Source organism: Trachypithecus francoisi, unplaced genomic scaffold, assembly GCF_009764315.1.
Source record: "Trachypithecus francoisi isolate TF-2019V2 unplaced genomic scaffold, Tfra_2.0 Lachesis_group7, whole genome shotgun sequence".
In the NCBI taxonomy this organism is placed as follows: Eukaryota; Metazoa; Chordata; class Mammalia; order Primates; family Cercopithecidae; genus Trachypithecus; species Trachypithecus francoisi.
Genome location: NW_022681472.1, coordinates 13,720,409 through 14,002,637, shown reverse-complemented (window position 1 = coordinate 14,002,637; position 282,229 = coordinate 13,720,409). Strand labels below are relative to the sequence as shown.

General features: G+C 39.0%; 3 protein-coding genes, 1 long non-coding RNA gene and 1 other non-coding gene across 15 annotated transcripts; 4 read left to right on the top strand and 1 right to left on the bottom strand.

The window, feature by feature from the left end:
• Window positions 1-68,003: 68,003 nt before the first annotated feature.
• Window positions 68,004-68,107, top strand: LOC117079716. Its single transcript, XR_004435568.1, has one exon. It is a non-coding gene; the product is annotated as a small nucleolar RNA U13 (small nucleolar RNA).
• Window positions 68,108-70,076: 1,969 nt separating this feature from the next.
• On the top strand, window positions 70,077-145,578 carry NSMAF (neutral sphingomyelinase activation associated factor). 6 transcript variants are annotated; one of them, XM_033202939.1, is made up of 32 exons: window positions 70,647-71,018; window positions 86,071-86,160; window positions 91,492-91,551; window positions 94,081-94,159; window positions 94,256-94,323; window positions 94,403-94,439; window positions 98,099-98,149; window positions 105,859-105,930; window positions 106,215-106,262; window positions 106,369-106,421; window positions 119,856-119,985; window positions 121,731-121,802; window positions 123,547-123,655; window positions 126,242-126,418; window positions 127,495-127,574; window positions 128,411-128,501; window positions 128,598-128,661; window positions 129,921-129,972; window positions 130,070-130,190; window positions 130,581-130,712; window positions 132,024-132,066; window positions 132,371-132,534; window positions 133,937-134,045; window positions 135,335-135,393; window positions 138,936-139,003; window positions 139,792-139,859; window positions 140,284-140,407; window positions 141,698-141,781; window positions 142,806-142,956; window positions 143,423-143,525; window positions 143,663-143,772; window positions 145,241-145,578. In XM_033202939.1, exons 8-32 carry the CDS (start codon window positions 105,865-105,867, stop codon window positions 145,333-145,335), a joined length of 2,373 nt encoding a protein of 790 aa, XP_033058830.1. In that variant the 5' UTR covers window positions 70,647-71,018; window positions 86,071-86,160; window positions 91,492-91,551; window positions 94,081-94,159; window positions 94,256-94,323; window positions 94,403-94,439; window positions 98,099-98,149; window positions 105,859-105,864; the 3' UTR covers window positions 145,336-145,578. The 6 variants fall into 6 exon arrangements, with proteins under 6 accessions (XP_033058826.1, XP_033058827.1, XP_033058830.1 ...); XM_033202941.1 differs by lacking the exon at window positions 70,647-71,018 and adding an exon at window positions 71,239-71,360; XM_033202935.1 differs by lacking the exons at window positions 70,647-71,018; window positions 91,492-91,551 and adding an exon at window positions 70,077-70,628.
• Window positions 145,579-146,868: 1,290 nt separating this feature from the next.
• Window positions 146,869-177,108, bottom strand: SDCBP (syndecan binding protein). 6 transcript variants are annotated; one of them, XM_033202942.1, is made up of 9 exons: window positions 176,824-177,108; window positions 165,657-165,722; window positions 159,440-159,518; window positions 158,088-158,197; window positions 154,027-154,188; window positions 151,900-152,075; window positions 150,283-150,454; window positions 149,425-149,516; window positions 146,869-148,041 (listed from the first exon to the last, which is right to left on the bottom strand). In XM_033202942.1, exons 2-9 carry the CDS (start codon window positions 165,705-165,707, stop codon window positions 147,987-147,989), a joined length of 897 nt encoding a protein of 298 aa, XP_033058833.1. In that variant the 5' UTR covers window positions 165,708-165,722; window positions 176,824-177,108; the 3' UTR covers window positions 146,869-147,986. The 6 variants fall into 6 exon arrangements, with proteins under 6 accessions (XP_033058833.1, XP_033058837.1, XP_033058835.1 ...); XM_033202946.1 differs by having other exon boundaries at window positions 154,027-154,185; XM_033202944.1 differs by having other exon boundaries at window positions 165,657-165,719; window positions 176,824-176,953.
• On the top strand, window positions 154,185-168,373 carry LOC117079237. The gene is made up of 3 exons (XR_004435330.1): window positions 154,185-155,867; window positions 162,300-162,459; window positions 166,866-168,373. It is a non-coding gene; the product is annotated as an uncharacterized LOC117079237 (long non-coding RNA).
• A 53,207-nt stretch (window positions 177,109-230,315) lies between the features above and the next one.
• Window positions 230,316-240,186, top strand: LOC117079320 (cytochrome P450 7A1). Its single transcript, XM_033203084.1, has 6 exons — window positions 230,316-230,533; window positions 232,093-232,333; window positions 233,374-233,960; window positions 235,548-235,678; window positions 237,830-238,005; window positions 238,585-240,186. The coding sequence occupies exons 1-6, from the start codon at window positions 230,454-230,456 to the stop codon at window positions 238,882-238,884; spliced, it is 1,515 nt and encodes a 504-aa protein (XP_033058975.1). The 5' UTR covers window positions 230,316-230,453; the 3' UTR covers window positions 238,885-240,186.
• The last annotated feature ends 42,043 nt before the right edge of the window (window positions 240,187-282,229 follow it).

Below are 282,229 nucleotides of genomic sequence, written 5' to 3'. Positions count from 1 at the left end.
TTCAGTTCTTAAGTCAATTGATAAATGTGATTCACCATATTAATAGAAGAAAGGACAAACAACATATGATCATTTCAATAGATGCAGAAAAAAGCATTTGACAAAATTTAACAACCTTTCATGATAAAACCTCAATTTAGCAGGTAAGAAGGAATGTTCCTCAACACAATAGAGGCCATATATGACAAGTTCATAACTAACATCATACTCAATGGTGAAAAATTAATACCTTTTTCTTTAAGACCAGGAAAACAACAAGGATTCCCACTTTCATCACTGCTATTCAACATAATACTGGAAGTCCTAGCCAGAAATACTAGGCAAGCAAAAGAAATAAAAAGCATCCATATAGGAAAAGAAACAGTGAAATTATCTCTGCTTGCTGACAACATAATCTTACATGTAGAAAACGCTAAGATTCCAATGTTAGAGCTGTTAGAAACTGATAAATGAATTCAGTAAAGTTGCAGGATATAAAATCAGCATACAAAAATTAGTAGCATTTCTATACACTAACAATGAACTATCTAAAAAAGAAATTAAGAAAACAACTCCATTTATGATAGCATCAAGGAAAGACAATACTGAGGAATAAAGTTAACCAAGGAAGTGAAAGGTCTAATTCTGAAAACTACAGGAAATTGATGAAAGAAATTGAAGACAACACATATAAATGGAAAGATAGCCAGTATTCAAGGACTACCAGAACTAATATTGTTTAAATATCTATCACCCAATGTGATCTACAGATTCAATGCTATCCCTATCAAAATTCCAATGTCTTTCTTCACAGATTTAGAAAAATAATCCTAAAATTTGAATAGAACTACAAAAGACCCAAATAGCCAAAGCAATTTTGAGCAAAAAGAACAAAGTTGGAGGCATCACACTCCTCGATTTCAAAATATATTACAAAGCTATAGTAATTAAAACAGCATGGTGGCCATGCCCGGTGGCTCACACTTGTAATCCCAGCACTTTGGGAGGCTGAGGCAGGTGGATCATGAGGTCAGGAGCTAAAGATCAGCCTGACTAACATGGTGAAACCCCATCTCGACTAAAAATACAAAAATCAGCTAGGCACAGTGGCACATGCCTGTAATCCCAGCTACTCAGGAGGCTGAGGCAGGAGAATGGCTTGAACCCAAGAGGCAGAGGTTGTAGTGAGCAAAGATCATGCCACTGCACTCCAGCCTAGATGACAGAGCGAGACTCCTTCTCAAAACAGAACAAAACAAAACAAAACAGTATGGTACTGACATAAACACAGACACTTCAACCAATAGAACAAGATAGAGAGCCCAGAAATAAACCTACGCATTTACAGTTGATTTATTTTTGACAAAGGTGTCAAGAGCACAAAATGGGACATTAATTGTGTCTTCAATAAATGGTGTTAGGAAACTGGATATCCACATACAGAAGAATAAAATTGTAATCTTATCTCACCCTATACACTTTTCAAGTCAAAGTCCTGTGTACTGTACATGATTGTTGGAAAATAAATCATAACCTTTGTCTTAGTACATACTACTATAACAAGAATATCATAGACTTAATGGCTTAAACAACAAACATTAATTTCTCACAGTTCTGGAGGCTAGAAGTCTGAGATCAGGGTGCCGGCAGGGTCAGGTTCTGATAAGGACCTTCATCCTGATTTTCTCACATGCCAGGAGAAAGACAGAGAGAGAGACAGGTAGAAATAGCAATCTCTCTTATGTCTCAAGTCTCTCTCTCTTTTAAAAAAAATTTTTTTTAGAGACCAGGGTCTCTGTCACCCAGGCTGGCATGCAGTGGCACGATCACAGCATACTGCAGCTTTGACCTCCTGGGTTCAAGTGATCCTCCCACCACAGCCTCCTTAGTAGCTGGGACTACAGATGTATGTCACCATGCCCAGATAATTTTTAAAAAATTTTTTATAGAGATGGAGTCTTGCTATGTTGCTCAGGCTGGTCTCAAACTCCTGGCTTCAAGCAATCCTTCCACCTCAGCCTCCCAAAGTGCTAGGATTACAGGTGTGAGCTATCACGCCTGGCCACATGTCCTTTCTTACAAAGGTACCAATCTCCTCATGGAGATTCCAGCTTCATGACCTTATTACCTCTCAAATGCCCCATCTTCAAATATCATCACAGTGGGAATTAGGGTTTCAACATACGAATTTTGTAGGGACACAAACATTTAGTCCATAGCAAGCCTCTTAACAGAGTCTGAAAAATGTTTTAATTTTTAGCACTTTAGAAGGGAGTTGGGATTTTGATGGATATCCACACAGATTCTGCCACTTATGCCTATAAAATCCCTGTAATATCATGCACACTCAAGAACATTTCTTAGACTCAGTTTAATATAATTAAAGAAAACATAAATGCAATCAGGCAACAGATAGTGATTAGATATCTACTATGTGCAATCAACATCCTACCCATGTGAGAAACCTGAATTACCGGAATAACAATCCAGCACAAAAACTCTTGCCCTATCTCAAACCTTCCATAATGCTCTGTGTTTCTAAGCTTTTGCACAAGCTCTTTTCTGGAGTGGCCTGCTCCCTTTCTTCCACCCATCAGCTCCCAAAGATGAATATCTTTGGCCCTGTAAAGCACAAACTAATCTTCACTACTTTGGGAAACCTTCTGTATCCACTGGAACCTTTTAACTGCATGTAACAGACAGAATAATGGAAAGTGGCTTAAACAAGAAAGGTGTGTTATCTTATATAACAATAATAGCAAAAGATACAGAGATAGAAAAGAAGGTCCCAGGTTTGCACTTCAGTAATGCTATGATGTCAACAAGGACCCAACTGCTTGCCCTATTTCTGCTCTCCCATCCTCACTCTGTTAGGGTTCATCCTCGGGCATGTCCTTTCATGATCACAACATGGATACTACATGTATTTTCACACAACTGTAGTCAAAGCCAGCAAAGGACGTGTCTTCTTGCTTGTCTCCTTTTATTCAGAGAGAAACTTGTACTGAGTTCTGTTTGAAGAGCTACTTTTAAGTCTCCTTTCCCAGCATTGTGTTAGAGGCCCACACCTAAATAAATCAGTGACTAGGAGCCCCCACTTTGATTGGCTTAGACTTGTGAACATTCACTTTCTGACCCTGGAAGAGGAGAAGAGTGAATATCAACACTAAATCAAGGTGGCTCTTCCAGCAAGAAAGAAGGAGAGAGGAGTAGGTAACCCCTGGCATTGGCTACACCCTCTCAATCACAACCATCACACCCTTCTGCGCCGTGGGAGGTGGCCCACCTCAGTGCTCTCATAGCAACCCATAATTAGGATAATTGTGGCACGCAGCACACTGTCAACTCACTTCTCAGCTCTGCCTCTCTGTGAGCTTGTCTAGGGCAGAGGATGTTTGTTATTCATCTGCCTCTCTAGTTTTAACTCAGTGTTCACCACATTGAATGCACCCAGCAAATACTGGTTGAACTTGAAGAAGCTGAATTACATGGGTCATGATTCTCTCCGTGCAAATAGGTATTAGCTATTTAGAAGAGTTATTATTACACGATCTAACTAGATCACACTTAGAAATATTATATGAAAATATTTTTGGACAATTAAATGTGATTATTTCAAAGTGCCAGGGAAGCAACTGGTAGGGTGGACATGCACAAGCAAACTTACAATGGTCTTCCTCTCCTGATCCTGTTAAGTAGCTCATCTTCGTAGTTAACTATTTCATTTTCACTCCTTTCATTTATATTGTCTCTTCTTAAATGCAAACATAAGTGAGGTAACTTAACTGAATGAAAACAATTTCGAATTAAGTTCAGAAACATGTAAACAGTCACACTAAGTTCGTGTTCCATTATGTGGGGCAACATGAAAGGTAGAACAGGGCTCGGCATGGTGGCTCATGCTTATAATCCCAACACTTTGGGAGGCCAAGGTGGGTGGATCACAAGGTCAGGAGTTCGAGATCAGCCTAACCAACATGGTGAAACCCTGTCTCTACTAAAAATACAAAAATTAGTCAGGCATGGTGGCATGTGCCTGTAATCCCAGCTACTCAGGAGGCTGAGGCAGAAGAATCACTTGAACCCAGGAGGCGGAGGTTGCAGTGAGCCAAGATCACGCCATTGCACTCCAGCCTGGGCAACAGAGTGAGAGTCCATTTCAAAAAAAAAAAGAAAGGTAGAACAAACATTTTATTGACATTTATTCAGCACATTTTAGACTTACATTTACTGCTAAAATAGAGAAACCAGAACTGGCCTTATTCTCCACCTGAAATAGCCAACAACAACAACAAAATGATATAATGACTCACAAAACACTAGGTGGACAACAAAGGCCACAGGTATTCAGATGGGTACAGATTGGGGCACACAAATAAGAAAACTAGCAGAGGCTGGAGGAAAAAACACACAAAATATTAGAGGTAATGGTGCCCAGGGTTTCCACCAGCCAGAATGGAAAACCTCATGATTAAAGGAACATCAGGTAGAGTTCCCAGAAGAGTCTTGCTTTGGCATTAGGGAAAAATGTCCCTAAACTTAGCATAGCTCCAGACTTTCTCAATAACATTGAGATCAAAACCTGAAAGGATCAAACTGTTTCCAAGTAACTTAACCGTGTCCCAGAAAAATAAAAATAAAAAAATCAAGAATATTGATAGGAGTAGAAAAAAAACCTAGCACCCCAAAAGATAAAATTCATAATGTTATGCATCTAATAAAAAAAAGTACCAGGCACACAAAGAAGCAGGAAAATACAACTCTCAGTAAGAAGATAAATCAACCTATTGAAATCGACCCATAAGGGGCACAAATACTAGAATTAGTAGGCATGATGTTAAAGAATCATTATAAACGCATTCTATATGCTCAAAAAGTTAGAGAATGCTACCTATTTTTGAAAGACCCATATAAAACTAGAAAGATAAAACGTATAATGTCTGAGGCAAAATTTACATTGGATATGATTAAAAGCAGATTAGACATTGCAGAAGAAAATGTTGTAAACTTGAAAACAGGAATAAAAACTATCCAAAATGAAGCACAGAAAGAAAACAGAATTTTTTAAATGATCAAGAACATCGGTGAGCTGTGGGACTACTTCAAGTGGCCTAATGTAGTTGGAGTCACTAAAGGGTGCAGGGGGTAAGGACAGAGAAAAATATTTCAATAAATGGTGGCTCAAAATTTTTCCACATTTGATGAAAACTATGAACTCTCAGATCTAAGAATCTCAAAGATCATTAAGCACAAGAAACATGAGGAAACTTAATAAGTCACATCAATAATTAATTTGCTCCAGGCCAGACGTGGTGGCTCATGCCTGTAATCCCAGCACTTGTGAGGCTGAGGTGGGCGGATCATTTGAGGACAGGAGTTTGATACCAGGCTGGCCAAGATGGTGAAACCTCGTCTCTACTAAAAATACAAAAATTAGCTCGATGTGGTGGTGGCAGGCACTTGTAATCTCAGCTGCTCAGGAAGCTGAGGCAAGAGAATCACTTGAACCCAGGAGGCAGAGGTTGCAGTGAGCCAAGATGGTGCCATTGCACTCCAGCCTGGGTGACAGAGCGAGACTCTATCTCAAAAAATAATAATAATAACAATTTTCTCCAAACCAATGACAAAGAGAACATCCTAAGAGCAGCCAGAGGACACATACAAAGATATGTAAAGGGCAACAAGGACAACAGCTGATTTCTCATCAGAAACAATGCCAGCAACCAGACTATAGAGGAAGCGCTTTAAAATACTGGAAAGAAAACCTGTAATTCTGTTTCTTTCCATTTTCTTTCAAAAATGAAATTTTAAAAAAGACATTTCAGATACACAAAAGCTGAGAGAATCGTGACCAGCAGAGCCACACTATAAGAAATGTTAAAGGAAATCCTTTTAGGCAGAACAAGAAGAATACCAGCTGGAAATCTGGATCTATACAAACGACTGAAGACCATGGAAAAATATGCAAGATTTTTTCATTATTTGAATCTCTTATAAGAATAATTGACTGTTTATATAACTGTATTAACAATGTAATATGAGGTTTATGACATATAAAAAAGGAAAATGTATGAATAAATACCACAAAAATGGAGAAGGGAGAAATGAAAGTATACCATGGTGTTAGCCCATTTTCATGCTGCTGATAAAGACATGCCCAAGACTGGGTAATTTATAAAGAAAAAGAGGTTTAATGGACTCAGTTCTATGTGTCTGGGAAGGCCTCATAATCATGGCAGAAGGGGAAAGGCACGTCTTACAGGGCGGCAGGCAAGAGAGAGAATGAGAACCCAGTGAAAGGGATTTCCCCTTATAAAACCATCAGATCTCATGAGACTTATTCACTACCACGAGAACAGTATTTGGGGAACCCCGTCCCCGTGATTCAATTATCTCCCACTAGGTCCTTCCCACAACACAGGGGAATTATGGGAGCTGTAATTCAAGATGAGATTTCCATGGGGACACAGCCAAATCGTATCAACTATCACGAAGCTGTTTAACTAAACACAGGATGACTAACTGCCCCTGTTTTCCTTGGACTAAGGAGTTTCCTATGAAATCAGACCTCCAGTATTAAATTAAGACAATCCCAGGAAAACTGAGGTAATTAGTCACTTTAACACATCAAGTGGTGTGCTATCACTTGAGGGTATACTGCAATAGCTAAACTGACATTGGCAAAGCCACTTAACTGCTCAGTGCCTTGGTTTACTCATCTCTAAACACAGGAACAATAATGCTTCCTTATTAGTGTTATGGCAAGAATTTAATAACATGATGGATGTAATGTGTATGGTACATACTACAGAGTAATAAACAACAGCTTTATCATGATCTAAGTTTACTTTGGGAAAAAAATCAAAGTTATCTGGTAGAGAATGAATAAAAGAAAACATGACTGAAAGTAGAGAGACAATTTCGTTGGCAAGTACAGTAAATACACAGAGATTATGCTCCAGCACTGTGCTGGGAACTGAAGACACATATCCAGATCAGGGCATTGTCCTGTATACTAAATTAGTGCTTAGAACTTTTTCCACATTTCCATTTTGACCCAGAAATTGACTCAGCCAATGAGCAACTTTTCTCCCCTGTGCATTGAAAATTTTTTTAATGTAGAGAGAAAGAAGGAATATTTTGACTCAAAATATGAACATATTTTGCTCTTTAGACCTAGTCAGAAAGACCCATGTGAAGCATTAGGTCTTAGCAATTCTTCCCTTTATTTATCTAATAAAGTCTTTAGATTTTAGATATTCATAAAAGCATATGAGGGCACTATTTGATTTTATCTATCAAGACAGTTTTCTATATCAGGAGAGACTACCATTAAAGAGGGAAGATTTTGATTCATAGCTTTTAAATTGTATTTTGTTAAATTTTAAGAAATACACACTGTGATGCTTTCCTTTTGTTCTGATATTTCATAAAATTTGTCTGGCCTGCACGAAATAAAAATTTGGCTCATGGAGCTCTTTCTGGCTGAATTAAGGTTAAAATGAATATTCCTTCTGTGTAGAATATTTCTTCTGGCATTTTGACAAATGGCTGATGATTCAAGAAATATAAAGATGAGTCCTACATTAAAAAAAGGATTCAATTTTATGTGGGGGTTTTCTTTAGCCTCTTTGGGTTTTGCTTTGTTATATATATATATATATATACATTTTTTAAAAGTCCAACAGATCTGTCTACTTTTAAATTTATATTACTGGAATACAACTATGTTTTGCTTCTTATGGGTGATATTTAAAAATTAACAGACAAGTAAAATTGCTTAAGACTGGCAAATAATGCTGAAGGAATTCTCAAACTTTTTTTATTTTTGAGGGAAATAAATGCAATCTGAAGTATTTTGGACAAAACTACTGGTCCTTCACTGCCAAAGAGGAAGGAAGTGGTAAGGAAAGCACAGAGTGGTGTTTTGTTTGACAAAATACAGCATTTAGATTTAAAACCATTCGCGCAGTTTATTTCATTTTCTATCAAATTTTCTATCGTAAAGAAAATGTATGAACATATAAGAAAATCAAATCTTCACAGACAGGAAGAAAATATAAAATCAGGTCTTAAATTGAACAGAATGACAAATTAGTCATCATATTTATGTTTATTGCATATTCACCTCCCTAAGCCATTGGGTTCTCTTCTGAAAAGAATACAGGTGAAAATAAGACATAGCCCCTGCCCTCAAAAAGCGTCCTCTCTCCCTAGGGAAACAGTGCCTGCTATGTGCAGAGGGTACTGACAGGCAAAAGGACCCTGAAAGTCCTCGCATAGAAGAAAGCTGTTGCGAAATTTTTAAAAAAGAATTTTGGTGATTGCAAACCAGGAAAAGGGCTTGTTAAGATTAACCTAGGAAGAGAAATTCATGCAGATTTCTTTGACGATCATTACTGGTATTTCATGCAGCAGTAACAGGTTTGTCTACAGTTTTGAAATTCCAAATAAATTCTGACACACTCAAAGGAAGATTATTTCACTCAGAGAACATGTAGGCCAACTCCTTTTTTGTAGCTGTATGTAATTTCAAATTAGAAGTGAAGACTTTACCGAATGTACCCCATTTTCAGTAAATGCATCCTTAAAAAACAGTAGTTTCATATTTCTTCTATTCTCTTCACTGGCCAAGAATTCCCATTGCTTACAGCTAAAGAGTCATAGCAAAGAAACTTTATTCTTCTTTAAGATCTGAGCGAAGATGCTCCTTCAACCAGAAGGAGCCGGCATCCTTCCTTAATCTGCAGAACCCACTCCAGCTTAACTGCATCCTTGCTGCCAGTGTGCAAAACCTCTGCTGCTTCCAAGATCTGCTATGAAGGGCACCAACCATGGCCAAAACTTCTCCATCTCATTGCCCCCACAAAAGAATTCAATTTCAAATCTTGTGATTCATATATATCTATCAAGCCTCTAATATCTTAGGGCCAAAATGATTTCTTGCCCTAGGGTTCATAATGGGAGATGTAGAAGAAGCAAGAGTCAAGAAGACATGAAAAGCTCAGTTTGTCTGCCCTAAAGAGTTTTAATGTGTCTTTTTATAATTCAAAAAAACCTTTAATTTTTAAAGAAATTTTAATTCCCTTTTTCCCCTGCTGCATATATCCAAAGTGCTAAGCAAAAAAGACCTTTAGAATTCACAAGGTCTAAAATCATGAAAACACATTAATGCACCAAACTTCCACGGAGGATTAGCCCGTATTCTATGTTAGTTTAGTGCCACCAAGTGGACCAGTTGAAGAAGTAACATTTCTGAATGTTTTTATTACTGTCTAACTTGTAGGCATTAGGTCCTCTTTTACGCCTGAAGGCGTTTACTGAGAATGAAGTAAATTAAGAAAAAGCTTGACTTTTAGTTTCACATTCCATATGTTTACAATAAAAGAAATTGGTTCACATTTTCTGCAAAATTTGGTAAAACAGATTGGGACTGTCAACAAATTTTATTAAGAGTTTGTCTACATTTATGATAAAAAAAAATGACTGTATCCAAGTTCAACAAAGTTTCAATATTCATGATTGTAAAAATTACGTAGGCACACTACATCCTTCATTAAATATTCTGTGGAGCTAGGAAATTTATGATTTGTCAAGTGAAAGATATCATATTCTTTATTTCTTGCATGAATGAATTTACAAATTAATAAGTTATTATGAAATAAACAGTCGTATTATCACTACCTAAGTCAGAAACTAGAACATTCTCAAGATACCTGCTTGCCCCTTCCTTTTCGTTTGTAATTTAGCCTCAGATTAAGTATCCCCTAAATAAAATGTTCTAGTTTTGTCTAATTAGAATCACAGAATATGTGATCTGTGTGTGTGTGTGTGTGTGTGTGTGTGTGTGTCCCTTGCTCCTTCCCCTAAGCCATAGGTATTTCAGACTCATCTACATTGAAGAATGAAGCTTTTTTGAGCTCATTTTTTTTCGCTATATAATATGCCATTGCAAGAGTTATTAATTTGTTCTGTTGTAGATGTATACCTGGGTGCTTCCACTCTTAAGATATTGATAATGCTGTTGTGAACATGTTCATACATGTATTTTGGTGCTTCTTACCTTACAATTCTGAAACATAGATACATCTCAGGGATGTATATCTTCAATTTTACTAGTAAGAATTTTTCTAGTAATCTCTAATTCTAGAAATTCATCTTTTTTTCTATATACACTATCATATTATTGGCAAATGGTGATAGATTAATTAGTACTCTTTTATCCGCTTTTATTTCTTGCTTTGGTAAACTAGCAAGACCCTCCAATACAATATGCTGTGTATGTGCTGTGAATAACAGCAGTAATGATGGACATCTTTCTCTCCTTCTTGAACCTAAAGAGATTTTATAACATTTAATCATTAGGTACAATGACTGCTGTAGTTTACTTTATGAGATACCATTTATGAGATTAAGGAAGTTCCTGTATATTTCTAGTTTCTTAGGAGTTTTTTTTTTTTTTAATTATGACTAGATGTTGAATTTTATCAAACACTTTTGGCATGTACTGCATTGTTTATATTTTTTCTCCCTTATTCTGTCCATGTGGTTAAAACAATAAATTTTAAAAATTTATAGTCTAATGTTAAACCAATTATTCATTCCCAGAAAAAATTCAAACTGGCTATGATATATCATCATTTTTTTTACGTGGATACATACGGATTTATCTTTCTAAACTTTTTACAAAATTTTTGTAGATGTATCTAATTGGCTTTTTGTAGATGTATCTAATTTCTTTCTTTCCTTACACTGTGGTTATGGGGTTTTGGTGTCAAAGTTATGGCAGTCTCCTGGGCTGGAGAGCACATCTTCTTTCTCTATACTCTGGAAGAGTTTGCTTTAGAATTATTTCTAGGGGGCGGAGCAAGATGGCCGAATAGGAACAGCTCCAGTCTCCAACTCCCAGCGCGAGTGACACAGAAGACCGGTGATTTCTGCATTTTCAACTGAGGTACTGGGGTCATCTCTCTAGGGAGTGCCGGACAATCGGTGCTGGTCAGCTGCTGCAGCCTGACCAGCGTGAGCTGAAGCAGGGTGAGGCATTGCCTCACCTGGAAGCGCAAGGGGGAAGGAAATCCGTTTTCCTAGCCAGGGGAACTGAGACACACAACACCTGGAAAATCGGGTAACTCCCACCCCAATACTGTGCTTTAAGGAAACAGGCACACCAGGAGAATATATCCCACACCTGGCCGGGAGGGTCCCATGCCCACGGAGCCTCCCTCACTGCTAACACAGCAGTCTGCCGCAATCTATCAGCAAGGCAGCAGCGAGGCTGGGGGAGGGGCGCCCGCCATTGCTGAGGCTTAAGTAGGTAAACAAAGCCACTGGGAAGCTCGAACTGGGTGGAGCTCACAGCAGCTCAAGGAAGCCTGCCTGTCTCTGTAGACTCTACCTCTGCGGACAGCGCACAGCTGCAGTCCAATAGGGGAAGCAGCGGGGGCCGGTGCAGACGCGAACGACTCTGTCTGACAGCTTTGGGGAGAGCCGTGGATCTCCTAACGCGGAGGTTGAGATCTGAGAACGGACAGACTGCCTGCTCAGGTGGGTCCCTGACCCCTGAGTAGCCTAGCTGGGAGACATCCCCCACTAGGGGCAGTCTGACACCCCACACCTCACAGGTGGAGTCACCCCTGAGAGGAAACTTCCAAAGGAAGAATCAGACAGGTACACTCGCTGTTCAGCAATATTCTATCTTCGGCAACCTCTGCTGCTGATACCCAGGCAAACAGGATCTGGAGTGGACCTCAAGCAATCTCCAACAGACCAACAGACAGTCCTTCTGACTGTCAGATGGAAAACTATCAAACAGGAAGGACACCTATACCAAAACCCCATCAGTACATCACCATCATCAAAGACCAGAGACAGATAAAACCACAAAGATGGGGAAGAAGCAGGGCAGAAAAGCTGGAAATTCAAAAAATAAGAGCGCATCTCCCCCTGCAAAGGAGCGCAGCCCATCGCCAGCAACGGATCAAAGCTGGTCAGAGAATGACTTTGACAAGATGAGAGAAGAAGGCTTCAGTCCATCAAACCTCTCAGAGCTAAAGGAGGAATTACGTACCCAGCGCAAAGAAACTAAAAATCTTGAAAAAAGAGTGGAAGAATTGACAGCTAGACTAATTAATGCAGAGAAGATCATAAACGAAATGACAGAGATGAAAACCATGACACGAGAAATACGTGACAAATGCACAAGCTTCAGTAACTGACTTGATCAACTGGAAGAAAGAGTATCAGCGATTGAGGATCAAATGAATGAAATGAAGCGAGAAGAGAAACCAAAAGAAAAAGAAGAAAAAGAAATGAACAAAGCCTGCAAGAAGTATGGGATTATGTAAAAAGACCAAATCTACGTCTGATTGGGGTGCCTGAAAGTGAGGGGGAAAATGGAACCAAGTTGGAAAACACTCTTCAGGATATTATCCAGGAGAACTTCCCCAACCTAGTAGGGCAGGCCAACATTCAAATTCAGGAAATACAGAGAAAACCACACAGATACTCCTCCAGAAGAGCAACTCCAAGACACATAATTGCCAGATTCACCAAAGTTGAAATGAAGGAAAAAATCTTAAGAGCAGCCAGAGAGAAAGGTCGGGTTACCCACAAAGGGAAGCCCATCAGACTAACAGCAGATCTCTCGGCAGAAACTCTACAAGCCAGAAGAGAGTGGGGGCCAATATTCAACGTTCTTAAAGAAAAGAATTTTCAACCCAGAATTTCATATCAAGCCAAACTAAGTTTCATCAGTGAAGGAGAAATAAAATCCTTTACAGATAAGCAAATGCTTAGAGATTTTGTCACCACCAGGCCTGCCTTACAAGAGACCCTGAAGGAAGCCCTAAACATGGAAAGGAACAACCGGTACCAGCCATTGCAAAAACATGCCAAAATGTAAAGACCATCGAGGCTAGGAAGAAACTGCATCAACTAACGAGCAAAATAACCAGTTAATATCATAATGACAGGATCAAGTTCACACAGAACAATATTAACCTTAAATGTAAATGGACTAAATGCTCCAATTAAAAGACACAGACTGGCAAACTGGATAAAGAGTCAAGACCCATCAGTCTGCTGTATTCGGGAGACCCATTTCACATGCAGAGACATACATAGGCTCAAAATAAAGGGATGGAGGAAGATCTACCAAGCAAATGGAGAACAAAAAAAAGCAGGGGTTGCAATCCTAGTCTCTGATAAAACAGACTTTAAGCCATCAAAGATCAAAAGAGACAAAGAAGGCCATTACATAATGGTAAAGGGATCAATTCAACAGGAAGAGCTAACTCTCCTAAATATATATGCACCCAATACAGAGCACCCAGATTCATAAAGCAAGTCCTTAGAGACCTACAAAGAGACTTAGACTCCCATACAATAATCATGGGAGACTTCAACACTCCACTGTCAACATTAGACAGATCAACGAGACAGAAAGTTAACAAGGATATCCAGGAATTGAACTCATCTCTGCACCAAGCGGACCTAATAGACATCTATAGAACTCTCCACCCCAAATCAACAGAATATACATTCTTAGCACCACATCGCACTTATTCCAAAATTGACCACATAATTGGAAGTAAAGCACTCCTCAGCAAATGTACAAGAACAGAAATTATAACAAACTGTCTCTCAGACCACAGTGCAATCAAACTAGAACTCAGGACTAAGAAACTCAATCAAAACCGCTCAACTACATGGAAACTGAACAACCTGCTCCTGAATGACTACTGGGTACATAACGAAATGAAAGCAGAAATAAAGATGTTCTTTGAAACCAATGAGAACAAAGATACAACATACCAGAATCTCTGGGACACATTTAAAGCAGTGTGTAGAGGGAAATTTATAGCACTAAATGCCCACAAGAGAAAGCAGGAAAGATCTAAAATTGACACTCTAACATCACAATTAAAAGAACTAGAGAGGCAAGAGCAAACACATTCAAAAGCTAGCAGAAGGCAAGAAATAACTAAGATCAGAGCAGAACTGAAGGAGATAGAGACACAAAAAACCCTCCAAAAAATCAATGAATCCAGGAGTTGGTTTTTTGAAAAGATCAACAAAATTGACAGACCGCTAGCAAGACTAATAAAGAAGAAAAGAGAGAGGAATCAAATAGACGCCATAAAAAATGATAAAGGGGATATCACCACCGACCCCACAGAAATACAAACTACCATCAGAGAATACTATAAACACCTCTACGCAAATCAACTAGAAAATCTAGAAGAAATGGATAATTTCCTGGACACTTACACTCTCCAAGACTAAACCAGGAAGAAGTTGAATCCCTGAATAGACCAATAGCAGGCTCTGAAATTGAGGCAACAATTAATAGCCTACCCACCAAAAAAAGTCCAGGACCAGATGGATTCACAGCTGAATTCTACCAGAGGTACAAGGAGGAGCTGGTACCATTCCTTCTGAAACTATTCCAATCAATAGAAAAAGAGGGAATCCTCCCTAACTCATTTTATGAGGCCAACATCATCCTGATACCAAAGCCTGGCAGAGACACAACAAAAAAAGAGAATTTTAGACCAATATCCCTGATGAACATCGATGCAAAAATTCTCAATAAAATACTGGCAAACCGGATTCAGCAGCACATCAAAAAGCTTATCCACCATGATCAAGTGGGCTTCATCCCTGGGATGCAAGGCTGGTTCAACATTCGCAAATCAATAAACGTAATCCAGCATATAAACAGAACCAAAGACAAGAACCACATGATTATCTCAATAGATGCAGAAAAGGCTTTTGACAAAATTCAACAGCCCTTTATGCTAAAAATGCTCAATAAATTCGGTATTGATGGAACGTACCTCAAAATAATAAGAGCTATTTATGACAAACCCACAGCTAATATCATACTGAATGGGCAAAAACTGGAAAAATCCCTTTGAAAACTGGCACAAGACAGGGATGCCCTCTCTCACCACTCCTATTCAACATCGTGTTGGTAGTTCTGGCTAGGGCAATCAGGCAAGAGAAAGAATCAAGGGTATCCAGTTAGGAAAAGAAGAAGTCAAATTGTCCCTGTTTGCAGATGACATGATGGTATATTTAGAAAACCCCATCGTCTCAGCCCAAAATCTCCTTAAGCTGATAAGCAACTTCAGCAAAGTCTCAGGATACAAAATTAATGTGCAAAAATCACAAGCATTCTTATACACCAGTAACAGACAAGCAGAGAGCCAATCAGGAATGAACTTCCATTCACAATTGCTTCAAAGAGAATAAAATACCTAGGAACCCAGCTTACAAGGGATGTAAAGGACCTCTTCAAGGAGAACTACAAACCACTGCTCAGTGAAATCAAAGAGGACACAAACAAATGGAAGAACATACCATGCTCATGGATAGGAAGAATCAATATTGTGAAAATGGCCATACTGCCCAAGGTTATTTATAGATTCAATGCCATCCCCATCAAGCTACCAATGACTTTCTTCACAGAATTAGAAAAAACTGCTTTAAAGTTCATATGGAACCAAAAAGGAGCCCGCATTGCCAAGACAATCCTAAGTCAAAAGGACAAAGCTGGAGGTGTCACGCTGCCTGACTTCAAATTATACTACAAGGCTACAGTAACCAAAACAGCATGGTACTGGTACCAAAACAGAGATATAGACCAATGGAACAGAACAGAGTCCTCAGAAATAATACCACACATCTACAGCCATCTGATCTTTGACAAACCTGAGAGAAACAAGAAATGGGGAAAGGATTCCCTATTTAATAAATGGTGCTGGGAAAATTGGCTAGCCATAAGTAGAAAGCTGAAACTGGATCCTTTCCTTACCCCTTATACGAAAATTAATTCAAGATGGATTAGAGACTTAAATGTTAGACCTAATACCATAAAAACCCTAGAAGAAAATCTAGGTAGTACCATTCAGGACATAGGCATGGGCAAGGACTTCATGTCTAAAACACCAAAAGCAACAGCAGCAAAAGCCAAAATTGACAAATGGGATCTAATTAAACTAAAGAGCTTTTGCACAGCTAAAGAAACTACCATCAGAGTGAACAGGCAACCTACAGAATGGGAGAAAATTTTTGCAACCTACTCATCTGACAAAGGGCTAATATCCAGAATCTACAAAGAACTCAAACAAATATACAAGAAAAAAACAAACAAACCCATCAAAAAGTGGGGAAAGGATATGAACAGACATTTCTCAAAAGAAGACATCCATACAGCCAACAGACACATGAAAAAATGCTCATCATCACTCACCATCAGAGAAATGCAAATCAAAACCACAATGAGATACCATCTCACACCAGTTAGAATGGCAATCATTAAGAAGTCAGGAAACAACAGGTGTTGGAGAGGATGTGGAGAAATAGGAACACTTTTACACTGTTGGTGGGATTGTAAACTAGTTCAACCATTATGGAAAACAGTATGGCAATTCCTCAAGGATCTAGAACTAGAGGTACCATATGACCCAGCCATCCCACTACTGGGTATATACCCAAAGGATTATAAATTACACTACTACAAAGACACATGCATACGTATGTTTATTGCGGCACTATTCACAATAGCAAAGACTTGGAATCAACCCAAATGTCCATCTGTGACAGACTGGATTAAGAAAATGTGGCACATATACACCATGGAATACTATGCAACCATAAAAAAGGATGAGTTTGCGTCCTTTGTAGTGACATGGATGCAGCTGGAAACCATCATTCTTAGCAAACTATCACAAGAAGAGAAAACCAAACACCGCATGTTCTCACTCATAGGTGGGAACTGAACAATGAGATCACTTGGACCCGGGAAGGGGAACATCACACACTGGGGCCTATCATGGGGAGGGGGGAAGAGGGAGGGATTGTATTGGGGAGTTATACATGATATAAACGTTATGCACATGTACCCTAGAACTTAAAGTATAATAAAAAAAAAAAATCAAAAAAAAAAAAAAGAAAGAAAAATTCACCCAAAGGTTACTAAGTGATAGAACCATATGCGAACCCAATTCTGTGTAAATGAAAAGTTCATACCCTAGTATTGGTAGAGTTAGCAAAGGAATTCTGAAGACAAAGTCTCTGAACATGTGAAAATAACACATTCTTTAAATAATCATATAAACATGTATACTACAGTTTTGTTATAAATAAAATGCTATAACACTCCTAATTTCTGTTCACCAAAAGTAGTAGCTAGAAGGGAAACTAGCTTTTCACCTTCACAACATAACTTGTAATACAATTATACAAAGATAACAGTCAGTTTGATGATGTATCTGTATTCTTAAAATACTTCTTAATAAAAAGTACCTGACATATTTTACAAATAAAAAAAAAAAAGAATTATTTCTAACATAAATGTTTGCCAGAACTCACTGTCGAGATCTGTAGTTTTCTTTGTGAAAACATATTCAATATTTCACTTATTTTGTGAAATTCAATAGTTCACTTATTTCTCTTTTATTTTGTGTATGTATATTTATTATTATGTATGTATGTATATTTTATGTATATTTATTTTATTTATGTATATTCATTTTATTTTATGTACGTATGTATTTATTTTTAGGGATGGGGTCTGGCTCTGTCACCCACTCTGAAGGTGTGATCACAACTCACTGCAGCCTTGACCTCCTGGGCTCAAGCAATCCTCCTACCTTGGCCCCCCAAGTAGCTAGGACTACAGGTGTGTGTCACCATGCCCCGCTAATTTTTGAAATCATTAATATTTTGTAGATACAGGGTCTTGCTGTGTTGCCCAGGCTGGCCTCAAACCCCTGGCCTCAAGCAATCCTCCCACCTCAGCTTCCCAAAGTTCTGGGATTACATGTGTGAGCCACCTCACTCTTCTTCTGAAATATTGTTAAGTTGTATTTTTCTCAGAACATGGCCATTTCCTCTAAAATTTTCAAATTGATGGGTTTACTATTATTCATAATAGCCTCTAATTATCCTTAATGTTTTTAGAATTGGCTGAGAGATCATCTTTTTCTGTCTATTGTGTTTTCTTTCTTATCAGTAGTGTCAGGAGTTCGTCAATTTTATTAATCTTTTAAAAGATCTAATTACCAGCTCTGTTGATGCGCTTCCTATTCTATTTGTTTTCTAAATGATCAATGTCTGCTTTTATCTGTATTATTTCCTTGTTTCTATGTTCTTTGTATACATTGTGTTATTCTTTCACTAACTTCTTAAATGAATGTTTAGCTTTGTTCTTTTGTTCCTCTAAGGAAAAGTACTGTAAGTACTGACTTTGCTATGTAAGTTTTGATGTGTGTAGTGTCTTTATAATTTCATTTAAAATATTTTCTAGTTTATATTCTGAATTCTTCTTTTATTCATGAGTTCTTTAAAATAATATTTTAAACTTATAAACCTCTGAAGGTTTTTTTTTTTTTGGTCTTTCATTGCTTATTTCTAGCATTACTGCATTATAATAGAAGAATACACTTTGTATTATTTCAATCCTTCGGTATTTTGGGGGTTTGCCTGATAGTCATTCTATGGTCACTATTTATAAATGTTTCTTATGCTTAAAAGATATCAGTGTTCTGCAGATGTGAGGTGGAGTGTCCTGTATTTGCTAACTGTGTAGCTCAAGTAGTTCTAGATCCCCACTGTTTTTTGTTTTGTTTTTGTTTTTTAATTAATCTAGAAGCTACAGACAGAGGTAAGTTAAAATCTCCTGTTATGATTCTTAATTTATCTATTCCTCTTTGTAGTTTGTTATTCTTCCATTATATATTTTGAAAGCATACAAATGTATGTCTTTCTGGTGAAGTGAACATTTAACATCATGAAGTAATTTCATGTACCCCTAGTAATGCTTCTAACCTTAAAAATCTATCGCTACACTATCCTAGCTTTATTTTATTACTATTTGAGTTGCATACAGTTTTTCGTCATTTTACATTCAAACTTTCTGTATCTTTAAGTTTGAGATATATTTCTTGTAAAGACTACACAGTTGGATTTTATTTATTATCCAGCACAACATTTTAATTCTATATTTTGAACTAACTTTAGACTTATAGAAAAGTTATAAAAATTGCACAGCGTTCCTTATATCCTTAATTCTACTTCTAATGCTAACATCATAGGCAATCATAGTGTAATTGTCAAGAACTGGAATCTAACCTTAGCACAGTGTTATTTACTAAGCTACAGACTTCAGAGAGAATGTCACCAACTTTTCCACTATTGTCATTTTTCTGTGCCAGGATCCTATCCAAATTCCAGCTCTGCATTTGTTTTTTATTCATCTTTGGTCTCTTCTATCCTGTAACAGTTCCTCTGACTTCCCTTGTCTTTTATGATCCTGACACTTTTGAAGAGTACTGGTCAGTTACTTTGTAGAATGTCCTTCAATTTGGGTTTGTCTCATGTTTTTTCATTATTAGAATGAGGTTGGGCATTTTGGGCCAAAACACTACTAAAAGTTATGTTGTGTCCTCCTTAGTGTATCATATCAGTGTGCCATGATGCCAGTATGTCTCGTTCCTGGTTACATTTACCTCGATCACTTGGTTAAGTTTGTGTTTTCTGGGTTTCTCTACTGTAGAGCTGCTCTCTCTCTCTAAAGTAGACACGCATCTTGGAAGAGATAACTTGAGAATAGGCAAAGCCTGTTTTTTCTTAAACTTTTGCCCACCAAATTTAGCCTCTGTAAGTAGATATTGTCTGCAACATTTATTACTGCAGTATTTGCCTAATAGTGATTTTCTATTTCCCACTTTTCTTTTAAAGTTTTTTTTATGCTAGAATTCTCTTTCAAGGAAGACTTTCCTCTTATTCCTGATTTGTTTATTTATTCAATTGTTTATTTATGTCAAGAGTCACTCTTACTATGTTCCATGTATTTGAATTGAGTTACTAGCACTATCCCATACTCTAGAGGAGGGAATTACATGGCCTCGTTACCAAGAAGTGTGATCAGTGAGACCATCTTAAACAGCCTACTATGCCTGATATTTCTGAAGTACTTGTCCTATTTTACATTTAATTTTGTCATTAATGCCATCTGAGATTACAATTTTGAAGGGATCTACAGTAGCTACTTCTCAGTACAGTCCTATAATAAGGAATCTATTTTACAAATGAGGCACAAATGAATGATCTTTTTTCCAAATAACACAGCCGAACTATAGACAACTAGGTTAGTAACATCAGTCATTTAGTGTAGCACAGTGGTCAAGTATCTGGGCTCTGGAGTCAAACATAAGTGAATTGAAATCTGGTTTTTGCTGCTCACTAGTTGTGTGATCATGTACAAATTAGTACATCATGAAACAAATTTGACATCATAAGTCAAATGAGAATAATATTAGGATTTTCCTAAGGGTTGTAATATTGGACCTTTGTCTTTTGGAGTATGTCCAATATCTAACTGATTCCTAGTTGAAGGAATCTAAATGTTTGGAGTCTTGTATTTATTCTAGAGAATTAGAACTCTTAATGTCCTAAAGCATTATCCTGCCTTATTTTAACACTTACACACCATGATTTAATTTATTTATGTATTCATCTTCCTCATTATATGTATGTCTTCCAAGGGATAGGGTTCAGCTTTACGCCCCCTACTCTTACAACAATCCCTGGTTTATAACTGGAGGACCATATGTATTTGTTGAAGAAGTGAATGAGTGAATGGACAGAATGAAATAGAGCTCATTGGCCGGGCACGGTGGCTCAAGCCTGTAATCCCAGTACTTTGGGAGGCCGAGACGGGCGGATCATGAGGTCAGGAGATCGAGAGCATCCTGGCTAAGATGGTGAAACCCCGTCTCTACTAAAAAATACAAAAAACTAGCCAGGCGTGGTGGCGGGTGCCTGTAGTCCCAGCTACTTGGGAGGCTGAGGCAGGAGAATGGCTTGAACCCAGAAGGCGGAGCTTGCAGTGAGCTGAGATCTGGCCACTGCACTCCAGCCTGGGCGACAGAGCAAGACTCCGTCTCAAAAAAAAAAAAAAAAAAGAAAGAAATAGAGCTCATAGATTCACTTTAGTATGATCTGTCTGTATCATAAAGAAACTTGGAGTTGAAAATCAGCCTTACATATTTGGCTATCAGTTTCAATAAAGTTCAAAAAATGCAGAAAATAATTTTATACATATAACAATTGAAACTATTAAACCAATATTTTGAACCTCAACAATTTTATTAAAATGTATTTTTAATGTTAAAATTTATATTTTTAGTAGGTATTTGGAAGTGAAAATAGGGTGTTCTATTGCCCATCTTGTCATGTTCAATTGTGCTTAAAACTAGCTTCTACAGGTGTTAGTAAAAAATCCATACAGTATCAAATTTTCATAGTGTGATGTGTGTGAGGAAACCTACAGATTTCCTCCAAGGTAAACAATAAAGGGAAAATCCATGAACATGGAGAGGGGCAATTGGACACAATCACAATAATTTCTGACTCACCTGTTACTTCAGACGTTTTGCTAACTTTACCCTGCTACCACTGTACTTGCTCTTTCCTTTTCCCACTCCAGCCTCAGTATGAACGCACACACGTTCCTCAATCTCCGACAGCAGAGCTGAGACTAGACTGAAATAGTAGATCAGTTCTGATTCAGGTCCTGAGACTAACAGAAGAAAGGCAGTGATAAGTTAGAGTGCAACATGCAATGGCCCACAGGATGTGGCTGCTCTCTGCACCCACCAGCACAAGACCCCAGTCCTGGGGCCCCCATCATGATTGCACCTGCGCTGCTGCGTCTGCTGTCTGCCTCCATGAGGCAGGTTCCCCTGTTTCTCAAGAATGCCCTTAGTGATAGCCAGATGCCCAGAGTCCATGTCTGAAAGAGATACCCAAAGAGAAGAATATGACTTTCCCATCTACTGTCTACCTCCAAAGCTTCACTTTCTGTTCAGGATATTTTAATTCCTAGGATAGCTGTCAACTACTATTTATTTTCGCTTCAAGTGACACGACAGCATAACCACAGGGGTGTGACCTTATTTTACAGATTCAACAGGACAATTTTCTCACCAACATAATAAGAGCTAAAAAGTATTTAGTAGTGCCAAGACTTTATGTATGGTAATTTACATTTGCTCTTCAGAACAACCTTATGAGGTCAATAATATTGCTACCCTATCTCCAGAGGAGGAACCTGAAGTACGCCGAAGTGACTTGCTCAAGATTACACATGTAGTAAGTACCACTCTAGCATTCAAGTTCTTAACTAAATGTTCAACATTAGTGCAAGTGCTATACCTATAAATGAGCCAGGGCTAAAATGTCATCAGAAAGATATCCTTTTATTCTTTGGGTATTTTAGAAAAACCTTAGATTTGGGAAATGGATACTCCTGGTTCTAACCTGACTCTATCACTTACTAGGTATTTGGTGACATTAAGCAACATTAAACAACATGTGTAAACTCTCTGAGCCTTCGTTTCCTACTTCACTAGCTGATGTGTGGATTAAAAAAGATAGTGTCAACCAGGCACAGTGGCTCATGCCTGTAATCCCACCACTTCGGGAGGCTGAGGCAGGCAGATGACCTGAGGTCAGGAGTTCAAGACCAGCCTGGCCAGCATGGTGAAACCCGCCTCTACTAAAAATACAAAAATTGACTGGGTGTGGTGGTACACATCTGTAATCCCAGCTACTTGGGAGGCTGAGGCAGGAGAATTGCTTGAACCCAGGAAGTCGAGGTTTCAGTGAGCCAAGATCGTATCACTGCACTCTGGCCTGAGCAACAGAGCAAGACTCCATATCAAAAAAAAAAAAAAAAAAGATAGTGTCTGCAATGTTCCTAATAGTGCCTGGTACTTAGTAGGTGTGTGATAAACACTAAGTAATATATTATGATTGATTTACTTCCTGATTTTTATTTTCTCTATGCCCATTAGCATTTCTGCCTGTTTGAAAAGTTCATATTCAGTATACTTACAGAGAAATAGCTCAAATAACTTGAAATCCATAAAAAACATAGTATTTCATTTGTGACACTAAGCAATATCCTTACATATAGGATGACTGTCTTAGTCCATTCAGGCCCCTATAAAAAAATACTGTAAACTGGGCAATTTATAAATAGCAAAATTTATTTCTCACAGTTCTGGAAGACAGAAAGTCCAACACAAGGTGCCAGCAGATTCAATACCTAGTGAGGGCCAATTTTCTTGTTCATAGGGGGCATCTTCTTGCTGTATCTTTACATGGTAGAAGAAGCATTCTACCTAATCTAATTCATTAGGACTCTGCCCTCATGGCCTAATCACCTCCCAAAGGCCCCACCTTCTAGTGTCATCACATTGATGGTTAGGTTTCAGCCTGTGAGTTTGGGGAAATGAATATACGTTTCCCAAATTTATCTACAAACAGATAAATTATCTTATAAATGGAAGCACTTGAAGTAAAAGAAAATAATGTTATACCTATATGATTAAAAAAAAAACAAAAACTTTCAGTTTCAGACTCTAAATATGTTCCTGTGATTGGAATAAGTAGTAAAAACAAATTTTGATGACTTGAGTGGTAATTTCAAGAAACCTAGACATACTCTAGTATAATATATCTGTATATGAATGAAATGATGTTTAAGACATTTGTAAATAGATCTAATATATACAGACACAGATATCAGGATACGCAGTATTGTTTTTTCTCCTTTGAATGTCCTTTGAAGGTTTAATGGCATTTTTGGATGAACTAATGTATTCCTTCCTCCACTCTATCACCTAACACTCTCATTTAGAAAAGATAAAAGATACACAAATACAATAAATACACAATAGCAAAAAGGTTTTACGGTCTCAATCTAGGAGTGAACTTTTTTAAACATCTAATTGTTATTAAAAACAAAGCTTTTGGCTAAACTATTTCAAAGTCAATGTGCTATTTCAAAGTCAATGTTGTGCTTTTCATAAATATTACTTAACATTGGATGACTTTAATCTTACTGGGTCCTGTTCTGTAAATTACCCTGTCCATTTACCAGAGTATACATTTCCCAGCCTGTTAATCTTGGAAGGCATGCTCAAAGATAAAGATTTTATTGGCCGGGTGCGGTGGCTCAAGCCTGTAATCCCAGCATTTTGGGAGGCCGAGACGGGCGGATCACGAGGTCAGGAGATCGAGACCATCCTGGCTAACACCGTGAAACCCCGTCTCTACTAAAAAATACAAAAAACTAGCCGGGCGAGGTGGCGGGCGCCTGTAGTCCCAGCTACTTGGGAGGCTGAGGCAGGAGAATGGCGTAAACCTGGGAGGCGGAGCTTGCAGTGAGCTGAGATCCGGCCACTGCACTCCAGCCTGGGCGGTAGAGCGAGACTCCGTCTCAAAAAAAAAAAAAAAGATTTTATGACTCTTTTATTGGAATATTTTTTTTTTTTTTTGAGATGGAGTCTCACTCTGTCACCCAGGTTGGAGCACAGTGGCATGATCTCGGCTCACTGCAACCTCTGTTGCCTGGGTTCAAGGGATTCTCCTGCTTCAGCCTCCTGAGTAGCTGGGATTACAGACATGCACCACCATGCCTGGCTAATTTTTGTATCTTTAGTAGAGACAGGGTTTCACCACATTGCCCAGGCTTGTCCTGAACCCCAGGCCTCAGGTGATCCACTCCCATCAGCCTCCCAGAGTGCTGGGATTACAGGCTTAACCACCACGCCCGAGCTGAAATTATTTCTTTATGAAAGGGTAGATGCTCGTTTAAAATTCTTAAAGAATTTTTCAAGATACAGTGCTGCAGCCACATTCCTTGGGATTTTGATTGTGTTATAGGAGGTACAAAATAATTTTTAAATATTTTTCACAGTATTAAGTAGATTAATTCACTAGGGACAATATAAATATGCAGAAAGAGAAAAATTAAAATATCCAAATTATCACCAACAAAGATAACCTTTGTTTTTGCTGTTCGTTTTTGTTGTATTTTAGGGGGTTTTCTTTTGAGACAGAATCTCACTCTGTCCCATAGGTTGTGTAGTGGCACAACCATAGCTCACTGCAGGCACAACCTCCCAGGTTCAAGTGAGCCTCCCACCACAGCCCCCCAAGTAGCTCGGACCACAGGCGTGTGCCACCACACTTGACTAATGTTGTTTTTTTAATTTCAATTTTTTATTTTTAGTAGAAACAGGATCTCCCTATGTTCCATAGGCTGGTCTTGACTTCCTGGGCCCAAGTGATCCCCCTCCCACTGCTTCCCCGAGTGCTGGGATTATAGGCATGAGCCACTGCACCTGACCAATAACCACTTTTAACAACTATCCTTACCTATATTTTTCTATATACAGGTGGTCCTCAACTTACAACGGTTCAACTTATAATTTTTAAACTTTACGACGGTGTGAAAGAGACATGCATTCACTAGACGCTTACTTTGAGTACCCATACAACCATTCTGTTTTCATTTTGAGCACAGTATTCAATAAATTACATGAGATATTCAATACTTTATTATGAAATAGGCTTTGTGTTAGATTATTTTCCCCAACTGTAGGCTAATGTAAGTATTCTGAGCACATTTAAGGTAGGACAGGCTAAGTCATGATATTTGGTAGATTAAACATGCTAAATACATTTTTGACTTATGATATTTTCAACTTATGATAGGTTTATCAGGACATAACCCCATCATAAGTTGAGGAGCATCTGTATAGAAATATCTTTTTGCAAAGCTAGAAACATACATATTGATTTATAGATCATTTTGCTTAACAAGATATTATAAACATAATCCAGTATAAATAAATATTCATCTACAAAAATTATTTTTATTAACTAAAGAGTAATTCATACTGTGTCATAATGGACCGCTTCTGATTTCAGCTCCTATGTATAAAAAGCATGGATGTCATCACTCTCACCCTTTGCGTAACAGCTTTATTGAGATATAGTTCACACACTTTGCAATTAATCTATTTAAACTGTACACTTCAATGATTTTTAGTATATTTACAGATATATGCAAGCATCACCACAGTCAATTTTAGAATATTTTTATCACACCAAAAACAAATCCCATACACTTTAGCTATCATACCCCAGACTCGTATCCTCCCTCTCCCCACCAGCCCTAGACAACCACGAATCTACTTTCTGTCCTGTAGATTTCCCCTTTCTAGACATTTCTTATGAATGGAATCACATAATATACGGTCTTTTGTGAAGGGTTACTTTCAGTTTTCAGGGTTCATGTATGTTGTAGCATGTATACATACTTCATTTTTCATGAATGAATAACATTCTATTGTATGCACATTGTGTTTATTCATTCATCAGTTGATGGACATTTGGGTTATTTCTACCCTGAGCTATTATAAATAATGCTGCTATAAACATTTATATATAAGCTTCAGTATGGATGTATGTTTCGTATTTATCTTAGGTGTATACCTGGGAATGGATTTCTATATCATATAATAATTCTACATTTAATCATTTGAGAAATCCCCAGACAGTTTCCAAAGTGACTGCATCATTTTACATTCCCACCAGTAGTGTATGGAAGATTCCAATTTCACCACATCCTCACTAGTATTTGTTATTAGCTGGCTTTTTTTTTTTTTTTTTTGACAGAGTCTGGCTCTGTCACCCAGGCTGGAGTGCAGCGTAGCGATCTCGGCTCACTGCAAGCTCTGCCTCCGGGGTTCATGCCATTCTCCTGGCTCAGCCTCCCAAATAGTTGGGACTACAGGCACGTGCCACCACGCCTGGCCAATTTTTTTTTTTGTATTTTTAGTAGAGAAGGGATTTCACCATGTTAGCTAGGATGGTCTCGATCTCCTGACCTAGTCATCTGCCCACCTCAGCCTCCCAAAGTGCTGGGATTACAGGTGTGAACCACTGCACCTGGCCATTAGCTGGCTTTTTAATTCTAGCTGTTCTGGTAAGTGTAACGTGGACTTGTGTGTTTGATTTGCACTTTCCTGATTAATGATATTGTGCATCTTTTCATGTGCTTATTGGTCATTTATATATCTTTCTTAGAGAAATATCTGTTAGTTTCCTTTGTCCATTTTTTTTTCCATTGGGTTATTTATCTTTTTATGACTGAGTTGCCAAAGTTATTTTTATATCCTGGATACTAGGCCCTTATTTTATTACAAGATCACTTGGAATGTCCAGAATAATTTCCCCATCTCAAGACCCTTTGCTTAATTACATATGCAAAGACTTTGGCATACAATGTAATATTCACAGGTTGCAAGGATTAGAACATGATATATTGGTGGGAGGACCGTGATTCTGCCTGCCACAATGGCCCCCCAATAATCCCTGTCTCCTCACATTCACAACCTTGTGCAATTCCCTACTATATTAAATTCAGGTTGGTTTATGTGACCAACAGCCTATGACACAGTGATGTTATATATTTCTGAAATTAGATTATAAAAGACTAAAGCTTCCATTTCAGTTATCTCTCTCTCTCTTTCCTTCCACCCTTCCTTCACCTCCCCCTACTCTCTCTGGAAAGATCTAGTTGCCATGTCTTGAGAACAATAAGACAGCCTTATGAAGAGGTCCATGTATTGAGGAAATAAGACTTCCAGCCAACAGCCAAAGAGAAACTGAACACTCCAGTCAATAGCAATGTGAGTGGCCTTTTTGAAAATGGACCCTCCTTTCACTGTTATTAGTTTTTGACTTACGTATTTTGATGCTTTTTTGTTAGTTGCATACATGTTTAGAATTACTATGTCATCTTGGAGAACAGATCCTTATAGTATTACCTAATGCCTCTTTATATTGATGATAAATTTCCTTGATCTGAAGTTTGCATTTGCTCTTTGTTTCTGTTTTGCCTTTCTTTCCTTTTCAAAGTTTGAGTATTTTATATAACCTCATTTTGTCTTCTCCTTTAGTGTATAAATGATATTTCTTTTAAAATTTTTCTTAATGGTTCTCCAAGAGTTTAAAATATACATTTTAAATTAATCTAAGTCCATCTTCAAATGACACTATTCTACTTCATGTGTATTACAGACATCATATGACAGAATATTCCCAATTCCCATCTGATATGGTTAGGCTTTGTGTCCCAACCAAATCTCATCTTGAGTTATAGTCCCCAGGTGTTGAGAGAGACCTGGTCGGATGTGATTGGATCATAGGGGTGGTTTCCCCCATGCTATTCTTATGATAGTGAGTGAGTTCTCTATAAAACGAGTTCTGATGGTTTTATAAGTGTCTGGTATTCCCCTGCTTTCCCTTCTCTCTGCTGCCACCATGTGAAGAAGGTCTTTGCTTCTCCTTCACTTTCTGCCATGATTGTAAGTTTCCTGAGGCTTCCCCATCTATGCAGAACTGTGAGTCCATTAAACTTGTTTTCTTTATAAATTACCCAGACTTGAGAAGTTCTTTATAGCAGTGTGAGAACAGACTAATACACCATCCCATTCATTTTGACATTGCTAGCATTTATTTCACTTTATTCATATGGTATCTTCACCCAGTCACTATTAATCATTACTTTGAATAAACAATTAACTTTTAGGTCAATTAAGAATAAGAGATGTTCTTAAATTTTACCTTTATTTATTCCTTCCCTAGTACTCTTCTTTTTTATTAATTCAAATATTTGCACATATTTATGGGGTATATGTGATATTTTGTTACATGCATAGACTTTGTAATGATCAAGTCAGGGCATTTGAGATGTCCATCACTTCAGATATTTATCATTTCTATGTGTTGGGAACATCTCAAGTCCTCTTTTATAGGTGTTTTGAAATATACAATACATTGCTGTTAATGATAGTTACTCTACTCTGCTATTAAACATTACAAATTATTCCTTCTTGGCTATGTGTGGTGGCTTACACCTGTAATCCCAGCACATGAGAAGGCTGCAATGGGAGGATAACTTGAGGCCAGAAATTTGAGACAAGCCTGGACAACATAGCCAGAATCCATATCTACAAAAAAATTCCTCTCATAAACTGTATATTTGTATACATCAATCAACCTCTCTTTATCCCCTCACCGCTTTTACACTGAAATATATCATTCCACTCTCTACATCCATGAGACCAAGTTTTTAGATTCCACATATGAGTGAGAACATGAGATATTTGTCTGATGGTGCCTGGCTTATTTCACTTTACACAATGACCTCCAGTTCCATCCATATTGCAGCAAATAACATGATTTAATTCTTTATTATGACCAAACAGTATTCAAATGGGTATATATACCACATTTTTTAAATCCATTCATCTGTTGATGGACACTTAGCTTAATTCCATATCTTGAGTACTATGAATAGTGCTGCAATAAAAATGGGAGTGTAGGTATCCCTTTGACATATACTAATTTCTTTGTCTTTGTATAAATACACAGTAGAGGGATTGCTGGATTATATGGTATTTTTATTTTTGGTGTTTTGTAAAATCTCCATACTATTTACCATAGTGGCTGTACTAATTTATATTTCCACCAACAGTGTATAAGAGTTCCCTTTTTTCCATATTGTCACCAACATCTGTTAACTTTTCTCTTGTTATTATAGCCATTCTGAGGTAAGATGATATCTCACTGTAATTTTGATTTGCATTTTTCTGATGATTAATAATGTTCAGCATTTTTGCATAAACCTTTTGCATAAGCTATTTGTATCTTTTTTGAGAAATGTATATTCGTGTTATTTGCTCACTTTTTAATAAAATTATTTGTGTTTTAAAAATTTTTTTTACTATTGAGTTGTTTGAGTTCCTTATATATTTTGGGTATTAGTCCCCTGTTGGACGAAAATTTTGCAAATATTTTCTCCCATGCTGCAAGTTGTCTTTTCAATCTTTTAATTGTTTCTTTTGCTGTGAAGAAGCTTTTCACTTTAACACAGCCTCATTTGTCCATTTTTATTTTCATTGTCTGTTCTTTTGATGTCTTAGTTAAAAAAATTTTGCCAAGACCAAGCTGATATCTTCGTAGAAATTAACAGGCAAAGCCAGCTGTGGTGGCTCACACCTATAATCCCAGCACTTTGGACGACCAGGGCAGGAGGATCGCTTGAGCCCAGGAATTTGAGACCAGCCTGGACAATGTAAGGAGACACCATCTCTACAAAAAATGAAAAATAGACAGGTGTGGTGGTGTGCATATGTGGTCTCAGCTACTTAAGAGGCTGAGGCGGCAGGATCACTTGAGCCCAGAAGGTTGAGACTGCAGTGCGCCATGATTGCACCACTGAATTCCAGCCTGGGTGACAGAGTAAGACTCCTTCTCAAAAAAAAAAAATGAAATTAACAGGTGAATTCTAAAATTCACATAGAACTGCAAGGAATCCAGAATAGCCAAATTTTTTTTAGAAAAAGAACAAAGTACGATAATGCACATTTCTCTATTTTAAAACTTACTATTACGTAAAACAATGGTAACCAAGAGAGTGTGGAATCAGCTCAAAAACCGACATATAAATCAATGGAACAGTATTGATGTCCCCCAAATCAACCAATACATGTATGGTTAACTGATTTGTGCCAACCATACAATAGGTAAAAAACAGGTTTTTAAACAAATGATGCTGGGATAGCACAACTTGCCGAAGAATGTAATTGGACACGCACTTGATGCCATATGCAAAAATTAATTCTAAATAAACCAAAGACCTAAGTGGAAGAGGTAAAATTATACAATGCTTAGCAAAAAACACAAAGGGAGACTTTCATGACCTTCAGTTTGGCAAAACATTTTTGATCAGACACCAAAAATATAAGCAAAAAAAAGAAAAACTAGATAAATTGGACTTCATTAAAATTAAAAACTTATGTGTTTCAAATGAGTGAAACTGCTGTCGCTGACGAGTGAGTTTAGAGGGTAGAGAGGACTAGATTGTTGGCCACGTTAAAGCTGTTATCACTATTTGATATTTTACCTTATGGATGTATTATGCTGATTGATCTTTTAAAACTATTAATCAAAAACCATTGAAAAAAGCTATGTTTGTGGAATATTGCCTAAAGAATAGGCAATCTGGCCAAGCGCAGTGGCTCACACCTGTAATCCCAGCACTTTGGGAGGCCAAGGCAGGCAGATCACGAGGTCAGTAGATCAAGACCATTCCTGTCTAACACAGTGAAACCCCGTCTCTATTAAAAATACAAAAAATTAGCTGGGCGTGGTGGCAGGCGCCTGTAGTCCCAGCTACTCGGGAGGCTGACGCAGGAGAATTGCTTGAATTCAGAAGGTGGAGGTTGCAGCCAAGATTGGGCCACTGTACCCCAACCTGGGCAATAGAGTGAGACTCCATCTAAAAGAAAAAAAAAAATTGGGTAATCTAACCCTTTCGCTATACATATATTTTCTTGGACTAATGCTAGCGCTAGGTACATGGGCTGTGTTGCTTAGATTCTCCTCAGAGAAGTTGCTTTTGTTGAATTATGGTTAAGCATTATAGCGTGAATCTCTACTGAGCAATGGTGTGAGATGCAGCACTGAGAAACTCATTGTGTTTACTGCATGGGAATTTTTAAAGACACTGTTTAGTCCACTGCTCCTTCCCTACTCATAAGAACCCTCAGAGAAACATTTCCTCTAAACTTAATGCCAGAAATAAATGTGCTTCTTCTAAGAACTGATTAGCACTTATCTTATGATCACTGACTCAGCTTATACATCACATTTCCTTCTCTGTGTTGATCAGAGTGCTATAGGTGGACCACTTCTAGACCCTCAAAGCATACGTGGCTTCATTTCAATCTCTCTACTACCCTTATTCTCTTTTTGCTCAAATTAACTCACTTAGTTATCTTTACTTTTGCCTTGTCTTATCTAATGCACTTCTCTCTAAACTGCCTTAAATCATTTTTGGAAAGAGATGGAGAGAAATGAGGCAGGGAGAGGAAGAGGGAGGAAATTTAGTATATAAATTGCATAGGGTTTTTAAGAAGACCTTAACACATCCAGGAAATTATTTACAAAGAAAGAATAAAAAATTTTTTCTAAAACTTGTACAGAGTATTAATTTAACTTTACCAGTTATGACGTTATAATTCCAATACATAAAAAATAAACTTTTATGGTTGAAAAAACAAAGTTTCAGGAAAAAAAAAAAAACAGGAATAGCATTATAACCTATGAATGGCGTTCAGAAAACTCCCTAAAACTACAGACAAAATTTTGAGAGCACAGACATTTCCCTGGTGAAAGAGTTCACAGTTTTTATTAAAATTTCAAAGAGATTAAAATAATAGATCAAATATCTCAAAAAGTCTAACCTCACTATATGTTTTTATTCAGTAAAAAGTTAAGAATAATTTTTCTTATTAATATAAAAGTTTTCAAGAAATTATCCATAGCTCAAAAATTACTGATTGTAGCTCTTCAAGTGAAGTGAAATTGTAGCTCTTCAACTGAAAAGTAAAGTTCTAAATGGGAAACTTTCTTTCTCCTTCCTTCCTTCCTTCCTTCCTGTCTGCCTGCCTGCCTGCCTTCCTGCTTTCTTCTCTTTCTCCTTTCTTTTTTCTTTCTTTCTCTTTCTTCCTTTCTTTCTTTTTCTTTCTTTCTTTCTTTCTTTCTTTCTTTCTTTCTTTCTTTCTTGCTCTTTCTCTTTCTTCCTTGCTCTTTCTCTTTCTTTCTTTCTTTCTTTTTCTTTCTTTCCTTATTTCTTTCTTTCTCTTTGTCTCTCTCTCTCAATCCCTTCCTTCCTTCCTCCCTCCCTCTCTCCCTCCCTCCCTCCCTCTCTCTCTCTCTCTTTCTCTCTTTCTCTCTTTCTCTCTTTCTTTCTTTCTGTCTCCCTCTGTAACCCAGGCTGAAGTTCCATGTTGTGATCATAGCTCACTACAGCCTCAAACTCCTGGGCTCAAGTGATTCTCCCACCTCAGCCTCCGAAATGGCTCCTAAAATTTCTTTACAGAAACTGCAAATTGTGAACTCAGCAATTAGTTCTTTTAAAAGTCATTTTATAAATAACACCTTTATCTGATTATCAATAAGTATATGTTTTTTTTAAGCAAAAAACAAAACCATACTACCACTTGACTGTTAATATTTTTGTAGAAATATTTTTCAACCTTTTTCCCCATCCGTTAATTGTTTTAACGTTACAAGATTTATAGGCTGATGATAAGAGGTATCTGTTTTCTTTATAAAACAAAAGAATCGTAAGTTACGTCTCAAAAAAATGTCCTCAGAAGAGCTATTCACTGAAGGGTTGTGATGGAGCCGAACATGGGTTTTGTTGTCTAGGCCCAGATTTATTGCTCCCATATCAAATGCTATACCATCTTGAACGAGCCACTTTACTTTCCCAAGTCTCTATTTTCTTTTTCTTTTTTTCTTTTTTTTTTTTGAGACGGAGTCTCACTCAGTCGCCCAGGCTGGAGTGCAGTGGCGAGATCTCCGCTCGCTGAAACCTCCGCCTCCCAGGTTCACGCCATTCTCCTGCCTCAGCCTCCTGAGTAGCTGGGACTACAGGTGCCCGTCACCACGCCTGGCTAATTTTTTGTATTTTTAGTAGAGACAGGTTTCACCGTGTTAAGACTCGTGATCCACCCGCCTTGGCCTCCCAAAGTGCTGAGATTACAGGCGTGAGCCACCGCACCTGGCCCCAAGTCTCTATTTTCTCATCTGCATGTTGGAGGCAGGAATAGTTTATAATAATATCTATTTCATCTGTTCTACCAGCTTGTAATGGAAATCAGATGAGAGAATATAAGTTGAAATGCTTTGTAACCTCTAAATGGATTGCAAATATTTTTTCCTTTATTCCAAAAATGCTGCTATTTTTCAAGATATTTTTATATTTTCTCTTTTGGAATTGCCTGGAAAATTCATTTACACGTTATATAGGAAAAGACATTAATTAACAGTGTAGTTTTATTTTGTACCTAACTATATTACTCAGCGTATCTATTTTATTAATCACATTTCCTCAAATCTACTTTAGAAGATGATTTTGCAACACAACTAATATACCTAAGACTCTATATGCTCACAAGGCAAAGTCACTGTTTTAGATAAAATCTTTCTAGTAAGTGTTCAACTTGCCAATATTGTGACTTTGAAAAGGAAAACACTCATTTTGATACATATCTAATTTTGTTGTTGCTATTGTTGGTAAGTTATTCATGTGGTTTTCTGGTCACATTTCCTAATTTAGAGCAATTTATCATTTTAATCCTTAATATGTTTTATTTCATTTCAATGTCTGTACTGTCTTAGCCTACTCAGGATTCTATAACCCATGGACTGGGTAGCTTATAAACAACAACAATTTATTCCTCACAATTCTGGAGGCTGGGAAGTCCAAGATCAAGGTGCTGGGAGATTCTGTGTCAGGTGAGGGCCTGCTTCCTGTTCATTATCTGTATCCTCACATAGTAGAAGAAGCAAGACAGTTCTCTGGGACCTCTTTTATAAGGGCCCTAATCCCATTCATGAAGTTTCCATCCTCATGATCTAATCATCTCCTAATACCATCACCTTCCGGGTTAGGATTTCAACATATGAAATCATTTACATGTTTGTAAATGCTTGTAAATTTTGGGAGGACACAAAGCTTTAGACTATAGCAAGTGCTTATGTTTTACTTTATAAATACCATGATGTATAAAGAGAAGGGTATTATTGAGCAGATATTTTAAAAATGCAAAGTCAGAAAGGCACAGATATTAAATATAAACTTCAAAATGGTTAAGATGGTAAATTTTATGCTATGTGCTTTATATCACCATATATTGAGAAGGCACAGAAAATTAGATCATGAGGTGAATGGCAATGGTGAACTCAGGTCACTAGGCTCTTTTTACCCATGTTTCAACCACCAAGAAATAAAAAGTCTTGACGGGAGGCTGGATCCTAGCATTTTGGGAGGCTGAGGGAACTAGACACTTGAGGTCAGGAGTTCGAGACCAGCCTGGCCAATATGGTGAAACCTCGTCTCTAGCAAAAATATAAAAAATTGGCTGGGTGTGGTGGTGGGCACCTGTAGTCCCAGCTACTTTGGAAGCTGAGGCAGGGGAATCACTTGAACACAGGAGGCAGAGGTTGCAGTCAGCCAAGACCAAGCCCCTGCACTCCAGCCTGGGTGACAGGGCCACACTCCATCTCAAAAATAAATAAATAAAAGTCTTGACAGGATCTAATAATTAGTCCTATTGCCCCACACTCATATACCTGTTCTCAAAAATGATATTAATATGAGCAAAAATATAACACAAAAACCAAAGCTCTTTCTTCATTTCTGTACCAAAAATTGGCCAAATTCAGCCAACAATAGGAATATTAAATGCATCCTTTAGAATATGTTACATGCAGAAGAATGTCCATTTACTACAGTGGTTGTAACGTACCTCCCAAAAACTCTCCTGTCCTTTATCTGTCTGCCACAAATCGAGTAATTATGCTAAATTTGTAAATCTGAACATTATTCTGTTGCATTGTATTGCAAACATAACTTCTATCATTTTCTTTTGATGAACAGGTCCCAGCCATCGCTGTGAGATTGAATGGATACAGACGCTACAGATGGATGTGTCATAATAGCTTTAAGCCACCAGAAGGAGCTCTAAAACAGACTACAGGGAAATATTAAACCTGCTGGCAAAGAGGAAGAAAACAATATATTGTCTACAGATGGAGAGTTTAAACCACATTAAAACTTAATAAAGAGTTACAGAATGGCTGAGGGAATTACAACACTAAAAAGTCTTCGGAAGGCAAAATACAAGTGCCTAAAGGCATTATGCTAGTACTGTGGTTTTATTATTTTTTTTAAGGGGAAAAAATACACGGGAAATATTGATTCAATTAGTGAAGCCAAACAAGGCATGAGATTGTAAATGAGATTAATTTACACAGAGCTTCTCAGCACCCCCATCTGCCAAAATATTCCTTTCAGTGGAGTCAGCCTTATAGATGAACATTGGAAGATGATTCAAAAGATGCTGACAGCTTCCCTTCATGAGAAATTTCTCTTCTGATTAACCTCTAGTGCCTGAAATTCTTAAGACTTGCACTCCACCTTAAGAACTTTAATTATGTCTTAACATTCTCACTGTCTGTAATTGAGTTAAGGCTTCACCTCAAATTGGATGGGTAACATTGACTATTAGTAAGATTTAGTTTAAATGGCTTAATCTTTTACTAGACATCATCATACACTAGGAAGGCAAGACTTTGAGGATTAAAGTGATAACAATTTTTAACTGTGGGAGGAGGCCAGGTGTGGGACACACAATCTATAGCCAATGGAATATTGTATTGGGGAACCTGCCAGGGCCATGGGCACCTGTGGAGGGAGAACAGTATCAACCACAAAGCCACAGTGAAGAAGCAAAAAAATGATAACCGTCAGGCCTCTGAGCACAAGCTAAGCCATCATATCCCCTGTGACCTGCACGTATACATCCAGATGGCCTGAAGTAACCAAAGATCCACTAAAGAAGTGAAAATAGCCTTAACTGATAACACTCCACTATTGTAACTTGTTTCTGCCCCGCCCTAACTGATCAACATACTTTGTAATCTCCCTCACCCTCCAGAAGGTTCTTTGTAATTCTCCCCACCCTTGAGAATGTACTTTGTGATATCCACCCCCTGCCCCCAAAACATTGCTCTTAACTCCACTGCCTATCCCAAAACCTCTAAGAACTAAGGATAATCCCACCACCCCTTGCTGACTCCTGTTTTGGACTCTGCCCCTCTGTACCCAGGTGAAATAAACAGCCTTGTTGCTCACACAAAGCCTGTTTGGGGGTCTCTTCACAGGGACGCTTGAGACAATAACAAACTCCCTCTTAGTCAGCTCTGGTTGCCATAACAAAGTATCATATACTGAGTGACTTAAACAACAGAAATGTATGTTCTCATAGCTCTGGAGGCTGGAAGTCCAAGAGCATGGTGTTGGCAGGGTTGGTTCCTTCTGAGGCCTCTCACCTTGCCTGTAGGTGACCATCTTCTCCCTGTGTCTCCACGTGGTCTTCCCTCTGTTCACATCTGTCTGAGTCTCAATGTCCTCTTCCTGCAAGGATACCAGTTACGTTGGATTAGGGCTGGCCTATATGACTTCATTTTACCTTAATCATCTCTGTAAAGACCCTATCTCCAAATACAGTCTCATTCTGAGGCACAGAGGCTTGGGGTTTGAACATATGAATTTTGGGGGAGGTGGGGGCGACACAATTCAGTCCATAGCACTCCCTTCTTTCCTTCCTTCCCAGGGTTGTTCAGATGTCTTCGGATCCACCCTGCAGTGAGGTAGCTGTGAGGCAGTGGAGAGGGCCTGAGGGTTGTGACCACTGCCTAGCTGTGTGAGCTGGGGATGTTCTTCAGCCTCTTAGCCTTGGTTTTCCCATTTGTAAAATAAAGCTAGAAATACCTTCCTCGCCAGGGAGTGGTGAGATCAAAGAAGTGATTAACGGGAACAAAGGAGGTGATTAAAGGGAACAAATGGGCACAGTATTCCTCAGGTATGAACTGAAGTCCGGCTGAGGCTCCTACCGCCCTGGAGAATTGAATTGGAATCCTTCACACAGCCAACAAGACCCTGTGTGAACTCACGCCCATCTAGCCCTGGCAGAGCTCCTCTGAGGTGAGAAGGGCCTGAGCCACATAGAGTTGCTGATACCTCTGACAGAAAACAACAACAAAGAGATAAACATAAAAATGCCAAAACAGAGATTCAAAAACTGTTATATGTTTTAAAATATTTATTTAATAAATTAATGCTTTAAAAATTCAACAGGCAATGACTGAATATATAACCTCAACTGGAGATCAGTCAAGAGTTTAAGTAAGTCTGGGTGCAGTGGCTGACATCTGTAATCCCAGCACTTTGGGAGACCAAAATGTCAGGCCTCTGAGCCCAAGCCACTATTCAAAACTCGGTCCTCCACATATAGATTTCTTGTGCCCTTTTCTGTAAATGTCAAGGTATATCTACTTCCATTTTCTAAAAAGTTATCCCTGCAAAACACTGAAGTTTGAAATATTCATATTATATGGATTTATCCACATATATCATTTACTGTAAAAACAGGTTGCTATGATAAATGGAGTGAGGGATGAAGCAACAATACAGTTGGTGTGACTTTTTTTTTTTTTTTTTTTTTTTTTTTTTTTTTTTTTGAGACGGAGTCTCACTCTGTCGCCCAGGCTGGAGTGCAGTGGCCGGATCTCAGCTCACTGCAAGCTCCGCCTCCCGGGTTTACGCCATTCTCCTGCCTCAGCCTCCCGAGTAGCTGGGACTACAGGCGCCCGCCAACTCGCCCGGCTAGTTTTTTTGTATTTTTTAGTAGAGACGGGGTTTCACCCTGTTAGCCAGGATGGTCTCGATCTCCTGACCTCGTGATCCGCCCGTCTCGGCCTCCCAAAGTGCTGGGATTACAGGCTTGAGCCACCGCGCCCGGCCGGTGTGACTTTTTAGTCACTAATGATAAAGCTTTCTGAAAATGATATCGTTCAGGCAAAGTCATCTTCTAGCATCTGTTGAATGATGTACAAACAAAAAACCATTTTCCAGACACTGTTCTTTCAGTGGTTTCGTTTTTATAGTGATAAGCTTGACCAACAGGAATATATATCTTATTTGGCCATTTTTCATGAAAAGTCCATTCATGAGTACAGAAACCAAGACCAAGCTGCTGGGAACACTATTGCCACAAAACAGCTTTTCTGATTTCTGGCCCCCACCACACCCTCTGCGGACAGAATGTATCTGCACACTATTATTAGCTCTTTAAGCCAGATAGCTCACACGGATGAACCGGGAACCCCCGAGGGCCCGAGTAACTGCCCACTCTATTCTGCATCAGTAGTTGTGTTAACCAGTATCAATTAAAAACCGTAATGGAAGCAAAATGAAGTTAATTACATAATTCTCAATGGCTCAAGTTGAAGTCTACTAAAATTTAAAATCAAGAGCCTGGGACATCACCAACATAAGAAAAATAGACAGTTTGCCTCGTGAGGCCTACGTGATTAGAATTATCTGTAGCTAGCCAAAGAAAAGAGGGCAAGATTCAAGACCTGGGCAACATATCCATTCATTAAATATCTTCTCAGGGTCTTAGGAGCAACATGCTACCTTAGGTGTGAGAGTGAAAATATGATCCATGCAACACATCAGAGATGGGAAACCATGACCCCAGAGCAGTCTCAAGGCTCTCTCTCTCCTAGCTGCCACCTAGGACATTCGGGGCAGGCTGACCCGCTCTTTTCCTCTGCTTGCATTCCAGGTGGCTCAGAAGTTCCCTGTGACTAGGATATTTTCCCATCCTAAACAGAATCATGATTTCTGTCTCCCAAATGTGCAGGTTATCCTGTGTTTCTTGCTTTCTTTAGTGGCATCACCAGTTAATGTATCTACTAGAGTATCCCCAGCTAGATATTCGGTGGTGATTTTGTCTCCTTTCTGTCTAGCCTCCATTTGCTGTAAGTTATCTCTTTATAATATAGGATTGATCACACACTTGACCCTCTTTTCCAATCTGAAACTGTGTCCAAATTCATATCAAAATTATACCTGCTGGGTGCGGTGGCTCATACCTGTAATCCCAGCACTATGGGAGGCTGAGGTGGGAGGAGTGCTTGAGTTTAGGAATTCAAGACCAGCCTGGGCAACGTAGCAAGACTCGATCTCTACAGAAAGTGTGCCTGTAGTCCCAGCTACTTGAGAGGCGGCAGGAGGAGGATCACTTGAGCCCAGAGAGTCGAGGCCGCAGTAAGCCGAGATTGCACCACTGCACTCCAAGCTGGGCAACAGAGAGCGACCTTGTCTCAAACTATCTAACTAACTAACTAACTAACTAAATAGATTAATTAATTAATTAATTTAATTATCCCTAGGGATTTTAATTTACGGAGGTAACTGACTGCCATCACAGTGGGGTCAATGCCACTGAAAGAAGAACTTGTTATTTAACATTTCACAAGAGAAGGAGACTCACCAAGCCACACAGGACTGCAGAAGCACCAAGTTTGGGTGAGAAGAAAAGGACAGGTGAGGGAGAAGCCGAGGCCAGAGATATTATTGGGGTTTCTGTGAGAAAGGCCAGGTAGGGTGGAGTAAACAATTTAGGATTGGCTAGTTTGAATAAATCTGGAGGGCTTCGGAGCATAGGGGCTGCTTCTAGTTGCCTCCTTCCTGGCCCTCGGTTGATTTAAAGCAGGGAAAATATTGGCTTAGTGTGTGAGTTAGATAAAGAGGCAGATAGGGGCCCAGCCTTGGATCAGCCAGTCTGCTCATGGAAGGTGAGCCCTAGGCAAGCCATCCACCACCCCCAGGAATCATCTAGGCCTCAGGGAGCAGCCTTTCTCTGGATCTGCAAGTCTCTTGAAAGATGTCAACATAAGATAAGACATAGATATAGAAAATATCTGTATCGTAAGATATAGAAAATTTAAGTTGTAATTAATAGAAGGTTCTCCCCAGCCAATTGCATAAATCCTTAAACTGATTATCACTCCTGCATCCATGCCCACAGATGCCCCCCGTCACCCTCTCTCCTCATGCATTCTGCATTAAACCAGTGTGAACCTCTTGTTCTTCCTCCAAACAGGCCACAGGTCTGTCATGAACCTGTGTTAATCTTCCTATGTTCCTGCTGCCTGAGTTACCTTCCTCTCCCTCTCCAGCTGGAGAAATCCCAATTATTTTAGGTCCAACTCCTTGAACTACTTGGCAGAAGGAAATTGCTGCTGCTGCTTCTGGGCTTGCATAGTCCTTTGCTCATATTTTTATTGTAGCACTTATCACATAGGTTATATTTAATTGTTTGTGTGTTCATGCCTATTTATTCTGCTACATTATAAGTCCTCTGAAGACAAGCAACCGTTTTACTCTTATCTCTTATCTCCATATTTCCAATGTCTGGCATAGAGCACATAGTAAGTATTCTTCCCATGACTGTAGAACTAATTCCTTTGTTTCACTGGATGTTTGAAGTCTTGAAGGAACTTTGGGGTATTCATGCAATCACTCTCTTACACACAGCTAAAGCTGATGTTCTTTATGCAGTATACAGTTACAAAGCCTTTCAGCAAGTTTAAATACAATAACATATATATGGACACTTGTTTACATTGGGATTCTCTGGTTACAAGCCAAAAACCAGATGTTGGGGTTCTGACTAACTTAAGCAAAACGGAATTTATCTGTAAAGCTCTTAGGAGTACACAGAATCAATCAGCAGGCTGGAGAAGTGGAGTTTGAAGGGGCAGGAACCCAGGTATCTTGAGGGACTAGTAAACACGAATGGGAATAGTGTGGTAGCAAGAACAGTTCTTCCTCGGCAGTGCTGCTAAAATAAATCATTTTGGCCCTTCTTAGTCTCTGCCACTCCACTCAAGATTTAAATTTTGTGGATGGTACATCAGTTGGCATAGCTTGGGTTTTGTGCCCAGCCATCAGCTTGCTGAAGCAAAACTGTGTGACTAACAGTTCCACCAGACTAAATCCAATGAGACATGACAGTCCTCAAAAGGAAATTAGTGTTCTACTAGAAAGACACATTAGACTCTGCTTGTCAAAACCCCACAAGCGTCCTCTATACTTGCACCCTAAAGTCAACTTTAACTCACCATTGTAACAGTTGTTACAATGCGATCACTATTAAGTCGTATCATTTTTAATCTACAGCCACTCACTCAGAGATAATAGACCCTTAACCCAATAAAAGGGCTTTGTTATTTTTCAAAATTACTAACTTATGAGACACTAGGTGTCCTGCGAAAGAACGTAGTGAATGAGTAGTAAAGCAAATAACCAGTGATACAACAGCATCAGAAAGCTCAAGCCATCACCACCCATCTGGATCACCAGAGAGCGTAATCGCTGTGGTGGCACGGTGTGTAGCAGTGGAGAAAGTGACATGTCTCTTGGTCCAGTGCTGCGTTTCAGCCCACAGAGCCCCTGCATGTAGCTGCTGCAGCTGTAGTGTTGAGGTAGTCATGGCTCAATTAATGAGCATTAAAATACTGTTCCTCTAGAATTGTAGCCGGGAACATGATCATTTACTCGGGAAAATATCTGAAACATTTTCTCTGCTGGATAGAGAGAGAAAATTAAATGATATAAAATAAACTCCTAGTTCTCCATATGTGAGCTCTCCACATTACGGATTGTCATATCAAGAGCTATTATTTGTCACCATGGCCCTGAGCATGACCCAGCTGGTCTAGATGTGACAGTTGAAAAATTATATGTATAAAAAATACGTTTCTCTGCTTATTTACATTGTGTACTCCACAAAAGCTACAGGAATAAAGAATATTTCTTAAACTTGAGGCTCTATTTTAGTTCACACATTGCTCTTCTTGTTTCAAATATATCCGTTTAGTCAAGTTAGAAATCTGTCTTTTCTTTTCACGGTCTGTTATTATATTCATCACCGAGTTTCTTAGTGGCTATTTTCTCCAGGATGGTCCCAAAACTTTTACATTCTCATAACAATCTCCATTCATTTTTTCTTTTCTCTTCTTTTAATAAGGTATCATTTTCTCTTGTAGCAAAGGGTCAAAATGTCTTTCCTACTTCTGTACCATTTATTACTTATAGTAAGAAAAATCTCTTTTATATTGAAGTGATTCATTTAAGACTCAGGTTATCAAAACAGTCAGAAATCCGACCGGTCATGTGGATAATTAGAATTGTTTTCAGGATTGTGATATTTTTACCCTTTCCTGAAATAACAGGTATGTCAAATAAGACATGTATTTCTCAAAAGCTCTGTCAGAAGCTTCTGGATTCCAGAATGTACTCATAGTTTTGTTTATTTAGCAGTTCTCAAATTTTTTGATCTCGCAAACCCATTACACTTCTAAAATGTAGTGAGAACTTTTGTTTATGTAGGTTACATCCATTAAAATTTATCATACTAGAAATAGTGAGGAGTTTTTTATGCATTTAAAGTATTTTCTAATGTGACAATGAACTCATTACCTTTCATCATAAATAATCGAATTTAAAAATGTTTTTCTTTTTCTATTTTTGGGGGTGTGGGTGGGGGTGTGGACAGGGTCTTACTCTGTCACCCAGGCTGGAGTACAGTGGTATGATCTTGGCTCACTGCAATGTCCACCTCCCAGGCTCAAGCAATCTCCCAACCTCAGCCACCCCAATAGCTGGGACTATAGGTGCACACTCCCATGCCTGGGTAATTTTTGTTTGTTTGTTTGAGACAGGGTTTTTTCACCATGTTGCCCAGGATGGTCTTGAATTCCTGGGCTAAAGCCCTCCTTCGAAAGCCTTGGCCTTCCAAAGTGCTGGGATTACAGGTGTGAGCCAGCCACTGTGCCTGGCCAAAACTATATTTCTAAAATAAAATGAATTAGGAGATTGGTGTGCATTGTTTTACATTTTGGCTATTTCTTAGTGTCTGGCTTAGGAGAAAAAGGCTGGATTTTAACAATCTGCTTCTGATCTATGTCATTTTGGTTGAAATATATGAAGAAAATCCAGTCTTACATGAATATGTGGTTAGAAAGGTGAAGAGTATGTAATAGCCTTCTCAGATAACTGGATATTCTTCTTCGGGATGACACTGAAATTCACCTAGTGTTAACTTCTCAAACAACAGCTGCAATGGGAAAACCAAAACCGCGTCAGTGAACTTTCCTTCCTCTGTTACATCAAAGCCCACCAGTTTACCTCAGTCATTAAATCGCTCTTTTACCCACGTGTGATTTTGTAACTGGCAAATGTTGACATATTTTATTATAACAATGTCAAAAAATCACACTTGTTAATATCTCCATTGATCTCAACATTGTTTTAAGTACATGGAGACTGTGAAGCTCATAGCGGTATATATAGATTTTTGAAAATTCTGATTTTTGCTTAAAGCTATGTGTGTGCACGCGCGCGCGCACACACACACACACATGCAAGTTCAGAGGTTGCTACTTTAGAGTCTTAGAAAGAGAATTTCTTAGTGATTGGAAAACATGGTCATAGGTCATGATTCCTAGTATAAATGACCAGGAATCATGATCAGATCTTTCTGCAGGTAAATCATTTCTTCTGCCCACTTTCATTTTCTTGTTAAATATTTTATTATGAAAGTAATATAAGTTCACTAAAGAAAAATCATAAAAATAAGCAAATAAACCATACTCCTACTAACAAAGGTAACATTGTTAACATTTTTCAGTATATGGTCCTTCCTTCCTTCATTCCTTCCTTCCTTCCTCTTTCTTTCTCTCTCTCTCTCTCTCTCCCTCCCTCCCTCCCTCTCTTTCTTGCTTTCTTGCTTTTTTTTTTTCAGACATGGTCTCACTCTGTTGCCCAGGCTGGAGTGCAGTAGTGTGATCACAGCCAACTGCAGCCTAGACCTCCCAGGCTCCAGCAATCCTCCTGCCTCAGCCTCCCTAATAGCTGTGACTACAGGTGTGTGTCGTCATGCTTGGCTAATTTTGTTGTTGTTTGTAGAGCTGGAGTCTTGCTATGTTGCCCAGGCTGGATCTATTTTGTCTTAAGTAGTCATTAGACCTATCTAGGAAGAGAATAATAGAAGAAGAATGCGTGTGCTAGAGTCATTTTCACATTGTCCAATTCAGTTACAGCTCTTAGCCTGGTTTTTAATTTTTCTTTCTCAAAAACAATCCCATCATGTCTTTCATACTGTCCTGTAGTAGTTATGGTTGCTGTATCAAATTACTATAAATATAATTACTTAACACAACACAATTTATTATTTTACCATTGGGTAGGGTCTCACTGAGCTACAAACAAGGTGTTAGCAAGGCTGTGTTCCTCTCTAGAGGATCTAGGAGAAAATCTGTTTCTTTGGTTTTTCCAACTGGAAGATGCCTGCACCCCTCAGCTCAAGACCTCCTTCCTCTGTCTTCAATGTCAGCACAGTTGGATTGACTCTTCACACTGCCATCTCTCTGGTTCTCTCTCCATAGTCGTGTCTCTCTCTGACCACAGTCGAGAAAGGATCCATATTCCTTAACCATATTTGCTAAGTCTCTTTTCCCCATGTGAATCAAAATTCTTGGGAAATAAATTTTAAAAGACTATTCCAATGAACAGTTTGCAAACCAGGGAGACACACCCTTTGGTGTAAACTGAAGGTATGTTCTAGAGAACAAAGAGAAAGTTTGTCTTTTATTGAGATGGTTCTTACTCAGGTTCCCACTCAAGTCTACTTACGCAAATAAAGAATTCAAACTTGCTTACTTTTGATTGGTTGGCATTTGCTGAGTTCTGATTGGCCAAACCAGGTCACAGCCTATTGATTGGTTCAGGGAGATGTAAACAGGAACAGCCAACTATGAAGTTCCCAAAATTAAGCAGATGCGTGGGTTTTCTGGTAATTCAAAGTACATGTTTGACCTCTAGTCAGCAAATGGCTGCTTGGTTCTAATTTGAATTTAAGCACGGTTAGTCATTCAGGATTCATTTTGAGGGATTGGACATTCAGAGTTCACACCATGTAAGGCAAATATTCACAGGATTTGAGAATTCAGGTGTGGACATCTTTGGAGATCTACTGTTCTGCCTTCTTTGTTGGCAGCATTCTTAGGAAGTTTCATTATTCTCAAGGTAATTTATGTAATTTTAAAACTAATATGCTATGACTTCAACGTCTTCACTGGATATCTTATTCATGAGTCAGTGTTGAAGCAGAGGTATATGTCTCGTTTTGTTCTAAATATATTATTTCAAGGCTTCTGTTCTAATTTCCACACCCTTTATGTATCTAGAGACAGATAGTACATACATCCCTTACCTTTATTTTGTACCTTTCATTTGCCAATACCCTTTAAATAAACGCATTATTTATGACCATCTTCAGTGATCCAAAAAATGTCTTGTTTATTTTGCAACTAAGATATCTTAAATGTTAAGGCCATGTGTAGAGTATTTTCAATCTCATTCATACGGTGACAACCGAGTCTGTTTTCAGTCAGTTTTCCAAGTTGACACTAAACCCTAGTGAGGAGATTAAGAAATTAAGGTAGGGTGAAGAAAGCACCATTTGTTTTCCACAAGTTTTAACATTGTGGTAAAATACACGTCACATTAAAATTACTATTTCAGCCATTTTAAAATATACGATTCAGTGACATTAAGTGCATTCACATTGCTGTACAACCATTGCCACTATCCATCTCCAGAAGTCTTCCATCTGATAAAACTGAAACTCTGTACCCATTAAACAATAATTCCCCACTATTCTCTCCTCTCACCCTCTGGCAACATCTATTCTATTTTCTACCTGTATGACTCTGATGACACTAAGTACCTTATTTAAGTATAATTATACAGTATTTTTTTTTTGACAGGCTTATTTAGTACAATGACCTCAAGTTTCACCCATATTGTAGCATATGTCAGAATTTTCTTCTTTTTAAAAGCTGAGTTATATTCCACTGTATGTAATACCATACCACATTTTGTTTATTCAAAGTGAATACTTTCAGTGAACCCTTGTATTGCTTTCATATTTTAGCTGTTGTGAATAATATTGCTCTGAATGTAGGTGTATAAATATCTCTTCAAGGTTCTGCTTTCAGTTCTTTGCAGTATATATCCAGAAGTGAAATTGCTGAATTATATTGTAATTATATTTTAAATTTTTGAGGAACCACCATTCTATTCTCCACTGCAGCTGTAGCATTTTATATTCCCACCAACAGTGCACAGTGGTTCCAATTTATCCACCTCCTTGCCAACCCTAATTTTCTGCGTTTTTTTTTCATTCAAAATCTTTTTTTTCTGTTTGTTTTTTTGAGACAGAGTTTCTCTCTGTCATCCAGGCTGGAGTGCACAATCATGGCTCACTGCAGCCTTGACCTCCTGAACTCAAACGTTCCTCCTACCTGAACCTCCCAAGTAGCTGGGACGACAAGTGCATGCCACTATGCCCAATTAATATTTTAATTTTTTTGTAGAGACAAGGTTTCACTATGTTGCCCAGGTTGGTCTCGAACTCCTAGGCTCAAACTGTTCTCTCATCTTGGCCTCCCAAAGTGCTGGGATAAGAGGCATGAGCTACCACTCCCTGCCATTTCTTTTTTTTTTTTTTTTTTGAGACGGAGTGTCACTCTGTCACCCAGGCTGGAGTGCAGTGGCACAATCTTGGCTCACTGCAACCTCCACCTCCTGGGTTCAAGCGATCTCCTGCCTCAGCCTCCCGAGTAGCTGGGACTACAGGTGCCCACCACCATGCCTGGCTAATTTTTGTAGTTTTAGTAGAGGCGGGGTTTCACCATGTTGGCCAGGATGGTCTTAAACTCCTGACATCAGGTGATCTGCCTGCCTCGGCCTCCCAAAGTGCTGGGATTACAGGCATGAGCTACCACTCCCTGCCATTTCTTTTTTTTTTTTTTTTTGAGACGGAGTGTCACTCTGTCACCCAGGCTGGAGTGCAGTGGCACAATCTTGGCTCACTGCAACCTCCACCTCCTGGGTTCAAGCGATCTCCTGCCTCAGCCTCCCGAGTAGCTGGGACTACAGGTGCCCACCACCATGCCTGGCTAATTTTTGTAGTTTTAGTAGAGGCGGGGTTTCACCATGTTGGCCAGGATGGTCTTAAACTCCTGACATCAGGTGATCTGCCTGCCTCGGCCTCCCAAAGTGCTGGGATTACAGGAGTGAGCCATGACGTCTGGCCCATTTTTTTTTTTTTTAAATAATACTTGTCTTAATACATGTGAGGTATCTCATTGTAGTTTTAATTTGAATCTGTCTAATGATTAATGATATTGAACACCTTTTCATGCGGTTATCGGCCATTTGTATATCATCTTTAGGGAAATGTCTATTAAAGCTCTTTGCAGCCTGACGCAGTGGCTCATGCCTGTAATCCCAGCACTTTGGAGGGCCGAGGTGGGCAGATCACCTGAGGTTGGGAGTTTGAGACCAGCCTGATCAACATGGAGAAACTCCATCTCTACTAAAAATACAAAATTAGCCTGGCATGGTTGGCGCATGTCTGTAATCCCAGTTACTCAGAAGGCTGAGGCAGGAGAATCGCTGAACCCGGGAGGTGGAGGTTGCGGTGAGCCGAGATCAAGCCGCTGCACTCCAGCCTGGGCAACAAAAAAGAAACTCCGTCTCAAAAAAAACAGAAATCCTTTTTGCATATTTTAAAATCAGAATGTTTGGGTTTGTGTGTGTGTGTGTCTTGTTGACTTTTAGGAATTCTCTATATATTTTGAATAGTAATCTCTTATTAGACTTACAATTTGCAAATATTTCTTCCAAACTATGGGTTGTCTTTTTATTCTGCTGATAGTGTCTTTTGATACATAAAATTTTAAAATTTTTATGAAGTCCAATTTGTCTATTTTTTCTTTGGTTGTCTATGCCTTTCATGTCATATCCAAGATACTACTGCTGAACCCAATGTATAAAGTTTTTGCTCTGTGTTTTCTTTCAAGAAGTGTTAGGTCTCGGCCGGGCGCGGTGGCTCACGCCTGTAATCCCAGCACTTTGGGAGGCGGAGGCGGGCGGATCACGAGGTCAGGAGATCGAGACCATCCTGGCTAACACGGTGAAACCCCGTCTCTACTGAAAATACAAAAAAATTAGCCGGGCGTGGTGGCGGCACCAGTAGTCCCAGCTACTCGGGAGGCTGAGGGAGGAGAATGGCGTGAACCCGGGAGGTGGAGCTTGCAGTGAGCCAAGATGGCGCCACTGCACTCCATCCTGGGCGGCAGAGCGAGACTCCATATCAAAAAAAAAAAAAAAAAAAGTGTTAGGTCTCACATTGAGGCTTTTCATCCATTTGAGTGATTTTTTTGTATGTGGTGTTAGTTAAGGGTCCAACTTGATTCTTTTGCATGTCGATATCCCATTTTCCCAGCATTATTTGTTGAAAAGATTGTCTTTTCCCTCCCTTTGAGTGGTCTTGTCACCCTTGTCAAAAATCATTTGATCATGTACATAAGAGCTTATTTCTGGGCTCTCCATTTTATTCCACTGGTCTGTCTTTCTTTACACTAATATATGCTATTTTAATTACTGTAGATTTGTAGTAAGTTTTGAAATCAGGAAGTGTGAGTCTGCCAGCTTTGTACTTTTTCAAGATTGTTTTGGCTAAAGTTCTTTGATATTCTATATAAATTTTAGGGTAGAGTTTTCTATTTCTGGAAAAAGACATCATTGGAATTGTGATAGGGATTGCATGAAATTTGCAGATTGCTTTGGGTATAATGGCATCTTAATATTAATTCTCCAAATTCATGAACATGGGATGTGTTTCTATTATTTATGTCTTCTTTAACTTTTTTGAGCAATGTTTTAAAGTTTTCATTTAAAGATTTAATACAAATCTCGCCTCCTTGGTTATGTCAATCCCTAAGTATTTTATTCTTCTTGATGCTATTGTAAATGGAATTGTTTTCTTAATTTTGCTTCTGGATTGTTGATTGTTAGACAAACATCGCCTTTTAAGCAGTGAAACAAAGGGAGTCTATATTGTCTGGAGAAGGGCAATTGAAGTGGCTGAAACAACGGGAAGAGAAACTGCATTGACAAAACAAGCCACAAAGTAGGGCCTCTTCAGTTTTTCAGGGTGTGGATTGGAAAGTCATGTATCAACAAAGCACACATAATTCTAAATCACCTGAATAAGATAAAATGGATTTGTCAGTCAATCTCAAAATACTAGTTTTAGGAGCAGTCTCTGAAACTTGAACAAGGTAAGTACAATAAATAAATAAATAAACAAGAGGAAGTCCAACCTCACACAGTAGGTAATAGACTAATAAAGTTAGATTTACATTCTTTTAACCAGTATTTACTGATGAAATACACATGAGACAGACACTCTGCCATTTGCTAGGAATAAAAATTAAGATAACCTCTGTGCTTAAGTAGCTCTTATTAGAGTAAGGTAAACAAACATATAAATAAGTAATTACATTATAGTATGATCTAAAATTAGATCATGAGCAGGAAACTGTGAGATTGCTGGAGGATCAATACCTACTTTGTTCTGTTTAAGGTGTGAGTATGTAAAAAACAGTGATTGGAAATGGCTCAAAGAGAAGGTGAATTTTGACTTGAATAATGAATGATGAGTTGGTTGGTGGGCAATTACCAAATTCAAAATAGCTTGGCAAAGTCTTAGGTGTGTGAATGAGCACAGGAGATTCAGTGCGGCTCATACTCCCAGTAAGGGCATCCCTACCAGCCTTCTGCATCTTGGAGACATGCAAAAGTGAGCAGTAACCTAGCCATTGAACCATAGATTCAGGATCAAAGATTATATATTTTTTTGCCAACCTTCTCCCCATGCCTCATCTCTCTATTTACCTCTGCCATCATTAGCAGTCCAAGCTTTTCAGGCCATTGGCTGACTCAGGACACTCATTTCCAGTCTGGTCCCATCTCTCATACTTCCCCATCCCGCCCCAACTTTTAATCCTTTGTCCTGTATAATCCTGAGTTCTCACACCTCAAGTAACTTAGGACCAATAGATAACAATCTTCCTTGTTTTGCTGCATCCAAACCATTTTTTTCCTTCCTCCTTTAAAAACTAGAATTACTTAGAAGTTAATGACACCAGGCTATACCATTTGATATCCAAGTTAGTTGTTATAATCTCCTGGCATCTTGGGAAATCCACTTGATTCACGAAAACCTTTGACTCTGGACTCAATGAGTTTCTCTCCTCCTTATTTCATCATTATTCATCAATGGCTGACCCATCTAATATTTTAGCTTATTGGCTTTTTCATCTTCTCACCTCCAATTATGTGTCTTATTCTTCTTAGACTGCCATAACCAAATACCATAGATTGGGTGGCTTAAACAACAGAAATGTATTTTCTCACAGTTCTGGAGTTTGGGAAGTCCAAGTCAAGGTGCCAGTTAATTCAGTTTCTGGTGAGGGCCCTCTTCCTAGCTTGCAGACAGTGCCTTCTTGCTGTGTCCTCACATAGCAGACAGAAAGAACATGATTTCTCTCTATTCCTTTTGAGTCCTATCAGATCAAGGCCTGATCCTTATGACCTACTTCAGTCTTAATTACCTTCTAAAAACTCCATCTCTAGACACAATCACATTGGTGTTTACGGCTTCAATATGTGAATTTTTGGAGGTGGGACAACACAGTTCAGTCCATAGCATCATGTTTTCCTCTACCTTTTGGTGCCATCTTGGTTGCTAGTTATATTCTTTGTAGCATTCATCATGATCTGCAATTATTTTGTATTTTTGTTTGTTTATAGTCAGTTTTACCTAGTAGTTCTGTAAGAACTGAAACCATATCTGCCTTATCCATGCTTATCCCCAGCCCTTGACATTGTTCAGGTGCACAAATGTTGAATTAATAAATGAATGGACTACAAATTTTGTGCAGGGAAAATATTTAGAAACAAAGTACAAAAGGTAATCAGAGAAAGGTTTTTTTTCTTTTTTTTTTTTCTTTTGAGACGGAGTCTCGCTCTGTCACCCAGGCTGGAGTACAGTGGCGCGATCTCGGCTCACTGCAAGCTCCGCCTCCCGGGTTCACGCCATTCTCCCGCCTCCCGAGTAGCTGGGACTACAGGCGCCCGCCACCTCGCCCGGCTAGTTTTTTGTATTTTTTAGTAGAGACGGGGTTTCACAGTGTTAGCCAGGATGGTCTCGATCTCCTGACCTAGTGATCCCTCCGTCTCGGCCTCCCAAAGTGCTGGGATTACAGGCTTGAGCCACCGCGCCCGGCGGAGAAAGGTTCTTAAAAGACATCATGTGCCTCTCTACGGAGCTAAATTTTCCCCTGGGGCTTTTGTGAGCATCCAGGAGATGGCCCCAAGAGATGAGAGAAAACGTGCATTTTGATAAAGACTTGTATTCAAATATTAATAGGAGCTTTATCCATAATAGCTGAAAACATTGAACACAACTCAGATAGTCATGAACTGTTGAAGAGATAAATTGTGGTATCTCTATACCATGAATTACTGCTCAGCGATAAAAATGAATAAACTACTGGTCCACGTAGCAATGCCAATAAATCTCAAAGCACCATGCTAAGTGAAGGAAGTCAGATATAAATTACTACATATTGTATAATTCCATTTGTGTGAAATTCTAGAAAATGTAAGCCTGTAGTGACAGAAGGCAGATCAATGGTTGCCAGGGACCAGGAATGGAGGCAGGGATTCCTCACAACATGACACAAGGAAACATTGTAGGATGGTGAAATATTCTATATCATATTCATGGTAGGGGTTACATGACTGCACACATTTGTCAAAACTCATCCAACTGCACACTTAAAATTGATCAATTTAATTGTATATAAATTATACCTCAATAAACCCAATTTAAAATGGATTTACAAATGTATAAACATTATAAATGGCTACTAAGAGAAACTAAGGGAAAGCAAACCTTAGGATTGATGTCACAAACATCAAACTTGACCTTTACCCTCTTACCCTCTTCCTTTTGAGGCCACTGTTTCCTAGGAGGACTTTTGAGATAAGAACTGTGAGATAAGATTGTTCTGGAGCAGCTCTTCTCCCTTGGGTATGGACAGGAGTGTAATGATTTATTTTCTTCCCATGAGGTCCCTTAGAGCTTTACTTCAAGTAATGAGAATTTCTGATTCTTATCAGTTTCTTTGAAAGACCTCAGAATTGCTACTGGAAACATATAATTACAAAGAAAGTAGACTCTGAGTCAGGCAGTCATGGGATCAAATCATGTCACTTTTACTTACTAATTGAGTGGATTGCTTATGTTATTAAACTGCACAAAGCCTGACTTGTCCTCTTCTGAAGATTGGATATAATAGAACAATCTCACCAAGTAATCTTAAAGATTTGCCAAGAAGTCAAGCAGTTCCTGAGGAGCAGCAGGTAACAACTGTTAGGCGGGCTTGCCAAATATCCCTGGATTTAACTGGTAAGGGCACAATGAACCCAAATGGATTTAGACAGTTTGTTACTCACGAGAGGGCAGACATTGTGAGCCTCATGCAGGTATCAGCTTCCCTTGCCTGTCAGGTACATGGGGGTGATAAAGACACCCAGGTGGGTGTTGCACACACAGTGGTGTGGGGCACTCTTGAAGAATGTCAAGTTTAGCACCCCCCTGGCCTTATATGATGGCTGGCAAACCTGTCCCTCCTGCCTTTCAGCAACACAGATTATATTTGTTATTCTGGGATGTTAGCAAATCTTTCCTGGGAGGGGAGGGTGAGGTTTTTATCTTTACTACCCACGAATGAAGAGAGAGAGAAGACAGAGAAACAGAGGCTCTGTCTACTTTTACTAAATTGGAATGTAAATAAATCTGCACAAATTGACTATTGATGCTTAGACATGGAAAAATGTAGATTCATGGAGAATTTTCTCCCAACAAGATTGAAGGAGAAAAATAAATGCAAATTACAGAGGTCAGTGTATGCTACAGAGTAATCACATAATAAATTCAGAAGATAATAATATTGACAATTATGAAGAGAGGTAACAGTGACAAAAATAGCATATTTCTTTAAACCTGGCACCAACATTCCTCTTAGCAAACAAATTATATTTGTTGGAAAAATGTGTTAATAAGTGTTTGCAATAAAATGTGAACCAAAGAGAAGAGGATGGAATTGCTGTCTTTGAGAACTGGAAATAAATGTGTTGTTCTAAAGTAGTATTTCTTAAACAGTGGTCTCAAGATCAGCATCAGCAGTACCTGGGAGCTTAACAGAAATACAGATTCTTTCCAGGGACAGTCAGGGGTGCTTATAGTCCCATCTACTCTAGAGACTGAGGCAGGAGGATCACTTGAGCCCAGGAGTAGTGTCATAGTGAGCTATGATTGTGCCTGCAAATAGCCGCTCTACTCCAGCCTGGGCAATATAATAAGACCGTGTCTCTAAAACACTTTTCAAAATTGAAAACATGCAGATTCTCAGTTCCTACTTCAGTCCCACTCAATCATAAACTATGGATGGGCTGAGAAATCTTGTTTTAAACAAGCTGGGTGATTCTGGTGCACACTGAAGTTTGAGAACTGTTGCTCTAGAGAAGGAAAGATAGGGAGGTAAGAAAGGAGGAGACAGGAGAGAGAGAAAATGGGAAGATGTGAGACTGGACTCTTTATGGATGAGCAGCATGAGGAATCATCAGTGGTAGACTTAAAATCCTAACTAGTAGGCTGAGAGCAAAATTCATGTGGAATTCTTTACAAAGCAGTTTGTACTGATATGACTCCTCCCTGGACTCACAGCTATCCAGCAAACACGAATACCATGGAGCTGGGAGGGAGGTCGGCCAGGAAAGGGGCCTCACATGGTGAAAACAAAGACCGGAGTAAAGAACCAGACCTTAGGAGATAGAGGAAGCCATGAAAATAGAAACCCTGAGAGAAATGATGTCCATTTTGGAAAGGACTTTGAATTCCATGAGCTTTAGAGCCAGCTTTGTCTACAAGACAGTGCACTAGAGCAGAGGGTCCCAACTGATACGTGAGCCACAATAATATTATGATGATGAGCCCAATGGATGTCTTGAGTGTTGCGAGAAAATACCAAGAAAGGATTACTCTTTCATATGACTAAAGCCTAACGAATGTGGTAATATACCCTGTTTAAAAATTATCAGAGATACACATTTTCCACTTGACCTACAGGGGTTTGGTCGTTCTAATTGGCTCAGCTTATTTGTATCTTTGTGTGGTAAGGAAGGACTATAAGGAATAAAAGCATCCATATGGCCTTCATTAAAGGTGGGATCAGATGAGGAATGAGAAAAGGATTTTATAGTTCTTATCCCCAAGAAGATGAAAGCAGCAAGTGAATGCCCATTCAGCTTCATTTGTTATTTTTAGGAGTATTGGCCTAAAGAAAGAAATTGATCCAAAATTACTATAGGTAGAGAGTTTATTTGGCCTCAAGTTAAGGACTGCAGCCCAGAAAATACTTCTAAGTTACCTTGGGAAGTGCTCTGGAGAACAAAGGAGAGTTTGGAGCTGTTAAAGAAAAAAATGATGAATCAGAAGATGGAGTGATGATGAAAGTATAAAAGTGGTTTGTCAGGAATCCTCATTCGTTTACAAAAATGACATTGTTAGTAATTGGTTATACATTGTTGAGCTATTAGATATGAATTACGGTGTCCAGCATGTGGCATTGTTAGGTTAATTTATAGCTACTGGAGGCATCAGCCCAGTCTAGAGTCCACATGACAAGCAGCTTCAAAATGATTACTTAACTCAAGGGGGTGAGAGGGTGGGTGGAATATGACTGCAGTCGCATTCCAACACCCTGCTGGGTCCGTGTTTTTTGCTTTTTGTTTTTGTTTTTGTTTTTGAGACAGGGTCTTACTCTGTCATCCAGGCTGGAGTGCAGTGGTGTCATCGCTGCTCACTTCAGCCTCCGTGACCTAGGCTCAAGTGATCCTCCTACCTTACCTCCTGAGGAGCTGGGGCTACAGATGTGCTCCACCATGCCTAGCTATTTTTTCAGTTTTGTGTAGAGACAAGGTCTTACTATGCTTGTTGCCCCAGGCTGGTCTCAAACTCCTGTGCTCAAGAGACCCTCCCACCTCAGCCTCCCAAAATGCTAGCATTACAGGCATGAGCCACCGTGCCCTGCCTGGGTCTGGTTGTTTAAAGGAGGCTTCCATTCCTCACATTAAAAGTTTCTTTCCTTTCTCACGAGGCAATGTGATCTAGTGGTTACGTGACTGGGTTTTAGGTCTAAATTGAGAGATTCCAATCCCAGCTCCTCGACTTTCCAAATGTGTGATCTCATGCTTCAATTTCCTCATATATAAAATGGGGATGATTGTGCCTGCATCATAAATTGGTTATGATGACTAAACAAGTTAACATACAAAAAATGCTTAAAGTAGTACTTAGCAACTGATAACCGGTGGTGCTGGTGGCATTAGCAATAGTGTCCTAGGACCATTACTGTAGGAAAACAGCCCTTGAAAGAAAAAAGGCAATATCAATGTGTTTGGGGGAAAATAAGTGAAGAAAAGAGCTGAAAGCTTTGTTTTCTGGAGTGGACAAGCTTAAGGAAACACAAATCCCAAGGGGTAGAGTGTGTGCTGAGAGTCACAAAGGAAAGCAAACCAAGCTGAGTTCTCAAGACCATAGCAAAAAAGAAATTGGAGAGGCAGGAGGCAGGCCTGGGCTGGGGAAATGATCCTCGGCCAACGGTGGCTCCTTGATAGTGGTTTCTTGCAAATCTTGAAGTAGAAAATTTAAAGAAACACACATTCGGTGTTTTCTTAGTCCAGAAATTGGCCAGAGAAAAATGGAAAAAGGGGATCCTTTAGGATGTACCCTCCAAAAATGCTGTTTCAATTTTTGCATAAGAAAATGGGTAATACATGTGATTTGCTTTTCAATTACGAAAGTAATACAGTCCACCCTTAGAGACATGGTTGATTGAATCCATGAGTGAAGAACCCACGGATACAGAGGCCGACTATAAAGGACTTGAGCCTCTGAGAATTTGGTATTTGTACAGAGAGTATAGGGAAATCCTAGAATATCCCCAAAACACTGAGGGACAACTGTATACAGAAGTCTCCCCATATGTGCGAGGAATACCGTCTGAGGTCCCCAATGGCTGCCTGAAACGTCAGATAGTACTGAACCCTATGCACACTATGTTTTTTCCATCTGATAACTGAGGTGGCTACTAAGTATCTAAAGGGCAGGGAACATCTGTGGCGTGGAGACCCTAGACAAAGGGAGGACTCCCATCCCCAGTGGGACAGAGCCAGACAGCAACAGAGAGCATGCAATTTCATCATGCTACTCAGAACAACCTAGCAATTTAAAATGCATGAATTGTTTATTTCTGAAATTTTCCATTTAATATTTTTGGCCTGCTGTTGACTGCAGGTAACTGAAACTGCAGAAAGTGAAACTGTGAATAAGGGGGCACTTTTATTTTCTTTGAGAAATATGTAGGAGTATAAAGAAGAAAACAAAAAACATAATCTCTGTATTCAGAAATAAATGCTATAAACACTTGCTAAATTTTTAGTACACTTAAGATATATTGAGATAAAATAAAATATATTATTTCCAAATTTTTCACAAATTCATTGTAGTCATTTCCCTAGGTAAGTAAATCTTCTTTAGAAACAGGATTTTAAATGACCACATATTATTTTACTAAATAGATAACAATTTACTTAACCATTGACCTCTTAGTAGAAACTAGATTACTGTTGGTTTGTTTTTGCTTTTGTTTTTTACCGAGACTAGGTAGCAAGTATCTAGAGATTCCCTTGATCGTCCCTCTTAGTTCACATGACTTCTCCAAATCCAAGACTGATGAGGGAAATGAAACGTTCTGTCGCCCAGGCTGGAGTGCAGTGACACAATTTCGGCTCACTGCAACTTCTGCCTCACAGGTTCAAGCAATTCTCCTGCCTCAGCCTTCCAAGTAGCTGGGATTACGGGCACACACCACCACGCCCAGCAAATTTTTGTGTCCTTAGTAGAGATGGGGTTTCATCATGTTGGCCAGGCTGGTCTCGAACTCTTGACCTCATGATCTGCCCACCTCAGCCTCCCAAAGTGCTAGGATTACAGGTGTGAGCCACCGTGCCCCGCCCTACTGTTGGCTTTTAACTGATTAAACATAAAACTGGAAGAGCCGTGGCTCACACCTGTAATCTCAGCACTTCGACAGGCCAAGGTGGGAGGATCACTTGAGCCCAGGAATTCAAGAGACCAGCCTGGGCAACATAGAAAGACTCTGTCTGTACAATTTTTTTTCTTTTTTAATTTAGCTGGGTATGGTGGTGCTCACCTGTACTCCCAGCTGCCCAGAAGACTGAGGCAGAAGAATTGCTTGAACCTGTGAGGCAGAGCTTGCAGTGAGCCGAGATCGTGCCCCTGGACTCCAGCCTGGGTGACAGAGAGAGACTCCTTAGAAAAGAAGGAGAGGAGAGGGGAGGGGAGGGGAGGGAAGGGGAGGCGAGGGGAGGGGAGGGGAGGGGAAGAAAGGAAGGAAGAAAGAAGACAAAAAACTGTGTCTCTGATGAACTTGTTGGGCCACTGGATTCATGAACATTGATGTATATTATACTTTGGATTTCCAGGTACCTGAGCTACAAATTCTTGTGATGGCTAATTTTGTGTGTCAACTTGACTGGTCCATGGGGTCAGATGTTTGGTTAAACATTATTGTGGATATGAATGTGGGGGAGGTTCCGTTTGAGTTGGTGGACTGAGTAAAGCAGACAGCCTTCCCAATCTGGAGAGGCCTCAAGCAATCTATTGGAGGCCTGAATAGGACAAGAAAGTGCAGTAAGAGAATAATCTCTCTTTGCCTGACTGTCTTTGAGCTGGGGCAGTGTTCTTCTGCCTCTGGCCTTGGGATCAGACTGGAGATTATACAATGGGCTCTCTTGGTTTTCCGGCTCTTGGGCTCAGACTTGGATGTATACATTCCAGACTCCTGTATATAAACTCCTATTAGTTCTGTTTCTCTGGAGAACGCAGACTCATACAATTCCCTTTGTTATTTAAGCAAATGTGCAAGAGGAAAGAGCTGATCACAGTTCTATCTAAATTTTCCTGTCGTCCTTGTAAGTTTTGAGCTTCTTTCAGGCTTGTAACACAGTGGTCAAATTTTACAATGTAAACATACCATTTCATTTTCCTGCTCTTACCCCTCCAGTGGCCTCTGTTACACATTCATAACAATAATAATAAAAAATCCAGTGCCCAGCCTTGTCCTGTGGTCTGGGCCCTGCTGCCTCTATCTCCTGCCCTTAGTGTGCTCTAGACACTACAGTGCTGGCTCAGGCTGTTGACCTTGCTATTCCTTCTACCTGGAATGCCTTTTCCCAAGATCTGCATATTCAAGTTTATTAATTCATTTAGTTGCCAGTTCAAATATCAATGATCAGAGGAGACTTCTCTGACCCCCTATCTAAAGAAGTTCCCACCCGCTTCATGCTCTATTCCTCACTGTGGTCCAGTTTTTCTTGTGATATTTATCCTTACCTAAATTTACATTATCCACTTTTTAAATAGTCACGCTTACCAGAAGGTAAGTAACAAAAGGGCAAGGACTTCATGTCATTTATGGCTGAGTCTCTAGTACCAAGAACATTTCCTGGCATGCAATGAAGTCAATACCTTTTAATGAAGACCATGTAAAGAAAAAAATAATAGTCTCAGGTGTCATCTTCCTTAAGAAGAAGTATCAATATGTATTCCTGGCTAGTTTTCATTTTAATAATAGGGTACACACTGCAGACTGATTGACCCAGGAGCCATTCTCAACCTGCTTCTGCCTGGTGGCTTTGCAGTATTGAGGCTGCAAGAGTTAAACACTTGTTTGCCTGTCTTCACAGCTGCTACGCAAGAATTCTGGCCTGGAAGATTGATGTGCATTTCTGGGAGTGCTTTTGGTTTACTAATAAGAGAAACACACAAGGCTGGTCCTGCCTTTCCTCCGTATTTCTCCTCAGAAGCTGAGTACAATCATGGTGATGGAGCATGATCCTGTGACCAAAAGGCTACAAGTCTAAGAGAAAAGTTAGGCTTCTCTTAATCATCTGTGCCACCCATGCCAATGATGAGGAAATGTACTGTAACTATTGACTGAGTTTTCTTTTATTTACAGTACAACAAATCAAAATAGATACAAGTGCTGACAAAAGAAAGTGCAATATTCAATTCAAGAAACATTTATTGGGCAATTGCTAAGCGCAAGACACTGTATTTAGTGGTAATGTGGATATAAAGACCAACAAGTCACAGTTCCTGTTCCCAAGGAGATTCTAACTCAAAGAGGGAGATAGGCCGTATAGGGTAAAATGTGATCACTGTTCACATCCCCATCCAACCATGCCCTCAAAGGCATCTACCCAGTAATGCCCAGCTGGATGTGTGACATACACTGATGTGGAATAAATATGTACTGAGTAAGGGAATGTGAGATAAATTCCACTTGGGTGCATTAAAAAGACTTCAAATAAGTTTTGAATGGGAATTTAAAGGACAGGTAGGATTTTCACAGGAAGAAATGGTGGTAGAAAGAAAGGACGACGGCATTTTAGACAGAGAGAACAGGAAGCTTAAAAACATGAAGGCAGTCATAACATGTGTAAGGAAATGGCGATTGCCCATATTCTTTGGGTAAGAAAAGAATGTGCTACTACAGGTTGAGTATCCCTTATCTGAAATGCTTGGGACCAGAAATGTTCTGGGTTTCAGAATTTTGTTTGGATGTTGAAATACTTGTAGAATACATACTAGTTGAACATCTCTAATCCAAAAATCTGAAATCCAAAATGCTCCAAGGAGCATTTCTATTGAGCATCATGTCAACACCCAGAACGTTTTGGATTTTGGAGTATTTTGGATTTGAGATTTTTTGATTTGGGAAGCTCAAGCTGTATCAGAAATTTTTTCTCAACTGGTGCCTTCTGTCATGGAACTAGTTGAAATTATCTGGAGACTGTGTACAGAGAATCAACATTAAGAAATTAATCAGGAGAGAAACAAACTAAGGAGACTGACAAGAAGCAAGAATCAAGGTAGGAGAAAAGCAAAGAAACTGTGGGCTCTTGAAAGTAATGGGAGCAAAACCCTTCAGTGAGGAGATACATTAAATGCTATGTTACACTACATTTGAGTCTGCTGATAGTTCAGAAAGATTAAGCTAGAAAAGTGATCAATGAATGTAGTGATTTGACAAGAACCATTATAGTGGAGTGGTGGAAATGGAAGTCCAATTATTATTACTACTTTTGGAGGCAGGGTCTTTCTGCCTCCAAAAGTAATAATAATAATTGGACTTCCATTTTGTTACCCAAGCTGGAATGCAGTGGTGTAGTTAGAGTTCACTGCAGCCTCAAACTCCTGGACTCAACCTATCCTCTCACCTCAGCCTTGCAAGTAGCTAGGACTACAGGCACTCACCACCACGACTGGCTAATTTTTTAAAATATTTTGTAGAGATGAAGTCTCACTATGTTGCCCAAGCTGGTCTTGAACTCCTGACTCAAGCCATCCTCCTGCCTTAGCCTCTTAAAATGCTGGGATTATAGGTGTGAGCCACCACATGTAGCCTGGAAGTCCAATTGGAATGGACTCTAGAAAACACAAGGTGAGAAAATGGAACAGCATGTATAGGCAGATGTTTCAAGAAGTTCCTCTGTGAATGGGGAGTTGGAGGGAGGGGAAAGTTTTTTGAAAACTACATTTATTTTCAAATGGAAATGATTCAATAGTGAGGGAGAAATAGACAAAGCAAGAGAGAGAAAGAAAGACTAGAGAAAGGGTCATTGCAAAGGCTAAATTGTTGGGAAGAAAGGAGAAGTTGGCCTTTGATAAGAGCAAATATACCTTAAAATAGCAGGAATGAAGACAAAGCATAAGAGGGCAGATGCTAGTAGGGTGAATGCTTTGGTGAAGAGGAAGATGAGGGAGCTCCAGTCTCAGTTCTCTCAATTCTCCATAAACACAAACTGTTATAGAGGAAGTGTGTCTCTTCTGAGCTATTGTTCAAGACAATCCCTTTGATTGTGTTTCTTCCCTTCTTTCTGCCAAAGATTGACAAAATCAGACACTAGTTCAGATGGTAAGGACAGATTTTAATCAGGAATACATTATTGCAATAGGGGACAGGAGTCAGCACGAATTCAACTTTGATTTGTGCAAAGGTGGATGGACATTTGTGAAGGGAAAGTGAGGGAGTAGGAAGGGGGAAATCAGGGGCTGAATAGAGTAAGGGAATTAAAAATCTAGAAAGGACTGGTCCGTGTAAATGTGATTAGGTCAGCTGTGTCTGCTAGCTGGCCATTATTGAAGTTGAGATTCTATTTTCTTACAGAGCCTGAAAGACAAGGCCCTATACTTCCTGATGATTACATGTCAAAGGAATGGATTTCGAGTCCTTAAGAAAGACACTGTGAGTTGTAGGAGACACATATACATCTTAAAGGAACAGAGGAGTGATTCACAATTGTAAGCCCTTTTTGGTAAATGTTCTAAGAAAGGGTGGTCAGGGGCCTATGTCAGATGTTGGGTGGAACAAATACTAAATTCTTTTTTTTTTGAGATGGAGTCTTGCTCTGTCACCCAGGCTGGAGTGCAATGGCATGATCATGGATCACTGCAACCTCCACCTCCCGGGTTCAAGTGATTCTTCTGCCTCAGCCTCCCGAGTAGCTGGTGTCATGCGCGTCCGTGTGAAGAGACCACCAAACAGGCTTTGTGTGAGCAATAAACCTTTTTAATCACCTGGGTGCAGGCAGGTTGCCTCTCTTTTCGGACTCAGCCTGCCTGCACCCAGGTGATTAAAAAGCTTTATTGCTCACACAAAGCCTATTTGGTGGTCTCTTCACACAGACGTGCATGACATTTTGGTGCCATGAGCCATGACTCGGATCAGGGGACCTCCCTTAGGAGATCAATCCTCTGTCCTCCTGCTCTTTGCTCCATGAGAAAGATCCACCTATAATCTCGAGTCCTCAGACTGACCGGCCCAAGGAACATCTCACCAATTTTAAATTGGGTAAGTGGCCTTTTTTACTCTGTTCTCCAACTTCTCTTACTATCCCTCAACCTTTTTCTCCTTTCAATCTTGACACCACACTTTAATCTTTCTCTTCTCTTAATTTCAGTTCCTTTCCTTTTCTGGTAGAGACAAAGGAGATGCTTTTTATCCATGGATCCAAAACTCTGGCGCCAGTCACAGACTGGGGAAGACAGTCTTCCTTTGGTGTTTAATCACTGCGGGGACGCCTGCCTGATTATTCACCCATGTCTCAGAGATATCTGACCACGTAGGGCCGCCTGCCTTGGTCTTTCACCCTTAGCGGCAAGTACCGCTTTTCTGGGTGGCGGGGGCAAGAACCCTGACCCCTTTTCTCCCTGTCTCTACCCCTTCTCTGCTTTTCTGGGGGCGGGGAGGTAAGAACCCCCGACTCCTTCTCTGCTTTTCTGGGGGCAAGAACCCCCCGACCCCTTATCTCTGTGCACCAACCCCTTATCTCCACACCCCCGACCCCTTAGCTCCATGCCCTGACCTCTTATCTGTGTGTCCCAACCCCTTTCCCACTTTTCTGGAGGGCAAGAACCCCCAACCCCTTCTCTCCATGTCTCTACTCTCTCTTTTCTCTGGGCTTGCCTCCTTCGCTATGGGCAACCTTCCACCCTCCATTCCTCCTTCTTCTCCCTTAGCCTGTGTTCTCAAGAACTTAAAACCTCTTCACCTCACACCTGACCTAAAATCTTGTTCTATAATGCCGCTTGACTCCAATACAAACTCGATGGTAGTTCCAAATAGCCAGAAAATGGCACTTTTGATTTTTTCCATCCTTCAAGATCTAAATAATTCTTGTCATAAAATGGGCAAACGGTCTGAGGTGCCTGATGTCCAGGCATTCTTTTACACATTGGTACCTTCCTAGTCTCTGTTCCCAATGCAACTCATCTCAAATCTTCCTTCTTTCCCTTCCACCTGTCCCCTCAGTCCTAACCCCAAGCGTTGCTGAGTCTTTCTAATCTTCCTTTTCTACAGACCCATCTGACCTCTCCCCTCCTCGCCAGGTCTGAGCTAGGTCCCAAGTTTCCTCAGCCTCCGCTCCCCAACCCTATAATCCTTTTATCACCTCCCCGCCTCACATCCAGTCCGGCTTGCAGTTTCGTTCCGCAATTATCCCTCCCCCACCTGCCCAGCAATTTCCTCTTAAAAAAGTAACAAGAGCTGGCTGGGCGCGGTGGCTCAAGCCTGTAATCCCAGCACTTTGGGAGGCCGAGATGGGCGGATCACAAGGTCAGGAGATCGAGACCATCCTGGCTAACACGGTGAAACCCCGTCTCTACTAAAAATACAAAAACTAGCCGGGCAAGGTGGCGGGCGCCTGTAGTCCCAGCTACTCGGGAGGCTGAGGCAGGAGAATGGCGTAAACCCGGGAGGCAGAGCTTGCAGTGAGCTGAGATCTGGCCACTGCACTCCAGTCCGGGCGACAGAGTGAGACTCCGCCTCAAAAAAAAAAAAAAAAAAAAGTAACAAGAGCTAAAGGCATAGTCAAGGTAATTGCTCCTTTTTCTTTATCTGACCTCTCCCAAATCAGTTAGCACTCCTTTTTAGTTATCCCCACCTGCCTGGCTCCCTTATTAGGTCAAGATATTTTAACTAAATTTTCTGCTTCCCTGACTATTCCTGGGCTACAGCCTCACTTCACTGCCGCCTTTTGCCCCAGTTCAAAGCCTCCTTCGCATCCTCCCCTTGTATCTCCCCACCTTAACCCACAAGTATGGGATACCTCTACTCCCTCCTTGGTGACCGATCATGCACCCCTTACCATCTCATTAAAACTTAATCACCCTTACCCCACTCAACGCCAATATCCCATCCCACAGCATGCTTTAAAAGGATTAAAGCCTGTTATCACTTGCCTGTTACAGCATGACCTTTTAAAGCCTGTAAACTCCCCTTACAATTCCCCATTTTACCTCTCCTAAAACCAGACAAAGCTTACAGGTTAGTTCAGGATCTGCACCTTATCAACCAAATTGTTTTTTCTACCCACCCTGTGATGCCAAACCCATATACTCTCCTATCCTCAATACCTCCCTCCACAATCCATTATTCTGTTCTGGATCTCAAACATACTTTCTTTACTATTCCTGTACACCCTTCATCCCAGCCTCTCCGCTTTCACTTGGACTGACTCTGACGCCCATCAGGCTCAGCAAATGACCTAGACTGTACTGCTGCAAGGCTTCACAGACAGCCCCCGTTATTTCAGTCAAGCCCAAATTTCTTCCTCATCGGTTACCTATCTCGGCATAATTCTCATAAAAACACACATGCACTCCCTGCTGATCATGTCTGGCTAATCTCCCAAACCCCAATCCCTTCTACAAAACAATAGCTCCTTTCCTTCCTAGGCATGGTTAGTGTGGTCAGAATTCTTACAGCCTCAGTCTCACAGGCCCATTCTATTCTGTTGTCATTTCATAACCTCTTCCATCTAAGTTACAAGCCGCTAGCCTGTCTGTTAGAACCTCTCATTTCCTTTCCATCCTAGAAATCTATCCTCAAGGAAATCACTTCTCAGTGTTCCATCTACTATTCTACTACTCCTCAGGAATTTCTCAGGCCCCCTCCCTTCCCTACACATCAAGCTCGGGGATTTGCCCCTGCCCAGGATGGGCAAATTGACTTTACTCACAAGCTCCAAATCAGAAAACTAAAATATCTCTTAGTCTAGGTAGACACTTTCACTGGATGGGTAGAGGCCTTTCCCACAGGGTCTGAGAAGGCCACCGCGGTCATTTCTTCCTTTCTGTCAGACATAATTCCTCGGTTTGGCCTTCCCACCTCTTTACAGTTTGATTACAGACCAGCCTTTATTAGTTGAATCACCCAAGCAGTTTTTCAGACTCTTGGTATTCAGTGAAACCTTTATATCCTTTACTGTTCTCAATCTTCAGGAAAAGTAGAACGGACTAATGGTCTTTTAAAAAAAACCTCGCCAAGCCCAGTCACCAACTTAAAAAGGACTAGACAATACTTTTACAGCTTTCCCTTCTCAGAATTCAGGCCTGTCCTCGGAATGCTATAGGTTCCAGCCCATTTGAGCTCCTGTGTGGACACTCCTTTTTATTAAGTCGCAGTCTCATTCCAGACACCAGCCCAACTGGAACTGCACCCCAAAAAAAATTGGATAGCGCCTAAAAACTCAACCAAGTAATTACACTGAACCCCCTTAGGCTCTCTAATTAGATGTACTAGGTCCTCCCAATTCTTAGTCTCTTAATACCTATTTTTTCTCCTCTTTTTTTTTTTTTTGAGACGGAGTCTCGCTGTCACCCAGGCTGGAGTGCAGTGGCCGGATCTCAGCTCACTGCAAGCTCCGCCTCCCAGGTTCACGCCATTCTCCTGCCTCAGCCTCCGGAGTAGCTGGGACTACAGCGTCCGCCACGTCGCCCGGCTAGTTTTTTGTATTTTTTAGTAGAGACGGGGTTTCACCGTGTTAGCCAGGATGGTCTCGATCTCCTGACCTCGTGATCCGCCCATCTCGGCCTCCCAAAGTGCTGGGATTACAGGCTTGAGCCACCGCACCCAGCCTTTTCTCCTTCTCTTATTCGGACCTTGTGTCCTCTGTTTAGTTTTCCATTTCATACAAAACCGCATCCAGGCCATCACCAATCATTCTATACGACAAATGCTCCTTCTAACAACCCACAATATCACCTCTTACCACAAAATCTTCCTTCAGCTTAATCTCTCCCACTCTAGGTTCCCACGCCACCCCTAATTCTGCTTGAAGCAGCCCTGAGAAACATCGCCCATTATCTCTCCATGCCACCCCCCCAAAAATTTTCACTGCCCCAACACTTCAATACTATTTTGTTTTATTTTTATTAATATAAGAAGGCAGAAATGTCAAGCCTCTGAGCCCGTCAAGCCATCGCATCCCCTGTGACTTGCAGGTATACGCCCAGATGGCCTGAAGTAACTGAAGAATCACAAAAGAGGCCGGGTGCGGTGGCTCAAGCCTGTAATCCCAGCACTTTGGGAGGCCGAGACGGGCGGATCACGAGGTCAGGAGATCGAGACCATCCTGGCTAACACGGTGAAACCCCGTCTCTACTAAAAATACAAAAAAACTAGCCGGGCGAGGTGGCGGGCGCCTGTAGTCCCAGCTACTCCGGAGGCTGAGGCAGGAGAATGGCGTAAACCCGCGGGCGGAGCTTGCAGTGACCTGAGATCCGGCCACTGCACTCCAACCCAGGCGACAGAGCAAGACTCGTCTCAAAAAAAAAAAAAAAAGAATCACAAAAGAAGTGAAAATGCCCTGCCCCCCCTTAACTGATGACACTCCACCACAAAAGAAGTGAAAATGACTGGTCCTTGCCTTAAGTGGTGACATTACCTTGTGAAATTCCTTTTCCTGGATCATCCTGGCTCAAAAGCTCCCCCACTGAGCACCTTGTGACCCCCCACTCCTGCCCGCCAGAGAACAACCCCTGTGACTAATTTTCCTTTACCTACCCAAATCCTATAAAACGGCCCCACCCTTATCTCCCTTCACTGACTCTCTTTTCGGACTCAGCCCGCCTGCACCCAAGTGATTAAAAAGCTTTATTGCTCACACAAAGCCTGTTTAGTGGTCTCTTCACACGGACACGCATGACAGCTGGGATTACAGGCGCCCACCACCACGTCCGACAAATCTTTTGTATTTTTAGTACAGATGGGGTTTCACCATGTTGGCCAGGCTGGTCTCAAACTTCTGACCCCAAGTGATCCGCCCACCTTGGCCTCCCAAATTGCAGGATTACAAGCGTGAGCCACCCATGCCTGGCACAAGTAGTAAATTACTTTGATTGCTTTGAGCTTTCTCAGACAGGTACATTAAGGTGGGCTGGGTTATCCTAGGGATGTTGCCTCAAGCTGTTAGAAATTACGTTTGTTTTTTTAAGTCTTTTAATGTGGGGGATGGGGAGTGGACTAAATTATTTGTGCTGGGAGTCTGGTTTTTATAGGTCAAAGCTGAGGCCTAGTTGAGAAGTGGGCTCAGAGGAATTTGGCTAGAGTTGGATTAAGGAGAGATTCTTTAACACTCTCTACCTATCAGATCACATCTAATCTTCCTCTAACGCTTAACTTCAATAAGATAATTTACATTGAGTTTTTGTTGTTGTTGTTTTTTCCTTATTCCAGTCAAATTAATCTCTCTCCTCTGAACTCACAGAATGTTTGTAGTATTTCTCATAAAGAAGTTTATCATGTACATTTTGGCAAATTTTATTGTCTTATTTCATTGTGTACCTGTTCATGTATTTATTTCTTGGCTACCAGACAGCATCACAATTTCCTCCAGGAATGCTGACCTAATATGTTACAGGTTCTGCACAGGACTTGGACACATGGAAGGGACTCAGTCACAGTCACAGGGTACCCAGGCACCTTCATTCACTCCCAAAATTTTTAATGGGTGTCCTCACTATACCTAACATTTTCTCTAGTGCTGCTAGAGGTCAAATTCAAAAGACCCAGCCACAGTTTTTATTCTTGGTTTCCCTGCCTTCTCTTCACAGTCCTGCGACTTACTAGAGAAAGCTAAGATGAACATTTACCCTGAAGCTTTAAAAAATGTAACCCTGCAAAACCTGATCCTTAAGACAGTATGAGATATGTTTCTACAAGCATACAATTTAGAGGTTTGGAACCTTTTGTAGTTCATAAGTGTGATGACTGGGTATTCGTGTGCAGCTGTGAGATGTGACACCCTTGAACCTTGTTATGAGTTTAGGACATTACCTGTTTAACGTGAAAAAGAAACTTAGAGGCTTGTTATTTAAGAATCCCTCAAAGGTAAACAATCAGAGACATTCTCAGCATATATTAAGAAGTTATAATCACATTGAGATACCAGTCATACCTACTAGAATAGCTCTAAACAAAAGTCAGGTAATAACAAATACTGGCAAAGATGTAGAGAAACTGGAACCCTTCTACGCTGGTGGTGGGCATGTTAAATGGTACAGCCACTTTGGAAACCAGTCTGGCAGCTTCTCAAACATTTAGACATGGAGTTACCACATGACCTGGTGTTCTGTGGTGGCAGGTCTATACAAATCTATCTCAAAGTCCCAGGATGCCGGGAGGTGGAAGAAAGAGGCCAACAAATACAGTTCCTTGGGAAGAAACATTTAATAGTGACTAAGGAACAGAAGCCATGTCCATGTCTGTGTCTTGGGCAGCAAGATGAGATGGTGGATTGCTGTGCCATTACCCCGGACTCAATGCGTTTTTTTTTTTTTTTTTTTTTTTTTGAGGCAGGGTCTCTCTCTCTCTCTCTGTATTGCCTAGGTTGGGGAGTAATGGTACGATCATGGCTCACAAAAGCCTCAAACTCCTGGACTCAAGTGATCCTCAGCCTCTGAGGATCACTGCCTCAGCCTCTCCAGTAGCTGGGGCTGTAGGTATTGCCACTGCACCTAAGTAATTTTTATTTTTTACATTTTGTAGAGACAGGGTCTTGCTTTGTTGCCCAGGCTGGTCTCGAACTCCTGGCTTTAAGCAATCCTCCAGCCTCAGCCTCCCAAAGCGTTGGGATCGCAGGCATGAGCCATCACTCCAGCCCCTTAGGGCTTATATACCATAGGGGAGGGGTGGTTCAGAAGGGATGTGTAGAACAATTGAAGTGTAATAACATCAAGGTTGTTTGAACTAAGGACAGGACATACTGGGTAGATACCTGCTCTTACCCAAGGAACAACAGATAAAGTAGAAATCTTAGAGTACTTCCCGGAACAGGGGTTAATCAGAAGCCAGCACGGAGGATTAGCTTCCAAGATGGAGCTGCTTTCGCCTCCAAATCCAGCAATTCCACTCTTAGATTCCAATTCCACTCAACAGAAATGGAAACATATATCCATTAAAAAACTGTACATGATGTACAGCGGCCTTATTCACTATAGTCAAAATGTGGAAACAACTGAAATGTCCATCAGCTGGTGAATGGATAAACAAAATGCAATAGAATATGCTCCAGCAATCTAAAGGAACGAAGTACTGTACAGATACATGCTACAACATAGATGAACTTTGAAAGCATTATGCTAAATGAAAGAAGCCAGACATAAAAGGCCACACATTGTACGGCTGCATTTATATGAAATGTCCAGAACAGGCAAACCCATAGAGACAGGAAATTGATTATTGTTTGCTAGGGCTGGGGTTTGGAGGGTAGAGTTAGGGAGAGGGATAGCTAGAGGGTATGGGTTTCTTTTACATGTGATGAAAATGTTCTCAAAGTGTGGTGATTGTTGAACATATCTGGAAATATACTAAAAATCGCTGAATGGTACACTTTAAATGGTTGACTTGTTTGGTATGTGAGTTATATCCTAATAAAGCTGTTATACAGAAAAAAAAGTCATGCGACCAATTATTTCAACAATCAAGAGACTGTGTTAAAGATTCTTTGCTTGGCCAAACTTCAGTTAGGCTTCTGAATCTTCTCCCAGGTCCCTGTGTGCACTTCCTTGTAAATGCAGTGTTAGAAGTAACACTGCCAGGGAAGTTTAGCAAGAATCCCCCACCTTCCATATGTGATCAAAATTCTTTATTCCCTACCCTTGGTATCTGACTCCCTGGCCTGCCTTCACTGGGATTCCTATTCGGTTGGTTCAGCCAGAATTCCCCCTAGAATTGATGTTTCCTCTTAGTAGTTTTCCGAACACCTGCTCCTTGGCTATAAATCCCCACTTGTTTCTGGTGTATTTAGAATAGTTACTTCCGTCTTTTTTTTTTTTTTTTTCACAATTGAGGACCCAAAACATTGTTACTTCAATCCTTGTGGCCAACAGATAGGTGGTTTACGGGCCAGCATCCCTTTTTATGCGTAAAATATTTAAAACGCAGCCTGCAATAGTTGGTAAAGTGGTGAAACATTTAGTGTGTGATGTCGGATTCTACTCTGGCCGCTGCTCCTGGCGATTCTCTGAGGCATCCTGAGTTTGGGGCGCCTCGTGTTACCGCGCGCCCCTCCTCCGGGCCTGAGTCACGGTGCCGCCGGAGTCCCCACGCGAGGATGCTGCGGTGAGCGCGGCCGGGACGCCGCGTCGGGCTCTCGGCCGCTCAGCGGCGCCGCACGGGAAGCCAGGCCGGCAGCCGCGCGCTCCCCAGCCGGCCGCCGAGTCCGCCCTCCCCGGCTCCTCCGGACCTCCTCGGCGGGCGGCGGTGGGGCCTGCCTGTGCGCTCCGCGCCCGCCCGCGCCTGCCCTCCATGGCGTTTATCCGGAAGAAGCAGCAGGAGCAGCAGCTGCAGCTCTACTCCAAGGAGAGGTGCGCGCCCAGCTGAAGAAGGGCCCAGCCGGGGGCCTGGTTGGGGCCGGTCGTGGGGACGCCGTCCGGAGATCTGAGGGACGGGAGGCGGCGTGGGGGCCGGGCACGGAGGCAGGGGCCGGACGCGTGTCCAGGGCCCGGGCTGGGGGCTGTGGCGGAAACCCGAGGTCGGGGTGAAAGGCCGGGGGCCTGGTCTGGGCCAGAGCCTGCCGGGGACAGGAACCCGATGACGGGCCAGGCCAGATCCCACCCCGCAGCCGAAGCACGCCGAGCCGGCCGGCAGTGCAGACCGCGCGGCCGCGGGCAGCTCACCCGGAAGGCCGCTCGGGGTCGGGGCGCGGATCCTTACCCCGGCGCCCGGCACGCGAGCCCGGGCGTTCGCTAGGGAGGGTGAGTACGCTGCCCGGCGGGCACCCACTTTCTAATCCTTCCCTTTCATCGGGTCCAGGCACTGGGCGCCGGCGCCGCAAAGTTGGTCCCTGGGCGGCACGGAGCAGGCCGGCGACCACCCACTCGCATTACTGCGCCTTTTTCCTGCCGACTCCTTTAGACACGGGACTAGCTCCATGCGCTGGAAGGCTGGGAGGAGGGCCTCCGGAAAGGCCTGATTCTGAGGAAAGCCAAGGTCCTGCCCCGCAAACACTTGCTCCCCGCGCCGTGGACCTTGTGTTGGAAAGCTTTGCGGTGAAATCGCGGTGCGGCAGCAGAGCACTCATTGTCACTGGCATCCCAGTAAGGATTTGGAATCCCTGGAGCTAAAATTGTCTCGCAACAGTTCCCTTTCAGAGATTCTGGACCTGTCCCCAAAAGAAGTCTCATAAGAAAGCTCACTTCGGCTCTATGTATAGTTCCAAGCGCATTTTTGGTGACAGAAACAACTTGCTGGGTCTGCAGCTCAGAGGCCAAAAGGAGGGGGGGGCTGAATCATTTTACAAACACACTGTTTTGATTGTGAGAGCTACAGATATTCCAGTGCTGCTAGCCTGTCACGTTGTCTCATCAGTGAATACCAGCAAAGCAGGTTACACGTGGGAATACAAGTGCAGACTTCAAGATTTGTCTACACTTGTTTAATAAGGGTTGACTCGACCTCTTTCATCCAGACATTCATCCTCCTCTAATCTGTAATGTTGGTCTAACCAGTGTATCCACCGTCCGAAATGTCATTTTTCTACTATAGAGAAGAAGATACGATACACAGAAAACATATCTCAGGATGTGGCTTCCAAAAATGTTTTTGGTGCTGTGATTAGGTTTTAGTCACAGAAAGGCTTGTTTATTAAATAACTGAGCCCTAACTATGTAACACTTGAGGATACCCTTCTGACTGAATTTGTAATGCGTTTTCCTTGTGGAAAGAGCTTGAGTGGAGTTTCCTTGTTTAGTATCAACAATATTAAGACGTGTTGGTGGGTGAACATTCAGATTTAAATTGTGAGAACTTTGACACACTTAAATTGCCGTCATATTCTATGATATGAGTCATTCGTGCCAATACTGTGGCCTCTTTGATATACAGGGAAACATTTTTTCCTTGGTTCTGGCTGTTATTTCGATGGAAGTAATTTGTGTTCAATTTGGCTAGTTCACAGCTCTGTAGTGTCACACAAACCTTGAAACTTGTACTTATATTTCCGTGTATATGCTGCTGTGTTAGAATTCGATGATTAGACAACGTGATAGGCCGGCAGTGTTGAGAGAGAACTCTAGATCTCACAAGCAAAACATTTATCTATCCAGTCAGGAGGCATCAGCTGTTCCTGAGCATCAGTCATCTGAAAAAGTTGGCTCCATGTGTTTTATATTTATCTGAATTCTAACTTGCTGAGTGCCCAAATTGTTTAGTGCTCTGTCCCATGGCTTAGCAACCTGGGCTGATGGGCATACGCCATTCAATGCATACAATACGCATTTGAATGACAGGAATGTCTCACATCAGGTGTGCGCTAGAATCAAGGAGTCTCTTTATAAATCTTAGAATTCATTCTGAAACATGAATATTTTAAGGCAACTTTACTGAGCCCCAGATTTACCATTTCTGCCCAGATTTTTCCTGGTTTATCCCCTTGCGTTACATAAACACAAATTAGCAAATGGATTGGACTGGTCATTGGTTTCAGCATACCCAAGAAAATTGTTACTTTCCTTGGAAAACCTGAAGAGGGATTGTTTCAGAGGTTACCCATGAATGGCCTCAACTTGTTCATTGTAAGTTCACTGGCGGCTCTAATGCTAATTTAAGGGATTTTAGATTTCCAGAGCTACCTAATATTGACCCCAGAAAAGAAGAAACTTGAAATTAGCATTTACTTCTCTTATTATTAAGTTGATGTACTGTGTTTAAAGTGAGTGATATTTCTGCAAAAGCAGAAGCAGAGAGACGGACTAGGAGATTCTTGCGTTGGTGGTTTAGACCAAGGTGGTGGCAGAATAAATGAAGGAAAGTGGATGGATTCTAGATGTTTTTAGGACGTGTGATTGACAGGTCTTGGTGTGGTGTATTGTATGTGAGAGGTGATAGAGGAACAATTCCAGCTGGGATTATCGGATAAAATACAGTACAACCAGTTAAGTTTGAATTTCAGATAAACAATGAATAATTTTTTAGTATAAGTAAATGTGATGGTATATGCAATATTTGGTATATACTTATACTAAAATTTTTTTAGTGTAAGTAAATTCAACAGTAGATGCAATATTTGGGATATACTTGTACTAAACATTTTTAAAGTATATTATTTATCTGAAATTCAAATATTACTGGGCATTTGATATTATTATTTGCTAAACATGGAAACTCTACTCAGGCTTCTGGTTTGAATAACTATAAAGTGGTGCCATTTATTGGTGATGTTTATAAATAAATGCTTTGGTAATTTTAAGGATTAGAAAACAAACAGATACTTGGCCATTCAAATTAAGTATACTTATATCCTGGTTAAGATTTAGGTGGCAGGCCGGACGCAGGGCTCACGCCTGTAATCCCAATACTTTGGGAGGCCAATGCAGGCAGATCACGAGGTCAGGAGTTCGAGACCAGCATGGCCAATATGGTGAAACCCCATCTCTAATAAAACTATAAAAATTAACCAGGCGTGGTGGCTTGCGCCTGTAGTCCTAGCTACTCAGGAGACTGAGGCAGGAGAATTGCTTGAACCTGGGAGGCGGAGGTTGCAGTGAGCTGAGACGGTGCCATTGCACTCCAGCCTGGCCATCTCAAAAAAAAAAAAAAAAAGTAGATGGCAGGAACCATATTGATTTTATTGTTTTAAAAAAATGTCCTGTGCAGGTGTTAGTGAGGGTAAATTGAAACGTTTTTTAAAGGCAATTCACATATCTTCCTTGGATTTGTCAGGGATGGCAGGTGTATACAGTGGATTAGTAGATGAGGATATTATACCAACTGTTGCTATTTAAGACATTTCTATTTTAATATGAAATATATTAAAAGGTGGGAAGCTTGCTCGAGCCCAGGAGTCCAAGGTTACAGTGAGCTATGATCATACCACTGCACCCCAGCCTGGGTGACACAGTGAGACGCTATGGCAAAAAAAAAAAAAACAGGCACTTTGAGGTTTCAACTTTGTTTCGGACATTCCATGAGTGTATAATACTCTTGATTATGCTAACATTAACTTTCTTTGTTTCTTTTTTTGTTTTTTTTTTGAGACGGAGTTTCGCTCTTGTTGCCCAGGCTGGAGTGCAATGGCATAATCTTGGCTCACTGCAACCTCCGCCTCCCGGATTCAAGCGATTCTCCTGCCTCAGCCTCCAGAGTAGCTGGGATTACAGGCATGCACCACCACACCCAGCTGATTTTGTATTTTTAGTAGAGAGGAGGTTTCTCCATGTTGGTCAGGTTGGTCTCGATCTCCTAACCTCAGGTGAGCCACCACGCCCGGCCTTTCTTGTTACTCAATATATTTGTTTAATCAATTGTGTCTATATTTATTTTATTAAAAGCACTTGGTGAGAGGGCAAAGTGATTGTGATACTTCGGTTTAATCTTTCATTTCTAAGGCTTATCATCCCAGTCTTTTCAGATCTGTTTGTGGAATATACCAGGTGTTGAAAATGGAGATAAATGGAGGTAAAGTCAGGACTTAATTAGTCAGCAATGCCGATAGATCCCAGTAAATCTACCTGACTATGACTTACACAAATAGGGTTTATTTTTCTCACATGAAAAACAGCGAGAGAGGAAATACATATTGCAAATCTCTTGGTTAATTTAGAATCTATATTGACTTTACCCAAAATCTATTACTAGCCTACCCATTTACTTCCCTTTTATCTCAAATTAACCTCTAAGTGGCTACCACTGAGAAGTCACAGGAATGTATCCATAAATGGATTTTGAGTATGTATGCTGTATAATTTTCATTAAAAAAATTTTTAATGTGATATAAAATAGGAATGGTCATTTAAGGAATTCAGTGCTATTTTTCTTCTAAATACCACTGTCACTTCATCTTTTAACCATCAGATATTTAGAATTGTGTCTTAAAATGTCTAACTCATAGATTTTGAAAATTATCTTTTTGTTTTTTTTTTTAACTTGTATTCAGTAACAGAATTGTTATCTTCTTGGTGAGTTGAATTTTTTTATCATTCTATAATGACCTCTTTACTTCTAGTAATGTTTTTTTCTATTTTGTCTGATATTAATATAGCTATATCAGTTTTCTTTTGGTTATTTGCATTGTATGGAATTTTCCATTGTTTCACTTTTCACTATTCTGTGTCTTAAGGCTTTAGGCCTGTTTCTTATAAACAGCTTATACTTGGACTTTTTTTAATGAATCATTTTGATAATTTTTATCTTAATGAATTAGTTTAGTCTGTTTACATTTATTATTACAAATATGTCTGAATTCACTTTTTGCTTTTTAGTTTTGTTCTTTTATTTTGCCTTCCTTCCCCTCTTCCTTTGGATTAAATAAGGCCCCCTTGCTCCCTTTCATTTTTCTCCGAAGAGTATGGAAGTTACGTATTTTATTTGTTTTTCTAATGCTTATCCTTAAAATGTTAGTATATTAAATTTAAGATCTGAAGCTAATCATTATCTTTATTCTCCTCTCCACCAATGTAACAACCTTGGAACACTTAACTCCTGTGCCCCCATTCTCAATTACAGTCTGTTATTGTCCGGTGTTTTTTATCTCTATTTTAAACCTACAGATTGTGCATTACTAATTGCCTGGTTCATGCTTCTGTAGTTGTACATGCATATTTACCATCGTTTTTGTTCAGTACTCCTTCTTACGTGTCATGTCCTTGTTACGGAATTATTTTCTCTTTCCTGAAGAATATCCTTTAGAAGTTTCCTCTGATCAGGGTTGGATGATGATAAACCACCTCTGTTTTTTCTGTCTGAACATATCCTTATTTTGCTTTTGCGTCGAAAATCCGTTTTGCTAGATGTTTAATTCTCTCAGCATTTTGAAGATTATCCAAACAAATGCAAAGGGCCAGGGAATATGCACCAGACTTGCTGGAGTGCTCTGGGGTGTTGGGGGGTACCTCACAGAGAAAGGTCAGTGATAGTTGTGCCCTGTCCCCCTGGGGCAAAGTTCAGCTACCTGGCTGGGCCAACTTCAGACTCCAGGAGAAACCAACACTCCAGGGAGTGACCGGGGCCAGAGTACGCTAGGATCATACTGTGATGGAACCTTGGGTCACTCAGCTCAGCATTTGTGGCTGCAGGATACCCTCACCCGCTTGTTGGCTTGACTCGGCTAAGTCTGTATAATGTGGCAGGGTTTGTTCCTGATTGGGGAATCACCAGCCTTTTTCCTGGCATGGTTAGGGGACTGGGGCTCAAGCCTTGTGGTTGATGAGATTTGATTACCTTAAACACAGTCATAGCAGTTTTCCCTGAAACTTTGCAGGAGGCCACCTTCTCTTCTGGGAGACCAGCCTGCAACAAACCAATATTGTTAAGTCTAATTGTTCTTTGTAGGTAATCTGTCTTTTCTCTGGCTGCTTTTAAGATCTCCTTTCTGTAGTGTTTTGCTGTCTAGATATAGATTTTTTTTTCTTCATCTATCCTGCTTCAACTTCCTAAAGCTGAAATAGTTTTGGAAAATTTGGATCCAGGCTGAGCTAAGGCTAGAACAAATGTTCTCTGATCTAAGTCCAACCTCTTTTCCACTGTACCATACTGCTTCTATTTTAAATACTAGGTTGTGGGCTACTGGCCAGTGCTTATTTTTATGGTATCCTTGAAGTTTAGACTGAGTCAGGAATGAATGAAGCCTGTTTTATGTAGATATCAGAATCTTGTTAGTCAAAGTGTGGGCCACAGGCCAGCAGCGCATGTGTGCCTGAAGCTTATTAGAAATGCACATTCTCAGGCCTCACCCTGGAGCTGCTGCCTCGAACTGTGCATTTTAACAAAATCCCCAGATGATTGTGCGCACATTAACCTTTGTGAAGTGCTGCTCTAGATAACAGTAATTCAGCATTCATCTTGATTTTTTATCTGTTTGTCTCTTCTAACTAAACTTCCTTCTTTAACTTCTTGATAGTATGTATAAAAAGCCTCGTGGAAGCCTCCTGCCCTGCACTATGACCCTTGATGAGGAAACTGGAGGACTTTGAGAGCATAGATGACATTTTTACCATTTCTTCTATAAATTGCTCAGACTTGAAAATAGAATTACTGACTTTATGGATGGTGTCAGTGAAAGGGATTTTGATACCTGAACCATCTTGGCTGGAAGTCACTGCATCTCACATAGTCAGGGAGAATGTAATTTTCTAGAGTGTAGCTGAGTGATAGAAAGCTTTAACCTAATTACTGAGGGGAAGGGCTAAAAAGGTCAGATGAAAGAGTGAAATTGTTTAAATTCTTGAGAACTCTTTCTGGGAGGGAAGAAGGGCCAGTAATTTATAGGTGAAAACAACTGGTACAGGAACTAGAAATGTATTTAGTCCTGCAGATGTCTCTCTGCAAATGTGTAGAACATGGATAATAAAATGAGCTGGGTCTTTTAACAAAAAAGGATTAATGTGTGTTTTAAGTGTCACTGGAGTTGGGTGAGATAACACCCAAAATTGGAATCTAGTGTTGAAAAGCTGCAGACCTATTGAAAAGGAAAGACTTGCTAGGAGGTGAGGCAGTGAGTGGCCTTTGAATATTAAGAAGGTATACATCTGAAGGGGAATCGGTGAAACCCCGGGAGAAAAACCCAGAGAACACAATTGGAAAGAGGAACAAAGATAACATGATTGTGTTCTTTTGTTACAGGCCACATTAAGTGGGTGGAAGAAGTGGTGACTGTGTACCTGGTGTAAATGAGAGAACAGGAAGTGGCAATAGAGATGCTGGCTGAAATGCTTAATGAAATCTAAGTACAGTTTATTGACTTCCTTTGTTAAAGTTTTAATTTATCCTAAACTTGAGAACTTTACTTAATGCTGAATATTAAAGACAAATTATTAACCAAGTAGCAATGAAATGAACCATCAGAAAAAGCAGTCATATCAAGTTGTTTATTGCTGGAGCTCAGGAGAGTTGACAGGGATCCTGTCATACATAGAACCTAGATTTTTAAGAAAGCAGGTATTGAAAGTTCCAAGGAACAAAAAAGATAGGTGCTGTTACTGCACAGTTTGGAAAGCATATTGACCCAGGAAGTTTGTGAAACTGTCAAAAATATAATTAAGAACATCTAATCCAAATGATCTTTTGTGAGGAGTTACAGAAAATCAGGCAAGCTTACATGTTGGAAGGAAACTAAAAAAGAAAAAGAAAATCAGGCTAGCAAATAAAGAATGATTGTACAGGTAGTATTTATCTGAGTTTGTAATTATTAGTTTTAATATAAGACAAGGTTATACATAGTTAATTTCAAAAGGATTAAAGCCCCAAATGAGTGGAAACTTTGAAAAATGGTACAGATTAAAAAAATAAAAACAAGAAAACTTCTAACGTTGCCTTTGGAACTAGGAAGTACTGGGCTGCTGCCTAGGCCTAGCCTGGTACCAGGTGTAACATTAATTTATGACAGAGAAAGCTCTTATTCTGTATTCTATTAATAATACTAACCTTCAGACTGAAAGAGATAGGATGAACTTTTGCAAAATGGGTGAAGATGCAAAGGGTACCCACATGCTTATGTCTCCTGGCGTAAAATCCTGGGAGAGTTTGAGTGTAGAACCACAGAATTATTTCATTGATCTAGGAACTTTGAAAGGTGCTGAAAGAACATATGTGCATAAATAGGTTTAATGCAAATTCTAGATCAGACAGATTATTTATAAACCACTAGAAGAGGAAGTTGTTGTCACCAGTCCCCAGCATGAACGTCATGCTGCTAATCTCGTCTCTTTTGACAGAGTTCTGACTATGTTTGAAGTCAGGTAAAATGCAGGAAAGTCAGGAAAAGGCAGTAGATTTAATTCATCTGAACTTTGGCGGAGGAGAAGGTTTGCTTTGTTGAAGACTTCATAGCACAATTGAGAAAGGGGAAGTTAGTTTAGGTGGAATAATAATATTTGAATGACTCTCTTCAGAGATTGTTGTTTGTGTTAGTCTATTTTTATTTTGCTATAAAGAAATATCTGAGACTTGGTAATTCGAGAGAGTTTAATTGGCTCACAGTTCTGCAGGCTGTACAGGAAGGAAGGATGGCACTGGCATGTGCTTAGCTTCTGGTGAAGCCTCAGGGAGCTTTTTACACATGGTTGAAGATGAAGTGGGAGTGGGTACACATTCACATGGCAAGAGAGGGAGCAAGAGAGAGGGGGAGGAGGTCCCAGACTCTTTTAAACAACCAGATCTCATGTGAACTAACTGAACATGAACTCACTTATTTCTAAGGGGATGGTGCTGAGGCATTCATGAGGGATCTGCCCCCATGATCCAGTCACCTCCCACTGGATCCTCCTTTCAATATTGATAATTCCATTTTAACATGAGATTTGGAGGGGACAAACATCCAAACTATATCATTCTGCCCCTGACCCCCTAAATCTCATGTTCTTACATTGGAAAATACAATCATTTCTTCCCAATAGTCCCCCAAAGTCTTCACTTATTTCAACATCAAGTCCAAAGTCCCAAGTCTCATCTTAAACCCATCTCTTTCCACCTATGAGCCTGTAAAATCAAAACAATTTATCTACTTTCAAGATACAGTGGTGGTACAGGCATTGGGTAAACATTCCCATTCAAAAGGGAGAAATCTGCCAAAAGAAAGGGGCAGTAGACCCCATTGAAGTCTGAAACCCAGTAGGGCAGTTATTAAATCTTAAAGCTCCAAAATAATCTCGTATGACTCCTTGTCCCATACCCAGGGCCCAGTGGTGTAAGAAGTGGGCTCCTAAGGCCTTAGGCAGCTCTGCCTCTGTGGCTTTGAAGGGTGCAGCCCACGTGGCTGCTCTCACAGGTTGGAGTTGAGTGCCAGCAGCTTTTCCATGCTGAGGCTGCAAGTTGCTGATGGCTCTACCATTGTTGAGTCTAGAGGGCGGTGGCCCCCCTCCCACAGCTCCACTTGGTGTGGACTCTGTGTGGGGGCTCCAGCCCACTTCTCCCTTTCACACTGCCGTCATAGAGGTTCTCTGTATGGGCTCCATCCTTGCAGCAGGCTTCTGCCCGGGATCCCAGGCCTTGTCACACATCCTCTGAAATCTAGGGGGAAGCTGCCAAGACTCCTTCATGCTTGCATTCTGTGCACCTGCAGACCTAACACCACATGGAAGCTGCCCAGGCTAATGTTTTGCAACCTTTAGAGCAGCATCGTGAGTTGTACTTGTGGCCCTTTGAGCCTTGGCTGGAGGTGGAGCAGGGGGTCTGCAGGGAGCAGTGGGTCTACAGGGAGCAGTGTCCCTAGGCTGTGTTGGGCAGTAGGAACCTGGGCTTGGCCCCCTAAGTCCTTCTTTCCTCTCCTAGGCCCTCTGTGATGGGAGGGACATCCTGAAAACTTCTGAAATGCCTTTGAGGCCTTTTCCCCATTGTTTTGGATATTGCCCTTGGCAACCTTTTAGTCATGCTCATCTCTCTAGCAAGCAATTACTTCATAGCTTACTCCACCGGCTTGAATTCCTCTCCTGAAAATGCTTTTTCTTTCTCTGCCACATGGCCAGGCTGCAAATTTCCCAAACTTTTATGTTCTGCTTTCCTTTTAAATGTAAGTTTCAACTTTAAGTCATTTATTTGTTCCTGTATCTGATTGTTGGCTTTTAGAAGCAGCCAGACCAGTTCTGGAACACTTTGCTGCTTAGAAATTTCTTCTGCCACATGCCCTACCTAAGTCCTTACTCTTATGTTCAACCTTCCACAGATCCCTAGGAACATAGACACAGATGCAGCCAAGTTCTTCGCTAGTTTGTAACAAGGGCGACCTTTGCTTCAGTTCCCATTAATTTCCTCACTTCCATCTGAGACCATGTCAGCCTGGCCTTCACTGTCCATATTCCTATCTGCATATTGGTCACAACCATTTAACCATTCGCTGAGAAGTTCCAAACTTTCCCTTGTCTTCCTGTCCTCTTCTGAGTCCCCCAAACTCTTCCAACCTCTGCCTGTTACCCTGTTCCAAAGCTGCTTCCACGTCTTTACGTATATTCATAATAAAATGCCCTATTCCGTGGTGCCAAATTTATGTCTTAGTCTGTTTTTGTTTTGCTATAAAGAAATACCTGAGGCTGGGTAATTTACAATGGAAAGAGGCTTAATTGGCTCATGGTTCTGCAGGTTGTACAGGAAGCAAGGCACCAGCATCTGCTTGGTTTCTGGTAAGCCTCAGGGAGCTTTTACTCATGGCAGAAAGTGAAGTGGGAGCAGGTGTATCCCATGGCAAGAGACAGAGCAGGAGAGAGAAAGGGAAGGTCCCAGACACCTTTAAATAACCAGAGCTTGAGTGAACAGATTGTGAACTCATTTATCACGAAGGGGATGGTGCTGAGTCATTCATGAGGGATCTACCCCCATGATCCAGTCACCTCTTGCCAGGCCTCCACCTCCAACATTGGGAATCACATTTCAACATGAAATATGGAGGGGACAGAACATCCAAACTATATCACCATCCAATGTATTACTGGGGGAATGTTTCCAGTGGTGAGTAGTAGGACTGTGATCTTGCCTTGTCTATAACAGTTTTCTTAATTTCTTCCTTATTTCAGAAATCCTTTTCAGAAGCTTCTTAAAAATGCCATGTTTAATTAAATCAACTTTCTAGTAGGGGCACTATAGTCTAGCTTCATTCAAGGCTGGTGTTGGGGTATTGAGAGTAGAGGTGGCAAATATACAGCACTCCTGTACTTTCCTTTGCCTCTGCACACATCACAAAGGTGTCATGGCGTCACAGCACTGCCTCCCAAGGTGCTTGGGTTACACTTCTTATCACAGTGAAGCATGTTGGAGAAAGCATTGACTAGCAAAACCTTCTGGATCCACTGTAAATACTGTTCATCAGCCGAGTGTTGAGTAATTGTTGAGTGGAATGCAAGGTTACTCTAGCTATTTTAAGTTCTGGTTAAGTGTTGTACAGTGGGCTTTAAAATTTAGGTGACGTGAGAATAGGAAAACATCTTTTTAGGAATGTTGAGTTGCTCAGTGAGGATACTTCTCTGTAGAGAATGAAACCAAACCTCTGCAAAGGAGGATTAAACTAGGAATATGTAGGGGCAGGGCTAAGAGTCTTCTAAAGAAATAATTTACAGTCAGATACAATACCAATGGATGAGACCCTCCAGTTACAAAATGGTGATTTTAATTTTTTTTTTAAAGCATGGACTCTTTTAATACATAAAATGTAGTTTGAAAATCATTGTTCTAAAAATCATGAAACTTAATTGTAATAATTTTTACATAGAAAAATTTTAAAGCGGGTATAACAACACTTTAGTAAAAAGAAAATATAGACTTAGAAAAGTTTCTTAATCCTTTAACTTCGAACAATATGATTTGGTTATATCCCTTAACTATGTATTTTACATTTCTTGCAAAATATGCATATTGATAAATTAAGGAGGCTATAATTAATTCACTTACCAAAATGACTTTAGTTCTAAAATAGTTGATATGATTATATTTTAATAATTGTATGGAAGAGTTGTCTCTGAAGGCTATTGTGCTTCATAGAAATGAAATTATGCCCTTGTCTTATTGAAGAATACTTACTCTATTCTTCCCTCTCTATAAGAGAAGGAGTGAGGAGATCAGGAAAGAGAAGGAGGGATGCGTAGCTCCAATTCTGTCTTGTGATTATATTGAAATTCAGCTTAAGTATTGATAGTATGCATTTTGTTTTGCATTCTGGCAGTTTAGCCTGTAATTGATTCTTGTTTGTGGATTTAAATATGAAGAACAGGTCAATAAAAGTTACCGATTAGTGTGGTATAACTGGTTTCTGCTATCATTTTTAATTTTTTGAGTTACTTTTCTTTTGGTTCAGATGATGATGATAATGATGATGATGATTATTACTATTCTGAGACGGAATCTTGCTCTTGTCACCCAGGCTGGAGTGCAGTGGTATGATCTCGGCTCACTGCAACCTCTGCTTCCCAGGTTCAAGCAATTCTCCTGCCTCAGCCTCCTGAGTAGCTGGGATTATAGGTGCCCGCTACCACACCTGGCTAATTTTTGTACTTTTAGTAGAGGCGGGGTTTCACCATGTTGGCCAGGCTGGCCTCGAACTCCTGACCTCAGGCAAACTGCCTGCCTCGGCCTCCCAAAGTATTGGGATTACAGGTGTGAGACACTGCACCTGGCCTATTTTTTTTTTTAATGAGCATCTCTTCTGGTGTCATGAATATAACTTCTTCTTTGTAGGGACATTAATTATAGCCTTTTGACCTTTTCTTCTGTTCTCTGCATTGTGTTTAGTCCTTCAAGTTGCATTCTTCCTGCTTGCCTTTGTTCTTTCATCCTAGAGGCTGTGATCATGGGCTGTTCATTCATATTTAAATGTGAAGCATATAATTCTGTGTCACTGGGAATGGGCCCTTTCAGTTGAGTTTCACTGTGGGATAATGTTGTAGAGACCTGGCTTTTTCTCTGAGGCTATTTAGTTTTTTCCAAAACTAATGTACCAGACTCCTGCCTGGAGTGATACATAGATGAAGCTGGAAACCATAATTCTCAGCAAACTAGTGTTCATCTATTTCATGTTTTGCATAATCATCCTCTTTTCACACTACAGTCCTGCTCTCCATGGTCCCTGATACCTAGTGTGGAGCCTCTTGTTCCACTTTTTTTTTTTTTTAATAGAAAAACCACATGCCAGAGTGCAGTAGGGGTAACCCATCAGGAAAAGAATTGGGGGGGGGCACTGCCCTCATTTACTTTTAATCACCCCTCATGCTTTACAAACCCTGTCCTCCTGGTACCTGATACTGCAATTTCTTTCTTTTTTTTTTTTTTTAATTATACTTTAAGTTCTGGAGTACATGTGCAGAACGTGCAGGTTTGTTAGATAGGTGTACACGTGCCATGGTGGTTTGCTGCACCCATCAACCGATCATCTATATTAGGTATTTCTCATAATGCTATCCCTCCCCTAGACCCCCACCCCACAAGAGGCCCCCGTGTGTGATATTCCCTGCCCTGTGTCCATGTGTTCTCATTGTTCAATTCCCACCTATGAGTGAGAACATGCAGTGTTTGGTTTTCTGTTCTTGTGTTAGTTTGCTGAGAATGATGGTTTCCAGCTTCATCCATGTCCCTGCAAAGGACATGAATTCATCCTTTTTTACGGCTGCATAGTATTCTATGGTCTATATGTGCCACATTTTCTTTATCCAGTCTGTCATTGATGGGCATTTGAGTTGGTTCTAAGTCTTTGCTATTGTGAACAGTGCCGCATTAAACACACATGTACATGTGTCTTTATAGTAGAATGATTTATAATCCTTTGGGTATATACCCAGTAATGGGATTGCTGGGACAAATGGTATTTCTAGTTCTATATCCTTGAGGAATCACCACACTGTCTTCCACAATGGCTGAACTAATTTACACTCCCACCAACAGTGTAAAAACCTTGCTATTTCTGCACATCCTCTCCAGCACCTGATACTGCAGTTTCTGAACTTTTTGGAAGTCCAGTAACTTGAACTGGTTTTCTCCTGAGTGGTGCCTTCTCTGAGGCATCTGAAGTTCTGATTTCTGAGCACTGCTTATTCCCTGCCGTCTGCTTTCCATTTCTCACAGATTTGTTCATGTCTCTTCTCTGCTTTAATATCTCTCCAATGTGCTTTAGCCTGTGGGTTTTACCATTTAAAAATAGTTTTATTCACATTGTAGTGGTGTTTCAAGAGGCAGGGAAATAAACATATATGTGTAATCTGCCATGTTTAATGTAAATTTCTTCCTCTAACACACTGGAACTTAAGGTCCATCTCAAGTCCCACACTTTTCATGAAAACCTTTGCCTGTAACTCTAGATACCATTGATGTTTCCTGATCCTTATCACAAAACAAAACAAAAAAATGCCTGTTTTCACTTATTTGTCATGTATTTGTTGCTGTAGCCATACAGCAAAATTAATAATTTTTCTTAATATCTTCTCTTGTTTTTAAAAGTTTAAATCACTTACAACTTTAAAAAGAACTATATTTCAATCCCATTCAGTTTGGTTTACTCATTTTACTTATTAAACACCCATTATATAGACAGCATGGGCTGGTTATCCCAAGGGAATATCTAAAGATCTGTCGGCTGGGTGCAGTGGCTCATGCTTGTAATCCCAGCACCACCTCGGGAGGCTGAGGTGGGCGGATCACCTGAGGTTGGGAGTTTGAGACTAGCCTGACCAACATGGAGAAACCCCGTCTTTACTAAAAATACAAAATTAGCCAGGTGTGGTGGTGCATGCCTGTAATCCCAGCTACTTGGGAGGCTGAGGCAGGAGAATTACTTGAACCCAGGAGGCGGAGGTTACAGTGAGCCGAGATTGCGCCATTGCACTCTGGGCTGGGCAACAAGAGTGAAAATCCATCTCAAAAAAAAAAAAAAAAAAAAAGATCTGTCTCCAGAGGCATGTGGTCTTGTGGGAGTAACTTAGATAACCATGAGACAGATGTTGGGGGCGGCGGGGGGTATGACAGGGAAGAGGTGGGGAAGCCTAGCATTTTTCAGTCAGGGGAAACAAATGACCAAAATTTGCTAAGTGGGAAAGCTCTGAGCTTTATTCAGGTAAGGATGCGTTTAACTTCACAAAACTCAGGGTTTCTGTAAAAGAGTAGTACGTCCACCTGGTGAGCGATTTTATTTTTGCCATAGTAGTTATTTGGACACAAGGCAGGCCCATCTATGTACTTCTTGCCACTGGGTAGAGAGGATTGCCTGGCATGATACACATGTTTCATAAGTGTTTGTTAAATTCATGAATGGAAAAACTTTTTGGGATCAGGCATTTTAAATATATTGCCTTCTTATACTTACTAAAAAATAAACTGAAAGATGTTTTTTCCCCCCGAATCCAGATTTTCCTTGCTGCTGCTTAACTTGGAGGAGTACTACTTTGAACAGCATAGAGCCAATCACATTTTGCACAAGGGCAGTCACCATGAAAGGTAAGGAAGCTTCGATATCTCCATGGACAGAAAAACCTTTCTGATATTGATACTTTTAAAGTTAAATGTGTGATCATATAAGTGTTAACTAAAGAAAAAAATTAGGCTTTAAAAAAATTAAAGTAAATTTTATTTAGATTTTTATTGGAGGTTGTAACCCAGGGGAGTCTTTTGGAGAGTTTTTGCTATGTTTATTATTTTATCTCCCATGAAGTTTTTTTCATCTTTTCTCTTATTAGGGAAGTAATGAGAAGAGTGTATTTAAAAGTTGTAATTGTAATTTGAAACATTTTTCAAAGCTGAAAAGCATTTGTTCTAATTCTGGTGTTGTGGATATCTTAAGCTTGATCGGACTCCAATCTATCCCATCTTTCTTTTCTTGCATCCCTCTTATAGTTATGCAGTATCTTTTGCTCTCAGTTGTTTGGGTGACAATGTTATAAAGTAATGATTATAAGCCACAAGAGTGGTATAAAATCAGCACTTTCAAAATGAATAATGCGATTTGAACTAGAAGCAAGATCTGATTTCTCAATATCTTAATAACTATTACTCATAACTACAAAAACAGATTCTTTGACTTTACCTTTTGAAAGCTATGTACAAAAGCGTGTAATGAAGCTTTTTATTTGCTTAAAATGGCAACTTATAATTAACTAAGATGAAAATTGTTCCAGCAACAATGTATCTGCTAATGATTTCCTTTTGGGAGGTTACTTAACAACTATAAGCCATAACTTAGAAAATTCTCTCAGAGTAGATAAATCCATTTATTTTTATTATTCTTCAGGTTTGATCCTTAAAGGATAAAAAACGTGGTATTTGTTTAAATACAAGCTAAAGTAAAAATTACTTGGTTTTTTTGTTTGATAGCTTATGACATACCTATTGCCTTGGCGTTCAATCAAATTAGGTAACTATTCATCCCTGAACACAGCACCTTGCTTTCTTATCCCTGGAATTTTGCTCATATTCTTTTCCCTCATTCCGTATCTTTTTTCCTTCCAACATTCTTCTATTGTATATCATCATAATGCCTTGCTTAAAATTAAATGTACTTGTTTATTATTAAAATACAACTACAGGTAGCAAACTGAAACCTGTTTTTATAATTTTAAAGTAACTATTAGGGCAAAATGGTACAGCCCCATGTAGATGTATTTGGTAATATCTGGTAAGATGACATGTGCATGAACCTACTGATCTAGTACTGCTACTTCTAGGATACAATTTCAAAGAGACGCTGGCAAATATATTAATGGACATATGCACAGGGTTGTTTATTATAGCACTACTTGTACTAGCAAAAGACTAGGAACAGTCCTACAGGAGACTGACTGAACTGACTGATAAGGAATGGCCATATGATGGAGTACTATGCAGGTTCAACAAGGAATGAAGTTGTTTGTAATGCTGTGAAGTGATCTGTACATGTATTAAGTGTAAAAAGCAAGGGGCAGAATACTGTGTGTCATAAGCTACTTTTGTAAGAAGTGGGCAGCTTTATCATTATGTTTTTAAAAATCGGAGGCAAAAACTAAAAGGTAGTGGAGATGGTTATCTACACAGAAGAGGGGAAGGATCAGGAGAACAATATAGAGATGGAACGAGGACTTCTCCAAATGTACCTTATTTTATAACTTTCGTTTTGGAACCATATAAATATTTTATAGATTTTTACTACACTTTATCCTAGCTAAAAGGCTGAGAGGCCATCTTTTGTAGATTTTAAATATAGAATTAAATTTAAAAAGAAACAGTAAGGCCAGGTGTGATGGCTCATGCCTGTAATCCCAGTACTTTGGGAGGCCAAGGCTGGCGGATCACTTGAGGCCAGGAGTTTGAGATCAGCCTGGCCAATATGGTGAAACCTCGTCTCTACTAAAAATACAAAAATTAGCCGGGAGTGGTGGCGCACCCTTGTAATCTCAGCTACTTGGGAGACTGAGGCAGGAGAATTGCTTGAACTTGGGAGGCAGAGGTTGCAGTGAGCCTAAATTGCACCACTGCACTCTAGCCTGGGTGACAGAGCAAGACTATCTCAAAGATCAAACAATCAATCAATAAAAATAAAAAACAGTAAACCCTAAAAATCAAAGACAAAGTGAAACAGTTCAGGCGTGGTGGTTCACACTCGTAATCCCAGCACTTTGGTAAGCCAAGGCAGTACAATCTCTTGAGGCCAGGAGTTTGAGACCAGCCTGGTCAACATAGCGAAACTCTGTTTCTATTTATTACAACTAATATTAAAAAATAAAAGACACAAAACAAATGAATTTAATTATAAAGTTGGAGTTAGCCACAGAAAATTATTTTAATCAACTTTACAATAATAATTTGACTGTGTATCTCTGGTAAGATGAAACAGAATTGCAAAGAAGTTGAAAAAGAATGCAAAGTAATTGTAAACTTCCAAGTAACAATATTGTTGTTAATAGTATACTGTTAGTATTATTATTTTGTAACTATTTTATACACACATGTACATGTATTATATAATTGGATAAAACAATTGAATAAGTATAGCCAAGACTCAGATTTTTCAGTATAAAAGAGACATATACATAATATTCAAGAAATAAAGCCTTTTTCATCCACTTTTCTCCTTTTTTCCAGCTTTATTGAGATATAATTGATGAATAAAAATTGTATGTATTTAGGGTATACAATGTGATGTTTTGATATATATACACATTGTGCAATTATGACCACAATCAAGCTAATTATCATATCCATCACCTCACAGGTACCTTCTTTTGTGTGTGTGGGAGTAAGAACATATAAGATCTACTTTCTGAGCCAATTTCAAGTGTACGATACCTGTATGGACTGTAGTCAATAGCTCTACATTAAATCTGCAGAACTTATCCTGGATAATGGACAATTTGTGCACTTTGCTCAGCATCTCCCCTTTTCTTCCACCCGTACCCCCTTTAATTTCGTAAAGTTAAACTTATTCTTGTCTGAACAAAGCTCTGAGCTTTCCCACCTAAGGAATTTTCGTAAGTTCCATTCTAGTCTCTTCTTTGAATTCAACTCTTTTTGATTCTACATGAAATCATGTAGTATTTATCCTTCTGTGGCTGGCTTATTTTGCTTAGCATAATGTCCTCCAAGTCCATCCACATGGCCACAAGTAACAGGATTTCCTTCTTTTTTGAGGCTGAATAATATTCCATTGTATGTATGTATATATGTTTATTTTTATATGTTTTATATTCATATATATAATATTTTCTTTATTCATTCATCTATCAATGGACACTTAGATTGACCCCAAATCTTGGCTACTGTAAATAATACTATAATGAACATGGGAGTACAGATAGATCTTCAACATACTGATTCCATTTGCTTTGGATGTATACCTAGAAGTGGGATTGCTGGGTAGTATGGTAGTTCTATTTTTAGTTTTTTGAGGAACCTCTGTACTATTTTCTTTAATGGCTAAACCAATTCACATTCCCACCAGCAGTATATAAGGGTTCTCTTTTCTCCACGCTCTTGCCAACATCTGTTATCTTTTGTTTTTTGATAATAGCCATCCTAACAGGTGTGAGGCAATAGCTCAATGTGGTTTTGATTTGTTTTTCTCTGATGATTAAGGCTGCTGAGGATCTTTTCATATGCTTGTTGGCTATTTGTATGTCTTCTTCTTCTTCTTTTTTAATTGAAAAGGAATCTCTTGTCACCCAGGCTGGAGTGCAGTGGCATGATCTCTGCTCACTGCAACCTCCACCTCCTGGATTCAAGCAATTCTCCTGCCTCAGCCTCCCAAGTAGCTGGGCCTACAGGTGTGTGCCACCACTTTTGGCTAATTTTTTTGTATTTTTAGTAGAGACGGGTTTTCATCGTGTTAGCCAGGATGGTCTTGATCTCCTGATGTGGTCCACCCGCCTCGGCCTCCCAAAGTGCTGGGATTACAGGCGTGGGCCACCGCACCCAGCCATTTGTATGTCTTCTTTTGAGAAGTGTCTATTCAAATCCTCTGCCTGTCTTTTAATAGGCTATTTGTTTTCTTATTATACTGTCGAGTTGTTCGAGTTTTTAATGTATTTTGGATATTAGCCCCTTATCAGAAGTATGATTTTCTTTTTTTTTTTTTTTTGAGACGGAGTCTCGCTTTGTCACCCAGGCTAGAGTGCAGTGGCACTATCTTGGCTCATTGCAAGCTCCGCCTCCTGGGTTCACACCATTCTCCTGCCTCAGCCTCCCAAGTAGCTGGGACTACAGGCACGCACCACCACGCCCGGCTAATTTTTTGTATTTTTAGTAGAGACAGGGTTTCACCGTGTTAGCCAGGATGGTCTCGATCTCCTGACCTCGTGATCCGCCCGCCTAAGCCTCCCAAAGTGCTGGGATTACAGGCATGAGCACCGTGCCCGGCAATGATTTTCAAATATTTTCTCCCATTCCATAGGTTGTCTTTTGACTTTCTTATTTATTTTTCTTGCTGTACAGAAGCTTTTTGTTTTATGTAATCCCATTTGTGTACTTTTGCTTATATTGCTTGTGCTTTTGGAGTCATGGCCAAAATATTGCCCAGACCAATGTTGAGAAGCTTTTCCCTATTTTTTCTTTCAGCAGTTTTACAATTTCAGGACTTACATTTAAGTCTTCAGTTCATTTCAAGTAGGTTTTTATGTAGGGGATGAGGTAAGCATTCACTTTTATTTTTTTTCCACGGGGATATTTAGTTTTTTCAACACCATTTATTAAATAAACTACCCTTTCTTCATTGTGTGTTTTTGGCACCTTTGTGGATGATTAGTTGACTGAATATATGTGGATGTATTTCTGTTTTCTCTATTGTGTTCCATTGGTCTGTATGGCTGTATCATGCTGTTTTGATTAATGTAGCTTTGTAGCATATTTTGAAACCAGGTAGTTTGATGCCACCAGTTTTGTTCTTGTTCAAGATTACTTTGGACTGGGCATGGTGGCTTGCACCTGTAATCCCAGCTACTCAGGAGGCTGAGGAGGGAGAATCACTTGAGGCCAAGAGTTGGAGACTAGCCTGAGCAACCTAGAAAGACCCCATCTCTCAAAAAACTAAAAATTAGCTGGGCATGGTGGTGCACACCTGAAGTCACAACTACTCGGAAAACTGAAGCAGGAGGATTGATTGAGCCCAGTTTGAGGCTGCAGTGAACTATAATCATGCTACTGCACTCTGGCCTGGGTGACATAGTGAGATCTCGTTTCTTAAAATGAAGCAAAACAGATTACTTTGGGTATTTTATTTTGTGGTTCCGTATCCATGTTAATTTTTTTTCTGTTTCTGTTAAAAATGCCATTGGGATTTTAATAGGGTTTGCTTTTAATTTGTAGATTGCTTTGGAAAATATGGACATTTTAGCAGTGTTAATTCTTCCAGTCTGTGAACACCAGGTATCTTTCAATTTATTTGTGTCGACTTCAGTTTCTTTTATCAGCGCTTTGTAGTTTTCAGTGCACAGATTTTTTCCTCCTTGGTTAAATTTATTCCTGTTTTATTTTTCTTTTGGTGCTTTTATAAATTGAATTGTTTCTGTAATTTTTTTTTGGATAGATCATTGTTAGCATATAGAAATGCAATGCTGGTTTTTGTATATTGATTTTGTGTTCTTCAGTTTTACTGAATTTGTTTGTTGGTTTGAATAGTTTCTTTTTGGTAGAATCCTTAGGGTTTTTTAAATATATAAAATCTATTATTTGCAAACAGAGACAGTTTAATTTTTCCAATTTGGATGCCTTTTCTTTCTTTTACTTGCCAAATTGCTCTGGCTAGGATTTCCAGTACTATGTTGAATAGTAGCGGTAAGAGTGGGCATCTTTGTGTTGCTTTTCTCTTTAAATGACAGTATTTCTTATCCCTATCATTTGAAAAGGTCTAGAAATAACTCAGTAGCAATTGGCACCAAGAATATGGTCTCTTAATACCACTTCCCACTGAAAGGATGGGGGTTCTTTGGAGAAATGGCTGATTCTACGTCAGAGGCAGGAAATGTGTGAGATGAACCTGGGACATCCTGTCATACTGGCAAGTTAGGAAGGTATCAAAGACTACTGTAAATGAATTAAAAGGACGCAGGAGCAAGTAAAAGAGGCTAACACTGGGCCAAAAATGGGACAGTGTAAGCATCAAAACATCATAACCTCTGCAGTGGATTGAAATGTTTCATAAATGTTAAAATTCATGAGTACGTAATTTTATAAATGTGTGTGTGTGTGTGTGTGTGTGTGTGTGTGTGTGTGTATGTGTGTATGTATAATCTTAATCAGTTACCCTCAAAGGATAGGAAGACAACAACACATTTTTGTGACACTTGATAAAGGTAAAGAATAAAGCATTTTTGTTATTTTCCTTGTACAAATTGTACTTCAGGGAGCCAAATTGCTGATAAGTAAAGTTGTTCTTTGTTGACAAATTCTAGCTCATAACATAGAAGGAATGATAAAATTTCAATGCCTAATGAAAGAATGGATTCACAACAGGGCTTGGCAAACTGCAGCCCTAGGGCCACATCTGAGCTGCCACTTATTCTTTTAAAGTTTTACTGGAACACAGCCACACCCATTTGTGTACATACTGTGTGTGGCTGCTTTCCCTATAACGGCAAAGTTGAATGGTTGTGACCGAGACCACATGGCCCACAAAGCAAAAATATTTACTGTCTGGCTCTTTACAGAAAGTTTACCAGCCCTTGATCTAGATAGTAATTTTCAATGGCTGCTAAAACCTTTAGGTGAGAGAAGCTGCTGGGAAATTTTGTAATGGATATATGGAGATTGATGTCACCTGATCCTCCAGGTGCCTCTGGATGCGAAGGCAGTACCCGTGCACTACCTCTGAAAGTATTCTTGTCGGAAGATCTTATAAATAATTTGGAAGCAATGCATAGGTTGGAAGAATACCACAGTGATGCATTCAGCCAAATTCATAATGTGGGAAAATTATTTTAGGTTAAGAGACGTAAAAGACATGTCAACTAAATGTAAAATGGACTTCGTTAGGATTTTGATTTGAGGCAACTGGCTATGAAAACACATTTATGAAATAGAAAAATTTCAACATTGACTGTATACATGATAACATTAAGGAATTATTAATTTTTTAGAGTGTGTTCATGATTGGTCACTTATTAAGAGAGCCTGTCTTCAGAGATTTTTGCTAAAGTATTTATGGATAAAGTATATGATGTCAGTAATTTTCTGTGTTATTCAGCAGGGTCTCGGGGTTATACACAGGACAAGAATGACCACATATTGACAATTGCAGTGCTAGGCCATTGGTACATGGGAATTTTCTATTCTGTTTGTGTATGTTTAGACATTTCATAAAAGTTTTTATGTTACTATTGGGTAATTTTGGGTATTTGAAAAATAAATGCAGTTAACAACTTGGAAAAGTGGTATGAAATGATATAAAATTTCAAAAACCCTTTGAGAAAGAATTGCAAACTAAATCGTGACCTTCAGTAGGATGGGCCTTCTCAACTATTCAGTACATATATATTGATCACTGAAAATAGAAAGCTAAAGTAAACATTTACTGCACACAAAAGAACAGGCAGTGTTACTCTGGGGTGGGGTGAGTGTAGGCATTTTCAGTCTGTAAGACTATTTCTCAATGTGATGTTTCTTGGATACATTAAGTTTCTAGCCAATAGATACTGTAAACTATATGGAGATACACATATAAATCAAAGAAGTTAACTTGAAAAATCTCTAACATTTGAATTGTAAATGCCAGTATGAACCACTATTCTGTGTTTTGTTTTACCAGTTAATCTAAAAATAGAGAGTTTCTCTTTATATACGTTGTTGATCTTTTATTATGCGATGCTTTAGTAACCTGCTTTCTAATTAAAATGTACTATGCTTGTCTTGTGATTTTTGTTATGCTCATCAAACAATCTGCTGTACTTGGATCCCTAGGAAAATCAGAGGCTCCTTAAAAATATGTTCAAAATCAGCGATTTTTGAACCAGATGCAATATCCCAGCCCATCATCAAGGTAAACACATTTCAAATACAAACAGAAACATTCCTATTTTTTTGTGTACGTCTTACGTTTCCTGATTTTTATAATATTTCTCTCAATTTTATACAGATTCCTTTGAGAGACTGTGTAAAAATAGGAAAGCATGGAGAAAATGGAGCCAATAGACACTTCACAAAGTATGTCATTTTCACCACTGTTTAATTTTACTTCAACCAAAAAGCTGTATATATTTAATGACTTTTATCTGCATTTTAGGGCAAAATCTGGGAGTATTTCACTCATTTTCAGTCAGGTAAGCACATAATAAATATTTTTTCCTAATCTGAATGAACATTCATATATATGTGCATGAATGAAATTATTTATTTGTAGAGATATTAGATGAAGACCATGGAATAGAATTCAAATGCTTTTAGAATTCAGTCATTGAGAAATATACTTTTAAAAAGATGTGATCTCTAATGGGCTTCTTCATGTTTATTAAGTGTGTGGTATCTGTGGGCTTGCGGTTCTGTCCTTGGAGCTCTCAAGATTTACAATTTACAAGGCTTAAAATGAAGGGATGCAGCTCTTCCTGTAGCTTCCTAGCTATTTAGAAGGCAAGAGGCCAGTGCCACGCCACTTAAATGATCTCAGGGACTTAGGACAACCAGGGCAAGGACTTGGGATTGGTGGTCTTGTATCATTATGACCCTTGTGGTCATAACCTTTTGGTCATTCCAGATTTATTCCCTTTACATTTATGTACCCACCACTGCCCTCAATATAGGCAGGACAGCATTGGCAATAAAAGGTCAATTAAAACATGTTTTTCATCTCTCATATTATTAATTAGCATGTAGATTATAAAATTGTAAATAAGAAGAGACTACTTTCTTTTGGCTCTGGACTTCACCCTCTTCATCTTTAAAGCAAAAGGGTTAGCAGATGTTGCCTTGACTCTCTGCAGAGTTCTCGTTCCTTGGGGAGTTGAAGTGTTCAGTGACGAATTGTTCTGAGATCAAGTAAGGGGTAAGAAAAGCTGTGAGAACAAAAATGCACGGACTTTCTGACTTCAGAACTTGACTTAAATCCTCTCATGCAACAGAGCAGAGTGTCCCAAGGAGGCAGATGGGGAGGGGAAGAGCATGCTCCCAGCACATTTTCTATCACTGAAGCCTTTTGTTCACAAAACACTTTTAATGTGTGTTGAAAGTTATTTTATGAACGCTGAGAGGTAGCAGATTATTTGATTTTCTACGTCTACCTTCCATGATTCTATTAATTTTAAGGAAGAAAACATTTCACAGGCTTCCTCAGCTTCATGTTGTTTTAACTGGTATATGTGAAGACAGTGACAGCCATCTACTGCTCTGGGGACCAAACATCATTACTAATAATCCCTGCCCCCATCCTCTGATGTCTATCATGTCATTCTACTTCATGACCTTGTTCTACAAAGCCCATATCTTGAAAGGAAGAGGTACTTTTTCACTTGGAGATAGGGTTTTCATTATAAAACTATACATTTTACTTATTTTAGTAAAAATTTAATAACTTTGGGCTTAGGAATAAAGCCCCCAAATTCCTCCACCTACTTTTAATAGTTTATGGAAGAGGTCTTGTGTGAAGCCAACTCAAAATCAGCCTGACACAAGCTACTCTTCCAAGTATTATTTAAAGCTTCCTGTGTCAAGTATACAGCCAGGCAACTTTTGGGTTTTTTGCTTATATACTAGGTCACAAGATCTCAGAAATATGGTGTGGTGCTTTATATTTAGAGAGTTTTGCTTCCAATTTTTTTGTTGCTGCTAAAGAAGGGTGTGTGCATGTCTATATGAATACCAGATTCAACTCATGGATTCAATAAGTATTATATTCAAGGCTCTGGAGATCTAGGGAAGAACAAGTTATCTGAAACCTCTTGCCCCATGGAGTTTACTTTTCAATGGGGAAGACAGACAATAAACGTCTCCTCTAATGTCAGGTATTGACAAATGCTATGAAGAAAATGAAAGTAAGACAAAAGGATAGAAAATGATAAGGAATGTTCTTGTGCTGCTTTAGAAAGAGTGGTCAGGGATGCCTCACTGAGAAGAGGCCACTTACCAAGAGACTCAGAAGGCTTAAGGCATTGAGCCGTGCAATTGTCACAAGCACTGGCATTTCAGGTACAGAGAGTGGTGGGGGAGAAGCCTGAAGGTGGGCACGTCCTTAACAGGTGGGAGGCGTAGGAGTGTGAGTGTTCCTGGGCTGCGCGAGTCGAGGAGAACACTAAAGGAAGGCTGGAATAGGGGCAGGGACCATGTCATGCAGGGCCTTGCAGGCCAAAGAAGGGACTTAGAATAAAGCACAGAGACAAACACCACTGGAGAGCTGGAAGAGAAGGGGCATGTCTGGTTTGTATGTAAATCTCTCTGGGGGCTGGGTAGAGAACACGCTGTACAAACCAGGACAAGAGTGGAAGCAAGGAGACCTAGTGGAGTGTTCCAGGAATCCGCGTGTATTGGACCAGGATGGTGAGAGGTGGTCATTGTCTAGATACATTCTGAAGAAAACCTAACAGATGTGCTGACGGATTAGTCACAGGGTATAAAAGGGAACAGTCAAGACTGACTCCAATGAGATGGCCAGTAGTGCCCTTTATAGCGATAAAGAGAGTTGGGAAGGAGCAGGCTTCAGGTAGAATATGAGATTTGAGATGGCCACGAGAACTCTAAGGGGAGACGTCCAGCAGGCATTTGGATGCATCCATCTGGGTTTCAGAGAGGAGGCAGAGGCTAGCAAGACATACTGGGGAGCTGGAAGTTTCTAGAGACTTTTTAAAGCCCTGTGGCTGGATAAGATTTCCTGGGGACTGAGAGTGGACAGAGAGGTGTGAGAACTCAGGCTCTGCAGCTCTCTAACTTAAAGACGTAGGGAAGAAAGCAGGGTCCAAAAGTAGACAGAAGGAGTAGCCAGTGAGGTTGGAGAGAAGCAGGAGCAGATGTCCAGGAAGCCATGTGAAAACTGCTTCAGGAAGAGCCATCAGCTCTGTCACATGCTCTGAAAAGGAGAGTCAAGGAAGACTTGAGAATTGACTATATAGTGACGTGGAGATCTTGTGCACTTCGTGTGACCATCTAAGAGTGGTTTCAGTAGTATGGTAGGGATGAAAACCTGTCATGGGCCCAAAGGGAAGGTACAGACAGCTCTTGCGACGAATTTTGCCACAAAAAGGAACAGAAATGGCAAAAGGAGGATGTGAGATTAAGCGGAAGTATGTGTGTGTATGTGGGCGGGGTGGGGGGTGGCGGTGTGTAAAAGGGAGAGTGCCGTATATAATCCTAGGAGCAAAGTTTTTGAATATCTGACAGGTTTGGGGAGGTGTTCATATTCTGTGCCCTAGTAGAGAGGCTGGACTTTGAGAGCTCAGGCAGCTTCCATTGTTGCAGAGGGAAAAGCAGTGATGAAGGTATAGGTACAAGGAGATTGATGGCTCTGGTAGATGGTGTCACGTATTCCACATAGTCATTAATATACTATGTGAGGACTAGTAGCCCAGTGCATGTGAAAACACCATGTGCCCAGATTACCTCTAAGGTTTCTTTATGTTAGTGAACATATTTCATACCACAGTAACTTTGTTTTACCCGTTTCTTAAAAAATCAGCACTTGGATTAGCCTCCTTCCCTGTCTACTTGGTTACTTGGTGCAAGTGATGGCATTCATAAAACATCTTCTGTATTTATTTGTCTTGTAATTGTTGCTCTCTTATTGCCTGGATGATTCTCTTTTTAATTTGATATTTGTTATTTTAACACCAGTACTTTAAAGCCATACTAATACTAATACTAAAGCAAATACTTTTGGAAATACAGATTATGTAACAATGATTTAAAACATTTGATTTATAGTGTCTTAATTTGTAGTTACTCTTTACAATGAAACATTTTGGTTATTATTTTACAAGTATTGATTTTTCTTCCTCAGGTATATTTCATTAAAGAACATAATGTTGTTGCACCATATAAAATAGAAAGGGTAAGTAAAGCTTTTCATGTATTTCCGGCAATTTATATAGTCATTTTGAGCAGTAAAATTTTGTGACTCTGTTAACATCTTTAATCAAATATAATAATAATGAGCATTTAAAAGCTTCTTACCTGGAAGTTATAACAGAATTACCCAAGGGAACCACAGGTTTTAGTTCAAGAGAATTCAATTAACTTTTTGAATTAAAAAAAGTGCCTAAATCAAGAAAAACCACTCAAATGATTTGATTAGAAATTAAAATCAGAATATGCATTATTTATAAGATTGTTTACTGGGTGTTACTGAGAATTTACCAGTACATTACCAAAAAATTTAGTTTTAAAAATATTCTAGAAATATTTACTGGTTGTAATATACTCTTATTTGAGAACTCAATAATAATTTGTAAGTACTCTTAATTAGGTAGAAACTATGAGTAGACTTGGATACAATGTCTAGTTCCCTGGGACTTTTCAAGTAAGCATAGACATTTCCTTTAACTATTCTGTACTTCAATTCTTTATGCTTTAGCTTAATATATATTAGAGGGATAACTCCTACTAAGAGAGGGTTTTTACAGGACCTAAGAACGGGGCTAGTGCTCCTTATAATGAGATCTGTGTGAGTTAGGAAAAGCCATCCTTTGTGAGCAAACATAGTCCCGCAGGCTGAATCTGAATTTCAGTTGCAGGCCAGTCTGCAATCTCTTAGGTGGCACAAATTGTATACTCAGTGGCCTCTGGGTTTTACGGACAAGAAATACTTGCTTGCACTGATTAGTCAGAAATTATAAATACTGAGATTTAATTATTTTCAAGTGGTGCTCTTGGCATTTTGGGCAGGATGGTTCTTCATTGTGTGGGGCTGTCGCTTATATTACAGCTCTTTCCCCTAACAAATGCCTCTCGTACACTGCTCCCCTTGTTGTTGTTACAGCACCTCCACACATTGACAAAAGCCTCTGGAGCAGTAGGAAACCCTACCCCCAAGTTGAGAACCACTCACCTGGGGTGCTGTCCCTCTAAAGGCTCTCGTGAGAGCCAGCTGAATTGTGTACCTGCACATGGTTCATTGAAAAATTATGTGAAAGGAAATAAAAGTGAGGTTGTCTGAGTAAAGAAAAGCTCTTTTGTTCCAATGTGAATTAAAATACCAAAGCATTCTCAGATTAAAAAAAAAAAGGGTGAGGTGGAATGACAGCAGCAAGATGGCAGAATAGGAAGTTCTAGCCCCCCTTTCCTCTTGTGAACACACTGATTCAACAACACATGGACAAATTCCCTTTATGAGAAATCTAGAAACCAGTTAAGAGGATCCTGCACCCCCAGTGAGCATGAAACTAACCACATCAAAGCCTGTATAAAAATTTGTGTCACTATCTGGTCATCATCTGTTCCACACAGCACCACATGACTGGGAAGACATTTCCCAGCTTCTAGCTTCTCCCTAGAGAAGGAAAGAGAAAATTGGACTATACATCCAGAGTTCTGACTTTTCAGGGGAGCTGCACAAGGGATTGGCTTCTGTCTCTTCTGTCTCAGAGTACAGATGGAATCCTGCATACTCTAGATGTCTGGAGCCACTGATAGCAAAAGAGAGCTGGGTAGCATGCTACTACTTCAAAGGACTTGTGTACAGCAGACATCTAGACACCAGAGACAGCAAAGGATTCCAAGCTTCTGAAAAAAAATGAAACTAATAAATTTCCCTAATTAGGAATCTACATGCATAAGTCCAGAGAAGACACTTCCATAGAAAAGGTTTGAGAGGCCTCCAGCATCTCTAGCCAGGCTGATTAATGAAGGTCTCTTTCCCTGTATTAAGCCAGTCCTTAGAGACTGGAGAGGTAACTGTTTTTTGTTGTTGTTGTTGTTTTTAATGTGTGGATATTAGCACAGAGTTAGAGGGAGCACAAAGAATCAGAGAAAAATATTTCAATCAAAGGTACAAAATAAATTTTCAGAAACCAACCCTAAAGAAAAGGAGCTAAATTAATTACCTGACAAGGAATTCAAAACTATTGTCATAAAGATACTTAATGAGTTTAGGAAAAGTATGCTTGAAGAAAATGAGAATTTTAACAAATAGAATATTAACAAAGAAAATATAAAGAAGAACTGAACAGAAATTTTGGAGAAGAATACAGTAACTTAACTAAAAAGTTCACTAGAGAAGTTCAGCACAGACTGTAAAGCAGAAGAAAAAAATCAGCAAACTGGAGCACAGGTCTTTTGAAATTATCCAGTCAGGGGAGCTAAGAGAAAAAAGAATGAAAAAGAGTTAAGAAAGCCTAAAGTACTAATGACACACCGTCAAGTGGACCAAATACATAATATGCGAGTTCAAGAAAGAGAAGAGAGAAAGAAACGGAAAGTGTATTTAAAGAGATAATAGTCCCAAATTTGCCAAAACTGGGGAAGGAGATGGACATCCAGATTTAAGAAGTCTTCCACATAGGAGGACTTCAAAGATGTCCTTACCAAGACACATGATAATCATATTATCAGAAGTAAGAGTTAATTTTGAAAGCAGCGAGAGAAAAGTGACTGGTCACAGAAGAGAGCCCGCATAAAATGATCAGATTTTTCACCAGAAAGCTTGCAGGTCAGAAAATTGGATGATAAATTCAGAATGGTCAAAACAAAACAAAGCAAAATGAAACAAACAAACAAACAAAAACGCCTGCCAACAAAGAACACTGTATCTGGCAAAATTATCCTTGAAAAAAATGGAGAGATAAGGACTTTCCCAGATAAACAAAATTTCAGAGTTTACCACCATTAGATCTGCTTTATAGGAGATGCTAAAGTGAGTCCTTCAATTTGAAACAAAAAGATACTAAACACCAGTATGAAAATGTAGGAATTATAAATCTTGCTGATAAAGGCAAATATAGAATACTGTAGGGCTGTAATGGTGATGTGTAAACCAGTTTTAATTCTGGTATACAAATTGAAAGACAAAAGTATAAAAACCCCATAACTAGAAATCTGTGTAAATGAATACACAATATAAATGAATGTAATTTGAGATATCATTAACATAAAGGGAGACAGGTATTTGAAGGAATAGTTTTTGTATGTGACTGAAGCTGTTAACAGATTAAGAGAGATTATTGTAACTCTAAGATGTTTTATATAAGACCCATGGTAACCACAGAGAAAATACCTATAGAAGATATATAAAAGAAGAGTTTTTCCAGTATTATCATCTAGAATTTTTATGGTTTCAGCTTTTAGGTTTAAGTCTTTGATCCAGCTTGTGTTGATTTTTGTATAAAGTAAGAGATAAGGATCCAGTTTCATTCTTACACATGTGGCTTGCCAGTTTTCCCAGCACCATTTATTGAATAGGGTATCCTTTCCCCACTTTATGTTTTTGTACGATTTGTCAAAGATCAGTTGGCTATAAGTATTTGTCTTTATTTTTGGGTTGTCTATTCTGTTCCATTGGTCTATGTGCCTATTTTTATACTAGTCCCATGCTATTTTAGTAACTATAGCTTTGTAGTATATTTTCAAGTTGAATAATGTGATGCCTCCAGATTTATTCTTTTTGCTTAGTACTGCTTTGGCTATTTGGGCTCTTTTTTGGTGCCATATGGATTTTAGGATTGTTTAGGATAGACAAAGGTTTTTTGATGAGAGTTCTGTGAAGAGTGATGGTGATATCTTGATAAGAATTGCATTGAATCTGTAGCTTGCTTTAGGCAATATGGTCATTTTCACAACATTGATTCTACCCATCCATGAACATGGGATATGTTTCCATTTGTTTGTGTCATCTATGATTTATTTCAATAGTGCTTTATAGTTTTTCTTGTAGAGCTATTTTATCTCCTTGGTTAAGTATAACCCTAAGTATTTTATTTTATTTTATTTTATTTTATTTTATTTTATTTTATTTTGCAGCTGTTGTGAAAGGAAGGGGATTCTTGATTTGATTCTCAGCTTTGCCATTGTTGGTGTATAGCAGTGCTACTGATTTTTGTACATTGATTTTCTATCCTGAGAATTTACTGAATTCATTTATTAGATCTACGAGCTTTTTGGATGAGTCTTTAGGTTTTCTAGGTAAATGGTCATATCATCGGTGGACAGCGACAGTTTGACCTCCTTTTTTCCAATTTGGGTGCCCTTTCTGTTTTTTGTCTGGTTGCTCTGGCTAGGACTTCCAGTACTACGTTGAATAGAAGTGGTGAAAGTGGGTAACCTTGTCTTGCCCCAGTTCTCGGGCATAGGGAAAGAATTCATGACTAAGAACCCAAAAGCAAATGCAACAAAAACAAAAATAAATAAACGGGACCTAATTAAACTAAAAAGCTTCTGCACAGCAAAAGAAATAACCAGCAGAGTAAACAAACAACCCACAGAGTGGGAGAAAATTTTCACAAACCATACATCCGGCAAAGGACTAATACTCAGAATCTACGAGGAACCTCAAACAAATCAGCAAGCAAAAAACAAATAATCCTGTCAAAGTAGGCAAAGAACATGAACAGACAATTCTCAAAAGAAGATATACAAACAACTAGCAAACATACGAAAAAATGCTCACCATTACTGGTTATCAAGGTCATGCAAATTAAAACCACAATGAGATACCACCTTACTTAGTGAGAATAGCCATAATTAAAAAGTCAAAAAATAATATACGTTGGCATGGGTTTGGTGAAAAGGGAACACTTTTACACTGCTGGTAGGAATGTAAAATAATAAAACCACTAGAGAAACAGTATAGAGATTCCTTAAAGAATTAAAAGTAAAACTACCTTTCAATCCAGCAATCCCACTTTCAGGTATTTACCCAAAGAAAAGCCATTATGTGAACAAGACACATGCACACACATAGTTATAGTAGCACAATTTGCAATTGCAAAAATATGAAACCAACATAAATGCCCATCAACCAACAAGTGGATAAAGAAAATGTCCTATATATACACCATGGAATACGACTCAGCCATAAAACAAAATGAAATAATGGCCTTTGAGCAACTTGGATGGAGCTAAAGGCCATTATTCTAAGTTAAATAACTCAGGAATGGAAAACCAGACATTGTATGTTCTCACTTATAAGTGGGAGCTAAGATATAAGGATGCAAAGACATAAGAATTATATAATGGGCCCGGGCGCAGTGGCTCACGCCTGTAATCCCAGCAATTTGGGAGGCTGAGGTGGGTGGATCACGAGGTCAGGAGATTGAGACCATCCTAGTTAACACGGTGAAACCCCATCTCTACTAAAAATACAAAAAAATTAGCTGGGCATGGCAAGCGCCTGTAGTCCCAGCTACTCGGGAGGCTGAGGCAGGAGAATGGCGTGAACCCGGGAGGCAGAGCTTGCAGTGAACCGAGATGGCGCCACTGCCCTTCATCCAGCCTGGGTGACAGAGTGAGACTCCATCTCAAAAAAATAAAAATAAAAATAAAAATAAAGGAATTATCTAATGGACTTTGGGGGCTTAAGGGGAAGGATTAGGGGGTGGTGAGGAATAAAAAACTACGTATTGAGTACAGTGTACACTGCTTAAGTGACAGGTAAACCAAAACCTCAAGGAACCTATTTATATAACCAAAACCACCTGTACCACAAAAACCATGAAAATAAATTTTAAAAAACAAAATGAGAAAGGAATCAAAATATGTCAGAATAAAATGTCAACACAAAGGGAGACAGAGGACAAAAGAGGACAAATGAGCTACAAGACAGACAGAAAACAGTTAAAATGGCAATAGTGAGTCCTTCACTATCAATAATTACCCTCTGTGTATCAAACTCCTCAATCAAAAAATGTAGAGTGCCTGAATGGATTAAAACAAGTAAAATCTAAAACTATACGCCATCTGCAAGAGACTCATTTTTGGTTTAAGGACACACATAGGCTGAAAGTGAAAGGATGGGAAAAAATATTCCATGCTTGGTAACCAAAAGAGAACAGAACTGGCCATACTTATATCAGACAAAATAGGCTTTGAATAAAAAACTTTCACAAGAGACAAAGAAGGATATTATGTAATGATAAAAGGGTCAATTTATCAGAAAGATAAATAATTACAAATGTGCATGCATTAGTCAGGGTTCTCCAGAGAAACAGAACCAATAGGATGTGTGTGTACATACATACACACACACATATATATACACATACATATGCATATACATATATACAGAGAGAGAAATTGATTTATTATAAGGTATTGAATCATGTGATTATAGAGGCCAAGAAATCCAGACCCAGGAGAGAGCCAATGGTATAGGGTTTAGTCTGAGTCTAAATCCAAGTCTGAAGGCAGGAGAAAACCAATATCCCAACTTGAAGACAGGAAGAAAGAGTGTTTTTCCCATTTTGCCTTTTATTCGATTTAGGCCCTCAGTGAATTGGATGAGGCCCACCCACATTGGGGAGGGCAATCTGCTTTACTCAGTCTCCTAATTCAAATGCTAATCTCATCCAGAAACATCCTCACAGATATACCCAGGAATAATGTTTAATCAAACATTTGGTCACTCCATGGCCCAGTCAAACTGACATATAAAATTAATCATCACCATCTGTATATACCCAACCTCAGAACATCTAAATATATGAAGCGAACATTGATAGAACTGAAGGAAGAAGTAGATAGCAACACAATAATGGTAGGAGATTTCAATACCACACTTTCGACAATGGGTAGAACATTCAGATAGAACATCAGTAAGAAAACAGAGGACTTGCACAACACTGTAGAGCCAATGGATCTAACAGACATGCAGAGCTTTCCACCCAACAGCAGCAGAATACATGTTCCTCTCAAGCACATGGAATATTCTCCAGGACAGATCACATGTGAGGTTACAAAACAAGTCTTAACAAATTTAAGAGGATTAAAATCATAGTGTTTATATTTTTCCAATCATAATGGAATGAAACTAGAAATCAACAGCAGAAGGAAAACTGAGAAATTCACAAATACGTGAAAATTAAACAACATTCTCTCAAAAAACCAGTGGGTCAAAGAAAAAAAAAAACGAAAGAGAAATTAAAAAATCTTGAGATAAATGAAAACACGATATACCAAAACTTAGGTGATGCAGCAAAAGCAGTATAAACACGGAAGTTTATATAATTAAATGTCTATGTTAAGAAAGAAGAAATATCTCAAATAATAATCCTAACTCTAGGCGGGGCGTGGTGGCTCACATCTGTAATCCCAGCACTTTGGGAGGCCGAGGCAGGTGGATCACCTGAGGTCGGGAGTTCGAGATCAGCCTGGCCAACACGGTGAAACCCCATCTCTACTAAAAATACAAAAATTAGCCGGGTGTGGTGGTGCACACCTGTAGCCCCAGCTACTCAGGAGCCTGAGGCAGGAGAATCACTTGAACCCAGGAGATGGAGGTTGCAGTGAGCCGAGATCGTGCCACTGCACTCCAGCCTGTTCAGCGACAGAACAAGACTCTGTCTCAACAACAACAACAACAACAAATCCTAACTCTATACTTTAAGGGTGTAGAACAAGAAGAGCAAACTAAACCCAAAGTTAGAAGAAGGAAGGAAATAATAAATATAGCAGCAAATTATGTAGACTTGCTCTCCTAGAACTCTCATTCCAGCGGGGAGGTTACACTATGCAGATTTTATTATAGCAGGTTCTGTATACATGTTCTTAAAGTAGCATAGTTTGACACACTGCTTCTCTTCCTGTATTTTGATATCTTCCCCTTTTCGTTAGGGCAAAATGGAATATGTTTTTGAATTGGATGTTCCCGGGAAAGTGGAAGATGTTGTGGAGACGTTGCTTCAGGTAAGCACTTGCTGGGTAGAAAATTCAAAGCAAACGGAGGCAGAAACTGTTTTTATAAATTTCGTATTTATATACCTTACCCAAATCATCATCTGTTTTCTAAATATGTAGCAGATTGACTTAAAATGTTGAGTTTAAAAACTATATATTAGGAAGAAGCCATAGGTATATCAGAAGTAATCTTGACTGTTAACAGAATGATTGCTGTTTCTCATTGCTTCTAAAGAAATACTTCATATCATCTGAGAGAAAAAATACATTCATGTTTCTTTATGATACTGTAGCTTCACAGAGCATCCTGCCTTGACAAGTTGGGTGACCAAACCGCCATGGTAAGTATTCCTAACACTATGTGTCTTTGATTGTCAATTAGCTTGCATTGATATTTTACTTATAAATACTTATATTCATACTTTTTTTCTGGTTCTGTTTTAATAGATAACAGCTATTTTGCAGTCTCGTTTGGCTAGAACATCATTTGACAAAAACAGGTAAGTTTCTAATAATCTTTCCTAATTAGAAAAGCAGTGGACATTTTTATCTGTATGCCTCATTCAGCAAGTCCAAGCCTGATGTCATCATTGGTCTCACCCAAAACCTGCTTGTCTTAGAGAATGGCTCAGCCTCAGTGCAGGAGAAGTCTTTAGGGCTTCTGCAACTCTTCTCCATCCTGATGTCTGTCAGTCAGAAAGGTCTGTTAGATGCTTCAGTTTCTGCTTCTGTGTTTTCACATTGTGTTGCATCAGTTCAGGACACCGTCACCTCCCACCCGGAACACTAGCACAGCTTAATTTAGCTCACCTACCTGACTCCATCTTCCCTTCTCCATTTCTCTTCTCCTCCCTCTACCTGACATTGTTTTAAAATATGTTCTTTCTAAGGGCCAGGTGTAGTGGCTCAGGCCTATAATCCCAGCACTTTAGAAAGCCAAGGTGGGAGAATCACTTGAGCTCCAGAGTTTGAGATCAGCCTGGGCAACATAGTGAGATCCTGTCTCTGCAAAATTAAAAATTAAAAAATTAGGCTGGGCACGGTGGTTGATGCCTGTAATTCCAGCACTTTGGAAGGCTGAGGTGGGCAGATCACGAGGTCTGGAGTTCAAGACCAGGCTGGCCAAAATAGTGAAACCCTGTCTCTACTGAAAACACAAAAAAATTACCTGGGCATGGTGGTGGGCACCTGTAATCCCAGCTATTCGGGAGGCGGAGGCAGAAGAATCGCTTGAACCTGGGAAGCAGAGGTTGCAGTGAGCCAATATCATGCCATTGCACTCCAGCCTGGGCAACAGTGCGAGACTCCCATCTTAAAAAAAAAAAAAAAAAAAAATTAGTTGGGCATGGTGGTGCACACCTGATGTCCCAGCTACTTGAGAGGCAAGGTGGGAGGATCCCTTGAGCCCAGGAGGTCAAGGCTGCAGTGAACCATGATTATGCCTCTATACTCCAGAGTGAGACCCCATCTCAGAAAATAAAATAGAAATTTTAAAAATGTCCTTTCTAAAGAACTTATTTGATCATATCACCTGCCCATTTAAAGTTCTTCAAGATTGAAACTAGGCTTCTTCCTTACACCATATACAAAAATTAACTAAAGATGGATTAAAGACTTAAATATAAAACCTAAAACTATAAAAACTGTTGAAGAAAATCTAGGAAATACCATTCCGGACATAGGCCCCAGCAAAGATTTCATGACGAAGACACAAAAGCTATTACAACAAAAACAAAAATTGACAAATGAGACCTAATTAAACTAAAGAGCTTTTACACAGCAAAATAAACTATCAACAGAGTAAACAGAATGAGAGAAAATATTTGCAAACTCTGCACATGACAAGTTCTAATATCCAGAATCTAGAAGAAACAAACAAAAAATGAACAACCCCATTAAAAAGTAGGCCAAGTACATGAACAGACACTTTTCAAAAGAAGACATACATGCAACCAAAAAAATCTGAAAAAAGGCTGAACGCCACTAATCATTAGAAAAATGTAAATCAAAACCACAATGAGATACCATCTTATACCAGTTAGAATGGCTATTATTTTTAAAAACTTAATAAATTTTGAGTGGCTATTATTCAAAAAATAACGTGCTGGTGAGGTTGCAGAGAAAAGGGAATCTTGTACCCTGTTGGTGGCAGTGTAAATTAGTTCAGCTACTGTGGAAAGCAGTTTGGTGATTTCTCAAAGAACTTAAAACAGAGCTACCATTTGACCCACCAAGTCCCATTATTGCATATATACCCAATGGAAAATAAATAGTTCTACCATAAAGATACGTGCACACATAGGCTTATCACAGCACTATTCAAAATATTAATAGCGAAGACATAGAATCAACCTAAATACCCATCAGTGGTAGACTGGATAAAAGAAAACGTGGTACATATACACCATGGAATACTTTGCGGCCATAAAAAAAGAGATCGTGCCCTTTGCAGCAACATTGGATGGAGCTGGAGGACATGGATGGCGCTGGAGCAAATTAATGTGGGAACAGAAAACTAACACCGCGTATTCTCACTTATAAGTAGGAGCTAAACATTGAGTACAAATGGACACAAAGAAGGGAACAATAGACACTGAGCCTACTTGAGGGTGGAGGATGGGAGAGAGGAGGGCGAGGATCAAAAATCTGCCTATCAGGTACCATACTTATTACCTGGGTGACAAAATAATCTGTACAACAAACCCCCAAGACACGTATTTTATCTATAACAAACCTGCATATGTACCCTGAAACTAAAATAAAAGTTAAAAAATAATTTAAAAAATTAACTATTTGAGAGTAGGAACTTGTCTGGTCTCTTGCATCCACACAGTATGGTATATTACAGTGAATAAAATTAATGGATTCTCTGCATTTTACTGCCATTGCATTTTCCCAGACCCCCATTAGCTCTCCTCTGTTCAGCTGGAATTATTTCTCCTCCTCCAGCCTCTTCATATGGTCCACAAAGTTATTTTCCTAAAACAAACATGATTATGTGCCCACCAACCAGCTCCTAGAACAGTAACAAGCAAAAGAGTTTTCAATAAGTTAAATGCTTCTCTTTCATTGACAATATCAAAGGTTACTGTACCAAGAAACAAATAGTCTTTTATAGCCATACACTTTAAAATTCTGTGGATTATTTCATATTGCCAAGAGAAAGTGATACAATAAATGGCCATTAAAAATATAAACAAAATAAAAATTTTCAAGACCCTCCCTGTCCCCAGTGCCTTCAGGATAAAGCCTAAACACCTTAACATGGCCCTAAGACTCTTAGGTACTAGCTCTTATTTACTACTAGTCGTTGATGGTGCATCTTGAATTCTATGCCCTAGTTATTTGCATCACCTGCAGTTTCTGATGCGTCACATTGTCTCTTACCTCTGAGCTTTTGTTCTTGTTCCCTCTGCTTAGAAAACTCATCCTCCTTCTCTACACCTGGCTGTTACTTATTATTCTTATTTCAACTGTGCTCTCAGTTATTCTAGAAGATCTTTCCTGAGACTTCAAGTTGCAATAAGTACCTTCCTGTGGTGACCTATAGGGTCCAAGAGAGTACACTCCTACTGTTCTAATGGTTTTTTCATTGACTTTCTTGGCTTTTCCTAAGTATGCATTTTGTACAAAGATGAAATTTCTGTATTATCCCATTCTCTTACTTGTTTATTGCCTTATATTAAGGAGATTTAGGTGACTTGTCTATGTCTTCGTCTCTGGTACCACTAAATTAATTATTATACCTTTATGGTAACTATTGGCATCTGGTAGTGCAGGGCCCCAGACCTTATTTTCCTTTTTCACTTATGTCCTCAGTGTTCTTGGTCTTAGGCACTGCCATCTGAATTTAGAATCAGCTTGTCAATTTCCATAAAAGCAATTGTGTTGGGATTTTGATTGTAATTGCAGTGAATCTATAGTCTTCTCTCTATTTATTTAGGTCCCCTTTAATATATTCCTTATGATTTTCTTCATAAAGGTCTTTCCTATCTTATGTTATTTATTCCCAGTACTTCATATTTGTGATGGTATTATAAATGGTATGTTATTAAAATTTTCATTTTCTGTTTATTGTTGATATATAGAATGCAATAGGTTTTAGTGTACTCATTTTGTTTTCAGCAACCCTACTAAACTCTATGACCAATTCCATTAACTATATATTTAGATTCTTTATATTTACAAAATCTTATCTATGAATTATTTGCAGTCTCTATTCACTAGCATTTTTATTTTTGATTTTTGCATCTGTAATCATTCATGCTTAGGACAAAGCAGAAAGTATTGGTTGAATAGGTTCATTTATTTATGGATTATTATGTACCAGGCTTTTGCTAGAAGCTTATGTTTATAAATGAGAGTAGTTTGTAATATTCTATTTTATTGCTACCTTTGTGAGATTTGGGAATCAGTCATCTTGACCCTTACCCTACATTTTAATGTGTTAAAGAACTTGCCAGTAAAGCCATCTGGCCAGTAATGTGTTTTTTGTGGTTATGTTTGTTTGATTCTTTCTCTGCTTCACTATATAGCATTAATTTTCTTTCCATTTTTATACTGGCAGGATATATTAGGTAAGTGAATTGCTTAGGGAAGAATAGTTTCCATTTTAGAAAGGAAAGGGAATAATAAGAAGAAGAATTAGCTTCTTCTGACCTACTTAGAATGTGTCATTTTTCCAAGTAGCAATTTAGACTTCAATTCTGGGCTTCAGCATGACATTCATTTAAAAAATGGTTCACTGTGAACGTTTTAATGTATCCAGTTGCTGAAATATTAGGCTAAAGAATTTGGGGAAAGGGATTTTTGCAATATGAAATGAAATATTCCAGTGTTGTATACTTTCTGTAGAAGAAAAAAAGGTAAACTTCTGCTAGGATAAGCTTTCATCATATTTCTGAGGAGATAATTTTTTATTAAAGGAATATAAGGTAAACTATTTTTAATACTTTTTATTTTGAAAAATTTTAAACCATCACAAGTTGAAACACTAATACAATGAAGGCAGGTCCCCTGTGATTCACCAGATGTTAATTTAACATTTTGCCAAATTTTCTTTAAGTCATGCCTGCTCCTGCTCACATTGTTGCTCTGTGTGTGTTATTTCTATGTATAAATGTGTATGTTTGTATTGTGTATAAAATATATGTGTATATATTTTTTCTGAATCATTTGAAACTGAATTCCGAGCTATCATAACACTTCCCCCATAAGTACTTCGGCAGGTGCTTGTTAGAAGGATATACTCCATTCCTTGATACCATTATCACACTCCATTAGCAATAATTCCATAATAACATCTGATATATAATAAAATATAAAATCATTAAAAATGTGAAATCATAATATCTTATAGCTTCGTATTAAAATTTCCCCTTTTTAAAAAAAATTATACTTTAAGTTCTAGGGTACATGTGCACAAGTGCAGGTTTGATACATAGGTATACATATGCCATGTTGGTTTGCTGCACCCATCAAGTCATCATTTACATTAGGTATTTCTCCTAATGCTATCCCTTCCCCAGACCCCCACCCTCCGATGTGCAATGTTTCTCACCCTGTGTCCAAGTGATCTCATTGTTCAGTTTCCACCTGTGAGTGAGAACATGCAGTGTTTGGTTTTCTGTCCTTGTGATAGTTTGCTGAGAATGATGGTTTCCAGCTTCATCCATGTCCCTGCAAAGGACATGAGCTCATCCTTTTTTATGGCTGCATAGTATTCCATGGTGTATATGTGCCACATTTTCAATCGAGTCTATCATTGATGGACATTTGGGTTGATTCCAAGTCTTTGCTATTGTGAATAGTGCCACAGTAAACATATGTGTACATGTGTCTTTATAGCAACATGATTTATAATCCTTTGGGTATATACCTGGTAATGGGATGGCTGGGTCAAATGGTAATTTTAGTTCTAGATCCTTGAGGAATCATCACAGTCTTCCACAATGGTTGAACTAATTTACGCTCCCACCAACAGTGTAAAAGTGTTCCTATTTCTCCACATCCTCTCTAGCATCTGTTGTGTCCTGACTTCTTAATGATTGCCATTCTAACTGGTGTGAGGTGGTATCTCTTTGTGTTTTTGATTTGCATCATTTCTCTAATGACCAGTGATGATGAGCATTTTTTCATGTGTCTATTGGCTGCTTAGATGTCTTCTTTTGAAAAGTGTCTGTTCATATCCTTTGCCCACTTTTTGATGGGGTTGTTTTTTTCTTGTAAATTTGATTGAGTTCTTTGTAGTTTCTGGATATTAGCCCTTTGTCAGATGGGTAGATTTCAAAAGTTTTCTCCCATTCTGTAGGTTGCTTGTTCACTCTGATGGTAGTTTCTTTTGCTGTGCAGAAGCTCTTTAGTGTAATTAGATCCCATTTGTCTATTTTGGCTTTTGTTGCCATTGCTTTTCATGTTTTAGTCATGAAGTCCTTGCCCATGCCTATGTCCTGAATGGTATTACCTAGGTTTTCTTCTAGGGTTTTTGTGGTATTAGGTCTAACATTTAAATATTTAATCCATTTTGAATTTAAAATTTCCCCTTTTCTACCCCAAAAGTCTTCCTTAAAATACTTTATTTTATAATGATTGTAGCTTTAAAAAGAACAGACCAAAAGAATAGTACAGGTTTCTCTTTCACGCCCCACTCAGAATCCCTGTTCTATTTAATATGTAGGTGCTGCCATCTTTTGTTGGACATATTCCTAGATATTTGATTGTTTGATACTATTGAAAATTTATTTTCCAACTATTTGTTACTGGTATATAGAAATACAGTTCTTTTTTAAATTGACCTTGCATACTGTGACTCTTCTAAATTCACTCATTAGTCTTAGAGTGTTTTTTGCTAGATTCCATGGAGTTTTTATGTACATAATCATTTAATCTGTGAATAATGACAGTTTCACAGAAATCCCTATGGCTTTTATTTTCTATTTCTTGCCTCATTGCACAGTTTTATTAATAGATGTGGTGGAAATGGACATTATTGCCTCATTCTTGATCTTACAGGAAAAGGGCTTAATGTTTCATCATTCAAAGATGATGCTAGCTGTAGGTTTTTCATAGCTGCCCTTTAACAAAGTGAAAATGTTCCTTTCTGTTCCTAGTTTACTGAGAGTTTTTTCAATAATGGGTGTAGAATTTTGTATTTGTATCAAGTATTTTTTCTGCATTCATTGACATGATCATATTTTTTTCTTTATTCTGTTAATGTTTTGAATTATACTGATTGATTTTTTTCAATGTTAAACCAACCTTGTATTCATGGGCTGAATCTAATTTGAGATCATGATGTCTTATCCTTTTTACATATTACTGGCTTTGCTTTGCTAGTATTTTCGCATCTATATTGATGAGGGATATTGCTCTGTAATTCTCTTGTAAGGTATTTGTCAGGTGTGGTGCAGGGTTATGCTGACCTCATAAAATGACTATGGAGGTTTTCTTTATCTCCTGTTTTCAGAAAAAGTTTGTGTAGGATTGGTGTTATTTCTTCCTTAAATTTTTAATAGAATTTGTTGATGAAGCCATTTAGGTCTAAGGTGTCCTTTGGGATTCCATTTATTTACTGAACATAGGACTGTTCCATTTGTCTGTTTCTTCTGTGCCTGTTTTGGTAACTTGTGTATTTCAAATAAATTGTCCATTTCATCTAAGTTGTCAGACATATTGGTACGAAGTTCCTTATGTCCTTTTAATGCCAGCAGCATCTGTAGTATGGACCCTTCTTTCATTCATTATGCTGATACTTTGTGTTTTCTCTGTTTAAAAAAGTCAGTATTGCCAGGGCTTACCAATTTTATTAACCTTTCAAATGACCACATTTTGACTGTTGATATTTTTCTGCTTTTTCACTTTGCTTATAGTTGGTGTCCACTTTTATGATTTTCTTCCTTCAGCTTGCTTTGGGTTTAAGCTTCTTCTTCTAGCTTTCTAAGAACAAAGCCTAGATCAACAATTTTATTCCTTCCTTTGTAATAGAAGCACTTAAACTTATAATTTTCTCTTTAAGCACTGCTTTAGCAACATTCTGCAGATTTTGATATTTTTTTTTTTACCATTAATATAAAAATATTTTGTAATTTTCTTCATCATTTCTCCTTTGGCCCGTAGGTAATTTAGAAGTATGTTTAACTTCCACATATTTGGGGATTTTTAGTAGATATTTGTAGATGCTGATTTGTAATTTAATATCTGATCAGAGAATATGTTCTGTGTGATTTCAGTCTTTTGATATTTGTTCAGGTTTGTTTTATGGCCCAGCACATGGCCTATCTTGGTGAACATTTCACATGCCATTGAAAGGAATGTGAGCTCTGCAGTTGTTGAAAATAGTATTCCATAAATGCCCTGTGGGTCCAATTGGTTGATGGTCATTTGGATCAAATATATTTCATTACTTTTTTTTGTTGACTTGTGCTATCAGTCACTGAGAGAGGATGTTAAGATTGTCAGTGGTGATTTATTTCTTTTCTTATTTCTGTCAATTTATGCACTTTGTGTTGTAAAGCTCTGTTATTATATTCATATACATTAAGATGCATAATGTCTTCTTAATGAATTGATCCTTTCATTATTATGAAATGTCCCTCTTTATTTGTAATAGTGTTTTTCTTGAAGTCTGCTTTGTCTTCCTTTAAAGTAACCACATCAGTTTTCTTATGTGTTGTGATTGCATGATACATCTTTTTCTGTCCTTTTACTACTAACTTGTGCCTGTATTCTGTTTTTAAAATATATGTAATTTAAATATATAGTTGAGTCTTGGTTTTTATGCATTCTGACAATCTCTGCTTTTCAATGAGAATGTTTAGATAATTTATAATTATATAATTATAGACTAGCTAGTTTTAAGCCTAGTATCTTAGGACAGTCATGCATCACTTAATGACAGGATATGTGTTGTGGGATTCAGGAGGACGAGAGAGATACTTCGGGTTAAAACAGGAGAATCTTTTATTGAGTGCACTTAGGCCCAGCTGACTCAACGTCCAAATGACCGGGCCTGGAACAAAGTTTTATACACACTTCACAAAAAGGGGTGGGCCAGCTTGAAGCAAGCTTACAGTGGTGTAAAAGCAGGGATACAGAGGCAGGACAAAGACAGTTAATCAAATTGTAACAAGTTTATAACTCAAGATTGCACATAACCATTGCTATGCGACCCAGATATCCATTATCTAGGTTTGCCTAGGCATGGGCTTATCCTATAACCTTTACTATGGCCCCAGGTGGCCGTAACTCAGGCCTGCTTAGAGACTTATGACCTTCACACTACTGCTTAGATAAAACAATACTTGAAGTCACTAGTTACAGAGAACAGGAATCTATAAACTCATTCCATTAAACAAAGGAAAATTTGTTTTTCTTATCCCTATGTTAAAGGAGTGTTGGGAGAGTCTTCAGAGCACATTAGATAATATTATCTAGACTTTTCCTGGATCTGGGCTGTGCCTGTTGCTGCCTCTCGGACAAGTCAGCCTAACACAGGAAAACTTATTTCTCTTTCTTTTTAATTTTATTTTTATTTAATTTCCCACCTCATATGTTGTGAGAAATGTGTTGTTAGGCAATGGTCATTGTGAGAACATCATAGGGTGCACTTATACAAACCTGAATGGTACAACTTAATGCACACTTAGACTATACAGTATAGCCTATTGCTCCTAGGTTATAAACCTGCACAGCATTTTGCTGTACCACTTGAGTATCCCTAATTCAAACATTTAAAGTCCAAAATGCTCCAAAAGTCCGAAATGCACTCAAAACTTTTTGAGTGCCAACATGATGGTCAAAGGAGGTGCTCACTGGAGCAGTTCAGATTTCAGATTTTGTGATTAGGGAGGCACACCGATATGATACAAACATTCAGAAATCCAAAATCCAAAACACTTCTGCTCCCGAGTGTTTTGAATAAGGAATACTCAACTTGTACTAAATGCTGTAGGCAATTATAATAGTAAGTATTTATGTATCTAAACATAGAAAAGGTAGAGTAAAAATATGGTATTATAATTTTATGAGACCACTAGTATATGCAGTGTCATTGACCGAAACATCATTATGTGGCACACGTTGTTTCTGTATTTTTTTCTTGGTGTCTCGTTTTTTCCCTTCTTTTCAGTAAATCTAGTATTTTTCAGTACTCCATTTTATCTACTCGATTGACTTTTTAGCTGTAGCACTTTGTGTTATTTTTAGTGGTCATTCTAGAGATTACAATATGTACCTTGTGCCAGAGTGTACCTTCAGATAATATTATTTCATACTACTTTACACCAATACAAGAACCTTACTCCAATGTATTTCCATTTAGCCTCTCCTGCCTGTTATGATCTTATCTTGTAGCTAATTTATGCATATTCCATAAAACCCACAATACAATATTCTTATTTGTGCTTTAAAAATCAGTAGTTTTTTAAAGAATTTAGATACATACATATGTGTTTGCATAGAAATTAAAAATATTTTTAATACTTAGATATTTAGATGTTTATAATTTCTAGTCTTCTTTCCTTTCTGAAAATCTGGTATTTCATCTGGTATCATTTTTCCTTAGTCTAAAACACTTTTTGTGGCATTCATTACAAGCTGATCCATTCGAGATGAATTCTCTCAGCTTTGCCTAAGAAGAAGATAATTTATTTTACCTTCATTTTTGAAGGGTGTTTTTGGATATAGAATTCTAGGTTGGCAGGTTTCTTACCACTTTAAAGACTGTCATTCCATTGTTTCCAGTGAGGAGCCCCATGATTTGAATTGTTGTTCCCTGTGTAAGATGTGGTTTTCTTGTGCTCATCCTGCTTGAAGGTTTCAGAGTGTATGATGGGGAAATTCCTACTATGCTGTCAACACAGGACACTTCAGTGATCAGCTGTCTGGCTTTTTCCTATACCAAGCAGTTCTCTGACACCAGCTGGGTATTCTACAATTCAATTCAGTTATTGTCTGCCTGGAGTTAGCACAGACCCCAGGGGTTAAGAGCTCAGCGCAACAAGGCTGCCCCCACTCACCTCCGATGCCAATCACAAATCCAAGTTGTCACCTGTGTTCTGACCAACCAGCTGTAAATCAGAGATTCCCACAACACATTCTGTAGGTTTGATCACTAGAATGGCTCACAGAACTCAGAAATACTTATTTATGTTTACTAGTTTATTATGATAATAAAGGACATGATAAAGGGTACAGATGAACAGCTGGATGATGCATAGGGTGATATCTGGAAGGAAGGGTCATGAGTGCAGGAGCTTCTGTGCCTGTGGAGTGAAGGTACATCACCCTCCTGGCACATAGATGTCTTCAGCAACCCAGAAGTTCTCCCAGCCTCATAGTTTAGGGGCATTTATGGAGGCTTCATCACATAGGCATAGTCAAATATTAACTCAGTCTCCAGCCTCTCTCCCTTAGCCTGAAAAGGGGGAGTGTGGCCGAAAGCTCTAAGCCTCTCATCAGGGCTTGGTCCTTGTGGTGGCCAGCACCCATCCAGGATTCCATACACAGTTGCCTCATTAGAGCAAAAGACGCTTCTATAACTCAGGAAATTCCAAGGGCTTAGGAGGTCTATGTCAGGAATCAGGACCAAAGACCAAATATTAGAACAAAAGATGGACCTAACACCTCTGTTACTCGGGAAATTACAGAAGTTTCAGGAGCTCTGTGCCATGAATTGGGAGCAGAGACCAAATGATATATTTTTTTATTATGTCACATAGAGTTTCAGAGTAACATGCATCTATGAACGGGTATCTTTCATCAGTTCTCAGCCATTCTCTTCTCCATTTCCTCTGTCCTATTTTCTGTCTTTTATTCTATAATCAGTTATACTTAAGTTAGTATGTTTGATATATTTCTTCAGGTCTCAGATATGTGCTCCTATATATTTTTTTCATTCTTTTTTCTCCTTTGGTTTTGTTTTAGTTAGGACACTTTTTATTGACCTGTTTTCAGCCTTACTGGACCTTCCCTCCACTACATCCAGTCTGTTGTTAAGATTGTTTAATTAATTCTTTGTGATATCAATATATTTATTCCTGTATTTCCATTTGGTTCTTTTTCATAGTTTCTATTTCTCTGCTGAAACTCTCTGTCTTTTCACATGTGTTGTCCGTCTTTTGTTCTTATTGACCCTTTTCTCTTTTTTTTTTGAGACAGGGTCTCACTCTGTCACCCAGGCTGGAGTGCAGTGACATAATCATGGCTGAGTGCACCCTCATCCTCCTGGGCTCAAGGGATCCTCAGCCTCCTGAGTAACAGACCACAGGCACATGCCACCATGCCTGGCTAATTTTTTATTTTTTGTAGAGATGGTATCTCAGTATGTTACCCAGCTGGTCTCAAACTCTTAGGCTTAAGTGATCCTCTTGCTTTGGCCTCTCAAGTGCTGGGATTACAGGTGTGAGCCAACATGCCTGGACTGTTCTTGACCCTTTATCATATTTACTATAGTTATCTTAAAGTCTTCCTCTGATTGATCCAATGTCTGGCACATCTTCTATAGAGTCTTTTCTCTCTTGCGCATGAGTCATATTTTCTTGCTTCTTTGTTATGTATTATAATTTTATTATATTGTAATTTTTTTTATTAAGTTCTGTTACAAAGGAAAGGTTGAGACTGAAACAAATAATATTTACTTCCAGAAGTGGTCATGCCACCTCTTATTCTGTCAGGCTACTTGTACAGGGAGGTTCTGTCGATCAAATCTGTCACTGAGCTGCATTAAGACTTTGTTGCACCTGTGGTTAAATTTAAGACAACACTGCCTACAACTCCATTGAGGGAGTGATAAAGACCTTCTCTTCCACAGGACTTGGGATCTCAGCACTTGAAGGATTCTAGAGATATATTTGTGCTTTACAATTGAGCCATCAGGTTTCTGGACTGTGGGAGATTTCCCTTGTTTTGCACCAAAGTTGGCAGCATTTTTGGATCTCTGGGGAGCTTTCTTCGCTCTCCAGTCTCAACTCTGGCTTTCCTTTTCCCTGAAGATCTCTCTTCATTCTGCAGCCCTTACTCACTTCTATCATAGGTTGCTCCTCCTCCTGCCACTCACCTGGTGGTCTCTTCCTTTTTGCAATCATGTTCGTTTAGGTTTCTTTGCATCCTCAACATCACAGTGGGTTTTAAAAAGCTATGAAGATTTTTCAGTATATCCAGCTCATTTTGGTTGTTAGGGTGAAAGCTTCAACAGTCTCTTATAGCTTCCCCATCCTAACTTGAAGTGAAGGTCTTCCCTGTATCTTTTTGTCCTGTCACTTATAAAGAGATTTATTTTTAAACCAGTTATTTCAGTAATTGTCTTAAAATGTTGATGATTTGATTGTTTTCTCTTTATTTTTCCTTAAATCAGTAAAGTAGAATGAGAAGGGACTTTGTTGATTAAATATTTTAGGAGTGGGTAGTTGAGAAATCATTTTTCATTGCTTTTCTGCAGTAAATCCACAAAGGGATATACTCAAGAATATACAAAGGAATATACAATTACTCGAATGTATTATAATTCAAGTAATTATAATTATGTAGTCACAGCCTTATAAAATATAGTGTGAAATAAATGCCACTTGTGTCAAAATGGTTTATAGGACAATAAAAATAATGACAAAAATAGGAAATAATTTAAATGTAAGAATAGTTTTAAGACCTGTTTATTTTGGGGGGAATGAGTTTAGTTAAGGGTTATTTGGTATTTATTTGTCTGTCATGGCTTCTGTGGTACATAATCTCACCTATGTCTTTGAAAAATGAGTTTTTGTCATGCCATTTCTAAAGTGTCAGTTTTATCTAAGCAATCAATTTATATTACCATCTTTCTTGTATTAAATGTAGTGTTTAGACAAATGTCATACAAAGTCACACTGTAGCTCCCTTAGATACACCTAGAAAGTAGATCAATTTCTGATTTTTCTTGCTTTTGCTGAAAAACATATTTTCAGGTTCCAAAACATTTCTGAAAAGCTGCACATGGAATGCAAAGCAGAAATGGTGACACCGCTGGTGACTAATCCTGGACATGTGTGCATCACGGACACAAACCTCTATTTTCAGCCTCTCAACGGCTACCCGGTGCGTGTACTGCAGGGTCAGGTGGGGAGCTGCCCATATTTAAGCTGTTTCCAGACCATGGCCTCACAATGCCTGTGACCTCACTTTTTGATGAGGATCAAAAGTCATGTCCCCGCCCACCCCCTTCACAGGTAGCATCTGTGTATTTTACAAACACTGTGTGTAATCGTGGTGTGGAGTCTCCGAAGTTTGAGTTCCTTTATTCTGTTTTCAGTCATGTCAGGGGCACTTGCTCTCAGGGTGGTGAAAAGAAACCCTGCTCCTCCCGATTTTAGTAAAGGGTCGCTAGAGATTTAGACCTTTCTTCAAGGAGGCATTTCTGAGAGACCAGTGAAATGTGCTATGATTAATAAGAAATGGATTTTGGATTTTGAAATATATTTGCTTATATGAACAACCTCAGTAGATCTGAATTTTTCCTGAAGGAGCACTATGAGCAGGTCCTCCTAGCTAGTGCAGAGGTGTGTGTGGAGATCCTGCCGTCTGACAGTTGTGGGCTCCTGCTAGGGTGTTGGAAACAATCTTCTCTTTCACAATGACACCAGACTTACAAGGCCAGAAAGTAAAGATGAACTTAGATTTCCATGCTGAAACTTGTAAAGATTTGTTGCTTATCTAGATCTGGCCACTTTTTAGCATGATCCATTAAAAGAACAGAAATCCTAACACACCCTGGTAGTGCTGTGGGGCCATTTGGCAGGGCCCAAGAATCAGGAGTGTTTTCTGCCAGTGAAAGTTCCACCTTGGAGGTTGTCCAGGCTGGTCATTACAGGGCACTAAAACATCTCAAACTCTCCTGAGTGAAAGATTATGCTATAGCGATTCTGTCCACTAGGTGGTGGGGCTCACGTTCCTAGTTCTCCAGTAGACACTGCATGCTGCTGGCACAGCATTCTCGGGGAGTGTAATAAATTGGCTTGGCTGCTACTATTGCTTGGGTCAGAAATTTTGAGAAAAAAATGTCTGTGTACCGTAGCTTCACAATCCATGATATGGGCCTTTACCCCTTCCCAGTACTGGCTGGGATCCTTGACCAGTTGTTTACAAGACTTGACTCTGGGCCTCCAGGGCAGTTTCCACTCTTGGACAGACTGACCTCTGCGTACCCATCATCCCTCCCACTTGGGAGGAGGACCACGGAAGCATAGCCATTAGCCAATCTCTGCCTTATTAAACCTCCTTTCTCTCTTGCTAGTGTTTTAAAATTATAGAAAAGCAAGACAATTTTCTTCTTCATTAACAAAGAAAAAATTTAGAGGCCTTGCTTTATACTTTAGTAATTTGTGAGCCTTAATACACTGTCATTTTTAGTGAGATAAAAGACAGGATTCTCTAAAAAAGGACGTGTGTCAGTGCTAAGCAAACTATTTGTCAAAAAAAGATAGCAAGATTCCTGAGAGGTGATTTATGCCAGTTCTTTATATTTCTTATCATCCCACAATCTAACCTGAAAGATATCACCCCACCCAAACTAACCTGAAAGATCCCTGAAAGATAGATGATTGCATTATCATTTGGCGGATGCCACATGGCAAGGAGGAAGACTTGCCCAAGATCATAAAGCTAGTGAAAGATGACAGAGCAGAATGGGAAACCAGATTTCACCTTGTTCCAAGATTTCCCTTTCCAGTGGTTCATTAGGAAGGCGAGATTTGTTGATTTTTTCCCCCACTTTCTGATACTGCAGAACAACTTCTAATTGTGTCAGAACAATAATGTTTGAGATTGTCTTTCTACTTTTAAAGAAACCTGTGGTCCAAATAACACTCCAAGATGTCCGGCGCATCTACAAAAGGAGGCACGGCCTCATGCCTTTGGTGAGTCCTTGGGAGGCTGTGCTGGGGGATGATTGCCACACCTGCAGTTTAGCAAGCAGTTTATTGACAGTAAACACCTATGGGATGTCTGAAAGTACAAGTACATTGCCTTGTAAGAAATTAGACTCTGATTTTGCTGTTCTTTCTTTTGGAGAAGCTAGAAATTCATAAAGGAATAAGTCCTTCATGGAGAGAAGATGTTCTATTGTGAAATATTTCTGGCTCCAAGAGCAAGAGGGCTAGAGCACCTTTGAATTTCTCACTCCATTCTCAGTTTCTGGGCTCAGGCTAGAATGGTCTGTGTAAAACCAGCCCTGGGTTGTACTTGCCTCCAGCATTCATAGCAGTTAGGTCTCAAAGCAAAATTTGGAAGATATTACAAAATTACTTCTTTAGTGGAAGTAGTATATTCACAGTTAACTTACATTAATTCAGCCTTTGGGCTTGCTGAGAGAGAGAAATGGACAAAATAACCGTTTAAATCATATAGGCAGTTCTTTCCACCATTCCCTGAATAAGTGTATTTCTATACTTAGGTATTTCTGACACATGTCTTACTTTAGTAACCAATCCCTACAGAAGGTATGATTCCAAGGTGTTTTAATTTGACACCAATAGAAATTCATTTTTTCTCCTTTGAAGATTAACCAGTAACTTGGTGACATTACAAAAGCATTGTGAAATTTTAACTCTTATTTTTGTGCTTTTAATTTGTGAAATTCTACTGTTTTGCTGCCTGTTTTATTTAAAAGGCCATTCCTCCATTCCCAGCACTAATAGTGGATCAGGGAAACAGATACTATTAAAAATCTCCTCCTTTGGGTATAGAGCTGCAGTCTGAAAAAGAGAAGAAATTAACATTGATTAAGTGCTTTCTATGTACTAGGCAATTTATGTATAATGTTTCATTTATTTGCCATTGTAAGTCTTATGAAGTAGATAGTATTGTATTTTACAGATAAAGAAATTGAGACTCCAGGGGTTAACTTCCTAAGCTCCCAGCTAGTACATTGTAAAAGCCTGTTTTTGAACCAAGGGCAGCTCTGGGCTTTCATCCTGGCTTTGTCTATTCCTTTGCTAGCTCAGCCTTACCAATACTATTGTCACAAAGCTCATAGGTTTTTATAAGATAATAATAATGTATTAATTGAATGAGTTATTCAATTATCAGTTTGTTAGGTATGCATAATTTTTATTTCTTAGCTGGGCATGGTGCACCTGTAGCCCAGCTACTCAAGAGGCTGAGGTGGGAGGATCAATTGAGCCAGGGAGTTTGAGGCTGCAATGAGCGATGATCACACCATTGCACTCCAGCCTGGGCAACAGAGCAGGACCCGGTCTCAAAAATATATATATGTTATTTAACTTATGAAAGAAAGCTAAACATTTATGTTTGAAGAAGAGATGTGAAGACATGGATCAGCGATTTTTGAATTTCAAAATAAGTTCACAAAAGCTATTATTAATGAAAATATTCAACACCCAAGGTGATTTACAAAGTTTAGCTGAGATACTATCTTGTTCTCAGAACATTTATAAACACAACATATATATATATACACACACACAACCATATATGTGTATATATGTCACTGAGTTAAATTTATAGATTGAAAACAGGAATATAAGATATAAAAATAAACACAAATGTTTAACTGAAAGTTTTTGTAATTATATACTTATATTGGGATTGCAAGAGGAATACAATGCTATTTATTTTATTCTTTTCTTTTTGAATTTATAGGGCTTGGAAGTATTTTGCACAGAAGACGATCTGTGTTCTGACATCTACCTAAAGTTCTATGAACCTCAAGATAGAGATGATCTCTATTTTTACATTGCCACATACCTAGGTTTGGCACTCACTCTTCATTGTTTCTTTTTTTTTTTTTTGAGACTGAGTCTCGCTCTGTCACCCAGGCTGGAGTGCAGTGGCGCGATCGCAGCTCACAGCAAACTTTGTCTCCTGGGTTCAAGTGATCTCATGGCTCAGCCTCCCGAGTAGCTGGGACTACAGGTGCCTGCCCCCACGCCTGGCTAATTTTTTTTGTATTTTTAGTAGAGATAGGGTTTCTGTTCATATGAAGGTAGTTCAACTCCTAAGGATCTGGGATAGGAAATAAGAGAAGAAGAATGCTATTTCTAGAATCGTCTGTTTGTGGTTCTAATTTCTTCTCATCAGTAACTATAATTGCCAAAGTAATGTTTTTAAAATTCTGAGAAATATCAATTCACTTTGGTAATAGTTCATTCTGAATGTATGTTTTAAAAACTCTAGATAAATATATTTAAATACTCATATTCTAACATCCTCCAAATTGAATGGATTTTGAAGAATTCACTCAAATATTTTTATGTTCAATCAGGTCTTATATTAGTTTATGAGAACCAAGACTCAGTTTTGTACTGCGAGGCAGTGAGTTATTCATACATTTGTGATCATTGATTGTGATCAGAACCACAAAGCTGAAAGACTGCAAAAGGAACATGTGAACCTTCTATGCTTAATATGCTGACTTTGGAGTGGAATTTGCTTTTAATTAATGGTCTTTCTTCAGTTTTTCATGGAAAATGTGATTTTTCCCACCTTTGCCAGAGAAAATACTTACATTATGATGTTCAAGCCCAAAGTTTTTTTATTACATTGCAAGGCTAACTTAAATTATTCTAATTTACAAAGTTGCTAGATAACTAGAATGGAATTATCTTTAAAAATGGATTTTGGGGCTAGGCATGGTAGCTCATGACTGTAATCCTGGCACTTTGGGAGGCCGAGGAGGGAGAATCTCTTGAGCCCAGGAGTTCGAGACCAGCCTGGGCAACATGGCTTGACCTCATCTCTACAAAAAAAATTAAAAATTAGCTGGGCCTGGTGGCGCGTGCCTGTAGTCCCAGCTACTCGAGAGGCTGAAAGTGGGAGGATTCCTTGAGCCTGGGAGGTCAAGGCTGCAGTGAACAGTGATCACACCACTGTCATTTAGCCTGGGTGACAGTGAGACCCTGTCAAAAAAAAAACGGATAATGGGATTTTATTAATATCATCTTAATATGTTTGTTATTTTAGTGTACCACAAGACCATTTATGAAGTTTGTAGTAAAGTATATCTTCCCTTAGAAATGAGATTTTCCTTCAAGGAGGAATAGTTGACTTTCAGTAGGGAACATTTTTATTTTAAAGTAGGTTTTTTATTATTTATTTTATTATTATTTCATTATTTATTTTATTTTATTATTTATTTTTATTATTTTATTTTTATTTTTATTTATTTATTTTAAAGTAGGTTTTTTATTTTAACTTTTTATTTTAAAGTAGGTTTATATATAGCTAGTATTTTGTTCATACATTAAGCTATTCAAGGTAACTTTATGTATAAGTATAGCTTTGATACAAGTTTACTTTAATCTTCTGTCTCGTGATCTGTTTTTAAATTTTGTTTTTTTAAACTATAACAAGATTACAATAAAAAGCTCAACTTTCATGGTGAGTCCTAAAATCTCAAGCCAAAAACTTTGCCATGATCTAAAATACCCATCTTCTAAGAAGCTGTCAGTTCTCACTGAGTTTATTCCTAAGATTGTTCATACTTTTGCTGAGGGGTTTCAAAAGTAGAAAATGAGGGGGAAGTGTGTTTTGATTTTTGAAGCCTTTCCTAGTAGCTGATTAGAGAAGAGACTTGGTAAAAGTAAATGAGAATAAATATTAAGAGTTAAGATGCTTAATGCATCAGGAAAGCTTGAAAGAAGAATTTTCTGAACAAAATGGAAAATCCACTTGTAGGACAATTAATTCATTTTACACTCTAAAAGGGAAATTCTCATTGCTGCATTTACCTAAGATCTCATTTTTGTTGAGGTATTTTGGGGGACAGATCTGGTTCTTTTAGTTTGAGAATTGGTCCTCCTGCCAAATGCCTGTTTTCTTCTCTAACGATTTCTTTTCCTTAGTCTTCACGTGCATAAATAATATATAGTCATTGACAAATTAACAGTAGTACATCTCTTCCAGGCCTAAAAGAAAACTAAAAGATTGCTTTAATTTCGTAAATAATAAAAGAAATAAGCTCCCAGATGACCATGGGTTTTTAAATGCATGGAGATATAGCACATTTGGAGGGATTCTTCGTTGCTGTATAAATATTACCTATGAACATGTAAATTTATATATTTGCTCTACACTTTTGTATTTGTTTAGGTTATATCCTATTGTGGAGGGTAGGGTAATAGCTCAGTGTATTTAATAATTTCCCCTCCTTGATCTTGGAACTATTTATACATAGCTGAACAAATACTTTCTGAAAACAAGTCAGCAGCCTACTTTTCTTTTTCTTACAATGTATTTTTCAAGAATGCACAGGAAGGGTCTACACGTTAAGCCCCTAGCCTTTGCATACTAAGTTTGTGAAGTTAAGTGGCAGACCTCGTGGGTCCTCTTCCCCCAGAGCACCATGTGGCAGAGCACACTGCTGAGAGCTACATGCTGCAGTGGCAGCGTGGACACCTTTCCAACTATCAGTACCTCCTTCACCTCAACAACCTGGCCGACCGCAGCTGCAACGACCTCTCCCAGTACCCTGTGTTTCCATGGATAATACATGATTATTCCAGCTCAGAACTAGGTAACTGCTACACATGGAATTCTGACCAAGTTGAGTGGGGAAGTGGTCATCTGTATTGTTTTTAAAGGAGAGAATAAATTCTATTTTATAATCATGATGTGACATGTGAACAAATTACAACACATTTCAGTTGTATTGCTAAGGACTGCCAATTTCCATTCCAAGGTACTACATGAGTGTTACATAAGTGTTTCATGTATGTTTTTTCCACCATACTTCTTGAAGCACACACAGAGAAAAAAAACGGGCATAATTTTAATCCAGGGTTATCATTATTACCTATAAGTACCATGTTTTGAAATATTTGCTTCTTACTTTGAAAATTGCTACTCACCTTATCATATTATTTTTTTAAATCACATTAAAAACTGTGGTTATTTATTATAGAACACTTGGAAAGTCCTGAAATAAAGAAGAAAATAAAAATCATCCATAATTATATTACAGAGATATAACCATTTTACCTTTGGGGCATATCTACTCTTCTCTTGCTACCTCAGATTATTTTAAGAAAAATGTAATTGTATTGTAACTTTATTTTGTAATATTTAAAAATTATATATTGTGAACAGTTCCTTTTGACACATTATCTTGAACCTTTGTACTTGAAAGAAATAATAGATTTTCTAGAAATGTGAGAATGTATTTCTCTGAAAATATTTAGCTTACTAGTTCTCAAATAGGCTAATATTGCAGAATAATAATATTCACTAGAATTCTAACGTAGAAAGTAAATCTTGATAGAAGAATAATGGCTTTTAAAATTTGTTTTTTGTTGTTGTTTTACTTGGAATATATATATATGTTCCTTAATCCGAAACTTTTTTTAAAAATTAATGTTCAGGGCATTGTCAAATTAGAGATGTTGCTCTTAAGTGGTTGTGGCTAACTTAAAACTCAAAATTGCTAACCTTTTCTTTACATCTATATAAATAACTAAAAAATATATAACTCTCATGGATCGCTCTCAATTTTTAAAAAAACTTTTGTGGAAGTGAATGTGTATATTTGAATTAATTCAGGAGTTTAATGGTACTAAGTATAAGCTGAAGTTATTTATTGATTTATGTTTATAGATTTGTCAAATCCAGGAACCTTCCGGGATCTTAGTAAGCCAGTGGGGGCCCTAAATAAGGAACGGCTGGAGAGGCTACTGGTATGTGGACTTAGAGATTCTTCATTTCTAAGCAAGATGAGAAGCCATGGCCTGTGTTTTTATTTAGGGAAGAAAATTCGTTTCTCCAAGGTTTAGGGGAATTACACCAGTGACTCTACGTAGTGTTTTCTTACTTTTCTCCTAACCATGAATTAACTGCTCACCATTTGCATTTCTTGTCTACAGTTTGGGAAGGAGGAGGGCGACCTGTTTACAGGTTTGCTGGAACTATTTTCATGAAGGCATTCTGTGGTAAATTGCATAAGAGAGACATAAAATCAGTTCTATTTAATCTACTGCCAACATTTCGTTACCATTAAGCCAGGGAAACCAAAATACTTGTCTCAGGAATGCTGTTCAGCCAAAGATTCTCTTTCCCTCTTATCTTCTCCTTATCTAACAGAGAAATTGAGGAATATGGTATATCTATTATCTATGTTATGATTTCTTTTTTTTTTTTTGAGACAGAGTCTCGCTCTGTCGCCCAGGCTGGAGTGCAGTGGCCGGATCTCAGCTCACTGCAAGCTCCGCCTCCCAGGTTCACGCCATTCTCCTGCCTCAGCCTCCTGAGTAGCTGGGACTACAGGCACCGGCCACCGTGCCTGGCTAATTTTTTTTTGTATTTTTAGTAGAGACGGGGTTTCACTGTGGTCTCGATCTCCTGACCTTGTGATCTGCCCGCCTCGGCCTCCCAAAGTGCTGGGATTACAGGCGTGAGCCACCGCGCCCGGCCGTTATGATTTCTTTTAGGCTTTTACTACTTGTCAGTTTTTATTTCATAGCCAACACTTAGCACAATTTTTTTTTTTTTTTTTTTTTTTTTTTCTGTATTCTAGACACGCTACCAGGAAATGCCTGAACCAAAGTTCATGTATGGGAGTCACTACTCTTCCCCGGGTTATGTACTTTTTTATCTTGTTAGGATTGGTAAGATTCTTTATCATTACCCCCAATTAAATGTTATTTTACTGTATTCTTCGATGATTCTGTGATCTGACTTATCTCTGTTTTTTACCCCTCTAGCACCAGAGTATATGCTTTGCCTACAGAATGGAAGATTTGATAATGCAGATAGAATGTTCAACAGGTTTGATACAGATGACTTGCTTATCATTTTTAACACTTTCTGATTGTATATATACAACATACTTGTTTCAAAGCACTAGATAAAAAATTTAAAGAAATGTAAAAAATCAATAATTGTTCTATCTATTCCTCAGGCTTTTTCTAGACATGAATATGTGTGTGTAAATGTGAGAACATATTTTAAGTGCAGCTTTTTGTCCTGCCTTTTGTAACCTAATATTAAATCTTAAAGTTTTTCCCATATTATTAGATATTCTTCAAAACAGTGATTCTTTTTTAAGATTATTGTATCACATTCTAACATATGCCATGTTTTATTTCAACTTCTTTTCTCCATTGTTGAGCATTTAGATTGTTTCCCACACTTTATTATTCTTGATAATTTTGCTGTGAATTGAATATAGCTCCTTGTGTGTATTTAAATGGCTTTACTTTTTAAATTATAAAAGTAATATTTTCTTACCAAAACAATCAGAAAATACAAAGAAGGAAATAAGTTTACTTGGTATCCCACCGCACTGAGATAATAATTGTTGTTAATTTTTTGGTATGTCCTTTTCATCTTTTTTGAACTCTATACATATCTAGTAATAATTCCCTTTGCAATGAGCCACTCAGATAGTGAGGCTAATCTTTTTTTTTTTTTTTTTTTTTTTTTTGAGACAGAGTCTTGCTCTGTCGCCCAGGCTGGAGTGCAGTGGCGTGATCTTGGCTCACTGCAACCTCTGCCTCCCGGGTTCAAGCGATTCTCCTGCTTCAGTCTCCTGAGTAGCTGGGACTACAGGCGCATGCCACCATGCCCAGCTAATTTTTGTATTTTTAGTAGAGATGAGGTTTCACCATGTTGGCCAGGATGGTCTTGATTTCCTGACCTCATGATCCACCCACCTTGGCCTCCCAAAGTACTGAGATAACAGGCGTGAGCCACTGCGCCCGACCAGTGGTGCTAATCTTTCAGTGTGTAGGCACCCTCCTCCATTTGGCCCTTGGATGAGGCAGTGTGTATATGGTAGCTAACGGTGTGGACTCGGACTCCATGCCCACTCCTGCTGTGTGACCCTAGAGAAGTTACATAAAACTCTCTGGGCCCCAGTGTTCCCTTCTGTTAAAGTGGGACACTCATAAGGATGGTTAGAACTATGTGATTGACAAACAGAAGTTAATACAGGTAAAGTGTAGAACAACCCCCAAGGGCATAGGAAATACTGCTATTGCTATTTCCATAGCTGAAAATAGGTGAATTTTTTTTTTTATATGTAGTATTGCAGAAACTTGGAAAAACTGTCTGGATGGTGCAACGGATTTTAAAGAGGTAAGCAGTTAATAAAGCTGATGAGTAACTGGACTTGGGGTTTCTAACTGCTTTATAACATGTTTGTTCTTTTTTTTTTTCCCCCTGAAACTTTTAGTTAATTCCAGAATTCTATGGTGATGATGTGAGCTTTCTAGTCAATAGCCTGAAGTTGGATTTGGGAAAGAGACAAGGAGGACAGATGGTTGACGATGTGGAGCTTCCCCCTTGGGCCTCCAGTGAGTCCCCCCTTGGTGGTGTTGTATTATAGATACTCTTCACCAGGTAGTGCAATTTTAGTATTATTTTATTGCTTAGAATTTTAAAAATCACAATGTAATTCTCTATCTAAATGAGGAGATGTGAGTCCTATTCCATATCAGAAGCATTATATGAGTCTATGATGTAAAAACATTAATATGTATTTGAGAGACCTTAATGTGAAAATAATTCTTGCCACTTTTTTCCCCAAAAAACTTACATTTCATATGATAGGAAAAAAAAACTGCATTAAGATATATGGACCTCTTGCCTGTCCTAGAAACTTTATATACATATAGATAGACAAGAGAAATGGGAGGGAAAAAAATGAAGACTCCATGATTTTTCGATTGAGTCTAATCTAATAGGTCCCGAGGACTTTCTCCAGAAGAGCAAAGATGCATTGGAAAGCAATTACGTGTCTGAACACCTTCATGAGTGGATTGATCTAATATTTGGCTACAAACAAAAAGGGAGTGGTGCAGTTGGGGCCCATAATGGTATGTAATATTCATTGACATTTTATTTAGCATTGGGTGAATATTTAGCATTATTCATTTTCATTGGAAAATGAAAGCAAACAATACCAAAAAAAAAAAAAAATGAGGCCAAAGCAATTAGTCTTATTTCTTCAGTGGAAGCATGTTCTGTTAGAGCACAGTATCCATTGGCTCCACGACCCTGGATCAGATGTTTTTTTTTTGTTTGTTTTCTTTTTCAGATGGAGTCTTGCTCTGTCACCAGGCTAGAGTGCAGTGACACAATCTTGGCTCACTGCAACCTCCGACTCCCTGGTTCAAGTGATTCTTCTGCCTCAGCCTCCCAAGTAGCTGGGATTACAGGCACGTGCCACAGTGCCCAGCTAATTTTTTTGTACTTTTTTTTTAGTCGAGACGGGATTTCACCATGTTGGCCAGGTTGATCGAACTCCTGACCTCAGATGATCCGCCCACGTTGGCTTCCCAAAGTGCTGGGATTACAGGCGTGAGCCACTACACCCAGCCCCTGGATCAGATATTGAGTAACTGATGAGGAGGGAGGACTTTTGCCCAAATATCACCAACCTTATCCTGGCCCCAAGAGGTCTTTTTATAAAGTCTTCTAATTTTAGCATATACTCTCCATCCCATTCAGTAATTTCAATTAAAACTCTATTACAGTAAGATAGAACAGTGGCCTCAATTCCCATGGAAGACCCAAAGTTTCTTTTCCTTTTTTTCTTTTTTTGAGACAGAGTCTTGCTCTCTTACCCAGGCTGGAGTGCAGTGGCGCAGTCTTGGCTCACTGCAACCTCTGGCTCCTGGGTTCAAGCAGTCCTCCTGCCTCAGCCTCCCAAGTAGCTGCCAGAGTTTTTTTTAATTCAACAGAAAGAAAACAGCAGCAGTGTACCTTCTCTTCAGTTTCAATGCTTGTCTTCTTCCACGTTTCTCGTGTGTGTTTTCTTTTTTTAATAAATGAACTAACATATAATCCATATCTCCCGTGTTCATAACAAGGAGCTGTAGCTGGAAATTCAGACTGAATTTTTTATATGGAAATTCAGTCTTATTAATTCTATAAGTCATGCTTCTTCTCAGGAGAAAATAATGCTGACTGAGATGACAGGTCCCCTACCTGACAACTAGATTTTTGTTCATCTGAAGATAATATTCAAGTTGATATTTACTGCAGTTGGATATTAGTCTGTTTTGCAAAGTGAATAGCAACTTCTTTGAACATGAGTTTTAAGTTGTTGCATTAAGTTCTAAACAGTGTATATTACATTGAAATAGCACATCTTTTTTCAATAGTGTTTTGTATGTCTTTTTCAGTATTTCATCCTCTGACCTATGAAGGAGGTGTAGACTTGAACAGGTACTTGTATGTCAGTAAGGAGTTTCTACTTGAGTTATATGTCTTTATCTAAATTATTAATATATTTGTTTGAATGTGGAGGTATGGAAATTTTAAAATGAATTCTATCTTGCTTTCACTGTTATGTTATTGAGCATCAGAAAATACTCTGAATGTCTGTAATGAGGTTTAGACAACCCTGGTACATAGTTGCTGTCATTATTTGAGGGTTAATCCCTCCTATTGATCAGTACTATTTGAAATGCGTGCTTTCAAGGAACTCGAACCTAGTGGTTCACTACATTATTTGTATTCTGTCCCAAAGCATCCAGGATCCTGATGAGAAGGTAGCCATGCTTACGCAAATCTTGGAATTTGGGCAAACACCAAAACAACTATTTGTGACACCACATCCTCGAAGGATCACCCCAAAGTTTAAAAGTTTGTCCCAGACCTCCAGTTATAATGCAACTATGGCAGATTCCCCAGGTAAATTTTGTAAAGAGAATAAACGTGAGCACCTTGTGTTGCTCTTCTGTGATGAAGATGTTTCTGAAGAGGAGACAAGACGTATACTGTTGTGCTACTTAGAGATGATTGTGTTCTCCTGCCTTACTGCAGTTCTCCTGAAAACAAATACCTGTTTTTGCTGATGTTGTTTGTTTTCAGCTATAGACTGTAAGGGAAATCAAATCACTTTTATTTTCTGGCAATTGAATATGAGTGAAACTTGGCCATGTATGTTTTGATGTGGTTCTCTTTCTCTTCTGTGGTTTTGAAGCTGGTGTTTGATCCTTAACTATTCGCCTTTTCATGCTTACAGTCCTGGCTGTCCAGTCTGCCTTCCCAGTCACTGTCAGCCCTGCTGTCTACCAGAAAAGACTTTCTCTGGCCCTAATTATGCTCTTCTATACCCACATACAGATCTTGAATTCAAAGTGCTGTCTCTTCATTGGATTTCACTTATTTAACACTGACAAACATTTACAGTGTGTCTGTTCTGTAATGGGCATGTGCTAGGCACTAAATTGAACTTGACCCAGTTCTCACATCTAATATTTGGAAAGGTAGGAAAGAATGCTCACCTTTCTCCAGTTACCCAGGTTTTAGATTTTACATAAGACAACTTCAAACCTACAGGCTTCCAGAAGCAGGTTGACACTGTGGAGCCTTGGGAGCAAAATCACTTTTTATCTCCAATCCTCCTGTCTGTTCCAAGCACATCCAGACATTTTAGGCGTACATAGCTGAACATTCTCTCAAGCATGGAGAAATAGCTTCCTGGAGTTACATGACCTAGGGGTGGCTTCTTTAAGAGAGAATACTCTAGAGGGTTAAATAATAAAGATCACAGGATTATCTTGTGATGCTGTTTCAAAGTACGCTCTGCTTAGTCACCAGGCCATAACCACTGTCATGTGATTGTTTTAAGAGGGTAATTGTTTCAGCTGTTCTTAAAGCAGAAGTAAAAGGATTACTCCTGCCAGAAGCTCTTGCAGTAATTGATTTCATCTCTGCTTTCCCCACCCCAAACCAAAACAAAACTGTAGCATTCTTAGGCAACTGTCAGGGTTTTGAAAGAATGTTGACAAGGAAATGATGACTCAGTCTTGTATTTCCCCAAATTCATAAGTTAGAGGCCAAGTGAAAGCTTTGCAAACATTGATAAAAGTATAAAAAGACTCTAGTATTATTCAAGGATACTTTTTATCGTTCTTTATACAATTTTTTTCCTTGACTAACATGGAACCATCTAACAGGTACATTTCAAAGCAGTCATATTGGGACAGGGTGTTTCGTTTCTTAGTTGTTTGATTTTAATAGAAAATATTGTGAATCTGATGCTGTTGTCTGTTGGTAACTTAGTTGACTTAGCGAAAATGTAATGTAGTCTCTCCAGGTGAAGAGTCTTTTGAAGACCTGACCGAAGAAAGCAAAACACTGGCCTGGAATAACATCACCAAACTGCAGTTACACGAGCACTATAAAATCCACAAAGAGTAAGAATATCTCTGCTTCTTCTCAGCAGCTGATGGTCCTGGCAAAAGTTAGGGTCTTGGCATGGGATTAAACTGTTTTAAGCTGAGTCAGAGGGAAAATTCCCTTTCAATGTTGTCTTGATTTTGAAAAATCTTCCCCAAATGTCTATAGTGATCTCCACCTGAGGTGGATGTAGTAGGGAAAGTTTAGCACGGAATGATTTGTGGTAGCTACCATGCTGTCATTTCTGCAGTCTGTCACTTCACAGTACAAGATGTGGTCTGCAGAGAGCAGCCAGTTTTGTGCCTCTCAAATTGGGGTACACAGCTCCTTGCATCTGTGATGGGAGAAGTGTGATATATACCCCGAAAGTGTTGAATTTACACATAATGTAGGTGAAAAGCCTCCTTTTAAAAATAATTAGCTCTCTCAGAGAGAGAACATTGCAAAGTTCACATGAATTTTAAAAACAATAATTATAACAATAATTATACTTCTAGAAAATTGGGCTTGCTGTTGGACCCGGAGATGACATGTGTGTTCTCTGCCCTCTGTCATTAAGACCTTCATGTTCTCTGGTAGAAAGGCTTGAGAAGCACTGACTTAGCCTGTTCATCCTGCTACAGAGAGGAAACCCGGGTCCAGAGACTAGGCCCCACCTTGCTGCATGACCGTAGACAGCCCCTCTGGCATATTGGTCACAGGTGGAGCTGGGCATGCTGCTCTGCATTAGATGGATGCCTTGATGTCACAATCCAGCCTCCGGAAGAGAAACAAGGAGTTTTGGCTGATTCATGATGACAATGGCTGTCTTTTCTCAACTTCTCTAAATGGCACATAGGAAGGGACCTTGTAATCCAAGACAGTGAAGACTGAATGATCCTTTAAGAGGACAGGCTGGAACCAATTTTCTCATCATTTAATAGTCACTGAGTTAATTAGCTTCAGTAATGAGCAAATGAAGTGACTATGAAGAAGAATTTGTCCCTTTGGTGATGGTCAAACAAGGGGGAATAGTAGGAGAAGAGTTTTCCAATTGCCAGAAATTGTCAGGAATATGTGAAGCATTGCATGTGGAACACAGGGAAGCAAAGAGTGGGGATGTTTTCTAGCCACAGGTGTTGCCAGAACATGAGAAGTTGCCAAGTGGTGATTTGGTAATGGCAGGTTTATGCTGGGACAGATCCAGCAGGCATACTGTGAAGAAAATAATTAAGGAAACTTGGTAAAATGAAATCAAGGACGTGAAACAAAGAGGGTATCCTAACACATGATGAGTAGTAATTTGTGAAACTTTGTTTTTGAGCAGAGCAGTTACTGGAATCACAGTCTCTCGCAATGGATCTTCAGTCTTCACAACATCCCAAGGTCAGTGTTTCTCCCTGAAAGGCGGCTTCACCAGAATCCTAGAATGTCTGAGTTCTTTATTATTTAGCTCGCGGTCAAGGACTGTACTTGCATGTGCTGCCTCCACATAAAGTAAACTTAGAGTGGTTCCTTTGTGGTACATTACATAGAGTTTCATCGTAATTTGCCAAAAATAATAATGAAACATCTTTCTGTTGCTGATGAGGTTTCCCAGAGTTGAGGGTAGAGGATAGAAACAGCCTCCTTTCCACACCCTTGCTGGGTCAGGTCCTTCCCTTCTGCCATAAAAGGGTGCCCTGTCCACGTGTTGGGGTTGGCCGTGAGTCACAAGTGCTGTATCAGAAATCGGCATGTGCCTGTTAGCACGCGGAGATGCAGATTTGCTGTTACGGTTTTCAGTTCTTTCATTCAGTGTACATTTCTTCAGGATATTTGATTTAGCTCAAAATCACATTAATATATTATTTACTATGCTTATACATTATCAAAATTATAAAAACCCTTGCAGTGTGTCGTTGATATGACTTATTATAGCTATATAGCAGAAAGCATCCCTTACTATACACACCATTGTTCTGTCCCTGGTAGTCTGCATTATATTTTATGTATTAAAGTATGTCTTGACCTTATCATGTTGAGAGCGCTGTTGGCACTCTGAAAGATGCAGAGTGAAAGGGTAGTATCTTTATTCCTGCTTCCATGAGAAAACAACTCGTTCTGACAAAGTTTGTAACTTTTTAAAATAAGGCTACTCGTTCTTTAGTCTTTATCATAGGAAATTATATTTTTCATTCATTAAGACAAGGTGCTATCCAACTAAACACTTCCAGAAAAATCAGAATCACTACTCTCAGATTCTGTTATCATTGTTTATGATCTGTAGCATTTCATTCTGTTCTTTTTCAAATACTGTCTTGGATTGTATATAAAAAAAATTTTCCACAAAGCACAGAAGTGATTCTACACAGTAGACCAAACGGAAGTTCACGTGCAGTTCCCAAACTGGGCCACGCCAGGGTCACTGAGGCACTTCTCTGATAGAAGGAAGCAATCTGTATTTTGCCAGGATTTGTACCTGTGGAGTTTGCCAACATTATAGCCTCAGACAAAATGCTTTATCTTTAAGCAAAACCTGTGTTCTTAGCAGGATTTGTCTGGGATGGTTTGTTAAATCCTTCAGCTCAGTATACTTATATGATCTTGTGAACCATGAATTTTATGAGCGTTGTGGCTTCAAACCTCTGAGGCTTATTAAGCATTATGTCACTTCTCTGTGGATTTTCCCAATAAAGGAGAGAGAGGTTTTTGTTTTTGTTTTTGTTTTTTGAGACAGAGTCTCACTCCGTCGCCCAGGCTGGAGGGCAATGGCGCGATCTTGGCTCACTGCAACCTCCGCCTCCTGGGTTCAAGCGATTCTCCCCCCTCAGCTTCCCGAGTAGCTGGGATCACAGGCACCCACCATCGTGCCTGGCTAATTTTTGTGTATTTGTGGAGATGGGGTTTTACCATGTTGGCCAGGTTGGTCTTGAACTCCTGACCTCAAGTGATCTGCCTGCCTTGGCCTCCCAACGTGCTGGGATTACAGGCATGAGCCACCGCGCCCGGCCTAGAGTTTAAAAATAAAGTCAAAAGCTTTTGTTTTTTTTCTGTTTGTTTCTTCTCATATTTAGATTTTCATAATTCATATTACTAATTTATATGCATCCTGATGGTCACTGCAAAGTTACATATCTTCTAGTATACAGTATGTTTAGGTATGTGGGCATGCACACAACGCGCCACTTATGAGCTTAGCTTTTACTGCAGTCTTTAACATGGTCTCACCTCTAGTACAGGGGACCCTTGATTTCAAGAAAAACATCTTTTCTTTCTTTTATTATTTTCTTTTTCCCATTTTTTGGTTCCCTGACTGAGAAATGAACCCAGGCTGCTGCAGTGAGAGCACCAAATCCTAACCACTAGACATCAAGAAGAGAAAAACATCTTTATATAACGTAGGATGCCCCAAATTAATCATCTTAAATAGATTTTGTGGTGAACGCTCAGAATTGCCTAAGAGAATCAAAAGCAAGGTTGGGAAGACTATCAGATCTAATTATACTGCTCGGGGAAAAGTTCAAGTGATACTGTGTTCATTCTTCCATTTTCGGTTTCAAATTAATGCTGAAGAGTGTCTTATTGAGGCTCATGTTTATAAAATTGTCAGGAATTCTGTGTGTTAGGGTTGCAAAAATTGGGTTGAATTAGTAAGTTATACTGTGCAGAAGAAATTATTTAAAGATCATTCTGACATCATGCTGTGTAAGTTAGAAAATAGATTGTTACATATCTCAAATACAGGATGTTCGAAGCACATTAGAGTCTTGTAATTTGTGAGTCTTGGGTTTTAAGAGGTCGTTTTGAGGCCGGGCGCAGTTGCTCATACCTGTAATCCCAGCATTTTGGGAGACTGAGGGGGGCGGATCACTTGAAGCCAGGAGTTCGAGACCAACCTGGCCAACACTGTGAAACCCAGTCTCTACTAAAAATACACGAATTAACCAGGCATGGTGTGCACTCCAAAAATCCCAGCTACGCGGGAGGCTGAGGCACAAGAATTGCTTGAATCTAGGAGACAGAAATTGCAGTGAGCCAAGATCACACCAATGCACTCCAGCCTGGGCAACAGAGTGATACTCTGTCTCAAAAACAAGAAAATTAAATGCTTGGATTTTAAATTTCTACTTTGTTATTATTTAGAAAGTCAGTGGTTCCCTTCTATAACTAATGTTCAATGCAAGGGTATCACACTATAATTGGGCAATTTTTTTTAAGAAAACATATTGCCAAGATCTTTTTGTCTTATTTAGTATTAAAATTAGTTTCAGTGTTACTATTAAAATTGCTATTTTCCTTCCTGTAGCTTTCTGCATGTACCAGCTGTGACATTTCTGCCTGGAGTCATGCCGAAATGCCAACAGTATACCTACCATGTCTGTGCTGGAATTTTATTTTTTTATTTTTTATTTTTATTTATTTATTTTTTTTGAGACAGAGTCTCACTCTGTCACCTAGGTTGGGGTGCAGTGACACGATCTCGGCTCACCGCAACCTCTGCCTCCTGGGTTCAAGCAATTCTCCTGCCTTGGCCTCTCAAGTAGCCGGGACTACAGGCATGTGCCACCATGCCTGGCTAATTTTTGTATTTTTAGTAGAGGTGGGGTTTTGCCATGTTGGCCAGGTTGGTCTCGAACTCCTGGCCTCAAGTGCTCCTCTCACCTCAGCCTCCCAAAGTGCTGGGATTACAGGTGTGAGCCACCATGCTCAGCTCTGGAATTTTAAATTGATGTTTTTGTCATGGGGTTACTGGTCATAGATAGAATCTTAATGTTGGATGAGACCTTAGGTCATCTAGCTCTGTTTACATTCAGTTTTCCGTAAGATTATACTTTGGAGTATAAAGTGTACTGTTGGCCACCAGGAACAAGAAGAGCAGCTGTTCTTTGGCGTCTGTAATGGTTAGGAAATCTTTCTTATCTGTCCACTTCTCATTATTAAATTAGATTCCACTTTGAAGATGTTTTCTAAAGAATCGAAAATGCTGCAAAGAAGCATATCATTTTCAAATATGGTGAGTTCATCGTACTAGTATTATGATAGAAATCCGTGTAGTATGTTTTATACACACACATACAATGATACTTTGTTTCTCCCAAAACAGTTGAGTTTATTCCTGTGTGGTAAATCTACTAAATACCTTAGATTACTTCTAATTTCAATTTCAAATTTTTTTCAGGTTGCCATTTTCTCATACTGTTGTGATTTCATTTTTACCTTAAAATACTTGGAGAGCTACCCAGTAGAATTCTACTTAATAAACCTTTCCTTTTTTTTAGCTGTCAGACTAAATGTTATGTGCTACTTAATTTATGCATCTCTGAGTTGGTAGAATATTTAATATGACAAAACCAATTCTTCTGAAAGAACACATCTTATCTTTAATGTAAGTCATGCAAAAGTTCTGGAAATTCTCTAAAGAATTTTGGAAGGTTTTCTTACCCACACAAGTCTGTAGTCCAGAGGGGGTATTTTCTTTCTTGAGAATCTTCCCCAGCCCGCCCCCCCACTGGAGATTTACTCCAGAGTGTGAGTGGGCTTCTTCCAGCCTGGGGCAGGACCCTGGAGAGTCATGAGCCTAGGTCGTAAATACCCTTGACACATGTAGACATTCCTTCCTGCGTTTGGGAAAAAAACCCACAGCTGGAATTAGCCAGTTGAGAAAATCTGTGTAAATAGGAGGAGAGCCACCATAAAGAGAATTTGAGCATTCATTTTTGGGAGAACTTATAAGATAGCTTTACTGTGTTTGAGACTTACTAGTTGTTATAGATTGTTAATGTGAAATCATTTGTATTTCAGGCTTTATCGTCTTGTTTACTTTTACCAGGAGATGCCACTGTCATAACTTCTTCATGGGATAATAATGTGTATGTATCTGTGCACCCCGCTCTGTGATTCCACGTGCAGAATAGCTGCCTCTGTGGACATGAGGTGTGAAAAGCCAGAAGCTTTCCTTGACTGGATACAGCACTGTTTTCTAAAGGGAACAAATATTAGAGATGAGGACAGTATGGTTGGATTTGAATATGATTACTTGTATTGAATAACTTCTCCAATTGGAGTCTGTTTTTCTCTAAGTTTTAAATTGAGGTGAAAACACAAATGAGCCAGACATGGAAATTTCTAATTTTAAATTCAAATTTTGAATATTTTGATTTAGTAATTTGAGAACAAGCAATTTGTAATTCTTAGTAAGTACAGAATTAAAGAACCTAATGTTTCCTTAATATGTGTTTAAGAGCCTTAAAATTAAGCCAGACTACTGTTTTAATACTTTTCATTATCTTTTAGCTATTTTTATTCCATAGCATTTGGAAGACGCCAGGACACATTAATGGGACATGATGATGCTGTTAGTAAGATCTGTTGGCATGACAACAGGCTATATTCTGCATCATGGGACTCTACAGTGAAGGTTAATTTATCACTTTAAAAAATTGTTTAACTTGGTGTGCTATATGGCATATATATAATTTTTAGCTTAAAATGTTTGTACATTCAGATATTATAAGCCACTCAACTACCTGTTGTTAATGTGTTCAGTCGCTTCACTCTTTTTCACAAAGCATGTGATATGTAAGGATATTGAATGTTACTGCCTGTGTTTAAAAAAATATATAAACTATATCTATAATATATATTTATGTATTTACTTACATATATTATTTATATTTAAAATACAATATCTGTTAAATATTACATATACTTATATATATTTTTCTTTATATAATAATATATATATTTTAAACATAGGCAATAACAGTCAATACCCTTACATATCACATACTTTGTGATATGTACATTCTTTTTGTTTTTTATTTTAAAAAACACTTCTTTATTTATTTATTTTTTTAGAGACAGTGTCTTGCTCTGTTACCCAGGCTGGGGCTAGAGTGCAGTGGTGGGAATTATAGCCACTTCTTAATATAATAGGAAGTTTATCATTATTTCTGTACTGTATATTCCATTGTGGGGTGAATGGTCTAGCATTCATTCAATAGCAGTGTTAGAAAGAAATGTATAGTAGCAGCCCCTTTCATCTGCCATGATCAGAACGGATTATAGTTAATTAGAAAATGTCAAGTTAAAGTGGGGAATCATTAAAAGACACATTTTATTTAAACTTAAAATATCTGAATTCACATTCATTCACCATTCTTTCGATGCAGGACTATGTTTGGTCTTTTCTTTGGAATCTTACATAAACCACACCAGCTTTCATTATTTTCAGTTTCTATTTTGTGTTGGTGTAAAAGAAAGCAAGAACCTAAAATTGTTAGGATTCCTCCAGGAGTTTTTCAGAAATTTTTTTTCCATTCTTGTAGATAAGTTTATTTGCCTGTACCTATTTTTAGTTATTTTGGGGGTAACATCCTTTTTGGTCTTCTTGAAACATTAATAGTGTTCTCAAAACACTGTAACACTTCTACACTCATATTTCCTTAGTTCACATACTAAAGTCACATGATTACAGCAGCTAGTGCAGGTGATAGAAACACACAGGCACAAACAAGGGACGGTAAGCAAGCACATGCTGGTGGGGAAAAGTGCTGGCATAGGGAGGCGGAGCTGGAGCACTCTGCAGCTTAACTTTATTGGCAAGTCTGTTAAATGGAAATTGAGCAGAGGAGATTTTCTTGAATGCACTAGAAATGACTTTATGTTAAATGTTTGAAAATACCTTCTGCAATATGTTCCATCCTAGGTGTGGTCTGGTGTTCCTGCGGAGATGCCAGGCACCAAAAGACACCACTTTGACTTGCTGGCTGAGCTAGAACATGATGTCAGTGTGAGTACCAGCAACAAACTGTGCAGAAAACTGACCATAAAAGTCTAGGGGTTGGGCTGGAAGAAGGTTTTTAGTTTTGTTGATGTTGTTTTGCTTTATTTGGTTAATGGAAGATTATAGGCTCTCAGTTTGGTGTTGACTTTTTAGGTTTCCAAGTCTACTTGGTTTTGTTTTGTTTTTTCCTCCAATTTACCTCTTTGTACATTTCCGTGAGAATTAGCTACCATCCAACTAGAATTCTAGAATAGTAGTTTCTGAGCAGGACGTTGAATATTTGGGTACCCTCAAACTCTTTAGGGCAACAAGATAGGGCCTATGATCCTTCATGTTTCCTGATCCAGAAGGTGGAAGGGGACCATCTGTCCAGGAGACACCCATCCAACAGTGGGGGACAGTGACCAACTGTCTGCGGTGGTCAAGTGCATGCAGCCTTTTGGCACTCTGCCAGTAGGCACTCAGTTCTCACTTGCTCTGTTTTCTGCAGGTCACGCTGCTGCGTCTTATGCTGTAATTGACAGTACTGCTTTTTCTCTAAGTTGTGAACGGATGCCTAATTTCCATGGTCTTCAGATTAGCTGAGTTTGAGAAATATTTAGTATATAATTCATGATGATACACAAGCATAGCCTCGAGAGATTCCCCCACTCCCACAAAACCCTCAAATAATCATGGACTGGCTGTGCTTCAGGCAGTTTGGTGCCTCAGTATAATTTATTATTAATAGAGTTATCTTTCTGAGACTGTCAGTTTTAAGCTATTTTAAAACAGCATTACATTTACTCTAGAAATACTTCATTTTCATTTTTTCTTGTATTCACTAGCTTATAAAGAATTTAATTTCATTTTAAAAATGTTATTAATCAGTAGGATGATGCTGAAATATATCTGCATTAGCAACATCAGCACACTGCACAATAGAATTTAATTTATATCATGATGACTACATATTTGAATCAGACTAGAGAAACACAGCTAATGACCACAAATCTAAATGGAATATGTATCAATGTGTTTTCTTCCTTAGGTAGATACAATCAGTTTAAATCCTGCAAGCACACTGTTAGTTTCCGGCACCAAAGAAGGCACAGTGAATATTTGGGACCTCACAACGGCCACCTTAATGCACCAGATTCCATGCCATTCAGGGATTGTATGTGACACTGCTTTTAGCCCAGGTAGATATTATCCTTTTTAAAACAGATAATACTAGGTAAATTGGAATGTTGACATAAACAATATTGTTAATTTTGAAATAAACAATAAAATTTACAAAGAAAAACACTATCTGCTGATAAAAGAGGTTTTGCCAATAGCTAACACTGCTTTATGCCAGTGTACAGTATACTTGTGGCATCTGCATCAGGTAGAAAAGCAGGATTGGATATTTTTAATTCCTTAACTCATTAGAGAAATTCATTTATAAGATAACAGTGAACTCATTGAGATAAAGGGTCATCTCATCCCTGCGTCTTGGAAACAGCTGGAACCATTTCAAGGAGAGGATAGTCATTGCTTAAATACAAGGGTTTTGAAGAGAATGAATGTGGAGATTAGGCCACTGGACTCAGAAATAATATCCAGAATAATCTAAACCACATTCTGAAGCTGTCACTCATGTCTGAGTCTCACCTTGTGTTGCAGATAGCCGCCACGTCCTCAGCACAGGAGCAGATGGCTGTCTTAATGTCATTGATGTGCAGACAGGAATGCTCATCTCCTCCATGACGTCAGATGAGCCCCAGAGGTATAGTTTGTGAGTTACTGGGGGCGAAGATATTTACAGACACGTTCATGATCACTTCATTTGGGTTTACAATGGCCAGTTTAATATAGTCCTTCCTTCATGATGAAGAAAGGACTATTTCTGAATCATTCTTGCAGGTGCTTTGTCTGGGATGGAAATTCCGTTTTATCTGGAAGTCAGTCTGGTGAACTGCTTGTTTGGGACCTCCTTGGAGCAAAAATCAGTGAGAGAATACAGGGCCACACAGGTAAGCAGCTACTGCGGTTGTCCTGATCTTTTTTCTCAAGATAATGAACTCAAGCCTGCCTTTTCCATCAGGGAACACTATTCTTGGGCAAAAAACACCATGGTTTTTCCATGCTATAAACATGTCCCTGGAGCCTCTTGATTGGCCAGGTGATCTGCATCTCATAGGTTACTCAGGATTTAGATTTATGTTAACAGGCATCAGACTCCAAAAAGGAAGTCTTTAACTTTCATATGGAGAATTAAAAACCACTGTAAAGCTATAATTTTTTAAAAGATAATAGTATGATCTTAAATTTTTAGAATAGTAAAAAAAAAAGGGAAAAAAAAAAGAAAGAAAAAAAAAGAAACCCAGAAACAAACAATACAAAGGGAACTATGATGAAAATTAAGGCTTCTTTCTACCGCTGACTCCTACCTCCCAGTACTTTACCAGTGTGTGTCCTGTGAATAAGAGAGGGTATATGTGTATAAAATTGTTTATGTGAAGTATAATATTAAACTTTTCCGGCCTTTTTTTTTCATTTAGTAATATTTCTTGGAGATTCACTCGATTGTTTGCTTACAAATTCTTGCTTTCTGATCATTTGGAGGACTTGGTTTTTAATTCTTCTAGTGTCTCCTGTTACCCCTTGACTTCCCACTGTAAGCAGTAACTTCCTACCTTCATTCTCTTCCCTGTGTTACAACTTCATATGGTTATTTCTTCTTAAATGTATACCTTAAAAATTCTGGGCCAGGCTCAGTGGCTCAGGCCTGTAATGCCAGCACTTTGGGAAGCCAAGGAGGGAGGATTGCTTGAGGTCAAGAGTTTGAAACCAACCTTGGCAACATGGCAAAACCTCATCTCTACTAAAAATCAGAAATATTAGACAGGTGTGATGGCACATGCCTGTGGTCCCAGCTACTTAAGAGGCTAAGATGGGAGGATAGCTTGAGCCCAGGAGATAGACGCTGCAGTGAGCTTGATCATGCCACTGTACTCCAGCCTGGGTAAGAGCAAAAGCGAGACTGTTTCAAAAAAATGAAATTATTTGTGACTTTAGTTCTCTACTTAGTAACTTTAATGTCATTTGACCCCTTCCAGTGGAAAAGGAAATAAACCAATAACCTTACACCAATTCCCTACCTTTTCCTTCACATCTGTCTCCTTTTTCTCATGTTATACCTGTATTATACTTACTTTGCCAAGGTATTTATTTGCATTCTGTGCTATATCCATAATTTCCAGTTGTTTTGGCTTTAGATTAACACTTAAATGGTTTATTATTCCTCACGAGATCTTTGTACCAAGCAATTATTTTTAATTTATTCAAGGGTTTTATTATAGGAAGAGGACAAGAAAAAATAGAACTTACTTCACTTGTTTAATAAATGAATAGCAAAGCAAGAGTAAGCATCAGAGTAAAGTTTGCTTTGGGTGCCTCCTGGTCAACTTCCTACCTAACCAAAATGTCTCTTTCTCTCAGGTGCTGTGACATGTATATGGATGAATGAACAGTGTAGCAGTATCATCACAGGAGGGGAAGACAGACAAATTATTTTCTGGAAATTGCAGTATTAAGTGCCTTTTCCTCTCCTGAATATTAAGTTGAGCTCTATTTAATGCATTTTTAAACCAAACTTTTAAACAGACTGGTGAATGTGCAATGCTAGTAATTAGAAGTTTTACCACGCCCGGCGCGGTGGTTCAAGCCTGTAATCCCAACCTTTTGGGAGGCCGAGATGGGCGGATCACGAGGTCAGGAGATCAAGACCATCCTGGCTAACACAGTGAAACCCCGTCTCTACTAAAAAACACAAAAAACTAGCCAGGCGAGGTGGCGGGCTCCTGTAGTCCCAGCTACTCGCGAGGCTGAGGCAGGAGAATGGCGTGAACCCAGGAGGCGGAGCTTGCAGTGAGCTGAGATCCAGCCACTACACTCCAGCCTGGGTGACAGAGCGAGACTCCGTCTCAAAAAAAAAAAAAAAAGAAGTTTTACCACATGGAAAATTTGTGGTTTTAAACTTTCTAAATCATGGTGACTTCGTTGAAAGCCATCAGTTGCCATTCTCTTAAGGCAGATAAAATGTGGCAGTGCTAGGGAAAACATGTTACATTGTAAGGCAGATGATCATCCCTGTATGATGATTGTCAGAAGACAGGACGGTAGCAGAGAACAGCTAAGAGATAAATTGGGCTAGAGAAACTTGTCAGAAAGCACTGAACAATTAAGAATTTTCCAAGAAAATGTGCAGTATTCTCTGCTACTTCTGAATCTGTTTTGTCTTCCTAATCTATCACAATTGCTACCCATCGGGTTTTGGGTGTATGTTTTCATAGAGTGGTTACTTTCTATAATGCTGTACCCAGATTCTAAGAACCTGGAGAAGGATTAGCAGTTCTTATGAACGGTTTGTATTTCATTATAGCTATTCATCTTTTCTACATTAAAAATATTTTTCTCTAAAGAAAACGGTTTTCATTTTATTTAAGTAACTTAAGACTAGTGTTTTTAAGACCACAAATCTAGAATAATCTTCTAGAAAACCATATTTAGTGATACGAATGTAATTCCATTACTTTTGAAATTATCTTCAGACTCAGGTACATAATCCAATATTTTTGTTTTTCTCTTCTAAATTTCAAACAAGGTAAGCTGTATAGCAGTAGCAGATTTTTTATATTCAACCTCTGAACCATGGTTAATTGTGTGACTTATTGTTTCTGTACTCTTTAAAAACACCGTTGTATCTTACAGGTAGTATGATATAGGAGAAAAAACTTGAGTCAGACCACACTAATAGAATTTTCAAAGTCAGTTCCAAGTGTTATTAAGTATTACCTGGTCTCAGGTATTGCTAGGGACAGTCAGTAACCTCAATGAGTTCCTGCTGCATGGCAGGTGTGAACCAGCTCTCTTGGCCCTGGTACTCTGGGGTTCCCAGATGGAAGCAATTTTCCTGACACTCAGTCTCAGCATTGTGAGCTGTTCTTAGGGCCCCTGAATGTCAAGCTTGTTCTGGGAAATGATGTCTCCCATAGCTGAAAGTGAACTTCACCTGCCTATCTTCTAGATCATGCGTAAGTTTGGTGAAAGCAAATGATGTAGTAACCGACAGACTAAAATGTAACTTTATGTATACATATTTAATTAGAATGGACATAAACCAAAAAGAAGAAAAAAGTCAGGATAAAATGTCACTATCATTTTGTTTGCAAGGAGTCAGGAAATGGAACAAGTTACCAGAAAAATATTCTAAGACCATCCCAAAGTAGCTAGGTTACAGAATCTTAAGAGTCAAATGCCAAAATTAAGTATCATACCACTTAATCCACAAATGAACAAAAGAGGAGTCAAAAGTTTATCCTGTTTAGTGTGATAACTTTTACATTAAATATATAGTGATTCACTTCTCACAAAGTGGTACTGGCAACTTTTAGAAGAAAGAAGTTTCCATTATGCATTGACTAAAAAATCTCAAAAACAACTAAGCAGCTATGCTATAGCTCCGTAAGTACCATTAAACTGTTCTGGGCTAGTGTACATTTCAGGTTAATAGAGAACTACATTTTGGGTTTTAGAAAGGCAGCAATAATTATATTTTGGCTTTTAGTCTAGATGCTTAACATAGTTAAGGCGACAGTTTAAGCATATTAAATGAAGGTAGTTAACATTTGAGAATCATCACAATCTCTTGCAACCTACATACACTGTTTAATGCTTACATGGAATGAAACCAGTGTTCTTAATTGGCATTTTACACACACACACACACAGAATTTTTTTTAAAAATCAAAGGCAATCATTCTAAATGTACTATGGTAGCATGTTAAAAATGCAAATATGTTATAGAACTAAAGTAATATGAACAGCACTACTCATTACCTAGGAGAAAGGTGACTGATTTTCACACAAAGCTAAGCCTGTATCAGTCATCCTAATCACAATGGCTTATAAAAGCATCAGGTTTCCAGTAGAGAAACTATTCTAGGAAAGTCAGTAAATCTCTTGAAAGTTTCACATCTGTAAAACCAGGATAAGGCTACAACTATTTTGAAATCTGAACAAGGTATCAGATGAAATAGTAAGATTCCCAGCCATAATGTAAGATAGAAAGGTCCTCATGCAGCATATGCTCGCTGGCTCCGGGAAAGCTTCATGTGCATAATACAGAAGTTGCCAAAGAAGGAAACTGGAGACGTTCAGCTACATTTCCATGGTGCCATGAATTTTAAACCTCAGGAATGGTGTGGTCCATTAGGCTTTTCATAATGCTTGGTGCCATCCTACAAGAGAGGTGCTTTTATTATATACTGAGATTCTTTTTTGTTTGTTTGTTTCCAAAAATGCTATGTTAATCCATGAAAATTCCTAATTCCAATTTAGCACCTGTTAGCATTAAATGTGAATGGAGAGAAGGAAAAGATCTTTTTTTTTTTTTTTTTTTTTTTTTTTGAGACGGAGTCTCGCTCTGTCGCCCAAGCTGGAGTGCAGTGGCCGGATCTCAGCTCACTGCAAGCTCCGCCTCCCGGGTTCACGCCATTCTCCTGCCTCAGCCTCCCGAGTAGCTGGGACTACAGGCGCCCGCCACCTTGCCCGGCTAGTTTTTTGTATTTTTTAGTAGAGACGGGGTTTCACTGTGTTAGCCAGGATGGTCTCGATCTCCTGACCTCGTGATCCGCCCGCCTCGGCCTCCCAAAGTGCTGGGATTACAGGCTTGAGCCACCGCGCCCGGCCAAGATCTTTTAAATGAGTCCAGAAGCATCTCTGGTAATCTAGTTGTTGACAGACACTCAGTGGGAAAAGCTATCTGTATTTGGCTAGAGAAGTTAGGATACAAATGGATTCTTGTACATTAAACCTGGTGATTTTTAAAAAACAGAAAATGACAAGGCTGTGATGAGTTGGGGTAGAGGGATCCATCAGTGATTTAAGAAAAGAGAACCTTACAACAATTAGTCATGACAATAACTCCTTTTTACCCCCTCCAAGGGTAGGGAGGTGCATTCTATCCAGAAGCCAACATAAAAATTTCATTACAATGGTTATGTTTATGAATCTTTTCACATGCATGATAGAGCTTCTGAAAGAAGGATTCCAAGCTGGCTTGACAAAAACAGCTATGGTAGATGCTAGGATACGAAAAGCTGTACAGAAGTAACCTTGTTGCCTCTTTTCATTTCTGATCACTTGGCTTTCTAATCCCCAGTTCCTGAGCACAGATAGCACCAACACACCACACATGTCTATCTGCTTCCTGAGATTCTGGAGAGAAGGGAAACTTACTCCTAGCATTCCACCAGCAATAATTCTCCAGTACGAACCATTACAACTATATTTATACTGAGCAGAGGAGTGGTAGGCAGTGCAACTGCAGTCAATTGTACTGCAAATTGAAAGCTAAAAGCATGCCCACTTTTCCTTGCATTCTTTTTTTCTACTAGGCAATATCAAAACTGAGGAAAGTATATGTGGATTTTATTCCATACTTGGGAAGTTGTAAGAGCCCATCCTTACCAACCCCTCTGACTTAAATAACTTACTTCAAATTTCTAGATAAGCACCAGTATTCATTCCTTAGGTAAAAGACCCAAAGGGCTGAGAATTAAACTATAGTGCTTATATTGTCACACAACCATATGCATTAAGTTGAGAAATTGTTTACTTACCGCTTAATAATATGTTCAAAGATAAAAGCAGGCATGATTGTAATAGTAACTACAGTCCCAGATGTTGATAGTATGTCTGCAATTTGAGAGTCCTGATAAAAACACATATTAAAAATTAATTCCACAGAGGCTTTATTTAATAAATACAAAACTATGCCAGTCTTGGTAAAGAAATACAAAATATATGTCCTATTACGTTTTGTTAACATCTCTAAAATCCTGCTTGGTATTTCTAATTTTTTTCTAGTATTTCTTACCAAGTTTAATTGTACACTATTTTACAGCTAGTAACCAGATTGCTTAAGTAAACTGAGTCGAATATTTTAGTCAAAAAAAACCTTTTCCTTTCTGAATATTAAATAGTTTTCCCCATATAAAATACTACCATCTCCTCTTAGTTAACTGTGTATTCTAAATCAAAGTCTGTGAAATGAGGAGATCATGCTTAAAACTTTTTGACTTAACACAGACTTATTTAGGAATTTGTGGAGGAGAAAAACTATAAAAATCAAGTATTAATATGAACCAAAACTATTATTCATTTCCTTATATTCCTGGATTGAGAAATGTTGGGCAACTATTCATTTAGAATGTCATAAAAATCTTTGTTGCCCATATTTCCACAGAATTCTAGTGTGAGGTACTTCTGAAATCATTTATTCCAGCCCCCTTGTTATAGGAACTGTAGTTCTAGATAACAGCCCAGATAATTCCAGTGACTGGCCAGAGCAAGAGCCCAGGCCCCATGTTCCCCATCTCCCACCTAAGTCAATGTGAAAACAGCACCACCTAAATACAGTCAAAAGACAGACATTTTCTAAAACTGCAGCAGAACATGGCACAAAGTCTGTTCCTTACCTTCAATCCAATGACATTCTGTCCATTGATTTCACAGATGTTATGTTCTGTGAGAAGACCATTTCTGGCTGCAGAGCTATCTTTCACTATGGATGTTATTTTTCCATTTTTAAAGATAAAACCAACATGTCCAGTGCTATCCTTATGCATGGTAATCGTCCGTTCAAAGGGTCTACAAACATAATGGGTTATATTAAAAACTTAATTCTAAGGTAAACATTTTAATGGATTTCATATACCATAAATGTTGCCATATTGGATACTTTTATAATAAACACTCTTTCTAAATAAGAGCAACCTACAGCTCTGATTTTATACATTCACAGAACATCGTGTAAAAGTTTTTTTTAAGTTTATTCATTATGGTTTGACTGATTTACTAATCAACATTTCCTTCTTTAAGTATCAAAGCCAACTGCTTTATATGGTTTTATCAATATGTTTTTCCTTTATAATTAATCAGACTTTACAGCATTAAGAATAAGATAAGCTTTTTAATTAAATCACAGTGGTAAAAATAATTTTTATTTTTTATTAACTTTTGGTATTTTCTACAGCCAAATCATATTTACGAACTATTTCTTTTGTTTAAAACCTTTAAAATATTTCTCACAACTTGACTTTGAAAATTTTATACATTGCTATATTTGAAAAGAAAAACTAGAGCAGCAGTAAGACGTAAGTTCCTCCAGCCCCTTTGGAAAGGAAGGCATGCAGCTATTACTAAAAGGCATCCAGCTGTCCCTCTAAAGTTGTTACACCAGTTACATTTGCTTGATTCTCTATAAACTCTGTTATCATGTTAGCATAAGGGTTTTATGATAAACTTGTGTTTACAATATTAAATTCAGAAGAGGCATTTCTTCCTGTTAGTACAACTTACTCTTTGAAACTCTGCTTAGAGTAAAAAGGACATTCATCTGAAACATTTACTAAATACCTAAACTGAATGAGCAACTGGAAACACAAAGATAAAACAGACGTTTCACTGAGAAGGAACAAAAACCCAAAAGCTTACTATAACGATGTGATATAGGTCTACCCTTAATTGGGTACGGAGTAGACAAGAAAATAAATGGAGGCCCCTATTTCACGTGCTAAATGTTTAAGGTCTAAGTGAATGAGCTGCTAAACAGAATATTCCATGTTCTTGGAAACTACTGCTTCATAACTACCCAAAAGTCTTGATATGGTTTTCAGAACTCCCACACTACTTGGAAGTCTGCATGGGCTGTGACCCTCACAATGAGGAACCACTGTGATAGTGATAGTATGTCTACAGTTTGAGAGTCCTGATAAAACTAGGCCAGATGTACCTAAGCAGTAAGTCGGAAAGTGAGCCCAGAGATACCCTGCTACTCAGTTACTTCTCCAACATACATTTTATATTTTCTAGAGAGATTTGTCCTATAAATTCTGAAATAAGGTATCATATCAGAATGCTTTAAAAACATGCTTTAAAAACAAACAGTCTGCACCACACAGCTGCAAAACTGTAAGGCTCATCAATAACATTTTATCATTTTCTGCAACAAAATATATTCACAGACTCTGAAAGTCCAAAAAAATGGAAAACTAGTATTGAATTTTCATTTGAGCTGTTTAGTAACAGCTTACCTGTCACGAATGGTCATGGTAATCTTCTCTCCAAAAGCCTGTTTGAGCACCTTGTGCGCTTTATCCGAGCTCCACCCTGCACAGTTTTCACCATTGATCTGGAGTACTTGGTCCCCAAATCTCAGACCAACCAGTGAGGCTGGAGAATTAGCCTGGACTAGCTGAACAAATATACCCTAGATAATAAGAAAATAATTTTTGTCATTTACCACTACTATGATACGGTTTAAAATGCTGGAAAATTAGGAAACAACTGTTTATATTAAAAACTCTACCCTAGTGACAAAAAAAGAAAAAAAGGAAAAACTATGAGTGTATCCAGTTATCACCTCAAAAGAAACTGAAAAATTTATCAAGACAGTAACTCCAAAGAATACGGCAAAAAAGTGAGATTTCAATGGCAATTTTTATACCAAATCATAACCCACCTGACCAACCACAATCCCCCCCTTCAACTTGGAATACAAAACTAAGGAAAATAAAGTGGGACAACTTTAATAAATGCAAGTGTCTATGAGTCTGATAGAATACCAGATTATCAGTCCATAATCATATTTAGGGGAAAAGCAAGTCACATATTAAAGAGTTTGATGAGTTCTTTTACAGCTTAATAAATGACAGTTTAAGGTCATAATTCTACCTTTTGAGCTGAAGCATTCTTTTACTCATTGGCTAAATTGTGTATAATCAAGTAAGATTAAAGTTTATTTGTCAGACTAAAAAGATGGGCATATTAAATCCACATGCGCAGGCTTTTAAAGAACACACAATGAAATAAATACAGAAAACTCAAGTACTGTTAACAAATAACTACTTACATGGATATTTTTACTTACGTAAAATCTCAATCAGAAGTTGAATAAAATATAAATAGATAAGTATAAAAGAAGAATAAGCCTGGTAAAATATAAGTGCATCTACTTCAATCCTAAGCTAGGTCACACATTTCTATCACGTATCTTGTTACATTGTAGAGTGATAAGCAAGAACTAGGTAGCACCCCATATAAGAACAAATGCCCTTTGGCCAAGTGAACAAATCCACTGCAAGTATTTCCTACAGTAGGGCCGAGGGGTCTATGAAAATTATTTTTTCTCTTTAGGACAGAGGAAAGAACACAAGAGCAATCCTGGCGGAAGGGGCAGCAGTATACTCTATTCCCTGAAGATTTTGGAGAAAGGGCAGCAAAGTCAGAGCATCCCAACCAAGCACACAGATGTATTTTGAATAAGATACAAGTGAACAAACCCATCATCGATGATGGCCTCAGCCCCCTGGGTGGGCAGGCAGGGTTGGGGCTTCCTGCCAAGATCAGCCTCCTCCATTTACAGCAGTGCACCACACTTACCATTTTCTCTGTGGAAAGGCTGGATGCACTAAGCTACAGATGTATGACTGAAACTGAATCCAGTAAGGCTGAAACTGTAAATTGGGGTAAAGACTCAGCATGTCCTTAACAATTCTAAATGGTTCCTCAGAGAGTAACCCTGTTTCATATATTCAGTATATTAAGGTGAGAGGTAATTATAAAGTAATGGCTGCCCTAATTAGAAAGAAACTTTTACTCAAAAAATGACCTATTAAATTCAAATGTGAAGGATGTTAATAACAAATCTGCAAAAACCACCTCACAAGTTAAATACTGATCATCTGGTTTAAAAATGCACACACATCCAGGAGATGGAGGTTGCAGTGAGTCAAGATTGCGCCACTGCACTGCAGCCTGGCTACAGAGCGAGACTCCGTCTCAAAAAAAAAAAAAAAAAAAATCACACCGACATTGACTATTATTGGTCAGTTTTTTCTTAACCTTCACATCTGCTCTATTTAATTGCCACAATTCTATTATACAAAGTATATTATAATATATGTAGGCCAGTGAAATGTATTCCAGTTAGAATATTCAGAAAAGAAAAATATCTTTCAAAGTAATGTGGCTGGAAGTCCCAACTATGCCTCTGCAAAATAGAACACCCCCAACTGAACAAATTTAAGTTAGTAGATTTAAAATATTCTCAACTACAGATGCACTGTTGTAATTAAAGCATTTCCATTTCAAATTATTTTAACGTTAATCAATTATGTAAGATATTTAGACAAATTCAAATAGGTATTTAAAATACTTACATTATCTATTGATTTAAGCCTGAGTCCAATTTTTCCATCTTGATCCTTACACAAAATGACTTCACGAATCCCTTGCTTAATTTCTGCTCTACGAATTCCAACATCATTACCGGTAACAGGAGCCACCATATAGTTCACACTGGAAGGTCTTGCTACCAACTGCTGACAAAACCGTATACAATGTGTCAATATTCAGAAACAGTCTCCTTGAAAAGAACAATGATAATTAACTGGGCAATCCACAAATAATTTCCTTCAGATAAAGTTTGATGTCTATGAAAATGGCACTGGCTCTATCACTAATTCTTCACGAACTTATTCCCACACATATCATCTCTAATAGATTCAATGACTCTCTGTTGCCCTTTGAATTCACTGGCATTTGTTTCACCGGTATATTGGCTTGTCTTCATCTCAAATGTATTATCTTTGAACTTAAAGGCCATATACTATTGAAATATTTTCCAGACGGTTCTTTGTCACGATCTTTGACAATCTGCTTATCCTTTCAGAATTTCCATACAAGGAGCAAACTTCTTACCTCAGTGTTACTGAGAGGATTAAATGAAAACTGCATGGGCACTGGCACACAAAAGAGAGTCAACTATTATGTCTCCTCCACTCTAATAACCATCTATTATTATGATTAACAAATCATATGCACGAACTAGAATGCTCCAGAATACCTACATTAGGGACCTGTGTCAGGTACCATGTTACAAGTTTCTAATTTTTTCAAGTTTTCCTAACCAAAACTGATGTCTTATTTTAAGCGGAACCTTTCCCCAACCAAAAAGGAAATGGAACAATATTAGGCCATTAAAAAGAGGAAATCCTGCCATTTGGACAACATGAATAAACACAGAGAATATTATTCCAAGTGAAATAAAACAGACACAGAAAGAAAAGGACCGTCTGGGTCTCACTTATACGTGGAATCTGAAAAGAGTCAAACTCACAGAAGTAGAGAGTAGAAGGGAGGTTGTCAGGGGCTGGGAGTGAGCAGGGCAAAGAATGAGAAAATGTTGGTCAAAGTGTACAAATTTTCAGTTATGAGTACGTTCTAGAGATCTAATGTACAGCATAGTAACTATAGTTAATAATACTGTACTGTATACTTGAAATTTGCTAAGAGTACATTTTTTTTTTTTTTTTTTTTTTTTGTGAAAACCAACCAGGAACATTCATTTTAAAAAAAGCAAGTTATCCCCAAGAGGGTGAAGCACCACTGGCTGGTTCTGACATTTGATTCAGGCTGAAGGCATGGCAACTCCTCCGGCCCTTGCTGGGGAATGTCCTGCCCAGGCCACATGCGGTGCCCCAGTGCAGCTGGGCCCCTAAAAAGCCCCCAAACACATGATCCCACCAAAGGCTTGAACAGAGCAACGTCATCAAGCAGGCAGGGACCACACCTGAGACACAAGGGCAGGGAGGTAAGAGTACATCTTAAGTGTTCTCACCACATACCAAAAGAAACGTAACTATGTGAGGTGACAGATATGTTAATAACCTTGACTGTGGTAATCATTTCACAATGTGTGTGTTTGTGTGTGTGTGTTTATCAATACATCAAGTTGTATTGATATATACAGTTGAATATAAACAATTTTTATTTGTTAATTATACCTCAATAAATAGCTGGAGAGAGGAATATCCGGATGGAACATCAAGAGAAGAAAAATAAAATATGTGAAATCAAAAATTCACTAGATATGAAGAGTTAACAGAAATCTCCAGCAACAAATTAATTTAAAATAAAACAGAAGAAAAAGAAAAGGTGGCGCACTGAAGAACCCTGGAGATGCAGACACAAAAAATGAAGGTTTAGGTCACCCTTCTAGGTATTAACTTTTTTAAAAAAAAGACCAGCTGAAGTATTGCCCAAGGGCAAAGGGATCTAAGCATCCATTTAGTGAACAAAGGAAGTTCTAAATTTTAACTACAGCCTCATGACCAGTTACTAAAATAAGAATCAGAGCAGCTATGACTCTCTTCTTTGTATTTGTATATTTCCTGTAAATACAGCAATTAATCTTTCTGTTCCTCTATACCTCCTTTTACCTTTATGTATGAATTGCTGGTAGTGGTTAACTTTACACTTTTGCCTTTAAATTAAAAATTTTCTGTTGGGAATGTGAATACTTATAAGGGTAATTAATATCATATAGTAATCAATACCATGACCACTGCCCAGAAATGGCCACATTAACTGGTATCATCCCTTTGTAGAGAAAGGGTGAGAGCAACTTCATTTATATCGAGGGATACATGGCTTCATTTCATACACCCGAGTTAAAAATGATTTTTATATTTTTAAAGATTGTAAACAAACAAGAATATGTGATAAAGATCATAAGTGACCATGAAAGCCTAAGGTATTTATTGTGGAGCCCTTTATAAAGTTTGCTGAACTCTGATTTTATGAAGAAGTTCATCTTTTAAGGAGAAAGTATAAAGTTGTTGCTGTCACATGAAATTCAAGTATCTGTACAAGTGTGTGGATATACTGAGTAGTCAAAGGTGTAGGTGGTAACAGATATTAAGCTACTGTTTGTCAGCTCCAAATCCACCCTTCTAGACTCTACTTGGTGATGCTGGGCCTAACTGTGCAAATTATAATTTTGTTTGTCAGTGACTGGAGTGACAAGCACCTCGTTCCTTCCTGTGTGCTTCCTGCTCCTGTCAGTACTATGTAAGCCTGGCCCTTTACCCTGGCAGTAGCAGTTGGTTCCAGTCTGCAGCTTTTACTGACACTCCCAGAACCAGCCTCATTACAACCCCTCAGAGGCACCAGTAGTGTCCCCTCATTCGAGGTCTGAGTCCCAGCTCTGTGGGGCTCTTCCCTCAAGGTTCTAGGTTCTGCTAACTCCAGTCTCTCCCCTGTGTCATCCCAGTCCTAGGAGAAGCAGCTAGCTAGCTGCAATTACATCTATGTCCATTTATGTTTTTTTTCAATTTTTCAACCTCTTAAAATACCTACTATTATTTGTTTTCCCAACTGCATCACCACTAACACAAGTTTTCAATAAACATTTGGTAAATACATAAATGCTAGGTACTGTATATGCATTGGGATATGGCAACAAGACAGACACAGATTTAACTACAATTATAATAAGTGGTACAAAGTCCTATGGTCATAGCAATAACCTTAATAAAAGGTTATCAGATCCATTATAATTAAGCTAGAATATGGAGTCTAATTACATGGAGCTTTGGATTTCAAAAAGAATGTTAAAAGACTAAGAGCAAAGGCTGGGCGCAGTGGCTCACGCCTGTAATCCCAGCACTCTGGGAGGTTAAGGCAGGTGGATCACCTGAAGTCAGGTGTTCGAGACCAGCATGGTCAACATGGTGAAACCCGGTCTCTACCAAAAATACAAAAAATTAGCCGGGCGTGGTGGCGCGCGCTTGTAGTCCCAGCTACTTGGGAGGCTAAGGCAGGAGAATCACTTGAACCCAAGAGGCAGAGGTTGCAGTGAGCTGAGATCACACCACTGCACTCCAGCCTGGGTGACAGAGTGAGACTCCATCTCAACAACAACAACAACAACAACAACAAGAACAACAACAAAAAAGATTATGAGCAACAAAGATATGATAGACCTAATGTATATTTCAGAATGATTAACTTAGCAACAGCTTAGTACCATCGAAATAAGTTACTAGAGGAAATTTAAGAGAGTACTATAATAATGAAGACTAGAAGTACAGAAACCCTGAATATGGTTACAGTAGGACTAGAATGGATAAAAAACAGACAAAATGAATACAAGAAACAGAAACGGAATCAACAGGACTTAGTAAATGACTAAATGCAGAAGACAAAGGAGAATGAACTAGTAAAAGGTATCTGAATCTAAGTCCTAATAAACTCAAAACAGTGTAGCACAAAATGAAGTAGACTATATAAGAAACAATATCCAAAAGGAAGTCTAAAGTTTCTGCGAAGTGAGGTTCAGTGCTATTGTATATTTGTGAGTTAGCCACAAACAGGAAAGCTTATATTAACATGTAAAGTATGGTTTTATATAATTCAAAATTAATTACACTGTACTTACCCCCTGAAGTGGTGCACCAGAAACCACGGCCACATTTGCACGTATTTCTTCTTCATTTAAACTCAGCCCCATGTATTGAGACAGCTCCGGATATAGTTTGGGATAGAGATCTAATAAGTAAATGAATGAATGAATAAATTAAAAAGCACTTACAGAATACACAAAATGAAAACTTCTTTCATTATGGGCTTCTGCGTATTAACAAAATTATACTTAAGTTATAAAATCTAGAATGAATTTAAAGTAGCAATTTGGAAAGGCATCTCCCCATCTCTGTAACCATTAGAAATGGAAAATACAGAAAATGTTTAAAATTCATAAAATATGAAGACATCTGAACTGAAACAACCAGATTCCTAAACACTCAAAAGTAGAAATAACTTTTCCAAATAAACTATCTTGCCTTTCCTGTTTCTTAAAATAAACCTACTTGATTAGGAATTTAGTAAGAATACCACTTACCAATTCAGAACAACTGACTAAAATATCTATTTGTCAAGTCAGCTACTTTATAACTCATTCTGTAAACAGGGCTATGGAATGATTCTTCTGAACAATTTTTTTTGAAAGCTTGTAAATTTTAGTGTCTTATCATTTTAATAATTTTAACCACATTCCAATGAAATCCTGCAAATGATATTTTTAAATATTAACATTATTTCACTTAGTAGTAGTTATATACTATTTCCAAAAGCTCTTTTCTGCATGAGACTTAAATTATCTGTGACTTAAAATGAATTTTCTATGAGGCAAGGTTATAAACTGTTGTAAGACAAAATGACAGGTCACAAAACTTATTTAACACTTATTTTGTATCTTAAGTCACAGTATTTAGGAGCTCTGTCCTGAATCCCTCTGAACCTTGAAGAAAAAGGGACCAAAGACAGGATACAGAGAATGAATAAAGGCCTCAATATTTAAGAGGCTTCCCAAAGAGGAGGTGGTTGGAAATTTCAGAAGCTCCCGTGGGAAAGACAGAAGACAATTCAGAAAGTTCAACAACAGCAACATGATGATAGTTCTTAAATGTGAATTCATATAGTTCTTACATGTGAATTCATATATATAATTCATTCATAAATGAATCAGCCACATGTTAGGGATTTACAAGTCAGTCTAAAATCAATTTTCATTAAGCCATGAAATACATCCCCATATCCACAGTTCACTATCTTAATTAGAAAAAGGGTTATTTTTTGAAGTAAACTTTTTTTCTTATTCATAACTATTTGAGCTTAACTACCAATTTTTATGCAGCCTGTCAAGAAAAAAAAATCTTGGATTCCTTATTTGAGCAAAAGAAGGTAACAATATTTCTGTTCACAGAGAATGAACTCAAAGTATAAACCTACTTCCATCTTGAGAGATAGGTGCAGAAGCTTCTGACAAAATTGCTGGATTGGCAGGGTTTGCAGAAAAAGCAGTTTGAGCCTGAAAAAGAAAAGAAGAAAATTGTAACAATATACTATACTTACTTTATATTCTTATATAATTTATAAGCTAAATCCAGTACTTCCAAAAAGAAACTAAAACAATGAATTTAGGTAAGAAAGTTTAATTTCAAACATGTCACCAATACATTTTTTCTTTTTTTTTCTTTTTTTTTGAGACAGAGTCTCGCTCTGCCCCCAGGCTGGAGTGCAGTGGCCGGATCTCAGCTCACTGCAAGCTCCGCCTCCCGGGTTCACGCCATTCTCCTGCCTCAGCCTCCCGAGTAGCTGGGACTACAGGCGCCCACCACCTCGCCCAGCTAATTTTTTGTGTGTGTTTTTAGTAGAGACGGGGTTTCACCGTGTTAGCCAGGATGGTTTCGATCTCCTGACCTCGTGATTCGCCCGTCTCGGCCTCCCAAAGTGCTGGGATTACAGGCTTGAGCCACCGCGCCCGGCCTCCAATACATTTTTTCAAAGGAAATCTGCAAATCAAAACTATATTTGATATTCTAAATACTTTTAAGGCTATCACAAAAAAATTGTAGAAGTACTATTCTACATGTCTTATAACCAGTATTTCATAGTGCTGCCACAATAAATATTTTCAAAGTGCATTCTAAAATGAATAAATTTTACATTTTCATTATTCTTTTACTAATTAGTCCAAGTAAAAATATTTTATTTGCATAAGAAAAAAGCATACCCATATTCATATAAAAAGTCACATATCAGAAAAACACCTAAAAAATAAATACTAAGTTGCTAATATTTACCATTTTAGCATGTCCCACTGAAATCATCTTTATCTTCATCGCAGCAAGTATAGGAAAGGGTTTATGCTAAACACTTTTAGAATATCAGAAATTATGAAAATAGCACAGTTTATCACTGACATAAATGGATGATGACAAGGTAATATAATTTGTAACTGTTAAACTTGCCAAAATCATTCTGACACACTCTGACACTCTAGCATTTATCAGTGCTATTCATGCCCAAGTATCCACTTCTCAGGGCTGCCTTGATGGCCTACATCATAAGTATTTCACTGATGGAAATACTTTATCCTTTACCATTAGATCTGACTTTCTGAAATAGCTATATGTCATTAGAGACAAGTTTGGTAATAAGTTGTATGACCACTCTCTACCAACTTTTTACTTTATTGGAAACGTGTCATTTTAAAAATGAAGTTCATAGTAGTATCTCAACCTAGCCCTAAAATCAATGTCAAGAGTGGTCCCAAAGACGCTTTGGAGATATGAAAGCTTAGGTTAAATAAGTAAAGCCTACAAAAGCTTTGAATGGTACTAAAGTCATATGTTCTGATATACTTGTTGAGTCATCCTTTAATATTTATTATTTCATAATTTGTTAAACATTCTAGATTTAAACAAAATACAGCATGAACATCTTTTCAACTGTAAATAACAATCCACAAATTGAACATGTGTTGAACTTTGAAAGTTCTTTCACCACGATTAGCTAAAAGGAGCTAGTGGCTTGTTATATTACTTCTTGAATCATGTCTAACAAAAAAAGTACTGTGCAGCTAAAAAAAAAAAAAAGAGCTGAAAAAAAAAAAAAAGAGCTATAAAGACATGAAAAGACATGGAGGAAATTTAAGTGGATATTACTAAGTGAAAGAAGCCAACCTGAAAAGGCTACATACTTTATGATTCCAACTATGACATTTTGAAAAACGCAAAATTGTGGAGATAATAAAATATTAGGCCAGGCACAGTGGCTCAGGCCTTTAATCCCAGCACTTTGGGAAGCCGAAGTTGGAGAGGTGCTTGAGGCCAGGAGTTCAAGACCGGCCTGGGCAACATAGGAAAACCCTGCCTATGCAAAAAATTGTTTTGGCCGGGCACAGTGGCTCATGCCTGTAATCCCAGCACTTTGGTAGGCTGAGGTGGGCAGATCACCTGAAGTCAGGAGTTCAGCTGACCAACATGGCATGTTGTCATGTTTCTCATGGCCAACATGGCAAAATCCCGTCACTAGTAAAAATACAGAAATTAGCTGGGCATGGTGATGGGTGCCTGTAAATTCCAGCTACCCGGGGGGCTAAGCCAGGGAGAATTGCTTGAACCCAGAAGGCGGTGGTTGCAGTGAGCCAAGATCTCACCACTGCACTCCAGCCTGGTGACAGAGCAAGACTCCGTCTCAGGAGAAAAAAAAAATTTTTTTAAGCTAGCTAGATGTGGTGGTGTATGCCTGTAGTTCCAGCTACTTAGGAGGCTGTGGCAGGAGGATGGAGGCTGCAGCGAACTATGACTGTGCCACTGTACTCCAGCCTGGGCAACAGAGCAACATCCTGACGCTAAAAAAAACACAAAAGCAAAAGCAAATTATTGGTTGCCAGGAGTTTCGGGAAGGGAAGAAAGAACAGGCATTAAAGGATTTTTAGAGCAGTGAACCTATTCTGTCTAATGCTACAATGGTATAGTCATGTGCTGCATGTTCTGATCAATGATGAACCACATATACAACAGTGGTCCCATGAGATTTATAAAAGAGTTCAAAAATTCCTGTTGCCTAGTGACATCATAGCTGCCGTAACACAACTCATTAGTTTGTGGTGATGGTGGTGTAAATAAGCTTACTGCACTGCTAGTCATATATAAAAAAGTATAGCACCTACAATTATTCATGGTACATAATACTTGATAATGATAATAAATGCCTTTGTTACTCATTTATGTATTTCCTGTGTTATACACTTTATCTTTAGAGTATATCCTTTTACTTACAAAAACAGTTAACTGTAAAACAGTCTCAGACAGGTCCTTCAGGAGGTATTCCAGAAGGCACTGTTACCATTGGAGATGACAACTCCATGCATGTTACTGCCTCTGAAGACCTTTCAGTGGGACAATGTGGAGGTGGAAGACAGCGATATTGATGATCCTGACCCTGTGCAGGCCTAGGCTAATGTGAGTGTGTGTTTTAGTTTTTAACAAACTTACAAGAAATTTTAAAAAACTAAAAATTTAAAAAATAGGAAAAAAGCTTATAGAATCAGGATATAAACAAAGGAAATATTTTATACAGCTGTACAATGTGTTGTGTCTTAATATGTTATTACAAGAGTCAGAAAGTTAAGAAATTAAAGTTACAGGAAGCTAAGGTTAATTTATAATTCGACAAAGAAAAAATCTTTAAATAAATTTAGTGCAGCCCAAGTATAGAGTGTTGATAAAGTCTATAGCAGTGTACAGTAAAGTCCTAGGCCTCACATTCACTCACCACTCACTCACTGACTCACTCAGCGCAACTTCTAGTCCTGGAAGCTCCATTCATGGTAAGTGCCATATACAGATGTACCATTTGAAATCTTTTACATCGTATTTTTACCATACCTTTTCTGTGTTTAGATACACAAATACTATTGTGTAACAACTGCCTACAGGATTCAGTACAGTAACATGCAGCGTTACTGTATCATACAGGTGGGATCATACAGGTTTGTAGCATAGGAACAACAGACTACACCATATTGCTTAGATGTGTAGTAGGCTATGCCATCTAGATTTGTGGAAGTACACTCTATAATGTTTGCACAACAAACTGTCTAATGTGGCATTTCTCAGAACATACCCGTCTTTAAGCAACACATGACTATATACATGTCACTATACATTTGTCAAAATCCATAGAACATATAACACCAACAGTGAACCTAATGTAATGTAATGAAAATATGTAAACTTCAGGTGATATAAACAAGCCAGATGTACCGCTCTGGTGCAGATGCTGATACTGGGGGAGGTTGTGGATGTGTGAGGACAGAGGGTATACCGTACTTTCTGATCAATTTTGTTGCAAATCTAAAATTGCTCTAAAACACAGCTTACTAATTTAAAATACTTCTCCTTTGTATGTAGTTATGATTTTCTATTCTTTCATTGCTATTGTTTTTAATCCAAGGAATACTGAAGAATACATATAGACAGCTCCCTGCAAACAAAGTTATATAAATTTAATTATGTTATTTGCAGAAAAAATGAAACAAAAGGATGTAACCCAATTTTAAGTACTGTAAACCATTAAATGTAGCTACTTATTTCAAACTTACTTTGAAATCTGACATTACTAAAAAAAAGGGGTTACGGGTGCCCCAAGGAGCATGCCAGGGCCTATTATTTCTGCCATTAACAGAAAGGATGTGGAAAAAACATGCTTGTAGCATCACTTCTGCCAAATTCTGCCCACCGTATTAGGAAACTGATAAGCTCTGGTTCTATATATCATTATTTATTAAAAGCTTACTTTGCATAAGTAGAGGAAACCACAGGCTCTTGTCAGGATTTGGAATGGAGAGAAAGGTCTAGGGACTGTATGATGTTAAAAGCCACAGCCTAATGGCTACTGTAGAATAGTTTACAAAATACGAATGGTTGGTTCATTGCTGTAATTTAGCTTTGCTGTAGTGTTAAAGGCCAGCAGATGAGAAAATGAATACTACCTTCCTTCATAATACCGTTTCAGGGGAATCTTAAGAATAAAAACAAACATGAGTATCATCCACCTTAGAAAATGATACAAAAACAAACACTATAGCCAAAGAGTTTAATGGCTAGATTAGGAATATTTTTAAATTCAGGAATAATAAGAGAACCATGTTTTCCACTCCTTATTCACTGTTCTATCTCCCAGCTGCTTTCTGCTCTGAACATAAAAGGTTCTTTAATGTAAATATCTATGTAATTCACTTCTGCTTAAAGAGGGCAGCAGGATACAGATTGTAGCCCTCTTTATTTTTCATTCCAATATTTGTCAATATCAACTCTTCTGCTGCTGCTATTTCCAAAATCAAAAGCCTCAGCTCATATCTGACTATGGTAAATTTACATTCAATTCCATAAAAACCTAACAAAAAAAGGATGAAAACAAAGAATAGATTAGTTATTCTTATGGGTCCACCTAAAAATCCTTATCAGTTAATGTGTTGATGTCATATTAATGGCTAAGCAGTTATTCTGGAAAGCTAAATATTTCAGATAAAAGTCTTTTAAAAAAAGTGCTTGTTTAGATGAACTACGTGGAAATAAAACCACATGAAGAAAATACTGACAACATACTAAAGAAGTGATAGGAAGATGTAAAAGATGACTGAATAGGCCACGTGAAATTTTGAGGCATCAAAGCCTTGGCAGCTGAACTGTAGATTTCAGAGATTTTACAACCTTCATTTTAATATCCATACTGGATCTATGATAGAAAATAATTGTTCATAATTCAATTATCAATAAGTAAATCTCACTTTCTAGTAAATTGAAGACAGGGCACCAATAAAATGATCTTCAAGGTAAGGAGTTTTCATTTATTTTGTCAAATTAAAATAATAAACAATAGCTGAAGAAATTCTAAATTGATAAAGAGATCAAGCTGAAAGCTAACCGTAAACAGACAAATCCATCATATATTACAAATTATCCTCAGTTAAAATAATTATCAAAAATTTCCCAAATAGCCAGAATTGGTCCCAATTCCTCACTTTGTTCCTAAGCAGAAGCATGTGTCTTCAAAATACAAAGGACTATAAAAATTTTCAACTCAATGCAATTAGAAATACTGCAATCTCTACACATTTAGAGAATAAACAAGTGAAATGTCTGCTGCTCATCTCTCAAAGGAAAGAAATCACTACACTTTCCCTGTGCTTTTAAATAACTGCTCTTCTAAAAGTAGCATGTACTCCACTATTTCTGTAATTTTAACTTCAATTAGGAGGCAGAGAATTACTTTAAAGAGTGGTCATACCTAAAGATCCAAAAGACAAATATACCAATTTTATACAAAACTATGAGTATCTAAAAAATTGGAGCATATTTTATCAACTCAAATATGTTACACATAATTTAAATTTTAGACAAAATTAAGCTACACGTAAAAAGTGTAAGTCAAATTAAAAAAAAAATCTCATGCCTATTAATTTACAGTGAAATGAAAAAAAATTGCTAGTTTTTCTGTAAACTTTTTAGTCTGCAATTAATAAAACTAAAGAAAGGTTTATGAAGTGTAAAAATGAACAAATATATCTGCCATTTAGCTATCTTGCTTTACTTCACCTATAAGTAGAATGTATGTTACTGTGCTTGTTTTGAAAAAAGTGTTTAAACTATCATACCTGAATTACTTTGTCTACCTTCAAGTCTTCAAGAGATGGATAGAGCGACATTTTTGTAGGATTCTTCTAAAGAAAAAAAGAAAGTTATATTACTCTGATGTCACAGAAACTGAAATAGACACATAAACACGTACAACTATTTAACACAATAAAAAACATTTAAGTGGCAAAACATATTAAAAAATAGGAATATATAGGCCATACCAAAAGTTAGCTGATAAACTTAAGAATCACCAAACTACCTCTCTTCCCCTAATATTATTACTGAACTACATCCATCACCGATTTTTAAAATTCCTTTCAAGTAAAAGTCTCTTCATTTTACAAACTTAGAAAATCAAATAGAATAGTTATGTGACTTACTCCTGACTTACACAAGTACTTGCAACTTAGCCAAGACTACGAAACTACCCTTAGTACAATGCCCTTGGGCACCACACAGCTACAATTCCTTCTAACAATAAAAGCCTAAAAGCAGACCATATGCAGTAACAATACATGAAACCTCTATTACTAAGAAAAATATATACACACATATATGTATACAGAAGAAACTATATTAACTAACAGATTTATCTTCAGAAGACAGATGGTAAAGGAGTGAGGAATAAGAGGGAAATTTTTACTTTTCATTTAAAATACTTCTATATTAAATAAAGTATGTTTTTTAGTTATCATAAATTGCTTTTTGTAATAATTTAAAACATAATTCTCTTAACGTATTATATGAATACATATTTTGAATTTTATTTAGCTATTTTGAGATGAATACCTGATACTTTCACTCAACCCAATAAAACAGAATATATGCTTTAACGGTATATGGTTTAACGTTAAGATTCTTGATTCAGGTATCAATTTATTATCTCCCATTTCCAAATCCACTTCTTAATGCTTTCTCTCCCAAAACGGAACTGAGCTCTTTCAACATTGCTCTGTTACCAGCTGGGATGATGTTAAGCCTCGTCAGTAGAGGCAACTGCAAGTACACTGTAGGAAGAAGAGGTTTTCTCCTCATGGTTCCAATGTACTACTCTAGTCAGACTCCTGCAGTACCTGCTCCTACAGCATCTTGCAACCTGCAGGAAGTAGTTCCATAAGCATGCAGAAGCTAACCCCAGCACTCTGTTGAGTAACTCTGCAGCAGAATGCCACCACCAAGGAATCTCCCAGAGCAGCTTTCTCAACCCTGTCATGTGGTTTCTGCAGCAAATTCCAAGGTTCAGAATGCCAGAGGGAGAATTTCAGGGAAGTTCCAGAAGCAAGGTCCAGTGACATCTGTCCCCTCTTCAGCCAGCCAGACCTGGATCTCAGCCCAGGTAAGGGAGCAGCCCTAGAGTTAGTGGCTACTTATTAAGTCTGCTCTTACAGTATTCTTCAAAGTTGTCTTTACTTCTTACAAGTCAATCTCCATTTCTTCAATCATGTTATAACTAATAGTTCTGTGTATTAAACCTCCACTGTTAAAATCACTATATGGTCTCTGTCTCCTAGTTGGACAGTAGATTTTTTTAATTAATACAATTCACACACTCTAAAATTCAGCCTTTCAAAGTATACAATGCAATGGTTTTTAATGTATTCACAGACTTCCACAATCATCTCCACTACCTATCTTCGAATATTTCCATCCTCCCCAAAAAAAAACGCATGCCTCCCCATTCTACCCTCCTTCCAGCTCCAGGCAACATACACTTTCCCACCTCTGGATTTACCTGCTCTGGATACTTAATCTAGAATCTTAGGATATGTGGCCTTCTGCATCTGGCTTCTTTCACATAGCATATGTTCAAGGTTCATCTGTGTTAGAGCATTTATCAGTATTTCATTCATTTTCACAGCAGAATAATATTCTACTGTATGTATACCACATTGTATTTATGCTGTCATCAGCTCATAACATTTGGGTTATTTGCACTTTTTGGCTATTATAAATAATGCTGTTAAAAATGCCAATGAGCATTTGCATTGTTAGCAAATAATATGTGAGTTTATATATGTTTTTAATAAATGTGTCTTTAATTCTCTTGGAATATAGCTAAGCATGCAACCGCTGGATCATATGGTAACTCTAATACCATCCCCTTGATGATTACAGGATTCGACATATGAATGGAGGGACACCGTCACAAACATTCAGACCACATCATAGACCACTATCTCATATGATTTACAAATACTTTTCTTATTCTGAAGATTGTCTTTTCATTTTTTTTCACAGTGCATTTTGCAGTATAAGGTTTTTAATTCTGATGAAGTTGAATCTATATTTCTTCTTGGTTGCTTATGCTTTAGATATAACATCTCAGAAACTATTGCCCAACTCAAGGTTATGAAGACTTATCCTTATGTTTTCTTCTAAAAATGTTATGTCTTTAATTCCTGCATTTATATCTTTGATCTATTTTATGTTAATTTTGTACACAGTGTGTGGTATAGATCCATATTCATTATTATCCATGTGGAAACCCAGTTATTTCAGCACCACTTTTTGAAAATAACATTTTTGAATTGTCTTGGCACCATTGTTGAAAATCAATTGATCATAACTGTATGCACTTATTTCTGCAATCTCAATTCTATTTCATTGATCTATATGTCTATCCTTATACCAGTACCACACAGTCTTGAGTAATGTACATTTGTATTAAGTTTTAAAATCAGTTAATGTGAATCCTCCCACTCTGTTCTTTTTTGAAATTGTTTTGGCTATTCTAAACCCCTATCAATTCAGTATCTGTTTTAGAATCAGTATATCCATTTCTGTAAAAATAAATAAATAAATAAAAGGTGTCCTTAAATCTGAAGTCAGTCTCTTATAAACTGGGTATAGCTGGCTCTTGGTTTTATTTTTTTAATCCATTCATCCCCTCTATGTCTTTTCATTGGAGAGTTTAGTACATTTAAAGTTATTACTGATAGGGAAGGACTTACAATGACATTTTGTTAATGATTTTCTAACTTGAAACTTTTTTGTCCTTCCTTTCCTCTCTTGCCATCATGCTTTTTGTTTCATTGTTTTTTTTTTTTAATAGATATGCTTTGATTCCTTATTTTTGTGTGTGTATTTTCTAAAGGTATCTTCTTTGTGGTTACCATGGAGCTTAAATAAAACATCTTCTAATAAATCTATTTTAAGCTGATAACTTCAACTGCATACCATACTGCTTCTTCTCATCCATCCCCATACTGCATTACTGATGTCACAAATTACATCTTTTAGGTTATGCATCTATTAATATTTTTATAGTTATAGGCACTTATACTTTTGTCTTAGACTTATATATCAGAAATAAGTGATTTACTCACCACCATTACAATAATATGCAGGTCTGTATTTGTCCATAGCTTTATCATTTAATTTTATACTTTCATATTGAACATCCTTTTGTTTCCATTTAACAGACTCCCAATAGCATTTATTTTAAGTCAGATATAGTGGTGATGAACTCTCTTAGATTTTGACAATCTTATTTCTCTTTTACTTTTAAAGAAAACTTTTGCCACATACAGTACTTTGCTGGCAGTTTTTCTTCCAGCAGTTTGACGATATCATCCCATTTCCTTCTGACCTGCAAGGTTTCTGCTAAGAAATCCACTTAGAGTCCTACAGAATCTCCTTTGTACATGACAAGTTGTTCTTATCCTGCTGCTTTCAAAATTCTTTGACAATTTGATTATATTTTCCATGTGTTTCCATGTGGATGTCTTTGGAATGTTCTACTCTGGAGTCCATTGGGCTTCTTGAATCTGGATGTCCACTGCCTTCCTTCAATTTGGGAAGTTTTAGCCATTATTTCTTCAAATAAGCTTTTTGCTCCTTTCTCTTTCCAACATATGGAACTTCCATACAATCTATATTGATACAATTGATGCTCTCCCATTAGTACTCTAGGCTGTCTTCATTCTTTTTCTTTTTGCTTCTCTGACTGGATAATTTCAAATGACCTGGCTTCAAGTTCACTAATTCTTCTTGAAAAACACTGCTGCTAAACTCCTCTAGTAAATCTTTTAATTCGGTCAAAGCATATTGCATCTGTTACAATGTTTGTTTGGTTCCTTTTTATGTTTTCAATCTCTTTGTTGACACCATTTTGTTCATGCAGCATTTTCCTTGGGTCACTGAATATGTTTATGGTGGTTAGTCTGAATTCCTTCTGAGATAATAAAGATATCTGTGTTTCCTTAAAGTAGGTTTCTGGATATTTTGACCCTTTGATTATGCCATGTTTCCCTATTTCTTTGTGTGCCTTTTAACATCATGTTGGGATCCAAGCACTTGAAAAAATATCACCCCTGCCAGTCTTTGTGGACTGGCTCTGTACAGAGAAAGATCCTCACTGATCAGCCTGACTAGAGATTCTGCATGCCTTCTGAACCTTTCCTGAGGATGCTTCTTCTCTACCAGTGTGTATAAATTCTCAAGATGAACTTGCTGGTTTCCTTTTTCAGGATCTCATAATCTTTAGCTCCCTGTGCTATCTGTCTATGGTACTTCAGGTTCTCTGGAGCTGCTGCAAGCCACCCAGCTCTCTTTTGTTTTCGGAGGCCTCCAACCTGGTGCCCTTTCCTGTCAGTGGGCTTTTAGAGTATGTGCACTCCTGCCTGTGCTCCAAGTCAGGTGAAACAGAAGCCAGTCCCTTGGGGACTCTCTGAAGTGTTGGACACATACTCCACTATTCTCTCCCCAACCCCTTTCATGCCATACCTAGGGACAGGCTGCTGAGCTGTATCATCCTCTGCCTGCCCTACCATAGGTCCTCTAGAGCAGAAACAAGTCTTCCAGTTCTCTGTTGTTCTCAGTGGCTCCCAGGCACCTGGAATACACCAGCTCCTGTCAGCTTTCCAAGACAAGCAAGACAGAAGCCAGTCCCTCAGCCCACTGAAAAGGTGAAACACTGGACACACATTCCAACTCTTTTGTCTCCCCAAGGAGAAGCCAGGAGTTGAGGATTTTCTCCTGCTGGTTTCATGCTGAGACGGGGGGAGGGACCATGGTGAGTGCATGCTAAACTGTCAACTTTGTTTTCAATGACCCCACAACCTGGTGCCCTCTCCTGTCAGAACTTATATTGAGGCAAAATAAAAGCCAGATCCTTGGGCAGACCTCTGAAAAATCTGAATGTCAAACATATGTTTCAGTCTTCTCTTTCCCTCCCCAAGGAAAAACCAGGAGCCTGGTGTTTCCTCTCGCTCATGCCATGCTGAGCCAGGGGAATGAACTATGGTAAGCAAGTAGGATGAATTTTCCTACCATCTTCACTGCAGCTGGTTTACTGCTCACCTAGAATGCAGGAGCCTCTTAACTAGTTTCTGGATTTCTTACAAAGAGGTCTGGTGTGTGTATTGTTACTGAATCAATATTTCTGTGGGGAGAAGAAGTGTGTGAGCTTTCTACTGTACCTTCTTGCTGATATTACACATCTTTTATTTGTTTCTTTTCTAATTTCTCTGGCTATAATCTCCAGTACAATGGTGAATAGTAGTGGCCTGGTACAGTCCTTAAGGGAAAAAACAGAATCTGGGTTTGTGGAAAAAAAAAAAATTCACTCTTGAGAGAGCACTATCAAAGATGATTTAATTGTATTAATCCAGGAGAACAAAGTGAATTACCTTCTTTGGTTCAAAGGATCAATTTCTTAGCAGCCTTTCCTTTAAACACAATTTTTTTGTCTTATTTAAACTTTCAGCCATTCTATCAACATAAAATGCATATGATAAATATACAAAATGTAAAGCAAGTTGCAATATCAACAACCAAAATGCACTGAAAAGAATGTTACCTGGCCATCTAATATTATTTCTATTTTAATTTCTTTTTTTGATTCTGTCACTGGCTAACTTCAACATCCCACTGTTCTCATGAAAAATGAAGTGGTTTCCTAACTTTTCTCTCCATAGAAGTTTCTCTTCAAATAAATATTAACTGAAGTTGTCTGAACAACTCTTGAGTTAATTCACACACTAGCAACTCAAGACTAGAAGAAAAATGAACTTTCAATTTAAAAAAAAAAAAAATTACCGTAATTTACACTTATGTAAAAAGTAAGTTTCAGGTTTGCTTTAAGTGTATTGATCTTAATTAACTCTCTCACAAAGCATTCCTCAATTTTACTTTCTTGACCCATTTCATTAAATTTCTTTCCAAGTATTAAAATGTTGTAGCTGCAAACCACTGACTGACTATTTGCCACCCAGGTCACATGCTTCCATGCCTGCATATTTTTGTAAAAGGTGCATTCTCTTCCAGGAATGTCGTTCCAGGACTTCTCCACCGATCAAATTCCTAGTCAGCCTTGAGGCCTAGGTCAAGTGTCAGCTTCTTAAAAGCAGGTGACTTTGATGGCTTCAGTTGGATATTATTTGCTCCTCCCAACTCCTCTCAACTCTGCCTTAGATTATAGCTAGTACACGTTTATCTCCACTACTTAAAGGCAGGACTCACATTCAATATATTTACACAGCATAAATGCTTTTTCCTCATCCTCAAAGATATCAAATGTAGCTAGGTGCAGTACCTGTAATCCCAACAGTTTGGGAGAACAAGGTGAGTGGATCACTTGAGCCCAGGAGTTTGCGACCAGCTTGGGCAACATGGAGAAACCCCATCTCTACAAAAAATATAAAAAAGTAGCCAGGGACAGCGGCACATGCCTGTAGTCCCAGCTACTCGGGGGGCTGAGGTAGGAGGACCACCTGAGTGAAGGAGATTGAGGCTGCAGTGAGCTGTGGTCACGCCACCACACTCTAACCTGGGTGGACAGACTGACACCCTGTCTCACTAATGAAAAAAAAAACTTTTTAAAAAGAAGATATCAAATGTTAGTATTTTGACAAATGTCATCAAAACAACAGTAAATAAGATAACTTTAAACACTTATTGAAAAGATCAAAATATTCTTAGGGCAAGTCTGTACTTTTGAAGCTAACAGTGTAAAAAGCCTAACAGTGTAAAAAACCTAGCAGTGTAAAAAATAAAGCATTTATCATTTGTGGAAATGATAAATGCTTTATTTTTCTGAAGGGCTCCATTAAGTCACTTGTGTATTATATTTAAATCTTTGACCTAATGGGAACGTCAGAAACACAGCCCTTTTTCAAGAACCACAAAGCTAACTCCGGGAAATCCTCCTAATTGTGGCTGGAATTTTATAATGACCAATAATGAGGTTTAAGAGGATTCTGAAAGTAACTATTACATCAGTGTAAGAATCTCATTTTTTACCTCACTTGCAACTCTTATCAAACATTATTATTGTATGAATTAAACTACAGAATTTTGTCTCTAGGCTTTCCTTCAAGCTGAGTAATCACTAAGAAGATAAAACTCCCAAATCTACTCTGTAAGAGTTTGATCAAACCTTCCTGACCACTACAGCTTTTTTCCACTGGCGTAATTCCTTGGAAAGAAATGGTACTGCCCACATACCCTTTAATCAGGTTTGGCCCACACTACAATATTTGCAATCTCTGTGACTCACTTCACGCCTTATGAAAGGGCCCTAAACCCAATGTATCTCAGGCCTCAGAAGTAACTCCCAAATAGTTTCTATTAAGAGATCTTTCAGTGGTTGGGATAGTTTCAGGACTTCTTCAGAACACCAAAACGCTATATATATATATATATATATATGTGTGTGTGTGTATGTATTTATATTTTGTCTGCCTCAGTACCAAGTTTTCCATTTGTCCCTCAACCCCCTCAGGGCAATATCAGAGTAATGTCCTTGAAGTCTTTAAATATATGTACAGAACAAAGGCCCTCAACTTAAATACTGTATGTGATATTTTGGAATTCTAGTTTATTTGCTCTCTGGATATAATATTCTGATTAATGAATAGGAAACACTGGCAAAGTTTTCCAAATAATATCACCTAGAATGGCAATACTCATCATTTTCTGAGTTATTAACCTTACCCCTCCTCAAACCACCAACTACAACTGGCCTCGCTTAAAAATGGCATGTGACTGTTTAAGGTGAAATAATGTTTATTTGCTTCTTTTAATCTAAGCTATTAAAACAGGAGTTCCCAATCCCCGGGCCATGGACCAGAACCAGTCGGTGGCCCATTGGGAACCAGGCCACCACAGCAGGTGAGTGGCAGGTGAGCCAGCATTACCACCTGAGCTCTACCTCCTGTCAGATCAGCGGCAGCATTAGATTCTCATAGGAGCAGGAATCCTATTGTGAACTGCACTGCTAGGGATCTAGGTTAAACTTTCCTTGTGAAATAGTTTCATCCTGAAACCATCCCCCTATGCCGTCCGTGGAAAAACTATCTTCCATGAAACCAGTCCCTGGTGCCAAAAATGTCGGGAATCCTTGTATTAAAAACATCTTGGGATAATAAAAATTTAGGACTGCAGAATCATTGATTTTTTTAAAAAAATTACATGACAGTTGATAAGCAATTAGTTGATGTTGCCTATTTCAACTACTGATATCTTCAAAACCAGAAAAATTTGGAGTAATAATTTGGGTTTCTTTTGTTGAAGCAGTTATAAAATTTCTAGTAAAGTTGTGTTTCATTATTTCACTTCCGCAAACTATTCATAAAATGACTGAAAAATTTAAAATATAAAAATAAAGTATCAGGCCAGGAACCATGTGGCTCATGCCTGTAATCCTAGCACTTTCGGAGGCTGAGACAGGAGGACTGCTTGAGCCCAGGAGTTCAAGACCAGCCTGAGCAACATAGCAAGATTCCATCTCTAAAAAAAAATAAAAACCAAAAAATGAAAAAATAAAGTATCCATTGGACCCAGATGGTAAGCATTCCAGATGGCTCATACATGAGGTCTAGAAACACAATTTGATATATCCTAAGCAGTCTTCCAGAGCAATGTTTCTCAATCTGGCTAATCATCACAGCCAAATTACCCGAGGCTCTAGTTATTATAAAAACAGCTTCCTGGGCAGACACAGATTTCATGGAAGGACTTAGGAACTCTTCTTTTTAATAAATATCCTGGGGGTTTCTGATGATCAGCCATTAAGAAGTATGTCCATATGAAGTCCACTCTAAGTAGAATATTTAATCCTTACCCATAGGATTCCATTTCTCACCTAGTGAATTGGCAAAAATCCAAAGTTTGACAACATTCTCTGACAGCAAGGCTTTGAGAAACACTCATATACTACTAATGGGAGTGTAAACTAGTACAATTACCATGGAGAGTGAGTTTGCAGTATCTACCAAAATTCTAAATTCAGATACCCTCCAACTCTGCATTATCACTTCAGGTCTCAAAACCTGAAGTGCACAAATATATGTGCACAAAGGAAGCAACATATGTAAAAGTTTATTCACCGCAGCACTGACTGTAACAGCAAAAGACTTGAAAGCTATATATGCTGATATTAGAAAAGCTCCAAAATATTATCACTAACTGGAAAAATAACAGCAAAATGTGGAGCAGTATATAAAATGTTAATGTTTGTGTTAAAAGGAGGCAAATACAGCTTATATGTTTGCCTGTGTAGATATAAAATACTCCTAGAAGAATACCTAAGAAATGTAAAAAAGTTGCCTGCCTGCCAGAAGGAGACTTGATACTATATACCTATTTACACTGCTTAAATTTTGAGACATGTGACTGTTTACCTACTCAAAAACAATACATTTACAAAAGATGTTGGCAGCACTTGAAATTAATAAATGCTAACGTAACTACTGCTAAAAGTAGAAAGTATTTTAAAGTTATTTGGGGGAGCTTTTTTTTTTTAGAATCTCTTGGCATTTAATACCTATAAAAAGTATCCAAATCTGGCAAAAACAGAGAAAATAGTTGTGTCACGCTCATTTTAAGAAACTCTTTAAACAGTATATTTAACCGGCAACCATTAGCAAATTCTTCCCCTATTGTTCCTCTTTTTCTCCTTTTTACATCTTTTCCTATAATGCCCAAAACTAAAAGTTAATGTCACCAAAGTTAAATTTAGTTTATAACAGAGTGACTACTTACTGACCATTTTAAAAGTCATTCTACTACTTTTTATTCTGTGCCACAAACCACTTGATTTGTAATATTTATGTACCATTTAAGGCACAAAAGTTTATAGAATTAAGTTGGTAACACAGAAGACAAACGGACATATTTTCTACCGTTATCCCTCAATCTTAAACAGGAAAATAAAAAGACTGAACAAATTTGAGTTTTAACTAATCACATATACATTTAGAAATCAATTTAATTTAAAAGGCCCGCAGTTGTTTTTCAATGTAAATGTCCTCCTTTAATCAACTATTTATTTTTGAAACAAGCAGATACTAAGAGTTTGGTAAGCCGAGCGTATTTTCTAAGCTATGTACGCAACGGAAAAGTCAACAGTAAACTTGTATGTGGTTATACAGACTTGATAATCTAGAAACTCCTTTCAAAAATGGGCACATTCGAAGATTCCACGACTCAATAATCCCACTTTGGTAAAAGTGAAACTTTCCACATCCATATGCCTTCCCTTTCCCATTATTACAAGGAAATCCTGAAAGGAAGCCTCTGAGTCGTCAGATCTCAAGGGTATTTCCTTCTAAACACACCCAACTGGAAACGTTTCTCCCTCAGGTCCAACTTCTCCAGGAAAAAGCTCAGGGCGAAAAACCTCTCCCCACCCCCTTCCAAAAAAAGTCAAGGCTTCGCCCACTAAACAAACACTTCCTTCCTCCTTTCAAATCCAGGACTTCCCGAATAACCCAAAAGGAGGGTGATTAAGTACAGACCAACAAACGCGGAGCACGGGGAGGAACCGTGACCAGAGGCTCTTTCTTTACTCAACTCGAGATCGTATCGAGGAGAAAACAAGGATCGAGAGACTGTCCCAGGAAGAACCCCAGAGCTGGGGCGGGGGCTGCCGGCGTTCACCCGGCAGGGCCTCCGGGCTCAGCCAGCCCCGGCCCCAGCCCCTGCCCCAGTCCCAGCCCAGGCAGGAGCCCGAAACCCGCGGGGTCGCGGCAGGCAGAGCGCGCTGCTCCCGCAAACTTACCCCCAGCCAGCAGGACGCAGGGAGGGGCGCGGAGCACCCTGAGAGCGTCGCCGCTGCCTCCCGAAAACGGCTGCGACCGGGATGCAGTCCGTGAAGTGGCCCGGGGACCCTCACGCCTCTGCCCCAAGTCCCAGCGCCCGGGACCCGGCACCGGCGTCCCTCCTCCCCCCTTGGCCTCTCACCTAGCCCACAAGGAACCGCTCGCAGCCACCGCCTCCGGTCACTGGCACGGACTTCTGAGGCCCGAGGGTAAGAAAGCGGCGCGCGCCCGAGGACCGCCCCCGAGGCGCGTCATGGCACCGCCCCCCCCTTCAGCCCGCGCAGGCGCACGGCGCCGGGTCAGGTGATCACGTCCCTAAGGTAACAGGGCGTTAGGGGTAAAGAGGCCTGGGCGTGGGTCGTTCCTGCAGCTCCAGGTGTCCGGTAGTGCGGGGCGGTCCATGCTGGCCGCTCTCCGCTGCCCAGCGGTTATGCTCCCAGTCTTCCCCGCTCTTCGGCAGTTCGTGCCCGCGGGCCCCGTGCCACCCACTCACTACTGTGTGTATCGCAGCTCACGGTCGCTTGGTTCTCGTCGCCTCCAATTCAAAGAGGTCTCGGGAGCCCATGCTCCCTCTTGGGATGCCTTCGACTTCCACCACTGCTGCCCTAGTAACACTCTCCGCTTGCTGTACCTGTCCACTATAGGCTCAGAAACGTTCCTCTCACGACCCCTTCGCAACTCCTGCTTTATTTTTCTGTTTGAAATTTGGGTGTTGGGGTTGAGGGGGGGAGGGAGCATATTACTCTGTCCGCCTGAGCTAATATTCCTTCGCTGTTGAGAGTTACTTGTGGTGATGCGCAAAAGTAATTGCTTCCCAGTACAAAAACATAACGATCATTTCTTGAGGACTGATTTTGTGCCAGCCATAGCTCTACGAACTTAATGTATAGTCTTATTTGGTCTTCACATCAGTCTATAAAATAAATACAACATCCCATTACAAAGAAACTGAGGCACAGTTTACCCAAGAGTAATCGTAGTTACCATGGAATACTGTAGAGTCCTTGACAAAATAGCATTTACAAGCTGTTTATTTCTAGCTAAATTAGTGCCACAATAATTTAATATGTGGCAAAACTAATAAAAATCTGAGTGTAAAAGAGGTGACAACTAAAGATGAAAACTTTGCCGTCAGTAAAGTTATAGTTAGGCTGATGAAATGAACATTTAAAAATAACTACAAGGTAGATTGGGAAGGAAGATATACAACTTTCTGCTTTCAGATGAGATGATTTCTAACATAGAAAATCTGGGAAAAAATGACACTCCTCTAAAAAAATGGAATGAAAAGCAATTATAGCAAGTTTGCATGAACAAGTTTAAAACAGACTCATTCTAAGCCAAAATGCTTGGGACCAGAAATGTTTCCAATTTTGGATTTTTTTTTTTTTTACTTTTGTAATATTTGCATTATATACTTATGGATTTACCATCCCTACTCCAAAACCCAAAATGCTCCAGTGAGCATTTCCCTTGGTCCTCATGTTAGCACTCAAAAAGTTTCATATTTTGGAGTAGTTCATATTTTGGATTTCTGTACTAGGAATAGTCGACCTGCATACATGGTCTGTTGTCTTCTTACATACCAGCAATAAACAGTTGGTATTTGAAATTAAAAACACAATAACCACTGACATTAGCACCAAAATAAAATGAAATACTTAGGTGTAAATCTAACAAAATATGTAAAAGGTTTATACAAGAAAAACTACAAAGTTCTAATTAAAAAAAGTTCCAATGAAAACTACAAAGTTCAAAGGAGATCTAAATAAATCTAAAGATATTCCATTTTCATGGATAGGAGTACTTGATGTTTAACTGTCAGTTCTGCCCGACTTAATCTATAGATCTGATACAATCTCAATCAAAATCCCAGCAAGTTATTTTGTGGTTGTTAACTGATTCTAAAGTTTATATGGAAAAATGAAAGACCCAGAAGAGCCAAACCAATACTAAAGGAGAGGAACAAAGTCAGAGGCCTAACAGTACCTTAGTTCAGGCTGTTGGAACAAATTACCATAGATTGCGTGGCTTTAAACAACAGAAATTTGTTTCTCGCATCTCTGAAGTCTGAGAAGCCCAAAATCAAGTTGCTGGCAGATCTGGAAATCTGGTGAGGGCTCACTTTTGGGTGTGCAGATGGCAGTCTTCCCATTGTATCCCCACATGGCAGAAAATGAGACAGATAAAGCAAATTCTCTTCTATCTGTTCTTATTAGGGCATTAATTTCATTGCGAGGGCTCAACTCTCATGAGCTAATTCTCTCTCAAAAACCTTAGGTCTGAATACCATCACATTGGAGATTAGGCCTCAACATATAAATTTTGGGGGGACACAAACATTCAGTCCATAGAAGTACTGAACTTTGAAATTTACTGTAAAGCTATAGTAATCAAGAGAGTGTGGTATTGACAAAAGAATAGACAAATAGATCAATGGAACAGAATACAAAGCACAGAATTTGACCCAAACAGATACATTTAACAGATCTTTGGCAAAGTAGCTAAGGACAGTCTTCTCAATAAATGGTGCTGGAACAACTGGGCTTCCACATGTAAAAAAAAAAAAAGTTGAATATAGACATAGACTTTACACCCTTTACAAAAGGTAACCAAAAATGGATCATGGACTTAAATTTAAAAGCTGAATTACAAAACTTCCAGAAGATAACATAGGAGAAAATATAGGTGACCTCAGATTTGGCAAAAAGATTTCAGATGAAACAACAAATGCTCAATGGAAGAAAAGGTTGATAAGTTGGGCTTTACTAAAATGAAAAACTTTTGCTTTGTAAAAGACAATGTCAAGAGAATGAGAAGACAAGCTACAGACTAGGAGAAAATATTTGTAAAAAACATGTCGGATAAAGAATTTGGGCCAAGTGTAGTGGCTCACACACACCTCTAATCCCAGCACTTTGGAATGCTTAGGTGGAAGGGTTGCTTGAGCCTAGGAGTTTGAAACCAGCCTATGCCTAGGAGTTTGAAACCAGACCCTATCTCTAAACAAAAAATAAAATTAGCTGGATATGGTGGCAGACACCTGCAGTCCCAGCTGCTTGGGAGGCTGAGGTGGGAGGATCAGTTGATCCCAGGAGTTTGAGGCCAGCCTGGGCAACATAGTGGGAACCCATCTCTGTTTTATGTAAAAAAAAATTGTATTCCAAATGCGCAAACAACAGTTAAATTTGAACAATAATAAAACAAGCCAACTAAAAATTGGACAAAAGATCTGAACAGACATTTCACCAAAGAAGATGGACATGGCAAATAAGTATGTAAAAAGAAGCTCAACATCACATAACATTAGGGAACTGCAAATTAAAACATCAATGAGATACCACTATACACCTATTAGAATGGCTAAAATCCAAAATATTGACAATACCAAATGCCAACTAGAGTGACAAACTCTCATTGCTGGTGGGAATGCAGAATTGTACAGCCACCTTGAGACAATTCAGAAGTTTCTTACAAAGCTAAACATAGTCTTGCCATATGAACCATGAATCATGTTCCCAGGTATTTACTCATATTGGTTGAAAATTTATGTCCACACAAAAGCTACACATGAATATTTAAGGAGGCTTTATTCATAATTGCCAAAAATTGGAAACAAACAAGATGTCTTTCAATAGGTTAATGGAGAAACAAACTGTGGTACATCCATGAAATTGAATATCATTCAACCGTGAAAAGTGAGCTATCAAGTCTTCATAAGACATGGGAAAGTCAGGCACAGTGGGACTCACCTGTAGTCCCCGCTACTAGAAAGGCTGAGGCAGGAGGGTCATTGAGCCTCAGAGTTCAAGGCTGCAGTCTATGAATAGACACTCCACTCCAGCCTGGAGAGCATAGTGAGACCTCATTTCTAAATTTTTTAAAAAAAGGAGATTGATAAATGCATTTTTCTAAGTGAATAATCCAGTCTAAAAAGACTACATATGGTATGGCTCCAACATTGTGACATGCTGGAAAAAGCAAAATTATAGAGACAGTAAAAAGATAAATGGTTGCCAAGGGTTTGGGGGAGATGCAGGTGGGTGAGTAGGTGAAGCACAGGGGATTTGTATGGTAGTGAAGCTATTCTGTATGATACTATAATGATTGATACATAACATTATGATTTGTCAAAAACCATAGGACAGTATGTGGTATAATATATATATATAGTCTTTGTTTCTGGCTCCTGATACAGAGATTCAAAAACCCTTGGAATATCCTTAGTGATAGAAATGCCTTTGTTATGCTGATGAGGTAGTTTGTGTCAGGGGAGTGAGGAAGAGGGGACTTAAAAAGCTTCAAGATGGAGGCTTGTCACCAGAAACACTGAGCATGTGATTAGGCTTAGAACTACTGAAAAGAGTAACATGATTAGATTTGCATTTGAAATGATTACTCTGGTTACTGCTTGGAGTATGAATTGGATGTGGTAATAAGTCTGAGATGTGGGGAATTGTACTAGGAGACTGCTGCAGTCATCTTGATGTGACAATTACATTGAAGATGGAAAAAATAAAAAATTTTAAAAAGATTAGGATAAAGAATCAGGAAGAACTTGTGGTTGGTAGGATGTGGATTAATTACAGGGACATGTGTAAAATGAGTACCTGGATTCTGGGATGAGGAAATAGGTGGATGTTGGCACATTTGCTGAGATGGGGTTCGCTAAGATGAGCAGATTTTGGAGATGGGAAAATTAGAAGATTGTCTTGGGATTTATTAAATTTGGAATAGCCCGTGAGTTATCAGTTGTGCTAGGCTGACTGATGCCCCCTCCAAAGATGTCCACATCCTAATCTGCAAAACTGTAAATATGCTACCTTATATAGTAAAAGAAACTTTGCAGATGTGATTAAATTAAGCATTTTTACATGAGGAAATAGTCCTGGATTATCAAGGTAGGCCTGATGCAATCATGAGAGTCCTTATAAGAGGGAAAGATTGAAGGTCCAAAGTTGGTAGAATTAGATATAAGGAAGAAAGCAGAGATTGAAATGATGTGACCGTGAGTCAAAGGACATCAGCAAGCTCTAGAAGTTGGAAAAGATAAGCAACAGATTCTCTCCTAGAGCCTCCAAAAGAAACCAGCCCTGTCTACACCTTGACAGAATAATCTTGAACTGCTGATCACCTATGTCTGCAGAAGAATGAAGACTTACTCCCTTGTGAAAGAAGAAAAAGGATGTGAAAATCTGTATATTGAATGATGAAAGCCCTGACCATTTGTTTTTCATCTGCCCTTTGGCTTCAAGGACACTAGTGGTCAGGTTTATACCCATCCCTTGCCCCTGCTCAGGCAGAAGATTGAAAGATGTCTCTCTAGAAAAACTGAGCAACTCAAGAAAAAGGACTTAAAGATACTGACAGTTCACCTCATCCCACTGTAATGAAGTCCCATCCTTGCCCTGAGTCATCTTTTTATCCCCTCTTAAAAGTGAGCAGATACACCAAGATTCCCCAAAATTTGAAAAAGCCTCTAGCATGAAAGGCAGAAGATAAAAGAAACAAAAAAAGGAAGAAAGGATGACACAGATGGTTAAAAATCTATTATGAACCTTTTTCAGAAAGATAAAGAAGATATTTAATTCATAAAAGAGGAACAGAATAATATTTTAAAGGAACATTCAAAATATTATGTTTAAAAAAGATGTTTGAAATGAAAAAGTATTATGATGAAAATTTTAAAAATTTATATACTCCAGCTCTCTTAGGATTAAAAGAAAAAAATTGATAGAAGGTGTGGGAGATACAGTCAAATAAATCTTCCAGAAATGAGAACTAAAAAGGTAATTAATGTAAGAGAAAAAATAAGATAAAGGATTGATCCGGTAAGTTCAGTGTCCAAATACTAGAAGTACCTGAAAGAGCATATGGAAGGGAAGAAATTATCAAACTCATGCACAAATAGTACCAGAGCTGGACAACAGGTATCTCCAGGTTAATAGGATGCACTAATTGCCCAGAACAATTAACTATATGAAAGACTCACACAATAACACATCATTGTGATATTTTAGAATATGAGAGAAAAGAGAGAACCCAAAAAGTTTCCACATAGAAAAAACAGGTACATACCCATGACAGGAAATCTTAATGGCATTGGACTTCTCAACAGAAATGCTTGAAGCTAGTGGATAATGGAGCAATGCCTTCTGAATTGTAAGAGAAAGTTATTTCTAACCTAGAAGTCTAAACATAGCCAAATATGTCATTCAAGTGTGATAGAATAAAGACATTTAATCCAAATAAGGAATCAAAGTTTACCTCTCATGCTCCCTTTGTTAAGAAATTAAAGCTGTACTTGTTCCAAAAACATAAGATTACAACAACAAAAAGGAAAAGGAGGTGACAGGGTTCCCACAACACCGGGGCACAAGAAAGAGGCAAACAAAGTTACAGAATGTTGTTAAAGGGAGGGCCTTGGATGACAGTGATGTAGAAGGCCCAGAAAGTAGAAATCCAAGTTGGATTGGATGATAGAGGATCCTAGAAGGAATGTCTCAGAGAAAAGTTGTGTGTTTGGACATAGTGAGGGATTCTTGCTTCTGGTAGAAAATGGGGAAGGGAGGAAAGAGGTAAATTGACCAAAATGTAGTCATATTACTCTACATGACTCATTTTCGAATAATATTTATGAAAACGTAGTAAGATCAACATATTATTAGTGTAGGCCCAAACCATGATCATAGGTTAACTATGGATCCTAATTTAGTTATTTTCCAGAACATGTTACTTTCTTTAGAACTTTCAGTGGTCTGATGTAAAAATAAATCCACAAATATAAATATACTGTTACCAAAGATATTATTGCATAAAAAATTTCTTTAATATTCCACACTATGCCTAAAGTATAGCATTCTTTATTCAAAATGATACTTCTTAGGTCTCTCCTTGGTTTATAATGTTGCTTATGGGTAGGAGTAAAGATGAGAATAATTGCCATTTGTTTTTATTAAATTTTCAGAACTGATAATTTAATATTTTTGACGTATCAGTATAATACTATGATCGTAATTATCACTATTGCTCTTTCTGAAGGTTTTATTTCACAGTAAATGATTTTTTAAAAGTTGATCATTTGCAGATCACTTGCTCTGTTGAATTATGGAACTTCCTCTTCCTTTTAAAAATCTCAGCCACATGACAAATAAATCAGCCTGCCCTAAACTCCTTATAATATCAGCCTTTGTTCCAGAACACATTTCCCCTCTCAGGGTTTTATGTTCCATCAGGAAGATTATGAACAATGTTTTGTTGACCAGTGAACCACCACTTAAAACATTCTTCAGCTGACTTTCCTGGAACAAATTTATTTATGTACATTTAGAGGATCTCACTCGAAAGAAAATGTATTCCTAAGAAGAAATATGTAAATCATATTTTGTCAATTTAGTCACCTTCTAAATGTGCTTCTAAGGATGTTGTCTATTTGAAAAGAACATTGAAACAAATCATTTTGTAAAGCCTAGGCACTTTTGAAAGGTGAATAATTATTCCTTATTTTACATGATTTTTAACTTTAGATTTAGTATAGCTGGGTATTTAAAATAGAATATTTTCACATTTTTGCATAAATTATAATAGTCTCTATTGCTAAATTAAACATTTCTCCAGGTAGTTATAATTCTACAAACCTTTTTTTTTTTTTTTTTTCCAGACGGAGTCTTGCTCTGTTGCCCAGGCTGGAATGCAGTGGTTCTCTCTCAGCTCACTGCAACCTCCGCCTCGTGGATTCAAGCGATTCTCCTGTCTCAGCCTCCTGAGTAGCTGAGATTACAGGCATGCACCACCACGCCCAGCTAATTTTTGCATTTTTAGTAGAGACAGAGTTTCACCATGTTGGTCAGTCTGGTCTCAAATTTTTGACCTCGTGATCTGCCCGCCTCGGCCTCCCAAAGTATTGGGATTACAGGCATGAGCCCCTGCACTCAGCCTATAAAGCTTTTCTTAAAGTTCGTCCATCATAGAATATTTTGCCATAGTGAAGAAATTATTTGTAGTAAAGATTATATCACATTCATGACCCATACCTTTTACAGGTGGTAAAAATATTGTTGGTTGACAAACCAATAAGTTAAACCTAACTTGTAAATATAAGTTAAATTAACTTATAATTTATAATACAGCGTTTGGATTTTCTTTCAAAGATGTGTTGAATTCTGCTTTCCTAAAGAATTAAAACAAATTTTACGTGTTTAGAAAAGTCTCCCCTTCACAAAATAAGACCATTTTATGGGGCTACCAAAAACTGTTAAAGCAAAGGTGAATTGACTTGTGACTTTTTTTTTAAAGGAGTTTCAGTTGTTGACTGGGTCATTTGTTTTATTTCTAGGTCCCATTTTCTACTTTCTTGGACAGGATATTATGAATATTTATGTGGAGAGAAATTAACAAATATATTAGCCTACTTTATAGGATGTTTATAACAGAAAATATAAAGAGGTGATCAATAATATACAAGAATATACTATCGTAAGTTTGAAATAGCCATGTTGGGAAAAAGGATACAGCTCTTTCTACATCAATGTTCAAAACAATTTTTATAGAAACCCTAACTACAATATTTTGTGGCTGCTTTATAATAATATCCGGAGTATTTAAGAGTATCTGGGTTCTGTTGAGAGAGTAAAATCATTTAAGTCTCTGAATGCCTCCACATTCCATAGAGAACGTGCCACACTGGCATTTTAGCTGCCCAGGGATCCGTCATTTATTGGCTGATCTCTCTCTACCAGACAGCAGCGTACTCTTTCAGTGTGTTAAAACTTGTGTTTGCTTTTAACTGTGGAATTCGATTTGGGATTCTTCCCTAAATTGTGAATACACACACCCTTGAAAAGAATGCCATATCCTCGGTTCCAAGTTACACATGTCCAGAAGTGTTCCAGATGTTCAGAATCAACTATAGCAGTCGTATTTGTGCAGTCAGGGTAATGCATAATTTCTCAACTGTATTTATATGGAAAATTACCGTTGCTTCTTTCGTTCATTTAGTTTCTTGTATGTGGATAATTTGGAATTAAATTTATTTGATGTTTAGATATCAGCCTTATCCTTCAGCTATTAATATAGTTCATAACTGTATAATTTTATATGGAATCAGAGTTGATCTTTTTTTCACTTTTCTTCCCTATGGTTTCTTCAGTATCAATCATTCTTTCCTCTGACCAGAACTTCCTGAGGGCTGGGGCTATACTTTAAATGGTCTTTGATGCCTGCCACAGTGCCTGAGGAACTGAAAAGGTTGCTTCTAGAATTACCATATTTTCTTGTTTCTAAGAGCAACATTTTAAAAAACCACGTTAACAATTCAGAACTTAAGATGTCTGTAATTATCAATGTCAAAAGAATATTCCCACTGTCAAACCAAAAAGCAAGTTGAAACTTTCCCTCACCTACCCACATGTGACCTTCAGCCAGGCTCCAAAGGTATCCCTTCAGCAGATTGTCACCTCAGTTCCATTTTTTGCATTTATAGCTCTCTGACAGTGAAATTTCTAACATAAACGAGGGATTCCCAATTTTTGCTGAAATTCACGCCCTCAAAAAGATTGCACAGTGAAGTAACTCAAAACCATGAGGTGAGAGGCAACTTTCAATTAAAGGCAATAAAACAAGGCCAGAAACAGATGGGATTTCCCTATCTCATCCTGCACATATTTTAGTTCTAGTTTCCTCTCTGAGGATTAACCCCATCAGTGATTGCTCCTATGAAGTCCCAACCTTGACAAGAGAAGCCTGCTCATCAATAAACTTAACATCTGCCTACAAGATGTGTCAAATGAGCAGGAGAATTTTTTCAGGATCAAGATCTAAGTTGGACATAAGGAATGAAAAATAAGTGTTTTGTCGTTGTGTAAAACCAAAGGTCTGCACAGAGGATACACAACTTGAGAAGAGCCACATGCACTATCAAAATCATAGAGCTCTTACTGTGTTTTGCACCTGTGAGGGAGGGGCAGCAATGGGGCTTCCTGACCACGCTTTAGGAAGATAGAGCAACCCCCTGGAGTGAGGCCACTGGCACAAAAGCAGGATGGTGTTCCATGTGGTTACTGCAAGTAAATCTATTAAAACTACCAGGTTTTTACGGGGACTTTTGTTGTTGTTATTGTTATTATTATTATTATTATTATTATTATTATTTTGAGACTGAGTCTCGCTGTATTCCCCAGGCTGGAGTGCAGTGGTGGGATCTTGGCTCACTGCAACCTCTTTCACCTCCCGGGTTCAAGCAATTCTCATGCCTCAGCCTCCTGAGGAGATGGGATTACAGGCGCCCAACACCGTGCCCAGCTAATTTTTGCATTTTTAATAGAGACGGGGTTTCACCATGTTGGCCAGGCTGGTCTTGAATTCCCAACCTCAGGTGATCCATCCGCCTCGGCCTCCCAAAGTGCTGGGATTATAGGCGTGAGCCACCGTGCTCGGCCAGGACGTTTGAAAAGTAACAGGATGGCATCCATTTTTACTGTTCTTAAACCCGAAGAGCCAACCTAGGACACATGATCCACTCTACATAGTGGGAAATACAAGTACCATCAGCTCTCCATATTTTCACAGCTAATTCTTCTTGGCATTCCCAATATATCTGTGAAAAACACCTTTAGACATTACTTTTTAAATATCAGATAGTCCTTCAATTCTAGTTGCCCCAAGAAGCTCCCTCTCCAGAGCCCAGTCTGAGCAGTTTCCGCTTCAGTTGTCCACACAGCTATTTTCCTGCGACTTAGTTCACCATCACCTTGGTCTTTATTCCACGCTCTCCTACACCGAGTCCTTGATTCCTGTGATCCCTTGTTCACTGTCTCATTCTGGATGAGCATGTCCTCTAGTGACTTTCTGAGAAAGGAAGCGTGAAAGGTAAAATGTTTAAGACGTTGCATTTTTCAAGATTTGATTCTAGATGTTAAATAAAATTATGCAAGGAAGCAGGTTAAAAAGCCAACCCTGACTAAAGAATTGATGTTAAGATGTGAAAAAAGAGTATCAGTTATACTTTGCTCTGAAGCTAGTCTTCTTGCTTTCTTACATACACCTATGTCTTTGTAAAACCATATGTGCATTCACACCCAGCTTTGCATTCTACAAAAGCATACACTGGAAATAACTGGGCATATGGCACAAATAGGGCTACGGACAGACCACACCACCCAATTTTATTACAAGAACACCAACAAAAACAATAAGCCTCTATAAAATACTGGCTCAGTCAATCTCCACTAGCAGCCTACCCTGAGTAGCTTTTCAATCAGGGGCTTGCTCTTTTGAGATAAAGGGGCATTAACTTTCAAGATACCAATTTTATCAGTGTTAAAAATCTGCTTCAGGGGCCTTCCTAATGTTTTCAAACAAAACTGGATAGCTTAATATCATGAAATAGCAGTTCCTGAAACCACTAACCCAGCCTTTGCTTTCAATAAAGAAAGGTGCCACTGTAGAAGTTTTTCCCTTAAGGTGTTTGCATATTGCTAAGGCTTACTTTTTAATTGTTTACAAAGTTTCCCCTTGATTTCTTGGAAATCACATACTGGGATAATTACATGCATATCAACCAAAACAATTTCAACATTATTAGATAAATATCACTCTCCCATTTACCAGTTGTGTATGAGCTAATTCACATTACCAAAACATATGTGATAGCAGAACAGACTGGATATTTTGTTGTCTGAAAGGCTTTAGGGAATACACCACCCCTAGATTTTAGATTGCATTTTTTTAATGTTTCCTGATTCCTCTGAATCCACTCTCCATGTTTCCTTTTTTTATTTTTCTCCATGATCAAGGGAAACGTTGTTTGATTTAATTAGGAAAATGTTTAGCTGCACACAGAAACCTAAAATAAAATCACTTAAACAAGACAGACATTAATTGCTCTCACATAAAGGAAATCTAGAAGTAAAATCATCTTGTGATGTCAAAATTCCTGTTCTGCTCCAACCGTCACATCTATATTCCAGACAGAAGAAAGGAGGAAGAGCAGATGGGCCACAGGCAGCAAGCTTTCTCCTTTTATGAAGCCTTCCCAGAAGCTTCAGAACACTTATGTCTCACTGGCCATATATAGCTGCAAAAGGAGCTAAGAAATACCATCTTTTATCCAAGCACTTTTTTTAGGGTTCTGTTACTAAACAAAAAGAAAGAATGAATATTATGAGCCAATCAGCATTCTCTGCCCCAAGTATTGTTTCAAAGTATTTAATATGTATTGAGCATTTATAATATGCCAGAAACTGTGTTAAGTGATGGGAAATTCAAAGATATGTAAAACTTGGCTCCTGCCTTTAAAGATACATTACAATATGATGCATAACTTTAGTCAGGATAATTCATGGAAAGTAGGAGAACAGGGATTCAAACTCGCTCGTGGCAGAGTGCCTTACCCAAAGAGTATACTGCCAGAAATTACATGTGTCTAATTTTTCTCTTTATGTAAAGAGACTGCCACCTGCTTCACAGTCACAGCCAGGGACAGAAGAGTCACCTTGAAGCAGAATTTTCTCATTTGAGAGGACCAAGTGCCACTTTAGTTAAAGAGCTCAGAGACTTCTTGAAGGAAAAGAATCTATGCCCTAATCTTTATTCTCTAAGATCTGAAGTTATGGAAATCTTCCAGAATCAGCCAGGATGACCCAGATAAAATTTCAAGGTGGACATAGGAAATAGGATGCCTGAAATAAGTTACCATAAGGTTGGAGGGGGAGCCAGCTCATGTTGAATCAGAGAGAGAGGAAGTGAAGCATGGAGCTTCTGAGTCCTGTGAGGCTAGGTCCTGGCTGGACCAGCCCCCGCCTATAGAAGTCAACTTGGGCTTCACAAGTACTCACACATCTCAAAGAGCAGGTTGCTTCCAGATGTAAAATTTGGACTTAAGAACTTAAAGACATAGTCCTGGGAGATTTCTTTCCCTGAGAGATTCACAGCCAAGAGACTCTGGAAAGCAGCCAGAGCAGAGAACTAAGCCAGGTGGTCCGTGCCTTGGACCCAGTAACCAGTGACAGTTTCATCAGGGCGAGCAGCCCTTCGTTTGCTCATATCTTTGCCCGACTTTCCTAAACCATACTTCATCCTTCACCTCCCAATTGCATTCCTGAGTCATTTTGCCCTTCCAGCAGCCAACAAGACCCAATAGCATGCTTCCACTGAAGTGCAAACTGCCATGGCTCCCCGTTTGTGGGTTAGATAGCACAGCACCTATCCATTATTTTGCCTCTGGCAGGGAGGGAGAAAACTAAGATTTATCCGGAGAACTTTGGTTGATTGGCTTGGACTGCCCTTCATTAAAGATAGCACAGGGAATATGTATCCCATACCCAGGGAATCGCTATTGCTGGAGAAAGATGCCACCTGTATTAGTTTCCTATTGTGTCTGTAACAAATTGGCACAAATGTATTGGCTTAGGACGACATAAATCTATTATCTTACAGTACTGAAAGTCAGAAGTCTGAAATGAATATTCTAGGCTGAAAGCAAGATGTTGGCAGAGCTGTGTTCTTTCTAGAGTCTCTAGGGGAGAATCATTTCTTTGCCTTTTCCAGTTCTAAAATCTCCCTGCATTTCTTGGCTCATGGCCCCTTCCTCATTTTCGAAGTGCATCATTCAAAAATCTGCTTTTGTGATCACATCTATTTTTCTGACTCTAAACTCTTGCTTTTCTCTTATAAAAATCTTTGTGATTATGTTGGGCCACCTTGATAATCTAGGATAATATTTCCATCTCATGATCCTTAGGTTAACGACACCTACCAAGTCCTTTCTGCCATGTAAGTTAATATAGTCTCAAGTTGTGCGGATTAGTACATGGACATCTTTGGAAGACGATTATTCTCTTTACCACCCTAGTACACAGGACCACTATGAAAAGAAGAGGCTGTTTAGCTTTGGACACAATCCATCAAAGCCATATCCTACCTGAACAGTAGCCCTCTGCTGCTGTGAGCACAATGAGGTATCCGTTATGCAGACACCTCCTTGGTGACCCTCAGAAGCACTCAGGTGATGGGCAAGTTTCTGAGATGGCTTCCCCCACCCACCCACCCCAGCAGAGAAACAAAACTCAGAAAAATTTTAGCCCAAAATATATGTAAAAGAACTCCGACTTGAGCACATGTACATTTCACAGCAACTCCAAGCCCAAATAATTAAATCCAAGAGGCAAGAGAGAGTCATCAGGATATTTGGCAGAATTATTTAGGAAGAACTGGATGCAGAGCAGGTACACGTACTCCCCCTTCTCCCTTTCTGCCTCCCAGGTGGACAAAGAGCAGCAGCAATCACCTCACAGGTAAAACACCAAGTAAGGAATCTGGAACTGGATGAGCCAGAAATTATTCCAGGTGACTGATTTCTGGAAAAACTGAAACTCTCTCAAAGTCAAGCAAGCTAAAGAAATATCCACATGCCCTTTTTGAAAGAATTATTTGAGAGTGTATTCTAGCAAATTAAACAATGATTATAAGAAAGGGGATATACATGTGGGATATAAGAAGTAGTGGTGAGTAATACTAGCAAAACTTATAGTTAAGTCTAATCATTGATATATAATGTGAAAAGACCCAGTGACTTAAAATAACAATCTGGAATTTACATTGTAAATTACATCGTTTCTGAGATATAAAAAGGAAGAAAATCAGATCATGCTAAATTTTTCTCACAGTAGAGAAGACAAAAGGACACAGAATATCTCTGTTGCTAGAAAAAATACAAGATAAATGCGTGTATTAAAATATGAGTATAACTACTATAAAAATTAAAATAAGATATATAACTCCTTTACCACAAAAGAGGATGAAAATAAAATAAAGGGGGGAAAATCCTCAATCCAACAAAGGTGGCAAAGGGATAAAGAAAAAAGAAAGAATGATAATTGGGAAACACAAATAGGATAATCAGACATGAGAAACCAAAATAAACAAAAAAAAGGGTAATTTCATTCAATTAAAAGACAGAAGCTCTTACAGTGAGTTAAAAACAAATTTCAGCTGTTTGCCATTTAAAAACTGTACTTAAAAAAAATTTTTAATGACCAGAAGGAATTGAAAAGATATTCAAGGCAAACACTAATTTAAAAATGCAGGCATAACAATATATAGATAAAACTAATTAGACTGTATGGCAAGAAACTTTATTATTGATAAAGAGGGCCATTTTCTTAATCATAAACCAATAGGTACCTGTTAACAGAGCTTCAAATATATAGAGAGCAAAAACTGGCAAAATGACAAGGAGAAAGTGACAAATCTTTAACCATATTAGGAAAGTTCATTACAACTCAGAAATCAAAATATCAAACTAAGAATATTAAGAATATCAAAAATTTAAACACAGATAATAATGATTATATAATAAAAGGATATAGAATTTTATACTTAACATGTAGAAATACATGCTTTATTTTGAAATCACATGGAACATTCACCAAAACTGATGATATATGAGGCCACATTGAAAAAATCTCAGAGTTAAAAAATCTGAATTTATATAAGATTACATTCTCTAACCACAGTGCAGTAAATTTGGAAATTCGCAATAAAATAACAAAAGTCAAAACAAAACAAACTCCTTCCATTTGGAAACTTATAATCACCCTTTAAAATAACTCTTGGAGAAAGAGCCAGGTGCCGTGGCTCACACCTGTAATCCTAGCACTTTGAAAGGCCAAGGCAGGAGGACTGCCTGAGCTCAGGAGTTTGGGTCCAGCCTGGGCAACATGGTAAAACCCTGTCTCTACTTAAATACAAAAATTTAGCTGGGTGTGGAGATGCAGGCACCTGCAGTCCAGCTTCTCGGGAGGCTGAGACACGAGAATTGCTTGAACCTATGAGGCAGAGGTTGCTGTAAGCCAATTGTGCCACTGCACTGTAGCCTAGGTGACAAAGCAAGACCCTGTCCCCCTAAAAAAAAAAAAAAAAACCCAAAAAACAAAATAACTCTTGGATAAAGAGGAAGTAGGAACAAGAATTCCGAATTATCTTATTGTTCCTATATCATATTAAATATTAAAACAAGACATATACCGAATATTGATGGTTACAAATCATTTTTAACAAAATTAATGGACTTGATTTTTCTCATTTATTATTTGAATTAGAATGAAACTTTTTATTTGTTTGCTTAGTCCTTATAAGTTTTTATTTACATAAATTGAGGGAACAACTTGGTAATAATCTGCTGAATAAGCCAGAATAAGAACTTACAACTTTATTGTGTGCCCAAAAGATTTAAGTAAAAAAAGAAAATACACTTTGTCCAAGTGAACTATTTAGGAACTGAGCCCCACATTGAAAAACTAATGGCTGAGTAATACTGAATATGTAGACTAAAGAATATGTGGCAAATATAATTTAAGATTCTGCAGTCATTTAAAGTTGATCCCTTACTATGATTTTCTTTCTCCCTATGTTTGCCCTTGGTGACAGTGACTACACTTCAAGGTTGGAGTTCCATGTGTAGTATTTAGAATGGGAGACTTTCCCCTCTGTTGATAAGTGGCATGACTTATACCTATCTAAGAACCCCTTATATGGTAGTGTCCCTCTTATCTGCTGTTTCCTTTTTGTGGTTTCAGTTACCTGCAGTCAACTGCAGTCTAAAAATATTAAATAGAAATTTCCAAAAATAAAGAGCTCATAAGTTTTTAATTGCCAGTGTTCTGAGTAGCATGACGAAATCTCCAGGCATTCAGCTGCGTCTAGCCCAATCATCTCTGTCTGGTGCATCCACACTGTATGGACTATGCTCCTGTCAGTCAGTAGTCATCTTGGTTGCATCAAAAAAATCATAGTATATCTAGGACTCAGTATTATCCATGATATCAAACATCCACTGGGAGTGTTGGGATGTCCCCTGGGGTTAAGGAGGAACTAATCTCTTTGGGAAAGACTTAATGGTGGCCTCCATGTGGTGAACCAGCCAAGGACTCTAATTATTAAAAATGCCCAATAACATGTTTGGAAGGTATCTGTGGGAAGAGACTGAGCTGTTTTAGGATAAACACATCTGATAGTAATAATTTAGGCATACTCTTAGAATGACCCTGTATGGCATATGCACCTGAATGTGTATTCCAAACTAGGAAATCTGGGAGTGGCCGACCCAGAGATTCATTCCTTATCTATGATAAACATCTGAGCCCCCAGTCTGTCCTGTAGAAGATGAGCTGTACGGGGACTGAGGCCTGAGTTTTGAGGTAAATGAAAGTTGCCAGGTGGAGGACGTTAAGGAGAGAGTGTTCAGTGAAAACGCTGTAAAAACTGCATGGTGTTTGCAGGCGGTTGCAGTTCTCCTGTCCAACCCACCGCCACTGGACTCTCGAATATGTAAGCCCCTAGTAAAAGCCCATGTGTCTTTTGTGGGCCTTGGTTCTCTTCTCTGGCCTCATGAACCTGGTGCCTTCCTTCCTGAGGTTAAGAGGGGTTCGGCACAGCAATTGGCGAGGCAGCCTGGAGGTCAGAGGAAATCCCTGAACACTAACACAATGGGATAGGGGAAGGGGAAATCCTCAGGGGAAATCCAAGCTGGCCAGCCATCCACTTCAGTGTGGAGCCCGATAGCCGTTCTCCTTGATGGATGGATGGGGTCCGCGAGTACGGGTCGCCCTGAAAACACTGAGGGGTCTGGAAGAGTTGTGGCAGGGGGTGCATCTGACTGAGAAACGCTCAAATGCCTGAGGGGCATAGCCGCGTTTGACTGGCGCTTCTCACTGTACTCGGAGCAGCCACCGAGGCGGAGCCACTGCGGCGGAGCCACAGCGCGGGCAAGGGGTCATCGGCTACAGGGCAAACTGCCATTAGAGGTGCCAGACAGAACGGAGATGGAGACCCTGCCTTGTCGGGTAGCTGGTTAGAAAGGCCATTGACTGCCCTGCGCCGGCAGGGACTACACCAACAAAACTTGTCCCTGCCTGGAGGGTGACAGCACAGCACAATGAGGACAGCACTGCTGTGGAACTGGAAGAGCTGAGAAATAGGTTCAGGCAGAAGGTGACAGAGTTGGTCTCGGGTGTCTTCCTCTATGAACTCAAGGGTGGAGGATATTATACTCCCTGAACTTGAGTAAAATGGCATGCACCACAAACCCCCCAAGCCCTGAGGCAGCTCCTCTGTGGCCCTGGTAATGGGAATCAGGCTATCCCCTTCAGCTGGTGGTTGCGGGCTGCAGGGCAGCCTGGCTAAATGAGGGAGATGTCCCCATGTCTCCTGTGCAGTGGCAGACTGTGGAGGAATTGCGGGACATCCATGGGGAATTAGGGATGAAGGATGCTATTATGCTGAGCATTACCGATGTCCTACAATGAGCTTCTCACTGCCGGCGTAAAAGATGCCATCTTAGAGTTGGCACCCTATCAATGGTAGAGCATGCCAGTGTCTATCCTGAGAGCCCTGGTAGGACACGCAGTGTCTCAGTCAGCCCAAGCAGCCTCTGCCTTAGGGGAACCGGAGAAACTGCACGGGCAGGTGTGTGGGTAGCCAGGATGAAAGACGAGGGAACCAAAGGGAAGGAGACAGCGAAGAGGCCCACTAAGGTGGCCTGTGGACAAATTTGGCATGAGTGGCAGGGACACCTACCATGCAAATAGATGAGCAACCTAATGCTGTTCTGGTTAGACTGGGATGAAAGCTCAAGTCACAACAGCAGTTCACTAAGGAGCCTCAGATTCAGCCCACTGTCCCTCCCACAGAGGAATGGCAGACACCAACCCCTTTAACTTAACTGGTATGAAGGTCAAGGCCTCAGAATCCCAATAAGAGTAATGGTGGCCAAGGCGTCCAGGGACTGAAGGCCACATGTAGAGCTAACTATATATTGGTCACCTAATAATAAATAGACTGTGTTTGCCCTAGTGGATACTGGAGCTGAATGCACCCTCGTGTATGGCAACACTCATTGGTTCCAAGGGCCTATAACAGCAATAGAGAGCTATGGAGTGGGAGCTGTGAAAGTCAGGCAGGTTGAACTAGTATTACAAGTTGGGAAACAGCTGCCCAAACTCTCTTTAGTATACATAGCTCCCATCCCAGAACACATCTTGGGAATGGCTCTCTTATCAGGCGGGACCCCACACGAAACAGCTGCCGGGGAATTCCAACTGAAGCCTGTAATTGGGGTGGAGGGAATGGGAATGGACATTAGTACAGTTACCAGCACCACAGTGAGTAGTAGTGCTGAAGCAATACCACCTGCCAGATTTCTGGATCTGCCCTGGGCCAGAGGGGAGCCCACTGCTCTGAAAAGTGAGTCACAAGCCTGGCAGTATGTACCACAGGTGACTGAGGAGCTTTGGGGCCTTCAGTGAACATCTGCAGTGGCCTGGCAGTATTCCCCATGGGCCTATGGTGGGGGTAGTCATAGAGAGAGGCTTCTCTACCCGTGGAAAGGGAGGGAGAGTCCTTCCCACTCTTCCCTCCCGTTTAATTTGAATCCTTGAGTGGGAAGAGTCCTTGCCACTCTTCCCTCCTCTTTCCACAAGCAGAGAAGCCTCACTCTCTGGCCACCACCACCACAGGCCCATGGGAGTATTTTCCCATGAAAGTGTCCCATGGTTTGAGGGGCACCTTGGCTATAGCAGAATAGAACACCAGATAGACTTCCTAGATTTTTGACTCCAGTCTCTGGCTCTTAGATAGCATCACTGGACCTGCCACAGGCCTGGGGGAACTCGCTGCCCTGAAGGGAAGGACACAAGCCTGGCTGGCTTTACCACTTGCTGATTGTAGAGCTCTAGGGACTTGAGTGAACATAGGTGGTACCCAGGTAGTGGTTGTGGCAGGCCATGGGCAAGACCCAGTGATGTGCTGGCTTCAAGTCTGACCCAGTGCAGTCCCAGCATTGGTGGCCACAGGGGTGCTTGTGTCCACTTCCAACTCCAATCCCCACCCAGGCAGCTCAACACAGAGAGAGAGAGACAGAGAGAGAGAGAGAGAGAGAGAGGAGAGAGAGAGAGAGAGAGAGAGAGAGACTGAGACTGACTCCGTTTGTTTGGGAGAAAGTAAGGAAAGAGAACAAGAGACTCTGCCTGGTAATCCAGAGAGTTCTTCTTCATCTTATCTAAGAGCACCAAGGCAATACCTCCATGATTCTGCAAGAACCACAGCATTACTGGGCTTGTGGTTCCTCCTAATGCAAATATGTCTTAGATTACAACACCCAAGTCCTTTCAAGTGGCATGATCTTGGCTCACTGCAACCTCTGCCTTCCAGGTTCAAGGGATGCTCCTGTGTCAGCCTCCCAAGTAGCTAGGACTACAAGCATACACCACCATGCCTGGCTAATTTTTGTATTTTTTTTTTTAGTAGAGACGGGGTTTCACCATGTTGGCCAGGCTGGTCTTGAAATCCTAACCTCAGGTGATCCACTCCCCTCGGCCTCTCAAAGTGCTGAGATTACACTGATGGGCCGTTGTGCCCAGCCTAGAGTCTCTTAATAGCAGAATTGATCAAGCAGAAGAAATTAGTAACTTGAAAACAATAAAGCATGCCTACAAGATCTAGAAAGTAGCCACAAAAGGGCAAATCTAAAATTAGCTAGGAGTGGTGTTGGGCACCTATAATCCCACAAAATAACTAGAAAACAAATAACAAAATGGTAGGTGTAAGTCCTCACTCACCAAAAATACAATGAATGTAAATGTACTGAACTCTCCAATCAAAAGACATAGAGTGGCTGAATGGATGAAAAACAAAACCCAAAGATCTGTTGCCCACAAGAAATACACTTCACCTATAAAGAAACAAATAGACTGAAAATAAAGGAGTGATAAAGGATATTCCATGCCAATGGAAACCAAAAAAGAGCGGGAGTCAGTATACTTATATCAGACAAAATGGATTTAAAGACAAAAACTGTAAGAGACAAAGTCATTTTATATTGTTAAAGGGGTCAATTCAGCAAGAGGATATAACAATTTTTTAAAAGTTTAAGTTCTGGGATATATGTGCAGAGCATGCAGCTTTGTTACATAGATATATATGTGCCATGGTGGTTTGCTGCACCTATCAACCCGTCATCTAGGTTTTAAGCCCCGCATGCATTTGGTATTTGTCCTAATGCTCTCCCTCCCCTTACCCCTCACCTGCAACAGTACCCCGTGTGTGATGTTCCTCTCCCTGTGTCCATGTGCTCTCATTGTTCAACTCCCACTTATGAGTGAGAACATGTGGTGTTTGGTTTCTGTTCCTGTGTTAGTTTGCTGAGAATGATGGTTTCCAGCTTCATCCATGTCCCTGCAAAGGACATGAACTCATTCTTTTTCATGGCTGCATAGTATTCCATGGTGTATATGTGCCACATTTTCTTTATCCAGTCTATCATTGATGGCCATTTGGGTAGGTTCTAAGTCTTTGCTATTGTAAATAGTGCCGCAGTAAACATATATGTGCATGTGTCTTTATAGTAGCATGATTTATAATCCTTTGGGTATATATCCAGTAACGGGATTGCTGGGTCAAATGGTATTTCTGGCTCTAGATCCTTGAGGAATTGCCACACTGTCTTCCACAGTGGTTGAACTAATTTACACTCCCACCAACAGTGTAAAAGCCTTCCTTTTTCTCCTCAGCCTCACCATTATCTGTGGTTTTCTAACTTTTTAATGTTCGCCTTTCTAACTGGTGTGAAATGGTATCTCATTGTGGTTTTGATTTGCATTTCTCTAATGACCAGTGATGATGAGCTTTGTTTTATATGTTTGTTGGCTGCATAAGTGTCTTCTTTTGAGAAGTGTCTGTTCATATCCTTTGCCCACTTTTTGATGGGGTTGTTTTTTTCATGTAAATTTGTTTAAGTTCCTTATAGATTCTAGATATTAGTCCTTGCTCAGATGGATAGATTGCAAAAAGTTTCTCCCATTCTGTAGGTTGTTATAAGAGGATATAACAGTTTTAAATATATGTGCACCCAAAAATGGAGCACCCAGATACATAAAGCAAATATTATTAGACCTAATGAGAGACATAGATCCTGGTACAATGATAGCTGGAGACCTTAACACCCCATTTTCAATATTGGGCAGATCTTCCAGACAGAAAATCACAAACCTCAGACTTAATCTGCAGTATAGGACAAATGGACCTAATAGATATTTACAGATCATTTCATTCAATGACTTCAGAATACACATTATTTTCCTCAGCACATGGATGATTCTCAAGGATAGACCATATGTTAGGTTCAAAACAAGTCTTAAAATATTCAAAATAATTCAAATAATATCAAGCATCTCCTCTAATCGCAATGGAATAAAACTAGACATCAATAAAAAGAAGAATTTTGGAAACTACTCAAACACGTGGAAATTAAACAATATGCTCTTGAATGACCAGTGGGTCAATGAAGAAATTAAGAAGGAAATTAAAAAATTTCTTGAAACAAATAATAATGGTTCTTTCTCACATAAGGGGACAATCATACTCTCATTGTGCTGCTGCCAGTGTCTTGCTCTGGCCTCCCACCACATGTCACAGAGGAGACCAATCTATTTGGTATTGTAAACCAGGTACCAAACTGTTGCCAGGGGGTGGTGCTCTATCCTTAGAGAGATAGTGATACAACTTCTTGTGTCTTGCTAAATGTCATGACTTGCCCTTTCTTATACCCACTAAACTTGTCACTTTCCACCCATAGATAGTGTGCAGTAAACCTCCTTGCTGATTGGGCACAGATAGTGACCTTTCTCCAGGGCAAAATAGACTGTTGGACCTCAGGAGAACTGCCCCTCTCCTCCACTGTGGGCCTGCCATGGTTCATCCAAGATCAACTCCCAAGCGCTTGGAAGAACTTTGTGATCGTTACTGTATTAGTTGTTCTTTTGTTGCTATAGTGTCTATTGCTGCTCAGGCATCTGGCTGCAATGCTGCTCCACATACCTGGCCCCAGGGAAACTGCAGAAGAATGTTGTGATAAGAATGTGAGGGCCATTCTAGGGTATGCTGGGTGGACTCTAGGGTACACACACTTGAAAGCAATAACTTAGGCATACCCTTCCCTGTATGGCAGACACACCTGAATGTGTGTTCTAAGCTAGAGAATTCAGGAGTGGCCAACCCAGAGATTCGTTTCTTATCTATGGTAAACATCAAGCCCTAGCCTGTCCCATGGCACACAGGCTATACAGGAGGTTAAGGGCCTGAGTTTCGGGTTAAATATAAGTTGCCAGGTGGAGGTCATTAAGGGGAGGATGTTAAGTGAAAATGCTGTATACACTGCATGATGTTTGCAGGTGGTTGAGGTTTTTCTGCCCAGCCCACCGCCACTGGACCATGCAATTTTCCTGCCCAGCTCGCTGTCACTGAACCATTCCTGTAATTAAGGCAATCCTGCCTTTAATGAAACCCCACGTCTAATTTTGCTGGCTCTGGATCTCTTCTTCGGCCTCTTGAACATGGTGCTCTCCCTATTGAAGTTAATAGGGGTTTGGAACAACAGCTGTAAGAGAGCAAACCCCACTGTAGATGTGCTCAAATTCTTTTTTGAAGTAATTTAATAGCAATTAATATATTGAAACAAATAACATTGATAGTTGGTGTCTATCCACTGGACTTTAAGACAATGTCTAGATGACCGTCATGTGGACGGAGTGAGGAAGTATACCAGAAAATATTTAACAATGTTTGAGTACAAATATTTTTATCAACAAGGCAAAATATTAAGTATTTGCTGCCACTATTTCAAGTGATGGAGTCTTTAAAATAAATTCTTCTTTTTCAACTTTGTATTTGGCTGTATAATAGGAATACCATACACAGACATTTTACCGCAGCCAAATAATCATTAAAAATTTTGTGGACTAGAATTTCTTATTAGAAAATATAGAAGACAATAAACTCTGACCTGGCTGTGAGAATGGAAGCAGGATGGGGGAAAGACTGGGTTTGGGAAAGAATAGGGAGTAAAAATATTTGAGCACAGCCCCAGTACAGCTCACAAGGCAATAAATGTATTGAAGTATTCAATAATTAGCTATTGTTATGGGTTAAGTTATCCAATGTAACACCTGTACCCAATCAATAGACACCATGGACCAAGTACAGACAACCAGAGGAAGAATGAGATATGTTCATACTAGTTGAAAAGTACTATTTTAGGTTGGGCGTGGTGGCTCACACTGGTAATCCCAGCACTTTGGGAGGCTGAGGTGGGTGGATCACGAGGTCAGGAGATTGAGACCTTCCTGGCTAACATGGTGCAACCCTATCTCTACTAAAAATACAAAAATTAGCCAGGCATGATGGTGCATGCCTGTAGTCCCAGCTACTCGAGAGGCTGAGGCAGGGGAGTCGCCTGAACCCAGGAGGCAGAGGTTGCAGTGGGCCAAGATCACGCCTCTGTACTCCAGCCTGGGCGACAGAGCGAGACTCTGTCTCAAAGAAAAGTACTATTTTATAACAAGTTGTGATATGCTAACTATGTATGTCACATAGAAAACAGAATTGATCAAAGCAAGATACTCTAGAGTATGATATTAAAGTCCTGTGATATGTAAAGATGTGAGATCTGCCCAGTCAGTTTTTACATCCACAGAAGTATCCATTTCTGTTTCTCTTTGAATAAGATGTTCACTTTTTAACTTCTTCCAGTGATTTATATTCTCTGTTTCTACTCAGATACCCCTACAAGAGATTTTTACCAGTTCAGTTTGGGAGCCCTGGTATTCTGTCATTGCAGCTTCTGAAACATTTTTGCCTTTGCTCTAAACCTAGGGAACAGTGGGGGCCATATCATACCACTATTGCTTGGGAAAATACCAGGCAAGTCTTACATTGGTTCAAAGAACAATGAATGTCAATTTAACGAAACCAGTTAATGTCATTATCTATACTGCTATGAAGCCCACATGGGCTGAGGGATAATAAAGGAGCTCAAAAGGAGAATTTGATGTTTGGATCAAAACTTACAAGAGCCAGAAATAACATCCTTGGGTCCAAGGATTTAAACATAGATCATCTTTACCAGTTTAAAGCCAAAATAAAACAATGCTATCTAATGCTGTATCAAAGGCCAGTAGAATATAGAGAAGCCATAGAGTTAGTCATTAAACAAACCTAACAATATGGGAGACACATTGCATGAATTAGTAACAAGTTAAGAACTAATAAATGATGCTCTCTAGGCAGCTGGGTAAAGGCACTCGTGCGTCAAAGCCCTGTCCTTGTGTGTCATTATTGTACTAATTTTATGTTGCAGCTGAGACAGACGACAGCTATTTTCTTGACTTTGTTTTGGATAATGGCCAAACACAGGGATGTATTGTGCCTTATCAATGACAATTGCTGAAAGGTGGAATGTGACAAGAGCTTTAGAAATTGTGTCTTGCAAGCAAGCTAAGGCTTTTTTCTAATTTGCTTCATCACAATACTTCTTTCATTTGGGAAAAAGAGTAAAAAGTAGACTACATAAATATATCAAAGGTGTACCACATCACGATTTGATATATGTATGCAATCAAAATTTCAAACCTTTCCAATATGACTCAACACCAGAGATTTTCCTTGGGGATGTGCTGAGTTCTGCCTGCTTCTGGAGGTACAGGCTGCTGCCTATGAAGCCCTCACTTTTCTCTGTCACCCCAGTGGCTCCAGCCAGCCTCTTGGCTATACATTCAAATGCCACGGAGCACATAGCAAGGTCCAGGAGTAGTTACTTTAAAAGTCCTCATCCTTCCAGTATCTGGGGAGCACACAGCACATTGGCAGTGGTCATCAGAGCAATCCTCACTGCTGACCTCTCTTGAAGAATTTTCTTACATTTACCTATAAATCCTCAAGGTGGGTGATGGGCTGCAGTTTAACAGTTGGTTTCACAGTCTCTTGGAATGTCCTGCATGGAGGGCCTAGCACCTATATTTCTTGGTCTTAAAATGCTCTGCTGAAAATCTGAGACAATAGGAAAAGAGTCATTTAACATCTTATTACATATAAATAAATGACTAAAATCAACTCAAAAATTGCTAAAAATAAAGCTGAAAAGGTTGGCAAAAGATTTATCTCTAAAAAGGAAACATCTGGCTGGGCATGCTGGTTCACACCTGTAATCCCTGCATTTTGAGGGGCCAAGGCAGGAGAATCACTTGAGCCAAGAGTTCAAGACCAATCTGGACAACATAGCTAGCCAGGAATGGTGGTGTGCACCTGTAATCTCAGCTACTTAGGAGGCTGGGGTTGGGGAGATCACTTGAGCCCCAGAGATCAAGGCTGCAATGAGCTATGATTGCGCCACTGCACTCTAGCCTGGGTGATAGAGGAAGACCTTGTCTCAAAAAAAAAAAAAAAAAAAATCAGCCGTGATAGTTTTAAAGTATGTTTTATAAATATTTAAAACATAATTCTGTGTTCTATTAATATTTCCAAAGCATAGATAGTGCTGGAAAACTTCCTAACTTATTCTAAAGGCTAACATGTCCATATACCTATATTGGACAAGGATACCATGAGGAAGGCCAGAAGCCAGTATTACTTATGGCCATAAAATGCAAAAACTCCTAACTAAAATATTAACAAATAAAAATCTAATAATATTGTCGAGAATAATTTACCCCAGAAATGCAGGAATGAATTAAAGCCTCTAAAATCTATTGATGTAGTTCAAACATTAATTGGTAAATTTCTTGTGATACAGTAGGCCAAAAAACCTGAAAACCACTCCCTTATAAACCACCTAAATACTAGATAAAATGTAATAATTGCCCTTTTACATGTCAAGCCGAACAATTTTTTCTTGTTTACCCTTTCTCTTAACGCCCTGAGAGTTTTTTTTTTTTTAAGGACAATGAGGGCCCTCACTTTATATGCCTCAGTTGCAATGCTCCACCTTGCACAAAGAACTCGATCCAGTTCCCCTCACCTTTCTGACTTTCCAGTTTTACTTTGTTCTCCCCCCAAGAATTTCTCTCCTTTCACTCTTTCAACAAATATTATGGGCCCGATACGTGCTGATACTCTCTTAGGCATTTAGAATATAGCAGTACTTAAAACAGGCAAAAATCACTGTTCAAAGTATCAAAACTTCTTAGAAAATATAGAGAAATATATCTTTATGACTTTGGGATAGAATAGATTTATTTAAACAAGATGCAAAAAGCACAGTTTTTTTTTAAGATTTAAAAATTTTTACCACATTAAAATAAAAATATTTGTATATAGAAAAATCTCCATAAACACAACATGAAAGGATGAGTCACAAATTAAATCATATGCAATTCACATAACATATAGTGCATTAGTAGGCAAAATATACCATGGACTATTAAAATTCAATAAGAAAAAGGCAACCAACCTAATAAAAACTTGGATGAAGAATGTAAATAATTTACTGAGGAGGAAATTCAGATGATGGACACAAGTGAAAAGAATGCTAAAGCTCACAAATATTGAGGAAAATGCACACTTAAACCAAAATGAGACAGCAGTTGGTATTTATGAAGTTTAAAAATTATATAGTTGAACACTAAAAAGTGTTGATGAGGCTATGGAACACTGGAAACATTAATATACAACCACTTTGGAGAATAATATGGCTATTCTGGTAAAGTTGAAAATGCAATATCTACAAATCAGCAATTCTATTTCTGGCTATATATTCTGCAACAGTGTTTTACAAACTGTAGGACTTGGATATATTAGTAGGTGGAGAAATTAATTCAGTGGGACAAGAAAAGTCCTTTTTAAATGGAATGGGATGATTTCCTAGTCTGTTTTGTGTTGCTATAACAGAATATCTGAGGCTGGGTAATTTATAAAGAAAAGAATAATTTGGTTCATGATTCTGGTGCCTGGAAAGTCCAAAAGCATGGTGCTAACATCTGCTTGCTTCTGGTGAGAGCTTTTTTGCTGAGTCATAACATGACAGAAAAGTGGAAATGGGAGCAGGCACATGCTAAAAGAGACTAAACACAAGGAGGAACAACCCACAGCTATGGGAATGAATCAATTTTCTCAAGAATTAATCCAGTGTTAAGAGATTAAGAACTCATTCACTACTGTGGGAACTAAGCTGCCATGAGAATGGAGCCCTCATGACACAAATGCCTTCCATTAGACCACCTCTTAACAATCCTACCTCTCAACACTGCAGCACTGGAAACTAAGGGTCCAACATGAGTTTCTGCAGGGACACTCAAACCATAGCATTGGCAGTAAGATGGAAAAGAAAGAATAGAATGGATTTCAGTAGGAGAAGAGTAGTAGAGTAAATATTGTGTGAGACTGTTTTTGTGTTACTATAAAGAAATAATACATGAGGCTGGGTACTTTATAAAGAAAAGAAGTTTAATTGGCTTATAGTTCTGCAGGTTGTACAAGCATGGCACCAACATCTGCTCAGCTTCTGGTGAGGTGCTCTGGAAGCTTACAATCATGGCAAAAGGCAAAGCACGAGTAAACATTTCACATGGAAAGAGTGGGAACAAGAGAGCAAAGGAAGTGAGGTCTCGGACTTTTAAACAACCAGCTCTTTCATGAACAAATTGAGTGAGAACTCATTTATCACCAAGAGATGGTGCTAAACCATTCATGAGGGATCCACGCTCATAATCCAATCACCTCCCACCAGGTTCCACCTCCAACATTGGGAATCACCTTTCACCATGAAATTTGGAGGGGAAAGACTTCCAAACCATATCATATATCAATTAAATCAATTAACATTTTTTGGAAGCTTTATATTTGACTACTATAAGTGTGTGTGCTGGGTCATTTTATACAACATTTCTCATTGTGTTCTCTAAACTCTTATAGGGTTGTATTATTTGAAACTAAAAAGATTATTCATGATTTATCTGGAATTCAGATTTAACTGGGCATCCTGTATTTTTATTTGCTAAATCTGTCAACCATAATTTGCATATGAGACAAGGAGAAATGAAAACAAGATTAAAAGAGCAAAAAAAAAAAGTAAATAACTATCACCAGGAGGATGGATAAATAAGTTTCGTGTGTTCATTCAGTATGACACAGGGCAGGTTCTTGGTTTCACTCAGGAAAGAATTCAAGATGAGCCAGTGGTGGAAGAAAATGGTTTTATGAAAGCGGCAGTGTTACAGCTCAGTGACTGCTCCTTGCAGAGCAGGGCTAGCCCATGGGCAGTGGGCTGAGAGCAGCAGTGTTTGGGCTGTTGACTAGCTGTTTTTATATCCTCTTTTAATTACATGCAAATTAATGGGTGAGCAATTCAGAAATCTTTAGAAAATGGACAGTAACTTCTGGGTGTTGCCATGGCATTGGTACACTGTCATGGTGTTGGTGGGAGTGTCTTATGATGGGCAGTGAGGTTAACTAGAGGTTGCTTTGGATACCACTTGCTGACTCCACCCGATTTCCTATCCAATCTGGGAAACAAGACCTGCCAGTCTCCTGCCTCAAGTGGAACACTAAATTGTGGTTAAAATAAACTAGAATTATATCTAGCAGACAGGCTGAATCTCAAAAACAATGTGGAGTGAAGAAAAGCAATTTGTGGCAAGATACATACCACAAGAAACCTAAAATAAATGTATTAAAAGCCTGAGCAATATTATATATGTTATAGAGAAATATATGTGAGGCAAAGTATATAGGTAGTATAGAAACAATAAAAATCAAACTTAGGAGAGGGATGCGGTGTGGAATATTAGAGGAGAAAAGAATTGGGGAGAAATACAAGGAACTTTACTTGTATTTGTAACGTTTTATTTATTTAAGTGGGTAATTGATACACAACTATTTATTGTAATGTATTTGTATGCCGGCAGTATCAAATTGAAAATAAGAGCATTATATAATCATCTTAATAGATGCTTAAAAATTAGTAAAATTAAATACCTACTTCTGATTTCTTTTTTTTCGAGATAGAATTTTGTTCTTGTCACCCAGGCTAGAGTGCAATGGCTCAGTCTCGGCTCACTACAACCTCTGCTTCCCTAGTTCAAGTGATTCTCTTGCCACAGCCTCCCAAGTAGCTGGGATTATAGGTGCTGGCCACCACGCCCAGCTAATTTTTGTATCTTCAGTAGAGATGGGGTTTCACCATGTTGGCCAGGCTTGTCTTGAACTCCTGACCTCTTGTGATCCACCCGCCTCGGCCTCCCAAAGTGCTGGGATTACAGGCATGAGCCACCGCACCTGGCCCTGATTTTTTAAATAATTAGTAATCTAGAAACAAAAGGAACTTCCATAACACAAATACATAAGAATAAAATGACAATACATTTAGATATATTTTTGAATACTCAACCATATACTTTATAAAATACAAAATTTTACTGAAAATTAGAAGAAGATCTAAATAAATGACAATTTAAAACATATTGCAAAATGAGAGGAATTACCATTGGATGGTTACCAGCATATGGAACTGCCCAATATGAAGATTAAAGGCCGACTAAGTTTTTGAAGGCATCATATTGTCACACACACACAAAATCAATCCCAAGCCAGCTCTGCAAAAATCCTGTGCTTATTTGAGCCCTAAGGACACCTTCAGGCCACCTAACTTCAAAAAAGCTATCCAATTCTCGGGGCAGACCTTCTCCCTAATGCTCATATTAAATGTGGCCACAGAGATCATGGTCAAGTAATATCTTGCTACAGAGGTTAAAGGACTAGGATGTTTGTCTCTGAGAATAGAACGGGGGACAACCAGACAGGTTCTTTCCAAGGAGCTGACTTCACTGTGAAGTCCTACCCATCTCTACTAAAAATACAAAAAAAGAAAAAAATTAGCCAGGTGTGGTGGCACACGTCTGTAATCCCAGCTACTTGAGGGGCTGAGGCAGGAGAATCACTTGAACCCGGGAGGCAGAGGTTGCAGTGAGCCGAGATTGTACCACTTGGCTGCTGTGTGTTTACCCATTCTTCCTTTTTCAAACAGAAGTTTCTATTGCAGTTATCTCGGTCCTATTCAGCCGCTGAATGAAGCATATTGGGAGGATATGGGGGAGAGTAGGCTAATAACTCGTATTTTGGTTGACAAATTACTAGACCCACCATGAAGAGCCATATTGGACACAACGGAGATAACTGTGCATCACCCAGAGATGTTGGATTTTTAGCAGAATGCAGTAACTGGATAAGACTGAATTATTTCCCTTGGCAGGGAGATGAGTGTGTTCTATGCACAGGAAGAAGGGTAACATTGTAGTGGAAATCCTTTCAGTTACCATCTGAATCATGTGATCAACGTGAATATCATCAATGACCAGAAATTGGTATCGTGTTCCTGATAGGATGTCATGACCAAAGTGCAGCATCATTCTGTGGTATTTTTGCCAGAGATGTGGAACACAAATCTAGGGGGATCTTTTAAAAAATCTAAATTAACACACAGTGTATAGAGTAACTAGCCTGTAACCTAACAACACTGCCAAAGTCATAAAAGTCAAAGAAAGACTGAGGAACTATTCCAGACTGTTCCAGACCAAAGAAGACTAAACAGATGTGACCATCAGATACAACATGAGACTCTGAACTTCATCTTTTGGTTAAAAAAAGAAAACATATTGGGGACAATTGGCAACACTTGAATAGAATCTGAGATTTGGTATCAGTTTCCTGATTTTGAGGATTGGAGGGTAGCTGTGTTGAGAATGTCCTTGTTTGTAGGTAATACACACTTAAGTATCTGTGGGTGACAGGGCATGAGGTCAGCAACACACTGTCAAATGCACAGGGGAAAAAGTTTTTTGTATTCTCCTTACCACTTTTCTGTAAATTTGTGATCATTTCAAAATTTAATAAAATTAAAAACGTATGAAGAGTTACATTATTGAATGAGAAGTAAACAGGTCAATACAAAAAGGTGTATGGTGGAGGCTTGGGATAAACTAAGGGGAATGAGAGATGGGGCCCATCTCAAATTTTTCTTACCTGACTTGGTATCTCAACCATTGTCCACAGGCTGATGACATTTGAAAAAAAACTTTTGGTCACAAAAAGAAGTTATAAACCTCAAATTAATAAAAAGTGTACAAGAGAAAGACCGGAAAGGTTTGGTGACAGTCAGATGCATTGAATTTTCATCTGCAATTATGTGTGTCTCCAGAGTTTCAGAAAACCAAAATGACTCTGTGGTATCTGTATGTGTACTAACTATACATTTGATTTTATGTTCCAATATGTGGCATCTTATCAAATTTTTTAGAACTCATAAGTTGTTTCCAAGAACTTTAAAATATGGAATTTAGACCAGATGTGAGTTCACATTCTTGCTTAAGCATTTACTGGCTTAGTTAGTTTCCTTCATTGATCTCTTCATTTTACAGAAATGAGGTAAAATGAGGTTGTTAGAAAAATTACGGTGATGATAATGCTTCACCACCAGATTAGTTGTTACATATTTTACTATTACATGAAGCTTCACCTTCCAATTTTAAAAATATAAAGTTTGAAAAATTCCATTAGTAAAATTAGACATATTTGTTCGGGAAAATTTAGAAATTACAAATAATCACAGCCTCTGCTAGGAAGTCTAATTGAACCATAAAGAGAATTCATACATATAGTAGTTAGTACACTTTTGGTTTCCATTAACAAAGCAATAAAAATCAAATTTGCTTAAACAGGCCAATGTGGTGACTCATGACTGTCATCCCAGCACTTTAGTAGGCCAAGGCAGGAGGATCACTTGAGTCTAGGAGTTTAATACCATCCTGAGCAACATAGCGAGATCTCATCTCTGTAAAAAAATGTCCTAAAATTAGACAGGCTTAGTGGAGTGTGCCTGTAGTCCCAGCTATTCAGGAGTCTGGGTTGAGAAAATTTCTTGAGCCCAGGAGTTGGAGGCTGCAGTGAGCTATGATCATGCCATTGCGCTCAAGCCAAGGTGAGCCCCCCACCCCCCCCAAAAAAAAACGGGGGTTAAGCAAAATCGAGAAGGCATTGACTTTTTAATCTGAGAAGTCCAAGGTAGATCTGGCTTTAATGATGCTATCTGAGCTATTCTTACTCTATCTCTTGCTGCTGTTTTCTTAGGTAAGCTCTTCCCTCCTCCATTCTTAGGCTAGTTGGTGGAGGCATGATGACTTTCTCTTTTCCTATGCTTATATAATACCCTCTCAGCAATGTTACAGACAGAGAGACTGTTCTAGTTTGTATAAAGTTCCAAGTACAGTACTTCATTGAACCACCTTGAATAACAAACCCATCACCTAACCATCCACTGCAGCTATGGGGATGGAAATGATGACTGGCCAGAGTTGGGTCATGTTCTCAGTCCTGAACCAAATACTGTGACTGGGTGGATTGACTGTTCTGATTACCTGCATATGAGTTAACAACCCACCTCTGGAACTGTTCCAGTTTTCTGTGTAACAAGCTGCCCTAAAGTTTAATGGTGTCAGGTTTATTATACTCATGATTTTGTGGGTCAAGAATATGGGCAGGGCATGGAAGCAATGCTTCATTTTTGCTTTCCAATGTCTGAGTCCCAAATTGTTAGAGAGAATGGAAACATCTTGACTAGGACCACATATCTGGGACTTTGGTTCTGGCTGATAGCTGGGTTTCCAGTCCTCTATACTGCAACTGCTAGAGCTTGTAATGACCAAGAAGACTTCTTCACTCATAAGTGCCTAAGCTGGGACATCTGGAGCTGGCCAGATGTTCATCTCTCCTGGAAGCCTTTTCACGTGGAAGCTTGGGCAGTATGGCAGTCTCAGGGTAGTCATTTTTCTTATCTAGTAGGCAGTGGTCCTTAGAATGAGTCATTCAAGAACCCTGAGTAGAAGCTGCAAACCTTCTTCAGACCTAGTTTTAAAAGTCTCAGATTCTCATTTCCGCTATATTCTATTGGCCATGCAAGTCACTAAGGCATCTCAGATTCACGAATAGGGAAGTTAGACTTCTCTCAACTGGAAGAGTAACAAATAATTGTCAGCCTTTTTTTTTTTTTTTTTTTTTTTTTTTTTTGAGACAGAATTTCACTCTTATTGCCCAGGCTGGAGTACAATGGCACGATCTCTACTCACTGCAACCTCTGCCTCCCAGGTTCAATTGATTCTCCTGCCTCAGCCTCCCTAGTAGCTGGAATTACAGGCATGCAGCACCACGCCCAGCTAATTTTGTATTTTGAGACACGGGGTTTATCCATGTCAGTCAGGCTGGTCTCGAACTCCCAACCTCAGGTGATCTGCCCACCTCGGCCTTCCAAAGTGCTGGGATTACAGGTGTGAGCCATCATATCTGGCTGTCAGCCATTTTTAATCAAACACAAAAGCCATTAAAGAAGTCAGCCCAGCTAAACTATTCAGATTACATGGAAAAGGATAACTCCTCAAGAAAAAAAAAAAATAGAGTTCTATTATCAGAATGAAGTGGAATGCAAAATGTGTGGTATACGTATGACCATCAAGTAGTGTTAGGAGAGACCAGCAGGGGTTTGTTTGAATATAGGTCTGAGAGACCTCTTGGGAAGTATTCAGAAGAGAGAATAGAGGTTCACAAACTCAAGTAACAAAAAAAATTGTTCTCTGAATCTACTTTGAGGGTCTTATGCTGAGTTCTTGGGAGAGGAAATCCTGCTCTTTAGCTAGATAAGAAGATTCTCTATTACACATTGGGAACACAAGTCAGAGCAGCATTATATCTTATAAATAGTGTTTGGTAAAATAAATGGGGGTAGAAGTTAACTAACCTTACAGTTCACATCAAAGACTGGCAGGGTGCCATAGCAAGAGAAGGACAAAACAGCCTGGACAGGGAGCCAGGCTAATCCATACTCCTACATACAGGGCAACCTGGGAAGGAGGCATTCACAAGGCAAGACGGGGGTGGGAAAAGAACCAATGCAAATGACAAACAGTGCCCTCTATCCCTTGGGGCTTCCATAACACTACAATTCTGACATGTCCTACATTTATATCCAAACATTTAATCAGTTTTTCTTTCTCAATGGTTCCGGCTAGTGCCTGGAATACAGAGTTGGCAGAATTTGGAGGAATTTGAGGCGTGTGTGTGGTGTAGGGGAGGGGTATAGTGTTGGAGGATGGAATGAGAAAGTCCGTAATTCACAGAGTGGAATATGAACCAGGGAAACACTGTTTTATCATTGTTATTGTTTGTTTATTGAATTTCTAGACAAATGCCACCTGGAGAAAGAGGAGATTGCATTTTTAAGTGTAAAAAATGAAGAAATACTGTGTACTTATTATCCTACTACACAAAGGCAACTATTCTTAGCTTGAAATTTAAATGTCATCATTAATTTACTCAGCTTGTTGGAAATGTCATTTATATTCACCTGTGTGAAGGTAATGAACATTGTTAAGGCATATTCCCTTCTTGTCTTTTGGAATGAATGGGAAAAGGGAGAGTTTTAAATCATAACTTTAAATTCTCTTAAAACCTTAAGAATTTGACTGAGAAGCCAAATTCTAGGTGAGTCAGCATTTATAGTAGTAAGCAGCTAACAGACGGAATTATCTTAAGACATATATTCAGGTGTACCTCAGAGATATTGCAGGTTCAGTTCCAGACCACTACAATAAATATCACAGTAAAGCAACTCAAACAAAATTTTTTGTTTCCCAGTGCATATAAAAGTTATGTTTAAGCTATACTATGATCTACTAAGTGTACAATAGCATTATGTCTAGAAAAAATATTAAATATCTTAATTTCAAAAAACCTTATTGCTAAAAAATGCTAACAATCATCTGATCCTTCAGTGAGTCCTAATTGTTTTGCTGTTGGTCTTGCTTTGGTGTTGACAGTGGTTGCTGAAGGTTCGAGTGGCTGTGGCAATTTCTTAAAATATGACAATGAAGTTTGACACATTGATTGACTATATTTCACTAAAGATTTCTCTGTAGTGCATGTTGCTATTTGATAGCATTTTATACATGGTAGAACTTTCAAAATTGGAGTCAATCCTGCCACTGCTTTATCAACTAATTTTATGTAATATTCTAAATCCTTTGCTGTCATTTCAACAATGTTCACAGCATCTTCACTAGAAGTAGATTCCATCTCAAGAAACCACTTTCTTTGCTTATTCATAAGAAGACTTGCTCGCCAGCAGACACATGAAAAAATGCTCATCATCACTGGCCATCAGAGAAATGCAAATCAAAACCACAAGGAGATACCATCTCACACCAGTTAGTATGGCAATCATTAAAAAGTCAGGAAACAACAGGTGCTGGAGAGGATGTGGAGAAATAGGAACACTTTTACACTGTTGGTAGGACTGTAAACTAGTTCAACTGTTGTGGAAGACAGTATGAAAATTCCTCAAGGATCTAGAACTAAAAATACCATTTGACCCAGCCATCCCATTACTGGGTATATACCCAAAGGATTGTAAATCATGCTGCTATAAAGACACATGCACACATATGTTTACTGCAGCACTATTCACAATAGCAAAGACTTTGCAACCAACCCAAATGTCCATCAGTGACAGACTGGATTAAGCAAATGTGGCACATATACACCACGGAATACTATGCAGCCATAATAAAGGATGAGTTCATGTCCTTTGTAGGGACATGGATGAAGCTGGAAATCATCATTCTCAGCAAACTATTGCAAGGACAGAAAACCAAACACCACATGTTCTCACTCATAGGTGGGAATTGAACAGTGAGATCACTTGAACACAGGAAGGGCAACATCACACGCTGGAGCCTGTCATGGGGTTGGGGGAGTGGGGAGCGATAGCATTAGGAGATCTACCTAATATAAATGACGAGTTAATGGGTGCAGCACACCAACATGGCACATGTATACATATGTAACAAACCTGCACGTTGTGCACATGTACCCTAGAACTTAAAGTATAATAATAACAATTAAAAAAACACTTGCTCAATGCAGGATTGCCACGCCTCTAATTAGTAAAAAATGCAATATCTGAGAAGCACAATAAATTGAAGTTCTATAAAACGTGGTATGCCCGTACTCACTTCTTCCTGTCTCAGAGTGGAGAGAGGGTGGGAAGTGGCAGGCCAGAGGCACATAAAAGATAATCATGGTTTCACTTGGAGTCAGTTTACTAAACCTTCAGTTTTAACTGGATTCTTTTTTTTTTTTTTTCCGAGATGGAGTCTTGCTCTGTCCCCAGACTGGAGTGCAGTGGCATGATCTCAGCTCACTGAAACCTCTGCCTCCCGGGTTCAAGCAATTCTCCTGCCTCCTTCACCTGAGTAGCTGGGATTACGGGCGTGTGCCACCACACCCAGCTAATTTTTGTATTTTTAGTAGAGACGGGGTTTCACCATGTTGGCCAGGCAGGTCTTGAACTCTTGACCTCGTGATCCGCCCGCCTCAGCCTCCCAAAGTGTTGGGATTACAGGCGTGAGCCACTGCGCCCAGCCCTTAACTATGTTCTTAAAGGAGATCATTTTAAGTTGCTTTGTTCAAAACACCTTTCCAAGCAAGAGCCAATGTTGTATGACACATTACCTCCTTACATAGCTTAAAGTGCAATTACAAAAATATTGTTCTTATTTTTTCAATTTATTACGTAAGTACTTACCTGTTTAAATTAGAAAGCATCCAATACTCATTTGTAAACTCTTCTCATCAACAAGGTATAAGAACCCAAAGGACTTACTAAATCCAAAGATGTCAATTCTGTTCCCAAACACCAAAGAGAAGTCAGAACAAAATCGCATCTGTTCCCCAGTAGATTCTCATTTTAAAATACTGTTGCTGCACCTTGTAGCTCTATTAAAAACTGGTTCCAGCTAACAGCACCAAATGCTGGTGAGGATGTGGAACAACGAGAACTTGCATTTATTGCTGGTGGGACTGCAAAATGGTACAGCCACTTTGAAAGACCATTTGGCAATTTATTGCAGGGGTATATATAGTCTGCCATACAAGCCAATAATAGTGTACCAAGGTTTTTTCCCAAATGAATTGAAAACTTATGTTAACACAAAAACCTGCATAAATTTTTATAGCAACTTTTTTCTTAATTGCTGAAAGGTAGATACAACCAAGATGTCCTTCAACAAGTAAATGAATAAACAAATTGTGGTAAATCCATACACCTAAATATCATTCAATGATTAAAAAAATAAACTGTCACACCATGAAAAGACATGCAAAAAGTCTTCAATGAGTATTATAAGTGAAATCCAGACTTTTTAGACTAAAGCCAGGCTGAAAAAATTACATACTGTATGATTCAACTATACGGCATTCTGGAAAAGGCAAAGCTATAGATAGTAAAAAGGTCAATGGCTTCCAGGGGTTTAGAGGGGAGAGAATAATGAATAGGTGGAACAAAGGAAATTTTTATAACAGTAAAACTATTTTCTGTATAGTACTGAAATGGTAGGTACATGACATTATGCATTTGTCAAAACCCATAGGGACTATACAAGGAGTGAACTTCAATATAAATAATGGACTTATTTAATAATATTGTGTCAACTGTAACAAATGTTACATAACAAAGAAAAATGTTAATAATAGGAGAAACTGGGGGGAATGGGTTTATGGGAAGTCTCTATACTTCCTGCTCAATTTTTCTGTAAACCTAAAATGGTTCCAAAAAATAAAGTCTATTAATTAAAAAAAACCCAACTGATTCCACACAGCCAGATGACTCTCTGCTGTGATGGTGCTGCTTGTCTGAATCCCTGTGCAAGCAGCAGGATGTGTTAGACTTGGTATTTTATTATACAATAAAATTATTATATTGGCTTTTACAATTTTTATATTCACATACCTAGTTTGTTTGTTTGTTTGTTTTAAAAAAGCTTGACTGCCTTCTCTGGGGGCTGGATCTCAGAAACCCTTTCTGCTTCAGTCATATGCTTTGACCAGACCCTACTCTTGACCACAAATATTCAAGCCTTTCTATTGAATCACAGACCTCAGTAGATTCCCTTTTCTCTCATGGTAAATTTTTTTCCCTGTCAGTTGACATAGGACCATTTAAATCTCATCAAAGAGAAATTATACAAATAGTAGGAGAAATCAATCTATCTTCAAGAGATAAAGCATTCAGCAGATCCAAACTCAGAGATGACCCAGATGTTGGAATTGATGGACAGTGAATTTAAGATCACCATGATTAGTATGTTAAAGCAGCAATTTCCAACCTTTTTGGCACCAGGGGCTGGTTTTGTGGTAAACAATTTTTCCTCGGACTGGGGGAAGGATGGAGGATGCTTTTGGGATGAAACCATTCCACCTCACATCATCAGGCATTAGTTAGAGTCTCATAAGGAGCACACAACCTAGATCCCTCACATGCACAGTTCACAATATGGTTCATACTCCTATGAGAATCGAATGCCTCTGCTGATCTGACAGGAGGCAGAGCTCAGGCAGTAATGCTCCCTCACCCACCATTCAGCTCCTGCTGTGTGGCCCAGTTCCTAAAAGGCCACAGACTGCTACCACAATCCACAGCCTGGGGTTGGGGACCCCTTTGTTAAAGTATCCAGTGGAAATATCCAGTGGAATAGGTGGAAAGTTGGCATTAACAGATGAGGAATTTTATTAGAAATGCAGAAACTAAAAAACAGAGTTAAGTGAAAATGCTAGAAATAGAAAACATGGGTGCAGAGGTGAAGAATTCATTCAAGCTTACTAGCAAATTGGAAACTTTAGAAGAAAGAATCACCAAGCTTGAAAATAAGTAAATAGGAATCAAATTTAAACATCAATAGAAAAAAGAGAGAGAGAGATCAGCTGTGGGATAATAACAACTGTCTAACATGCATGTAATTGGAGTTCCAGAAGAAGAGAGTGAAGTAAAAGAATATTTGAAGAGATGATGGACAAGAATTATCCAAAATCAATAAAGGAAAACAACCCAAAAATTAAAAAGAAAAAAACCCTAAAATATCATTGTAAAACCAATGAGAAGCAAAGTTAAAGGAAAAACCTTGAAAGCAGCCAGAGGAGAAAAAAATATTATGTATAGATCTAGCACGCACCCTGGCAAAACAATCATATGTTCAGTAGGAGTCAAGTAGCAGCCATCACTGTCAATCTGACCCACGGCTGGGTTTGTCATATTCCTCTACATAGTATGGAAATAGGAAAACTCCTGTAGGCTAGTTCTGGTATCTCTAGGTCTGAGCTTCTCCAGGATCTTGTCCCTTAACAGTGTTGCCATCTTGTTTTGTATCAGAGTCGTGGCTTACAACAACAAAATAGAGTCTTTCCCAAGCCCGGGTTTTGCTGGCTTTCAAATTTGGCAACTGGGATCTGGTTGTGTGAACTGGGTTTCTGTAGAACTTTCTAGGATTCTAGTTCATAATTCTATCACTAAGGGTTATGGCTACCTCCTCATGTTCACTTACACTAAGGGTTATGACTGCCTCCTCATGTTCACTTACACTAAGGGTTATGGCTGCCTCCTCATGTTCACTTACACTAAGGGTTATGGCTGCCTCCTCATGTTCACTTAACTACAGAGGATGTGTCAATGTACATAATTGTCCACTAGAGGGTGATATGCACATTAGCTTCTTTAAGCATGACACAACCAAATTTCTAGCACAAACATAATTTGTACCTTTGGAAATGAAGGAAATGAACGAACTCTAGAACAACAAATATTTACCTTATTTTCATATTACTTAGGATTTGTGCTATGATTGCAATATATTTAATATTTTCCAGAAATGCTTATAATAGGGGAAAAGGCAAACAAATGTAAGACAAACAGTGTTGCTAGAGACAAAAAAGGACATTCTATAATGATCAAAGCATTAATCTATCAAGATGTTATAAGAATTATAAGCATATACGTACCTAACAACAGATTCCCAAAATACGTGAAGCAAAATTGACAGAATTTTAGGGTGAAATAAGCAATTTAATAATGATAATTGGATACTTCATTATCTCACCTGTAATAATGGATAGAACAGGCCAGGTATGGTGGCTCATGCCTGTAATCCCAGCACTTTCGGAGGCTGAGGTGGGCAGATCACATGAGGCCAGGAGTTTGAGATCAGATTGCCCAACATGGTGAAACTATGTCTTTACTAAAACTACAAAAATTAGCTGGGTGTGGTGGTGCATGTCTATAATCCCAGCTACCCAGGAGGCTGAAGCACAAGAATCACTTGAACCCAGGAGGCAGGGGTTTCAGTGAACTGAGATCATGCCACTGTACTCCAGCATGGGCAACAGAAGGAGACTCTGTCTCAAAAAAATAAAATACAATACAATAAAATAAAATAATAATAAAGAATTTTTTAATTGGGAAATTTATAAGTATGTGGAAATTAAAAAACATAACTCTTAAATAACCAATGAATCAAAGAAAAAAATCACAAAGGAAATTGGAAAATACTTTGAGATAAATAAACTAAAAATGCAACAAATCCGAACTTATGAGATGCCACCAAAACGGTGCTTGCAGGGAAACTTATAACTGAAATGCCTGTATTAAAATAGAAGAAAGATCTCAAATTAATAACCTAGCCTTTCACCTTGAGAACCTGGAAAAATAAGAATGAGATAAACTCAAAGCAAGCAACAAGAAGGAGTGAATAAAAATCAGAGCAGAAATGAAGGAGAAAAGTAGAATAATAATAGATATAGTCAACAAAACCAAAAGCTAATTACTTGAAAATATCAACAACATTGACACACCTTCACCTAACCTGAAATGAGAGGGGGACTCAAATTATTAAAATTAAGAATAAAAGAGGGTTTATTATTACTACTGACCTTACCCAAATAAAAAGTATTATAAGGAAATGCTAAGAACAGTTGTATGCAAACAAATCGGATATCGTAGACAGATTAAATACATTTCAGAAAGACACAAACTATCAAAATTAACTCAAAGGGAAATAAAAGAAAACGCAATAGATGTATAACCAAAAACATTAAAATAGAATTTTTAAAAACCCTACAAAGACAACTTCAGAACTAGATAGCTTCACTGGTCAATTCCACCAAACATTCAAAGAGGAAAGAACAGGCCGGGCACAGTGGCTCACGTCTGTAATCCCAACACTTTGGGAGGCCAAGGCGGACGGATCACCTGAGGTCAGGAGTTCGAGACCAACCTGACCAAAAAAAAAAAAAAAAAAAGGAGAGAACACTAATCCTTTGTAAATTCATCCAAAAACTGGAAGAGGAGGGACTGCTTCTCAGCTCATTCTGTCAACCCATTATTATCTGTTATTCAAATGAGACCAAGATATTACAAATAAAATTAACTACAGACTAACATCCTTTATGAACATAATGCAAAAATCTTTGACAAAATACTAGCAAACCAAATCTGGCAACATATAAAAGCATCATACACCAGGACTAATGCAAGGATTTTGGGGTAAATCTTATTTAGTCCTGTTAACACCATGTTAAAACAATAAGGAAAAAACTCACTTTATTTTCTCAATAGATGCAGAACAAGCATTTGACAAAAAATCAACACCCTTTCCTGATAAAAACACTAAATAAACTAGATAAAGAAGAGAATTACCTCAACATAATTGAAGGAAATCTGTGAAAAACCCACAGCTAATAACTTAATAGTAAAAGACTGAAAGCTTTTCCTCTAAGACCAGGAATAAGACAACGACATCTGCTCTTACCACTTCTCTTCAACATTGTACTGAAAGTTATATCTAAGGCAATCAAGCAAGAAAAAGAAAAGGAAAATAAAATTATCTTTATTTTCAGAATACCTAATTTTACATATCAGAAATTCAAAGGAATCCACAAAAAAACTTACAGAGCTAATAAAGAAGTTCACCAAAGTTGTAAGATGTAAAATCAACATCCAAAAATTAGTTTGTTTCTATACAGTAGCAATGAAAAATCTGTAAATAGTTAAGAAAAACAATTCCATGTACAATGGGATAAATAAAAATGAGATACTTAGGAATAAATGTAACAAAAGAAGTACAAGACTTATACACTGAAAACTACAAAACATCAATGAAATAAATTACAGAATACCTCAATAAATACAAAGGCACCCATGTTTATGGATCAGAAAACAGTATTGTTAGGATGGTAATACTCTCTTTCCAAATTGATCTAGAGATTGAGTGCAATCCCTTTCAAAGCTCCAGTTTCCAGTTTTGCAGAGATTGACAAGCTCATCCTGAAATCCACATGGAAATGTAAAGTATTCATAATCCAGAATATTCAGGACAGTCTTGAAAAAAACACATTGAGCCAGGCTCAGTGGCTCACATCTGTAATGCCAGCACTTTGGGAGGCCGAGGCAGGTGGATCACGAGGTCAGGAGTTTGAGACCAGCCTGACCAACGTAGTGAAACCCCGTCTCTACTAAAAATAAAAAAATCAGCCAGTCTTGGTGGTATGCGCCTGTAATCCCAGCTACTCAGGAAGCTGAGGCAGGAGAATCGCTTAAACCCGGAACGTGGAGGTTGCAGTGAGCCGAGATCATGCCACTGCACTCCAGCCTCGGAGACAAAGCGAGACTCTATCTAAAAAAAAAAAAAAAAACAATGGGAGGACTTACACTTTCTGATTTGGAAAGTTACTACCAGCTTATAATAATCAAAACTTGGTGTTACTGGCATAAGGATAGACATATAGATCAATCGAATGGAATTGAGAGTCCAGAAACAAACACATGCATTTATCAACTGATTTTCAACGAGAAAGTTAAGAGATTTCCATGGGGAAAAGAATAGGTTTACATGGTGCTGGGACAACTGGATATCCTCATGCAAAAGAATGAAGTTAGACTACTACCTCAGCTCCTATGCAAAAATTAACATAAAATGAATCAATGAACTAAGTGTAAGAACTGAAACTATAAAACCCTTAGAAGAAAACATAAGCATACATCTTCATGACCTTGGATTAGACAATGTTTTTCAGATACGGCACCAAAAGTCTAAGCAGCCAAAAAAAAAAAAAAAAAATTGATAAATTGCACTTCATCAATGTTAAAAACTTTTGTGGCCAGGCGTGGTGGCTCACGCCTGTAATCCCAACACTTTAGGAGGCAGAGGTGGGCTGATCACTTGAGGTCAGGAGTTCAAGACCAGCCTGGCCAACATGGCAAATCCTCTACTAAACCTCTATTAAAAATACAAAAAGTAGCCGGGTATGGTGGCGTGCACCTGTAGTCCCAGCTACTCAGGAGGCTGAGACAGGAGAATCACTTGAACCCAGGAGGCAGAGGTTGCAGTGAGCCGAGATCGCACCACTGCACTCCAGCCTGGGCGACAGAGCAAGACTCCATCTCAAAAAATAATAATAATAAATAAGAGTAAAATAAATAAAAAGGCCGGGCGCAGTGGCTCACGCCTGTAATCCCAGCACTTTGGGAGGCTGAGGTGGTTGGATCACTTGAGGTCTCAGGAGTTGGAGACCAGCCTGGCCTACATGGTGAAACCCCGTCTCTACTAAAAATACAAAAATCAGCCAGAGGTGGTGGTATGTGCCTGTAATCCCAGCTACTTGGGAGGCTGAGGCAGGAAAATTGCTTGAACCGGGAGGTAGAGGTTGCAGTGAGCAAAGATCGCGCCACTACACTCCAGACTGCATGACAGAGCAAGACACCGTCTCAAAAACATACATACATACATAAATTTAAAAAAACTTTTCTGCATCCAAGGACAGTAGCAAGAAAGTGCAGAGACAACCCATGGGATGGGAGAGAATATTTAAAAGTCTTATCTGATAAGGGTCTAATTGCCTGGAATAATCTTGCAACTCAGCAATGAAAGAGACAGAAACCCAGTTTAACAAAACAAGGAAAGGACTTGAATAGACATTTCTCTAAAGAGGATTTACAAATGGCCAATAAACACATGAAAAGATTTTTAATATCATTAGCTATTAGGGAAATATAAATCAAGGCCAAAATGAGATACCACCTTCCACCCTCTAGGATGGCTATACTTTAAAAAACAGAAAATAATAAGTGTTGACAAACAATATGAAGAAATTTGAACCCCCTTTCTTCATTCATGGGGAAGTAAAATGGTTCAGTCATTCTGGAAACCAGTTTGGCAGTTCCTCAAAAAGTTAAATATAGTTACCATAAGACAGGCAAGTACACCCTTAACTACATACTCAGAAAATTTAAAACATACTTTTACACAAAAACCTGTCTGCAAATGTTCACAGCAGCACTATTAATAGTAAGTAAAAAGTGAAAACAACCCAAATGTCCATTAATTGATTAGTAAATAAAATGTCTTATATCCTTATAGTGAAATATTTTTCAGCCATATAAAGGAATGAAATACTGATACATACTACAATGTAGGTGAGCCTTGAGAATATTATGCTAAATAAAAGAAGTCAGATGCAAGTATTTATATATAATAGTATTATATCATTTATATGAAATGTCTAGCACAGGCAAATCTATAGAAATAGAGAGTGTATTGGTGATTGCCAATATACTCTGGTGGAGAGTGGCTGCAAATGGATATAGAATTTCTTGTGGGGATAATGAAAATGTTCTGAAATTGGATAGGGGTGATGGTCACACAATCTTTGAATATGCTAGAAATTTTGAACTGTACTCTTTAAAGGGGTGAATATTGTACTTGAATTTTATCTTAAGAAAAGTGAATAAGAAGTAACTAAATCATTGAAAATATCGGATGACATAGGGTTTGTGGGGTAACTGGCATTCCACAGTGATTTTCTTTTTCTTTTTTTTTTTTTTTTTGAGACGGAGTCTCGCTCTAGCCCGGACTGGAGTGCAGTGGCCGGATCTCAGCTCACTGCAAGCTCCGCCTCCGGGTTTACGCCATTCTCCTGCCTCAGCCTCCGGAGTAGCTGGGACTATAGGCGCCGCCACCTCGCCCAGCTAGTTTTTTGTATGTTTTAGTAGAGACGGGGTTTCACCGTGTTAGCCAGGATGGTCTCCATCTCCTGACCTCGTGATCCGCCCGTCTCGGCCTCCCAAAGTGCTGGGATTACGGGCTTGAGCCACCGCGCCCGGCCTCCACAGTGATTTTCAAAGGGCTTGTGCTATTTTCATTTTGCTTTGTTTTAGTTATGGAGCCCTTCCTTGAAACAAACTTCATACTACAGTCCCCTTTCAGGAAGCAGAAGAGGGCAGTGGGCAGAGCCTCTCCTTGGCATTCTCCCCCACCACAACAGGGAGCCCTGGAGCTCTGGGAGAAAAACTCTGAAATATAAAGGGCATGCATGTGCGCTGTGGAGTCCCAGAGCCCTGGGTTTGCATCCTAGATCTGCAATTCCCATGAATTGAGTTTTGGGAAGCTGCTGAAACTCTGACCTCCTGTTTTCTCATGGTACTATTGTAAGGGTTAAATGAGACAATGTATGTGAAGACCCTGGCCCCACAGTAGAGGCTTTGCCACACATTTCAATGATACTTTCATCACGTATTTCCAAAAATGTTTTCACATTTTCTTAAAATGTCAGAAAGAGGACAACAGAACTTACTTGCCTTTTACAACAGAATAAATGGAGCAAGTCAGAGGTTAAGGTGCTAACATTCTTCGTGGTTCCTCACCATCTTTTGTTCTGTTAGCCTATAGAGAAAAGTCTTCTCCTTTCTCATCTCGTTATCTTCAGGGGAAAATAGTACTTCAGCAAGTGACCCAGTTCAAGAACATCTCAGAGCCATTAACATACAGAGGTTTGTTCTATTCTCTCTGTGCTCCATCTCTAAGCACCTCAGCCTTCCCTCCTAGGAGCTGGGGAATGTCAGGAAAGTGAAAGTAGTACCCCAGCTAATGAACTGCCCTGTGCTGGTCTGAGAAGTCAAGACCAGCTTCCTCTATGGCTCACGATTTGGTTTTCTTCAATATGTCCTTTTGGAAATATTTCCATGAGATTGGAGAGATAAAAGGAGCCAGGATTGCTCACATTCAGGAAAAAAAGCTCCTCTATCTTTTTCTCTCTCCCTCTTTCTCCCCCTCCCCCTGACTGCCCTCTTCTCTATCTCTCTGTTTCCCTGAGCTGGCAAGGTTAATTGGTCACAGCAAGTCCGATGAACCAGTTGGGCTTCTTGGACTAAGTTGCAGAAGGCTGAGATGGGGATGAAACTTATCAAAAGTAAAGGAACCACTTAGCCTTCTTTGATTCCAGGCCCCCAAGCCTGTCTTTCACTTGGCTGAATGGAGTTCTTCCTGTGCTACAGCACGGCATAGTAGGGGCTGCCCTGGGCTTGCAGTCAGAGCTTCACCACATTCAGTCATCTGTACACTGAGGCATCAGTGCCTGCTTCATGGTGCTACCCTATGGATTAAATGAAGTGAATTTTTGATGATCTTGACACTGAATATTGATGCATTGGCCAGACTTTTTCTGATAGTAAAAAAATGGTGGTTTCTTGTCAGAAATCAAATCAATATATTTGTTCTCCTGTTGATTAGCTGTGTCTCCAGAGGGTAAAGACTGCCTGTCTTATTTATCTCTCTATCTCCAGCACTTAAAAGGTGCCTTGCACAAAGTACATATTAAGTTCATATGAATGAATGAATGAAATGCATATGATTGATTCATATCCAGTTGGTTGTGTGTTTACCCTTTCCTAAACCTGTAGTCAGGTGGCCTTTGACTCCCCTGTACTTCTTGTGCAGTACTGTGCTGTAAAGGTGGACTATCACATTTCAATTCAGAGCAATCTGGGCTTGAATCCTGAATTTGCCAGTTTATTAACTACAGCAAACATTTTTGAGCATAGATTGTGCCAAGTGCTAGGCTAACAGACATGTCTTACATGTCTGTCTTACAGACATTGTCTTCATCTTAATATCTATGAGTCATGCACTATAATCATCCCTGTTTTACAGATAAGAAAGCAAAGACTTGGAGAGGAAAAGCATCTTGTTGAAAGGCAAATACTTAATGGCCAAGCCAACATGCAAGTCTAGATTTAATCGCAGTTTCCTCTTCATCGACCATTTGAACTAATTCAAGCTATGTAACATTTTCCACTGAACCTTCTTGCCTCTATTTCCTCATCTTTAACATGGTCAAAATACCCATCTTGCCCAAGTTAGTCATTACATTAAAGTAGAAAAATACACAAGAAACTTTTAAAATATGAAAACCTCAAAATGAATGTAAAAGTTATGATTATTTTAGAATTTGTCAACAGCTTCTTATTCTCTAGTCCTGCTAGGCATTTACAATCTCAAAAGCATGTATTTAAGATGCAAAACTATATTTGTATTTGCCATAACTAGTTTCTTTCCCTATGGCTTCATGAAAATGTGGCTCGAATGTGATTATGAAAGCCCCATATTAATCACGACAAGACTTCACCAGCCCATTCCACAATAGACTCCCATTACTTTACCCTGACTTAGAAACCTCATATACAGTCTTGATTCAGGACAATTCTGTGACGCTCTTGGAAAATGCAAAGTGCTGTCTTAATTGAGGCAATCTGTGTCCCACGACTTAACTTGTGAATTCAGGAAAGCAACTGGTTTGATTCAATTTTTTTGACCATGTTCTCAGTTCATTTTATCTAAAGCAGTCATACTGATGTGTACATTCTATGTTCATTGCATTCCTTAATAGAAACTATACCTAATACCATAGGTGAGTTTACATAAGCTCATAGCTTTAGTTGTTCTTTTTATATTCTACTCCTCTGGTTTGAGCTTCTGTGTTTTGTATATTTCCATTCATGGGGTTGAGATATTTGATTCAGGCTTTATATTTTCTGAGGCCCAGAGTAAGTATTTCTTCCATACTTTAGGAAAGTGTGGTCCTCTTCACTACTCTATGTAAACAAAGAGGAAACTGACAGGCTGTGGTGGGATTAGAATTTGTTTATTATTAGAACTCAGTTTATTATGCCAGATTTTCTGGCAACTATACCCCTTTTCTTTGTCAGGGCACTTACTCTTTCTTCTGATGCAGTGGAAACTCCACAGGGCCAGGGCTCAGGCTTTCTTGTTCACATTGTCTCCACTGCTGACTCAGAACCTGGCATGTAGTAGATGTACAATGTGTGTGAGTGTGTGTGAGTGTGTGTGAGTGTGTGTGTGTGTGTGTGTGTGTGTGACAGAGAGAGGAGACAGAGACAGATACAGAAAGAAAGAGTGAGACACAGAGAGAGACAGAGGAACAAGAGAGACGCACAGAGAGGAAAGATGGTGAGACAGAGAAATGTAGAGAGAGAAAATAAATAAAACTTTACCAGCCGAAACATGGAGAATAGAAAAGCAGGCAAAGGACGTGCCACTGAGCTAGCATTTATTCAATAATTGATGCACCAGGCACTGTGCTAAAAACACATCAAGATGTTGTAAAATCCATGCACTCATCAAGAAATCTTTTCGTATTTCCTTGCCATCTATTAATAGTTTTGACAACTGTAAAAAATTCAGTTTTGTATCTGAATTTCCACCTGTTGGATTAGAAGCAGCGTATTTGGGCTGTGATAAGTACCATTTGTGGATGCATGACAGCAGCAAGAAGTGACATCCTGACAAGGGAAAATATAAACCATGTATAATAAGAAAAATAAATAAATATGAATATTTAAGACTCTGCTTTTCCGGGTGTATATGTTTCCTGTGCTTTTGTTGTATAGAAGAGGGGTTGTAAGTGTAAGAGTAAAAATATTAGGATAAAGGAAATCTAGATAGACACTGACCAGTCTACATTTGAAAGGAGCTTGTGATGTTCTGAGAGGGGGTAAAGAAGGTTGTGAATGTATTTCACGGGGTTTTTTTTTTTTTTTTGACAGTTGTTATTTAGTTTTTATTTAGTTTTATTTCATAATCATAAACTTAACTCTGCAATCCCGCTAGGTATGGAAGGGAATAAGGGATATATGGCACCCAAAAGAACTGTAGCAAGAGCACAAAGATTATAGCATAATGTGAGCAAATGGGGTGGAGGGGTGCTCTCCTGAGCTACACAAAATCTGGTGGTTAAGATAAAACACAAGTCAAATTTATTAGAGTTATGCACCGTCAGCAATGGTGATCTTCTTGCTGATTTTGCCATTCCTGGACCCAAAGCGCTCCATGGCCTTCACAATACTCATGCCTTCTTTCACCTTGCCAAAGACCATGTGCTTGCCATCCAGCTACTCAGCCTTGGCAATTCAGATGAAAAACTGGGAACCGTTTGTGTTGGGTTCAGCATTTGCCATGAACAACACAGGACCTGCATGCTTTAGGATGTAGTTCTCATCAACAAATTTCTCTCTGTAGATGGACTTGCCACCAGTGCCATTTTGGTATGTGAAGTCACCACCTTGACATATAAACCGTGGAATAATTCTGTGAAAACAGGAACCCTTATACCCAAATCCTTTCTCTCCAGTGCTCAGAGCATGAAAGTTTTCTGCTGTCTTTGGAACTTTGTCTGCAAACAGCTCAAAAAAGACCTGACCCCAAGATGTCAAATAATACAGTAGAGTTGACCATGGCTGGTAGGGGCTCCGGGTGTCATCAGCATCTGCAAAGTCATGTATTTACCATTTTTGGAAGCCTTTTAATTTCAAAATAATTTTAGATTCACAGGAAGTTGCTAAGATTATACTGAGAGGTTCCCCCATACCCTTTCCCTTAAAAAAAAAAAAAAGATGGTGTCTTTCTATGTGGCCCAGGCTAGAGTGCTGGGACACAGAGCACCAAGTCCCTAGGCTGCACACAGCAGGGGGACCCTGGGCCTGGCCCATGAAACTATATATTCCTCCTGGGAATCTGGGGCTGTGATGGGAGGGGCTGCCGTGAAGCCTTCTGACATGCCCTGGAGACATTTTTCCCATGGTCTTCGGGATTAACATTCAGCTCCTTGTTACTTATGCAAATTTCTGCAGCTGACTTGAATTTCTCCTCAGAAAATCGGATTTTCTTTTCTATCGCATTATCAGGCTGCAAATTTTCCAAACTTTTATGCTCTACTTCCCTTATAAAACTAAATACCTGGCCAGGTGCGGTGGCTAACACCTATAATCCCAGCACTTTGGGAGACTGAGGTGGGCGAATCATGAGGTCAGGAGTTTGAGACCAGCCTGGTCAACATGGTGAAACCCTGTCTCTACTAAAAATACAAAAAGTTAGCTGGGCATAGTCGTGGGTGCCTTTAATCCCAGCTACTCGGGAGACTGAGGCAGGAGGATCACTTGAACCCGGGAGGCGGAGGTTGCAGTGAGTTGAAATCGCACCACTGCACTCCAGCCCTGGCAACAGAGTAAGACTCCATCTCAAAATAGCAACAACAACAACAACACCACACCTGAATGCCTTTAACAGCACCCAAGTTACTTCTTGACTGCTTTGCTGCTTAGAAATTTCTTCTGCCGGATACCCTAAGTCATCTCTTTTAGGTTCAAAGTTCCACAAAGCTCTAGGGCAGGGGCACAATGCTGCCAGTCTCTTTATGAAAACATAACAAGAGTCACCCTTGCTCTAGTTCCCAAAAAGTTCCTCATCTCCATCTGAGACCACCCCAGCCTAGATTTCATTGTCCATATCATTATCAGCATTTTGGTCAAAGCCATTCAACAGGCCTCTAGGGAATTCCAAACTTGGTCACCTTTTCCTGTCTTCTTCTGAGCCCTCCTAACTGTTTCAACCCCTGCCTGTTACCCAGTTCCCAAGTCACTTCCACATTTTTGGTTATCTTTTCAGCAGTGCCCCACTCTACTGGTACCAGTTTACTGTATTATTCCATTTTCATACTGCTAATAAAGACATACCTGAAACTGGACAGTTTAAGAAAGAAAGAGGTTTATTGAACTTACAATTCTACATCGCTTGGGAGGCCTCACAATCATGGTGGAAGGACAAAGGCACATCTCACATGGCAGCAGACAAGAAAAGAGCTTGTGCAGGGAAACTCCTCTTTTTAAAACCATAAGATCTCATGAGATTTATTCATCATCACGACAACAGCACAGGAAAGACCTGCACCCATAATTCAATCACCTCCTACCAGGTTCCTCCCACAACACGTGAGAATTCAAGATGAGATTTGGATGAGGGCACAGCCAAACCATGTCACACTACCATGCCTGACTTCCTTTCCATTTTTGTATGTTTGCTTGTTCTTCATTTGTCTGAGAAGTGACTCTAAAGGGCTGTGTTATTTGGATATTAGACTGGCATTTTATCTGACTGGGATACTTTGCTGTGATTGGCCATGTAAAAGGTCAGCTTTTTTATAACCGATATTTTTAAAAGATGTGTTAAGTTTTTAAAAATCCATCTGTCTAAATAATATGCACAAAGCCCCCCAAAAACCTAGATTCTAAGAAAAATCTATGTACTGCCGTACAATGATTGATATTAATAATTATGGTGATAAATTACACACACAAAATGTGTGATCTCTGTTTAAACAGGCAAAAACAAAAAACCCATGAAATGAATCTATGGCGTCTATAGCCAAAACTGGAAACAACCCACATATCCATCAATAGGAAATCAGTTAAATAAATTATAGTACATTTATCCAATGGAAGATGAAGCACATATTCAAAATTATTTATACATATGTATATACACATGTATAAATATATAGAGAGAGAATACTGTGTGTACATATATATATATACTTGTGTGTGTATGTGTACATATATACACACACACAATACTCTTGCCTACCTTCTTGTCTTTTGTCTTAACTCTGTGAACTTCCATTCACTCTGCTTCAGTAGGATACTCCCTTCTTTTTGTTCTTAGACTCAGCACATTGATGCTTGACTCAGGATACTACATTTGCTGCTTCCTCTTCCTGGAATATCCTTCCTTCTGATATTCACATGAGCAGTCTTTTCTTGTCATTCAGATCTCAAATGTCACATCTTCAGAGAGCCCATCTCTGATCATCATATCTAAAGTTGTCCTCATTCCCCCCTAGCTTTCTATACCATGTTTTATTTTTTTCATAACATGTATTTTATTACTCCTTTCTCCATTGGAATAGAGTCTCCATTAGATTAGGAAACCTGCCTATCTTGTTAACGCCTGTAACTAGAATACTTTTGAAGAGTTCTTGGCATGTAATAAATGTTCAACTAATATTTTTGTGTATACAGAAATAAAGTTTGGAAGAACATATGCCAAATATAGTTAATAGTGGTTACTTCTGAGTAGAGGAGTAGCGTGGTAAGTAAATTATTAATAGATGTTCACTTTCCACCAAGATATGTTTTAGTTAGTCTTAACTTACTTGAAATGAAATTTATTACTTTAATAATTAGAAAAATTAATAAACATTTTAATTACAAGAATGATAGATAAAATTTTGATGCTTCCAATAAGCTATATTTATCAAGAGGATGCACTTATGTAGAATACTCTCTTGAGGATGTTAGGTAAGTAACATGTTACTATGTGTAGTAAAATATCTATGATTTTATAAAAGCACTGAACACTAAGCAACGGAAATGTTTTTCCCAGTCTCTTTCCTCCGAACTTGATCACCATCTCTCTGGCAAAGCACCTAAATTAATTCTTCTTTAAAAGTTAACAAGACCAAATTATAAGCTTGATGAATAAGTCATTCTTATTTTTCTTTATTATATTTTACGTATTTATTAGCTATGCCCATCTTAAACAGGTTTATTTTTTCTTTTTACACATACCAAACTCATAATACTAGCTGCTGTCCCCAGGTCCGAATGTTAAGTCAACATATATTTGAGAGACCTTCAACTTATCAAGTATTGCAGATCTCTGATTGCTTTGGAACCACTTCTGATACCTGTGGACTTAGTTCAAGGCCAGTTATTACCACTTTTTTTTTTTCTAATAGAATGAACAAATGGCTAATTGTTTGCTTTGGTCAACCAAGCTCAAGTTAATGGATCTGGGTACTATGTATATAAAAAACCTAGCTTGAGTCTCTTTTCAGTGACATCTTTGCCTTTCTAATCAGAGATTTTCTTCCTCAGAGATTTTGGCCTAGATTTGCAAAATGATGACCATATCTTTGATTTGGGGGATTGCTATAGCAGCATGCTGTTGTCTATGGCTTATTCTTGGAATAAGGAGAAGGTAAGGAATGTTTTATCTTTAAATTGCTCTTTAATTCATCCATTTAATGTTTTTTTTTACCTTCATTGTTATACAGTAAATTTGGTTTTCTATACTTACACATATTAGCATTATCTTCCTTATTTTTTAATGAAAAATTTGATTTGAATTTTTAAAGTAATATCTTTTTTACTATAACAAAATATATGATGACAGCTTCCTTTTTTAGTATTGGTATATACCAATGGTAATGTATAAATGTATATTGGTGTTAAACATAACTGACAGAAATTTTATAAGGTCTTTATGTACATTTATATGTATATCTAAAGAGGAAGCCTAAATTAGTAAGGATACAAGTAGCAAGTGGGAATCTATGTGGAAAGGATTGCTTTCTCTCACATGGCTTCAATAGATACTCTTATTAAATAAATGTTCTCTTTTAAGCTCATTCTTGTGCATCATATAGACTCTTGTGCATCATATAGACTCAGCCTAAGCCTGGACTAGAGCATAGACCTGAGCTGATCATTCTATTACTGTTTTTAAATCAATGTTAATCTACTATGGTGAACTCGGAAAGTCTGCTGAGTGTATGTGACATTGATTTCATTTATTTACAACTGGTTCAAGAATGCAAGAAAAACAAATACAGTCACATCCAGAACCATAGTTTATTTAACTTCTAATTGGCTCAAGGAGTAATTGTGGGGAGGCATGTAGATATTCTCTGCTATGTCAATCTCAAAAAGAGAAAATCACCCTGAGCATATTTCAACTGTGTAGATTGCTATGTATTTTCTGCCTTTTGCAGTTTCTTTCAGGCCTGATAGTTTTTACTTTTAATTAAACTACTTATCTTCAAACCAAGAAAAGAAAAGTTATTACTTTATACTGTATTATTCTATCAAGAGGTACAGAAGTTTATGTTGGAAAATAAGTTTACATTTTCTAATAGAAACATTTTAAAGGAGCATTGAATTACAATAGATGATTCTGTCAGTGTTTATCTTACTCAATTTCATTTTATAATAAGGTAATTTCTCACATGAGATTCTTCTTCTCTGAAACCATCCTTACAGAATAATAATATCTTTAAACTAGGAAGATTTTGAAAATCTCAGTTCTGAAATCCTCTCTTATTCAGTGATCTATGTCTATAAAGAAAATAATCAAAAGAAACATTTTGAGATATTTAGAAAAATGATGCTTAGCAAAATTATAAACACTAGAATGTAGTTTCGTTTCCGCACTGACAGCAAGAATCTTGTTGGCCTTGTAAATCCTTTCGCCTGAATCATAGGGAAAAGTGATGAGCACACAGTAGACGGGTGCTTGTTGAATGTACATATGGACGGATGCATAAATAGATTTAGTAATCCTTTCCACCAACATATCATGTTACTAGGTTAATATAACCTATTTTCGTAGTAAAAGAGCAGGGCCCATCCAACAAAAGAAATATCTATAAACTATAGGGTTCTAAAGTTTGAAGTCAGTGGGAAGGATTTTTAAACGTGATGTAAGCAAAAACCCAAATATGTAATCATCCGTGTCTATCATACATTTGTTTCTGATAGGCAAACGGGTGAACCACCTCTAGAGAATGGGTTGATTCCATACCTGGGCTGTGCGCTGCAATTTGGTGCCAATCCTCTTGAGTTCCTCAGAGCAAATCAAAGGAAACACGGTCATGTTTTTACCTGCAAACTAATGGGAAAATACGTCCATTTCATCACAAATCCCTTGTCATACCATAAGGTGTTGTGCCATGGAAAATATTTTGATTGGAAAAAATTTCACTATGCTACTTCTGCGAAGGTAAGCAGTTTTACATTTATATACCATTCTGTTTGTCTTCTACCTTTTTGTGTGCTGGTCTATTTAGAAATTTTGATGTACTTAGATTTTACGATAAAGGTGTTGAAGAGAGTTATTCTTATGTGGAGATTCTTAGAAACATAAATAAATTAAATTATACATAGCTTCGTAGTAACAATCATTTAGAAAGTCAAAATAGGTATAAATGTGTCATTTGTTGACAAGTTAATGAGGGTGAAATATACACTAAATGCTCTACTGAGACAGGTGGCACTCTATGAATAAGAGAGATAAAAATTCACCACATCAGCAGTGTCTATGCAAGAGTGCAAGTGATGGAAACCTAACATTCAACAGTTGTCTTGCCACACTTGTGCCACATAGTGTTTCATTTTGTTAAGGAATTGGCAAGATATTTTAACATCATTTAGATGTAATAAAAGAAGCTCTGTTGCTAAGAAAAAAAAAACTAGTAACTACTTACTACAAATAAATATTAGCTTTGGTCTTTGTGACTAAGTAGTTTAAAGTTTTGTTAAAATACATCTACAGCTGGACACAATGGAACACACCTGTAGTCCCTGCTACTTGAGAGGCTGAGGCAGGAGGATCGCTTGAGCCCAGGAGTTTGAGGCTGTGGTGAGCTATAATTGTGTCACTTCACTCCAGTCTGCGCGACAATGTGAGACCCCATCTCTAAAAGAAAAAGAAAAAGAAATCTGCAAATAATATAAAAGATAACTAATGGTTTTAAAACATTGTCAATAAGTTTATGTGCAATAGGTGTAAATAAGTGCAGTGGCATACAGATAAGACATAGATGACTTGAGTGATCCAGGGGAGTGCCACTGAACTTGGCTTTAAAGGAAAGGTACAATTTGGCCATTTATTTGTAAAGTGCTATGAAATTGTACAAGGGAAAGCCAATTTCCTGTTTTTAAGAAGTAAGGAACTATGAAAGTATCTAATCCGTTTTTCAGTCATTTACTATGACTAGGTCAGGTTTAATTTCTTTTTCTCCATGTTTTATTTGCTGTCAGGCATTTGGTCACAGAAGCATTGACCCGAGGGATGGAAATACCACTGAAAACATAAACAACACTTTCATCAAAACTCTGCAGGGCAATGCCTTGAATTTCCTCACGGAAAGCATGATGGAAAACCTCCAACGTATCATGAGACCTCCAGTCTTCTCTAACTCAAAGACCGCTGCCTGGGTGACAGAAGGGATGTATTCTTTCTGCTACCGAGTGATGTTTGAAGCTGGGTATTTAACTATCTTTGGCAGAGATCTTACAAGGCAAGACACACAGAAAGCACATATTCTAAACAATCTTGACAACTTCAAGAAATTCGACAAAGTCTTTCCAGCCCTGGTAGCAGGCCTCCCCATTCACATGTTCAGGACTGCACACAATGCCCGGGAGAAACTGGCAGAGAGCTTGAAGCACGAGAACCTCCAAAAGAGGGAAAGTGTCTCAGAACTGATCAGACTGCGCATGTTTCTCAATGACACTTTGTCCACCTTTGATGACCTGGAGAAGGCCAAGACGCACCTCGTGGTCCTCTGGGCATCGCAAGCAAACACCATTCCAGCGACTTTCTGGAGTTTATTTCAAATGATTAGGTGACTAACACCATATCCATTTCTTTTTTTTTTTTTTTTAGTAGAATGTAGAAATTAAACCATTTTAATTTTAAGAAAACGAGCCTCATAGTACTTTCTCTTGCCATCAATCAAGAACGTAGCACTAATGCATGTTAGTGTTTCACATGTTTGAGTTCATTCAGTCCTCACAAAAACAGAGGCAGCTATGACTGGTAAAAGTGTTTTATAGAAACAAAGGCAGTCCCAGAGAAAGAGATGTCACCCCAAGTCACAGAGCTTGTATGTGCTCGTGTTGGGGTCAATTCAGGCTGCCTGGTCCAGAGCCCTCACTCTTAACCCCATACTGTTCTTCACGACACCAACTTAAGTCCATAAATGCAGCTTTCATAATCATAAAAATGTATTTAAGTGATTACTGATTTAATCAGGGCAGTGACTATGCCTTATTTATTTGTTCATTCACAGTTTGTTTTCACAGAATTAGGAATTGCTGTTCTTCTGTTTTTGACCAAGTGTGAGAGCTATGAATCAATCATAATCAATTTTTATTGATAAGAGACTTAGCTAGGTTTTGCTTTTTAAAACTGTATGTAATAGGAAAAAAAAACTGTAATAACATATGTTTTACATAACATGATTTCTCTCCAAAGTGTTAATCTTTTGGGAATTTGAAATTAGAATGGTCTATTATTGAATTATTCCAATTAAATTAGATATTCAGTATCATCTAGACACAAAATTGCTACTCCATAGGATTGGGAATGCCAAATTTCTATTGATAGCTGATGACTTTAGGTCTTATAAAATATTTTAAAACTTAATTTCAGGTGTGAGAACTTATTACTAATTTGTCACAAATGTTGACTATCTTCCAAAGTTATTACTTGAGAAAGCACATCCAGAATAAATTCACATATTTACAGCAGGCATACAACATCAATTTAACATCATAAAGGAAATTGTAGCCATATTTTATGATAGTTTCACAAATACTTATCAGTCAAACATTTTGAGACTCAACTTACTATAATTTTGTTATGTAGCTCCCTACCCATGTCTAATCCTTATTAGAAACACTTGTTTATAAAAGCCCTGACCAAAGTTTAACTTTTATGTAGCAAGGCCCCCTTTTTTTATTATTTTTTTTTTTTTTTTTTTTTGAGACGGAGTCTTGCTCTGTCACCAAGGCTGGAGTGCAGTGGCGCAATCTGGGCTCACTGCAACCTCCACCTCCCAGGCTCAAGCAATCCTCCTGCCTCAGCCTCCCGAGTAGCTGGGATTACAGGATCCCACTGCCATGCCCGGCTAATTTTGTATTTTTAGTAGAGACAGGGTTTCACCATGTTGGCCAGGCTGGTCTCAAACTCCTGACCTCATGATCCACTCGCCTTGGCCTCCCAAAGTACTGGATTCTTACTAATATCCAAGGACATAAAACGCAATTACAAATGTAGTAAACGCAAGCAGGACTATCCCTTTCTCTTCTCCCCTGATATCTTCACCGTCTAGTCAAAAGGAGGGGGAAAGGCCTATTTGTTTGCAGATCTCAAAGTATGGAAAAAGTTTATTTTCTGTACATACATTTTTTCTCTTAACTTTTAATAGGAACCCAGAAGCAATGAAAGCAGCTACTAAAGAAGTGAAAAGAACATTAGAGAATGCTGGTCAAAAAGTCAGCTTGGAAGGCAATCCCATTTGTTTGAGTCAAACACAACTGAATGACCTGCCAGTATTAGGTGGGTATACTTGTTATGTTGCGTTTCATTTTCTATGTCCTACTACTTTAACAATTATGACCAACATCAATTACATACTTACTGAATTCTAGGCATTAAGCTAAGTATTTCATATGCATTTTCTTGGTTAATCCCCACAACAATCCTGTGACTTGGGACTGTTACTATTTATTTGTACCAAGTGAGGAAACTGACACTTAGAGGTTAAGCTGCAGCCAGGGTAGAATCAAATACATCATTATGTGGGATCCTGTTCTCTCAGCTACCACCCTGCACTGCCACACTATGTTTCTCTTATTCCTCTTACCACTAATCTGATGGTTAATGGAAGTATATTAGTCATTTTCATAAAATAAAGGAGGGAAAAGAACCATTAAGAAACCACAGTTACCTGCATGGATTGAGTGATGGATTTGAAGCTTCTTTGATTTTTCTTTGTTCTGCTTTTCTATATTTTATAGAAATATAGCAATATGATATTTTTAATTTAATTTTTTTTTTTTTTTAGACAAAGTCTCGTTCTGTTGCCCAGGCTGGAGTGCAATGGTGTGATCTTGGCTCACTACAACCTCTGCCTCCTGGGTTCAAACCACTCTCCTGCCTCAGCCTCCCAAGTAGCTAGGATTACAAGTGCACGCCACCACTCCTGGCTAATTTTTGTATTTTTAGTAGAGACGGGGTTTCACCATGTTGTCCAGACTGGTCTCGAATTCCTGTCCTCAAGTGATCTGCCTGCCTCGGCCTCCCGAAGTGCTGGGATTACAGGCATGAGCCACTGCACCCGGCCAACAATATGATATGTTTATAGGAAGAAAGTTTTCTTTTTTTGGTTATTTTATTTAAGGAGGCAAGAAGCTTAGGCTCCTTGTTGGGTCTGACTTGGGAGACTTTGGACATGTCAGTCTCTTTTGGGGGCCTTCCTTTTCTTATCTGTAAAATAAAATGCTAACATTCTGGGATTTTATACACAATCATGTGATGAGCACCCTAAAACATGACAGTTAAAGGATAAGTCTAAAAGGTCAGGCTGGACCTCTCGTGAGCTCTCTATATTTCAGCCATTTTCAGGTTGGTTCTTTTTGTCCCTTTATGCCTTTACTAGGCAGCAGGGATCGCCACACAACATCAGATAGTATATGGATAAAAATAGGTTCTTGTAAATGTTGAACTGAAGCTGCAGTAAACACCTAGAAAAAACATATGTATATATCAGTGTTATCAGTATATTCAGTCTCAGAAGTCCTCAGCATAATAAATCTCAGAAGTGATAAACTTTGAATAATTTATATAAAAATGTATTACTGATTTTTCCAGTTTTATTAGATGATTACTTTTCTATAAAATGATGGAATTTTGTTTCCCAATTATGACCAAGATGATTATCTCTTAATCAAAAGATTATTATTAACTCAGAGGATCCGATTTAAAAATACATTCCGGGAGGCTGAGGCAGGAGAATGGCGTAAACCCGGGAGGCGGAGCTTGCAGTGAGCTGAGATCTGGCCACTGCACTCCAGCCTGGGCCACAGAGCGAGACCCCGTCTCAACAACAACAACAACAAAAAAATACATTCAGGCCAGGCATGGTGACTCACACCTGTAATCAAAGCACTTTTAGAGGCTGAGGTGGGTGCATCGCTTAAGCCTAGGAGCTCAAGAGCAGCCTGGCAACACAGCAAAACCCTGTGTCTACAAACAATAAAAAGAAGAAAATTAGCTGGGTATGGTGGCAGACGCCTATAGTCGCAGCTGCTCAGGAGGTTGAGGTGAGAAGATCACTTGAGCCTGGGAGGTTAAGGTTGTGGTGAGCCATGCTCATGCCACTGCACTGCAGCCTGAGCAAGAGAATGAGACCCTGGCTAAAAACAAAAACAAAAATAAGAAAATTCAGACACAGTTGAATCATTGATAACGGCATCGTGGTAACAGAAAGAAAGTTTGGGAAATGTTTATCTGATCAGCTTCCCATACCCTGTTCATATTACAGGACTGCAGAACACCATCACCACACAGTCCCTTTGTGTTATGCACTGCCAGGCTGTCTGTAGTTCAGACTCTATATCATACGACCTTCAAACACTTGCTTTGTTCTTCTCTTCCTTCCTCCCTTCTTCTTTCATTTTTTACCTTTTTTTCTTTTAAAATATTTAGAAAGCATAATCAAGGAATCACTGAGGCTTTCCAGTGCCTCCCTCAACATCCGGACAGCTAAGGAGGATTTCACTTTGCACCTTGAGGACGGTTCCTACAACATCCGAAAAGATGACATCATAGCTCTTTACCCACAGTTAATGCACTTAGATCCAGAAATCTACCCAGACCCTTTGGTAAGTACCTGCTCATTGAAGTTCCATATCCAGGTGATAGCTACCTAGATCTAAACAAAGAGGAAATTTACAATGGTAGAATTGATTTTATCATTGTAGTCATAGGGATTGTCCTCTTAATCGTGTTAAATATTCATATATTTTGGAAAATTTAGATAGTGGTCTGAATTTTTAATTTTTAGACCAGGTATTTGTCATCACACAGTCTTTGCTAGATTATGTTTGCAGTCATGATAATAAACCTGCCACTTTTTTTTTTTCTTAAAACACCTCCTCCCAAATCCAGGAAATTGGAGGCTAATATATTAATTCTTCCAGTTTCTTCTGGAAACCCTTCTCTCTCTAGCTCTGCCTGACTAAGGAACTAACCGTTCAAGCACGATAGGAGGTGTCAGAAGGCTTCCTTAGCTCGTTAAGCTCCTGTTCCTTATTACTTTCTGATTCAATGTGGAGTATTTGCTAAATCACTAATGGAGTAGATTTAAAAAGAAAATTACTCTTTGGAGCTTCCAGGTTGAGAAAGAGATAAATTTCTTTAAAACTAGCTTAAAGGCTGTTTTCTTTGTATTTTTATTGCAGACTTTTAAATATGATAGGTATCTTGATGGAAATGGGAAGACAAAGACTACCTTCTACTGTAATGGACTCAAGTTAAAGTATTACTACATGCCCTTTGGATCAGGAGCTACAATATGCCCTGGAAGAGTGTTTGCTATCCACGAAATCAAGCAATTTTTGGTTTTGATGCTTTCTTATTTTGAACTGGAGCTTGTAGAGGGCCAAAATAAATGTCCGCCTTTGGACCAGTCCCGGGCAGGCTTGGGCATTTTGCCGCCGTTGTATGACATTGAGTTTAAATATAAATTCAAGCATTTGTGAATACATGGCTGAAATAAGAGGACACTAGATGATATTACAGGACTGCAGAACACCGTCACCACACAGTCCCTTTGGATAAATACATTTAGTGGTGGTAGAAATGATTCACCAGGTCCAGTGTTGTTCACCAATGCTTGCTTGTGAATCTTAACATTTTGGTGACAGTTTCCAGATGGTATCGCAGACTGTGCTAGTGAAAAGAACTAGTTTCTAGGAGCACAATAATTTGTTTTCATCTGTATGAGTCCATGAATGTTCATATAGCCAGGGGTTAAAGTTTATTATTTTCAGAGGAAAACACCTTTTTTTTTCCCCCCAAAATAAAGATACACATTCCAGCCAGGTGTTGTATAGCAGGCACCTGTAGTCTTAGCTACTCGAGAGGCCAAAGAAGGAGGATGGCTTGAGCCCAGGAGTTCAAGACTAGCCTGGACAGCTTAGTGAGACCCCGTCTCTAAAGAAAAGATATGTATTCTAATTGGCAGATTGTTTTTTCCTAAGGAAACTGCTTTATTTTTATAAAACTGCCCAACAATTATGAAACATGTTCAAATTCACGTTCTAGTGAAACTGCATTTTTTTTTTTTTACTAGATGTTGGGGTTCTTCAGGTGTGATCATATATCATAAAGGATATTTCAAATGATTATGATTAGTTATGTCTTTTAATAAAAAGGAAATACTTTTCAACTTTTTCTATATCCAAAATTCAGGGCTTTAAAAATGATTATTTTGATTTTCTAAAAACGCTAAAGGTGGTTTTAATATTTTCCCTTATGTTTTAACTTATTGTTGCTGAAAACTCTATGTCCAGCTTTAACTATCTTCTCTATATTTTTATTTCATTTCATATTAATGAGAAGAGTTTTTTTCAGAGATTAAAAAAGGCAGTTTTTCTGTTATTGTTAAATATACACTATCACTGAACAAATGTAGCTTTTATGTGATATGTTTTAAAGTTAAAACCGGATGGAAATAGCCATTTGAAAGCTTTGATTATGAAACATGCAGAGTGTATTAAGTGCGGCTTGACATTATGTTTTATTTAAATGCTTTTTATCGCTAAATGACTTACAGATGAAAAAAACTAAGGTGGCCTGAGAGTTTAAATGCTGTGTACAACAATGCTTTGATAATATATTTTAAGTATGAGTTATCAGTTATACGTCAATTGATATTTCTGTTTAGTATTTATATGTAAATTATATTTACCTTTTTGCTTATTTTATAAATATTAAGAAAATATTCTAACATTTCATAATTTTGAAATGATTCATCTTTCAGAAATAAAAGTATGAATCTATGTGTATGTATGTATGTATGTATTTATTTATTTTGAGACAGAGTCTCACCCTTTCACCAAGGCTGGAGTGCAGTGGTGCGATCTCGGCTCACTGTAACTGCCGCCTCCTCAGTTCAAGCGATTCTCATGCCTCAGCCTCCTGAGTAGCTGGGACTACAGGCACGTGCCACCATGCCTGGCTAATTTTTATATTATTAGTAGAGACGGAGTTTCACCATGTTGGCCAGACTGGTCTCAAACTCCTGACCTCAGGGGATCTGCCCACCTCGGTCTCCCAAAGTGCTGTGATTACAGGCACAAGTCACCGCACCTGGCCGAATCTATGTGTTTTAAATTTTGAATTATTTGGAGTGTTTAAAACATTCACCCACTGATAAGCTAAACAACAACAATTTTATTCAGGATTCATTCAAAATACTCATATATTCAAAATATTGCAAAAATATTCAATGTAATAATTTACTCAAAAATCTCCCTCATACTACATAAAATTTATTAGAAGTTTTCATCTTGCTATTTAATATTACCATAGATTTATCCCTTGAGTAGGTTATCTTTTATATTAAGAAAATTAAAGTCATTTAGATGTGGTTCAAGATTAACAAAAATCTATTTTATAGTGAACAGTTATAAACCAAATTTCTAATGTGGTTTCCTAATAGATTTTATGACTTTTTAAATGCATCCCACATTTTTCCATGTCTTTGTTCTTGTAGAGTAAGGGTTGGTAACTGATCGCACATGGACCAGAGGGTCCCTGCCTCTGTTTTTGTATAGCCTGAAAGTTGAGAATGGTTTTTACATTTTTAAATGGTTAGACAAAAAATCAAAAGAATAAGAATCTTTTCTGACATGTGAGAAGTATGTGAAATTTGGACTTCCACACCCATCAGTCAAGTTTTATTGGGAGGGACGCAGCCTGCCCATTGTTTTCATTCTTGTCCACGCCTGCTGTTGCGGTGCCACTGTGGAGCTGAGCAGTTGCAACAGAGACCATGTGGCCACAAAGCCTGATATATTTAAAGTCTAGTTCTTTACAGAAAGTGTTTGCCAATCCCTGTTGTATAGCAATCCCAAAGGCTACTTTGTACTATAATTTTCTTAACTTTAAAGAACGTATACATGCATTGGTATATGAAGCATTTTGTCTTTTTTGAAAAAAGCATGTGAGGAGAATACATTTAAAAAGTCATGGATGGCCAGGCACGGTGGCTCATGTCTGTAATCCCAACACTTTGGGAGGCCGAGCGGGCGGATCACCTGAGGTCGATAGTTCGAGACCAGCCTGACCAACATGGAGAAACCCCATCTCTACTAAAAAAAAAAAAAAAAAAAAAAAAAAAACTAGCCAGGCGTGGCGGCACTTGCCTGTAATCCCAGCTACTCAGGAGGCTGAGGCAGGAGAATGTCTTGAACCCAGGAGTTGGAGGCTGCAGTGAGCTGAGATCATGCCATTGCACTCCAACCTGGGCAACAAGAGTGAAACTCCAACTCAAAATAAATAAATAAAGCTATAGATATAACTTTATCTCAGACAACATTAAGTTATACCTTTATTGGAGCTGAAACCATTCCATTTAGGAAAGATATTTTTATTTTAAAAAGCACCTAAAAGACATTACGATAACCTATTGTAAGATCAAATAGACCTAGGAGGAGAGATGTTCATGGTTAAGTCTATTCAGATTCCCATGGGCCAGGGCCAGGTCGCTACTCCACATGTCATGCATCATCCTATCATATCCTCAGGAATCCTTTGATATTTGTGTTACTATTACCTCTATATTACAGAAGACAAAGGCAGAACTCCAGAAAGGTTAAGTCACTGGCTCAAGGTCACAATGCTGACAGGTGCAAGAGCTGGGAGTATTGGAATCCAGGTTGCTCCAACTCCAGAGCCACCACTCTTCCCTTTGTGGCAAGTCCAGCTGACAGACTGTCTTGACTCAGGTCATTGAAAAGATACACCACCGTAAACAAAATCCATGATGTCACTTCTGTCTCTAAATTCCCACTGTTTGGGAGGGTCACTTGGTCAGAGGGCGGGGCACTGTAGCTGCCAGGCCTAGGAAGGTCAGGAAGGAGGCTGAGGACTCTAGCTGAGAGCCCGTGAAGAGCCACAGTACTATCAAATACAACATTACGCTGTGCTCACCTTCACGTAGGACAGTGTCTCTTCATCTCACCAACAGCTTGGAGTTAATTGTGTAATCTCATATCATTTCTCTTAGGCTCAGTGTTATACATTTTTGAGGCAATGAGCTTAAGGTTTTAGCCTTGGTTTTATAAGAGGATAATGGAATACAGCTTCTCACCAGCATCATCTCCCCATCACCTTTGTTGATACCAACGCAGAGGCTCGGGCCTATGAAATGAGGTCAAGACGGCAGCACTGATGCTTCACAGACTGTTCACAGCTATTTAAAGTCCTCTAGTCTAAGCCCTCATTTTAGTTAGAAACTGATATTTCGTGAAACAGAGGTGATTTTTGTTTAAAGGGTTGCACAGCAGGTTGTAAGGCAGGCCCCAATCTAGAAACCTCCTGTCTGCACATGAAAGGCTGTATCCTCTGAACTAACGCATATGTTAAGGACCGACCTTCTAAATACAGGCATAGGTTTCACAGACTCCACAAAGTCCGTTTCTTCATCTATAAGGCTACATGTGAAAAAAATAATGAATAAATAAAATTAATCAATTGAAAATAAAAATACTAGCCCGGTGCGGTGACTCACGCCTGTAATCCCAGCACTTTGGGAGGCCGAAGCGTGTGGATCACCTGAGGTCGGGAGTTCGAGACCAGCCTGGCCAACATGGCGAAACCCCATCTCTACTAAAAATGCAAATATTAGCCAGGCGTGGTGGTGCATGCCTGTGATCCCAGCCACTTGAGAGGCTGAGGCAGGAGAATCTCTTGAACCTGGGAGGCAGAGGTTGCAGTGAGCCGAGATCATACCACTGCACTCCAGCCTGGGTGACAAAGCAAGACCTTTTCTCAAAAAATAAAAATAAAAATGATAATAAAAAGTAAAAAATAAAAATATTCATAAACTTTCACATGATTGTATGAAAACTCCCCACTTTTATTGAAAATACGGTGCACCCACAATCTTTGGTAGCCTCAACTCCATTTTGAAGAACCAATTTCTCATTGAAAGTTATCCAGCCATCGGTGGCAAAGTTAATTAGAATATGGATTCAATGGACTCTACCGCTGCGGACAGCGCACAGCTGCAGTCCATTAGGGGAAAGAGCGGGGCCGCTGCAGACCCGAACGACTCTGTCTGACAGCTTTGGGGAGAGCCGTGGATCTCCTAACGCGGAGGTTGAGATCTGAGAACGGACAGACTGCCTGCTCAGGTGGGTCCCTGACCCCCGAGTAGCCTAGCTGGGAGACATCCCCCACTAGGGGCAGTCTGATACCCCACACCTCACAGGGTGGCGTCACCCCTGAGAGGAAACTTCCAAAGAAAGAATCAGACAGGTACACTCGCTGTTCAGCAATATTCTATCTTCGGCAACCTCTGCTGCTGATACCCAGGCAAACAGGGTCTGGAGTGGACCTCAAGCAATCTCTAACAGACCAACAGACAGTCCTTCTGACTGTCAGATGGAAAACTATCAAACAGGAAGGACACCTATACCAAAACCCCATCAGTACGTCACCATCATCAAAGACCAGAGACAGATAAAACCACAAAGATGGGGAAGAAGCAGGGCAGAAAAGCTGGAAATTCAAAAAATAAGAGCGCATCTCCCCCTGCAAAGGAGCGCAGCCCATCGCCAGCAACGGATCAAAGCTGGTCAGAGAATGACTTTGACGAGATGAGAGAAGAAGGCTTCAGTCCATCAAACCTCTCAGAGCTAAAGGAGGAATTACGTACCCAGCGCAAAGAAACTAAAAATCTTGAAAAAAAAGTGGAAGAATTGACAGCTAGACTAATTAATGCAGAGAAGATCATAAACGAAATGACAGAGATGAAAACCATGACACGAGAAATACGTGACAAATGCACAAGCTTCGGTAACCGACTCGATCAACTGGAGGAAAGAGTATCAGCGATTGAGGATCAAATGAATGAAATGAAGCGAGAAGAGAAACCAAAAGAAAAAAGAAGAAAAAGAAATGAACAAAGCCTGCAAGAAGTATGGGATTATGTAAAAAGACCAAATCTACGTCTGATTGGGGTGCCTGAAAGTGAGGGGGAAAATGGAACCAAGTTGGAAAACACTCTTCAGGATATCATCCAGGAGAACTTCCCCAACCTAGTAGGGCAGGCCAACATTCAAATTCAGAAAATACAGAGAACGCCACAAAGATACTCCTCCAGAAGAGCAACTCCAAGACACATAATTGCCAGATTCACCAAAGTTGAAATGAAGGAAAAAATCTTAAGGGCAGCCAGAGAGAAAGGTCGGGTTACCCACAAAGGGAAGCCCATCAGAATAACAGCAGACCTCTCGGCAGAAACTCTACAAGCCAGAAGAGAGTGGGGGCCAATATTCAACGTTCTTAAAGAAAAGAATTTTAAACCCAGAATTTCATATCCAGCCAAACTAAGCTTCATCAGTGAAGGAGAAATAAAATCCTTTACAGATAAGCAAATGCTTAGAGATTTTGTCACCACCAGGCCTGCCTTACAAGAGACCCTGAAGGAAGCCCTAAACATGGAAAGGAACAACCGGTACCAGCCATTGCAAAAACATGCCAAAATGTAAAGACCATCGAGGCTAGGAAGAAACTGCATCAACTAACGAGCAAAATAACCAGTTAATATCATAATGACAGGATCAAGTTCACACATAACAATATTAACCTTAAATGTCAATGGACTAAATGCTCCAATTAAAAGACACAGACTGGCAAACTGGATAAAGAGTCAAGACCCATCAGTCTGCTGTATTCAGGAGACCCATCTCACATGCAGAGACATACATAGGCTCAAAATAAAGGGATGGAGGAAGATCTACCAAGCAAATGGAGAACAAAAAAAAGCAGGGGTTGCAATCCTAGTCTCTGATAAAACAGACTTTAAACCATCAAAGATCAAAAGAGACAAAGAAGGCCATTACATAATGGTAAAGGATCAATTCAACAGGAAGAGCTAACTCTCCTAAATATCTATGCACCCAATACAGGAGCACCCAGATTCATAAAGCAAGTCCTTAGAGACCTACAAAGAGACTTAGACTCCCATACAATAATCATGGGAGACTTCAACACTCCACTGTCAACATTAGACAGATCAACCAGACAGAAAGTTAACAAGGATATCCAGGAATTGAACTCATCTCTGCACCAAGCGGACCTAATAGACATCTATAGAACTCTCCACCCCAAATCAACAGAATATACATTCTTCTCAGCACCACATCGCACTTATTCCAAAATTGACCACATAATTGGAAGTAAAGCACTCCTCAGCAAATGTACAAGAACTGAAATTATAACAAACTGTCTCTCAGACCACAGTGCAATCAAACTAGAACTCAGGACTAAGAAACTCAATCAAAACTGCTCAACTACATGGAAACTGAACAACCTGCTCCTGAATGACTACTGGGTACATAACGAAATGAAAGCAGAAATAAAGATGTTCTTTGAAACCAATGAGAACAAAGATACAACATACCAGAATCTCTGGGACACATTTAAAGCAGTGTGTAGAGGGAAATTTATAGCACTAAATGCCCACAAGAGAAAGCAGGAGAGATCTAAAATTGACACTCTAACATCACAATTAAAAGAACTAGAGAGGCAAGAGCAAACACATTCAAAAGCTAGCAGAAGGCAAGAAATAACTAAGATCAGAGCAGAACTGAAGGAGATAGAGACACAAAAAACCCTCCAAAAAATCAATGAATCCAGGAGTTGGTTTTTTGAAAAGATCAACAAAATTGACAGACCGCTAGCTAGACTAATAAAGAAGAAAAGAGAGAAGAATCAAATAGACGCAATAAAAAATGATAAAGGGGATATCACCACCGACCCCACAGAAATACAAACAACCATCAGAGAATACTATAAATGCCTCTACGCAAATCAACTAGAAAATCTAGAAGAAATGGATAATTTCCTGGACACTTACACTCTCCCAAGACTAAACCAGGAAGAAGTTGAATCCCTGAATAGACCAATAGCAGGCTCTGAAATTGAGGCAACAATTAATAGCCTACCCACCAAAAAAAGTCCAGGACCAGATGGATTCACAGCTGAATTCTACCAGAGGTACAAGGAGGAGCTGGTACCATTCCTTCTGAAACTATTTCAATCAATAGAAAAAGAGGGAATCCTCCCTAACTCTTTTTATGAGGCCAACATCATCCTGATACCAAAGCCTGGCAGAGACACAACAAAAAAAGAGAATTTTAGACCAATATCCCTGATGAACATCGATGCAAAAATCCTCAATAAAATACTGGCAAACCGGATTCAGCAGCACATCAAAAAGCTTATCCACCATGATCAAGTGGGCTTCATCCCTGGGATGCAAGGCTGGTTCAACATTCGCAAATCAATAAACGTAATCCAGCATATAAACAGAACCAAAGACAAGAACCACATAATTATCTCAATAGATGCAGAAAAGGCTTTTGACAAAATTCAACAGCCCTTCATGCTAAAAACGCTCAATAAATTTGGTATTGATGGAACGTACCTCAAAATAATAAGAGCTATTTATGACAAACCCACAGCTAATATCATACTGAATGGGCAAAAACTGGAAAAATTCCCTTTGAAAACTGGCACAAGACAGGGATGCCCTCTCTCACCACTCCTATTCAACATCGTGTTGGAAGTTCTGGCTAGGGCAATCAGGCAAGAGAAAGAAATCAAGGGTATCCAGTTAGGAAAAGAAGAAGTCAAATTGTCCCTGTTTGCAGATGACATGATTGTATATTTAGAAAACCCCATCGTCTCAGCCCAAAATCTCCTTAAGCTGATAAGCAACTTCAGCAAAGTCTCAGGATACAAAATTAATGTGCAAAAATCACAAGCATTCTTATACACCAGTAACAGACAAGCAGAGAGCCAAATCAGGAATGAACTTCCATTCACAGTTGCTTCAAAGAGAATAAAATACCTAGGAATCCAGCTTACAAGGGATGTAAAGGACCTCTTCAAGGAGAACTACAAACCACTGCTCAGTGAAATCAAAGAGGACACAAACAAATGGAAGAACATACCATGCTCATGGATAGGAAGAATCAATATCGTGAAAATGGCCATACTGCCCAAGGTGATTTACAGATTCAATGCCATCCCCATCAAGCTACCAATGACTTTCTTCACAGAATTGGAAAAAACGGCTTTAAAGTTCATATGGAACCAAAAAAGAGCCCGCATTGCCAAGACAATCCTAAGTCAAAAGGACAAAGCTGGAGGCGTCACGCTACCTGACTTCAAACTATACTACAAGGCTACAGTAACCAAAACAGCATGGTACTGGTACCACAACAGAGATATAGACCAATGGAACAGAACAGAGTCCTCAGAAATAATACCACACATCTACAGCCATCTGATCTTTGACAAACCTGAGAGAAACAAGAAATGGGGAAAGGATTCCCTATTTAATAAATGGTGCTGGGAAAATTGGCTAGCCATAAGTAGAAAGCTGAAACTGGATCCTTTCCTTACCCCTTATACGAAAATTATTCAAGATGGATTAGAGACTTAAATGTTAGACCTAATACCATAAAAACCCTAGAAGAAAATCTAGGTAGTACCATTCAGGACATAGGCATGGGCAAGGACTTCATGTCTAAAACACCAAAAGCAACGGCAGCAAAAGCAAAAATAGACACATGGGATCTAATTAAACTAAAGAGCTTTTGCACAGCTAAAGAAACTACCATCAGAGTGAACAGGCAACCTACAGAATGGGAAAAAATTTTTGCAACCTACTCATCTGACAAAGGGCTAATATCCAGAATCTACAAAGAACTCAAACAAATATACAAGAAAAAAACAAACAACCCCATCAAAAAGTGGGGAAAGGATATGAACAGACATTTCTCAAAAGAAGACATCCATACAGCCAACAGACACATGAAAAAATGCTCATCATCACTCGCCATCAGAGAAATGCAAATCAAAACTACAATGAGATACCATCTCACACCAGTTAGAATGGCAATCATTAAGAAGTCAGGAAACAACAGGTGTTGGAGAGGATGTGGAGAAATAGGAACACTTTTACACTGTTGGTGGGATTGTAAACTAGTTCAACCATTATGGAAAACAGTATGGCGATTCCTCAAGGATCTAGAACTAGATGTACCATATGACCCAGCCATCCCACTACTGGGTATATACCCAAAGGATTATAAATTACTCTACTACAAAGACACATGCACACGTATGTTTATTGCGGCACTATTCACAATAGCAAAGACTTGGAATCAACCCAAATGTCCATCTGTGACAGACTGGATTAAGAAAATGTGGCACATATACACCATGGAATACTATGCAGCCATAAAAAAGGATGAGTTTGCATCCTTTGTAGGGACATGGATGCAGCTGGAAACCATCATTCTTAGCAAACTATCACAAGAAGAGAAAACCAAACACCGCATGTTCTCACTCATAGGTGGGAACTGAACAATGAGATCACTTGGACTCGGGAAGGGGAACATCACACACTGGGGCCTATCATGGGGAGGGGGGAGGAGGGAGGGATTGCATTGGGGAGTTATACATGATATAAACGTTATGCACATGTACCCTAGAACTTAAAGTATAATAAAAAAAAAAAAAAAAAAAGATTTAGAAAATGCCTTTTCTGTTTCTATTGAGATGGTCATATTGTTTTTGTCCTTCATTCTGTTAATGTGATGTATCATGTTTATTGTTTTGTGCATGTTAAACCATCCCTGCATCACTAGTATAAAACTCACTTGATTATGGTGTATTATCTTTTTGATGTGCTGTTTGATGTGCTTTTTGATGTGGGTTAGTATTTTGTTCAGGAATTTTGTATCTGTGTTCATCAAGGATATTGGCCTATAGTTTTCTTTTTTTGTGGTTTTCGCATCCTTGTCTAGTTTTGGTGTCAGGGTAATGCCAGCTTCATAGAATGAGTTAGGGAGAATTCCTTCCTTCTCAAAAAAAAAAAAAAAAAAAAAAGAATATGGATTCAATACCTAACAGTTCTGGAGCAAGTTCTCAGGGATTAAATGAATGACAGTTTCAAGAATTACAAGAACTTGTATGAGAGAATTCATGAGAGAAGTGAGGGGTGGCATGAGGAGGGCTGATCACCTTCCCATTTGCTATTTTGCAGAATTTCAATCCATGGAAAACAGTTAAAGAATAGAGTGAATACCCATCACTTTTACCTAGATTCATCCTAATACTTTGCCACATTTGCCTTTACTCAGAAAGATGGTTTGAAAAGTAATTTCAGTTAAGGCTTTCATGTTTAATTTCCTTTCAAGTTTCCAATTTGAAGTTTTATCTCTGGCTCCTCTAATTCTTTGGAGAAGAGCAAGGAATGGGGGGAAGAGGAGGGAGTTGATGGGGTATTGATTGTCTTCTTCCCCACTATCACCAACAAAACATCAAAATGGAACCTTTTTTTCTTTTATTTTCTGGCAAGAAACAATGTAAAACAAACTCCACTGGAAACAGAAATTGTTATTTTAAAACAAAAAAAATGTGCATGTAGGAAAAATGTACAGAAAGATACTTTTCCTCATAGTTTTTCTTGGAGTGTGTTGGTGAGAAGATGGTTGGGGGCAGATGAAGGAACACAGGGATATCACCTTGGTGAAACATTTGGTGCTCCAGGTAACAGTGTGCCAGGGCCATGGGGAGGTATTGGAGCGAGGTCAGGTGTCCCTGGGAGTGCTTTCGCCACAGACACGTAGCAATCAAACAGTCAGCAGTTTCTCAGAAATTTGGCTGTAAGAAATTTACTTCATCACTTCTCTGGAGTGATTCCAGGGAATGGCAGTTCCCCAAGGAGGGCAATCATAATTTATTCAACTGCATAGACCACCAAAGCTTCCAACTGACGTGTTAAACATAGCAGGAGCTCAAACAGTTGAAGACGGTGATGGAATAAGAGTGTTATTTGTGCAGAGGCGTTGGGCACTTTGGGGTGTCTGTTTTTCTCCTTAGCCTGAGCTCTGGTGAGTTGCAAACACTTTGGTTGCTTTACTAGCAGGACTTTTTGCTTGTCTATATTGATCTCTCACTCTATTGAAATATTGGGAAAGAGTTACACACAGAATTGAGAACACAGCTGGCCGGTGCTCAGGCCCACGCTGCGTGACAAGGCAGGTTTACTATTTGCTGGAACAAAGTGGAGGTGGAGAAGGCATCAGCTCTGTGGGCAGCTGAGCAGGTTGCTGATGGGGCTCAGAGACACAGAGAGGTGGGCCCCGTTGGCACAATCACTAGTCTGGCATGGGGCAAAGGCCCAGGGGGGGAAGCAGACAGGGTCTTCTTTGACCCTCAATGCAGTCATTGATGTACTGAATCTCCTATTTATTTTCTATTTTTTATTAAGTAAGTTTCAGAAATATTCAGCCTGCTGAAGGTCTAAGCCTGCTTCTGGTTCCAGTCAGGCCTTTGCTTTGCAGCACAATGAAGAAACCCACTCATTGTACAGTTTTCTGGGGTTGGGGGACCGCTCCATCATGCTGGCCACCTGTTTGATTTCTCCTTTTATTATAATTAGGCCAAGTAGCTTGTCTCATAATAATGAAAGCTTACTTCCAAAGAAATAGTGTCAGGATGTATGACTTCTTTCAATTCAACCATGTTTAAACAGTCCCCAATGTATAAGCAGTATGTTTCAAAGATTCACTCTGAATAGAATATTTGGGACTCAGAAAACATTTTATTGAAGAAATTATGCTATGGATGGGACTTAGGTTCCCAGAGCAACAAACAAAAGTCAGTGTAACCCGTAATATCATGAGTCACTCTGTTTTGAATAATTTTACAATGCAAAAGTAAAGAAAGGGAGAAAACCCATTGTTGAAATATGAATACTTTAATTTGACTAATAAATAGTTTTAATTTATCTTGAAAACAGATGTCTTTTTTTTTTTTTTTTTTTTGAGACGGAGTCTCACTCTGTCCCCCAGGCTGGAGTGCAGTGGCCAGATCTCAGCTCACTACAAGCTCCGCCTCCCGGGTTCACACCATTCTACTGCCTCAGCCTCCCGAGTAGCTGGGACTACAGGCGCCCGCCACGTCGCCCGGCTAGTTTTTTTGTATTTTTTAGTAGAGACGGGGTTTCACCATGTTAGCCAGGATGGTCTCGATCTCCTGACCTCGCGATCCGCCCGCCTCGGCCTCCCAAAGTGCTGGGATTACAGGCTTGAGCCACCGCGCCCGGCCCGAAAACAGATGTCTTAAAAGAGGATGGGAGATAAGATTCTGAAGGAGTCATTTAGGAATTTTCAAAGGAGGCACTTTCACAGGAGGTGATTTAGAATCATAGAGTCTCCAGGTTATAGGTAAAAGCAAATCCCTTAATTTGCAGCTGAGGAAAACAAGAGGCAGAAGACTATTTATCATTTAACTTCAAAGCTTATCCTTTTATTTACCTTTCATTCAGCTTTGCCAGTAAAGGGAGGGAGGTGGAGGGGAGAGGGCTGACGGCACCATACAGAGGAATTTGAGGAAGTGGGAAAGACCAGTGTATTGGCCTGCTAGGGCTGCGGTAGCGAAGGATCCAGGAGCGGGTAACTTCTACGGCAGACATGCATTTTCTCAGGCTTCTGGAGGCTGGAGAGTCTGAGATCAAGGTGCTGGCAGGTTTAGTTTCTCTTGAGGTCCCTCTCCTTGTTGTGCACATGGCAACCTTCTCCGTGTGCCCCCACACCGGCTTTTCTCTATAAGCAGGCATCTCGAGTGTCACTTTCTCTTCTTATAAGGACACGGGTCCTGTTAGATTAGGGTCCCACTCTTGTGACCTCATTTAACCATAATTACTCGTTACAGGCCCAGTCCCATTCTGAGGTACTGGCAATTTGGGCTTCAACATATACATTTGAGAGGAACAAAATTCAGCCTATAGCATGCAGAGAGAGTGGAAAAAAGCAAGAATAAAGTTAAAGAAACTGTAATACTATTAAGGTGCCAAGTGAACAGAGCAGAGCCCACTGAGCAATGGCAGGGAAGAAGGGAGCCGGGGGCTTCTGCTGGTTCCTGAATCAGCCTGACCTGTGTGGGGTGTGTGTGTGTGCGTGTGTGTGTGTGTGTGTGTATGTATGTATCTACGTGAGGGCGACAGAGGGAGGTGTGGAAAGTGACTAAAGAGCCTAAATTCTCATCCTCATGTGTTTCACTTTTCCTTCAGGGCTGGAAATACCCAGTGCCATCCCACACAGACTGAATAGACCTTTCTTGAAAGAAGACATACAAATGGCCAAGAAGCATAGGAAAAGAGGCTCAACAGCTCCAACAATCAGAGAAAAGCAAATCAAAACCACAATGAGGTATCACCTCCGCCCTGGTAGAATGGCTGTTATCAAAAAGATAAGAGACAACAAAGGGTGGCAGTGAGAGTGTGGAGAGAAATGAACCTTTCTACACTGTTGGTGGGAAGGTAAATTAGTGCAGCCATTATGAAAAACAGTATGGAAGTTCCTCAAAAAATCAAAAATCAAGCTACCATATGATCCAGCAATCCCACTTCTGAGTATATTCCCAAAGGAAATGAAAGTGGTATCTTCAAGAGATACCTGCACTCCCATGTTGCAGCATTATTCACAATAGCCAAGGTATGGAAACAGCCCAAGTGTCCTTTGGTGGCTGCATGGAAAAAAACAACGTGGTATGTATATACAATGGAATATTACTCAGCCACAAAAGCAAGAAATACTGCCATTTGAGAAAATACGGATGAACCTAGAGGACAACTGCTATGTGAAATAAGCCAGATGCAGAAAGACAAATACTGCATGATTTCACTTATATGTGGAATCTTAAAAAGTCAAATTCATGGAAGCAGAGAGTAGAATCATGGTTACTAGGGGGCTGGGGGTGGGTGGGGGTTAAAAGGACAAGGAGATATTGGTCAAAGGATATATATTGGTCGAAGGTTATACAAACCAAGTTCTGGGGATCTAAAGTATAACATGGGCAGTGTTGGATGTGCTAATACAAAAAAAAGAAAGATAACATAAATATGTATTCATATCCAGAGCCCACCCCACTCCTGTTGCTTTCTTCTGCAGTAGGCAAATGCAGAACATTAGGGATCACAGAACAAATCTCAGCCTCACTTGATAAATTCTATTTCCATGCAGGCAGTAGGTCCCTTGGAAGGTAACTGATGACGCTATTCTAATTACTCAGCACCTACAGCATTCATTCAACCAGAAGGACTCACATTGGACTGCTGGTCTAGTTCAACATTATTTTATTCTGACATTTGAGAACAAGGCAAAGCAAAAGTATGAAGTATGTTTTGTGTTTGGTGCTCCCTTCCTCATCTCACAGTGCCCATCTGTCATTCAGGAAAGAATTGAGGGCTGCTGAGTGCTCAGGCTGTACCAGGCTCAGTGCTGAGAGCACGGATTTATAGAAATGGGAAGACCCTCTCCCTGCCCTCAAGGCACTCAGAGTCTAGTCCAATCATTTTAAAAGGATCTAATTCCAACTCCATACATACCAAAGGGTGGATTGAAAGTATTTTATCTTCTGAGGTGTGGGTATTTAGAGTGTAACTTCTTTTTTTTTTTTTTTTTTGAGACGGAGTCTCACTCTGCCGCCCAGGCTGGAGTGCTGTGGCCGGATCTGAGCTCACTGCAAGCTCCGCCTCCCGGGGTTCACGCCATTCTCCTGCCTCAGCCTCCCGAGTAGCTGGGACTACAGGCGCCCGCCACCTCGCCCGGCTAATTTTTTTGTATTTTTTAGTAGAGACGGGGTTTCACCGTGTTAGCCAGGATGGTCTCCATCTCCTGACCTCGTGATCCGCCCGTCTCGGCCTCCCAAAGTGCTGGGATTACAGGCTTGAGCCACCGCGCCCGGCCGAGTGTAACTTCTAAGTGCAGAATGTAAAGACTTCACTCTAGATTAGGGGATTTCTATCTTTCTTATATTTTAAATAGACAGTACTTTGCCATATTGCCCAGGCTGGTCTCAAAACCCCTGAGCTCAAGCAATCTTCCTGCCTCAGGCTCCCAAAGTGCTGGAATTACAGGCATGAGCCATCATGCCCCGCCAATATTAGGGGATACTGAGTGGCAGGTGGGTGATACTGTTCTAGGAAAGTGAAGACGTCTTTTGTTGCAGTCAGACTGGGGGCGGGGGTCATGGCTCTTTGGAGACTGGCCCTGCTTCAAGGACATGATGGCTGCTTCTTCTATTTGACTGCTCAGTTACAAAACACCAAGGGGTAATTTTCTTTTAAGCTCTTTTCTTTACTTATCAAAACTCTGTAGCCTGACCGGGCGTGGTGGCTCATGCCTGTAATCCCAGCACTTTGGGAGGCCGAGGCGGGTGGATCACGAGGTCAGGAGATCGAGACCATCCTAGCCAGCATGGTGAAACCCCATCTCTACTAAAAACACACAAAAAATTAGCCGAGCATGGTGGCACATGCCTGTAATTCCAGCTACTTGGAAGGCCGAGGCACGAGAATCGCTTGAACCCAGAAGGCTGAGGTTGCAGTAAGCTGAGATCTTGCCACTGCACTCCAGCCTGGTGACAGAGCTAGACTGTCAAAAAAAAAAAACAAAACAAAAAAACAAAAAAACAAAAACCAGCACAACTCTTTAGCCCTTATCATCACTCACTTGGCATGTGAATCCTGCAAAACCACGCTGAGGCTCAGTGCTCCAAATTAAAAACTCTCACTGGATGTCTTCCAATGCTGTCTCATGGTGTTTGAAATTTTGGCAGGTGATCTAGAGTCAATAGTGGCTTACAAAGTGTTCACCTTGGTTACCTCTGCTGAAATGATGTAACCATCTCTCTATTCGTGGTAAGTCAGCATTTGAATCTAAAGTCACTTTAGGGTAGTGGCAAGGCTGATGGGTAAGAATGCAGAAAACTGAAGTCTTGTCCGTATATGGCATGGTACACACACACACACACACAAATATAAGTAACGCTTTGCATTTATACAAAATAAAAACAGGGAAAGACATTTCCAAATAACAACAATGAAAAAAATTTCGAACTCTAGATGGCAAACTAAAAGTGAGGCAGGCCAAAGGAATTTGAGAAGAAGCAAAAGATTCAGTAACCCCTTTGCTCTTAGAGATGTATTTCTCAGACCTTCTAAATCTATAAATACTGCTGTAATATGCAATCCCTCCATAATGTATGCCTGCCACATATTACATATATTCTGCTTATATTACATATCTATAGAATTCTGTTAAGATGCTGATGTTGGGCTGATGGTCAGGTGTCTACCTGCTAGGTGAGTGCCTCACTCGTGTACACAAACCTCAGTTGGCAAAACCACAAATTCCTAAATGTTATGAGCACTGGGGGACCTTCCAGAATGGTCACAATTGTGAATGGCAGATCCTCAAGGGTGCATTCTATGGAACTCTCCATGATGATGGGACAAAGACTTCAGGAAAAGAAGTGATGACTCACAGATTAAAAACGTCCTTGGCATGTATTCTGACTGATGATTACTTTAAAGAGTTTCTTCTAATCAAATTTTCTATAAAATAAACAAGATCATATTATTGTCCCTCAGCATTTCTAAGCTATGTTGATAAATGTTGAAAAACTACTGAACCCACATGAAAATAATTTGATATTATTGTTGGAATCTAGGAAAAAATTTCAGGTCAGAGTGTGTTAATTTGTGTCAGATGCTGAGAAGATCGCACATGGACACATACAGACATGCATACGATGAAGAAGAAAGAAAAGATAAAAGAGAGCAAGATGAAGAAACACTGCAGGGACCAGATGGGGAAGGCAGACTGGAGTGATTACCCCTGGGTGATCCTTCCGCACGTTCCAAGCTCAAAGAGCCTATACTATGGGGCACCATCACTCTTCACTAAAAGGAAGTTGTCCACATAATTCCAGTAAGGTATATATGACCAGAAGAATTCTCTGAGAGAGAAAAATCAATAAGAGTGAGCAGTAAGTTTAGAATTTCAGAAAGTCTTTCATACATTAAAAAAAAAAAAGAATTTTAATCATCATGAAATTGATACAGAAATAATCCTGCTTGAACATGAATGAGGAACTTGCTTGGAGCCAGTAATCAACACAGGCATGGGCTAAGTCCCCTCACCAACTATAAGCCTTATTAAGAACTGCTACTTCTAATTGAGAAATCTATTGTTGTTTGAAAACAAACAACAACAACAGCAACAACCTAGCAGCACATTTCAGGGGTTGTATTGTTGCTATATCACAAATTTCCCCAAACTGTAGTGGCTTAAAACAGCAAACTTTAACTCATGGCTTCTGTGGGCAGCAACCCAGACCTGCTCAGTTCGGTGCCTGAGGTTCAGACTCTTTCTGAAGGCTGCAATCATCTGCAGGCCAGATGGGGGCTGAGGAATCTGCTTCTGGACTCATTCATGTAGGTACACATGCGTGTAACCTAAGCTCAGACGTGATATCCCATCATTTTTGTTGTATTTGACTTGAAAGTCAACAATTTCAGTCCCCACACAAGGGCGTGAACAGCAGAAGTCTGGGGTCGCTGAGGACCATCTCAGAGGCTGCTGGAGCCCACATCTGCACCAGGAGGCCTGCATGCACTGCTCCGCTCCTCCACTTCTTAGCCTCATGGTCTTAGCTCTCTCTATGCCTTGGTTTCCTCCCCTTTAGGTTCTGAGAACCTAAAGCTGTTATTATGAGGAGTAAATGAGTGCTTCGAAATGCTAGATGGCACTGAGAAAGCTGTACAGAAGTTTCATTTATTACAAGGGATTGCTTAATGCTCTGGGTTTCAGAATGTTATGGGCATAAAAATAAGAACTTTCTGTAGTAGTTTACACAGTAGGCAATATATCTGTTAGTGCATTATCCACAGAGATGTTCCACTGAAAGAGAAATAAAATGGCTTAACATCAGCAATAGCAGAATTATAAATGGCTGCTGAGACAGAGTGTGACTGGAATTCCCCTCTCATGGCATGGAGCACAGAGAAAAGGGGACACACGAACTAAGTATCACCTTGAGAAGTTCTTCAAGAGCCTGAAGAGCAGCAGCTTTGTCCTATTTCTGATGTCCCCATTCCTATTCCTAAGGCTAAATCTCTTAACTTTGACCTTCAGAAATAATATATTTGAGCACTGCCCATTTTAGCCCAAGGTCACAGAATTCCAATAGGACTAAAGTCAAAGTAAACATATCTCTGCAACTCAGTATTGATTTCAGGGACAGCTATGCCTCCCTAACAGACCTGAAAACCATGCAACTGCCAGTAAAGATAACTTAGACAGCACTCTGATGATCTGCTTGTCAGGCTGGGAAGTGTAAAAACAAGAGAATTCCGAGCCAAACCGCCAACTTCTTAAAGAGGATCATCATATAAGGCACAGGGTACATCTCCCAAAATAGGTCTCCTTCACCTTGTGCAGCACGAGAAGTTTACAGACTTCATAAGTCTTCACTCTGTCCTTCAACCCATGTGTTCAGGACAGTGGATACATCAATCACCTAGAAGCTGTGGTAATTAATAAAGCTTAGTGATGGGACATGACATAGGAATTCCGCTGAGATTTCCCTGGATCAGACCTTTTGCTTTATTAAATCAGATTGAAATTTCAGGTGTCTAATTCCACCCAAATGGATTGGTAGAGAATAATAGTAATGATAGCAAACTTATTGCATGTTTATTATCTGTTAGACACTGTACTGAGGGCTTTGTTGAGTGTCCATTCGACCCTCTCAGTCACCACAGGAAATATATAATGTTATTAGCTCTTTTTACATATGAGAAAACTGAGACTTATAGAAGTTAAATAATTTGTGACCAGTCATCTGAACCCCGGAGATCTGACCTGAAAGCCCATGCTCTATACCACAAAACTAATGACTATAGCATAAAGAACTTAGAATTCTCAAACTGAATAACCGATGTGTGTGTGTGTGTGTGTGTGTGTGTGTGTGTGTATTTCTTTTCAATGAGCAGGCTGCTGTCTTTAAAATACTAGAGTGGGCTGGACAGGGTGGCTCACACCTGTAATCCTAGCACTTTGGGAGGCCGAGGCAGGTGGATTACTTGAGCTCATGAGTTTGAGTCCAGCCTGGCCAACGTGATAAAACCCTATCTCTACCAAAAATACAAAATATTAGCTAGGGATAGTGGTGCATGCCTGAAATCCCAGCTCGGGAGGCTGAGGTGGGAGGATGGGCTGTGAGGTTGAGGCTGCAATGAGCCGAGATTGCACCACTGAACTCCAGCCTGGGCAACAGAGTGAGACCCCATCTCAAATAATAATAATAATAGTTGAGTGAGGAGGAGATAGATTACAAATTGAGTAGCATTTCCCAGTAGGCAACAAGGCGAAGCCCCAAAGACCTTCTGCTATTTTTCACGTGAAGGGAAAGGTAGATGTTATTTAGTGACAGTTGGTTTGGGGATGGGAAGATTTTTCTTTCAAAGCCAGAGCCATCATTGAGGACATAATATTACTTTTGGAAAATCTAGGGTCTCAGTGGGGCCAGACCACTGAAGACCAACACTAACATGTTAATGATGTTGGCAATTTAAAACTTACATCTCACCTCTTTAGCCTCTGACTCTGGTGAAGATGGTGATGGAATTCTTTTCGGGGAAAGAAAGATCTGAGGTATACCAGCTAGGTTTGACAAAATGGCTAAGGCGAGAAGGGGAGGAACATTGCTTTTCTTCCTTTCCTGAGCCCTCTCTGAGCAGAGGTGTGAAGAGGGAAGGACTAGAGACCAGAACAAGAGAGTCAAATACAAACAGCTGTGCTTGGAGACCCTATAGAAGATGAGGCCGCAAAGTGGTTTGATGTGTTGTGTTTCAGCTGAAAACATAGTGTACAAGGCTCAGATAACTGTAATAAAAACTCCCATTTGCCCAACAGTGAACTATCCAAAGAAGAAATCAAGAATACAATTCCATTTACAAGAATAAAAGTTACTCAGAAATAAATTTAACCAAATAGATGAAAGATCTGTACACTGAAAATTATAAAACATTGATGGAAGAAATTGAAGAATATACAAATAAATGAAAAATGCTTCATGTTCATGAACTGAAAAAAATAATATTGTAAAAATGGCTATACTATTCAAAGCCATCTACAGATTCAGCAGGGTTCCTATCAAAATTCTAATGACATTTTTCATAGAAATATAAAAACAATCTTAAATTAGTATGAAACCACAGGAGATCCCAAGTAGCCAAAGAAGTCTTGAGCCAAAAGAACTAAAGTGGAGGAATCACACTACTTGATTTCAAAATCTACTATAAATCTGTAGTAACCAAAACAATATAGTACTGGCACAAACACAGACATATAGAGCAATGGAACAGAATAGAGAGCCCAGAAATACGTCCACACATCTATAGTCAACTGGTCTTTGACAGAGATGCCAAGATCACACAACGGGGGAAAGGACAGTCTCTTCAATAAATGATGTTGGAAAACTGGATATCCACATGCAGAAAAATGGAATGGACACTTATTTCACCCCATATACAAAAATCAACTCAAAATTGATTGAAGACTAAATGTAAGAACTCAAATGGTAAAATTATCAGAAGAAAAAATAGAAAAAAAGCTTCTTGACTTTGGTTTTGGCAAATATTTTTTGTTTTTGTTTTTTTTGAGACAGAGTCTTGCTCTGTCGCCCGGGCTGGAGTGCAGTGGCCGGATCTCAGCTCACTGCAAGCTCCGCCTCCCAGGTTTATGCCATTCTCCTGCCTCAGCCTCCCGAGTAGCTGGGACTACAGGCTCCCACCACCTCGCCTGGCTAGTTTTTTTTATTTTTTAGTAGAGACAGGGTTTCACCGTGTTAGCCAGGATGGTCTCGATCTCCTGACCTCGTGATCCGCCTGTCTCGGCCTCCCAAAGTGCTGGGATTACAGGCTTGAGCCACCGCACCCGGCCTGCAAATATTTTTTTGAATGTGATCCCAAAACAACAAAACTAAATATAGATACATGGGATTGCACCAAATTAAAAAACCTTCTGCACAGCAAAGGAAAAGATAATCTATGGAATGGGAGAAAATATTTGCAAACCATTCATATGATAAGGGGTTAATATACAAACTATATCAGGAACTCAAGCAACTTAATAGCAAGAAAACAACACAATTAAAAAATGAGCAAAGGACCCAAATAGATATTTCTCAAAAGAAGGTATACAAAAGTCCAACAGGTATATGAAAGGGTGCTCAACATCACCAATCATCAGAGAAATGCAAATCAAAACCATATTGAGCGATATCATCTCATACCTGTTAAGATGGCTATTATCAAAAGACAAAAGCTAGCAAAGGCTGGTGAGAGTATGAAGAGAAGAGAACCCTTGTACATTGTTGGTGGCAATGTAAATTAATGCTGTTATTATAGAAAAACGGTATGAACATTCCTCAAAAAATTAAAAATAGAACTACTGTATGATCCAGCAATCCCACTTCTAAGTATACATCCAAAGGGAATGAAGACTGTATGTTGAAAATATATCTGCACTCATGTTTATTGCAGCACTATTCACAATGGCCAAGACATCCAGGCAACCTTAGATGAATGGATAAATAACATATGACATGCATACACAATGGAATACTGTTCAGCTTTAAGATAGAATTAATCCTTTTATTTAAACAATATGGATATACCAGGAGAACATTATGCTTAGGGAAATAAGCCAGGCACAAAAAGCCAAATACTGCGTGACCTCAATTACATGTGAAATCTTAAGACAAACTCAGAGAAGCACAGAGTAGAATAGTGGTTACCAGGGGCTGGGAGTGAGGGTGGAGATGTGGAAATGTTGGTTATAGGGGACGAAGTTTTAATTAGACAGGAGGAAGGAATACAATTTGGAGATCTATTGTACAGCATGGTTACTATAGTTAATAACAATGCTCTGTATGCTTGAATATTGCTAAGAGAGTAGATTTTAAACATTATCATTATAAAAATTGGAAGGATGTAAAGGTGATGGATATGTTAATTAGCTTGATTTAATCATTCCACAATGTATACATATATCAAAACATGTATCACATTGTACACCACAAATATATGCAATTTTTCATTTGTCAATTCAAAAATAATAAATAAAAGACAAAACAGAAAACAGAGAACAAATGACAAAAAAAAAAAAAACTCCCATTCAGAAAAGGAATACAATCGTCACTGCTCTGTAGCAAAGCCAGAATCTCATAGGGCAGGCACTGCTGTGGCACTGTGTGTGTGTGTGTGTGTGTGTGTGTGTGTGTCCTTAAGTAGACCTTGATCCTACTCTCAACAGAGATGCTTTGTCTGTCCTTCTCTGGGGTCTCTGGATCTACCCTCTGGGCAGTAGGTACTCATTATCTTCACAGTCACATCCGAAGTGGGTTTTGGGGAGGACCCCCTTCTCAAAGCCTATTAAAAATCCACATGTTGACAATTGTTAAGGCTCAGTCAGATTCTGAAGCTGTTATAAGTGCTGCCCCATGGAAAAGGCCAGTATGCATAGAGGGAAAGACAGAGACAGATAGAAGCAGATAATATAAGTGAAGAGCTCAGTGGTATTTAATTTCCTGCTTCCACTTGTTTTTGCATCCCCAATGAATCCTTTCCTTCCTGCTGCCCAGATTCTCTTTAAATTCTGTAAGATACCCAGTAAATCACTAGCAAGCAGGAGTCTTCATCAATACAATTCTTTAATGAACCCAGCCATAAAGGACATTTCATTCAATGTCACAGACATTCAAACGCTTTAGCCCATTTTAGAGTTCTAATAACATTTGTCCCATTTTCATTATATAACATCCATGGCACATTTCCAAGGCAAAAATGAAGTATGGTAGCTGATTTATGAGCAGATGGGTTTACTTAAGAGGGATAGTTTAAAAAAAAGAAAAAAGGATCATACTGCAGTGACTTCTAGGCACCTGGATCTTCCTCCAGGGAGTCAAGTAAGTTTATATCAGTAATAAAAACGTGTAGAAAACAAAGATAGTCTAAACAAAATGTGGTATGTATTATTCAGCCTTAGAAAAGAAAGAAATTCTGTCACATGCTACAATAAGACTGAAACTTTTTTTAAGTGAAATAAGCCAGTTACAAAAAGATACATTCTGTATGATTTCACTTACAGGAGTCAAATTCATAGAGACAGAAAGCGGAATGGTGAGTGGAGGGAGGGAGAATGGAGGGTTGTTTAATGACTATAGAGTTTCAGTTTTGCAAAATGAAGATGTTCTGGAGGCAGATGGTGGTGATGGTTGCACAACACTATGAATATACTTAACACTACTGAGCTGTCTATTTGAAAATGATTTAAATGGTAAATTTTTGTTACATGTGTTTTACTACAATAAAATAAAACACTGGGGGTGAGATCAATGTTCTGGAACCTTGCTGTTATTAGAAAACATATATATTTGTTGATAAATTGATCTAGATATTAGGTCAGAATGTGGGGAAAAGAAAGAGAGATCAGACTGTTACTGTGTCTATATAGAAAGAAATAGACACAAGAGACTCCATTTTGTTCTGTATTTGAGATGCTGTTAATCTGTGACCCTACCCCCAACCTTGTCCTTGCGAGAGACATGTGCTGTGGTGACTCAACGTTTAAAGGATTTTGGGCTGTGCATGGGTGTGCTTTGTTAAACAAGTGCCTGAAGGCAGTATGCTTGTGAAAAGTCATCGCCATTCTCTTAATCTCAAGTACCCAGGGACACGTACACTGTGGAAGGTCTCAGGGACCTCTGCCTAGGAAAGCTAGGTATTGTCCAAGGTTTCTCCCCATGAGATAGCCTGAAATATGGCCTCGTGGGAAGGGAAAGACCTGATCGTCCCCCAGCCTGACACCCGTGAAGGGTCTGTGCTGAGGAGGACCAGTACAAGAGGAAAGAAGGCCCCTTGGCAGTTGAGATAGAGAAAAGTAACTGTCTCCTACCCATCCCTGGACAATGGAACATCTTGGTGTAAAACCCGATTGTATGTTCTGTTTACTGAGAAAGGAGAAAACCGCCTTAGGGCTGAAGGTGGGACATGCTAGCACAATGCTGCTCTTTATGCACTAAAAAGGTTTATGGAGATGTTTACATATGCATATCAAGGCACAGCACTTTTCCTTAAACTTAAGTCACAGAGATCTTTATTCATATATCTTACTGCTGATCTTCTCCCTAGGCTGATCCTATTATCCTGCCACTTACCTTTTTCTAAGATGGTAAAGATAATGATCAATAAATACTGAGGGAACTCAGAGACCTGTGCTGGCATGGGTCCTCTGTATGCTGAGCGCCAGTCCCCTGGGCCCACTTTTCTTTCTCTATACTTTGTCTCTGTGTCTCATTTCTTTTCTCAATTCTCTTGTTCCACCTAACAAGAAACACCCACAGGTGTGGAGGGGCAGGCAACCCCTTCATAGAAGACCTTCAGACCTGGATATTAAAATTTTAATGATGATAGCTGTTACTAGGTGAGTGCATGTTAATTTTTTCTCCATTGTGGTAGAAAACCACGACACAGAATACATTCTATTTTCGGTCTTTGGGGGCAACTAGAAGATCCTGCTTGAAGCTGGTCATTGACTTGGGGCTCTAGGAGTTCCAGTGCCAAACTGGCCTGCCACATGCTGCCTCTCTGTGCCCTGCTGTCACCTATTTACAGCACACAACGTGGGAGGCTTCCATCCACGGGGCCTGTTCATATGATAGTTGCCTCAGTCAATGGCTTGATTCCAAAGCTCACAAAGTGAGTTTGTGTAAGCTGTAGAGCTAAAAAGATCAGACAGTTTTGCTCAAGTTGTTTTTGTTGTGGGACTTGTTGATACTATCTGTAAAACCTTGAACATCACAGGCAATGTGTACTTACTAGCAGCTGATTAGCTTCCATTAGCTGTTAGTTGAGAGATACTAGATTTAAAATAAAAATATACATTAGTTATATATTAAAGTAGGTAAAGCATAACTACCAGACCCCGGGAGACTATTTCTAGCATTCAGTAATACTTTTTGATACAAACATAAATATTAACTGTTTTAGAAAGAAGCATTTCTCCCTAACCAACTGCCCACAATGCCTAATGAAATGGCTTATCTTAACCTAGAGTGAGTATTTTTGAAGTTACATAGCAAGAGGAATGGATCCCCAAAATAGGGTAATGGCATAGTGCTGACATTTGGGTATACAACTCCAAAACCAAAAAAAAAAAAAGAAAAGAAAAGAACTTCCTAGTGAGTTATCATAATGACTCTGTGTCTTAGATCTAATGCTTTATGTCACACTTAGAATCCATCTTGGCTTTTAGAAATGTCCCTCTAGGTATAAAAGTTTATTGGAGAGTAGTTTCTGGACAATGACATTGTGGCAGATAAAAAGTATTACTCCTCTCATTGAGAAGTGGAGTCCATTTGCCCTCTCAGTCTGGGTTGGCTTGTGGCTTGTTAGGTCAGAAGTAAAGTTGCATTATAAAATCTTAGTGTGGAAGAAGCCTTGCCCTCCTTGAAATCCTGTTTTCTCGGTAAAGGTGATCAAGTCCACCTCTGAACTAAGACATACCCAGATAATACTTCTGAAGATTCAGAGTTTGTCTAGAATTCTGAACTAAAACAGAAAGGACAAATTTCAGATATTTATCACAATGCTAGGTGGATGGCGAGAACAGCATAGAACCACATAGAAGTTAATCTGCTACAATTTAACTGAAAATTTTGTTCAAGCATCTGAAGTCATCGGATATGCTGTTTTTCTTAGTTGTTCAACTGATTTTGGACATTATGAAGTTCAAGGAAAGATTGTAAGAAGGGGCTAATCTAAGCTAAACATGAGATGGATAATTCATCTAAAGAACAGAATTCAAATTACACTTGATTGCAAACATAAAGGACTAAGCAAAACATGTTGTCTATACTGTTTTATCTTTTGCCATCCTGATCAAATCTTCATAAAATCTCAAAGCATTGCAAAGTTGAAAGAATCTTAAGAGGGAATATCATCATTTATTTCTTGTTTTGAGAAAAATAAGTAGGCTTCTAGGTCCCCTGTTATTACTATGGTTAAATGTTAGGAAGAATTTTGAGAGATAACTCTAAGGTCACAACGGTACCAATTGGATAACTTTCATCATTTTCCAAGTTATTTTAAAAAGGCTATATCTCTTAAGATTAAAACACATTTTAGAACAACTGAAAGGAATAATCTCTATTTTTCAGCTAGTAAGTAAAGAAGGACTTACATAAACAGATGACAGACACATAAACATGTATTATGCTGCATAACATTTTACAGAGGTGAAGTGATTTGTCTGAGGTCTCACTGATGGTAAGTGGTGGAATAAAGACTAGGATTCAAGTTATAATAATTTTCTTCCCCCTAAACCATGCTGCATCTGTATACCACACTGCTCCTGTAGAAACCCATATAAGACATGGACATTTGAGAAATGAACAACTTCAAACAACTTATTGGGTCATTTCTATGATGTTAATCTACTAAAATTTAACTGAAAATTTTGTTCAAGCATCTGAAGTCATGAGGTATGCTGTTTTTCTTAGTTGTTCAACTGATTTTGGACATTATGAAGTTCAATGAAAGACTGTAAGAACTTTTCCACACTCCAGCCCCCATTCCATCTTGAGTTCATATTTTGCTGGCCACACATGACATTTTACAAGTGCTTGATAAATAAATGTCTAATAAAGCATGAGGACCCAAGGTTGCTTCTACAGAGATATGTTCATTGAATTGAGGATATGATTTTCCTCTCTTTGTTCTGTTTGGTTTGAAATGGTACACTTTTCACAGCTTATACAACAATAGACTTATACAGAAAGTTAAACTCATGACTGTATCTATTAGAATAAATAAGTGTCAGAAGTGCTGTGTACATGCATGTGTATTAGAAAGCTTAGAAACGCCAAGCATTTTGACACTAAATAGCTACAAAGCTTCCAAAGTCAACATATGCCAGCAGGTGATATTCAGATCCTGATCAACTTTGGACCCAACAGCAAAGATCAAGGCTGTTTACTGATAAGAGTAGACCTTGAACGATATTTATCAAGGTCTTTTTTTTTACTATTTAAACTATGGACTATGGCTGTTTGAGAACATTGACACCAAACCGCACTATTGGCATGTAGCCTTGATCTTGTGTGTATTGTACTTCTTACCTTTATGTTGAGGTAGTTCTATATTCTTAGATTTATAAACTCTAATTAAGTTGCATTTTTAAAAACTGTAATGCTATAGCCACACTTTCGTTAAGAACAAGACCCAAATCATTATGTAATGAATGAGGGAAATGTTATTTACTACAACTTCTAAGAAAGGAAAATCCTATTAAATGAACTCTTCCCACCCCACCTTTTCCTGCTGAGGACCTCAACTGGTTTTGCTTATGGGCTAAGTTTATGGTCAGAGGCAGAAGAGATGTAATTGTCTCTATGAATACAGAGAGAGAATTTGGAGTTTGTATTAGTCCGTTCTCATGCTGCTATAAAGAACTACTTGAGACTGGGTAATTTATAAAGGAAAGAGAGTTAATTGACTCATGGTTCTGCAGGGTTGGAGAGGCCTCAGGAAACTTACAGTCGTAGCAGAAGGCACCTCTCCACAGGGTGGCAGGAGAGAGAATGAGAGCCCAGCAAAGGGGGAAGTCCCTTACAAAACCATCAGATCTCGTGAGAACTGACTCACTATCATGAGAACAGGATGAGGGCAATTACCCCCATGATTCAATTACCTCCCACTGAGTCCCTTCCACAACATGTGGGGATTATGGGATTACAATTCAACATGAGATTTGGGTGGGGACACAGCCAAACCATATCATTCCGCCCTTGGCCCCTCCCACATTTCATGTTCTCACAGTTCAAAACATAATCATGCTCTTCCCTTCAACAGTCCCCTAAAGTCTTAATTCATTCCAGCATTAACTCAAAAGTCCAAGTCTAAAGTTTCCTCTGAGACAAGGCAAGTTCTTTCTGCCTAGAAGCCTGTAAAATCAAAAGCAGGTTAGTTCCCACATACAATGCGGGTATAGGCGTTGAGTAAACAACAGCCATTTCAAATGGGAGAAATTGGCAAAAACAAAGGGGCTACTGGCCATATGCAGGTCTGAAATCCAGTGGGGCTGTCAAATCTTAAAACTCAAAAATGATCTTCTTTGACTCCATGTTTCATATCCAGGGAACACTGATGCAAGAGGTGGGCTCCTATGGCTTTCGGCAGCTCTGCCTCTGTGGCTTTGCAAGATACAGCCCCCTCCCAGCTGCCTTCGTGGGCTGGTGTTGAGTGTCTACAGTTTTTCTAGGTACACAGTGCAAGCTGTCAGTGGATCTACCATTCCGGGGTCTGGAGGATAGTGGCCCTCTTCTCAGAGTTCTATAGGCAGTGCCCCAGTGGGGACTCTGTGTGGGGGTTCTGATCCCACATTTCCCTTCCACACTGCTTTAGCAGAGCTTTTCCATGAGCACTCTGCCCCTGCAGCAAACTGCTGCCTGGACATCCAGGTGTTTCCATGCATCCTCTGAAATCTAGACAGAGGCCCAAACCTCAATTCCTCACTTCTGTGCACCTACAGGCTCAAAACCATGTGGAAGCTGCCAAGGACTGGGACTTGAAACCTCTGAAGTAATGGCCTGAGCTGTACCTTGGCCCCTTTTAGCCATGGATAGAGCTGAAAGAGCTGAGATGCAGGGAACCATGTCCTGAGGCTGCACAGGTGGCGTGGAAAGGGAGGGGGGAAACTGCCTGTATGATTCAATTATCTCTACCTGGTTCCTCCCACTACATGTGGGGATAATGGAAACTATAATTCAAGATGAGATTTGGGTGGGGACACAACCAAACCATATCAGAGTTTCAGGAAGCATCTTGTCTCCAAACAGAGAACATGGAGTTGCTGTGACAGCATAGGTCTGGGAGTGTGGTATGGAAAAAGGTGGCTAAAGAAAAATACCCAATAATGGACAGTTGGAAGGACTTGAAAATAGAAATGTTGGCCAGGCATGGTGGCTCATGCCTGTAATCCCAACACTTTGGGAGGCCAAGGTGGGCAGATCACTTGAGGTCAGGAGTTCGAGATCAGTCTGGCCAACATGGTGAAACCCTGACTCTACTAAAAATACAAAAATTAGCTGGGCGTGGTGGTTCTCACCTGTAGTCCCAGCTACTTGAGAGGCTGAGTTGGGAGATCACTTGAACTGGGAGGCAGAGGTTGCAGTGAGCTGAGATCATACCACTGCACTCCAGCCTGGGTAACAGAGTGAGTCTCTGTCTCAAAAAAAAAAAAAAAAAAAAAAAAAATGAAGAAATGTTGAGTATTCTGTTGCAGTTGTTTGCAATGCTGTAATATTTCTTTCTCCTTCTCCTGCAATCTTCTTTTGTTAACACTGGCTACCAAAATCATGAAGGTTTTCTGTACAGGGTTTTGTGTTTTTTCTTCTAGGCTTTTCTTTTGGGGGAGGGTAGGATGGGTGCAGAAACCACAGAGGTCTCTAAGTTTGGCATCTGTGTCAAGGTAGTATGAATAGGAACCACATACGAGGGCACGGGGATGATCATAAATCAAACTGATTAAATAGAAACAAGGAGTTTCAGGTAAGGATGCTAATGAAAATGAGGTCTCCTGGGGATCTGGGGGAATGTTGGGAAGCGCTTTTCACTTCCACAGGACGTAGGATGGGACCTTATCTAGAAGTTAAAAGGAAGAGAAAGCACAGCTACTTCTGGTAGAATTACCTTGTCTATTTGCCTGTCTCTGTCTCTCTCTGTCTCTCTGCCTCTGTCTCTCTCTCTCTCTCTCTCTATCTCTCTATCTCTAGCTCTATCTTTAGGTAGGGAGGAGTGTGGTTAACAAATACGTAAATATCTTTACATAACTTTTAATGTTATTACCCTTGCAGAACATTATTAGCTTCTATTTCATTTTACAAATGGAGACACTAGAACTCTGAATAACTTTTCCAGGGCCATCCAGGAACGAGTAACAGAGCTAGGAATTAACTGAGATCTGTCCAACTCCAGGGCAATATTTATTCCACCAGGCTTCACAAAAGTGACATGAACCCTTCTGGAACTGAGGAAATGCATGCTTATGGGAACGGGGAGAATGACTGGTGACATATAATCTAAAAATCTCAGTTTGCCATATATTACTGACCCTAAGTATTTATTGATCTATATATTCAGATCCCTAAATAAATTAGTAGGAGCTTTCCAAGGAATTAATTACCTTTGCTGTATCATCATTTTTATTTTATCTTTCACCACTAGTTCTTCCCCAGAGTCCATTTTCTTGCGTGAATTTACTCCAGAAGATAGAATGTTTCTGCAATTTTCACAGACATTGGAGGAATTAAAAACTAAATGTATTGAAAATATGGGAAAACATTCATAATTGATAAATGAGGGATGAGTGAGAGAGAATGTCAAGTAGGTTGCAGTCAAATGGTAGAATTAAATTACTGGGAAAGTAAGAAAGCCAGTTAAATGGAAATGAATAAAGAGGAGATTGGATTTTAATTACAATTACAAGTAACTGAAACATTTGAAGATTTAAGCTAACAATGAGGATTTTTAATTTATTTAAGAAAGAAGAGGTTAAAAAAAATCTTATTATGGCTGTTTGTGACAACTAAGGGTGACAGAAGCAACAGCCCAAATAGAAGAGAGCATTGGAGAGGGGACCTCTGAGGCAATTCAAGTGTTTATGCAAAAAACTTCAGAAGCAAACTTTGGCTTAGGTGCAAGATAATGGAAATATGAGAATGTCAGAAGTGTAGGAATATTCAGAGAGAAAAGCGGATTTCTCCCATACATCCCTTAGTACTGAGATGAAAGGTCTGTGGTGGGAGGGTGTGGGGGGAGGAGAGACAGAGAAAGGGAACAGAGAGACAGAGAGAGAAGAGATTTTAGGAATGAATAGCTAAAGAAGATTATGAAGAGTCAATAAGAAAAAAGGTATTGTTCTAAATGAAGAGCTATAAAGGACAAAGAGGGAGAGATTGTTGAACTTTCTAGAGACAAGAAGGCATAAGAGAGTGAATAATTATGTAATGGGGTACTCAGTGGCACAAACACAAATAACAAAGGATAACTTCACACTGAGTTCTCATAGCGCACAAAGAGATCAAAAGAATCAAGAGTGGAAATAAGAGCGAAATCCAGTGAAAGCTTGAAACAGAGAGGAACAGAAAATAGATTGTCTCTACTAAAAACACAAAAATTAGCCATGTGCAGTGGCAGGTGCCTGTAATCACAGCTACTCAGGAGACTGAGGCATCGTGCCACTGCACTCTAGCCTGTGCGACAGAGCAAGACTCCGTCTCAAAAAGAAAAAAAAGAATAGAAAAAAAGTAGATAGGCCAACCAGCAGTATGTTAGTGGGCAAAGAAGCGCAGTAGTTCAATGTTAGAATACATCATATGCATTTTGTCATGTAAGTTCCATTATCTATCAAAGGTAGGTACTGCCAGATGAGGTTACTGTCACCCGCGTCCATGTGAAGAGACCACCAAACAGGCTTTGTGTGAGCAACAAGGCTGTTTATTTCACCTTGGTGCAGGCGGGCTGAGTCCAAAAAGAGAGTTGGTGAAGGAAGATAGGAGTGGGGCCGTTTTATAGGATTTGGGTGGGTAGTGGAAAATTACAGTCAAAGGGGGTTTTTCTCTCTTACAGGCAAGGGCGAAGTTCACAAGGAGCTCAGTGGGGGAGCTTCTGAGCCAGGAGAAGGAATTTCACAAGGTTAATCGCTCGATTAAGGTGGGGCAGGAACAAATCACAATGGTGGAATGTCATCAGAACCGGCCATTTTCACTTCTTTTGTGATTCTTCACTTGCTTCAGGCCATCTGGATGTATACGTGCAGGTCACAGGGGATATGGTGGCTTGGTTTGGGCTCAGAGGCATGACAGTTACTAAGGCATAGAGTTTAAATGCCTTCATCAAACGTCACTAGCTGGTAAATGAAGTCAGGTGTCAAACCAGGCCTGTCTCCAAAGCCTATACTCCATCACCATTTACACTTTTGAAGACTTTTTAACTTTAGTATGTATTTTTTTTTTTTTTTTTTTTTTTTTTTTTTTTTTGAGACGGAGTCTCGCTCTGTCGCCCAGGCTGGAGTGCAGTGGCCGGATCTCAGCTCACTGCAAGCTCCGCCTCCCGGGTTTATGCCATTCTCTCGCCTCAGCCTCCCGAGTAGCTGGGACTACAGGCGCCCGCCATCTCGCCCGGCTAATTTTTTGTATTTTTTTTAGTAGAGACGGGGTTTCACAGTGTTAGCCAGGATGGTCTCGATCTCCTGACCTCGTGATCCGCCCGTCTCGGCCTCCCAAAGTGCTGGGAAGTATGTATTTTAAGAAACATTTTCTGCATAGCCAAAATATTATCGTATTTCACAAAAATTAATCATAATTTTTTAATATACCCTGGCCATATTTCACAAACCGCCTTTCAAATATCATTTACAGCTGGTCTATGCAAACTAGGATCTTGTCCAAGCCACACTACTGACCTCTCCAATGTAGAAGAGTCTCTTTTTTTTCAATGAGACTGATCTGTTCTATAAAGTGTTTCACCTGAATTTGTCTAATTGTTTCGTTGTGGCAACTGTTTCTTCTTCTATATGTTTCCTATAAACTGAAAGTTACATCTAAAATCTTGATAGGTTCAAGTTAAGTGTTTGAGTTGAAAGTGCATCATAGGTAATGTGTATACACCACAGGCAATTCATTAGGAGATGGATAACACCTGGTTGTTCTACCATTAGGGGTGCTAAGTTTGGCCTACTACACTGACACCCTCAATATTTTTATGTTTTGACATTAGCTATATTACATTTCTGAAAATGCCAATCATATTCAGTCAAGTATTCCTCACCTATACTGCAGGAGATCACAGAAACCGTGACTACATGATACTGATGTCTGGGTAATTTCTAATTCTTATTTGAACAGATAACTTTGATCCTCTCCCTTCATTTTATTAACACAGCTAAGGGAAAGATACTGGCATGGATTCTTTCCCAGGGCCTATACACCCCCTGGTGGAGACAAGAATAAGTAACCAAATTCCCATACCCTGATGACCTGATGTTAACTTGTCAAAAGGTAACTACAGTAGCACCTTGATTTTGTAAAGATTAACAGGCTCTATGACCTTAAGTATTTATTGCCAGATAATGACATGTTGGGGGGAAAAAAAACCCATAGCTCATCACTCATTGTTACCTGATGTGGCTCCTCGCCCATACATATCTGTCAGTAGGTGGAAAACACATAGTTCCTTGTCTTACAGCCTGGGTTGTTGCATCAGATCCAAGTCACTTTGTCAAAGAAGTGAAAATGTAATAAACAATAGTACTCTTGATATTTCTAATTGCTGCCAACCAGTGATATCTGATGCAGTCTTCTCTTTTCAGGCTTACAATTGAATAAGAATACCAGATTCTTGCACTAGATCAATGTAAAAAAAAGAATTTGACATTCCTATCTCCAGTTAAAGAAAAACATAATTTCTTATAGAATTAGGGCCAGTACCTTTCAAATATTCTGCTTTTTCTGCCATATCATTTTTGATGTAATAAAGTTTCTATGATAGGTTTGAAAAACAAAACAAAAATAGCAAACATTCAAGGAAAATATATCAAAACACTAAAACACATTAGAACACTCCATACAAGAAAGTTAAATAGAACCCAAACTACCAAATCTTCATACATTAACATTTCATCTGACGATGCTCTTGGCAGTGAGGACAAAAATTATATTTGCTGGATAGCCTTCAGAAAATTACTTAATATGCTGAATACTCACTATATTTGCTGAATATCCTTTAGAAAACTACTTACTCCTTTATAATAATCTACAAAATGAATATTTCAATATCTCTGTACCTACACTGCTAATTACTATTAAGAAATAAGAACAATGGTAGTTACCCAAAACTGTAGGACAATGGAAACTGAACTATGCCAACCAGAAGGAGATACTGACTTTGTCTCTACTCACAATATGATTCTTCATGTCACTTACCTTCTACCCATGAAAATAATGGGGATAAGATTTATTCTGCTTATCCCCGTGGGTTCTCGTGGAAGTCATATTTTTGAAATAATGAATTTTGTATAGGAGCAAAGAGCTTTACAAACTTAAGTGCTGACATAGTAGAGATATTTCAGGATTTATGTTTATATAGGATTTCACATTGCTGGTATTTATAGATACATCTCCATTTACAAATCAGATGACCCTGTGATTAATGTAAACTGATTTTTATAGTTAAGTCATTCAGACTGCACTTAAAGGGACTTGATAGGGAATCATCAATAAACAACTATTTTATTTTGCAGTTGAATTGGCACCAATATCAATGTTATTTTATACAAAGATAGTCCTGATGAAAGCTGTCTGTGTTATAGGGTTTTGCTTTTCTAATCCTCTAGTGAGCCTTGTTAGAGCTGATGGTGCCCCACCTCTGCCCTGCCACTGGCAAGATTCCATTCACACTTGGTACTTCTCCTGACATGTTACTGTCAGGATAAGGCAGGAGACCACCCCTCATATCGTCTTATGCCCAATTTCTGCCTCCAAAGAAAGAAGAAGTAAAAAGTAAAAGCAGAAATGAAATTCACAGGCAGACAGCCCAGCGCCACACCCTGGGCCTGGTAGTTAAAGATCAACCCCAGACCTAATCAGTTATGTTATCTATAGATTACAGACATTGTACAGAAATGCACTGTGAAAATCCCTATCCTGTTTTGTTCTGATCTAATCACCGGTACATGCAGCCCCCAGTCACATCCCCCCTGCTTGCTCAATCAATCATGACCCTCTCACATGCACCCCCTTAGAGTTGTGAGCCCTTAAAAGGGACAGGAATTTCTCACTCAGGGAGCTCGGCTCTTGAGACAGGAGTCTTGCCAATGTCCCCGGCCAAATAAACCTCTTCCTTCTTTAGCTCGGTGTCTGAGGAGTTTTGTCTGTGGCTTGTCCTGCTACAAGGAGAACTCAATGTTCCAAGGAAAGTTCCCAGTGAGTCAGAAAGTTTTGGAAGTAATATTTAGAAGTATATGGAGAACAATGAGAAAAAAGAACCCAAGAGGAATGGAAGTGAAAGTTTATGGAGTGTTTGGAACTTTATATGGAAAGTTTATGAAAGTTTATTGAAAGTTGGTTGGAGATTTAGAAATATATGAATAAAACAAAAAACTGCCACCACTACTCCACTCTATTTACATATAGTATGAAGATTTTTAAATATTTTGGCATATTTACAATGAGTAAAAGTAAACACCAACTTGCTTACAGCAGGAAGAATAATGAGGAAATAAACATGCTTTTACATATACTTAAATGCAATTATCTAAGTAAAATCTTAGCTTTGGTGAACCATCAAATGTGGTAAAAAGTGGAATTAGGGGATCTGTTTGCAGGTATAAAATAATAACTTGTCATAAATTTAAAAACTTTTAGAAATGCAAACATCTTTTATAATTTTATTATTTTCACTAACAGATTAAGGTAGCTCCTCCTAGTTTAAAACTAATTTATAGAAAGAAAAAAATAGAGTTTGTGAGTCATCCAGTGATCCTTTGCATCTGAGAAGGTCGGATCATGTTAATAATATATGCCATGCACTCACTGTAGCAGGAACATGACCTGGAAACCCATCAAGGCTTCTTTTTGCTATTTTCATTACATCCAAAACAAAAGGATTGAGATGTTTGTGGGTAGAGTCTTATGTTAAAAGTAGTTTCTCATTTTAAGGACTAAATATAGAGAACTCCTGATCTCTTGTAAACTTTAGTGCCATTTTTAATGTGAAATATACTTAAGATTTTTATTTATAAGTAATAAAAACCTATGAAAATTAAGTAATTACTGGTTGAATAACATGCATAAAAGGGTGCTTTTAAGAACTATCTGGAGGAATTTATATCCTTTTTTTCTGAAAAATAATTCCAGAAAGAACATCGAAACTCATGCATGTTTGCAGATATCCTTGTCTGTTTATAAAGGTTATTTGGAAATCTGTAACTCTAGGTCATTTCTACTGCCTTTGCTTGCGTGGAAGATTGCATAAGTGAGTTAATTTAGAGAACAAAAACAATGTATAATGACAAGTGAGAATTTTCTTTGTAAGTTCAGCCAACTTCAGTGGGTAGCCAAAGTCAACAGCTACTTGAACTTGTTTGACTTCAGAGGCATGAGTGCCACATAATTAAAGTCTCTAGTGTCATCTAATTCTCTGCAGTTTTTTATTTAAAAAATTATTGCATAGATTTAGAATCTCATTAACTCCTCTTTCACATTTTTTGGGTGTTAGTAGTCAGGTAACAAATAAATGATGATGTGATATTGCATTCAAAGCCTGAAAATGTTGGAATACGTGAAACTTAATAAAAATAAATTGAAAAATGTATGTTACAAAGACTTGTATTATATAGCCTGCATTATATAGAGAGAGCTTATATATAAAAATAAAACCTATAATAATCATACTGTAAGCAATCAGATTGCATGACAAGTGGCCAGGAAACTTTGGTTGTTTCATGGTAAAAAAAAAAAAAAAAAGGCCGGGCGCGGTGGCTCAAGCCTGTAATCCCAGCACTTTGGGAGGCCGAGACGGGCGGATCACGAGGTCAGGAGATCGAGACCATCCTGGCTAACACGGTGAAACCCCCTCTCTACTAAAAAATACAAAGAAATTAGCCGGGCGAGGTGGCGGCGCCTGTAGTCCCAGCTACTCGGGAGGCCGAAGCAGGAGAATGGCGTGAACCCGGGAGGCGGAGCTTGCAGTGAGCTGAGATCTGGCCACTGCACTCCAGCCTGGGTGACAGAGAGAGACTCCGTCTCAAAAAAAAAGAAAAAAAAAAATATAGTTACTGAATAGCTTGAGGGTTTTCTATAATGTCTTCATATGTCTTCATAGCAGTGTTCTTCCTTATCTCTAGACTTCTAGAATCACAGCAGTTACTACTATCGGAATTAAGAAAATCATAGGTATTTCACACACTGTGGGTTCTTATATGGGCATTCCTTCGGCTTTTTCTTCCCAGTTCTACCATAGGGAACTGCCAAGGACACTTCACTTAAAGCTATATAGATATTACCAACACCCAGAAATGAACCAACACCTCTTCTAAAATGCCTTTGTCCTCCCTTTAAAACCCAATAAAAACATATATATATATATATATAGAGAGAGAGAGAGAGAGAGAGAGAGAGAGAGAGTATGTTTTTTATGTGTGTGTGTATATATAAAGTTTTTTAAGACAGGGTCTTGCTCTGTCACCCAGGAGGCAGTGCAGTGGCATGAAACTGGCTCACTGCAGACTCAGCCTCCTGAGTTCAAGTGATCCTCCCACCTCAGCCTCCTGAATAGCTGGAAGTGGAGACATGTGTCACCGCACCCTGCTAATTTTTAAAAATACTTGGTAGAGACACGGTTTTGCTATGTTGCCTAGGCTGGTCTTGAACTCCTGGCCTCAAGCAATCCTCCTGCCTCGGCCTCCCAAACTGCTGGGATTACAGGTGTGAGCCCCTGTGCCCAGCCAACATATGTTTTCTGTCATCAGCATCAACTTTGTTGGCACTACTCTCTCATTTAAAAAAAATTAATGTATATATTTTCTCAAGATCCAGAGGGTTCTATTCTTCATTCACTGATTTATTACTAATTAACTATTTACTGAGTGATTCCTATATGTAAGATATTATTCTAAGGACATACAGTGCAGAGTCTGAGGGAATGGTAAAGGAGCATGTTAGTCAAACAAGTTAACAAGAAAATATCAGGTATTGCTAATGCTATGGTAAACAGTGTAAAAAGTAACTGAGGGAGAAAAGAGATGACTTTAGATTGAGGCATCAGGGAAGCTCTTTCTGAATAAATTACATTTATTAAGCTGAGGTCAGAAAGACAAACTGTGTAACAGAGTGTCATTTACCCTAAGTAACGTGCTGCCTGCAAATACAGGACTGTGTTCTTGGTAGGCCCTCAATAAGTGATAAGTCCAAGTAGTCATCTCTAAGTTATGTACTCCTGGCCAGGCACAGGGGCTCACACCTGTAATCCCAGCACTTTGGGAGGCTAAGGTGGGCGGATCACTTGAGGTCAGGAGTTGAAGACCAGCCTGGCCAACATGGTGAAAATCTGTCTCTACTAAAATACAAAAAAAATTAGAAGGGCGTGGTGGTGCATGTTTGTAATTCCAGCTACTTGGGAGGCTGAGGCAGGAGAATCGCTTGAACCCGGGAGGCCGAGGTTGCAGTGAGCAGACACCATGCCACTGGACTCCAGCCTGAGCAACAGAATAAGACTCCATCTCAAACAAAAAAACAAAAGCAAAACAAAACCCCCAAATCATGTACTCTTTATCGCAAATGTACCACACACAGGCTTAATATTAAATAATATAAAGTTAGATTCGTTGGGGTTGCCATAGAATCGCAATGTACACAATATTCTAGATACTAACATCTACTCACATTACAAATACTTATCATAGGCTTTCAAGGGGGAAAAGAAAACCTTCCTAGCCTCAATAGTATGTGTTTTATAAGTGCATGTGTAAAACATGGTATTTGCATGTTATTTTACTGTATTAATAAAAATGACCACCTCATCCCCTGGAATATTGAACCTGTTAGTTTCTAGAAAGGATGAGCATTTCCTTCTACAAGATGTCACTTCATCCTACCACCCTCTTTCTCAAAAGCCCACATACAGTCACAAATTCCAGGCTAGGGCGAGCAAGACCTCCACTTGTATCAGCTAGTTCATGCTCTCACTTTCAGGTCTACTGATGATCTGAGTATCTGTAGTATTTACAGTTGCTACATTTTAATCAACATAGATGCTTATAGGAAACTAAACATTATAGCTTTTACCATTCCTGATGAAAATAAAATGTGTTTTTAAACAAGCCTTTTCCACAAAGATAAAACTGAAGAATAAAATAGGGAAGACGTTAAACACAGAAACTATGAGGAAAGACCTTTTATAATTAAGAATGTTCTAAAAAGTACATTGAAAGATACACAATGTAAGGAAAACACAAACCAAAAATCAATACAAAGGCATAAAACAGAAAGGACACGTACTCATTTTAAATATTCTTCCATCTCCAAGATTAAAGTGAGAAAAGGCACTGGCTTAAATATTGACACTAATTGTGAGCAGTTTTAAACACTATTTCCAAGCCAGTGTAAACTGAAGGCGGTAAAGGACAGTAAAGAGAATTTTGTGAGGAAAAGCCTTTAATTTCTTAGCCCTCTTTTAATGTTGCCTGATTACCACACACACCTTAATTCAATAATAATGACAAGCCATCAGAAAGCACTGTATTGGTAAGTATGTGTGAAGCCTTTAAGTCCATGCTAATAAGTTAGTTAACTGTTACACCCTCCAAAGAAAGCAAGAAATATTGTGATACAATCAACAAAATGGTGGTTTACCAGCATTCTCTTTCCCTGTAGCTTTCCTTTGAGTAGCTGCACTTGGAACTGTGCCAGTGAAGCCACATGAAATCAGACTGTAGGACTCAAAGGAAATTTTTAGGTAGCCACTGCCAAGGATGATTCTGAATGTCTGTTTTATATAAAAACATTTATCTAAAGGAAAATGAATCATCAAGTTCAAACTTTCTAAAAGAGCATTTTCCCCTGCACAGATCCCCAGGTCATAGCTATAAATTCCGAAGAGGCAAAACTGTTAAGCTAAGTGGATTAGAGCTAGTTATTAGTTCTAGGACACACATGCTATTTTCATGGGCTATATAACACACACACACACACACACGGTTACACATGTGCACTAGGGTTCTTTTTATAAACTGAGTTAAAAGATACTTCAATTAAAAACTTTGCAGAGGATTATACAAATTATTAGCCCTCATGACAGTATTCGTCACATATACATTCACATCATTGATCAGGGACATTCTTAAGGGGCAAACACTAATAGAGGATATAGAAATAAATTATTTAGGAAGATAGTGAGGGCAAAAGAGTCCTCGATGGAACTTCCCTTCTAACAAGAAGCAGCCCTAGAAATCCTTTTTTTTTTTTTTGAGACGGAGTCTTGCTCTGTGCCCAGGCTGGAGTGTAGTGGCCGGATCTCTGCTCACAGCAAGGTCCGCCTCCCGGATTCACACCATTCTCCTGCCTCAGTCTCCCGAGTAGCTGGGACTACAGGTGCCTGCCGCCATGCCTGGCTAATTTTTTGTATCTTTCAGTAGAGACGGGGTTTCACCGTGTTAGCCAGGATGGTCTCGATCTCCTGACCTCGTGATCCGCCCGCCTCGGCCTCCCAAAGTGCTGGGATGACAGGCGTGAGCCACCGCACCCGGCCGAAATCATTTCTTTTCTAACAAAGAGCAGCTTGAAAGACTGAGCTGCAAACATAGGTAAGGAAGCTGGAAGCTTGCATGGGAGGATGCCTGCAGCTGCACCAATAGAAAAGGGTTACCTGGGGGCCAGACAGGTTCACCATGGAAACTCCATCTTCCCTTTTTTGTTAGCATGCGTACAGTATCAAAGAAATGGGCAACATGAGAAGCTCAGGCGGAGAACCCACCTGCAGAATAAAAGATTGGGGTGGCGACTGCCAGAGATTTACACCCTATGCAGATTGCACACCTGTTCCTAACCGGTTGTTTGCACCCTATATACATCAGACACTGCCTCCCCACTAGCTCATCTATAAAACCCCCTGCATTTCACTGCAGATCAGCAACCAGTTTTTCCAGGACCCCTCTTGGTAGCAGAGAGCTCTTACTTTCGCCTATTAAACTTCAGCTCTTAACCTCACTCTGTGTGTCCGCATCTTTAATCTCTGTGGCTGTGAGACAACGAACCTCGGGTGTCACCCCAGACAAGGCCGCTTCAACGTGACGCACTTTTTAATGATATACGTTGCATGAACCCCAAATACCTGAGACAGGTCTCAATTTAGGAAGTTTCTTTTGCCAAGGTTAAGGATGTGCAAGTGTGACACAGCCTCAGCAGGTCCTGATGACATGAGCCCAAGGTGGTTGGGGCACAGCTTGGTGTTACACATTTTAGGGAGACACGAGACATCAATTAATACATGTAAGGCGAACACTGGATCAACATGGAGAGGCAGGACAACTCGAAGTGTGGGAGAGGGCTTCCAGAGCATAGGTAGATAAGAGACAAACGGCATTCTTCTGAGTTTCTGATTAGCCTTTCCAAAGGAGGTAATCAAACAGGCCTTTATCTCAGTGAGCAGAGGGATAACTGAATAGAATGAATAGGAGGCAGGTGTGCGCTAAGCAGTTCCCAGCTTGACTTTTCCCTTTAGCTGAGTGATTCTGGGGTCCCAAGATGTACCTTCCTTTCACAGTGGTGACAAGGTTTTCAGAAATTCATTGTGGCAAAAAAGAAGCAGCTGAGCCTTTTTATTTGGGTAGAATAAAAACAGAAACAGTAACAGGAAATTCACCGGTTCCTTCCCTGTCCCTGAAAAAGGTGCACCAAGGGAAATTAAACCACAGGAAATGTTATTCATGTTAAAACAATCTATTCAGCCACTCAAAACTACAAATCAAAGACAATTTGAAAAATCTTTCCAATGAGTTTCAGTGAAAACACTCTTTATTAGTAAGCAGACATGTCAAACTTTCTGATTACATACATCATGCAAAATGACCTCACACATGGTTGTCTGTTTATTGTGACATCTTTTTTGAGATGATTATAAATTTAAGATGACTGCAGTAGTAAAAATATTTCATGAAAATGACTCTCAATGAAGGAAAACACTACATAGCACACATGAAATACTGTTCATCCCTCCTGGATGTTTAATTCTCTCCTAATGTAAATCTCTATTTTGGAAGACTATTATATACAAAAATGGCAGTTGTTTTTGTATGTGCATCTATAGGCACTCAACTGATAAAAAGAAAATTTCAAATAATTTTACAAGGTTATTTTTCCTGTTTTGTTAATCCAGAACAGGACAATGCCCTCTGATTTACAATGTTCAATTGTTTCAAGAAATCATTTTCTTTGGAAGATGATTTTGACCCATGAAAAAGTTGTTTTACCCCTGGTAATCTTTTTGAAATGGGGCTGGCTGTTATACATTATCCAAGTTGTTTTCAATGAGTGAAAAGAGTAGAGCTTATTTAGAGAAGAATTCCTCTCAATTATGGCACTGAGAAAACTCTGCAGTGGTGGGCTCACCACTTTCATCCTGTGGTAGTTCTGGTAGCACTCCCAGTATGAAAACCCTAGCACAGGTAAATTCACCTCTTTGAAATAAGCAGTGACCCTGGAGAAAGGTGAATTCCAAATCTAGTAGCATATTCAAGTCATCTGGCAGTGAAGCAGGTATAAAAGACTTCTCTAGATACTTGGGGTGCTGCTGTAACAAATACCTAAAAATGGAAAAGTGGCTCTGGAATTGGGCAGTAGGTAGAAGCTGGAAGAATTCTGAGAAGCATGCCAGAAAGAAGCTAAATTGCCTTAAACAGACTGTTAGTAGAAATGTGGAATGTTAATGCTAGGGCGGCCTTGAAGGAAGAAAGGAGTATAATAGACAGTACCTCGATTGCCATACAGTATCTAAATCATGATGAATAGACTGTTGGTAGAAAATGAGGAATATGTTATTGGAAAACTGGAGAAAAGGGGATATTACATAGCGGCAAAAAGCTAAGCTGAATTGTGTCCTGCAGTTATGTGTTAAGCAGAACTTTTAAGTGATGACTTCAATATTTAGCCAAAGATATTTCCAAGCAAGCTGTGGAAGGTACAGCCTGCTGTCTTCTTGCTGATTATAGTAAAATGTGGAAGGAGGTAGATAAATTAAGGGAAGAATGTTAAATATAAAGAAACCAGGACTTGTTGATTTGGGAAATTCGCAGCCTGTTCAAATGGCAAAAGCCACTAAAACTAAGA

Excerpts from the sequence above, each read along its gene's own strand:
- NSMAF (XM_033202935.1), top strand. The coding sequence starts at position 70,570 with ATGGCGTTTATCCGGAAGAAGCAGCAGGAGCAGCAGCTGCAGCTCTAC. Across the intron at positions 106,263-106,368 it reads TGGGTGACCAAACCGCCATG|ATAACAGCTATTTTGCAGTC; the intron begins GTAAGTATTCCT and ends CTGTTTTAATAG. Across the intron at positions 143,773-145,240 it reads GAGAATACAGGGCCACACAG|GTGCTGTGACATGTATATGG; the intron begins GTAAGCAGCTAC and ends TCTTTCTCTCAG.
- SDCBP (XM_033202942.1), bottom strand. The coding sequence starts at position 165,707 with ATGTCGCTCTATCCATCTCTTGAAGACTTGAAGGTAGACAAAGTAATT. Across the intron at positions 154,189-158,087 it reads CTGGTGCACCACTTCAGGGG|CAGTTGGTAGCAAGACCTTC; the intron begins GTAAGTACAGTG and ends CGGTTTTGTCAG. Across the intron at positions 149,517-150,282 it reads AGAATGTCATTGGATTGAAG|GACTCTCAAATTGCAGACAT; the intron begins GTAAGGAACAGA and ends TGTTTTTATCAG.
- LOC117079320 (XM_033203084.1), top strand. The coding sequence starts at position 230,454 with ATGATGACCATATCTTTGATTTGGGGGATTGCTATAGCAGCATGCTGT. Across the intron at positions 232,334-233,373 it reads ACTATGCTACTTCTGCGAAG|GCATTTGGTCACAGAAGCAT; the intron begins GTAAGCAGTTTT and ends ATTTGCTGTCAG. Across the intron at positions 235,679-237,829 it reads GAATGACCTGCCAGTATTAG|AAAGCATAATCAAGGAATCA; the intron begins GTGGGTATACTT and ends TAAAATATTTAG.